The sequence below is a fragment of the Xiphias gladius genome, chromosome 24, assembly GCF_016859285.1.
Source record: "Xiphias gladius isolate SHS-SW01 ecotype Sanya breed wild chromosome 24, ASM1685928v1, whole genome shotgun sequence".
Lineage (NCBI taxonomy): Eukaryota > Metazoa > Chordata > Actinopteri > Istiophoriformes > Xiphiidae > Xiphias > Xiphias gladius.
The window spans coordinates 24,134,319-24,422,676 of NC_053423.1; the positions used below are offsets into that span (position 1 = coordinate 24,134,319).

General features: G+C 44.3%; 3 protein-coding genes across 12 annotated transcripts in view; all 3 read left to right on the plus strand.

Moving 5' to 3' along the window:
• The first annotated feature begins 11,387 nt into the window (after positions 1-11,387).
• On the plus strand, positions 11,388-17,129 carry LOC120786049 (DEP domain-containing mTOR-interacting protein-like). Of its 4 annotated transcripts, none has more exons than XM_040121109.1 (5): positions 11,388-11,608; positions 13,890-14,066; positions 14,675-14,745; positions 15,171-15,275; positions 15,722-17,129. In XM_040121109.1, the coding sequence occupies exons 1-5, from the start codon at positions 11,590-11,592 to the stop codon at positions 15,848-15,850; spliced, it is 501 nt and encodes a 166-aa protein (XP_039977043.1). In that variant the 5' UTR covers positions 11,388-11,589; the 3' UTR covers positions 15,851-17,129. The 4 variants fall into 4 exon arrangements, with proteins under 4 accessions (XP_039977043.1, XP_039977044.1, XP_039977042.1 ...); XM_040121110.1 differs by lacking the exon at positions 11,388-11,608 and adding an exon at positions 12,182-12,495; XM_040121108.1 differs by lacking the exon at positions 11,388-11,608 and having other exon boundaries at positions 14,026-14,066; positions 14,161-14,745.
• Positions 17,130-28,133: 11,004 nt separating this feature from the next.
• LOC120786193 (collagen alpha-1(XIV) chain-like) lies at positions 28,134-160,594 on the plus strand. Of its 3 annotated transcripts, none has more exons than XM_040121439.1 (48): positions 28,134-28,365; positions 30,072-30,186; positions 36,708-36,824; positions 43,474-43,617; positions 44,886-44,969; positions 70,293-70,451; positions 70,876-70,995; positions 73,028-73,192; positions 74,191-74,352; positions 74,637-74,803; positions 76,199-76,325; positions 77,827-77,972; positions 80,861-80,990; positions 85,362-85,501; positions 86,063-86,189; positions 86,348-86,487; positions 87,702-87,834; positions 88,045-88,089; positions 90,111-90,256; positions 97,564-97,693; positions 103,411-103,533; positions 104,343-104,492; positions 107,766-107,882; positions 113,010-113,159; positions 115,888-115,962; positions 120,399-120,538; positions 122,356-122,479; positions 124,682-124,825; positions 125,138-125,302; positions 125,506-125,544; positions 126,477-126,615; positions 126,881-127,023; positions 127,324-127,433; positions 134,153-134,311; positions 135,972-136,049; positions 136,718-136,804; positions 137,460-137,513; positions 145,324-145,419; positions 145,719-145,772; positions 146,641-146,694; positions 148,035-148,088; positions 148,929-149,000; positions 150,979-151,014; positions 152,436-152,502; positions 152,986-153,174; positions 153,806-153,883; positions 154,093-154,248; positions 157,713-158,656. In XM_040121439.1, the coding sequence occupies exons 2-48, from the start codon at positions 30,105-30,107 to the stop codon at positions 158,003-158,005; spliced, it is 5,610 nt and encodes a 1,869-aa protein (XP_039977373.1). In that variant the 5' UTR covers positions 28,134-28,365; positions 30,072-30,104; the 3' UTR covers positions 158,006-158,656. The 3 variants fall into 3 exon arrangements, with proteins under 3 accessions (XP_039977373.1, XP_039977375.1, XP_039977374.1); XM_040121441.1 differs by lacking the exon at positions 157,713-158,656 and adding an exon at positions 160,212-160,594 and having other exon boundaries at positions 28,135-28,365; XM_040121440.1 differs by lacking the exon at positions 157,713-158,656 and adding an exon at positions 160,209-160,594 and having other exon boundaries at positions 28,136-28,365.
• Positions 160,595-175,876: 15,282 nt separating this feature from the next.
• The window catches only part of LOC120786771 (zinc fingers and homeoboxes protein 2-like), a 125,579-nt gene continuing 13,097 nt past the window's right edge, over positions 175,877-288,358 (plus strand). The window contains exons 1-5 of one of the 5 annotated variants that reach the window (XM_040122408.1): positions 175,877-176,215; positions 220,086-220,253; positions 247,778-247,849; positions 282,097-285,449; positions 287,945-288,131. In XM_040122408.1, the coding sequence (XP_039978342.1) occupies positions 282,436-285,449; positions 287,945-288,128 (3,198 nt within the window). In that variant the 5' untranslated portion in view covers positions 175,877-176,215; positions 220,086-220,253; positions 247,778-247,849; positions 282,097-282,435 and the 3' untranslated portion in view covers positions 288,129-288,131. Of the gene's footprint in view, positions 176,216-220,085; positions 220,254-223,874; positions 223,949-247,777; positions 247,850-282,096; positions 285,450-287,944; positions 288,132-288,358 lie in introns of those variants that run through there. The other 4 variants (XM_040122407.1, XM_040122411.1, XM_040122409.1 and 1 more) reach the window with 4 other exon arrangements.

A 288,358-nucleotide genomic window follows, 5' to 3' on the forward strand; every position in this document is an offset into this window, starting at 1 on the left:
ATTGGTCATAAATAAAGCAGATCTTATCTTTTAAATGTGTCTGTGATGCAGCAACGTCAGCAGGGCTAAAGGGAGTATATTCCCCCCCTGTAGGCTGAAGAGAGCGTTCTGTGTTCTGTTGACAAATGTTCCAAAGCAAAGGGAACAGTGACCTAATGTCAGTGGTGTCCAAGGCTGCAGAGGGACTTATAACAGAGAAATCTCAAGGATGGCATTTCCGACGTCATCCTAACGCAGCGGCCTTGTTAAGTGTTTCAAAATGTTCACATGCGTATCAATAAAAACTGCCGAGGGCGTCAACATGGTACATGCCACATACCGGCTGCACTGGGCTTTGAAAGACCCCTCAGTCAGGAGTTTCAACAGTCTCACTGTCGAAGCTGGTGTGGGATTTTATTCAGGATTCAAGGAAGAACTTTCTCCACATACATGAAGTGTTCACTTGTACTGTGTATTTGCTGCGTGTTACAGCGTCGTGTACCTGCTTGGGATTTTGTCATCTCGACTCAGGGCTGTCACCTCTTATTCTACCCCTTTGAATATGCTAAAAGAAACAAAAAAAACCAAACGGATTCGTTCTAATTCAAAGTTCACAGTGACTTTCCATTTGGCCCGTCACTAAGCTGTCTACTTGTGGAGAAAAAAACCAGACAATCACGACACCAGATCATATGAAAAAGTAATATCTGGAATTTAGCAATGTAGCTGAAAAAAAAGGAGAAAAACAAGGCATTTTGCTGACGTGGTAAAAGGCAGCTTGCCACTGACCGGGTACAGCGGAAGCGCTGCTAATCAGCAGAGTCTTAATTCGTCAATTCGATGTGGGTTGTGGTTGATTAATTCATCACAGCCCACTTAACCCAATTCGTTTGACCAGATTACACGTTCTAATTTGTTTGAAGTGGCAGCACCATCTTGAATGTTTAGTCTCATCTGCTGTTGTAGAGTCGGAATCGTCAGATGTCCTTTGCTTTACTTTGTGAAGCAGTGTGTGTGTGTGTGTGTGTGTGTGTGTGTGTGTACGAACCACCCACACAGCGCTTCTTCCGCGCGTCTCGTCTTAGATAACAGTCGCGAGTGTTTGGGTTTGTGTGCGACAGGCGCCCGAGAGCACAGACACGAGCAGATTCAGCCGAGTATTAACGACATCTGGGGGATTTAAGGCAGGAGTTTCCTCACTCGTACCTTCGAGACACGCACCCCTGTTGACATTTTAGCGGAAGGGTCAGGTAGAGGTTCAGTGACAGTCAAGGACAGCGGCTGTCAAACATCGTCACCTCACACTCTTTCCTTTATGAATTACTGTGTTGCATTTCTAACATGCACATTTGATTTGTATGAATGCTCTAAAGACTTCTAAGTCCCCCACCTTAGGCCCCCCAGCAACGAGGAAGCGCTCCACTGCGATATCCCCGCCTGCACCTGAAGTGGGAGTAGGTCGCGGTTTTTCAGTCGGCGTCTCCTGCTCGCGGCGGCTACAGAAATACAAGGTGGGGTCAACGAGAACTGTGTGTTTCTCCTGCGAGCTTCTGACGGCGCTAGAGCAAGTTGCTCACTCAGCGCGACCCCCCTAACAGTGAATGGAGTGAATGATGTGAATGGAGCACGGACAACGTGCACCATCGTAGTGCTAGATACCGACGTGTGTCCCCGACTTTGAAAATTTGTAGCCGGCTGCATGAACCAATCAGGACCAAGGGTGTTGACTTGTGTTTAGCACGTGTTTACTTTACCCACAACAATGACAAAGGTGGAAATAGTGCAAACGAAGACGTGGGAGAACTGCGTAAGGTCAGTAGGGGCCCGAATCACTAGATCCTTCCGCGGGACGAGACCTGAAGCCCACGGTGAGCGAACGGTGCGCCGAGCCCTGTGAGGGAGACGTGAACCTCTCACTGTTTTCCTCCGTACACAACAAGACGAAGGCGCCACACTGGGCGCAGAGCTCTTCTGTTCAAAGCCGCCTCTGCAGCAGACAAGTACCTCCGCTAGAGCTCCCTGCATGACGGGCGTCAGTCTTCGTAAGATGTTTATCTGCTCTGTGATTTTGGACGAATATCACAGAAAGCCACAGCGTTACGCTTTTTTTTTCTTTCACGGCGCCGCGCTCAGAACACACTGGGGCTTTTGAAATGCTCCGCTTGCTGCGCTCCGCCGGGAACATTTTGTTCATGGGAGGAGCAGATCTCTCGGCGTTAAAAGTTATCTGTACATCCACCACCTCAGGGGAAACATCCTCACCTTACAAAGACCACACACATACATGAGTAGTCACGTGTGCATGGACACACACACATGTACAGAGGCACACCTGCGTGCAAAAAAGAGCACACACACAAAGGTGTTCATAGACATGAATGCTAAACCACAAAACATTTCCAGAGATTTGAAGCATCGGAGCCTCGTTTCCAGTCGTGTCTGAGGCCTGTAGAGCCGCGTGCGCCTCAGATGTGGACGCACAAATACACACTCTGCCCCCGGCACAGATTACCTTCCACAGGCCGCAAAACAATCTGATTGGCCATTGTGTCCCCCATCACCTGAGGCCACGCTTAGCTGGCGGATCCTGGCAGGAAGTAAGACTGCAGCTTGAGTTTCAGCGCACCTGGACTCGTCGCCAGATGTTCTTTTACATCTGTGCAAGTGTGACCAAACGTTTTCCCTCTCATTATTCGTTCTTCGGATCAGACGCTCTGTAGATTTTCTTTTTCACTTTTCAGTGTTTTTTCTGTTTATATCTTGTGTTTGATCATTTTCGCTTTTATAAAGACTTATTTGGATGTTATTATTGAAATTTAAGTTTTTATAAAAGTTAAATATATTTTTATATCATATGATATTTTCAGTCATAGTCTATTTATATTTTTTTTCATGATGCAGACTTTGTACTTTAACTCATGCAATAAAACAAACCATCATTTTTATTTTTATTTCAGCTTTAACTCTTTTCGTATTATGGACCTTTTTTTTAATCATCGTTATTTAAAATGTTCAATAAAGGTACGTGTGCAGCTCCCTCCTGGTGGAAAAGGTCATATTCGTTGCTCCGTCGGATGTCGTCCAGGATCAAAGCACCAGCACTGGGAGGATTCAGGCTTCAGCGCCCGAGGACGAGCTTACAGAGAAACTGAGATCCTCTCTTTTGGCCGACGGCGTCCTCAGTCATCTCCAGAACAGACTGACATGGCAGCTCAGCTCAGTGTCTGGCCGAGTAAAAGTTGTGAAAAGGAGATTTTAGAAAGATCCTGATTGATTGGCTGTTAGTTTAAAAATACCTGCTTCTGGAAACAACGTCTCCGGCCAGTTTTCTTCTGCGGGTACAAACAAGTTCTTCCTTTTTGTGGCCGTATTGGGTTGAAGTATAAACTCTGCCCACTGTGTCTCCGTGTTTCTCAATCAAGTCTCCAAACCCTGGGTCGTATTAAATGTGTGTGGGGAATGAACGGACAAATCTTCGACACTGACTCATTAAACTGAGATTACGAGGAAACTGAGATCCTCTCGGTTTCTCTGTAAACTGAACTGAGTTTGCCAACTCATCAGTTTTATTGACAAAATCAAACTTGTTCCACCGATGCTTCCTTCACTTGTGACTCAAAGTGCCACTGCCATGGTTGGTTACTTCCTGGTTAAAGGCTGAAGGACGGCGAGAAGCAGAAGCGAGTGTGATGCAATAACACATGCTTGCATATGCATAGTTTTGTACTGAAGCAGCGAAGGCTGAACTTAGAATCGGAGGCTCAACTTGAAGACAGTCGGTTTGGGTCAGATTCAGTTTCAGCTGAAAAGGCAGAAAGTGAGAAGTTAGCAAAGTGGAAAGTGTTATTTATTTCAGGGACACAGGGATTCATTCATTTATTCATTTCATGAGTAGATTTAGCTGAGAAAACTTCTCTTTGTTTAATCAGGCGGGATTTAAAATACGGGATTTCTTTTAATAGATTGTTTATTTTTCTATTTCTTTGAAATTGCCCTCCTGTTCCCAATAGCAGGAGGCTAGGTGGAGAGGGGCTAGCTTGAGGTGGCTAGAATCGGCTCTGCGTTGCGTCACCGGGCCGGATTCCCAAGAAGCTGTTCTATCCATTTAAAGCTGCCTTCATGGCTTTCTGGCCGCATGGGGGCAAGGGAACCACGCAACAAGCTCAAAGCGCACACCTCTGACATATTACTACCTTATACAGTTGTCATGGCCAACGTGTCCGCAAACAGGTGTGTTTGCACACATCCAGCGTCTTCTGTTCAGTCATGTTTCTGACGGATCAGTGCCAGTTAATCCCTGTTCTCTCAGCTCCGGTTCGGGCTCTGGCAACTCCCCGTGAAGGGCTCTCACCGGTAGAGTCTCGCACACGCAACCTGTTCAGGTTCTGTCGTGAAATGTGCCTTTAGTGACACCGATCGTCCGATAGGAGGGACCGGCCATACGCCGTCCTGGAGAGGGTCTGAAGTTTGAAGTTCAGAGTAGGATAGACGCTCAAATACATTAACTCTGCTGACATTTGCGCATCCTAATTCAGGAACAGTAATGTACTTTGGACAAAGTTAATATTTGCCCCACTATGCTCAAACACACACCCACACTCACGCACACAAACAACCTGTTCCAGTGTTCACATGTCTCCATTAACATGAATGTCTTACATCACACACACACGCTCCATTATGTGTCCCCACAAACTGCATCTTAGAAGCTTTGATTTTTTTTTTAGTTTCAAACAGGGTTTTTTTTTGTCCTGATTCAGGCTTGAAGAAGATATGAAATATTACTTTTCCTAAAAAAGGGAACTGTGTGTGTAAAGTGAGCGTGTTTCTCGACAGATTCAGACACTTTTCAATAAAAATATAAACACTGGACACGTGATGTTAAAATATTTTATCACAGGAAGAAATTATGGTTGTTAGATTTGATCCGACCACACATGGTCACTATTATTGAAACCTCCATCCTCTCGTATCTCATATCTATTAGAAATAACAGTGGTAGAAAAATGCACAACTTGCAGATTTTCCTTCAGGTTTCCCCCATTTTACCTCCAGAGAACTTCACAAAACTCTCCTGTGTGTCGGTGCCTCCTCCTCATCTCAACTTACTATGAAGATTCCTTGAGGTTCAGTGCAAATTAAAATCAGCTGTTTTACTACTTCAGCAATGGCGCTCTCTTTTGGTAGGCAGACGTGTGAGGCTTGACTCAGGGCAACAATGCCCCACTAGTCATAAGGTCCATACCCTTTAGCTCTATGGCTCGTCTCTTCTGCTCTTCCCTTCTTTTTCTTCCCTTTGACTTCTTCCTTTCCTCCTGGCTGCTACAATGCTCCGGCTCTCATCCTCCAGCACATACTTTTCCCTCACCGGTCGTCATGTGCATGAAGGGTTTGCGGTCGTGACAGAGGAGGTAACTAGAGAAACCAAAGAGGAGAGGAGAGAAGAGCTGGGGAAACAGCAAAAGGGGAGACAAGCTGGAGGGCAAATGGACAGGAAATCAGGAAGACGACACGAGGAAGGAAAGACAACAAGCTGAGGTTTTGATGAGAAAGGAAACTCAGAACGACGACTGTGTCAAAAGTTTTCGTCCAGCAGGGGGCGGCATTATCTTTGTTACAGTAAATTGGAGGCAAGAGCTGAAGATAAAAGAAAAAAAGGCAGAGGCACAAAATAGACATAAAGGTTTACTCAGGTGACTTCGAAGTAGAACTGGACAGTGTGAAAGTACACACACGTCCTCAAAGTACTACAACTAGATACCGTACCAACACTGAAACATCTCAAGGTCGTACATTTGCAGACACCTGCAGCTTTGTGTCTTCTGGAGCATGCAGCGGCGCAGTGATGGATACGTGTTCTATGAGTGATCGTTGAAGTGCACAAACGTTTTGACCACTGGAAACCTCCGGGTGCCACGTGCACTTGAATACGCACGGTGAATCGATGGTACAGCAGGCTCTGTGTGGCGCTCCGCTTATCGACGGTGGAGGTCTCGGTCCGGCAGCCTGTGAGCTTATCGATCGGTCGGATCAGTGAGACACAGCGGCGTTGCGTCCCCCAGGCGATGCTACATCATCAGCGAGGGAAGTGTGACCGCAAGTCTTTTTAAAGCGTCACTTTGTGACCGAAATGTCCGTCGCTCGAACAGCAAGACCAGGAAACTGTTCCGTTACCAAAATGACCTCGAAATGTAGCGAGCGGTCATGAACGGGTCTCCGCCGGAGCAGCTGGAGGTTTGACGTGCTTTGCTCAAAGGCACTTCAACTGAGGGGGGGGCGATTAGTCGTCGGCGCCGTCTCGACCCCCCCCTCTTCAACCTTTATGCTACCGCCGCTCCCGCGGTAACAATCAAATGATCCTGTGATTAAACGAGTATAAATACACAGTGGGATAAGCCCAGTTACCTGCTTCTAAAGCGAGCAAAGAACCTCAACAGCCACAGAGGAACCAGTCAGCTGGTCGTTATTCCCACCTCGCCTGTGTCACATACGGCATGTGAAGCCTATTTCTGAATGCAGCCTTATGGACTGTATCTGTTTTCCACTACCAAATTACATCTCGGGGGAAATATTATTGTGGGTTTTTTTTTTATATATGTACATGAGGAACAAAATCTTTGTTTTCAACATAGTGACACTGTTTTTCTAATTGATACTTCCTTCAACTTCCATGTGAGGGAACTAAAGTCTGGTCAACGCAAAGCAACTGAGGGGGGTCCTCCTCTCCCACCACAGTAGATCTGGTTTCGGACTCCAGATGGCAGTGCCTCCAGCTTGGACATATTTTTCGACGAATCCGGTTGTTAACGTTGGTGGTGGGAAGACAGCCAGGGAACGTGTCCTTGTATGAGCCCTGTATGACTCTTTCCTCAACCCTGTCTCCAAGAATTGACATATATACACAACTAATCTGCAACAGCAAATACATTTTGAAGGAAACGCCATGTAACCAGACCACGTTTTCTATTAACATGATGAGGAAATGTTGTCCATTTACATGTCTGGCAAGTCGCAAATATGTTGATACCGAACGTCTCAGTAAAATAATCAGACAACGCGTTTGTTTTCCACCAAAATATCTAACCTTGCAGTTCAACATCCACTTTCAGTGACTCCAGCATCATTAAACTGGTCCTGTTTAGACTCTCGCGGCACTTGGTTCAGGTTCGGGAAAGATGCCGGTCTGGTTTAACACAGAAAAAGTTCACAGTGACTTCGGACACGACCTGTCTATTCACACTGAACCAAAACCACCATCCGTCCCGAACCTACACCAAAGTGTTTTTGTTGCCTGAACCACAGAATGGACTCTGGAACATTTTATCACCACAACATAACTGGGAAAACAAACTGGTAATATATAAACATAAAAAAGACAAGGGCAGGTTTCCTGCACTGGCACTGAGCATAAGGTTGCAGAGGTCGTCTGCCTCTGGGTATTGTAGCAGGTCAACACGGGTACAGGTGGGAACTGAACACATGTGGCTTCATGTGGCTTTTGTTCTGGTGACACTGCGGAGAAAACATCGGGCCCAAGTCACGCTTGATGGAAAAAAACCTGGAAAAGAAAAAAATCTGAATTCGGGCACTTTGACGTACCTGATGAAAATCAGTCTGACAGTTGCTGACAGGAGATCGTGTTGTTTATGGATGACTTCCGTCTCCGGACTTCACTTGAACCCTGAACTGTTATGAAGTCATACACTTTACAACTGCTGCCCGTTACTGGATGTAATTGCTTCTGAGAGACAAGTAAACAAAGAAATGAAGTGACACAGACATGCTGGTGTCTTATCACGGGATCTGAGGTCACTGTGTCAAAGGTTGAGACACCGCTGGGCTTGTTTTTGGTCGACGGTGCAGTCTGCAGAAATCCCGTCCAATGTCTTCTTGCCATTATTCTCTGTAACGGTGTTAAATACTCACCAAGTCAAAGTGCTCCTTCTCAGTGGACCCTGTTTAGTCTGGCTCACGCTGTTCCTCGGACCCCAGTGAAAGCGTGGAAATGTTTCTCTTCCCGTCACACACAGTTACGACAAGATGTGTGCGAGAGAACAACGTAGATGACTCATTATAAGAGAAAATAGAGCTGCTATGGTAAAATTGACTTATCGGACACGTCCAGAGCTTCAAGGAATTCCAATACTCAGGATCACTGTTGGAGCACAAACAGTTCAAGGGAAACTATTGATTCCTTCGAATCAAAGCAGCAAATGAGGTCGTGCTAAAACAGGGAGGCGAAATTGCAATTTGACGTTGATAACAGTGAGTGATAACGGTCCAACAGACACAGGCTGGACTGACGCCTCTACAGACAACGTTCACGTGCGTATCGCTGAATGTGTGCGCTACGTAACAGATGAATAAAATGTACAATATTTCAAGTGAATATGACCGAATAGAAGTATAAACCAACCCCACAGTCATATAACGCAGAGGCCTCGTCCACTTTTACATTATATATACTTTGCCACGGAAAATAGGCTATTAAATTTAGAAAGTGTCTGGTTTCGCATTCCTAAACTATTAATGGGTATTAATTGGTAGTTAGATATAAAATACAGTACAAAATAACATACAGTAGGGATGGCATCATGATAACAATAATAATAATGATGATCAATGTAAGTGGGCACCATGATAAAAGTGAGAAGTTCATATTATACTGTTATTTTGATAATAACTGACTACAAACACAACAGGCACATACATGATGGTGGTGGGTGCAGGACACCGGGGAATTGTCAGTGACTGTACTAAAGAAAGTTGACATGTTTTTACATGCTGTTTATTTAAAAGAAAAATACATTAGCACCTACGGTATCATGCTCTTAACCTTGTACAAGAGTCCTGTCCATCACTGAGTGTAAATATTCTGAATAGTGGGCTTCCTTAACTTTATCTCCCTGGATTTCATGAATCTGCAGACAGGTCAGTGGGTGACGCCGCAAGAATCTACAGAAAAACCAACTTTAGGTGACTCTCTGAGAGGTGGAAAGAGTCCCTCACCTTTTAAAAACACACAACCAATGACTATTGCGCCCTTCTTATGGCAAAGCTACAAATTCGGGGGCCCGAGTGTCATAGTTCTCACTGCGAGCAGGATGCAACTGTGTCTATGAGTCAGACCATTTTCATCTATCAAAAACCTCCGGCTTGAAATTGGGTTTAACTGTGCAAACACAAGACGGAGCAAGTAATACTTATCCCATTTTCCTAGAAATATTGAGATTAGTATCGTCATCAGTCCACGTATGACTCCAAAACCTGTGTGTTGTAATCTTCAGTTTGTGAAAACACGTTGGCTGCTTGACTCACCAGCAGTGATTGATCACTGATCAGCTCTGACCTGAAGAGTCAGGAATGTTCCTCCTGCAGACAGAACAGACTGGGGTTTTATCAGAAGCGTGTTTACTCTGTCTGCAACATGTTGTTGTTGTCGTTGTTGTTGTTGTTGTTGTTGTTGATGGTGGTGGTGACGCCAGCTGCACATGTGTTGTTTTTGGCCACGTTGTCGACGTGACTCAGCTGACGCGGGTTCATTTTCATTTACCTGCCTGTTGTTAAAACAAATTGAATCCGAAACACGGTACATCTACTCAAAAACATCCACAGGCCTTCCATAAGATCACTACTTGAATTTCATCCTTTGTGTCTTATGGGTCTTGTGATACATTGCTCGTCTATTAAGGTTTAATTCTCACAGGCACAAATAATTTGATCCGTTTTTAATTGGCTCGAAGACTGAAGGGTCTATCAGTCAACTCAGAAACTGTTAATGAATCCCTTCAAGCCAAGATTTTAAACTCCGCAATTTGGCTTTTTGACACTTGCCTCCAAAGTGAGGAACTCCTGCGAGCAGCCAGACGTGAAACGTTCGCGGCCTTTGTTGTATTTCTTCTTTACTCCGAAACAACACTAAAGGAAATGTGTTGCACATTACGTAAAAACAAACGACTGACAACTGACCCTTTAAGGGTCGGATTGTGCCGTCTCTACCGCTAATATTTGGGGCATTCGTTTCCTGGCTCCCTGCAGACTGAAACTCAGCGATGTTTTTGTTTGCATTTTGAAATTTCTGTCACGGAAGCCTATGGGGCATGATGGGAATGAGGAGGAAGTCAAAAGCCCACAACAGGTCGTTCAAACGAACACATACCGTATGAAATTTCCTGTTCCATGTGGTGACTGAATAACATGGACAGATAGAGCAGGAAACACCTTTTTGTAAGGGACACTGCTAAGTGTGCACTGACGGAGGAAAACCTCGGCTGCTTGTGCCTTTGTCCCGATTCCCCTCCAACCATTCAGGCAGAAATCATCTTTGTGTTTCCCTTCTCCTCCCCAGCTGCAGCCTCCCGCGGTCTGCGGGGCAACCGTGCCGTAGCTCAGCTGCTTTGCAAGCAGCGGCTCTCCTTAATTCTGTACATGTCCTCGCGGTTTTTAAACATTTGGTTTGCTGCTGAGCTGCCAAACTCTCTTTGTGTGAAAGCTTTTTCTAAAATTGCACAATGCAAGATTTTCCTGGAGAAATCCACCGGTCTTGTCAGTAATAATCAAAAACTGTAGCCTGCGGCGACCGGCGGAGCAAAAGGTTAAACGCAGATATGTTTCAAATGATTCCGTTTTCTTAGGAACAGTCAGTTCTGGTTCAGTTATTGAAAGCAGGAAACCACACAACCTCAAACATGTGGCTGGATGTCTTGCTCAACAGCTGCTGCTGAGGAAGTCACTTTCAAGTTAGTGTGTGAAATCAGACCGGCAACCTGGAAGGCTGCCTGGCCTTCAGGCCCCCGGGCAATTCACTGCGATCACTGAAATGAAACCTCCTCCTACAGACCTGACTTGTATTCTTTACTACGTAGCATTTTGTGTAGGATTCACATTTCACTGGTTATCCCGTAAATTCTTCTATTAAGCTCTTCCTTCTTGGGATTGCTCCCGATCTCGTTTTTAAATTTCATTTAAAGGATTAAATCATTTTTCAGTTTGGTCGTTGCTGTGATGCAACAATAGCCAAGATTTTTCTATGGGCTGCAGGACGCACCAGCGCGATAAAGGTAAAGGTCACCTTAAACATTAAGATACAGGCCCCACATGCAGCATCTTCAGGTTCAGCCATGGAAGCTAAAGCTGTTTGTTTGCTTACAAAGAATTTTTAGATACTCGTTGTGCACAAGGGCTTTGTAACATTTGGGAATTTTATTTTGAAAAGTCATACAGAAACCGTAGCATGTTTCATATAATAAGCATAGGATATTACTATTTCAGAGAAAGGTAAAATTCCACTAAACATGTGTCTCCTCCTGCTGAGGGTCAGTTTGTTTGTTCAGCGGTTTAATATTTAGCTCACACACACACACGCTTTTTTTTCTCTTTGCTGGATGACTACCCCTCGCTTTCAGATCTGTAAACACAGACATTCGCAGATTTAACTGACCAGCTGATTAAGAGGCCTTATCTAGCGGCCATCAGGGCTGTGCAGAGGCTCATTCGATGCCAGAGAAGTGTCAAAGCCTGATGGTCTGACCGACTGTCTCTTTATATGAGCAGCCCGTCTTCGCCTGGCTTCTGCCTCAGAATCTTTATTTTTCAGAGCGGAGAGGAGAGATGGGACCTCGTACAGCAGGTAAGAACTGCGTCAGGTTAAATACCGAATCACGGGCAACGCGATCGCTCAGATTTCATTCCCAAATCGTCAGCATCACCAGAAACAACTGAGGAGAGCAGAGGTCGGAGCCTTCACTGCCTTCAACTAAATAGTTCCGGGACTTTTGAAGTGTTACTTATCCTTTGCATCCAGCCACAAACTTTGCTGCATTATTACGCATTTTTGACAGATCATTTTGTTCCATCCCCTGAAAGCTGCACAGTGTTTTTCTCATCACTGGTTCTAAACTGGAAGGCGTCTTTGAGGGAGATGTGGTTGATCTCTGTGGTTTGTCATAAATAACGAGAGTTGGTTTTATCCAGTTCTTACTATGGCTTATTAGCTGCTCTGTAAAATTCGGGAGGCGTTGAGTTTGTTTTTGCTCACGTGCTGCATCCCTGCTGCGGCGTGTTTTTAGACTGGGTGACGGGTTAATAAAGGTTGGGCTTTATTTTTTTATGTTTTTATTATGTTGACAGAGCCTGCGGTAATATTCTACACCGAATACAAAACCAAACACTGGTCCTCTTTAAAATCCCTTTTTTAGGAACGCATTCATAAAATGAACCTTTCAAGAGCTTATCTGTAATACTGTTTTGTTTTCGTTTTTAATTTCGTAACTCTATTTTTGAAAAGTCACACAGTGACGATGATGACAGTGCTGATTGCCGATGCACTCACGCAGTAGGAAAGGGTGAATACATTTTAGCCGACATTCATACGCAGGGCTGTTTGCACTGGGCAGGTTTGTCACCATTAATGGAATCTAACTTCATCCACCAGATGTCAGACACGTTATTGAGACTAATCTTTGGTTCTGTGACGTATCTAAGTGGATACATGGACCATGGACATGAGAGGAAGCAGTGAGTAGATTTTTATCCTGAGCAGGAAGTGCTATTGTTATGACGGGACAACGGCCGTGACACTGATATATGGGTCTAATCATTTTATTATCTGAGTTAATGAGGTCGATGTCCCTCAGTCACTGTGTCCTCCCATCATAAAGTGACCCCATTGAAAACGCGTGCGTGTGGAGATGAAATTCAACTTTGCACTTTGTCCGCTGAATAACATAAACAACACAATATATGAGACCTTCAGATTTACTGCAAACAAATGAGACCCCAACAGAGCAGACTGTCCGCTGACCCCCCCACTGGGTTTTACCCTGTGATCCACCGGGGCAGTTCTGTAAACCAACCCTCCGCATTTCTTTACGGCAATAAGGACGGGGAGGCTCCTGTTTCAGGGTGACGAGTTTCAGGTGACGACTGAAGAAGTTCATATCTAAAATACGAGAGTTTAGAAATGCACATGACGCAACGTTATCTGCCGGATTATCTGCCCAAAATCACCCAAGCGATTTGAAAGGTGTCTGGCCGAGGAGGTGAATGGTCTCAGAGCCTGGGGCTGTGATGGAGGTCCAGGTTCGCATCTCATCTCGCTAGAGGTCTGCGTAAGAAGTAACTTAATTTAACTTGGCAGTTGGCACGAAACGCGGTGCGAAAAAGGGCTGAAGGTGTCGTACGAGCCGCAGTAATTGCGATACTTCGGTGTTACCTGACGTTCGGCGAAGCACGTCTTGCACGGAAGCCGTCGGATCACCACACTTATTGTCGGTCTGACAAAGCAACCGCGAGGCTCAGCGGCTCTTCTGTAGCTCTAGATTTGGGGGTTGTCGTCGTGTGAGTAATGAAACAAGCTGGTTTTCATTGTCCGGTAGCAGCTTTACTTCTGTTGAAATCAAATTTAATCATCTGGTCATCATTCATTTCTGTGTCTACACTGCAGAAATGAAACCATGTCTGCGGATAATCAGGCACAGAGGGGGGGTTTTTTCTTCTTTTTTTTTTCATTTAATGGGCAATGGTGTGCACACGCTCTCTGAGGGATAGTGGTCAGACACCTTTCTTAGTTTTTTTTTTTTTTTCCTTGTAGAGCAAACAGCAAAAGAGACCAAAAACCACCACAAATATGCATCATCCATTAGTATCCGTTTCCACTTCCCAGCCCCACACAGCCTGGGAAAAGACAGATACAACAAAACCAGTACAGAAAAGTGTGGTGTCACATTAGAGCAGGGCCAGCGCCTCCATCCAACACTGTGACCTGTCGGTATTTCGTATCTCTGCTATTTAAGGAAGCGTCACCTGCTATCAAGGCGCGTTTGAACAGAGGCAGAGTAGCTTGAATTGAATTGAGGAAGTACTGCAGGTCACTTCAGCGAGCCTCACGATTCCCTCCCTTTCTCCATCAGTCACTCCCTCTAAGGAGGTGAAGGCGGTCGCAGGACGAGGGTGCGGAGGTCAGGCGGGAGCCCGGCTGAGGAGCAGCAGCGATGGAAGCAGATACAGCAGGAGAGAAGTCTGCCTCCCCAGAAGCCCTTCCTCCTCCTCCTCCTCCTCCTCCCCAATGCTCTCCAACCCCAAATCAGGTAAAAAAACAAAAAAACACCTGCACAGACTAGAGGAGATATTTCAGATGTGATCTTTTTGTTCCCATTTTGATTAAACCAAACGGTGATGCAGATCTAAATCTAAAACTGAAAAGCTCACTTGGACAGGATGGGGAGAAGGTGAGGTGTTTTGCAGTCGAGCCGCCGTGTTTGAAAGTCACACACAAAGTCAAATGACCGCCAGAAAGAATGACGTTGGCTCGGTCAGGTGTAGGACGGATTCAAGTCACCGTCTGAGCGAGGAGAGGAGCTGACGGCCGCGGAGCCAATCTGTCACTGACGTCTGCATCGGGTCGATAGTGTGACGGTGTTCGGATGCTGCAGTAACAACTGACAGTGACTGTCTGATTTGTTTGTGATAGTTATGCCGAAACTCAAAATTAAGAATCTGATGCAAATTGAGATTTTCCACCTTTTAAAATGTAAGTTTTCTACAGGTTTGTTGAAAAATACAGGACGAAAAACAAAGTGCTGGTGGTGCGACACATTTCTGTCTTCTGCTATCGTTTACGTATGGATTCCATTTATTTGCTTTCCATTGGTGGAGACAAATCATTTTGACATTTTCACTTTTGTTTCCTGTTCAGTTCTGAAGAGACCGGTGAGCACGGAAGAGCTGCAAAAACCAGGAGGACCCTACATCAAGAAAACGTTTACAGTACGTTAACAGTTTAACAGTTAAGAGACTGGAGAGGCTTTTTTCGTTAAGCTGGGCAGAGACTACCTGTAAATGCTTCTCAGGATAGAAGAAGAAAAGGAGACATTTCACTGGCCCAAAGAAACTAAAGTCTGGTTGTTTAGCAAGAGCCTGTGCTACAGCAAGTCTCCAGGTTCACACATTTGAGTCATACTTCTGTTTCGAAATACTCTTCTCTCACTATTATTGACGCTTATTTCAAAACTATTACAAATGGGTTTTCTGCTGGAATCACCCGAACGGGTGTTAGGAAAGACTGGTGCAGTACGCGATGAGGGCGATTCATCACAGAGGAACCGTTCTTCTTCTCGCCTGCTGTGTGAAATCTTTATTGCTGACACACTTACCCCCTGATAAATGTCCCACGGACCTCTGTGTGTCTGCAGATTGTGGGCGACGCTGTGGGTTGGGGGTTTGTGGTGAGAGGAAACAGGCCGTGTCACATCCAGGCTGTGGAGCCCTGCGGCCCAGCTGCCGCTGCAGGGATGAAGGTAAGCGCCATGGGAAATGTGGTAACCAAAGATACCCGGTTACCGATTCCCTTGATGTATGCAGAAATACGGGGTGGAAGCAGCTACTGAGACTCCAGATTCAGTAGAAAGAAAGGACCTGTTTGTTTAAAGAGAAGTTGGGGTTTTCTCAATGACTTCACCTGTTGACATCTAGTGGCCTGTAGTGGAACTGCAGGTTAAAGCACTTTTTGTTCCGGGTTGCCATTTGGTCCATTACTGATACTGGTTTTGTCTTGGCAGAACAGAGGTCAAATTTCTCTCTTTTACAGTACAACCAGTTTCCAAAGCTGGTTTATATGTAACATTATCAGGCTAAGATGTATAATTTTAATAATTGTGTGCTTGTTCAGGTGGATGTAGGCAGAAACCATCCTAGTAATTCAAAGACTTGTGACCTCTCCTATTGCTCTCTCCTACTACGACAGGTTTGTCAATTTGTGGTGTCGGTCAACGGTCTCAACGTTCTGAATCTGGACTACCGGACCGTCAGCCACCTGATCCTGACAGGACCCAGAACCGTGGTGATGGAGGTGATGGAGGAGACTGACCACTGAGGAATGAAAGACACACTGATGTATGGACAGTGCAAGTAGAAGCTGAGAATGCTACGTGTGGTGTTCTGGCTTTGATGAAACAGTTACTAATGCGTGCGTCCTCGCCGAGGTTTTCTCCAGAGGACTGCGAACACACAACAGTGAAACAGGTGGAACCTTGTTAGGAATTACGCGGGAAACGTTCTGTCCTTAAATCGCTGAACTGAGGGAGGACACTTGTTTTCAGATTGGTCGGCTGAAGATTTAACTAAAAGGTCAACACTTGTGTCGAGTGGAAGCCACATCTTCTTGGGAAGCTTGGGACGTTTTGAATAGCGTTAAAAAGTCGCCCCCCCCCAAAAAAAATAAAATAAATAAAAGAACCAACTCGAATCCAACAGTCTCTAGAGATGGAGATGACTCTCAGAAATGGACTCTGGGCAGAGCATGTCAATGCTACGTAGGCAAACAATGGTATTATTGTCTGTGTACATAGAATAGCTGCTCAGCTCAGAGGCAGACCGATTGATTGCATGAAGCAGGTTTAGGCTGCCCTCTCTTGGGTCTCAAACACATAGCGGGGGTTTGGGAGTGATGCACTGCAATTTTAGTCCGGGTCTGACTCAAGCGGTCGGCTTAATGTTGGAGCCCAAGCCAAGCTAAACACTGGGCGAATAAAGACGCCGCATTAAGAAGCTTTTCGCCTTCGTGCCCCTCAACGCATCGGCACTATTGACTTCCTCTGGCTGAACCGGGCTGACTCGAAAACAGAACCGAAAACAAAACAAGATAATATCTTGACATGATTCTTGGCTGCGTTTAAAATATATTGGACATAACGGTTCGAATTGTGATATGTTTTTTCATGCCCGTTGACAGTCTGGAGATGCTCCTGAGTTCATCGTGTGACTCAAAGTTTTGACTGCGACCACAGTTACCGTTTTGCATCTTACTGTTTCCTGGGGATGCAGAAGTGTTCCCCTAATGGCTACTAGACGCCGTCACCAAAAAGAGAATGTCTCTCCTACCTAGTCTCTCGAGGGCTTACGGAGATCTGCGTTTGAGCCGGTGTTTGCTTAACTGACAGGTGTATCAGCCTGTCGCAGTCCACCATGGCCGCTACCTGCTCGTCCCACCTGTCAGTCCGGCAGATGGGTGAAGTCATCTTCCCTGGACTCTATGCCAATGACGCTTCAGTTGCGGTAGCAGGCATTATTTTCTTTGTCTCATTCGAACTACCCCGTTCATTTATTTATTCCAAACAGGCTTTTATTCTGAACTTTAAGCTCATTGCTATTTGTCTGAGGAAGTTGTTGTTGTTCTGTTTTTTTTTTTTTTTGTAAATAAAGACTTGTCAGGCACCAGATGTTTCTGACAGAAAACAGAAAAGCTTCCATGAACTTGATGACCTCTTTATGCAAGAAGACGATAGACCGAAGAAAAACGTACACATATAATATTTATGAGAAGGTGTTTTGAGATACACCTGCATTGTGTCGTCTTAAAAACTGACCCCAGGTGTAATCATGTTGTTGACACCATTCCAACAGCTGGTGTTTCCTTCATTGCAGCAGTTTGGACTTTTAACCCCATGTGTCGACTCACAGCCCCCCCCCCCGGCTGTGTTTACTTTTCCATCCACTCCCTGCGACGTCTAATTCCCAGAAAGGAAGTGAGGAGTGTGAAGAAGTGCGAGGTAGATCAACAGCTTAGCGAGGAAACAGACTGTTACTGAAGTGCTTTGTTTTGAAGCCTCTCTTAAGTTTCTCCCGCTCCTTTATTTTTTATACCTTTGTACTATATCTGTTTTTACCGTGTGCTTGAGTGTTTGAGTGTGTGTGTGTGTGTGTGTGTGTGGTATTTGATGAAATATCAGTCAGCCGGCAGTGTTCTGCTCTCTGCAGGGGGATTCTGGAGACTCAGTGAGCCTCTCGGCTCCTCTTGCATCTTTAATGGCAGTTTTCATAGAAGCCATTATTAGAACCATGGTTGGATATTATTTTAAAATACTATAGTGAAGATTTTATGAAGCAACTAAATATCCTTATTAAAAATCACTCTCACTTACCTTGAAGCACAATACAGAATTACAAGCAGAGAATATGCCTATTAGATTCTTATCAATATTGAAATAGTATATATAATATTTATTACTCTTCTTTATTATGCTTTTTCATTGCTTACTTTAAGTCGGCTCTTTCTCTTTTTTTTCTTCTCCTGTAATTTGATTTATATTATGAAACTACTTAAAACCTGCACATCTCTCGTGTGAAACTCAAAAATTGATTGTAAGTAAAGGATTGATTGATTAATTAGTGACAAAGTTCAGAGAGCCGGGAGGTGGTGGTGGTTCAAGAGGTGTAAGGTTCAGCGGCTGGAGCAGGAAGATGGAGGTGAGAGCGGCTCCACTTCCAGGCTTTGAAACGCCTCAGTTGTGTCTCAGCTCCAGGTGTGATGATAACGTGAGGTTTCACCAGGTGTTAGCAGCACGATCGTTTTTAAGAGGATGACAGCTCTGGTTGTTTCCCTTTTCTTTTTTTTTTCTGTCAATCTCAGAAGTACTCAGCCTGCGAAGACAGGATTTGGAGACCACAAGTTCAGCCTGCGTTACAAACTGGAGGTGTGGAGTCTGAAAGACGTGGGCATTTACCAAGCAGGGAGGGTCTGATGAAAGTTCGGGTCGCATGATGGGAAATGTAGGATCCAGTGTTTTTTGGAGCTTGACCCATACTTGGGACTAAAAGTCAAGATACCTCGGCCTCTGCTGCTTCAATGTCGACCATTCCTTTTAAAATCTTTCTATGATGAGTTCTCCAGCTTCACGGAAACGCAATGATAAAACTGCTAGTGGAGCCCTTTTTATGTGACTACAGTACATTTCAAATTATGCTGATGACAAACCCCAACTTTTGTAGAGGAAAAAGAGGCTGAGCCTTTCATCCTCATTGTCCCCAGGTCAGAAGCTACACACGAGGACATTCAATTCTATAAATATCTAAAAAGCTGATGCCACTAAAACGTGCTACACTTCCCGATGATGTAAAAAAACCAAACAAGAGAGCAGAGACAGAGGAACCGGGAGAGAGAAAACCACGGTCAACATCCGTGGATGTTTGCTTCCGTGAAATCAGGACATCTTACAGATATCTGTTGATATGATTTTTTTCCTTTGCCAAACATAATATCGTGTTGTGAAATGAGTGTAAATATTTGGGTCGATGATGAACTGTTGAACTTGACTTTCTCCTGCAACTTTTTGCCGGTGAAATACTTCCTGAGAAAGACAGAAAGAAATCATATAACTGTCATTACAGACATTCTCTCCTGTCCCAGTGACTGACGGCGATTAGCCAGTTCATAAAGAGGTCAGAGTTCACAGAGCCCAGAGGTCACGTGTAAGGTTCAAGAACGTGAACTTCTGGAGCCGGAGAATGAGGGGTTACAGCGGGTCAGTACAGCTCGTGCTGTTTCAGTTCAGGTTATGACGGACTCAGTTTGGCTTTTCATCACTGAAAATTTAGTTCAAAAACATCATTTGTGTTTAGCGAGTTCGAAAAGCGTGAACGCTTCAATGCCGATAGTAGCCGGGGGTGTGAGGGGGTCCACACCGCGCAAATCCCATCTCACACTTTCTCCTGCACTTCTGTCGTGAATCACGCATCCGCTCCTCTCGCCTCGGTGAGACGTAGCACGGAATGGCATTCCTGTAAATTCCGGGAGATTTTAGAGAATTCCAGCTGAGTGACTTTTGACTCTGAGCTTGTGGAGACACATTCAACAAGAAGGGAGAGGTAGACCAAGTGTGGAAAGGCCCCGCGCTACAGTGTGCAACGGTGCCCTGAGGATTCGCTGGCTGAGTTCCAGGTCGCCCAGCGGCATCGTGCGTCATCTCAGAGGTTGATTTTAGCCGTAGCTTCGTGAAATAATGTCTATATCCAGGCCTTTGTAGAAACCAAAACAAAAAATAGAGCGCAAGCAGCTGTCTGAGAAGACTGCCGTGGAGTAAGGGAACCATGAACCCTCTGGAGGCCAACTGCAAACCATCAGAAACCTTTACATAATCCCATTAAAAGTATTCCAAGCCATCACCGACCAGCAGAAACGGTTGAGAATGCATAGCCACCACAAACTGATCCACTCATCAGTCCAGGAATCCATCACAAACCATTACAGACTACTATGAACCGGAACACCTGACAATCTCGAGGGTCTCAGGACAGAAGGTGTCGTCACGTTGTACACACTGTTAAGACCCTGGAGGGACAAGTTTGTGCTTTGTGATACTGGGCTACGGCTGTGGACTGCGATGGGACCCGTTGGAAAACTTTACAGCCTGCAGTGGAAAGCATCATAAACTATTACACACGTCAGGTATTACAGACCAGCGCAAGTCATCACGGACTGGGATGGAAACCGTTAGAAAACCATTAGAAAGCTTCAGAAACCAATACAGTTTATGAGAAAAACCACGACAAACCGCAGCTATTTAGAAAGCAGCATATCTTCTAATGAAAACCATCAGAAAAAACAAGAAACAGCCTGTAAATGAGCCATGTAAGAGGAACTACGATACAGTATTGAAGACCTGTAGGAACAACTGCGAAGTCCAGACACCCACTCAAACTGTTATGGGTTTAATGAATTCTGATGTTTTTTAATCCAGTGGAACCTACCAGGGTTCTTCTGGTGGTTTCCGGGAAGGTCAGAGCTTTGATCCATTATTGATTTCACTTACTAAATTCATTTTCATACTCATGAGAAAATGCAAATAAAGGACAGGGGAAGGTCGAAGGAGGCTTTTTAAGCCTGGCCGCAGCTGAGACATGATCATCATGGAAATCAGTTTGAACAAAAGACTTTGATGATTCTTCAGCAGGTCGGCCAGAAAGGACAACTATTCTGAATTTATGGCCAGAATGGATTTCAAGTTGCTGGATGAATTATTTAAAAAATGCCCAAATGAAATGAATGAATCAAGTATAAGATACCTACACTTTAGTTGTCCTGGAAAAAACAATTACCATCACGTCATCTCTCTCTGTCATCATGAGACGAAATGGTGCAGGCTGCTGTGGTTACGGCCGACTAACTGTGTTTCAAGAATGATTTCGGTCGCTGTGAGATCAACGTCAAAATCAACCTGCCGAGCTGCGATTGTGGCCGACGGCTCTCTAGATGGAATGTAAACAAGCGGCTGCCGCGGTGAGTTTGGCCAGCGGGGAAAATCTGACGTGGAAGAACAAGAGCCCGCGAAAATACCTTGCCCTTGAGCGAGACTGTGGTCGCGCCGGGCAGCTTCCCGTCAGGTTTCTGACTGAATGTGAAGCAGGTAAGTGCTTGAAAGAACGGTTGTTAACCCTTGAACCGCCCCAAACTTTACGGTTCCCTGTGAGGCACAGCATGTAATCTGATGTCTAGCCTTTAACAACAGCTGTAGAAGTAATATTTCTTTTCTTTTTTTTCTTTTTTTTGCACCTATTTCAGACTGTCGTTCAATATGCCGCGGGTGTTGTGACACAGAGTTAAGAAGCACAGCATAAAATTGCCAACATAAATCTTCAAAACAAGTTTTCTGATCCCAAGTCAGTTTGGGAACAAAACTTCAATCAGCATCTAAACACGTTTTAATCAGCGATGATTAAAAACTGTGGCTATAAAACAAACAAACACAAATCACCTACGGCGTTTTAGCGTGACGAAAGGATGAAGGTGACAGCTCGAAGGTGCGCTCTTACACCAGCGCTTCCTGCTTGCTTTTGCTGAGCTATAAGCCAAACATCACGAACCTCTCTCTCTTTACTGGACACACGGACACGAAAGTGATACCGATCAATCGCATCTGCCTCCGAGTGCGATGGAAAAGAGGTGCATTTTTAAAAAAAAAATGTTGGCTTATTCCTTTCAGCAGCCGTGCTACAAAACCTGGTTGCACCGTGGAAGTCACAGCCGCTCAATCTGCACCCAAACATCACAAAAGGTCTAAAGTTTCACATGTGAATCAGGTTTTATCTTAAGAGAGGATCAAGACGTGACCTTGGCCGTCACACACAGACGCAAGCTGTCAAATCGTTGAATGATATGTCCCGTCTACTGCGAGTTCCTCACACTTGTGGGGAAATGTTTGTGCTGAAACCGATCGCTTCTCATGTATTGCCTCCTACTGGTAAAACCGGGGAACTTCCACATGTGTGGGACCCACAGTGTCTGCGTTTCAGTGGAGGACGCACGGCCTCCATTTTGACTCTAAGATTGTCCGGAGGCAATTCAGTCTGTGACATTCAGAGTCAGGGCTAACGACAAGACTGAAGGGTTTTAGTGCAGGAGGGTCGCTGAGGCAACATGAAACATTTTTTCCTTGTTTCAAATGGGTTTGCCTCGTGACCTGCCTCACGCCTCGTTGTCTTGTTGACACCAGGGTAAACCTGTCGTGTTGACACCATTCAGTGCTCATACAGACAGATACGTGGCTGTCCTCCTTGTGTTTTTAGGTTTCTCATTCTGCTTCGTGCCACCCCTCTCCTCTGTGGGCAGATGATCGGTTATTATTTCCCTTTTCCGTCACAATCAGTGCATGTTGTGCGGCTGTGCCTGTGGTTCTCTGCGGGTGATCAGGGTCATATGATTCGGCTTCAGCAGGAACAGAAAAACAGATCGTGAGTTCATTTGAATCACCCGGTTCGGTCAGATCAATTGTGGCTCCCGACGGTCTCCCGTTCTCTGCCCGCGGAGCAGTACGCCTTCACGCAATGAAGCCTCCACTCTCCGGCTTATCAACATGAGAGAAAGAGAATGTTTGTATTCAGAAGAAGGGTTTGCTCACAGAACAGCATGTCCACCATCAGAGACAAAATGTTGGAACGAGAAATTAGTTGATATTTCCTAAAGCGGAGTTAATTTTCCCTTTTCAAAAACTCAAAGTCTATTTTGAAAGCGGAGAATCTGAGATAAGTCATAACTTCAACAACGGCCCATAACAGCGGCAGGAAGGTCTTTCTCTTTTTAGTGCCCAGGCTTAAGTTACGTTGTTTCTTTGAGTGTTTAACAAGTGCTTTCAATGTTCTTTTCACCTTGAAATCTGTTTGTGAAAAACAATTATATGAATAGTTTTAATGCTTCCTGCCACCACCACCACCATCATCATCATATGACCAGAGCTCATTTTAGTCAAAAATTACCTCAGAAAAATGATTAATTTATAGTTTTTCTGACACCGAAATTCAATATATTTTCATGCTACTGTGCCACAGTGCAACAGGACAACGGTAAAAATGAACCACTGTTAAGATTTGGTGCATCGTCCTGTAAAAATGCACAAACCGTTTGGACGTGAACTCCTGCCGAGGAAAACTCAGGATGACAAACTGTTTATTCGAGCTGCAATTTGAGAGTCACGAAACTTAGGGTCTGAAGGGAACACACAGACTTTGGCTGTTAAATAATCATGAATATGATAATACGGGAGACTTCAGAGAGCTCTGGCTCTACTTTTCGGTGAAAGGCTTCGTGGTCAGCAGAGAAACCCACGATTACTGAGATACGGGGAGCGAGGGCGAGCTCGTCAGCCTCAGCAGACGGCAGCCCATCGCTATCTCCTGCACATCCAAGGCTGCAGCTCAATCTGGACGTACCTAAGGGATTTCAAAGTCTACTGTATTATGCTAATGAAACAAACACATCAGGCGTAAACAGGGAAGAAGCATTTGTGATTCGGTATTTCAGATCTGATTTGGTGCCAATACACAAATAAAATATGTTCGGTCTCTGCAGTTCACAGGTGTTGTGTTGTCTACCGTGGTCCTGCCAAACCCTCCCACGAACTTGAGTCATTCTAACAACAGTTATATGTCACAAGAGTGTTTCCATTCGTCTTCCATGATCCCTACTCTCAGTTTTTACATTCACCTGGGCAGAACAGAAAAGAGGCATATTAACCGGAGCCCGGGGGAGTCCCACAGCAAATAGCCGGGGGTCACAGAAATAAACGTTTCGTCCCTGCCAGCCGCCCAGGAACAGTTTTCTGCCGCCTCGCCTCGCATTAAACAAGGTAAAAAGAATGAACAGCTGCAGGGGTGGCTGGCGAATGGAGCGGGAAACACCCATCGGTCCCCTGCAAGTCTCAACTGAGAGGAGACCTTCCAGCGGTGTTAAGCTGGTCACAGACAGCAACAGCGAGATGGGAAGTGAGGCAACGCTCCCTTCAAATTAAAGTAGAAATCTGCTCCCTTGAATTCATGGTCGCACAGGTACAATAACTCATATATGCCAGGTCAGAATGGACACTTTTAAACTACTTTTTAATCTGGAGAGAACACTAATATTGACATACATCTTATTATTTCCCCTCAAGTCCAGCAAACTGTAAAACTACTGAGAAAACAGTTGTAAAGTGTGTAAGTTGTGAAACTATTCAGGTGTGTGACTTGAGGTCCTTTTGTGTCCAAAATGGCCAAAAATTGTTGGGTTTTTTTTCCAATTTTTCATTTGATAATTGGTTCATTTCAACAGATGATCTCTTGGTTTAATGATAAACATGTTTGCCAGAGCTACTGCAAGATCCAAAAAAAAAGAGGGGAATTGTATTGAGTGGTGAATAAATTGCTATAAAATCTAAACGTACCAAATGTCTCGAAGAAAACTGTTTATTTCTCGAATATTGCCTGATACTTTGTGGATCGTAGCTGAAGCGCTGAGGCTCCCGTGATTACAGCAGCCTCTCATCCGAGTCTCTGAAGGACGAGCAGCGTCAGACTGGGGGACTGGCCAGTGGCGGTCGGTCGGGATTCAGAGGCCCAGCAGAAAAGGGTCCAGGTTCTCCTGGACTGGAAGCGAGCGAGTCAATATTTGAAAAAGTGGACCCGACAAGAGCGGCTACCAGGTGATGAAAAGGCTGCTGCAGCACGGGTTTCATCTTCTCTGACACTCCATTAGACGAAAATCTATTTGGAAGTTTTCTCTAGAGGTTCTCTGCAACTGCCCACTGTATTAATACTTAATCAAATACTCTTGCTGACACCTATTCTTCTTCTTTGGCCCCTGCTACTGTTAATCCTCTCTACTAGTCCGGATTACAGATCTGGATTACAACTGACAGCCCGAGTGGCAAAAAGGCCGTAATGTTGTCGCGGTGACTCTGGGAACGTCGAGGGAAACAGCACAGTGAACGGTCAAAGAAGCAACATGTCTTAAAAATGTGATGGTGGGTGTCTCCCCGGCTCTGTCAGTTTCTACCTGCCAGTTTATGGGAGAAGGTACGCTTGTAAAACGGATTTTTTTTTTTTTAAACAGCCTCTAATAACCTGAAAGTGCAGGGTTGGCAGGGAGAAAATGTTCGGGTTTCAAAATAACACAAATGTTTGAAATAGTAACTCTCCTCTAATGGCCGAGCATTTTAGTCATAAAATCAGCTCCGAAAATGTGCTCTGGTCAAATGAGGATGAGGATGACGATGATGGGAAAGTGGTCAGAAACAGATTTACACGGCGATTCACGGTGAAAAATGAAAGCACCGGTGAAACAACAAAAATAACATCGTTTAAACCTGGGCAGTAAAAAACAACACCTCCACCTTACTGCAGCTGGCGCGACAGCAAATCACATATTATGGGCTGTTGTTAAAGTTCACGACTTGTCTCAGATTCTCTGCTTGAAAGTGGAAAATTAACTGCGCTTTTGGAAATATTAGGTTGTGAACATAAACAACCTCTCCTCTCCTGTAGTGATAAACCAGCGAGTTGAGAATTTACTGTGCGATGTGGTGTTTGCTGTTTATTGCGGTGATTTACATTATTTGCGTGTGTGTGTGTGTTGATTTCGAGTCCTTTCCCCTGATGTTTCCTGCTCGAGATGACGACATGTTGTACAGTCTCGCTCACAACGGCCTGTTTCCTTACGATGAGAAGTGTGCTGTTAAGGTCACCGTGGCCAATTCTCATTCTGCTCCGTGTGACTTGCTCTTTCCTATCACTTCCCCTGCTCCTCACCAAACCCACCTTGCTCTGTATTGAATGTGGATGTCTTCCTTTGGCTCCATGGCCCCCAGCCCCCACGCTAAGCCTCTTCACTCCGATTTGGACAGTTTGATGTGGACTCCGACGTTCCTTTTACGTCACGTTTGGCCAGCCTTATCCGGTTGTGTGCAGGCCCCCAGGCGCATGTGACGTCTTTGGCCTGACTGACTGTTGGCGAGCGTGTGAAGCGGTGTTTCTTACAGGAGAACACACCGGCGAAGTTCTAACCGCTCCTAACCACAGTCCAAGATCCCCAGCTTGTATAATATCCAGCCTGCAAGCGGATTGTGATGCCGGCCCATAGACAACACTCCTATCTTATTCAGGTGACCCGTAAACCACATGCTCCAGTGATGCAGTACTGGCTCCTCACTCCAGTCCTGCAAGACACCTGATGGCGTTTACCACTTCTTTGGCGCCTATTAACTACATAGCTAATACGCTCTTTCCATGTTAATCTCTGGTCAAAATTCACTCCCAAAAAACACACGCTTTCCACTCGCTGTATTTGGTTTCCATAGAGTTTCAGATTACAACCTGCCCTGAAGCCAAAGATTCCAACTTGATTCATTCAATCTTGCGTTTTTTTTTTTTTTTAAACTGCGTTCTGAATTCCTCCCTCTTTTCCGCAAAGCCCCGTCATCTGCCACCAACGACCTTCCCGTCTCCATCGGACCGTCTACAGACGGATCATTAATTATTATGGAAAACAAAGCTGGACTAACTTCGCTTACTGTCCTGTCACTGGACCCACGGTGGCCCTTCCTTCCTGAACCGGCGTTGGTATGTCGCCATCACGACTCTTTTTTCCAGACAACACATTAACCTCTCATCTACCGTTTGTGATGTCGCGGCACTTGGCCTTTGGTTTTCTGACCTACTGGCATCTTTCCCAGGTTTCCTTGCGGGAACAACGATCTCCTCACATGCTCACTGGCATTTTTCCCTCCTCCCACACTCCATTATATAACAGCAACAGTTTCTTCAGTCATTCTGCACTCAAAGCTTTTAACATGCCATAACATATTCTATCTCCACCTGGTGCAGTCTTTCCAGTTTTAGCCAGGTGCTCTTCCTACCCCCCCCCCGTGCTAAACGGGACATCTTGTCTTTTCTGCATCAGCCTCTGAGTTGTAAGGATTTTTGTTTTCTCTCTGCCTTCCTCGGACAAATTTATTGGAGCTATGTACCAGGACGAAAGTGCTGGTAGGGATTCATTGTTTTGACATTTTCATCAGTGTCTGGCCTTGGCGGAGGTTTGTGCTCCACTGAGTGCCGTTTTCCTAGTTCGCCTCTGCAGATCCATCTCCATCAGTCAGAACCGGACAACTCCACCCCTTCCCCTGGCCTCCCGTCCGGCCAGCTTCTTATTTATTCCCCACACCTCTCTCAGCTGAGTGGTGTTCCCAGTTGAGCCAGTACTTTCTCCAGTGGTAGCCGCTGGGGCTGTTAAAACTCCCGCTCAATTCCGTGGGGTGCCTAGCCGCAGGGACGGATCTGATTGGTCGAGTGAGACCAGAGTGGGTGGGGCTAAAAAAAACGACAAAAAAAACAACAACATTTTGTTCACAGTAGGAAAACAGCCGCTGCTTTTTATTGATTTTTTTCAACCTCGGAAGAGATTCGTGACGTTTGAAGATCAGGGAGGTGTAGGTTAGGCTAGTTTGTTTAAGCTAATGTTAGCCGGAGAACATTCCAGCTCAGGCAACCGAACCCTAACTTTTCCCCAGTCAGCCAAATGTTCTCTCGCCCCCCCGACCAAGAAAAACAAGAAAAACCTGAGCGCAGTGTGTCGATTTGATTACTTCAGTGGTAAACGCGTCAACTTCGTTACGTTACCCAATGTCGGAAGTTGTTGTTGACGTTGCTGGATCGCTGAAACGGCGCCAACGGTGTCACCCGGACAGGTACGACGTGATGGGCCAAACGCAACAGTTCCTCCTGTGGAAAGGGGCGTTTTTAGGGTTTCACCTATACTAGTACCACTAATAATAATAATAATAATAATAATAATAATAATAATAATAATAATAATAATAATAATAATAATAACAACGACAACAACAACGACAACAACAATAATAATAATGACGACGACAACAACAACAATACTAACATTTAAATAAAGTTTTGAGAGAGGATTTCTGCTGAGAGAAGGCAAACGGAGTAGGCTATGGCTGCCATGGGGAATGAGTCACTGAGAGGAAAAGCCTCAAATGACAGAAGAGCAGCAGGAGGATACATTTCATTCAGTCCCCGTCGCGTCTTCTAGACCGACGTTGACCTGGAGGCGGACCCCGGCTGCCTTCTCCGAAACGCGGCAGGCGGCGGAGGTTTTATTTTGAAACGTTGCACCGGCAGTCTCGCGTGTGACGGTGTGTGTAACCTGTCTGCTGCCCGGCAGAGGGAGCGGGGAGTTGTGGAGGAGGTGGGGGGGACGCGAGCGGAGACGCTGCGAGGACTAGTGAGCTTGTCGAAGAGCCGCGTCCGGGGAGAGCTGCGGAGCCTGGAAACGTATGATCTGAGAAGGTAGAGCTGCTCTTTTTTAAATTATTTACACGCTGCACGAATCGGAAAGAACAAGAACAACAGCAGCAGCTGCTGCTTTGCGATCCGCGGACCTTTTCCCTGCACGTTACACCGACCCGCGCGAGGCAGAGCCGCCGATGGCGCAACGTGCGGATCTCACCTGTGCTCGTTCCAATCACGGAGAAACTTCCGCCGTGAGGAAAAAGTTGCGTGGGGACGGTGTGACAAAATTTCCGCGTCTTTCCCCCTCCGCGGCGAGTGGCCGAGCGCGGCTTGGGGCGCGCTGCAGCCGATGCCTCCCACCGGGGCTCACCGGGCCGGCGAGCGACCGATCCGGCAGAGGCAGAGACGCAGCCCGGGCAGGGTACTCCTGTGATGCCACAGTGCGCGTCGGGAGCATGCAGCCGTATCCCGACGGGGCTCTAGAGGGTACGGAAGCTGCCTCTCTAATAGGTCACTATACCTATTGGAAGTAAAACAGCCAGGTGTTCAGTGTCGCCATTAGCCCACCACAGCGAACCCCAGTCCGGCTCATGGATATTCCAGTGATCCATCCTAGACCTGTAATCCTACCCCGGTTCTGTTCCCGGCGCTGACACGGTGAAGGTGACAAGTTGTAATGGAGTCAGTCGTGGCCGATTCGTGAAAACTGCGTTGAATTTAAAAGTTGGCTGCAGCACCACCTGGAAAAAAAAAGGTGGGGGGGGGTTGATATTTCTAAACCCTGAGTCTTTTCTGAGCCACATTGGGCGCAGGAGTTCTGGTGACCACACAAGGTCATTATTAATATTCCATGTCTTGTTTCTCGGACAAGCCAAGGTACAAACAGAGCCCTTAAAGGTGACAGCTGTTACCTGCTGCACCTTCGCCCCCCCACCACCACCACCACCACCACGACCCGCTGGGGGTCATGTGCTCTGTGCTGGAAGCAGCCTGGAGGACCTGGAGGTGTATAATGGCGGCGGTAATGCTCTTTTCATTCACCGACTGCTGCGTTTGCCGTCAGTGCTTCATATGCTTTACGTTGACCCACAGATAGTTTGCTGCCGTCCACTGTGGTGGGGGGAGGTGTGCTTCATTGTAGGGGTGCGCTTGAGTCTGCGTACGGGCGCCGGACTTGCAGAGACGGTCATCTGGGAGCTTAACGAACCCTAAACCAACGGGGTGTCAGTTGGGATAGGACTGGATGGGAGGGGCAGGGGGCGGCTGTGGCCAACAGATTTTCGATGTAAGTGAAATTGGCGGTCTACACATCATCCAGGGGGCCGCGTTCCTACTACAGATCAATGTCCACTCACCGACTTTTGAAGCCTTTTTACAAATCTGTGCCTGCATGGTTAATGGAATCCCACATATTGACACGTGTTTACGGCAATGAGAGCGGACTTGGATCTAAATGCCTTAGTACCGCGACACAGTCTAGGATAACATGCTTTTAAAATGCGATGTGGAGAATTCAAGTCTTCTCTCCCTCTTCTCTTTCTTCTCCCTCCTTCCCCTCTTCCCTGCTCCGTCTTTGTCTACCATCCTCTCACCCACTCCCTTCCTCCCTCCTCCCTTCTCCTTTCCTGTCTGACTTTTCTTGTCTCCGTCTCCCGTTCCTCCTCCTCCTCTCTCTCTCTCTCTCTCTCTCTCTCTCTCTTCCTCTCCGTCGCCTTACCCCCACGCGCCCTCCGCTCCTCTTGCCTCACCCTTCTCCTGCTCAGGTGTGTCGTGTCCTCCTGTCTGCTGGTATCAGGATGCAGTTCTCAGTCAGACTGAGTCTCGGCCTGCTGGGCTTGGTTCTCATCTCCCTGTTCCCCCAGCCAGCGCGGGGCCAAGGTAAGTACCTCCGCAAGCCTGCTTTCCACTCGAGGGCCAGCGGGCTCAACAAGGCCGACGGGGGGTTTACCACACAGCCGCACCGGGCCAAACATGGACAGGATGGGCTTTTTACGATAGGGCCAGCAGTGACCACGGCGTTTCCACACATGGCAAACCAGAGCTTTCAAACCCAGTGCTAAGGTGGCGCCATGTGGACTAGAAACAGGGCTTGCAAATACAATCCTTAAACAAGGATAGCTGGGGTTTTCATTATAGGGCCTCGCAACTCTAACAAAGGGTGCCAAATGGAAATACCAGCGATTTCCGCTGTGCCAAACAGGACCAACAGTTTCCAAGTTGTTGGAATGATGACCGTTTTCTTCAACACAGCCCTCGACTCTGAGGCCAATCAAGGCTTTCTACCAGAAAAACAAACATCGCTTCCCCAGGCTTCCCATCCTGGTGCTAAGCAGGGTTTCCTAGGGCATCCAGTTTGGTGGCAAACGGCGCCAGCAAGGGCGTTCCATATCAGGGCCAAACACGGCTACGAACAGCCAAGTTTCCCCATTTACTTGAAAAAAATATTTGGTTGTTTCCGTGATGGTGTCATGCACCTAGAAATGATTCACCGCTCACCTGCTGTCAGTATTATGGTAAAGACTATATAGTGAGTGCAGGTGATGCCTGGAAATGCAGGCGTCACCTGCACTCATCCTTTTATCCGGCAGGTTAAATTCTGACTTTTACTTTGAAATGTTTGCTTTTATTGAACTCATCCTTGTAATGTGCATCGACGCACGTGTGTCCGTCCCGAAGGGAAAAGCCATGCTGCCAAAATCGCGGATAGAAAAAGTGTTTTGCTGTCTGCTAGACAAACGGGGCTGCTGCGTCGCTCTGTAATTAATCCACGTGTGTTTTTCTGTTATTTATTTATTCATCTGTTTATTTGTGGAAATGCTCACAGGGCGTTCTAATGACGGATCTGCGCGTAACTCAGGTTACAGAGGTGAAGTCTCCGCTAGTCCCCAATCCCACACTCGGTCTTACAACTTTGCGTGAAGCAGTTGTTCCGTTCTTTTGCTCCCGCACATCTGTTAACTGCACGGCATTGGTGTGTTTTAGCATAGCCCCGTCACCGTGCGCTGACATTGTCTCTCAACCTATTTAACTCATTTGACTTATTCAGCAATTAACACATACCCTCTTTCACTACCTCATAAACAGGGAGAGGTGAGTCTCCTTAACGCCGTTATCGACCTCAACAACCTTAAACACTCCTTTTTACCAAGTAGACCTTGCCTCTAGGAATGCAAATGATGGATTGATATTCATGATGTGTGTTAAATTAGCTGTGCGGAGTGCATTTTCGCCCCTTTTATACAGAAGACCCGACCATGAATCTAAAATAAGGTTTTGTATTAGTTTTCAATCATAATCTGTTAGGTGTCCCATGTGGTATGAGACTGTGGAAGAAAACGAACACAGTAAAAGAGCGATGTTTTGCCCCGAGTCAGTTGGGTACTAATGCTGCACCCAGACACATTTTGCATCAGCCAGCTTTCAGAGGATGTTGGCGGCGTTGAACCTGAAACGGGACTAAATCTGCTCAGTTTTGCGGCGCAAAAAACCAAAGTCTTCCGACGTTGTTCCATAACCATGAAGTCACTACATGAGCTGATTGATTAGGGTTTTGGAAGGTCAGCATGGAAGCTAATTAGCTAACCCGTGTAGATGCTCTTATCTTATATTAGGCCATATTCTAAATTATTCATATGATATGATATAATTAATATACTCGTTTAATAATTTCAGTGTTTTCTGGCCCGTACTGGATTATGCAACTTTAAGCGGATGTTTTTCCAAGTCGTTTTTTCATTTCTATCTCTGTGCTCTTGTATAATATTAAAAAATTAGGGTTCTCAGAAACCATTAAAACTGGACTGTTGTTTTCCACAGTATGGTTCTCGTGGTTACCATGATAACGTTGCAAGCTGGAAATGTTCAGTGGTTGTCAACCCAGGCAAAAGCACAAATAGCTGTGGGCATAGACGAGACTGTCAGTCACCCCCCCCCCCTCTCTCTCTCCTGGCCATTGCCACCCACCTCGACGGTGCCATTCACTGTCTGAGAGCACCCAGATAACCGATAGCACATACTTAGCAGGAATACTGTGGCTCTTTGGTCCCCCCTCTGACTTTTATCTCAAACCAATGAGATTAGGACTTGAAGTAACTTTCTTTTTTAATTTTTTTTATTTATAAATGTGCTGATTATGTCCTTTGATTATCATTTGGTCCATAAAATGTCTGAAAAATGCCATCACAGTTTCCTAAAGCCAGTGGTTACGTCATCACATTTCTTGTTTTGTCCAACCGACGCTACAAAACCTAAAGATATTTAGTTTCTTATCAGATAAGACAAAGAAAGACAGCAAATCCTCAAATCCCCTTCCTGTAGATTGATTAAATGACTGATCATTCAGCTCTAGGCGAGAGTACGTTTACCCCCAGGAAATGCTCGCCAGCCAGCCTCCAACCCTAAGTGGCCCGGTAAAGGTACAGCTTGACACTTGAGCAACAGAGTAATCCTTTCATAATGAGGACACTCGCTAGTTTTTTGCCAGAGTACGAGTAAACTGAAAGCAAGCACAGCATTCCTCAGTGAAGAGGCCATAGTGTGCTAGCCTCGGCTACAGCAGTGACCCAGGAAGAGCCCTGGAGTTATTATCAAGGCTGGAGAGCTTCCACTGTGACACTTTCAGAGGAGTCAGGTAAGTTTTTCAGCAAAAGAGTGAAGGAAATGGAACATAAAAAGCTTCATGCTGATCTGCTCAGGTTCAGGTTCAGGTTCAGGTTACTGTATTTGTACTCGGAGATGTCTTTGGTTCGCGGAGGACGTGGCATCCTTCTGCACAAGCATTTTATAAACAACACAGACAATAGACAAACATAACAGCAGTACTCAAGCTTCCATTCATCACCAAACCACTGAAAATGAAAATGAAGTGAATAAATAAACGTTTCTATAGCGCTGTCTGTCTATGAGCACAAAACCTCTGCCAACACGAACCCAGAGAAACCTTCGTTTAGCCTTCCCGTTTACCAGGTTTCCTTGTGGCATATAGAAAAGCGAGCTGGGACTGTAATTAAGTAATTACTTAGTCAAGTCCTGAATAACTCTCCAACCAGACACCTGCCCCCAAAATCCCTATTTAGAGTGTGAAAGGTCAAAGAATGACTTCAGCGGCTTAACTCAGCCTTTGTGGAGGCTTCTCGTGTTTTTCTTGCCCGAGGAAATAATGGAAGAAGTATCTGCAGGTTTCTGTGCCTGGAGGGGGAACAGTCGAGGGGAACGTGGTCAAGCGTCAGTGTTGCTCAGTGGTACCTTTTCCAGGTCACATCTTTTATAAGCTTCATTTTCAGAGAGCTTCTGACATTCCAGCGAATATGATCAGAAGCTGTAGAAGTTGTCAGCGTATGAAATAGAAAAAATAATCTTTAGCTCTCGTTGGCTTTGTGAGGACAGCGCCCTCTACCTGTTTTGTGCCAGAAAGCAATGACACAGGTTGCCCTTCACGTCTTGGGGGGAAAAACACAGCGTTCAGTGTAGCGATTATGTTGATCAGTGAAATTTGACAATGCTCTGTTTAGCATCTTTAAGATAGTCTGCTCGTGGCAACAACAACGCGGTTCTTGGACTCTTATAAAAGATGCATTTACAAACTAAAAGTGACTTTGAATCGGGAAAAACTTTCCTCCACCGCTTTGCAGCTCCCTTCAAAGCTTCCTGCTTCACCTGGTAACAGCAGCAGACAAACAGCAGTCACCTCTGCTGTTTGCACAAGATTCTCCATGAAAAACAGATGAGAATTAAGTTCCCATCTCTGCAGGTGAGGCCTTTTGTCTTCACCGGGCCGTTTGGCTCAGCATCCAATACTGCCAGTCTCTGTGTGAGAATACAATCTCACAGAGAAGATCCATGGCTTTGTGTGTGCGTATGTGTGTGTTTGCGTATGCGTGTCAGTGGCTGCAAAGGAACTTTTCTTGAGAAGCTTGAGAAAAAACTCCCGCCAGAGCTACGCGGAATAAGGTTCACAGAGATTTTTATGTGCATACACCTGAATGCACTTGCTTCCGGTGGCGGGCAGACGTAAATAATTCATGCACACGCGGGTGCACTCGCGTGGGTACACACAACACATGCAAACACACATAAACACATCTCGACTACACTACGAACAGAGACGAGCGAAACCTGCGGCTGGAATCATTTGGGATTTGAGCAGCTCTCTCCAGATGAGAGAATGTCCTTTGTTTTCGAGACAGAGAGCTAAACCCCGAGCCGAAATCCCATGCAGCCCTCGTTCTCGTCCCCAGGTTGGTGAGATAATTGGTAGAGTATTCCTCATGTGTGTTTGTATATAAGTATATTTGCCTGCTGTTGAATGCACCGGCTTCACATTCTCCCCATTGAAATCGGGATTATCCTTCCCGTGCTGAACTCAGGTTTCTTTGCATACCTACATGTGTAGTTTTCCGCAGATAGTGACACGTGTAAAGAGGCGGTTCACCCACAATGCTGCAGAGGTGTTTGGTGCTAAGTCTCATCAGCTTGACTAAATCCTGTGTTGAGGAGAAAGATGCAGGGAAGAAGCCAAATCAGTTCTGAAAAGTGGAGGAAAACAGCCACTCTCTCTTCAGATTCGTGCCATTTTCAACAAAACTGTCAGTTTACCTTGGGTGGCACATGACAAAAGAGCGATCTGGGTTTGTTTAAACATTCGTACGTATTGTTGTTACCGTGTGTCGTATGGACACACAGCATGCCTGCATCTTGTTCCAACAGCAGAAATTCCCTCTCAAAGATGCATTTTCCAAAGTCATTATGTTGTTGACTTTTTTTGTTTTGGGTGAAACCTCCCTTTAAGCCCCTTGTTTATTGCGCTCCAGAGCATCAGCGCTCTACCAAGCGTCAATCACTTTGTAGGTATTTAAAGAAGTCGGCGGCAGCAGATGGCTCACCGCATAATGAGGACATAAACACACAAGTTTGTGGGTTTTATGTTTTATTTTCCACCTCCTGGCTTTTCTCTTTTTTCATAGTAAACCAAATTAGATTTGGAATGCTTCTAGATACGTATTTGTTATCTGGGATTTGGCTCTGCCGGTGTGAAAATGATGGGGTGTTGCGGTTGTTGATCCTGGAAATGTGGTGTTTTGGCACTGCAGTGCTTTACAATGGCCTCATTCCAGTGCTTGAACTTTTGTTTTAATATGAAAATACAACAACGCTGCATAGGAGCCTAGTGAAATATGATCACACTCTTGAATACCAGGGGAAAAAGTTCCACCAACACGGCGCTGTTGCCTTTTCTAAGGGTTTATACACAGGTTGAGGCCGTTGAAAAGAGTATGTGGATATTCAGTCTAATGGTCAGCCTGTGCTGTACATCTGAACACTCCTGCTGAGGACAGGAGAGGAATAGTATACACATGCTATTCCAGAGCCTTTCCCTTTGGTGTCCTTTGTTCTCTCTCGCCTTGCAGTTAAAAGGGAGTCACGTTCGCTCCTCATTCTCATCCTCTTCTTACACCTGATGACAATTTCAAAGCACAGATGCAGAAAGAAAAGACGCGGGGGGAAAGGGGACCGGGACAGTAGGGGATCGGATATGTAGAGCGCGACAAAGGGACAGATGAGGAGACAGGCGGAGGGGGAGAGAGTGCGAGCTTGAGACGATGAATGTAAGGGAAGGATAGAGGGAGAGAAGCGGGGGGTAGGCCTCCAGGCGGCTGACGGGGCCAACATCTAATCAGGATGAGAGGCAGGGGCGTTGCTTTGAAGCCGACGGTAAGTGGAACACAGAAGAAGACCTGGTGTATTCCCACAGAAATGAGCACGGCTCGGCCTCGTCAATAGGTGAGGAAGATGAGGATGAGGAAGAGATGGCGAGTGGGACTTTGCTTTTTAATGTGACATCTGTGCAAGCTAATCTCTCTGATGTGTGTCCTCCCGCTTGGAGGAGATGCAATTTATCCACCCTGACTGTTTTAAAACACAGATGGAGCGACTGCCGCTACGCCGCCGTAACTCTGGAGGGAGTTCGGTGTAACTTAACTCAGCCACAGTCGCGTGCTCGTGCTTAGCGGATCGACCGCCGCCGCGTAGAAGTAAAACGGGGGGAGAGCAGTGACGCTTTATGTAGCTAGGGAGACAGAAACCATAGTTAATATTGAAACAGGTTGAAGAGGTTGAAAAGCAGTCACAAATCTGTTTGGAATGATATATGCTTCAATCCAAATTTCTAAACGTAAGCACTTTGCATAATTTTGATCTTTTTTATCATCACCTGAACCGAATTGAGCTCAATCCAGTGTTGTGGATGTAATCCACTAATATGAATTAATGATGACAGATAACAATATTGGAGGTATGGATGGTGCATGACAGGGAACTTTCATTCATTCATTCATTCAGTCATCAGTCATATATTTGCAGTCCGTGTCAAAAGCTGTTTATTTTGTTGTGTCTCTGTCCAGTTTCATCGCCGCGACGATTTCGCACCAAAGTCCTGAGCCCCACCAAGCTGGAGGTGTTGTGGAAAGAGCCGAAAGGAGAGTTTGAAAGCTACAAAGTCATTTACGCCACGCGACCAGGTAAGATCCGGCACTGGCCCGGAGAAGTGGTCTCAACAACAACCCCAGTGAAATATTGCTTCCCTTTTATCGTGACGCTGTTTCTTTTCATCGCTGATACCTTCACGTTTAAGACGGAAAGAGGGAAGGTAGTGTTTTCACTCCAGTACTGTTCTTTTTAGTGAGAGTTTTCAAAATGATACAAACAGATTTACTTGATGAACTGTTGGCCAGATTCGAGATCCAGATGTGGGACTTCTGGCGCTTTACTTTGACTTCGCATCATACCTAAACCAACCAAACAAACCAAAACCAAAAAAAGCCAAATTAAAACATGTTTTTCTTGACTGAATTGATATTTTTTGACTTTGGCGAGTGTGAGCGACGTTTTTGTTTGGTTAGAGTTGACAACGAACTCCAGAAACCGGGAAATGAAACCCAAACGGTGAAACTGTGAGTCAGCCACACGGTTACCCACGTTCACACCTGGAAGCTGAGCCGCACAACCTTTGTGATGGATTGGTTGTCCAGTGCCTTGCCCGGGGGCTCCTCAGCAGTAACTGTGCCGGGATGATGCGTCGTTAAAGAAGAGCCTCCATCGGTATTTGGAGTCAAAAGTTGCGCCCGTGTCGTGCCCAGACATACGAGGGGATTTGTCATAGAATGACACACGGAACGCAGGCTGATACAGTCACTGGCACAATCACCTCAACTGTATCACATTTGTCTTGTGCTGGTGGAACAAAAATTCCAGTTATGCACAGAGGAGCGCGGTAGCTGAACCTCCTCCCCTGAGGGAGAACAAATCAACCTGTTTATGAGGTTTTCACCTGCACGTCGGTTCATAATTCACTCTGAAGAGAAAGAGACACGTAACGGCGCACAGGATGCGATGGAACCGATACCGGGGCTGCTCGGGTGCCCACTGTGCACATCTGCGGTTGACTGCGGCGGACACCCCCGGAATTTATTGATGAATGCTTCGGCAAGTTCTCGAAAATACATGAGGCTCAGCATGTCACCGTGGGGCTCAGCGTGGGTCTGGAGTGATCTTGACGGGGATGAAAGCTATTTTGCAAGTGATTCAGGTGTTTGTTTGTTTGTTTGTTTGTTTTTTTTGGTTGGGTGAGGTGGGGTTGGCGACTGAGGAGTGCTTCAAATCCAACCCTTCTGACACCTGGTTGTAACCCAGTTGCACCGATGAAGGTAGAGTAAATGCTAAGAGCATGGCTCAGTCTAACGCAGCACAGTTCAACAGCAGCGCAAGCTGCGGCCTCCATCGTGTTGAGTTTATGTCCCACCATGTTGGAAGTAAACACAACATTGTAAATGTCTCTTTTCTTACTTTTTCACACCTGTTACTGTGTAATTTGAGCATTTAACTTTCACCAGTTCAAATTTCTGTGTTTTTTTTTTTTATGAAGAGAGGATAAGCTTCCACAGTCTGTCAGTCTTCCAACATGGCGTCTTGGTCATTGACACAAACGGGTAGAGATGTTTTGATATGTGATTGAAGCGCTCTGTAAAAAAAAAAAGAAACCATTTTGAAAGACATTGAAATTAGGCTTCGACAGGTAACAGCTCAACATTTTTAGTGTTGGTACAGGATGTTCTACCGACAAGTGCTCGGTGGGCTGTGACAGACGTTCATTCATCTGTCTGAATCAAAATAGTTGCTTTTGTTTTGTTCTTATTGATTTAAAAATTCAAAGATTCAAAGCTTGCAGGGTCTAATGTATGGTCTTTGCTCCGTTTCACTTCACCCTGCTGACAAATACATGGCCACACTTCCTTCATGGTTTAGGTTAATTTTAGGCCACTCTCACTATTTGAGTGTTTGTCACTATTTTATTGCTATGATGAAATGCTTCAAACATTCAGTTCGTAAACCAGCGTGAACTACCGCCTGGTTAGTCGGTCGGACTTCCGGGGACACTGTAGATTTGAATGGGTGTGCAGACCGTACAGAGAGTCTGTTCGGGTCATTTTTCCCGCCGAGGGAAACGTCAGAGTGCCAAGAGAAACCTTCTTCCTCTGCTCCTGTAGCGGTTACGATACGAAAGAATTCATTTTCTGAAGAATCTCTCAGAGTAAGGTGTGAGGGTCAGCAGGGAGTCTTCCAGCTGGTTTGTGGAGTTAAATGTCACTTTTACTTCTCTCACTAGACACTTGGCACTCAGCACAATAACGGAGACAGTTTTAATAGGTTACCAAGACAAGGGGGGACAAAAAGGTACATTTTCCCCACTGTTACCATGTCTTTCTAGAGATAAGGTACTTCTCAAAATTCCAGACTTAATCGGCGGTGGTGGCTACAGCCGTTGTGGAAGTACCATTGATGACCTCTACATAAAGATCCATTTAACCCAGTGTCAACCTCTCACCCCAATACAACATTAAGTCATAAATTTTTTTCACACGAGATCTAAACAGGAAACACACCAATCTAGTCTTGCTTAAATGCATTGAGAGTATCAGTATGTTAAATTGATTCCTTATCTCCAAAAACCTTCCCGAGCCTTTTTTTAGTTTGTTGCAGACTTCTTCTCCTCTTTTAGCGGTGCATTGCTTTATTCCGTATAACGGTACGTTACTGCCACCATCTGTCGACGCGCGCCACCGCCCTCGGCATTTGGCTAAAATTCCAAATTGCACCCCTCCTTGCGCATGAGGAGGAGGAGGAGGAGGAGGCACATCAAGGAACATAACACATCAAGGACACGGGGACATGCCTCTACAGCACACGGCTACAACTAGTGGATAAAAGCGACACTCAACACATTTAAGGAGGTATTGAGGACTGGGGAAAGCTGTAATTTGGGGCATTTTTCTTCATTGGCAGTCGTCGCGAGTAGTGATGAAAGCACCAGGCTGAGACACCAAGCTGTCAGTCTGGTAACACGGCGAGACATGGGAATGAGTTAAAAATCTCAAGTGATGTTTGTTGTCCGCGGTTCCAAACTTGTTCCCTCACTGGAATCGAACAGGGGCTTTTGATTTCTGAGCTGTTCTTGACTTGGAGGATGTATATCCCAACATGATATCAGGCACCCGGATAAAAAAAAATGTGCCCACGCGCTATATAGATGCTCCCAACAAAGACGCTTTGTTTGGTTCAGTTAGGACGACATTGCTTCTTCATCAGGTAATACTCAACATGTCACTAAGAAGGTCCATTCGTAGATTTATCCTGATTCAACCCGGGTATGAATCCCAGGTCCGGTCCGTCAGCGGTGTGGACGTGACATCCTCTTTCCTCTTCAGACTGTTACCGACAGGCAACCCAATGTTTCACCAGAGGCCCAGGCTTTCCCTTTCTTAAAACCTCGGCACTGCTGGACGCACCGGTCTGTTGCGGCCTGAAGTTTGAGGGTGAAGTCAGCCTCCGCCTCTAGTGCTGCTGTCAGCCAGTGGCGGAGTAAACCTGTAGCTGCTTGGGTGGCGTGGCTTTCTGTTTGATCACAGTAATGGAGGAAATGTCAGATAAGACGCAGTAAGCGCAGGCAGCCGTCCGCCGAACACCGCGAGGGACGGTCGGCTGGATGGAGGGAATGACAGAGGAATATGAAAAGGGAGATACTGGAGGGCGAGATGAAGGATAGAGACGGAGAGTAAATGGAAAGAAAGATGTTGGCCCCAGATAAATAAAAGGTAAAGCATGGGGAGAATGACAGATCCAGACAAAGTCTTTTTATCTGCAGCTCCTCTTGTGAAAGAAAAACATGTTGCTCCGGTTTCATACTCTCGTCGTGTTCTGGCCGAGCTGAGGGTCGGCTTCAGTGTTGGGCATAAATCTTTCTGCCGCTGTGTGTCTGATAACGTGTGAGCGCAGGGAGCTCCACCGGAGCGCCTTCTCCTCTCTCACGTGATGTACACGCTCCTCAGTTTAACGGTAATAAGCGCTACGGCCTCACACGCGTGCTGCAAATCTCACAGATATTCAAATAGGCTCGACACTTTCGCCAGAGAACCACGACCTCATTTCTGAGACGTGCCCGCACAGCTCGCTTTGCAACATGCAGCCTTTGGGTAGTGCTTAGTTTTGAAGAAAGGGAGAAAAAAAAAAAAAAAATCATATTTAAAAAGTTATGGCTGTGTGCCTCCGGGGCCAGGGGAGGGAGGTGAATGGCGGGGACGATCATCTTCTCGCCGCAGGCCGCTGGTATCAGTGTGAATGTAATGAAGGTGGAAAAGCGGTGACGGAGCGGTATAGTTGATTTCCCTCGAACGGCGTGGAATCTTTGCAGCGCTCAGCCGGATGGCTTCGACGAGCTGGTTGAAGTCAAGACGCGGCTCGTACTCCGCGACAGTTTGAAAACCGATACGGACAGGTGCAACAGGCAGATCAGGCACATCCAAGCTTTGAGAGTATGAAGACAAAGCTGATCATTAAGGAGTTTAAGGAGCTGATTCCTCTCGTGTGTCATAGTGTGACGGTTTTGCAGGAACGGATGGTGGAAATTAGATCTTTGCATCAATCATTTGTAAATAAAGAAGGCGGATTTATTGATCCCAACTGGAAGATTTGTTGTGTTGCAGCAGCAAAAGCAAAGAGAAAAAAAAAAAACAGCAGAAGGCAAAATGTCAAATTGAATTTAATCCCTCAAAAAAAAGAAAAGAACAAAGTCCCATCAAACTCATCAACTAATTTGCTGTTGTCGCTCCGATGATCTTGGACTCCTCAGTCAGTTTCTGTGGACATGACGCTCTCTCCGTCAAAGCCAAAAAATCGAGCCGTGCTCTTCTCAGTCCGCCTGTGAACTGCTGACACATTATGAGGCAGGATTAGATGCTGAATACACATCTTCAATTTGATTTCTTGGATTTTTTGATCTCTCCTCCTTATTGCTCTTTTGTTTCGTCTTACTCTCAATCTCTCTGCTCGTTGCTGCTGTCGCGAGCCGTTTTTCACCTCGGGCATTAATAAAGTGAATCTTCCCTCCCCCTCAGTCTCTGGAGCCACAGGGCTCCTCAATGTTCATTTTCTTCCCTGGGCAGTTTGAGCGATGGCATTTTCACACGGCGGCGTGTACCAGGTGTGTGCAGGTCGCCAGTATAACCATCATCTGGCGTGGTGCTTTGAGAGGCCGCTGTAGTGTCCGTGAACAAGATATTGAGCCCTAACTCTCCTCTTAACTCTGATATCTAGAATGCAGTTTTTATATGCATCAGCCTCGGGGGGGGGGGTTTGTTGCAGAAGACCTGCAGATGCATGTCTGCCCAGTCCAAAAGGAACCCCTGTACCGTAGGTCAGACCTGCCCCCTTGTCCTTACGCCGAGCAGTTTGACCCGGCACAAGCACCTTCCGGAGACACTCGTCTTTACTAGAGCGTACCGAGGGCTCTGTGAAATGTGGAAGTGGCTGAAAACCGGATAAACGAGAAATGTATTTCCTAGTGAGGTTTAGAAAGTTGCCAAAAGGCAAAATGTAATTTAAAACTAGAACAAAGTGACTTTTCAGACTCCGTTTCTCTTTTTTACCTTTTTGTAGTTTCCCCCCAAATAATCTTAAAGTTGTTTTCATCTGTCTTTACTTCCTCCTCTCATCCTCTCCGTCTTCCTAAATATCTTTTAAAATCGTCTTCCTTCTGTCTTCCCTTCGCCCTTTTTTCTCTCCTTTGCTGCTTTCTTTCTTTTCTTTCTCCCTTCCTTTCTTTTCCCTCTCTTCAGCTCTTCTCGGTCGTCCTTCCCCATGCAGTCGGTCTCAGAGCTCACGTGCAGGTCAGGTGGAAAAGAGACTTCTTCCCGAAATGTAATTCGCGGTCAACTGTGCAGATGTGTCTCAGATTGATATTTGGATACAAGGCAAGCCGGGGACACCTGACCCACATGTTGCGAAGGCCTACGTCTGCAGGTTTAGCCGCTCGGGTTCCAGGTTCTTCGCTTTCACTCCGTCGATCTCCACGCTGCTGAAGCAGGTGTTGCGAGTGCCTGTGTTGGATTTATGTGAACATAATTACATGGATATTACTGAAGTTGAGTGATACCTGTGACGTGATCGTCACATTAGAGATGATGCTAGACAATGTAAATGACCCTGCAGCTATTTTCATTGCCGGGAGAAAAGACAATGGAACGTTTGTACTTTGGAATGAATAGTTGTCAAGCTGCTTTGTTTGTGTTTTTCCAAAGATACTTAAAGCAGAAGGTTGGTGTTTGTTTGATCTTTTTATTAAGAACAACAGACTCTTGCCTTCATTACAATCACTTAGCAGGATGAATTCATTGCTGGTTTTGATCACTCTTTTTTTTTTTTTTAATTGATACTAGTAAAGCCAGTTTTTTCCTGTAGGACGCAGCTTTATGTTACCGTGTGGTGCCCCACCACCGGCTACATTGGCATGGTGCTTTATTGATGTGCACATCTTTTATCCTACCCCTTTGATTTTAAACTGTCCAAACGTGTCTTGGAATTCAGGTGTTGCCTTCCTCCCACAGGAACTCGCCCGTGCGCGCTGGTTGTGAACTCAGCCTTAGACTGACTCACGGCCACAACGCTTAGTTTTCCAGCCCTCGCTCCATTTGCATGTTCTCCCCATTAAATCGATAATGAAACGAATCTTACAAAAGATTCCCTCGTGTGGCCGGGATTTAAACCAACAAGCGTTTGCTCCCCCTCAGCATCAGGCCTCAGCTGCTGAGCGTTTGCTCTTCTCTCGCCCCTGAACAGGTGGACAGCAGACGGAGGTCCAGGTGTCGAAGCAGGAAGCAAAGCTCCTCATTGAGGACTTTGACCCCTCTAAAGAATACAACTTTAACATCATTGCAGTCAATGGAGGACGGGAGAGCAAACCTCTTCAGGCCAAATACGAAGGTAAGAGACTTGCACTGAATCAAACCATCAGAGTGATTTCGATTTTCCGATGTTAGTTTGATGCTGCCGGTGATTTCAGAAATGCTCGGGCTGCCTTTTAGATTGGGGATTTACAGAAGTAGCACCATATAATTAGAAGTGTAGTAATTTAAAAATTGCACATGTAAAATTAACTGAACTTAAAAAGAAATGCGAGGACCTTAAGACATTCTGCTGTAAAGGCGGCAGCCACGTTAAATCGCACAAGACAGGAAACTGCTGCTGATCTGATTTCTGTGTGAAGCCAAGACGCACTTCTGGCTCTAGTCACTGATGTCACGGCAGGTGTTTTCCAGCAGCTGTGATCGACAGAACACCTGCTTTGACATGGATGATTGGGGCGTGGCCGCAACGGCAATATGCTCGAAAGTTTGAACCTGCAGAGAGCAACGCAGCGGTACCGTGTGATTCGGCGTCGGGTTACCGTACTGTAACTGTACCGCGCACGTCCTGACTGAGTGCTGGCCTCCACCGTTCGGTGATAGCTCTGATGTCGGTTGGTGGAGGATGGAGTGCGAGACAAGTCGAGCAAAGGAGGAAAGAACTCAGGCGGCAGCCGCAGCTGCAGCCGGCGCCGCAGCCGCAGCCGCAGCCGCAGCAGCAGGAGCCGCAGCCGCAGCCGCAGCCGCAGCCGCAGCAGGCCCCAGCAGGCCCCAGCTCGATGCCGTGGTCAGAAATATGCTGACGGCATCGTTCACTTTGTTTCAGTCACTGACATTCAGCAACCTCCAGATATTGGTACAGAAATACTGCTCATGAAGCTTTTAAACAGGAATCTGAATGCAGAGACCCACGGTAGCTGAGTGTTTCCCCTGGAAGTGTATTCACGTTGAGGTGGAAGAGCATTTGACTCAGCATTAGAATATCCCGCTGCCCTTCAAAGCTAAGAGACTAAAGAAATGGCATAATATGACTGTGTGTATACTGAATATGTGTGTGTGTGTGTGTGTGTGTGTGTGTGTGTGTGTGTGTGTGTGTATTTTCCAATTAGTTGTAATGGGTCATGGTATCTACTCTGGTCGATTCAGTTCTTGGGATTTTAGCAGTGTTCTGTGAGGCTTCTTTCTCTCTCTTCGCTTCGAAACACTTCCCCAGCGTGTGTATTCCGTTTTACCGGGTGAATCCCCGTTTGGAATTGATTGATATGCATCCTGGCCAAATTACTGCGTGTAACCGTCTCCTCTCCTCTCATTAACGTAGATTTTTGCATTGTGTGTTATTTCTCCCAGCTCAGCGGACAGGCATCGAGACGGTTCAGTCCCAGAGGAGACAAGACAGCGGCGTCACCGAGGAGAAAAACGAGATCTCTGAAGGTAAGATTCTCGGCAGGGTGACAGCAGGCAAACCGGGTGAACCGAACTGAAATGGAAAAGACTGATGCACCTGTCTGTTGTGAGCCTCTTGTTGTCTGGATTCAAGACCTCTTCAGTGTAACAGGAGCAGAGGATATTCTCTTTGAAATGCCATCTCAGGAAGACGAGCTGTCATTCGTCAAGAACAACTCTGAGAGGAAAAGTAAGGAAAGCATCCTGCAACCAAGAACCAAGAAGTTGTTTTTTTTTCCAAATTCGAGAAGAAGGCACCATAATCTTCTCTGCTCTCGGCTCAGTCGTCCAGAATGCAGGCACCTTCAGTCTCTAAAGGGACTGCTCCGGCACTGCCGCATGAAAGCTAAGAGTTTTAATACCCTGGCCTTTCTCAGACTGAAATTCCAACCACGAAATCAAAGCAACTGCTCAACAACAACAACAGGTAAGTGGAAGCTGAAGAGGCCTCAAGTTTTCGACTCAAATGGCTTCGTTCGCTGCAGGTCGGGAATGGGTTCGATTCATCCTGTAGATCAAGTTCAGACAGTCTCTCTGGTTCTGTCTGTTCCTTTGGAAACGCAGCCTTTTCATGATTACCGTTCTCACACATCTGAAGAAGGACGACGGCCTGTAAATGTAATAATTCGGCACTTACACAGAGATTTTCATCGAGCCTCATTGCCGATAAAATGGAGGGAAAGGAAAAGAAACGGTGCGAGACGGGGATTCAAGTGAGAGCCCGCAAGAGTCGGGAAATGAATTGAGACTCAAGCGCGCGCGGTCAACAAGCCTGGTATAATTTTGCAGGGATTGTATGCACCGCATGCCGACACAAACAATCAGGCACCGGAAGGAAAAAACCAGGTAAGCCTGGCTCTGTGTGAGCTGCGATTCTCTCTTCTCGTGCTTCAAACCGCAGGAGCCCTGGGCTGCACATTCACTGACTATTACATGATTTAAATTCACACCTCAGAGAAATCCTTAACGCTTAGTTCTTCGTACCATAAAGGTGTAAATTCAGGTTGTTGCGTCACTTCGTGGGTGACACTAGACGTTCACCGCAGCGTGTTCTGTTGACAGAGGCCGGATGTTGTGTCGTGTTCCTTTGCAGCTTCCGAAAAATGCGACGTGTCCCTTTGTGTGAGCGGAGTTGTCAGTGTTTCGAAGGAATGGTGTTAATGACGGTGCAGATGGGGCTTGTGGCAGACGGTTGGCCGCCATCTCAAACCCAAATCACAGCCTCTGCTCTGAAAATCGTCACAATGGTAGAAATACCTCCGTTTTTTTTTTTCTTTTGTACAAATCTACTTATCAGTGCAACTCAATCAGCCTCGTCTTATTTATTTTGTCTTTAATTGCCTGCAGTCATGTTTTTGATGCAGCGAGACGCGTTTTCCTTCGGATGAAGTTGTACACTTCGGTTCGTGTTTGTGTCTTCATTTCTTCAGAATGAGGAAGAAAGAAAATAGCTCTCTTCGTCTTTTCCTTGTCATCACTTCCCATGCAATTACGGAATCCTCTAAACGGGGATTTTATTATTCTCTCAGCAGCGCCAGACTTTGCCAGGAGAGGTTTGGTGATTCGCTTTCATTTAATTTAATTTTTCTACCTGCAGACAGCAGAAATGATAATAATCTGACAGGGATTCTTTCTGCTTCTACCTGACATAACTTAGGCTTTGATAACTCTGACGTCCTTATGTCATTTTGATCCTGTCATACAGGAACCTCTTTTCCCTCGTGGAGCCTGAGCCGCGTAGCCAGCGTTGGAATGTGCATCAGACTCGAGATTAGATGAGACTTTATTGCTCTCCTGGGGAAATTAAGGGGTTGCGGCAGCAAATTTACGCGGATTAAAGATGTGTTTCAGTTGTCACGAGGCGTAAAAGCCAAAACCCGACGCCGCCAAACAGCCGCCCCACGACACTTCACGCCACAGTCCTATGTCCAGCCTCACCGCCCCTAAAAAGAAAAAAAAAGCTTTTGTACTTCCTGGCTCCCGTAGCAGCTGGACTTCCCTCCCCTCACCTCTCGCCGTCTCCGTCGCTGTCTCTCCTTTGTGTACAACGGATGAGGAGAGCCTACGTGTTGAGGTCGAGAAATATGAAGGGCGTCACGTGACGTGGAGCGTCTCCGCGGAGACCGAAAGGATGAAAAGATGTCGTCGCGTGACTTTTACTGCACGAAAATAAAAATAAATAAAAATAAAAAAAGCCTGACCCAAGGAGAAGCCACAGAATCAAAGGTACAGATGTTTGTCAGGTTTTGCGATGAGGTGTCAGTTTTTATGTGGCTATCAATGGGAACATTGTTGTTTCGGCTGATTTAAGTAGATCAGTAGTTAACCTGCTGACCGGGTGCTGCCCGGTTCAGATGCTGCAACCCGGCTTGACTGGATGGATTTTAGTGGTTCTTTAGTAAAGACAGACTATTCAGGACCAGGTCCGGTGGTCCCTTTTTTCTGGAGGTGGTTGAAGAAAAGAAAAAAGATTTTTAAAAATTCTGTAGCTTGAATTAAACCACTCTTAACAAAATGTAATTAGAGAAACGTCTTAATTAAAAATCCTTTCGCCGTCCCTGCGTTACATGTACGGAAATCGGGGAACGAGCAGATACCGACAATAAAGGAGCTTTTGAGGCGCGATAAAGTATCAGAATGGAGGACAGCTGCTTCTCGACATCAACACTTTGCCGCTGCTCAAGACGTTTGAGTGACGCTTTGGCGAATGTTACAGATCAGCCGTCAGCCGTTTCTCTGTGACAACGCTGAGGGCTCAACAGATGTTTCAAAAATGGGTGCTAGACTTCACCGGCTGTGTTTGCACTTGCTGCACGAGACGAGTCAGAAGACAGAGAGAGTGGTGGCAAGCCGGAGGGAGGGAGGAGACGTGCAGAGAGGCTAAAGGGATCTGATCCAAACTGCTGAGATAATTACAGCCAGGACCTCCGTAAAAGGCCTTTTCCCTGACTCACTACTGCTGCGCGGGTGTTGCAAGATTGCTACTCTGCCTCAGTCTCCTTCTCCTTCTGTCTCTCTACTTCTGTCAGTCTAACGGTCTAATAACTTTATTTTTGCAAAAGTTTCTCACCACAAACCCTAAGCCAAAGCAGCAAATGACATGTTTGTTTTCTGCAAATGGCGCTCAACATTTAAAATCAAGCGGCATCACAGAGGCCAAAATCCTCCAGTTCCCCTCCTGCTTCTTCTGTCATCAAGACCTGTTCTGTGCAAATGTGAGCACATGTGGTCGTAGTGGAAGTCTGGGAAATAAAATCGGATTGTTTTTATGGAGAGAGTTTGACTTAAATTAATGTATGGGTAAAGAAGTGCGCAGAATCAGCAATGTTTCAAGTAAAAATGATTCAGTTTGAAAACGTGCACCCGTTATTAGTGACATAACTATAGATCAGGTAGAAATGAACTGATACTAGTATTGATTACTAGGGTTAAAAGCCTGACTAACATAAAATGATGTGTCATTAATATTTTAAAAGGGGAACCTGTTGCAGGGGTCAGTCATAAGGCGTGAAAATCACCTGCTAGGTTGTGTGTGTGTGTGTGTGTGTGTGTGTGTGTGTGTGTGTGTGTGTGTGTGTGTGTGCGTGTGCTTCATCTTTCCCTCCCCTTCCTGTCTGCCTCTCTCCCGCGTACCTCCGCCCTCTCTCCCTTTTTCCAAGCTGTCACCTCCAGCTTACCGGAGTTATATATAAATATACAGAAGTCCAGCAGCAGAAGCTGTCACTGGAGGAGGCAGGCCATTAGTGGAGGAATGAGAGCGCCGTCTGACGGGGGCCGACGCGGTAACAGTTGGCGACGTTGGTCGGAGATCACTCGGTGCGTCGCGTTGCGTGGCCCCCGCCTCGGCTCCGGCAGGAAGAGTCGCCATTCGGCCACGGTGTCAGAAAACGTTCAAAATACTCGAGGGGGAGATGAAACGAGAGGAAGTTGGCCTCAGTCGTGGGGACGCTTCCATTTTAAATAGAATTCAGTTTATATTTCACCCGTCTGTTTCCTCACTAATATAAAGAGCAACTGAGACAATTAAAAGCTGATAAATAGAGATATTACTCAAGTCTGTCAGAACTCTCATGGTGCCGAACTGAAAGTGTCAACTAACCATTACTTAAAATTTCAATTAATTAGGCCAAAAAATGTTAAAATCAATTCAAGGTTTGGCAGAGTCCAAAGGGATGTCTGCAAACTTTTTTTATTTATTTTTTATTTCTGATCAAAAAACAAATAATCCGAATTGTACCAATTCAGATAAATGCGAAGCGGACACGGACGGGAACGTCACCTCCTTGGTGGAGGTAAAAGCCCGACATTTTTAACCGACTATCTGTCGACCAGTTTTCGGTGTGAAACCCTGAATTGCTTCATTTCTCCCTCTGTGATGCTGCGGTGCGTTAGCTTTAGCTTCAGCCTGTTTACCCGAGGAACTCGGCAGAAATGCGACGGCACATAAATGCAGAGTCATTCCCACCAGTGTTGGTATTCATGTGTGCGGGCTGTAGTTACTAACGTGCTGTACACACACACACACACATACATGCACCAGCGGTGATGCAGTTAGTGCTTCAAAGATTTATAGATTCTTTTAGTCCAATAAAAGCTGAGAGTCTGCACTCGAGTCCCATCCCTACGGCTCCGTTTCAGATCCACAGAGGCGAGGTCTGGAAAATTGCGTCACTGTCCAAATACTTCCGTACCTGACTGTATGTATGTATTCATGTATGTACACATGTAGAATGTATTCGTCAGTTCATCTTCTGAGTGAGTGCTCAAGAGTGAAATCATTCACAGGTGCTTCCTGTGCATGCTTTGATTTTGCAGAATCAACCATTTGCGTTGGTGAATGTGTGGGTCTGAAGTATTAATGGTGTGTGTGCGTGTGTGTGTGTGTGTGTGTGTGTGTGTGTGTGTGTGTGTGTGAGAGAGAGAGAGAGTCACTTGCTATTTCTCCACACTGCTCTAACTGGCTGCAGGCTAGAGGGGACAGATGAGAGGGGAGAAGAACCAAGCGGTGATAAAACGCTTGGCTTGTTTTTATAAGACTCCACCTCAGTGCCGTCTTATTGAACCCCCCCCACACACACACACACTCACACTCACTCACTCACACACACGCTCGTCAAGCGCGCTCCCACCATGACCATCCCCTGCAGCTCTCTTTGTCATCAGCTTTCTGCTTTTCTCTCTTGACTGCCGTCCCCGTTTGAACAGCTTTTTCTCTCCACCACTTTGCTCTTTTCCATCTTCGGTCTTTTGCCGTTCTCTCGGTCTTCCTTTACTTTTTCCCTGTGTTAAAACATTTAGGACGTACGTAGCGCTAGATGCACGCGGTGACTTTCCACAGTGAAATGAAACACGTGAGCTATGCAGGACGACTTTACGCCTCCGACCCGGCGGCAGACGTGGCCGGAGGCGGCGCGGTTTCGGGTTGTCCGCCCTCTCCGTACGTACCCCGGGAGCCCCTTGAGCCAATCTCTTCAGACTCTGTACAAACGACAGATGGATGTAAACTGCAGCTCGCCCGATGAACCGAATGGATTTTGGTGGCCAGAGGTCGGAGGTCAAGGTCAAGGTCGCTGTCACCTCAGAAAACACGTTTTTGGCCATAACTCAAGAATTGGTGAGCTAATTGTGATAAAATACACTTAATACCTTTTTATGAAATGTCTTCAAAGTTTTCACTAAACGAGCCTGGACAGGCACGGATGGACCCGACTGGTTGGCGGAATCACACACCCGCGAGGCGGCAGTTCTAGTTACTTCCTGTTGTTGCCACGATACCTGATCACCGGTCTTAAGTGAAGTATTTGAACAGATCCCTCTTTGCAGGTTGTGCAGACAAACGTTGATCCCTAGGTTTAGGTTGATAGGTTTCTTTTGCCGTGTCTGTCTCGAGAAGGAGAGTAGATCAAGTTCCTGGAAGCAGTCGAGGAAACGTTCAGCTCGTGCGAGTTTTGTTACCTACCTCTCTAATCACTACTGTACAGATAGACGGAAAAAGAAAGAAATGATGAGGAAGTTAATTGCCGATCACATTTAATGGAAGTATGTATCGTTTTTCAGTCAGAGTATTAAAGTGGGTTTTACACAGTCCCCACTTCTCATGTTAAGACCAGCTCCTTTCCTCTTTCCCTTTGATTTCCTCTCCTCTCCCTTCTCTTCTTTGTTTCTCTGTTTCCACTTTTAGCCCCGTCTCAGCACCGTTTCTGCACCTTCCCTCCACCTCTTTCTGTCGGCTCTTTCTCTGCTCATAGCTGACAGTCCGCTCCTTGCCCACACTTGCTGAATACCACAGCCATAGCCTCACAGGCCTCTTCTTGGGCTGCTGCCTCGCTGCCGATCAGGACCTTTAACAGCTGCATGCCTGCCCGCCCGCATGGCTGTCAGTCTGAAGGGCTGGTGGGCTTTTTTTGTCTGCTGGTGTCGTTGTGTGCGTCAGGGTAGAGCGTACGTCCGCGCAAGGCTGCCAGGCTCTGCAAGAAAACTCTGCTGAAATCTAAACTTTGATTACTAGATACCCAACCCCTGCGGGCTTGAAAGGTGGCTCTGAAAAGTTTGTAGCTCGCCCCTTCACAGTTTGATGGCTGTAATTAGCTCGGATGCGCAGCAATTACGGTGGATTCCAATGGTGACCCAGTTTTGTCGTGTTCTCAAACAGCTCCTGGAGCACAACCTGCTTCTCCATTGTCAATCCATGTGTTCCAAATACTTTTTTATTTTTTGTTCTTCAAAATATGGCCAAACACACAGCTACAGTTATTGGCAAATGTGGTTAGCTGTTCACTTTTGTCATTTGTGATCCATCGAAGCAAATATAAACAACAAAGAAGTGAGCTCTTGGCCACTACAGTCCCGATTGGGCTCAGACATCACGTGCAGTTAAAACTTCAGGGGAGATCATTTTCATCTTTTTCTGAGTCGAGAGTTATTTAGGCCGGAGTTGAAATTACAGAAGTTCTAAATGAAAGCAGGAGGAGGTCGACTCAGAAAGTAAGCAGGCTCAATGAAATCTCAAAAAAAAGAAAAGAAAATCAATGTCATGAAAAGCATTTTGTAGGGAACATTTTAAGAGTTAATGGTAACGTTACATTTCAGTCTCTGTTCTGTTCTTAAATCACGTGAGGCCTTTAACTGAAGTCTATTTTCGCCCGGAATCGATTGTTACAAGTCCACGATTTCATCTCGTAGCCGGTTGGTGCAGATCAAAACCTTAAAATCCTTATTCATCGATGACTTTTCTGAAATGTGTGAGGAGGAGGAGGAGGTGGAGACACTGACTTTGAGAAAGTGGCCGGTCAGGTTTTAACTAAATTGAAAGTTTGGTGGAGCGTGGCACAGACGCCTGACCTTTTTAAACTTTGTGTCAGGGCGCCAGCTAAAATGGAACATGGCTCCTCTCAGGGTATACGGTGGCGTTTCTGTGCCGACTGCACCTCGCCGGACAAACCGTTTGCCTGTCTAATTCTCCTGCCGTTTGTCCTCCATTTTGTGATGGATGGGGAGTGTATTTTGACACGACAGCGCTATAACTCATCTGATCTCTCGCTTAGCTCTCAGAGCGCCCGGGTGGCCTCCGCTCGTGTCCCCACAGGTCAGAATGTACACCTGTCCTCGTGTCTGTCCACCCGTGTGCCTGTCTCCTCCCCATCTGTCTAGTCAAACATTCCTTTAATTAAACATTAGTGGCGGGTGACTGTATTTTCTTTTTTTGGATTGTTTACAGTGGACGGAGATGATTTAAGGAAAGAACTTCTGCAAATGAAGCCTTATTCTAGTAACTGCTGTCTTAACTGTTCATGAGGTAACTTTCTCTTTTTTTATTGGTTTCCCCTATTTGCATTCATCGCGGAGGAGACATTACATATGACAATGAAGTACATCTGTTCACTAAGAAATATAGACTGTAAATGTACATAACAATACATTTGCATAGAGACATGAAATACAGATGCAAAAATAAGAGGTGTGGATAATACAAACAAAAAAAACACCTAGGAGAACCCAAGATTAGCACATGAGTGTAACATGCCTTAGTCAAAACTTTCAAATCAAACTTAATTGCAGTGTATTATTTTTAACCCCCCCCCCATTTAAAACTCCTGTGATCCTAATTATGACGTAGCCCCCTCTCTACCCCCGCCCCCCCCTCCGTCTTTTTGATGGCGTGAATCCGTCCACTTTCGGTTACATAGCAACAAGGCGGATGCAGGATTTGAGCAGAATTGTGATTTCTGTAATTTATCTTTGTCGAATGCTAATCTACCTGCAGACAAGTGTCTTTTGTTCCGCGTAGGCAGATGTTTCAAATCTTGACGGTTTTGCAGAGTGTGAGGACGTTTAGTGTTAATCTCGGGCCTTAACGACAGCAGGTTGCAGTCACTTTTGTAAAGCCGTGTTTCTCATATGATCACAGATCCTAGTCACAGCTAGATCCAGTCTGCTTTGCTAAACCCAGCTGCACTTTGTATTCCCCAGTAGTAAAATTTATCGTGCCGTTCCTCTTTTCCGGGACGTATTCTGGCTGTGACACATCTGTAATGGATCGTTCCCTCCTGACGAGTCTGATGACACACCGCGCCTCTGACTCTCCGCTAACAGCCAGGACGGGTTTTCCACGCTGAGGCTCGTGCTCTCAGAAAATGGCCACCACCTCTGCGGTGGTTAAAAAAAAACAAAAACTACTACCCGCACGTTACTCCAGGAGACAGATCTCCTTTTATCCCAACACAAACGAATGAACGACATGCCTTTTAGCGCCGTGTGTCTAATGAAGCAACACCGCGAGAGTCCTCACAAAGCCAAGCTCACCAAAAATTCACCGGGCCGACGACAAAATACGCGTGAAGTTTAATTTTAAATATGCTTCTTTAATCGCTCTGTGGCACCGCATACATTAAAAGGAGTTTTGTATGCAGAAACATGCTGGTCGTAGTCCTCCAACTTGGGTAAACTATCTGCGCCAGCACAAACAGCCAGGAGCAGGTACCTGCCACGCTTTGGCATTTTATCTCTAAAACCAGGAACGAAAGATAAACTACACACCGTTTGTATTCTTTGATGGTTTGAAAATCCTTGAGACTTTTTGTTTTGTGCAGATCAGAGATGCAACTAGCTGCTCTAAAATAGCGCGGCGTCTGAGGGGTGTACTCGTTAACGTTGCTACAGTTAAAGGCAGCCTGTAGGAACCCAGGCAGCGCGTGGCTTCCAGTGGACAGCGCTTCGCCTGAACGTCAGAAAAATTCATGATGAAAACTCCTGCTCTCTCTTATCCAAGATGCCGGCGGCTTTGTATTCTCTAATAGAGCGAACAGTGGAGACTGCACACACACTCACACACACGCGCACACACAGGTACTGTCTTCGCACACAGCCAGATGATTTTTATTGAAGGATGGATTGACAGTGTTACTCAGGCAAGTTGCCGTGGCAGCATTTATTTTGTAAAGGCCAATGGGTTTGCTGATGGTTGTTGGGCGTCTGACTTTTGACTAAAGCTTAACGCTCGCGTCTGATTGGCTGGCAGGTCCCTGTGAAGCATCTGATATTTGAGCAACACGGCTCCTGTCGTCAGCCAGGAATCGTTTTCCTATGTTACCCACTTCCTATTCAGTGTGCCGTTGCTGCATTGCTCACAGAAGAAAACCGCAGAAAGGGGCAGAATTGTAAAACGTGCCTATAAATTGATTTTGTTTAGGTTTTTTACCGTCTCGCAGTTTATCTCCGTGTCATGTTTAAGGGATCTGGCAGCAGAGCGGCAGGCGGGCAGGCGGGCAGGCGCGGGCTTGCTTGGGCAACATCGCAGTTACATAAAAATATACCGAGCTTTGTCTTTATCATATCACTCTTTTATTCCTGACACACTGTGTCACCTGATTGGAATCTAAATTATTCAAGGGCATGGTTCAGGGATCCAGCTGCATAAGTACATGCCCCTTTTAGTATTTGTCTCAGTGCTGTCGGCCCGACTCACATCCCTGTCTTGTTGCTTTAGTCTACTCACCTGTGCACAGAATAGACACTGGAAAGAATGTGTGTGTGTGTGTGTGTGTTCTTACATTCCTGAACCTTCTGTATATGGAGCATATGTCCTAACAAGGATAGAAGATTGAGGTTAGCCAAAGGTGAAAATACTGTTACGTGCCTTTTTTTTTTTTTTAAACCATATAAACTAAATCACCTACACTTTGCAATATTGCTTAACATTTGAAAACCAGTCCTCCAACCTGAACGACCCTTACTGGTCCCTCGTCCCTACCCTCGGAGGCGAAGGCGGCAGGCCGATTGGACCTTCGTCGCCATGGTCACAGCAGCAACCGCGCGGTGAAGCTTATGGAACACGGTCACGATTTGGTTAGGGGGTTGGCACCAAAACGACTTGGTTAGACTTGGTCAAAAAGACTGCGGTTTGGGTGAAATAAGACCTTCCTTAAGTCGTCATGGTAACAGTATTAAACACGCAGTTAAAGTTGCGGATGCAGCCCTCGCCCGTGTCAAAGTTTTGTGTTTTGTTGACCCGTCCATCCGGCCCACCCTCCTCCCGATGCCGCCTTTGCCCCCCGTCATAATTACTCCGGCCACCAGAGGTCGCCAAGCAATAAAACGTAACTATGGGTGGTAAAAAGGTGCTGCACAGACGGCCTGTTGGCTTGTTTTTTTTGTTTGTTTTTTTTGAGGACATTATCTCTTAAAAGCCAAATGTCTCTTTTTAGACACATTTCCTTCCATGCGGGCAGCCATTGGTTCAGGTCCTTTCACTGCGTTATGGAAAGGAATTTGCAGAGATGCTGTGCAGCCACGTAAATCTTCAAGATAAACACTCACCCTCTGTTTGGTCAAAGCTGCGTTATTGTCGCGTGGTAATGCAGTTATGAGCCGGGACCGTTCTCAGATTCATCCCTCGTGGTAAGTTCAAGTGCCTGTGGAAGTGTCCTTGAGCAAGACGCTAAACCTCGATTACGCCGGTGGTTAGGCCAGTGCCTTACATGGTACAGTAGCTTCCCCGCCACCGATGCAGTCCGTTCACAGTTTCACATCTTTGTCACTAGACAAGTTTAGAAATTTACTACTTGCTGTGTTCAAAACCAGTTGAAAAGTCCAAGTTGTGAAACTGTACAATTTTTCTTTTCAGCGGGACGTTCGGTGTTTTTGTCAAGGACTCTGTGTTTAAGAGCTTGAACTTGTGGCCTTTCATTTATAGACACACTCCCTCTGAGCGTGTGTGTGTGTGTGTGTGTGTGTGTGTGTGTGTGTGTGTGTGTGTGTGTGTGTTTGGGACAGACATGGCCCTTTTATTGAGGTCTAATTCCTAGTCCATTTGTTGAGGCCAGCATAATTAGACTGTGTCAGGAGAAGACAGGCAGGAATAATGAAATCACGGCTTGGACCTCTTGTTCCACTTATCAGGGGTGTGTGTGTGTGTGTGTGTGTGTGTGTGTGTGTGTGTGTGTGTGTGTGTGTTTGAGAGAAGAGGACATAATAGAGCATATGTGTCTTGGAAAATGAGTCATACAGTTAATTTTGACGTCCCCAATGTGGAGAATGAATTTTGTGCTTTTCTAGCCTGTATTTCATCCAGCAGTAGTTTCCTGGGCAGTTGTTTTGTTTTGTTTTTTCTGCTCTTTGTTCAGGATGACTCTGATTTACTTGGCTATGATTATGATCAGAGTGCTTTCACACTTCCTGACTGGTCCAAATTTGCCTCAAAATTAGGAAATGTAAAAGCTCTTTCCAAACCCGGGTCCACATTAAGTCCGCCTGAATGACACGGACTGAGATTGGTCACAGCCGATGCCACAGTGGTATCGGAAAAATACATCCATGAAGACGCAGATCCTGTGTACACACTCCTCACTTCAGAACCTCCTCTCTGCAGCTGTTCTTTACTATCACGCGTTTACTCCCTCATGTGGTTACATGTTGTCGTTTCATTTTGGGAGAGGATGATTTCGATTTCGTCAAATTTCGAGGTATGTGTGCAACCACTTAAACGTGCGTGTAGATTGTCACAAGTTGACTTTTTTTTTTTTTTGAAATCATTAAAAATGTGTATGTGAATAAAAAACCATCTTACCAGTGTCAAATTTTGGAGGCGCAGGTTGAAGCGAGTAGAAAATAAAGTGGCAAGTCACACCGTTGTTTACCAAAGGTGGAGTTTCAGTGTCTCGCTCTAGGGCACTTTAGTAGTTAGAAACAAGGCGGACTGAGAGTGTCGAGCTTAAAAACACTGTTTTTGGGGGGATGATGAAAAACGAATGTGGTCCCCCAAAAAAAAGATAAGCCCAATAATGCTTGCTTGGTAAACAGGGTAATACTGTGCACATTAAACTACAGTTAGCACTTTGTAGCTGAGGAATTCTACTGAATGAGTTACATAATACCCGTTTCACCTGTGTTGTAAAGCTTGCACGTGTGTGTGTGTGTGTATTTTTGTCAATGATATTACATGTTGATGTAGTTACGGTCGGTGTTTGATTGATGACGTCGGCGCCGTCTCATCGTCCCGTCGTAGTCGCGGGGGAAAAAAAAAACGGTCGTCGCCCGACATGGTTTTCGTTGACCAAGTTAACTCCGCTTCAGCGGGCTACAGGTGAAGAAGACGGACACATCAGCGTTTTCAAAAGGAGCTCGACGTGGCGTCGATCATGCCACGCCACAAGCACGGCGGAATGATGGACCAATAAATCGACTGCGCGGCGGTTGCCGGGATGTTGAAAGACTAGAGATGTTGATTTAGGGAAATTGGGAGGAGCGGGTGAGGGCCCAGTAATGCAGGCAAGACGGAGGGCTTTCAGGGCAGCCAATGATCCGTCACCTTCTGTTTGACACTGTGACAACCTCATTTAGATTTGAGAGAGAAATGAAGGGCGGCAGGGAGACAGGTGGGGGGAAGAGGGAGAGAGAGGTTACAGTATGAGGCCGGCTGCACGGAGCAGTCGGCGCTGCGCCTGGCGTCTGTTTGTCTGGAAACAGTGGAGGGGGGAGAAATGTGCTTGGTTGAGATTTAGACAGCGCTGCAGTGGCAGGGGGAGTTAGAGCAGATTGTTGGGGCTGGTGCACTTTGATCCGACGAGACGCAAACGGGGTCAGTTGTGGTCGCTGGCCGAGTCAGTCGGTAACAGGCTCAGGTACTCAGGGATGCTGTGTAGGTGTGTGCGCTGCATGTGAGTACGAGCTTTCTGTTTGTTCGGAAGGAGAAGGCTCTCTCTCTTTTTCCCTCTCACATCTCCCCCCTTCTCTTTTTCCCCCCCTTCTCATCACTTTCTTTTCGTCTTATCACACACCGTTGCTTCTTTTTTGACCTCTATACATATCTTTTGCCACTCGTTTGTTGCCCTTATTTTCCTTTTCCGTCACCTGTTTTCCTTCCCTCCTTCCTTCCTTCCTTCATCTACTGTATCTCTTTGTCTTCGTTTGCTCCTGCTCATTCTTTTCCGTGTTTTCTTTCTCTTTCTTGCTCATTTTTTCTTCAGTGGTAGGGCTCTTGTCTTTTTCTTCTAGATTCTCTTTTTGTCCTGACTGGCAGTGCATTAATCATTTCGTGTCTTCCTGTCATCATTTTGTTCCACGGTCCCTTATTTGACGAACATGGCGTCTAATTTCCTTTTTCCGTTCTTGTTTTTTGGGGCCCGTGATGACAGTGGACCGCTTCCTGTCGTTTGCTTGCTTTCGTCTTTTGCTTGTAAACTCTGAAGAAACAACCGAGGAGATTTTAATAACACTAATTAAAGGTTTGGCACGGCCGCCCACCTTAAGGCTTTTATTGTGTACCAGCCACAGCTTCCCGCAGTCCTGGTCAGCGTGACGTTAGAGGCGACCAACCTCTCCTGGGTAAAAATACAGGAGGTCTAAATAAAGGGATGCACCCACAGTGAGCTGGCGAGTGGACGAGCTGCCGGAGACAAGCGTTCAACCCAGTTCAGATGGACATAAAACCTGCAACACATCAGGACGTCTCGTTTCCGTTGTGTGGAGGAGCGCTCGTGCTGTGCCCTGCGTCGTGGTGTCTCCGAAGTAAAAGCTTTTCTGACTCTCACTTAGTTTCAGTCCAAAAATCAGTGGACATCAGTGGTGGCTACCCACAAAGCTGTTACTGCAGACAGAAGACATCCATACTGTCACAGCTCTATCCATTACTGGTATTCACATCTTGTACTTACTCATTTATTATTTTTACTTTAGCAAATTTTATGTCGTATGTTCTTTCTGTTGTTGCATAAATTCAAAATATACGACACACAGAAGAAGCGAACTCTTTGATGATACTCGTTCGCACAAGTTTTTCACTTCTGGGTTGTTTGTATTGCGGCGGAGGAAAAGAGTTGTGTAGGCACAATGACCAAACACTGTTTTTCTCTCCTCACGCCCTCCGTCTGCATCTCTATCCCACGCTCACTGACACACACACACACACACAGATGCAGTGTCACACTAATTCCCAGTTTTGCTCTTTCTGCTGCTACTGGGTGTGTATTTGTGTGTGTGAGTGTGCGGTGGGATTTTCTGTGGTTTTAGTTTCCTTTTTCTCTGTCTAGTGAGATGTCTCATTAAAGAAACATCAAAATCATTTTTGTCTCCTCCCTCCCTCTGTGCCTTATATATACACACACACACACACACACACACACACACACACACACACACACTGTGACTCTTCACAGCTCTGCGCAGAAGACAGTGTGTGACACTCGGTCCCCAGAGGTGACGACGTACTTGTGAAGAGAACGTATACGGGAACTTTGCGCGTTGGTGCCAGGTGTGTTGTCGCCTGTTTGACCTGCGCGATGCAGGTTTAACTTCACCTTCACCTTCACCACTACCACACCGCGGCACCTTATTGTCAGACGGCGTCCAAAATGAGCTCATCTGGTTCAGCCGACAGTGGCACACTATCGAGGAGTCTTTTCAGCCAGAATAACTGAAACATCCGGATTTTCTGTGCATGTCATGGACATGCACAGAAAGCAGATGAACTGTTTGAATACATGCATGTTCGACTTAGACAGTTTCACTGCTTTTTTTAGTTCACTTGATTTAAATGTCTTGCTTAAGCTGGCTTCAAATCTACTAAGTGTTGGCCAACAACTTAATGTTGTTAATAGTTATTTAGCCTAATGGTAGAGTTTGAGTTAATATCACTGGCAGTAGGAGTAGCGTTAGCAGTGGTAGTGATAGCACTAGTGGTGCTGCTGGTGAATCCTATTGCCTTATACTGCCAGCTGTTGATGTTATTGTGTCCACCGCATCAGGGCGGGCTGAATAACACAGTCACCTCTCTGCGTAATCCAATACAGCAGCACCGCAACAGCTGAACAGTGCGACCTTTGTGGACCCGTGTCAGACTTGCATTATGCTGCATTAGTTTCAGCCAGGTGTACCTAATGGACGGCCAACTGAGTATGAGTTTAAGCCAAGCCTCCGCACCAGACTCCGCAGTGTTTTCATTATAAATAATAAATAATAAATAATTATACAAAATGAATTCGGGAATTGCACCGTAAGGTATAATGCGAGGACACTGAGCGGTTTCCTGTGGTGAGCCATCGCCTTCGGCCTTCGCCTTTTCTCTGAAACGGAGGAAAAGTCAAATTAGCGTCTCTACGTGTGTCGGAATCGTTGCTCATCTGCCGGGCGGGAGGGCTTCCCGCACCGCTGCTCGCCGCTCGCTCACGTGTGATACCGAGCTCTCCCTGTGTCATTACGAATGATTTTGGAGCGTTCGCCTGTGAAAATGGCTCATTACAACAGGAAGACGAATTGTTTCATTATGTCTCTGTGATTCCTGATACACACTGATTACACGCCCGGCTGTGTGTGTGATACACTTCACGGGCTGGAGACGGTATCGGAGTTATTAATTATCAGTTATTAATATCGCAAGACAAAGTGTGATGACAGCAGATAAAAGGCTTAAAGAACCGCATTGTGTACGATAATGTATTAGTGATGTAAAAATCTTAAATGTCGATAAGATCTGAAGTGGAAATGTGCTCAGTTTTAATAGCCGGCAGTCAGAGATTACAAATAAGATTACAAATAAGTGTGTCAGCTGAGAGGTGTATAAGGTTGAGCTACAGCTGTAGGCAGAGTTACATGTGTAGATTAGGGTGTAGTTACCCAGATCCAGCGACCTGACAGCTGACAGCTGACGTTTTCAGTCCCGGTCGGTGGTCAGAGCATCAGTAAACGGGAGTAGCAGACAGGATGCCATCGTAGCAGCGCAGGGCCACGGAGAACTGAAGACAAATCAGGGGCAGTAGTTTGGCCCCAATCTTACCATGATTTAGATTTCAAAGAATAGAGAATCATTGATGCTGACCGGATAAACAGCTCCGATCCAGAGCCGTATTTCTTCCTCCTCCGCACTTGGGAAGAAGAGGCTGAAATGAGCTGCGGCTCGTGAGCGTCCCTGTGCTTGTTTAGATTCGTTTTGACAGTGATGAGGTGCATGTGGTCTACTGTAAACCTCTAACCGGGGCTCATCCAGCCTGATCGGCTCTGCATGTTGCAGTGGAGCCGTCGCAGACTTCCTTTCCACAGGCTCAACAGAAGCCACAGACGACAGAGGGTTTGTATCCTATGGACTTGTCTATGTCTGATACTGTTGACTGTTCACCGGAGGCTTTTTTTTTTTTTCATATGACAGTAGATTGACTATTTGTTGGTCACCTTTATTTTCCCAGGGACGCTGTTTGTGCCGAGTGCGCTTGTTTACCGCACCACCCAGCTTTCGCATTTATGCTGTCGGACGCTTTTTGCGTCTGGGAGCAGTGTATGAGCGCTCAGTCCCTGAAGAGCATCACCGCTGCAACTCGGGGCTCAGCGCCTCGCTCGAGGGCTCCCCGCTGACGGTTGATAAGATAGAGCACCAACCAAAACACGAGCCCTCAGGTTACGAACGTGCTTCTCGAGTCTTTCGGACTTCTAGAAGTCCCTTACAGAGCGAAATGTTTGGATTATTCAAGGTTTGCGATAATCCCCAACTAATATCTCGAGGCCACCGTGATCTAAACACAGGTTAAAATAAACACTTGGAAGAATTTGCGACTGGTGTTTGACTCAGGTTCAGAGGTGTCGCGTCACAGGGATGGCAGGAGACACATGAGATCAGAAATGGAATCTGGGGCCCAGAGGAACCTGCAGCTGCATCCCTAACCAGCTCGCTCCTCTTTCATGTTGTAAAGAGGAATGAGGTGCTCTCTGTTATTAACCTGAGGTGCCCGTTGTCCACTTTCTCATTATATCTAACTGTGGAAAGACCTGGATTATACATCAAGGAGTCACAGGATCCACAGTGTTCTTTTTCTCTCTGGGAGGGCATTTAAAACGTCTTTGCTACTCTCTTGAACGGTTGAAAAGCAAAAACCTGAAGCAATTAAACCTTAAAATGACAAAATAAGACAAATGAAACTTACCATAGCTCTGAACCTTTCTTGAGATCTCATGCCTCACCCAAAAATAACAAATGAAAACGTACTGATGCAGGATGATAGGACATTCAAGCGTACGAGCACTACAGACTGCCCAGAATGCAATTCAGTGAAATCAGCTGATCTCCTATCATTCAAGAGGAGCCGCACGGTAAACCCGTTGGCTTTTTGGCTTGGCCTGCACGTCTGCCGTTACTCTGTGATTCAGCTATTTGTATAAACAATCGTTTGTCTCTTTCAAGTCAACTTATATTTATTTGAGAAACTCTGAACCGGTCCAATTTTCTACATTCAAAACCATTTCACAGCCTACAATCTGGACTTTAGGTCCGGCCGTAGAAATCATTTTCTGAGCATCATTGTTAAGTTTGAAGACTAAAACCGGCGAGCTTACATCTCACCATTTGTTTAGAGGGCGAACCTTTCTTTCTGTTTGAAGGTAAACGAGTTAAGGTCAGATATCATACAGGTGTTGGGACGGCCCCGTCGACTGCTGTACCTGTTAAACTTTCCGCATGGATGACGACGTGGAATTCACTCGAGCTGGAAGTGAAATCTGTTCCGCGAGCTGTCTTGCTGTCGTGAAGCTGTGGAGTCCGAGGCAGCCGAACCTTTGACCTCCTGCCATGTAAATTAGCCGAGCATGGATAAATCCATCACACGAGGGGCTAAGGCGTGATGGCTCACCTTTGACCCCCCCCCGTCGCCTCAGGCTATTAGCTCAGCCCTGACCTGGCTTTGACTGTTTAGAGGAGCAGGGATGTTGGAGATGGTCTGTTTATGTCTTTGAAACCTTCCTTCATTGGAACGTCGGAATGTTTGAACGCTTGCCTTGTTCATCCCAACAAACGGACGAGAAAATAATTTTTTTTCCTCGGCGGCTTTTGGAGAAAGTGGAACAGAGAATTTGACTAATTTTACATGTTGCGTGATAAATCTCCACAGTAACGACAGGGTTATTTCCCTCCGTCCAGTCGGAAATATGCGGGTGATTTAATATTTCCTCTTCATTTGAATATTACGTGTTTTATTAGAGAAGAAAAAGAGCAGTAGACGAGAGCGATTGAGTTACTCAAGAACTGTCCCATCTCTTTCTGCAGTGGTTCAGAGCTGTACGTAGAGATGTGACTCCATGCTTCAGAACTGGTGTATTTTCTTAGAAATTAACAACACTCATTGATTATAGAAACGTGAAAGCTTTTGTCCAGCGGAGGTAGTTGACCTAGCCCTGCCGGAGCTGGCGCGTTGCCTTATAGATTTGGGCTCTGAGTCCTGGCCAAGCACAGCCTGTAGCAACCTGTGGACACTGCCTGCAGCCGTGAATATGTATGGGAATGTCAGTCACCAGAAAGGACTCATTATGATGTTATTTACACCTACGTGACTCTGGTCACGTCCTCTGATAGTCTTGACCCCCACTGTCTTGGGATGTGCCTCGGACCTGCGGCATTTTGACCTTTTGACCTGTGGAGGAACGCTTTGCCTGAGGGGCCTCTCTGCTAATAGCGATCTAGTTGAAGAATCTGTCAACAAACCTCTATTCTCTACGTTTCCCTTCCCTCCCTCCCTTTCTCTCTCATTCTCTTCCTTTCCTTTCCTTTCCTTTCATCCTTCCAGTTTAAAACTCCACCCCCCTCCAGAAGGCAATATGAATCCTTTTAGCAAAGGGATTTGATAGACAGGTAAAGAGTTGCGTTGTTGTTGTTTCTGTTTTGTTTTTTCCCCAAAGACGAACATCAGTCAGTCAGTCAGTCACGGCCGAGGCTCTTTGCCAGTCTGTCCTCGTTCGTCGCAGCTTTGCACATCGATCCACGCAGGCTCACATCAGGACGTTTCAGATCATATCTGGGAAGTTTCTTATCAGACAGAACAACAGCAGAAATGCAGCTGCGAGCGGCGATAAACGGGTTCCCGCGTGTGTGACAAAGCGTGCAGCTTGTTCCCTGCTTCCCCTACAAGGCCTCGTAGCTGTTTTACCCTTTGCCATTACAAGTTCAGACGCTTGTTTTTTTTGTTTTGTTTCAAATCTTCACATATTAGCACGTGACTCGACAGATCTGTTGTTATGTCGGTTATTGTGCGAATAGAAACTGATTTACAACCGAAGCTTCACAAGCGAACACGCTTATTACTGATTTCCTAGTCCATTAACACAGCATTCGCATTTTGACAATCGTGACATTTATGAGAAAATCGTTGTTCACTGGAGTCGTGTGGTGATTACATTCTTTTTAAAAAGTAACACACACATTTAAAACAGTTTCCAACATTTCCAACACATCGCTTCGGCCCAAATTTGTGCCGCCTCAGAAGTTTCTCGCCGCGCTGTATCTGAACGCAGCTTAAAGCAAGCGCCCGCGTCGTGTCCCTGCTCCGTCGCGGCTGCCGGACACAATCCGCCCCCGTCCTACCCGCCGCCTGCGCCCACTGGGTCTGGGAGACGCGGGCGCTCGGCTTCCTTTATGTACTGGCTCCTAGTGTTTTTCCAGGACTGGTGTGAAATTCACTTGTGAATGTGTATTAATGCCTGTATTTAGTAACAACTGACTTATTTATAATTACCATAGATTTTTTTTTTAATGGTCCATTTGTTCCTGAATTGATCATATACAGCAAAACTAAATACCTTGTCTGTATTTAGTGAGAGACAGACAGATGGGGCCGGAGGGAGGGAGTCGATCTTGTTCTGGCCCGTCTTGCTCTCTGTGATCGCCTGTACTGTGTTTTTAAATGCAGCTGAATCCACAATATAGTTGTTCTCATTTACAGGATTCCCTGTTTCTGTTGTTGGATGTTGGGACCAGCGTGGAATGTGATCACGGCTCATAAATAGGCTACTGTGTTTAACCAGAAGTCATTACCAAAGCCACGGAGCACCCAAATGAACTGCCCCCACATCTGGTGGGTCTGCCAGGTCATTACCGTCTAAATTCTAAAACACCAATTATTAAAATGAGTCCTTAGAGAAACAATGGGTTGCCTAATGATGCGCACACAACTGGGGCCACGAGGTATTGGCAGGCATCTGCGTCCAGTCTCCCGGTTATTGCACCTGGCCTTTTTTTTGATTTTGATGCTCAAGTAAATGAACTGTGACATCGTCTTCTTTGGATATTCTGCTGGTGCCTTCGTTTTTTAGTAGGTCTCTCTCTGGGCTCTTGAAGTTCAGCCACGCTGGTTATGCCTCTCAACCAACCCATTAACCAACCCGTTCTTCTTCCTTAATCCCAATTAACCAGAAATCAAATGCATCACTTCCTTTGCAGAAGTGATCATTTCTTCAACTGCTTCCATTGTTTTCTCTCTCAACCACACCTGTTTCTCTTGCTCACCTCTCTACTGAGAACATGTTTGTTGTTTATTTTTCTCTTCTCTATATCTTCTTTCCTTTGCAACATTCCTGTTCCATCATGTTTTATTCTTTCTCATTATCCTGCTTTCTTACGTCTTTTTTACTGCAACTGAACAACTGAAAATTGAAATAATTGTTTCTGGCCCCAAAGAGGAAAGATTAAAAGTCGGTCCTCACCTTGAAACAATGACACTGAACTCTACAGATCAAGCCAGAAGTCCCGGTGTAGTTACGGACTCGGACCTAAATCTCAACAGCCACGTAAAGACAGTTACAAAATCAGATTACTTCCTCCTTAAAAACATGACGAGAATGAAAGGATTTCTGTCTGAACAAGATACAGAAAAACCTGTTGGTGGATTCATTTTCATCAGCCTAGACTATGAACCTACCCGAGTTTTCGCAGGTGTTCATCCAGAACGCTGCCGCTGAGTCCTCACAACACCAAGAGAAGAGGAGCAGATCGCACCGGCCCTTAAATCACTGCACTGGCTTCCCGTGTGTCAGAGGATAGATTTTAAAATCCCCTCAGTTGTCTACAACGCACTAAATGACACATCTCTGATTCACTGGAAGGTTACGAAGCATCCGGACCCCTTCGGGTCATCTGGGGCAGGTTTACTCAGTGTTCCCAGAGTTTGAATGCTCCCCACCTGTGGGACAAGCTGCCTGAATACCCGAGGTCTGCTAAAACCCTCTGCTCATTTAAATCAGGGATTAAAACATCATTGTTTTCTTTGGCTTTCCGCTAAATTACATATGTAAATTCTTTTCAGTCTTTTGCTAATAATTGTCTGTTAAATGCTTTTTTAATATTTTCCTTTTTAGTGCATCTCCGTGCCTCTGTGAAGCACTTTAATTGCCTTTTGCGTGAATGCCGCCGTCTACATAAACTCGCCCTGCCTCGTTTCTTGCTCTTGTATCATTAGTATTATTGATGCATTATATTAGTATTAGTGGCTGTTAAGTGAAAATAAAGAAATACTGTATGGCCATTATAGGATAAGTAAGTAATAAAACGGAGCAGTGCTGATGATAAATGAAGAGGAAAGGAATCAGTACAGCAAACTCACAGAGAAGAAGAGGTATAAGAAAACAAAGGCCGAGGGGAAGATTAGTAGATCAAGCAGAAAGAAACACAACATTGGTATTCGCGGCAGACTCGCTCATGTAGTTACACCCTTTAATATGCATCTGTCACTGCTTCCTCTTCTCTCTCTCTCTCTCTCTCTGTCTTTTTTCCTTTTTTCGACATCTGTCTAGGTGCTAGTGTTTTCCCTGACGTGCTGTTAAAAGGAAGCTCGTCCTCTTTCACTTAGGGCTCCAAAGCACTGTTTTGCTTTCCTCGCCGTCCTTAGATCTGTTTCAACCCTTCCTCTTCACAGGTTCCGTCATTCATCCCGCCACCTGTATTTCCAAGTTGTCAGACGGGACTTCTTAAATAGTCCTAGCCTTTCTCACCAGCGCCTCAATTATCACATCTTTTACTGATGCATCTGCCACTTTAACAGTCACCTAAAGCAAACGTTTTCTGGAAAAAGCCTATCTATAGGCTCCTTCAAGGAGAATTTCGGTGTGATTAGAATTTGTAAAGTTAATCACAACAGTTTCTGTATGAATGTTTCGATGAAGATGTCTTAAAATCACGTCCCCCGGGACCGTTCTCCTCGCAGTAATCATTGGGAAACCTCAGATTCAGTCAGCGACGTTAACGCATCGCAGTGAACAAGGAGCTGATGATCTCTTCAGAGTTCTTGCAAAGCGTCGTCACACTAGTGATCTTAAGCACCTTATACTCCTGTCTGGTGTCATGCCTCTGCTTTCTGCCAGTTAACTATTGACTGCTGTGTTTTCAATCACTTCTCTGTGCTTTTACGTGATAAGTCTGTCAACCAGTATCCACAGTTCGCTACAGTTACCTCCCGCAAACCGAACCCAGAAAAGCCAACAGACAAAACCGGCTGTGACGCATTTTAACTGCGATGGTTTGAAACATAGACATTTATCTCGGTGGTAAAGACACGTGACGCACGTGCACAGGTGCCCGCTGATACGCAAACATGCGTGTGACAGCACACAAGCATTTTACTTCAAAATGCTTTTGAGAAGGGCTTGAATTTCTGTGGCGCTCGACGCACAACCAGCCGATAATCGGCGCCAAGCTCGAGGCTCATTCTTTCCCGCAAAGTGAAGTGACTGTGTGTTTTATGTGTCGCCGCTTTCATCTGCCCACTGAAGTCGTGTTAGGTAGCGGCACTCAGGCTCTCCTGGTACACACACCAACGAGGAGATTTAAATTCCGACACTGTAGAGACTTGTAAGGAGCGATACACTTCTCCGTTCCTGTCAAAGACGAATGAAATGACTGATGAAGAATGCCCGCCGCCGTCCCTCCAAACACACACACACACACACACACACACACACACACACACACACACACACAACCCGCTCCACCTCCAGAGAGGTTAAAACATGCTGCAACCTGAAAGAAACATTCTCCTGTGAGTCTGCAGGATAAGAAATCCTGTGCCAGCGGGTGCAGATACACAGTGTAGGTCTCGCATGTACAGACCAGGGCAGCAGCGGGCCAAGTGTGTATCAGGTTTATTATGAAGATAAAGTGAATCAGTGGCTTTTGCTCGTGGTTTTCCCTACGAGTAAAGTGGCTTATTTTAAAGTTTTTGCTTAGGTAGGAGAACCGTCAGGGTTTTGTTTTTATAAACGTTACTGCCTTGTGGCTACATGACTGAGTTTGTCTGTGTGTATTCTGGTTTTCTTGAGCTTTATTCGTTCAAGGAAGGGTTTCTAGGCAAGTAGGGCTCTCCCTCAGCACCGTCCCGCTTCATTCGTTTCCGAATTTACACGGTTTACACAGCTGGTTTTACCGGGCGGATGTGTGCAGTAAATGCGCTGCAAAACCAAAAAATAAGCTAAAAGAGGCCAAAAGGTTCCGCAGAGCCGCAGACTGGATGTTTATTGGTTGTCATCACATCTCACACAAGTCGGAATTACAGAAGGGCGTGCAAAAGTCCAATGCTAGAGTACTAGTACTAGGTAATACTGTAACTGACCATTTAAAAGTAGCGGGGGGGGGGGGTCCTGGTAGCCAAATGGTCGAAGTGCATATAACCACAGCGTTCCACGTTCACTTCTGGCGTTTTGGCCGGTCAAGCGCTCCCTACCCCCTATTTCCTGGCAGTCGGCTCTTTCATAAAGCAAAAAAAAAAAAAAATCTTAAAAAACGAAAGGGGCTAAATTGACTAAGACTCCGGAAGTTGGTTTCAGCTTTGAGTGGCATCATTTCTAAATGCACACTGAGTATATACAATCCTTACCTGAAGTACTACTTAAAAGGCAGAATATCGCCGTTACTAAAATGCTACACGCTACTTAAAAAATATAACAAAATATCCGTCTCAGTTATCCAAAAGTATGTCATAGGACTTGTTTTTTAAACTGCACAGGGTTGTCAAAGGCATTTATGTTGTATTTAAAGAATTATGCGAGCGTTTCAGCGAGTGACGAGCGGACGGAGTGAGGAAAACATCACTTTCTGTTACTGTCGTTTCTCTAGATTAAAAAGCGTTGAAGATAATCTGATACACAGGCTTAAAACTTCATGGCACTTGACAGAAATGGATTCAGTAATTTTGAACATGAGTAAGTTTGGATGTGACTAATGCAAAAAAAAAAAAAAAAAAAAAAAAGGCCTTTGACCCAAATGTAGATCACAGAGAATTTAATATGGGTTTTCGAACGCTACATGCTTTTTTGCAGAATTCCCACCGGGGGGAACCGCACGCTACAACAGCCTCTTCCACCGGACGTGCTGGGAGGTTCTGTGCCTTGCTCAACCGGATTCCAGCAGTGTTTATTAATCCTGATTATCGGGTTTACCGTGATTAAAGCCAGCACCTTTAACGATTCCGGGGGGAGCCGGGCTCACAGAGGTTTCCTAAGCTCTGTGTGAAAGATAATTGGCTGATTGAGGAAAAAAAAAAAAAATGGTTGTTTCCTAACTTGGCCTTTCGCTCGCTGTGCACTGGACTGGCTTTTGTAAATGAAATGCTGTTGCCTCATTAGAGCCCGGTCTGTTTTTATCACCTAGTAAACGGTTGAGACAAACAACAGAGTGGGCTGTTATTTTTCATCTGGGAAAACTAACTGCCAGGCCCCTCTAGGGTTTAATTATACTGTGTTGAACTGAATTAGATTTAATGAAACACTTTGTAATACTTTGGGACAGAAGCTGCACATCAAGTTGTCCTACTTTTACCACTGCAGCTTTATCATGCGTGTGCTGCTGTAGGCAGCACAAAAAAAAAAACTGTACATGTTTCACATCCTTTTTTTAAAAATCTGGTTCATACTTCTCATTATGGACATTCATTTTAATACAGGCTAACTTTACAGTATGTTCCCGCACACTACAACTGTGCCCAGACGATCACCGCCAGGGCAAGTGACGTTACACAAGACTATATCTTTCTGGTAAATTTGTGTTTCTTGTCTCTGTTTCCGTCTGTCCGTCCTCAGCTGAGGAGGGGTTCATGTGTAAGACTCCAGCCATAGCTGACATTGTGATTCTGGTGGACGGCTCCTGGAGCATTGGTCGCATCAACTTCAGGCTGGTCAGGACCTTCCTGGAAAACCTGGTCAGGGCCTTCAGCGTGGAGTTTGACAAGACCAGGATCGGTGAGGAGGTTTTGCTTTCTGTGTTTCAGGTGTGCTGTGCAAAGGTTACAGGCACTAAAAGTAGCGTGAGGATGCTTCCAGAAATGAAGTCGGGAATAGTTTTTACTTTTTTAAATTTGTATTTAACTTCATACAAAGTCCAGTAAAGAGAAAAAACCTCAATCAGATCAGTATTTGCTGGGACCCCCTTTGCCTTTAAAGCAGCTCCAGTTCTCCACAGTTTTTCAGGTTTGCAAAGATACCAAATACAAGGGGCTGAGTTTTAGAGGAAGGTACAAAAATCGAGCGACAGAAATGCTTTTAATGCCTTAATGCTGCCGCCATTGACTGCAGTAGCCGTGAGACTATTCACCCCGGTATGACTGTGTGTGTGTGTGTGTGTGTGTGTGTGTGTGTGTGTGTGTGTGTGTGTGTGTGTGTGCAGGCCTGGCTCAGTACAGCGGAGACCCCAGGATTGAGTGGCATCTTAACGCTCACACCACCAAAGAGGCTGTGATTGATGCCGTGAAGAACCTGCCGTATAAAGGAGGAAACACACTGACAGGTACGAAACCCTCAGCCTTCCTCTGGTTATTATGGTCTCTCGTACTCCTCAACGTGAACCGATAACGCTCATAGTCTGGGGGCTAAGGCGGTCCTCTGCCTCGGCTTAGCGGGTTCCCTTCAGCGCATTTCATTTCAATTCAGTGCTGAACATGTTGGGGATCTCGCAGCCCGAAGCCGATAAGACCGGCCCGTGAGTCAGGGAGCCGGCGTGGATGGGTCACGCTTCTGACATCAGCCTGGCCACACACAGCAGACGTAAACGGCCCGGTGCTCCGCTGAGGAGCGAAGAAGAAGAAGAGCGAGAGGGGATTTGTTCCAAACGGTGACAGTTTTTCTCACCGGAGATTGAGCTGTTTGAGGCAACAGCTACTGTACAACATTCCCACTGTGCTCAGCAACAGCAACGATGAGATGAGAGATGTCACAGGCTCAGTCGTCGGGGATTTTGTAGGATTGAACATCAACACATGTCCTGTATCACAACCTGAGCTTCTCTCGGACCGCTTTGCAGGAAGGTTTTACATATCTAGTAGTAGCTACTTCTTTGTGATTGTCTACTGGTTAACACATATTTCATCACTCTACCGTTGGTGCAGTTTTGTATACCCGTGTTTTGGAGAGCCACCTCTGGAATGGGCTCTAGCTGTCCAGGGGCTGATTTACCGGCTTCTGGATTTACTAACTGGCTGAAGAACTTAATTAAAAAAAAAAAGAGCCAGAACTATTTTAATGAGATGCTGGCTTGCAGATGAGGTAGAATACAGATCCCTCCTTGCGACTGTGATGAACCCTTTTTTTTCATTTTGTCTCAACGAATCAAGGTTTGGGCAGATATTTCTTTGCGGTGCAGTGAAAACTGCGTATCTAATCATTTTTTAGTGGTAGTCAGGGTTTCATTTTGGTTTGGGTGAAATTCTCCTGCTTTTTCAAGATGAATGAACCATTTCAGAACCAACTGGATTACCCGGAGACTGCCTTGTCCCCAAGGTGAAAACGGCGCTGGTTCTCTTAGCTCGTGAAAAGTTGAAACTGTGGAGATGCAGACAACCAAAGTGGGTATGTTGTCACAAACGTTCAGCAGAGGAACAAGACAATCAGATGAGTGGAGTCTGCATCGTCGAGCAGCTTTTATTTGACTTTGTATTGACTGTAATTAACATATTTATTTCTTCGGAAGTTAATGCTCAGGGACCCAGTAGGTAGTAGAAGCCGTCTGTTAGGAGTGGAGGAAATTATCAGTAATGCCATTAATGGACCCAAGAGAACCCAGCTGCTCATTATGTTAACACACTCATTAGACTAAAACGTCGTCAAGCTAACAACGACACTTTAAACCCATCGTGTTCATTAAGTCTTTGATTGTGACTCTTGAAGCAAGCGTCTTGGCTCAGAGTCACGTCAGCCGTCCTCACTGCACCTCAGAGGGAAACTGGGAGTGCAATCATGCTGTCAGCCAGGACTCAGCCTACCATTTTCCACCGTTCCTCAAAAAGAACGAGAAGTGGCTCTAATTTTCTGCCGTCACTCATTTTTAACGGTACATGTCACTCCAAAAAAAGACGAGGGCAGCATGTCAAAACAAGGACAGGGGAAATGCAAAAAATGCGTCATTATCCAGGCTACTGCACATTGTGATTGATTGATTGAAATTATTTAAAACGTACTGCATGTTTTTTCATGGCTTACTTCTATTTTGCATTTAGCTTTTGTATTTTAGCTTTTTGTATTTGTATTTTCGACATATTTTTTTTGTCTTAGCGTCTTATTGTTTTGGCCTTGTTTGCCAGAGTTTCCTCATGTCTCTTAGGATGACAATTCTCTCTGCACCCTCTAAACATAAGTAGTGTCTGAGCAGTGTTCATTGTCCTTCACTATTTTGGCTGTAAAGCCTTTTTTTTTTTAAATGAATGCTTGTTTTCAGTCTGCTGCAGTAAGGAGCTTAGGACATTGTTTCAGGATTTGGCCTGTTAAGTGTAACGTTGTCCGTATCGCACTGTGTCCACTGTGTCCCGTCTTTGTTGTCTCTTCAGGTTTGGCTCTGACCTTCATCCTGGAGAACAGCTTCAAACCGGAGTCCGGATCCAGACCCGGCGTTCCCAAGATAGGAATCCTCATCACCGATGGGAAGTCCCAGGACGATGTGTCCCCCCCCGCACAGAGCCTGAGGGAAGCGGGGATAGAGCTGTTCGCCATCGGTAAGAGCCACCGACACTAACACCAATGATCCGAATGGCGGACGTGGAGAGAGTAGATATTTACCTGTGGCTTCCGTTTGGGAATTCGCCAAGTTTGGGGGGAAAAAAAAACATTCAGAAAAATTCTACAAGACTCTTTCACGCTAAAAAAGCCAAAGAGTAAAAATCTTGATAATATCTACACTTCTCTTGTGACAGAAAGTTAGTTAGTTAGTTAGTTAGTTAGTTATGTAACAGTAGTGCTCAGATGCTGAGTTTGTTCATCACGCAACAGAAGATGAATGCCATCAAGTTTGAATGGTTTTCATGAGGTTGATCGTTTCACTTATTCATCAGACAAGAATATTAAACAGCTTTTCGATCTGTGGGAAAATAGGCACAAAATAGGCATTTTGAAGACCGAGGCCTTAGGAAGGAGTGAAAGGAAAACTTCATCATTGAGATCTTAATCAATAATGAAAATAATCATCGGTTGCAGCCCTGAAAAAGGTGACGGGGGACTAAATGTTTAGCATGATGGATTACAAGGCTCCACAAGTGGATTTTTACAGCGTATGAAACTGAAGTGAAACAAAAGATTGCCAGAAAGGAAGGAAATCAGTCTCAACAAGCTACAATTTTGTTCCTTCCACACATTTCAGCATGTATCTGCCAATTTGTAGTTTTTTGGCAAAGCAAACACTCAGAGAAAGGCTATTTGAGGATGCCTGCAAAAAAGATTTTCAGCACTCAAGGCAAATCGATCTGACATATTAACTTGAAGATTAGGTTTAAAGAGTTTTGTCTGTGGAACTTTTTAACAAAACATGTTTCTTCAATACGGAATTATTTTGGATGGGGCGCATTTCGGAATTTGACAAATTATTTTGCCTTTTCGGGTAAAATTAAAGATTGTGAATATTCATCAACACGTTCATCATGAAAAACTCGTCTGAAAAACCCCTCTGTTTACCGCTCTCCCTCTCTGTCCCTCGCTCTCTCGCGCCCCCCCCTGCCAGGGGTGAAAAACGCCGATGAGAATGAGCTGAAGGCCATCGCCTCTCCTCCCGAGGAAACTCACGTCTACAACGTGGCGGACTTCAGCGTGATGAGCGACATCGTGGAAGGTCTCACCAAGACCATCTGCGACCGAGTGGAGCAGCTCGACAAGCAGCTCAAAGGTTTGATAGGCTGCAGCGTCTGCCGTGAATGCCTCTGTTGATGCCATTGGTTATAATTACGAGTAGTGGAGATCCCTAAGCAATAAAAACAAAGTCCTCGGCTAATATAACGTAGCAGTCATGACATGCCCCCCCCTTCTTGAAAAGTGTAAACACACACGCTGCCTGAAATAGCAGGAAAAGATTGTCCAGTTTGTCGTTTTCTGATCGAGCAAAGTCCAGCTCACGGATACCGGTGCCCACGGCATTTGTTTTCCTTTTCTTTCTCTCTGCCGCTTCTCCAGGTGGAGAACCCGCCCCCCCGCCCACTTCCGTAGCTCCTCCCCGTGACCTAGTGACCTCTGAGGTCACCGCTCGCAGCTTTCGGGCGACGTGGACCCATGCGCCGGGCCAGGTGGAGAAGTACCGGGTGATCTACTACCCCGCCAGCGGAGGAAAGCCGGAGGAAAAAGTACCTGGATTATTTCTTTGTTTTAATCAGAAAGGCACGGACGAAAATCTGTGGATTATCCTTTTTCCTCACATGTCATTGACGTCTAAAACCATACGACTCCTGCCCCGACACCTTCGGCTGTTCCAGCTTATTTTATAGTTACTCTGCCACACAAACAAAACCGCAACTATTTCGGACTTCCTGTTGATGCCGGAAACCAAGCGTTTATCGAAGCTGTAACAGAATTCATTACTCCCGGTCGAAGGGCTATTAAGTGTTTCTCTGGCTCCTTACAGTCGCGAGAGGGGATTCGCTTTTGTCGTCTTAATGGGTGGAACTTTGCTCCCGAGTTTCCGGCACAGAGCAAATAAAATACTGAGATACCAGATGTAATGGCAGTGTTTTATATAAGGCTGCTCAGCTAATCCCTTTAGGGTCATTTCCCTCATCCGTTGAAGGGAATTAGCGGAATTTGCAGTTAGCTAATCATAAAACCAAGCACCTCCATAATCTGTGGTAAATTACATTCTGCTACCTTAATTTAACAGCCATTAGTTGTGGCAGAGCCACAGGATAGCAGGAGCAAATCGGAGATCATGTCTGCCAACACCTGAAGCATTACCACACGAGTCGATTTGCCCTTTAAGCCGGTGCCACTCGTTAGATCCTCATTCGACGGCGGACATGGCCTCTCCCTCGTGATATACTGCTGCTGAAGGTTTTAGGTGTTCCCCCAGGCGATGTAACTGCAGAGCATCTTCGGCCATTTGACAGCCCGTGCAGCAGATTGATTTAAGCCTCGGTGGAAGTCTCCCTACCTGTATAACCACACAGACGAGCAGTGCTGTAATTCTCTGAGTTTCTATTGATGTTTATACAGTTCCCTCTTATTTTTAACCCGTTTTCTCTTTGATGTCTATTACAACTTGCAGCTGAAACGGCCCAGTTTCCCCACAAGGAAAACTGAGGTTTCATCAAAGCTAATCTGATCTAGTTCCACTCAATTTAAATCTCTCTGGAGAAGAGCGGAATGCCTTCAGCAACATGTGCTGCATTTTCAACCTTACTATACGCAGTTGCGTAATAAACGGAGGCTTTTTGGATACTTTAATAGGTTTTGACACACGAGGGGCTTCGGTCTGTCCGAGCACAACATCTGAGCTAATTAAAGTTATTTTTGCATAACAATGGTATCAGACATTTACGGCCCCGAGCGCACGGCTGAAATGACTTACGGTAATGACCGCGTCAGGCGAGCTCGTCTGGAGTGGGGACATGTGAGCCGGCTCCCTCAAGTCTGTGCCTTTTCATTTTCCAGCATTTTAAAATGATTCAAAAAAAATGACTAGATGAAACTGGAAGCTCTCTACACTGCAGCGTCCAGGCTAAGACCTGGTACGATCTGTCTTTAAGGTGGTCCAGGGCACAGAGAACAGCGTGGAGCTGAACTACCTGAACTCTCTGACGGAGTACCAGGTGGCCGTGTTCGCCGTCTACCGCAGCTCCGCCAGTGAGGCCCTGAGAGGAAGTGCTACCACGTGTAAGTTCATATGTTTATTAGGGTATAACGAGGGCTGTTGGCGGGAGTGTGGGTGGTATTGAAGATAGTGGGTTTTCGATTTGGCCAAGTTGCCCAGGCAGTAGAGCAAGGTCCTGTTACCCCTCAACTTCCTGCAGCTCCTGAAGTTGGAAGACCAGCAGCTCAGCTGTGACTCCTTCACTCAGTCACCCTGCAGAAAAAAAATCTCATCGGCATTTTCTAACGACCTCTTACAGGACTTTCTTTTTCTGCTGTCACTTAGATGTTGGTGAGCCCGCTTTCCCTCGAGGGTCTAATTACCGACCTGTTTGTCTAAAATGTAGGGGCCCTTCCAAAACCCCAAGGAGAACCCGCCCGGGGTTCTTTCGCTAACCTGCTAGTTTTTCTGCATTCTGACCCTTTCTTTTGCCAGAGTCAAGTAGAAATGTGTTTACCGTCAATGATGTAGATTACTGAAACATCAAGAACGTGAACATCAAGCCGTCTCTGTGTATGACCAAGGTATCAACAGCAGGACAACATATACACAAAACAAGCAAACCGAAGTAATGAAAAATCAGTGATACCCCAGCAGGTCCTCTGTTTAAACATTTTTTTGGGCGAACTCTCCCTCTCGTTTGCTCTGAAGGAATTGAAAGGATTGAGCTGAATAGCATATGATCTGTACCCTCAGCTCATTCCCACGGAGCTCGGATCGATCCCACGGATCGACCGGCAGACTTGTGTCTCACTACCACAGGAGACACTGGATTTGGGCCATAGTAGCTACACAGGTGTTCCATTTTGCGAGTCTGGCCGTGCTGCCTGAGGCTTCGTCCCGGCGGTTGAAACACCCGACCCGAGCCTGGCAGGATTCTCCAGCCTCTCTCAGCCCAGCGCCCGCTGATGAATGACGGGGAAATCCTCCCTGTTGGTAGAGGATAAATGCTAAGTTGCGAGTTGACCTTGTACCAAAGTTAATGGGGTTTGGCCGCTGCTGTAGGCTGCCTCTGCTGGCTTCACCGGACTGTCTGGCCAAGGCAGCAGATGAAACATGACGCTAAATACTGACTTTGGGGTGTGGAGCTTATATCTGTGTCCTTTAGATCAGATGGAGAAAATATATATGAAAATAACAAGTGAGGTGTTGACTAATCTTAGTCTTTGCAGATATTTTGAACCAATATTTAAGATTCTAAATTGTGACCAAATCAATTTGAGGTTTGACGACATGTATTTATCAAAAGCAGCCCAGACAAATAACACATACATGAAAAGTTGTTTGGAGATCTTTTTCTTTTTTTTCATTTGCTCTGGCTGTGAGTTGTGCCTGACATTTAGGTATTATATGACCTTATTGAAGCTGAAAATCAGTTTACTCTATTTGGAGTGATATAGCGAGTTGTACTTTAATATCAGCCCACATTATTTAAAAATTGATGTGTCACGTTCGAAAGAAGTCTTTCATTTGGCCTCGGTGCGTTCAGGCTGCTTGACAGAATGCTTTGCGTGTGTCCTGCAGTGGCCCTGCCCATGGTGAACGGCCTGGAGCTGTTTGATATCACCCACAGCACCATGAGGGTCCGCTGGAAGACCGCTGCCGGGGCTTCTGGGTACATGATCCTCTACGCCCCGCTGACCGAGGGAGACCCTTCAGATGAGAAGGAGGTGGGGAGTGTGTGTGTGTGTGTGTGTGTGTGTGTGTCCAATCTGATTACACTTCAGTCGAACAGAAGGTCTGCAACGCTGCACGCTTTGGGTTCACAAACTGTACCGTCGCACACGTCTGCACAGGCAAGCTTACGTCTTCCCAGCGTGATGCCTGATCCGAAGTGAAGTCATTTTAAACCCACCGCATCTGCAGGCAAGCACCAATATTAAAGCAACATCAGTGTGTTGGTTTTCCTTTGGAACAGTTTGATCGATCGCGTTTGTTCAGAGTGAATGAGTGAATCTCAACTTTTACAATGAAAACTATGGATGTTCCTGTTATATTGTGCAAAGAAGTGTATGAGTTTAAGAAGACCCCACAGAGCAGAAGTGGTCTGGATGCAGGATCAGCTGCACTGGAACTTCCTGTTGTTTTTACTATACGTGTTTGTAGCCACGTTCGACTCTTTTTCAGTATTAAGGCAGTAACCATTTGAGTGTCCGTCTTCATTGCAGAGCTTGACCTTGCACACACCTGGCGTCACCTTTCCAACTTTTCAATGTTTTTAGGAGCGTTGCCTTAGGCCTGATGTGCGAGCGTCACAGGGATTCTGTCAGCCACCTGAAGTTGCTTTGAGATGGTGTATTTAAAGACGGTGACTGTCGGAGCAGGCACGCACTACTAATTGGCATTCGGCTTAATAAAACGGACCTGCATAGATGCCTTTGCAATTGTAATTGAGTTGCTTCAAAGAAAAACCATGCTTTCATCTGGTGTTTCTTTTATTTTTCCCCACAATGTGCATATCGGGCAAATCATCCTCTGTACCTTTTTATAATGCTTAGTGAGCGAGATAAGACAGTGGTGAGAAGATGGAAGGGAGGAGAGGAAAAAAAACGGAGAAAGACGAAATGGAATTGGTAATCGGTGGAGGCACCATTTGTCAGAGGGAGCCAAGAGGACAAATCTTCATCTTGTGTTCCTGACCAAATTTTAAATCAAACAATAATCGAGGGAAAATACAGCTTCTCAAGGCAGCACAGCAAACAGCACAACAAACCCTGAGCGAAGCTTATGGTACGTGAGCTCAGAAAAACAAGCACGAAACAAGTCAGCTACTCTCAGAGTTACATTGCTTTAGTTTGAAAAACTGTTAAGTGGCCAACAAGAGGGCAAAACATACAGAGAGGCTATCAGCTAGTGTTGGAGATCGAAGAAAGACACCTCCAGACAGCCACATACTGAGACAAGCATCAAAAGGTACGACAACATCACGAAACAAAGATTCAAACAAGCAAATTCAGCAGTTGAGGAAGAGGAGACCTCTGAGGTCGAGCAAAGAGGGCACAGCCAGCTGTCTGAATCCCTCCCTTTCCCATTAGACCTCATTACGCCTGCCGTCCCATTGCCCTCCAGACAGAAAGCAATAAAAACAACTTAGAAAGGAATTAAGAATCGGGAGGGATGCTTTCCAGTGGCGAGGATAAGCCTGGCTCTGAGGCACCACTGTCAGGGCCCCGGCTTGGCAGTTTCCCGCTCCTATGGCTTCCACTCACGAGCCATATGGGGACTCGTCTGGGCCGAAGCCAGAGTCCAATCCGGTCCAGTTTGACAGGGTTCAGAGCAGAACTCAGAGTGGCAATGGGGATACAATAAGTGATTTCACAGATGGTAAAGTCTACTTTTTAAAGTTTGCTGTTTTCACTCTGTGGTCTGTCCACGCAGACCCATGAAAACCGTATCAGCCCAATTCAGCAACTTTTATTGTGTCTCTGTATCGCTACATCTTTACCGACATGCCTCCTAATGCTGCTTTATTGTGAAACCGAAAACAAAACGGGGGAAAGCTAAACACTGGCGATGCGGGCGGTTCCGGAGTACTACTGAGCCACGTTCCCCCAATGATCCAAGATAAGATGATCTGTTTGGCATTGTGATTTAGATCCGAAAACGTCCGTGGTACAAGAAAGTGGAACTAGGCCCGAAACGGACCTAAATATACACGAATGAATCAACTAAATTAATTTGGGCTCAATTAAGCACAGAGTAGCTCAGGGTCGTGAAGGACTTCATGTTGGCAGTATAGTTTGAATCAGCACACATATCTCTGTCTCAAATTTCACATCAATTATGAAGTGTGGCTCCTATTTTGGCACCGCGTCTTATTTCTCTCGGGCTCCAAATGGAAAAAAAAAACGATTTATGGGATGAGCAGACAAGAAGAGCAGATGGACAAACATTTGTCGGCGCCTCCATTATGCCAGTTTTTTTTTTTTTTTAACATCCGTTTTGTCTTTGCCAGAGGGTGAAAGATGTTAAAGTTCAGGGTTTACACGCGTAGTGAGTTAACGGCTGTAGTACAGAACCAGCCGCTGATCTGGATCTTTTTTACTGCTCCATCACAAAAAGTCAACTGGGAAACGGGGGAGAGATTCGCAGAGGGAGAGGTCTGAGCAGCTTAAGCCGACAGGGCTAAGTGACAACAAGGAAAAGTTCAAACCCCGAGACAGAGGAGTGAGGTTTTCCGGGAACCAGGAGCTTCATCGTCTCCGCCGCCGATTTTGACCTCACCTATATGTCACGGCCTTGGAACATGACGCACATAGGTTTGAGCAGCCCGATAGGTCCGAACCTGCTGAAGGTATGAGGAGAAAGGCACAGACACGTTCAGAAATCACCTTATGCAATCCTAGCTTGATTCTCTGCTTGTCTGGACAGGGCCGTGGATTGATGGAGGGATGATAGAAGGGTAGATATGCAGAGAGGTAGATGATACGATAGATAAATGGACAGATGGATGAGACACAGGGTCGTTTAATGGAAACAGTGCATCCTCTTTCTCCTTAAGACACATATCTTCACGCCGTGTGTATATTTGTGTGTGTGTGTGTGTGTGTGCGTGCAGGTGAAGGTGGCAGACTCGGTGAATGAGGTGGAGCTTGAGGGACTGACCCCGGACACCGAGTACACGGTGACAGTTTACGCCATGTACGGAGAGGAGGCCAGCGACCCCATGACCAGCCAGCAGACCACACGTGAGTCCCACACCCACACACACACACACCCACACACAGCACTGAAATAACTAGTCAATTTAATCGATAGGTCCATGAGCAGGAAATCATTCGCTCGTTCCCTGAAATGAATAATTTCCCCCCTCAAGTGACCGTGAAATGTGGCCTCTAATTAAATAATTCACTCCCCCGATTTAACGGTGTCGCAGCAGGTGGGACTGAGGTTACAGATGGTTGTTGCAGCGCGCTAACAGCTGTGTTACAGTGCGCACTACAGCGAAATAAACGCCGTGGTGAGCAGCTCCAGCGAGAGAGAGATCTGTCCCCCAGTTTCTGCTTTTGCTCAGAGCGACTCCACGCACAACAGTGTGAAGCTGACGGCCTGAGGTACCAGTGCAGAAGACGTGGTGGCAAACGGTCATAATAATAGGAGGCTACAAATCGAGGATGCCAGTTTTCACACAGGATGTGTACGTCTTGTTTGTACAGACTTTTTCTTTGTCTATTCTTTAAGCTTTACTTAGAGAATAAACAATCAAGATCATTATGAGGAAATGAGAATTGTATTTCCATTTGAAATGAACAACTAACACATTTTATAACAAACACATCATCTCTCTTACTACTGGGTGATAAATCTTAATACAGCGATGATGCTCTTTCGCCATCACACATAAAGGAGAGAGGACCGGCCCAACCCTAACCTCTCTCAGGGTCCAAAACTCCGACTGGTGCTCGCCAGTCCTCACCCTCGGCGATCATAGCAACACGTCCAAACCCGACTTGAATCCGAACCCTAATCCTAACCTTAAACCTCAAACCCAAGTCTAAACCCTCAAACGGCCCCTCAAAAAACTGAGGATGGGTCAAAATGTTCTCATTTTTCAGAAACGTCTTCACTCTCAAGATCTAAAAGTCAAATTTGGCCCTGGTGAGGGTAGAATACCAAACGCATTCTCGCTCACGCAGTAAATAGGAATATCACTGTGAAACTGAGCTCTACTAACTGTTGATGGAATTCAGTCTCATTACGTTCCTGACAGATTTAATGATCATCTGAACTCAGGCCACTTCTATTCTCGTCTCTCTGCATGATTGCGTATCAAAATGGCATATTTCAGTTGCCCCAGGACGTCTAGATTTAGTCACAGCTGTCCGACCCGCCATCAGAAGGAAACCACGCGTCCCCCAAAAGACGCGGCTGTTTATGTATGAGGGGGAAATCTTACAGTGAAGCTTAAGCGGCTTCTAAAGATCTGGAGAGTCACGGGGCCTCCGCGAACAAGCAGCGAAGAGGAACCAGCTTTTTACTCCAAACACCGCAGCAGCTAATTTCCCCGATCAGCTCTCGCTGTGCGCCCCGAGTTGTTCTAATCGGTGAAATCAACTGCTGCAGCTACGCTGATTTTTCACTCGCTGATTGCTAGCTTGTACTTACGTAGCTTTTCCAGGACAGCTGTAGCGTGTGCAAGTCACGTCCCGGCATGTTTGCTGCCATGACAAAACTGGCAGCCAGCAATGCCTAGATCCCCGCATGGCGCCGGCTTCCAGCTTCCTCTCCTAGAGCTCTTTGCACCTTTTCACCTCACTTTCATTCTTAAAGAGTTTTAGATCCTTGATGAGAGCCCCCCCCTCCCAATCCCCAACATGCTCACTAATTAATGTTTTATGAAGTCTCCTTTAAGGTCTATGGCCTGTGGCTTTAAGTCATGTTTATGGGCACGTTTATTTCTTTATGATGCCTGTGAGTCTTTGAATGCAGGTCAGATAAGGACTCCGGCAGCTGCTGGGGGGGAGGAGAGTGGCTGCGTTTTTTTGGGAGGGTTGAAGTCTCTCTCAAATGACATTTTCATGGTAAAATTACTTCCGCTCATCCATGCAGGCAGGGCTTCGTGCCTCCATCTGCACACCCTGCCACCATCGGTGCATACAGACATCCATTATGTTTACCTAGGTGTTCATTTCTCCCTATGCATCCATCCATCCATTAGCTGTACCGCTGGAGCCAATCCCAGCTGACACTGGGGGAGAGGTGGGCCACATCCTGGATAGGTCGCCAGTCTATCACAGGGTCGACGTACGGAGACAAAACCATTTCTCCTTATGTGTATTACATTCAATCAATAAGTGCAAGAAAATATCAGCATGAATTCCTCTGACAGTCAGATCTGTTTTTTGGTTTTTTTGGCCATGCGGTTTGCCTGCAGTGAAGATGGGGTGCATGATGTTTTCTTCATTATATTGGTTTTGGGCAGTCGTTCCCTAAAAGCATTTCATCAGTATTAGTACATTTATCAAAAATGAAATCAATTTCGGTTCATATTTGTGCTTTTCCGCCCTGCATAGATTGTCGTCCGGCGGTCACAATTTCCCCGTTTGTTGCTTGCTGCTGTTCGTGATGCATCTGGTCATGTGGGAGATGGGCTTAATGCGCTTTTCACTCAGCGTGTTTGTTCATAATCATTCAGACCCTGTCCCTCTGCCTCCAGAAGCTTCAGAACATTTCATCCAGTTATTTCACTGTTGTGTCTTTCATTGTTAACGCAAAATGAACTGTAATGATTGCTGTGGTGGAAGGAGGCCATCGCTGCTGCAGAGAAAAGGACCTTGGGAAGAAAAAAAAAAAGGGCGGCGTGAGGTAGACTAAAAGGTCTATTTGCAAAATGAGACTTTATTTTGGCTGGGATGGTTACAAGCAGTAATTTCCTGAGTTTTGCATTGTAAATTTACAGAATATACAATTGAAATATAGCTAGTTAAATAGGGAAGTCTTTGTTTTTTTTTCATTGATCTAATCAAATCATTTTCACTTCATTATTCAGCCTGACATCACGTTAATGTCGGTTGATTTGTGTTTGTTATTTTGCAGTAGCTGGGAGCGGTCAACCTTGCTGCCGCTGTTGTCGAAATGTTGTGCAGAAATTCGTCGATTTCTCGACTCTCGGCGACCTTTTACAGCTGCGTCAATCAAAAGAACATGACCGCCCGGTTCTTAAAAGAGCCCGCGAATGTCTAATTGGCTCGGTTGTTTTTCTAAGTGGGGAAAAAAGGCCTGAGTGGAGACGACATCAGACCGGCACGAATCTCTGAAAAAAGCAGGAGATGCGGGCAGTGATTCGCTGGTCAGGAACGCTGCGTTAATTCAGACTGATATTAAGGTTTTAGAAAACGGTCATAATGAAATGGAATCTTTAACTTTAAACTTCAGAAATCTTTCTGGGAGATGAAAAAAAAAAAAAAAATTGTGACTGCACATTGTAATAGCTTTTTAAACCTTATGGGCAAAATCTGCCAGTTGTGACATTTAGAGCAGTCGTGCCGATCTGCAGATCTGCCAGTTGTGACATTTAGAGCAGTCGTGCCGATCTGCAGTGTCATCTGGCATCTGTGTGAATGGCTCATTTCATGAAGTGGATACTTTTATATGGGCAGATGAATTTGGAAACTTCGGAGACTTACTTATCTCTATGCTTTTCAACTTCCCACCCTCCTCATTCCTACGCTGACCCTGCCAGGACCGGCAGTAGAAACGGGGGCGGTCTCTCCTTCCCTCCCTCCCTTCCTCTCTGCTGCCTTGTCTTCACACTGACCCCTGGTATAATTGAGGAGAAGCAATTGCGAGGAGAATCAGGATTTAAAAAAAAGAAAAGAAAATAGATCAGTAATTCTAAGCAGAAAAGTTTCCCGGCCCCTGAGAGTAAATGAGATTCCTTAGCTTAGAAAAAAAAAAAGTCAGGGTAAGAGGCTTTTTAAAATCTTTGCAGTAGCTCCGGGGGAGAGGCGGAGAGAAAAAATGGCAGAGGAAGTTTGGGCAGAGCCTGAGGGACAGTGAGTGATAGAATGAGGTTCTGTCCACCTTATGATTAAAACAGTGGAGTCCAGTAACCCTGCTTGTGTGAGTGTGAAACCACTTTCAAAATCAAAACCCGACTAACCTGGGGCCTCTGATAACATCGGCGCTTATTGCGGCTCGGCTGCGTTTTCATTCTTGTTGCTGCTTCTTCTGTCATCGGGTGACACGGGGTCGACGATGTAGTTGGGTCCGGTACATCACATAGTGAGGTACGAACCGAACCAGACGCTCATCTCTGAGGCTGTGCAGCGCCTTGTGGTGTTGGGTTTGATTATAATTAGAGCTCATTAATCATTTTTACTTACTGTTTACGCGCTAGCGCGAGCAGTTGATGGCTTTTCTTTATTTATTTTTTCAAAGGAAACTCGAAAAAGCCTCGTCTCTGTTGTGTCTGTGGTATGACCGAACAGAGCAGCTTGTAAACAAGCGTTCCTGTGATCAGTGTGTAGTCGTCACCCTCCAGGATGTGCAGCTCTTCGTCGCAGATTAAAACCGCGACGTCAGATGTTTACTCTCTGCCCCATGCCTCCCCACCCCAGTGCCGCTGACCCCGGCCAAGTACCTGCGTTTCTCCGACGTGGACCACAGCTCCGCCCGGCTCGCATGGGACTCCGCCTCCGGGAGGGTCAAAGGATACCGCGTCATGTACGTCAAGACCAACGGGGTCCAGACTAATGAGGTGAGAGGATCCTGCAGGCTTCGGCCACTGGGAGCGGAGGGGGCAGAGCTTACCTGACATTATGTCGTAGGGTGTAGATTTGTTCTCATCGCTCTCGGCAGTTTTTTCTGTGTCACGTTCGGGGCTGGCAACAAAGGCTGATTTTCCTTTTTTTCTTTTTCTTTCATAACTACTTTTGAAATTCGACAGTGGCAGAGGTTCATGAGAAATAATTTGACATTGTGTTGTTTGCTTCCAGTCACACAGTGTGACCCAACTCCAACCTGCTTTTCCTTGAGACGCGGTGGAGGCTAGTCTGCCACAGTCGGCAGGCGTCATGAATCATTCATACCTAGACAAAAGAAAGAGGCTCACGCCGAGCAGCTGAAAAGCGTCGTGGGAAGAAAAAAAGAGAGAAAGAAAAAGCAGCCGCCTCTTCATTTGCACAGTTGTTCAGCTGCGGTGTGCACCGCCCTGTGTGGTTTTTTTGTTTTGCCAGTAACCACCGGTGTAGGTGCCACAGTTCTGTTTGAACCGACAGGAGTGGACAGTTGTCACGGTTGTTTGGTCCTCTGTCTACAGGTGGATGTTGGCCCCGTGACCACCTGGTTGCTAAGAAACCTGACCTCCCTGACGGAGTACACGGTTGGTGTCTTCGCCATCTACGACGAGGGACAGGCTGAGGCTGTGACTGACAGCTTCACTACGAGTAGGAACGAATATCATTATTACCAGCAGACGGGCATTTTTATAATATAATATTTCAGGCCCCAAAAATAATGTGAAATTCCCGGAAGATTGCAGGGAACAACATAAACTGTCCAGTCTAAAGGTACCATAACCATAAGTGTGTATTTGTGTGTGTAGAGACTGTCCCGGACCCGCTGGATCTGAGGAGCAGTGAGATCTCTACTGACAGCTTCAGGGTGTCATGGCGACGCCCGGCCTCTGATGTGGTGCTGTACCGCCTCACCTGGACGCCCGCCGACGGAGGAGACAGTGCGGAGGTGCGTTGGTTCGTGTTTTTCCACACAGGTTGTCGAAGAGATCGGTTGGTTAAAAAAAAAAAAAAAAAAGTCACGGAATTCATACATGTTTTTCAAGCTCGTTGAACCTGAATTGCATTAGCTGAGGGTCAAACCGCCAAACGAGGACGAATAACATTATCAGGGTATGTACGTGTGGTGATACGCCGCCGTCCTTCCGCTCATTTCCTCCATTTACGCCCGTCCAGGTTTGCAGTGGCACAAGGCTGCACTCAGCTAAACAAACCTCTTTGGGCTGCTTGCATCAGCCGCCTCGTCCTCCCGCTGACTGCTGAACAGCTTACGACCTTAAGAGAGGTCTGAAGTGCAGGTGGTCTGGCAAATTGAGAGCTTCTCATTCAGGATCAGCTTTCTCTGCAGTGTCTGCGTTATTTGATCCTGAGGCACTTGAACTCCTTCACTCGGGGTAATAACTTGAAGTGAGCAATCCGCGGTTTTCCAGCAGAGCGCCATCGCCTCGGACTTAATATGCCCGATGTGACTCGATTTAGTTGATGATGATTGTCTTCTTCTTCTTTCTTTTGCCTGTCATCTCTTTCATCACACGTGTCACAAAGAGTTTGGCGATTTAACGTCGTCGTTGCTTCCACTTTTTCTTCTATGTCTACACGTCAAACGGTAACCGCACCCAACGCCGAGCCGAACCGGTTAGTTCTGGTTAAAACGGAGCCACAAAGAGTTCAGAGACCTGATCGACTACATTCAGATGATTCAGTCAGGACATAAAATGAAGCAGATAAAAAGACAAAAGTCCACTTGCTGTCCGGTCTCCCTCCGTTTCACTAGTGGGCTTTTCACCGGGATTTGACGCCGGCGACGCTGATCTCCAAAGCAAGACACCTGTTATCGGTCTCTTCACCTGTAGGCCTTTCATTTCTCTGCCAGGCTTTACTCTACTTAGATCTTTCTGTCTGCCGAGCTGTGTCTCCGTGCAGTGGCGTAACAATGAAATTAAAGATGCATCTTGCTTCAGATGCATTCCAGTAAAACCAAAGTCAGCTACTTCTCGCTGTGATGAACGGTTTAACTCCCCTTTTAAAGTTGGTAAACTGATCCGATTCGGTTGCTTTCACCTCATCTGCATACATCTGATTTTCTGCTTCTCTGACTTCTTGTTTGTCTGTAGCAGCTGGACATCTGTCCATTACAACACAACCCCCCCCCTTTTGTTTCAGGCTCTGGTGAACGGAAATACCAACAGCTACCTGATAAGAGGACTCAGCCCCTCCACCGAGTACGAAGTCCTCCTGGCTGCCATCTATGACAATGAGGTCGAGAGTGACGAGGTGATCCTCGTGGAGTCCACTGGTAAAATAAATGTTCCAGCTGCTCATTTTCTTCACGTTAGTCGCTGAGAGTTCACGTTTTTCTTTACATGGCATATTTTCTGTTTTCATTTCTGTAAACCAATCAGACGAAGGCATTTAGTGTCCAGACTGAGACAACCATCGGAGGGTGATTTCAACTCTTTATTAAACCGATGTGGGAAGTTTTATTTCTTTTTTATTTGGTTTTCAGATGAAAGAACAACCACCGTCGCTCTGACAACCACCACCACAGCAGGTAGATATTTCATTGCAGCTGTTGTGGAGAATTGTGTTCGTTTCTCCTTCCCTCCTTCCTCTCTACCTTCCTTCTCCTCCTCCTCACGTTTGACCTTGTCCGTCATCCTTCATCCATTACGTCATCCGAAGACCTCCCGCCGCTGCTCTCCCTCTCACTGATGCTCTCCAGCCATCTGGGGCACGTTTATGTTCCCCAGTATCTGGAATCACCTCCATATCACTCTTAGATCTTCTTGGTGCATCAATCTGTGGAGCTCGAGGACGACCCAATGCCTTGTTGCAATTAGTTTTGCCAGATTCAATTAGAAAAAATGTCATTTGTGGACGTGCGTTTAGTCCAGTATGACTCAATCTCAGTCCTCGCGGATGCCGTAGTAGCAACTATCTTACAGGCATAATGGGAAGTCCTCATTGGTTTTTGACACATTTGGTGACATGACATTCCTGCAGTCGGTCTCAGCCATTAGAGGTCAGACATTTTCATTTGAAACAGTGGGAGGAAGTGACCGCAAAGAGCAACGGCAAATTAGCACCAAATTCAGCAGATCAGAAAACAGGAAGCAGTTGAATGTACTTATTGAAATGCGTACATTTAAAATGAAGGTATTTTATTTTATACGGCTGCGCTAAATGATCATTTGAGAATTTACAGTTGTCAGTTTATGAGGTACAACCAGCTAAAACTCGCGTGGTCTAATAGCAGTCCTGCAACGAGTCCTGCTTGGTGAAGATCAGAACGTTCAGGTCGTGTTGAAACTGTGTTGAGGTGTTGATTGATCATTCATCATTTTGGAGCCTGCAATTTGTGGTACTCTGTACTACCCTCATTGATTTGACTGGGGTGGCCAAGAGGAGGAGGATGATGATGATGATGATGATACTACTATATATCAATAACTTTATTTATATTGCACTTTTCAAAACCAAGTTTACAAAGCGCTTTAAAGACATAAAACGGAAGATACACAGTCCAATTTCATACTAAAGTAGTATGTTCAGTAAAGAGGTGTTGATTGATGATATGATGTGAGATATTATAATAATACTTTATTATCACTATTATTATCATTATTATTATTCTTATTACCAACCTTCTCATCCCTTACACCCCTGCTCACTCGCTCACTTGTCCCCAGGGCAGGGCTGGAGATTGGCTGTTAGGGCTCCTCGGCCGTGGGGATCCTTTCCCTCGGGAATCAGACGAGCTACCTCACTGTCCTCTTCTAAAACTCTTCTAAAAGCTCATTTCAATAAAATGGCTCTTAGTTAGAGTTTTCCTTTGGTTTAATGCTTTAACTCATTTACTTATTCTTAAGATTTTTCACTGTCTCTCATCTTTATTTCCATTTTCCTGGTTGCATCGAAACCCATACCCTTCATGATGGTAGGATTTATTGCAGGGCTGTTGTGTTAGACTGCATTAGTCTTAGCTAGGCGTTCCTAATAAACGGACAGCTGATACAGTGTGAGATCAATAAATTGAATATTGACAATCGGACAGAAGAACAGAGGTAGTGGCGAGTTCAGTGAAGTGCAATAACAAGCAAAGAGGTGTGATATGGGTGACGTTATCTGAGAGTTTGGAGAAACTCTTTCTAACTTCTCAAAGCGTCTTATAAACCTTTTATTTTGCAAAGGAAGAATCGGGGCTGAAAAAAAATATCAGGTGGCAAATCTCTGATTATGAGATTGCGGGCGTTGTTTCACTGATGGCGTTTGTAATTTGTTTTCCCCCCATATTCAGATGAAAGACGCAACATCCCTCAGGAACGTTGTCGGATATATTTTCCCAGGGAGCGTTTCCATATTGACACTGACAAAAGACGTAAATATACACGTGATATAAATGTGAAAACCTGAGTAAATTAAATGCCAAAATGATGTCTCCTGGGTGCGATTGGTTTTCCTGATACAAGTTGAAAATCATGGTGCTGTGACAGCTTCGCGCCTCGGCGAGTCGATGTTGATGTTTACCTCTGTGACCTGCAGCGGGACTTTTTACTCTCTCTGATCCTGCAGCTCCTCGTTACGGCGTGAGGAACATGAGGATCGACGAGGAAACCGCCTTCAGTATGCGGGTGTCCTGGCAGCCCGTCGACTACAGGAACGTCCGACATTATCGGCTGAGCTACATCAGTGCCAGGGGAGACCGAGCAGAGGAGACGGTAAGACGCAGAGAGTGTCAGCGAGTCAGATTTTCATCTTCAGACTGACGGGACATTTGGGTGGTTTTCACTTGTTTACTTATTTTTTGTTGTTATAACTTTTCTTGTTCTTTTTTTTTGCTTTGGTTTTGCAGCTTAGATGTCCAGTGAATTGAACAACGAGGATTGCGTATTTTTTTCTTTGATTTTCTTTTTTTTTTTTTTAATCCTGTATAATGGATCGTACTGGAACTTCCCATAGATGTGTAGATCCTTTTTTTTTTTTGTCTTGATCACAGTTTTAATGCATTGTACCTGCTTTGGAATCCATTTAAGCCCACGGGGTGTAATTGTTTCATACTTCAAGGGAAGAATTATGGATTTCGTAGAGGTAATTGTGTAGTAACTGTAGCCAATGGAAATTCTGGAGTTAGAGTCTTAAACTGTTACTGGACATTAAATGACTTGTAGAGGTATACAAGGTGTTTGGGGACTGATAGAAGGAACAAAGGAGGCATTTGTTGACTCGAAAAAAGCCAAACCTTCCAGGTTATTTGATGAAGAAGATGGCAGGCCTTGTGATTGAAAGTCCCCCATGGAGGGAAAGAGGGAGGAGAGAGAGAGAGAGATACTGTGTTGTGGCAGATCTTCAGAGAGAGAGGGAGAGAGAGAGGGGGGCAGAGAGGGGGGGGCAGAGAGAGGGAGAGGAGGATAATGACGATGAAGCCAGGGGGAGGGGGGGCAGAGAGAGAGAGAGGTAAAAAAAAAAGAAGACTTTTACGGAAAGCAAACACTGATGCAGAAACATGCGGTTTTTCTATGGTGGACATTTTGTGTGAACATGTCTGTGTGTGAACATGCTCCACTGGAAAACATTAAGGCACTAAATAGATATTGATATGATGAGCCTGAAGTGCCAAAATTAAAGCCTGCGTTTGGGTAAAGCTGCTTCGGATTGTGAAATCAGGAGCTAATTACCTCTAATATCGGTTTTCCAACAGAAAAAAAAATAAATGTGACAGAACTGTTTTTGGAACCGATTTTTGTGCCTCCTTCAGATCACCAGCCTTGTTTCTGGCTGCCGTGTATGAATGTGTAACTTCCCATTTATGTTTGGTTGTAATGTTTGTTGAGCTCTATTTATTTAGCTAGTCTTATTTAGATCAGTGGTCATTTTACAAGAGACCTGAGAATAAATTCAGTTTATACAAGTTCAGCTAGGCAGTAATTAGTAACTTTTTGGTAACTTTCTTTAAAAAAAACAAGTCGGCGTCGACGTTTATCAAATTTCTTCACATGATAACTTACTGCTCTGATTCTACACCGATTCTGAAACTGTCTTGAAACATGGCAGAGTTCATAGCGGTAAATAAAATACACACATACCTATAAATGCCATTTGCTTTAGGAATTTTTTCTCTGTTCACGGTCCGATGTCAAATTTATTGACTGTTCTTTATCTTCCCTCTTGTAGTAATCGATACCTGTGCGGCCTCGGTAAATGTGTGGCATTAAAGACGCCTCCCTTTCGTATCCTTGGTCTCCAGAACCTCGCGTATTTTGGACAGCCCGAGTTGACAGGGTGTGTGACTTTGCGGCATCGCCACAGTGGAGGCCGCCACGTCTGTGCGGCCGGCTCTGGCCGCAGGTCCCACGTCAGCCATCAGCTGCTCCGCCGGCAGCCTGTTAAATGAGATCTCGAGCAGCTGTGGGCTCTGTTTTGCAATCCAGTCAGGTTATGAGTCACCAAGTGCTGCACTCAAAAGCGACCATTTAGATGTCTATCTGCCTGAGGGGGAAAAAAAAACAAAAAAAAACTGGCAGGCTTCCTCTTCTGCTTTGTTCAAAGTAAGTTTCACTCCGTAGTTTGTGGCTGCCAAGAGACAGACACCAGCCATTTCAAATAAAAAAATCAGTCTTTTACATGTGATTGATTTCTGAATGGCACTCATCCCACTTCATCTCCACTGATGGAATCTGCTCTTAAACTGCTAATAACTTCTACAAAATTGTAGATGGCAGGTTGGCTCTGTAGTTGTAACCAAATCACATCAAATTTAATTAAACTGCAGATTCAATGCAGTGATTACTGTATATGCAAAGGGATTTTTAAACACGATAAAAGCCATTCAGCCTCATAAAAACAGAAAAAAAGGATTTAACGTGACGAAGCAAGTCTTCAGCAAGACGCCACAACCACAGTCTGATTCTGTTGGCTTCTCTGTGACCTTTGACCTCCAGAGCAAGGACGACAGTGTACATATCGTCCCCCGTGACAGTTTAGTCAATGACAAATGTGTAACATTCATCGAGAGCCGTGTCTGTACGCCCTCTTTTTGGGTGACCTGGTGACAGGTTTTCAATACCTTGGATGCAGTAGTGGGATGTGATGCCGCATTTCCCCAATGTCTCGTCAAATCCATACCAGTCTGTGATGGACAGATGCACAAGTGGAAAGACTGGGGACAAATCGTCTTCTCTCGCCAGATTTCAGTGAGGGAAGAGCAATTAGAATTCGTTCAGCGTGTTGGTCTAAGAAGGATTTCTTTAAAAAGAAGTTTAAGTTCAAATTTGATTGCTATGGTGGCTCCAAAGTCCAAAAACGTTGTATTCAGAGTGTTTTTTGTTTTTATGCATTTCCGACTGCTGTTCTGTTTCTCTTTCTCTGATTGAGCAAATGGGGAGTGAGAATTGTTATTGTGACAATAACAGAAGTTTTGTGGAAGCTCCTCTAATCAATATTTTTATATAAACAGTGATTAAAATACCATGAGAATTATCTCCAACTCTGCAGCTTTGCATAGCTCTTTAGGCTCTTGTAGCTCCGTTTTAGTTTTATGGCAACAACAGCAGACGGAGTTAGCGACAAGTGGTGAACATAGTGGAGCATTTGGCAGCTTAAGAGACATTTAAGAGATATTTTCCTCAGGGGTTGGTGGAGACCAAAACCAGAGCTAAAAGGGGAACGAGAATTGGGCTAAAACTCATCAGGTGGACACGAACACCACCACAGTGGGACGATTGTGTTGCTGTGTGTCTGCTGGATGTATACACGAGCGTTTGCTAAAATGTCACCCAGAACGACCGAGTCATTGAGTTCAGATTTCCTCAACACTCAGCTTTCTCCAAGCATATAAAATACAGAAGTTAATGGCTATATCCATTTAGATGGTTCTGTCACCGTTTTACCAGATGTCGGTATCTACATCATAGCCATGGGGCGACTTGTGCAGCCATCTGTCCACGGAAAGCTTTGATTCTGAACTCAGTGAAGCGCCGTTATCTCCCTGTGCTGCCTCATTCGGTGTCGAATAAACCAAAGCCGCTGGGCATCAAGTGCAGTTCCTCTGTGTGTAAACTGATTTTTGGTTGTTCCAGGAGTTAAGAAACTTAGTCAAGGAGGGATTAAAAGTTTTAGGTGTCATGGTTTTCCTTCTGTCGCAGATTTTCTGTAGTTTATACACTCCGTCAAATAATCCAACTCCCGTTTCAAGTTTCTCTAGCCATCCTTCTTACCATCCACACGCCAGAAAATGTGGATGGATGTGATTTTTCCTTGAATTTTGAGTCTGTCGATGAGACTCTTAGGGTTAGGTAGTTATTCCAAAGAGACATAAAAAAAAACCGAAACGACTTCTAATACAAAACAAACAAAAAAGCTTTTTAAAGTTTTTTTTATTCATACAAAAATGTCATAGAGTGACGCTTTCCACCTTGACTTCCCATTGGATACTGAATCAGGCCCATACAGCAGTAAATGATTGGAGCCACTCTGAATTATAGGTGTTTTGATTTGTATATGAGCATATAATCGTATTCTTGTGGTTTGGAAGAAGTGGGTGTACCAAACAAAGCCAGCTCAGGTGTCAGCATTTAACCTAACTATGGAACTTCTCTCACATCAGGCGGTCATCCATGTGGACTAGATGGTAACCCCTGTTTCTGTCCAACGATAGTTTCTGGCATCGGATTGGTCGGAAGGTCGTTGGGGTGTACCCGCGGAGATCTTAAGGTGTTGAATGGTTTGCGATAGGCGGCGACTCCTTGTGACTTGACTCTGGCTGGCTACGTGTTCAGATCCTTGTGGAGTTAGCAGGGTTAGGTCTGTCCTGGGGCCCCATTTATGAAACTTAATAAATCACAATCAACTCAAAAATGTGACCACGTGGACAAGCCCCATATTCCGCCCACTACACTCCCACAAGCAGACATGGTTGCAAAAAACCTGCCGATATAACCAATGTTCTATGGGGAAGATGGGAGCGATGTTACATCTGCAGCTGTTAATGCACTCGGTTCAACAACTCTGACAGTGCCTGCAACTAATTTCAGGACTAAACACTAGCATTTAAACAGTAGAATGCAGTGTGCTGTAGTGTGTAGTGTTTCTCTCATTTCGAGTCAGTATATGAGTGCAGGCGATGGAGAGGTGCAGGGTAAGGTGGGCGGAGAAGGCGCACAGTGCGCGTGGCAGCTGCAGCGGCGTCTTCGGCACAGTCTGTGCGCCTTTTGCCCCCGGACGTACGGCCATGTGTTCACCGTGGCTATTTTGCATTAAAAAGAAAAAACTGTTTAAAAACCCATTTAAATCACACTGCACAGTAGTATCACCAGACACTGTTGCACTGTTCAAAGCACTGTTCTTCTGTTGTATATGGCTCCTCTATGCTGTCTCTGGTGTTTGTAGGCCTAATTGATGATTAGATGGGGTTGATGGGAAAGTGATCAGATTATTCAGCGGGAATACTGCGGAAAAGTGAGCCGGTCTTTTCAAAAGCTGCCGCCCGACCTGACGCATCCTGGCATTCCAGCTGCCCCGTGATTTGCTCCACAACCGATTGCGAGGGAGTGTTGGCATTGTCTGTTCAGGTTTGGGAGTGTGGTGAAGAGCCAGGAGTTGATTGAAGCACCACGGTCAACTGAAGAGAGGACAAAAACAAATAGTTCAATAATAAATCACAGATGTAAATGGTTGTTGTTTTGGTTGGCTCGTATCATCTAAAATGGAGAATTACTTGTGGAATAATGGGTGATTTACTACAGGTAAACACGGTTGGCCCGAATATCTGGCTTCAATTCATTACCTCGCCATCTGCGCCGCTAGTTGCAACTGTCTCCAAAATGTTCGCAAGCGTGGGTCAGAGTTTGGGGGCAGCTGCGTGCAGTCTCCCATCAACTCCGGTCTCTTCCGCGGGACGTAGCGTACCCATGTTTCAAGCCCCATTTTTAGCATATGCGACGGTTATAAATGAGGCCCCAGGTCTTGAGTAGGTATGGGATCCTCGTCATCCCCTCCCAGTAACCGTTTGCCTGGAGCGCCACCTGGACCTGGCACATTTCATCCTCTTTTGTTTCTTTAATTTGTTTAAAAATGTGTTTTAACTGTCATATTGCTCGCTAGTATAGTCACCTAAAATTGACTCCCATTGTCTGTGCACTCGACTGTGTTCTCCATGCAGTTTTCCTTCAAGCCTTGTGTGTCAGGTGCATCAAACTTAATATTCCGGGCCTGTGCAGAGTCTCTGTCAAAACTAGATTGTGTTTCTGAATCCTATAAATACTTTATGAAACCATGTTTGCATTTACAAAGTGATGGAGTACAAAAATGAGTGTGGTTGGGGGAGATTTCTTCCAACAGTGTGGCCTGGTGACAGTTTAGACTTGCTGCCTTTTTCATCAGACCGGGCTGAAATTGATTTGTCAAGGCCCGCGGTGTTTGTTGGACTGACACGTCTGAGAGAGCGGGGTTTTTTTTTTCCCCTCTTTTTTTTTTTTTCTCTTTTTTTTTTTTCTCTTTTTTTTTTTTTGGGGGGGCGTTGGATTGAGTCAGGCTAGACTGTGCATGCTCAGAATGCAAACTGGGCCTGACAGACAAACAGACGGAGACAGGCACACACAAAGAGGGCTGTAGAGAGAGACAGAGGAATGAAAAGACTTGCACAGACAGAGCTCAAGCTTTCACATATTAAAAGATTTATCCTGCCCAGAACAAAACAGGCATCCAGCAGCAAAAGAAACTCTGTGTTCAGTCATAGGTACGATACCACTGACCATCCGAGTCTGTAGAATTCCTACACTGAAGACTGAAATGTTTGAAAATGCCTGTGGTTGACAGACGAATCTCAGCCAACTGTGCTGTGAGGGTTAAGCGATACGATAAAGCTCTGCCTTTAACATCTCCGGTTGTTTGCTCTGACGATGCATTTCATTTCATTGTATTAGCCAAGAGCATACAGTGCCATCTGTTTTATTTTTTCTCAGTTTAATTTTGTTAACAGGTACTGTCACAATACATTAGACAGAGGTAGGATGAAGACGTGTCAGAGATTTCAGTGAATAAAAGTGAAGAAGAGAACTTCACTGGGTTGCTAAGAAATAATACAATTAAATTAATGAGTGATTAAACAACAGATGCACAGAGAGGAGCGGGGAATAAGAAACAGAGGTAGAGAAAGCAACGGAGAGCAGAGAAGAGGAGTCAGCAGGGTAAAGAAGCAGATTAGCTTCGGTTCACCTGGACGGATCAGCCATGAGGGGGCCAGTTTTATTAAAAAAAGGCCAAGTTCACAGGCGGGTGAGGAGGAAACCTGGACACAGTTAACCTCAGCAGCACCTGAAACCCCAGAACCACACTGGAGCACCTCTCACTCCTACACCCCTATTAAAAGGCTGGTGTGTTTTTTTTATTTTTGTGGAACTCGGCACCTATAAAAGCTTAATTTGCCCTTTTAATTCCATTTAAGAATAAGTCCCAGAGGAAGCACTGGCATGTATTAAGTTGATATTGAAGAAGAATCCCACTGAAATCAAATCCCTTCCAGATCCTTTTCAGTGGAGCAGGAACATTTACTTTTCTGAACCTTTATCTCTTGGTGACTCTGTGATTGCATTTGCTTTGACCTTTGCAAGTCCGGTCCCAAACACTGGGAAAACACCTGGGGGGGGGGGCCCATCTCCACTGGAGGTCCCTATTAAAGCTGTCAGCAAGTGTTTCTCCTGCAGAGTGGATCAAACATTCAGACTGTTCTGCTGTTACAACATCTGCCATCAGCAAGTCACTCTGTACGTTTGCAGTCTAACATTAATAATAATGAATAATGAGTACCAAGTTAAAAAAAAAAGGAAACAACTCCACTAAAACATCACTAAATATCCACTGACTCTCACCTGTGAAGCATCTACATAATGTCCAAGACAGAAGATAATGTCAAAGGGCTGTGGACGTGTTTGATTGACGGTGAACTTTGGGGGGGTTTGCACACAATGACGGGGTAAAGAGGCCGCTCTGTCTCAGTCTGCCTTTCTAACCTGAATGTTTCTGCTTCCAGAGGACGGTGCCCACGGCACAGAGCAGCCTGGTTCTGCAGCCTCTGCTGTCAGACACGGAGTACAAAGTCGCCATCACTCCTGTTTACCCCGATGGAAACGGACCGACAGCGGCACGAATGGGACGAACACGTAAGTCACGTTCGTGATCCGTTTATTTCGACCGATATTAGTCAGATCGCTTTCTTCAGTCTCACAGCAGTCGCATCGTTTCCAGAACCTAAGGCGGTATTTCCCATCAATCCTGTTACTTCCACTCCACAGTCCAGAAGAACAGCACCGTGGCTGCTGTTTTGTGTCATGAAGCAGGTCCATCAAGTCCTCCAAAGTCAGCCTGGTGGATCCCAGTGAAAATGTGCAGAGAAGCGTCCAGTGGAGACGGGAAAAGCCAGATAGAATCTGATTTCTTTATGTTTACATGATACATACGGCATCTTTTATTGAGTATGGGGATTCGTGTGGGATTGTTCATATAGGGAAGTTTCCGTTCAGGTGTTTCTTTATGTCCACCACGTCGCCTCTGTTTTCCGGTCACTCTTTCTTTTGTCCAAGTAGTTCAAAAAAGGCAGCGGTGCTGACGTGTGATTTTTCTTCTTTTCAGATTATTTCAAGTAAAATTATTTGGATTTGTTGAAACAAAAAAAAAAAAAAAAGTCAACAAAAAAAAAAGCTATTCCAGCAGATACGATGCTGCGATTTAAGAGCAGAGAGGAGAGAAGCTGCTGTGGTTGAGAGTGCCGACCTCCTGACCCTCCAACACTCTCTGACATCTTGTCGCTCTAATCTCCAGTAGAGTTGTAGACGCACAGACTAAGGTTTCAGTGGGTTATTGCTGAGGAGTTCCTGTCGGGAATAAAGGAGGGAAGAATGGCAGGAAAGACAAACAGAAGGATGGAAGTGAAAGGGAAATCCATCTCGTGCTGTCCTGGTAAACTGTTTGAAGAGTGAAAATGAATGAAGTAACACTGGGCTGAATAAAAGCTGAGGTCAGTAAAAATAGAAAACCAGAGTAGCGGAACAAACGAGTCGGTGGAACAAGAGTGAGACTCGCTAAGAGAGAAAGTTGGAGTAACTGCTTGAAAATGATGTTTAGATTTATATCTTAGCAGCATGAACGTGTATCACACGGGTGTGTTACCTGGGACTCGGCCTGTAAATGGGGAAACAAGATGGAATGGCTTCCATACCTTGCAGACATTTTGGGAATCCATAAAAAAAACGGCATTACGCGTGATTGGGGTGTTGCCGGTTCAAATCCCCATCTAACAGTGTGCTGGTGCACAGCTACATGCTTAGGGTGTGTTTGTGCAGGTGTATGAAACCCTGACCTCTGCCATGCTCCTAAGAGGAAGACTCAATTCAAGGTGAATTTCCCCCCACAGCGCCTGTCACTGTCTCTCTCTCTCATTACCCGGAAAAACAAACACTGCAGTTTAAGCGGAACAGGAACTTGTTACCCATTCATCATCTTGAGGGTGTCTCGCCTGCTGAGCTACATGTTGCGGGACCGTCGCCAGAGAGGGAGTGGAGATGGACGGAGGGGGCGTTTCCCCGCTTATTGCCAAAATAAACGAAAAAAGGATTCATTTCTGGAGAAAGAAGGAGGGGGGGGGCTGCTCATATCAGACCACATTGTGATGTTAAATAGCTTACATGAAAAAACTAAAACCGGCCTTTAAAACGTACATTCTCTATGTAAATACATGATGAATGTTTTAGCCATTTAATTGTACCGGGAATGATATTCGTAGCCCTGAGCAATAAAAAAAGTCTGTTGGGAATATTGGCTTTGCGATTTCACTTCAAAGCAATAGCTTGACACTAAAAGCTATTGTAATATCTCTTAGTAATTATGAGGAAAACACTTAACAATTGCAACGACCGTTCCCCCAATAACTTCCTGTGGTTTAGTCGCAACTCCATCAACTGGTAAAGGTATTTAAACGCAAGCATGTATTCCGAGTAAAGAAGACAGTTCAGGTTCTTTCCACTGAAACCCATCCCGCATCTCTGCACAGCTCATTACACTCCAGACAATTTCAGGGGGGGGGGTGATAAAACCTCAATGCACGACAGTCAGATTCTTTACTGTGGAGCTAAAGACAGAAATATGTGGGAAGCGTTCTTTCCTCTTTTGTTAAACGTGACTAAATCGCGCTGTGAATGCACCAGCAGAGGCTAATGATTTTCTCCGCTGCCAAGTGCATTACAGGACAAATACTCGACTTTCAGGGAGGAGGAAACACTAAATTCGAGACATTCATCTTTCCACTCATGTCTCCCTGTGCAGCGCATTACGCACATTAGCAGGCGCTAACGACGTTCGCTGCTTTTTAAACGATGGGGCCTATGACACCCGGTAATGATGAATGGTTCCTGTTAGTAAGTGAGGGATTAGATGATCGCCCAGGGAGAAGCGACAGGGAATGCAGAGAGGGGGGATGATTGGGTTTTGAAGATAGATGATGTGACAGAGGGAGCTGGTGTAATCTGGGGATTTGAACCTATGAGAGATGGGGTGAGCGCTGAGGGAGGCATGACGGGGAATGCAGAGAGGATGATTGGGTTTTTAGCCTCAAACTGAAGATGGATAATGTGACAGAAAAGGCAGAACATTCTGAGGGTTTGATCCACTGAGGGATGGGGTAATCACTGAGAGAGGTATGGGAGAGAATACAAAGGATGGCAGGGTTTTCAGTGGCGAAACAAAGAGGGAAAAAAGGTCCGTGCAAACTGGACATTGTGAAGAATGAGCGGGTCGCTAAGGGACAAACGACAAAGAATCTGAATATGGCCGACTGCCATAGGCTCAGAGTGGAAGCAGATATCGTTCCCTGTTCAATCAGGAGATTTTGAGGCAATGAGGAACGAGCTGGTGTCTGACAGGTGTCAACAATCTGAGTCGGTCGCCGGAAGAGAAGGGTTTCTTTCTCAATCCCGGAACAAACAAGCAAAGTTACAGCAGAAGTGAATATAAGAGCGAGGTCGCAGTGTGAGTTTCGGACTATTTTCCATCGTCAACCTACCTAAATACCTGAGTCAAGCTGAATTTACTCAAAGAAGTTGAGATGTCTTTTTAAAGGGTTCTGGTGTCGGAAAGCAGAGATTGTTATTCTAACTCGAGATGACCTGGGGTTGCGAATTTATGAGGGATGTTAGAATCGCTGAGGGGCGATACAGGAGGGAAATAACAGAAGATGATAGGATTAGAGGTGAAATAGTGTAAGTAGACATACAAAACATACCAAAGAGAGTTAGACATTGACCCAGCATAGTCACTTAAAAACAAAAGAGGTTTCTCATTGTGTTAGTCCTGAAATAATCTTCATTTATTTACACGAAAACGAAATAATCACAACGTCAAGTTACAACCAGTTAACCAGTCGGCACGTCGAAAGGCTTACAAGCACTAGTGTGTGAAAACTTTCTTATTTTGCACTCGGAACGGAAAAATCAGAAACCAGCTTGGGGGACTCGGCTGTCCTTCAACGCATTTACAGTGTGTTTGCAATTTCCACCTGCACCCGAGCACTGCGAAGACCTTCCCGCAGCAGATAACAGATGCACAAACCAAGGCCTAGCAACCAAAACTCAGTCTACATGCAGAATCACTACCCAAGTTCTATTAAAAAAAAAAAAGTTCCTTAGGTCAGAAGGTTTCATTAAATCTCCAGTTTCTCATTACTGTTGGGCCTGAAGGGGGAGGACATAGTGGGAGGGATGGCAGAGAGAGCCCAGAGGGTGATGGTAATTTTGTCCGGACCAGCAAGGACACAGTCAACCCAGATAATGCAAGAGAAGAGGCCAGTATAACGTGGGGATTTGAACATACGAGGGTGCAGTCCACACTTGGGGGGGGGGTTTCGACTGAATGCAGAGAGGTTGATTGGGTTTTTAATAGTAAACCACTGCGGAAGGTGTAGAGGGAAAATGAGGTAGAAGAGCGGGTGTAATCTGGAGGTTTCAGCTCGTAAACGGGGAAGATTGATACCCAGGGTGGAATGCCGGAGAGTATCGGATGGGAGGTTTTTAGCATTTTAAATGTGCCTCAGAACAGCCGGCAGATTCACGCTGGGACTTGGACCTGAAAAAAGCCTCCAATGTTTCCCATTAACCGAAGGGATCTTGAGAGGATTTGAATCTGTCGTGGATCAGGAGGAACAGAAGGGACTGCAGGGGGGTTAGACGTGGATGTGAGCGCGCAGATGGGTTCAAAATCACACATTCCACAAAGAGGGAACTTTTTAAAATATACTATTAATACCACCCTGCCATTAATTCTGTTTTCCGAGGTTCTGTCCCAGTTTTCATCCTAATGATAAATCCTTTGGATTTAATATCTTTCTGACAGATTCATTTAACTGTACACTCTGTAACAGCGGATGGACTTGACATATATATATATATTTTTTTTTTACTGTGCTAACTGTCAAAAATGTTATTAAGTGATATCAAACTTTTATACATCTTTGACTCTTCTTCATTATCTTCCTCCTGCCAACTTGGTTTCTGTCCCTCCGGTTTCTCCCTGTGTACTTTTCTCTCTCTGCCGGTTGGTGACAGTTTCCTCTATGAAGGCACTTTTTCATCATTCTGACTCGCTGGATTTTTTTCAAGGCGAGACACTAGAGGTGAATAGGCAAAAAATTTTAGCACATACATATCACCACGAAACTTCCCCAGTTGATTACTCACATTAGTTATTTTTTGTATTTCAGGTTTTCAGAAATGTTATGTTTAAATATTCAAATGAGCCATTATCCAATTAAATTTGCACTAATTTCCATAAATTTCCAGAACAGAAATCCTAACATTGGATAAAGCCAGGTTCAAAATTCTTCTTTCACTTAGTTGACAAATTAGAGCCAAAGGTCTTGACAGAGGGAATTTTGGACAATCTCTGTTACATCACTCCATAAATCAGAAAATACTGTCAGCAGCCATGAAAAATTCATTTTTGCCATGTTTTTAGGAATAAAATGTTCTAAATATGAATCGGGCTATGAGTGATATATGAACCAACCCCTCTGTAAAAACCTTCAGGATATAGGCAGGAATACAACTGCACAGTTTGGTGTGTGTAAGTGCTGCTGGGGTGGAAGTTTCTGGCTCAGAGTGTGGAAAATGAAATCATTTTGAGGAAAAAAAGGCCTTTAAAGATACAGTATGTATGGTAATTGAAATCCACGGAAGCAAATAGAAAAAGAGTAGGAAAATAAACACCTCTGTGTGTATTTTGGATGTTTTCTTTCCACTAGTCTGAAAGAAAATCTCAAAATTGACCAGTGCATGAAAAAACATTGTTTTTGCCTTAATAGATTTGGTTTTATTCATTCTGTTCATTTTTCATCTCTTTATCAAATTCATTACCATTTGCCTTCCGAACCTCCTCCTCCATTTTTTCTTTTTCTGTCTCCCCCTTCCCCTCCCTGTCTTGTTCTCTTTTCACTAACTCTTTTTTCTGTCCGCTGTCCTCTTTGTTCCTTGCCCCGTCTCTCCCTCTCATCTTTCTTTTCGTCGTCTTTTCTTCCCGTCACTGATTGGAGTACAGCCAGAGGCCCTCGTTGCCCTGGTTGTCGCCCCCCTTTTTATCACCATAGCAGCTGATAAAAACACTACAGGGTACTCCTGGATCACAAGAGGCAAATTAATGAATTAAAAAAATGCTTGATTAACTGCGTTATCTTATCCTGTCCTCTTTAATATGCTGTGTTTTCACATAAAAAGTTTGGAAACGTACACGGATTGACGTTTTATTTTGCCATCATTTCAGAAATTCAGTTGAAATTTAGGCAACAATTTAATAGAAACATCAAATCTGCCTTTTCTGTCTCCCCGTCCCTCCTCAGTTCCTCTCTCAGCTCCTAAGAACCTGCGAGTATCAGAGGAGTGGTACAACCGCTTCAGGATCAGCTGGGACGCTCCACCCTCACCCACCATGGGCTACAGAGTCGTCTACCAGCCTGTATCTGGTATTTTACACACACACACGTGCTCATTTCTTTTCATACGCTCATGCACGAAAAACTGTGTCTGTCAAATTTAACTACACTTTATCCACCACAGATATCAGGACGTTCCAACGCTATCCTACCTTTCGGGAAACCTGACGTTTAATTGTCGTATTTTAAAAACTCGGAACAAGACTTAGAATCCATGATCCGCCTAGAGACGTCTAGATTAAAGTGTTTATCGCACTTGAGAATACATATGTTGGATGGAACACTGTCGTAATGCGGATTTACCAGTTCTTACCAGAAGTGCCCAGAAGTGCTGGATGAACGTTCATGAGGTGTTTAAAGCACAAAAGTTCAACCCGTGATTATAAATTCATGTTCCCCAGAGGATATTCATCAAATGACATGGAAAACTTGTCCTCTTGAGATCATGAATATCTGCAACCAAATGATTGCTCTGAAGTTTTTGACAGACGGACCAATAATCATCATCCCTGAGTCGGCGCTGGTTGGGTCTGAAGACTGGGATACCGTAGATTTTTATAAATCAGTTGAATGCTCAGAATAAGGAAACATGTTGTAAAACCTAGGGGAAAAAAACACAGCGCGACTGCCTATTCTGTCATATACTTGTGACTGTTTTCCCGCTTCTTTTCACCGTCCTTTCCCTGCCTCTGTTACTTTTGCACCTTCCATCACCAAGTTGTCCTCCAGCCTCTCCTACTCGCTGGACGTGACGCTGATGCTTTCCTCCGTGCTCCTTCCATTCACTGACCATTTGCTCCTCCTTGACGTGTCTTCTCAATTATCCCGCCCCTCCGCAGCCCCTGAGCAAGCTTTGGAGACCTTCGTGGGGGAGGACGTGAACACCATACTGATCGTGCACCTGCTGAGCGGGACAGAGTACAGTGTCAAGGTCATTGCCTCCTACACCACCGGATCCAGCGAAGCCTTGTCTGGGAGGGCCAAGACCCGTAAGTCCATCTCTGTTTCTTTAATTTGATGTCACAGCCTCGTTAGGCTGTAGCAGCACAACTAAGACCTCTTACAAAAACGTGTAAATGTGCCGAGCATTAATACCTACTAATAAGATTGGGTTATTTCAGTTTTCTGAGGGGAAATCTACTTGATGCAAGTGTCACCGTCTTGACTAACGTGATTTGCCGCGGCACTTCCCTGAAAAATGTTTTGTAAACAAACATTTTCACGTCCCTCCGCTGGCACAAGAGTCCATCGTTTGGAGGAACAACAAGCATAAACTTTGATAATACAAGATAATTTTTCTCCATCATAGTGAACTCTCATCGAACCAGTATTAATTTGGACTAACATGCCTGCTCTCTTAGCATTTTGTTGTCAGTAACTTAATTGTTTGTTGGCATCTTCTAAACCAGGTCATTTATGTACCTCGTTATCTGGCTTCTCTGCCCATTCCACCACTTTGAATACAAGTGGATAAATCGATCGATCTCTAATCTAATCTGAGGCGCAGCCAGACACTTGCAGACGTCAATGTCTTGATATCCATCTGACACTTCTCACCTAATTACATCCCGGCCCTGGAATGAAGTGTAGACGCCAAAGATTTAAGTTATCTCGCTGGCTATTTGCGCACTTCCTGAGGCTCTGTGACCATCTGGTCCGGTTCAATCAGTCGGTGCCTCTCAAGAACAATCGTTTGAGTAGGAGCCTGGATGTCCCCCTCCTGCATGATAATTAACCACTTAAGCACAGGCTGGCCTGCTGGTGAAACAGCCTGTTTTGAAACTGAAAAGCCTCTGTTTGATCTCCATGAGGGCTAAAACGACAAAAAACCATGCGTCCTTTTGAAGTGTCCTTGAGCACGGAACATCGAATCCCTCCCCCCCTTCATCCATTCTCATTTCTCTCTGCATAAGAGCTCTCGAAACAAGTGTCAACTAAATGACTTAACATGTAGCTTTAAATGGAGCATGTCACTTTGCACTGGAGCTACATTTTCCATCACCTGCATAACAATTACGCAATTTATTTGAAGGACAAGCTTAAGGAGATTGGGGCAAAGAAAAAGCGGAGAGAAGAAGAGGATAAAGCCCCAAGAAGATGGGGAAAGGAAGAAGGAAGATGGAGAGATGGGTGGGGCTGAGAAGAGGCCAGTGGGATCCCAGGAGGTAAATGGAGTGTCTGTCATATTGCTCAGCAGCATGTTAATGAAGACAGTGGACCAGAAGATACGAGTGGACTGATGCTCCAATGTCACACACCAGCACAAGTATCAGACTTGTTGAGGACAGAAAGGAGACTGCTGACTTCAGTCTGCAACGTCGAAAGGGCCGTCATCGATCGTCAGTGAAACGTCAATATCGGTCACATTAAGCATTTGAACAAGTGACCGACGCTGCCGTCTTTTGAGGTTGTAGCAAATTCATCCATCCATCCATCCAACTTTTTTCCCACCATTTCTATGGATCTTGATCACATTGGCAGCATGCCCACACATCCTTCTCCCTAGCCATTCCCTCCAGCTTTTCCTGGGAGATCCTGCGATGTTCCCGGGATAGATGGGACATGTAATCCCTCCAGTGTGCTCTTGATCTGGCCAGGGGTCACCTCCCAGTTGGACATAGAGGGATTCGTGTGTGATTTTGTCAAGGGTACTATATGTAAGAATGTGAAGCAATTCACGTCCATTAATCGGCTTTTTTTTATTACCAGTGTGTGAACAGATTGTATTGGAACTTAGAAAATGAAATTTTGCCTGCGGACTGATTTCCCTGTAGAGGACTCGGGAAAGGATGCGACATTCATGCTCTCTCCCGAGTCCTTTTGACTTTGGAAATGGAGCCCGCTCACGTCAACCGACGTCCGGCTCCCAGCGCAACAAAAAACATCAGTTCTTTAAAACCTCTTACTTTGTGGACTTTATGTGCATTCTCTAACGTTGCTCGTCCCGCTCCTATCCTCTGTTTTTAACTGACGTTGGTTTTAGGGTCGTCGTCGTCTCAACCCGCTGCCCCGCTCGTTTCAGCACCGCGCACACCGGAGAGTCAGATTCGCCCTGTAGTCTCAAATATAGCAAACTATAAGAACAGTGTGAGTTTAGTGACCTCATCTATCACCTTGGTGCCAGTCAATCACCTTCAGTCTCTTGCCACGTCGCTGCTTTGGCCGATGCCCAGCGTGAGCAGCAGGATGCTGACTGCAGTCAGTTTTCTCTGTGTGACATATAGCACCTTTTAAAGCACCGGTAGTTTCAGTATTGTCACATAATTGATAACAGCATATTCAGTAGCACCTATTGAGATATTTTGTCTACCTCTCTCTGCACTATGCCGTTCAGATCTAGAATTAAGACTCCCTTTACGCATCCTCTGTTTAAATCACATGGTGCGATTTTTTACATAAACATTATGCAGAGACACATTATGTATTTGCAGGGAGTCCTAAATAATGCAGATTAGAAATTTGGCTCAACTGAAAAGTGTTCTGTTTTGTCAGAGGCACTGTAAGATTTAGTGCGGTGAACGGGGCCATTATCAACTCACAGAAACATGCATGCTAATGTCTCTGAACTCAGAGTAAGTGGTGCTTTTATCGGACGATAAAAGTGCATACATAACATTTGCATAAATACAGTGTGTGGGTTTGTTTGGCCGTATGTGTATTTGGAAATGCGTGCGTAAGCCGCACTTCCGGAGCAAAGAAAGTACAGCTATATTTCTCTCTATGTCGGTGCCCTTGAGGTGCACCGGCCAGACGTTTTTAAGTCTGTCATCTTAGAAAGCACAATAGCGTCTGGTTTCTCGGATCTGAGCACAGCATGTATGCAGCATGTAGAGAAGAATGACTACGACTCCACGCTGTGTACTTTGTATTTAGTTTTAACATTGCTAATTTTGTAAGAATGTGTGCAAGGAAGGCAGAGACAGGGTGGAAATAATACGGGATGAGTCAGTAACGACTATTTTTTGCCTGTACTTGAGAGTGACAGTGGAGGGAGACGGGAAATGTGGGGAATGACATGCAGCAAACGGATCAAACCGGAGACTCGCTGCTTAGGGCCGTTCCGCCCCACGCGGTATGCACCCCAACCCCTCGGCTATGGGCTCGCCCAGTCAAGCATCACCCTGTACAGCTTGGGAAAAAAAAGAATTCCTAAATCATTTTTCTATTCGTGAATATGTCTGTGAATGACTTTTGATCGAAAGCGTGTCACGTTGAAGATAAAAACGCACACATTCTTTCTCTCCCCGCCCGTCTCTCTGCAGTGTTCCTGGGGGTGACTAACCTGAGTGTGTACCAGGTGAGGATGACCAGTTTGTGCGCCCAGTGGCAGACTCACCGGCACGCAGTCGCCTACATAGTGGAAATCGAGTCCCTGCTCAGTAAGTACACTCGCTGACGGTTTTGTCTACTCCCTCTATTCCACGAACCACACTCATATGCCATAGGTGTGAAGGTAAGTAGCAGTTCATCGGGCTATTTATTAGTCGGAGTAAACTGCGCCGAAATTGATTTTTAAATGTGACTGAGCCTCCTGTGATGCTCAGAAAATCCTGACAATGAATCCAGTCTGTCACTTTCACCGAAGACCGTGGAGTTGGTGGATGATCCGGTTTTACCACCTTTGATGCCTCTAGTCTTTGGGCTAAGCTATGTTGGCACACAGAGATAAAGATATTATTGATCTTTAGTTTCCGAATCTGGGAAAGACGTAACACACGTCTGTTTCTGGAGAAGCTGGAGGTTTTCTTTAAGGACATCCCTTTTACTGTCGGTGTGGTTTTTGTTGTTGGTTTAACGGGCTAGCGGCGTAACAAATTACTCGCTCTGAGATAATAAAGATCACCGCCACCTTTTATATAAAGAGGGGGGGGGCGTATGCAAATTCAAATAAAATGCATACACACAGACATTCGCTCCCCTCCTGCCACATTGTCGGCTCTCTCGGTGATCTGGAGGATTTTAAGCCGAGACCGACGAGGTTATTTAGCGTGACCGTGCATCACGAGTGCTACATCAGTGTGATACCGTATGGGCAGCTGTCATTCTCCTCCTCAGATTTTCCCATCAAGCTCCCACGCTGCATTTCTGCGCCGGGGGCGGGGGGGCTCATTCATACTCGCATGCTTTGATTAGTGGGAGATTCAGCATGCAGCACAGAGAAAAGTGTCCAATTTTCCGAATCCCCAAACAGCCCGAGATGACAAAGATATTGCTGTATCCCATCAGAGACATGCAGACGGTCTTAAAGGTTTAGCTGCGCAATCACACACTGAGCCGCTCTGTAGACAAGGGAGGCTCACGGATTGCCGCCCGGGTGACATTTACATTTGCTGGGTGAGGTAAAAAATACGGGCAAAAAGACAAAAGGTCGGTATGACGGCTGCCAAGTGTGTTGGGATGAGATGTTGGTGTGGTAGGAACCCTGTTGTGTCCATCTGAAGCTTTCATGAAGAGAAGAATAGAAAAATAAACAGAGAGAGATTGAGTTTCTTCCCATCAGGGTTTCTCTGAAGTTTCGGTTGCAGCTTCAGCCTGTTCTGTGATTGGGAGAAGGCCGCTGGTATAAAACTAGAAAACAAAACGAATGCTTCCGTTTGACGTTCAGGGGGTGTGTGTGTGTGTGTGTGTGTGTGTGTGTGTGTCACCACAGACGTAAATGGTAATCGACCCCAAGTCTCTGAATGTTACTTTTGAAATGTCTTCTACCGTCCCTCTGACCTCTGTGGTGAAGTCCGGAGCTCTACTTGTGTTTCAGAGGGAAATGCTCTGAAGGTCACAGGTGCTGGATGCTCCACATACTGGGTATCAGAAGTTCTGGACTTCGGTTTCTGCTGGTGATGGAAACGACGGTGATCTTTCCGTTTATAGCCTCCCGCTGAAAGAACACCTGCCTCGGTGACTTTCCGAACTTGACTCATTTAAGAGGGGTCAGGAATTTTTACCTGGTTTTATCATCTTTAACACAAATGACCCACACAGCCACAAAACGTGTAGAAACATACAAGAAACACTCTATTTTTTCCAGTCAGGTTTCACCTCCTCCACTGTTTTCTGCCCGAATGCTCTTAAATGGGCTTTTTTGGACGCAGCGTTTGCCTTTGCAGTAGACAAGGGTGCAGCTGACAAATGAGTTGACCTTTTATTAAATATCAGATATCAGTCATCATTCAGTGTTGTCCGTCTCTGTTATGACTGGTTGACTGGTGACTTTTTCTAGTAATATAAAAACACAGATTTAATCACATAAACCTAGAGGAGGTTTTTTTTTTTTTTTTTTTGGTTCCCTGTGATGATTTCAGCAGCTGACAGGAAAAATACCCAGGAGACAACCCTGTCAAACTGCAGCAGAGAATGCGTTTTGTAGGAAATGTAATTGTTGCAGTAATCATACAAGGATCACAACTGTCACACCAGGGACCGGGTTCGCATCCAGAGTCCCGTCCGTGGTTTAGTCAACAAAAGCTCTCTTTTGAAGGATCGGGGGGAAGATGGTGGTTTAGGCTCAATGTGGATAAACGGGCTGTGTCCGAAGTCACTGTGTGAACTCTTTCTGTATTAAACGAGACCAGGATCTTTCCCGAACCTGAACCAAGTGTCGTGAGAACCATAAACCAGTTTAATAATGCCGGTGGAAAACAAACACGTTGCCCGTGAACATTTTACGGATGCGTGCGACTTGCCAAATACATATATTAACAACATTTCTGCTGTGCGTTAATAAAAAACGTAATCGGTTACCAGAAAAAGGTACTTGATGGTGTTTTGTCCTATATAAATGTACTTTATAGGAGACGGGGGAAAAGTGAATACTTTCAGTTTGGTGAGACCAGCAATGTACAAAATTCTCGATTTATTGTTTAACTTTTAATCCAAACTTCCCTGTAATTCAGCCCAACACATTTGTGTCTTTCTAAACTTTGGGATCTGGAGTTCGAAATAAACTCCAGTGATCCACCATGCGGAGAGATTTCCCTTTTATAAATCCACCCGGTAAAACTTTGTGTGTTGAAATCCTCGACGTTGAGGGAAAAACCACAAAGCCACTGCACGATACGTTTCCGTCACCCTTAAGAAACCTTATAGTTTGAAACCCTTAAATTTCAGCTTAGTGTCTTCAGATTTCCTCCAGAGTGTTGATGAATCTCTTCGTAAAATTCGTTTTTTATTTGACGTACTTTGATCCTTCAGCTGTCAAAAAGGACTCCGCGCCAACGTCACCTCTACAAAAAGCCTCACGATTATTAAAGCCATTCTCTCGGTTCCGACTCTCCGCCGCCGCCGCCGCCGCAGAAATAATTGTGTGTTTTCTCGTTTGTTTGAAACCGCTAACGCACCCCAACACACCAAAATAACATCAAACAATAGACGGTGGGGCTCCGATTCCATTGCACACGTCCGCCGCTCAGTCGCCACGGCACAGGTAAGATTGACTTTTTATACAGCCGTCATCCACCGAGTAATGGCCGTTATTCATCACCTTTAGGCCTACAGCAACAACATTCCCATCATTAACGTCACATAAAAGGCCCATTTTATTGCAGTTCCCCCGTGTTTCTTCAGGGAGCTCCGAGGTATTGGTTCTCTCAGCACCCGATAGAGCTAAATGAGGATTTATGTTGGCGCAGCTGGTAAATAATTACCAGAGAAATGTGTCTACTGCAAGAGAAAGAGAGAAATGATTCGAACTTGTCCTGTTTTGGTGTGGACGGTGGGGAAATAAGAGAGAGAGGGAGGGAGGTAACGTTGGCAGGAGAGATGAGGGATTGATAGAGAATGAATAAAAGCGAGATGGTACAGGACAATTAGATCCCGCAAGCTGAACACGCACGTATCAGGGTTGCCAGACATCTGAGTGATCCAGCCTCTACTCTGTAGAACCACGTCCACCTTCACAAAGCAAAGAGCCACGGTGGAAATAATCGTTTTTGCTTTTATACAAATGGAAAAAATGCTGCCTCGGCGTTATGGCTGGGGGTCAAGCACCGGACACCGCGCCTTTGCTTTATTTACGTTTGAATGGAACAATTTGGGCTTTTCTGGTGAAATTAGCAGCAAAAACAATTTGTGCAGTTTCTGTTTGTCTAGTGTAAAGACACCTGTCCAGTTACACGTTACGGGCTCTTCTGATTGAGCTTCCGACTTTCAGAAAGTTTAATAAGAGACAACGCAACGTGCTGGTTCTCAGTGATATCACATCATTTCCATCAGCGGATTAAAAGATTGCACGAATAAGTGAAACTTCATTTCATTTTGTAATAGAACTAGATAAAACTCGATAAACATGACAGATTGTGTTTTGTTACTGTGTAACTAGCTTATTCAGTGAGAGGGAAGCGTATTTGAACGCCCACACAGGACCCGAATGCATTCAGCACTGGCTGAGTCGAGTGAATATTCACCTGTTCCCTTCCTGCAGGAGTTTAACTGGCTTTTCTTTGACCGTACGATCTGCATCTATAAATAAATGTATCGAGTTTTGCAGCTGTTGCTGAACATCCCCACGTGTACCTGTGCAGCATCAGTCTGTACTGAAGTGGATATTCGCAATTTCGTTATAAGCCTCGGCAACAGTAATCGACTTGGCACAGTGCTGCAGCCATTTAACTCGTTAAAATGTCCCACCTGTGATGAGGTCGTAGAAGTGAACGCATGGGGTTTTGTGAATAACAAGTTTTTCTTAGAAATATATTTGACACATTGCCAGTCAATCTTGACCAGGCAATGAACAAAAGCCACAAACATAGGTTGATTTCTTTCTTTGTTTTTCAGTAAGTGGATTCGGCCCGTCAATTATTCCAGACTGCTGAAAGTTTCCTTTTGTTCGGGCGGAAACACAAACTGGGCTGCCGACAAAAACAGGTCCTACTGTAAAGGAAGTTTGAAACAGCTCATTTGTGAAAGAGACGAGTGAAAACAGAGCGAAAAAAGAAGAAACATCCAAATGACAAACAAGAATTAAGGAAATCCGGAGTCAGAGTTACCCGCCACTTTTGGGATGAACCGAGGGAATGAAACGACAACCTCCTTCATGCTTTAAAGTGAGAGGTCATCGTAATGACTCTCAGTTGTGTGTCAGCTTAGAGAGCAAATGAGAAATTTGGCAAATAAGGCAGCAAATAATGAGATGTTCACCGGCCTGAAAAACACTCGCACGTCTGTCCTGGAGTGGCGTTTTTTTCTTTTTCCTTTTTTAACATCGTCTGCCTGTGGACTTACCGCACTGATCAAAGCTGAGCTTCAGTGTAACGTTGCTCCTGTTTAGGGGCCAGAGAGAAAAGGCCTTTATTAAATGCACATCTTTCCATTCGCATATTGTCTGTTGTGAAGCAACGACGTGGTCTTCTGAATCTGTAAACGTTCGTACCCCGTCCACCTCCGTCTGTCTGTCCGTCTGTCCGTCTGTCTGTCTGTCTGTCTGTCTGTCCGTCTGTCCGTCCGTCCATCCGTCCGTCCCACCTCGAGGACCAGTCCTCATTCGGCGCTGATCTTTTGTGTTTTTGCCGCAGACGGTCAGAAGCAGGAGGCGAAGCTGAGCGGAGGAGCCGGCAGACACTGTTTCAGCAACCTGGAGCCCAGCACGCAGTACAAGATCAGCGTGTACACCCAGCTGCACGACGGGACTAACGGACCGGCAGTCACTACCGTCGAAGAGACGCGTAAGTGCGCGCACACACACTCTCACACACACACACACACACACACACACACACACACTCGCGTGTAACACTTTCAAACACTGACAGAAATACTGAAGTGTGTGTATCACTTTGGATTTATTTTTTTTTTTTTACATAACAGATTTACATGTCATTCTGCACGTTGCCCAATTTATGCTACTGCTCTGTTTGTGAGATATTTTCTACACGAATTGTTTGTTTTTATTTAAAGCCCCTTCGTTCATCTGGAATAAGTACGAGATATTGAGCCGTAAAGAATTAGATTCTTCCGTTTTTCACCAGGAGGTTTAAATCCAGAAATAAACACTGAAGAACTGACTCACTCATGGACATATTTTTGCTGAGCCAATGAGCAAAAGCAAAACAATGGAGATTGTTAAGAATGGTTTCAAAAACACTGTGTTGTAGATGTAAAATGAAGCGTGTTTCTCTTTAGAAATTGTTTTAGTCACTTTAGTCACAGCTGCTGTGTTTTTGTCAGATTCAAAGTAGAATTCAATGCCCAGTGACGGTTGGTTTCACACTTAAACTCAGTTTCAAGCTGATGTAACCGGACCTCAGTGAGAGAACTGAACGTTGTAGGACGGCTTTGGGATTTTGAGGATTATCCGATCCTGAAAAACTTTCATTCCAGAGGCCTTTTAGAGCTGATACGCTGGCCCACACTGTGTGCGGCGTTTCTGCACAAACGCACATTGCAGCCGTCTCGCATTTGAGGCTGTAGTGCACAAACGCGCTCACACACACGCCACGCCGGCACATCTGGAAGTGCTCCACCTCCTCCGCACGATGCGACCAACGCACGCGCTCGCACACGAACTGCTGTCAGCTGTGGCTGTGTAGGAAGGAAGCCCGGTCCAGGCTGGGAGGACGATCGCATCCTTTTCCTCCGGGAAGCCACGGGAGCCGAATCCTCTGCCTTCGTTTCAGAATGAGCCGTTTGTTCTGCACCGGCAGCCCCCAACCACTAATCAAGACCCACTGTGTGGAGACAAGGGAGGGGAGGCTTTTCTTTTTTCTTTTCTGCGTTTTTTCAACGAGCTCCATCTTCCAGTGTTAACGAGTAAATGATCTTATTTTAGGTGTTTACCTGTCACTGACTAATAGCGGTTTCCTCGCCAGCTTCAGTGCAAAAGACGAGGACCGGTCGAGTTTCACACAGCGACCGAAGCCTCGTTTGAGCGTGAAGGTGCTGTAGCTCTGCGCCATCGAATGCACGGGTTCGATGGCGGGTCTTTCGTCGCCTCCAAATGTTCATGCAGCACGTGTGCTGTAGATGTCGTCGCAGAGCGCGGGCTCATTTTCAGTCGCTTTAACCAACACAGCTCCCGGCAGCAGCGTCGGCGCTCTCAGATCAGACTGTGCTAAATCAGAAACTCATCAGATGTGCGTTTGCTTTCTCTGAAATCGTGCTCAGTATCAGTATGTGTCATGAAATGATACATTTTCTACAAAATCAACTGGACCAAATAAGCTACAATTACTAAGTCAGTAACTAGGTGAGTAACTACAATAAGCTAGTACTAGAAATTGCCATTAGTTTTATATTAAATTTGGTACCTTGTGTTTTTCTCATTAGCCTGCTGCCTTTTTATCTAGAATCAATTTTTTTATAATTGATGTGTACTTTGCTTTACCAATTACCCTTTTCAGAGAGTGAGTTTTAAAGATTTGTGTTGTTTTTTTCCTCCTTTGACAGGCAGCTCTTTCTTCCGGTGCACATCAGTATGCTATGAAAATTTCCCTGCACACTTGAAATGTGCCTCAAGTATTCAGCCAAAGGAACATCATGCAGTTTCTCCAACGTCGGAGTGCAGTTAGTTAGAGTTACTTTGTTTCTGCGTGATATTGCATTGGAGGGTGTTAATTTAGTTGTAAAGTCTGAACACTGCTCTGCCGGGAAATTAAAATTAAATTTTTGACAGAAATCATTGCAGGAACAAATGTAGAACCTCTGCAAGTGCATGTCGGTAGAATAACAAAGCGAGGACGAAGAATTCGCAGAGAGGGGGAGTGAAAAGATGGAGGTAAAGAAAATGAAAGACAGGACGTGAGATACAAATAGTTTTTCTGGAGACAAAGAGATGAGAGGCTGAAGAGGTGAAAGCAAGACAAAGAAGTTGGAAGGAATAAAGAAAGAAGGTTCCTTTCCCACAGCAGGTATTTGTTGGCTCGAAGCTGCTTCCCTCTGCACTGTTGTTCTGCAGAAAGCCTCCAAAATGATTTATTGCTTTGTTTTGATGCAAATGAAAACCAGGGCCTTTTCTCCAAATGACTATCCCCATCGCTGCAGGCAGCCGATGCTGAACGCTCCCTACCTGCCATCACAAGTAATTCAGAGCCTCAGGTAGCTGATTTACTGCCTAAACAGGATGAATAAACTGTGTGTGTATGTTTGGGGGGGGGGGGGCTAGTTCATCTAGTTTTTTCAACCCCACACACACGCACACCACACACACAGAATAAAGCTAAGGAGCTGAAAGCAAAGACAGTTGGAGTTTGATTTAGACTGCAGCCGACACTGTGATCAATCTGCCAAATTATACAGGAGCTGAAATCACAGAGCCGAACGTAGTCATTTCCCAGGTTCCGTACCTGAGGCCTGTGACCGTGCGTCTGCCTGAGGCTCGCTTCTCTCTCTGGCATGTGGTGATTTTACGCCTAATGTGGTCATAATTGTGTGTTCTCATGTCCTCTCTCTCTGCAGTACCCATCCCGACCCCGGCGCCCACCAGGCCCCCCACCACCACCCCGCCACCCACCATCCCCCCGGCCAAAGAAGGTAAGGGCTGATGTGACGTTGTCATCTGACTGTTGTCAGTTTCTTGATGCGGATGTATTGGTTTAAATATCGGGTTTTTCGGTTTTACTGCTCAGACGAGTCACACGATGGATTCAAACAGAAGTCAGTGTAGTGACTGTGGCTGCTGACGCTATAGAGGAGGCAGCGCAGTCTGTCAGATGAGCGAGGCGAAAGCAGCTTTCAGCATATTCGCGTCACTTGAGCTGATAGGTGAAATATAAGGTAACGTTTCCTTCTGTTCCTGGCACGTTGGGGTCAAAGCCACTGGTGGAAAGCACCAAAGTATGTTTGCTCACGTACTGTATTTAAGTACAGTTTTGATGTAATTGTTTTTGAGTATTTTATGCAGCTTTATGCGTCTACTCCACGACGTTTTAGCAGGAAATATTGTACTTCATGACATTCATCTGACAGCTGAAGGTACAAAGTTGTTTAGCCGTCGTTCTAACCTCTTGTCTTGTAAACGCAACCGACGCACAAGCCTCTTGATGAGTGACCGTTACCACCAGCCCCCGGCAAGAGGCCGCGCCCGGCGGCAAAGAGACTCACGTACAGCCCCTTCAAATTTAGGCCAGGACATTGAATAGTCCCGTAACTCCCTGGAGTACGATCACAATAGCACTGTCAGACGCACCTGAGCGAATGCTAAAGACGGAGAGTGGGCAATGTTCCGTAATGGAGAGCAGCGGCAACATTCCTAACTTTAAATGAGTAGTACGTCCCCATTAAACACCACTATATAAATCAGCCGGACAAACTCTATAGACACGACAGCTTGAGTATGAGCAGGGGAAGCATGATTCCAGGAAGGAAATATCTTAATTCAATCGAGCTGCAACGTCAGGTTTCCTAAATGGGACCGGAGCCGCTTTTAGTCGGGGTGGGTCATTGGTAGATCTCAGGAAAACACGTTTGTGATGCTCTCAGTGTATCAAAAGGATACCTGTCATCTTCGGAGGTCAAACTCTGCTCTCTAATTAATACAAGAAATATATAGAACAGTAAGGCCTTTTTCTCCGGTGACACAGCAGGTCGACACACAGAATAAGTTCAAGTAGTTTCCCAGCAATAGTCAAGAAAAATGTTGCTTTCGACAGGAATCTGTCCGACGGTGTTTGCTGTCCAAATATAATTTCGTTCATTTTAATTTTTTTTCCCCCCTCTGGTTATAACTGTTGTATAAGTTTAGCTCGGTGTTCGCCCACATTTCACTTTATATAAATGAAAATGAGACGTGACGATGTTAGTTGTCAAGTCTGAGGCGCGAGGACGAGAGTTTAGTGTCCGTCTGCGCTGGTGTCGTACGTACAGAGTAAATAAGCTTTGACTGCCCCCCCCCCCAACACACACACACACACACACACACACAGGCACTGAATTCTGAAATGTGATAACCGGCACAAAAATATCTACGGTGAAGGATTTAGCAATAATTTTCAGTTCCAGTCATCATGCAGGCATAACATCAGACGACACATAGAACACGTAGTTACAGAGATGGATTTTCGACAGAAGATAAAAAGGGTAATTTCAAACAATTGTCGTAAAAATGCAAACCTTGTTAGTCTTTAATCTGTTACAGCAGTTCCCATCTCCACAAACATGTATTTCACATTCTTCACATATCTGTCACCAACGGTTTCATTTTCAAAACACCGCAAAGCTCTTTCATACCAGTGAGGGGAAAAGGAAAAAGTACGGTACGGCTCATGTGTCTTTGTCCTATCAGCGTCCTACTGATGATCCCCCTCTGTCTCTGAAAGAATATTTGAAGCTGGAATAAGCAATCAGCCGGTGAGACGGAGCCCCGTTGTTTTCCAAACGATTGGAAATAACGTCACGTTCATAAGACACTTTGGTTTTATGAATGAAGGTGAAGCTGCGCAATGAACGGGCCCAGACAGAGACGGAGACAGAGACGGAGAGTGTGTGTGTGTGTGTGTGTGCACTGCTCCTCACCGGCTGCAGTCGTGTGAATTCGTCCAAGCTACTCGCGTGTTCAGAATTCAAACTACACAGAAGGCGGTTCCAGCAAATTAGACATACTGGACACTGAGTTCCTATTCACTGGTGTTGGGCTGTTTAATGGTGGAGTAGGTTTAAAAACCTTCGTAGGTCACTAATAGGGTCTGTTTTCAAACCACGTGTCAGCTCAGTGTTACAGTTTATACGATGGTGGGCAAATAACGATCCATTGGCCAAATCTGGCGTAGACTATAGATACCTGCGTAAATACGAGGCCCACGTAAATCCCAATAAATATGACCTCGCAGGGTCTAATGCTGCCATCTGAACAGCGCGTGATGCCGAAACGAAGTCTAATGAACTTACCAGATAAATAGCACCAACGTAATCCATAGATGAGGCGAGACAGCGTCTGTCTTCAGAGATCATGGTTCACGGTGACTCTGGCCGTCGCGCTGCTGAGTAAATCTGGGACGACGAGACGCCGCCCCGATGCTGCAGTGTGATGGATAAGAATCCCAAACGGTGCCACGGGCACTGGACATTCACAAATGTGGCTCATTTTTAACGCCTAAAACAAACTTTCATACATCTTTATTCTTACCTTCATTAAAACGAAACCTATACGTCGGCCCGCGTTTTCCACCATCCCAGTAAAATCCTAATCCCTCCCTGATGGCTGACACTGTGTGACACACTGCATGCGGTACCAAGTCCACACAAAACCCTCCAGAAAGCCAGCAAAGCTCCGGATCTCTCGCTAGGCAGAAGATCGCCTGGGCCATATGGAAAATCCAGCACACAACACGGATCCCCAAAGCAGTTAAAGGCCGCGCTCAGTGTTCCAGCTCATTTTATGAATTCACTCATTTCATCTCTGACACACACACGCACGCACACACACACCAAACTGGCATCATTAAACGGAGGAAGTCCTCAAAGAACACCACACGTACATTTATACAAGATACCAAGTAAATATGAGAATCTGTTTTTGAAATATTTTCCCCTTTTTCCAGCTCGATGTCCAGTCACTTCTAGTTGCTACGGTGACACATTTAAGTATGTTTGTTGTGCAGAATCTGCCATGAAAAGGGTTTCAAATTCCTTTCCCTTCACCTGTAAGACGTATTAATCCACCACCTGTCAGCTCTTTCTCCTCTTTCTCATCCGCTTTCTCTTTTCGTAACTCGCTGCCTCCCTCCCTCTATCTCATATTTACCAGGAGGTGCAGAGGTGTCGACGCGGCAGCCGTGGCTGAACCGAGAACTTAAAATAAATCTGTATTAGCGCTTCTCCCCTCAGAAAACTCGATTAATGCCAGCCGCAGGCTTTCATTGTGGAAAAAAAAATCGCTTTGTTGTTTTCGTCCTATGTGGTTTATTAAGTAAATGTTTGCAGTAAACAAAGAGCAGATGACAGAATTAAAGCTGTCTGCAGATCAATCCGGCAGCAGCTCACCCTTTAAATGTGATTTTATAAGAGGAGAAAGAGAAGCGATTGGAGTGACTGGTGAAGAGCAACGGCGGCAACTCTGTGGTCTGCATGTAATGAGTTTAACACAGTTTCATTCATTTACAAGTCTAATCAATCAAAGGTTTACTTTCCTCAGAAGCTGATTTTCTTTTATTCCTGGGTTGTCATCCATCAGAATCAAGTCTTAGTTTGTTTATTTGACCAGCGACGAGTCGCAAATGAAAGCAAAGTTACAAAACTGGTAAAACGAGGACGAGAGGCAGAGAAAGCAAAGAAAATAAAAGAGGTTCAGAAAATCCTCTTTCCACCAAACGGAGCAAACAAAGCAAAAGACAGAGCAGCCGACCCACAACAGCAACAACAGACATGGAAGTCACTTTCCACACTTTCAGCATCCGGCCCTTCAATTCTGGGTAATCCAGAATCAATGTGTAAAGTGCATTTAGTATTAATATTCAAAGAAACTCAGTTAGCTTCCGTCTGGAATCAAAATGGACACATTTCTCTGCGTCAGTGTTTATCCGTCATTCCTTCACCGCTCTTTAAGCCTTCTCTGGCTCCGTCACTCTCCTCAACATAAGACGACACTCGGGTGATTTCACCGGCGAAGGGATACAAAATTAATGTGGAGCATAAATGACACGTTAGACTGTGGTCGTACCAGTGGAAACAGCAGCCAATTTCGGTTTCAGAGAGCCTTCAGTGGAGAATCTGGGCGAACTGTTTGGCAAGAAATGTGAACAATATCAAGTCATTAACTAGACATGTCGTTAATATGAGCAAAACGAATCATATTGAGGGAGCAAAGTTTTTACAACCACGAGAGCGACATGAAAATAGGAAGAAATGTCGTCTGTCCTCTCTAGTTTTCCTGGTCAACAACAAAATGGAGATGGAGATAGAAAATGGAAAGAGTTGGCTGTTTTTGTTGCTTCTCCTCAGATCGCCCCCCCCCCTCTCTCTCTCTTGTCTAGTCTGTAAGGCAGCCAGAGCAGACCTAGTTTTCCTGGTTGATGGGTCCTGGAGTATCGGTGACGAAAACTTCCTGAAGATCATCCGCTTCCTGTACAGCACCACCGGCGCTCTGGACAGGATCGGCCCGGATGGCACACAGGTACCGCAGAGGGGGGGTCGGGATGTCGCCGTGAACGTTCCTTTGCTTCGCTTTCTCTTATCACTCTCCGGCATTCTTCAAACAGCGAAACCGTGCCTAGTTTCTTAAGTCTTGGCAGCCAGAGGCCCGGAGCCGCGTTTTCTTTCAGGGGCGTGGCAAAAGTAACACGGTGCTCTCCCGGAGCGCGCGCCCGCCCTCACGCTTGTGCCCTCGCACGGCGCCGGCAGGAGGGAGGGAGGAAGAGAAGAGAAAAGAGAGCGTCAGTGGCGGTCCACGTGCCATACAAGGGGCACTGCGCGCCGGTGGAGGCCTGTCCAAATCACACAAACCCCATCGTTAAGTTAAACACAGATGAATGCACGGAGGAAAAATCTTGTCTCTGTCCTCGTGGCATTGATGCCAGGAAAAGCAGTTTAACTAATGATTTACTGAAATCAGATAACTGGGAGAAACAAAGAGCTTACAGATCAGTGACTAATGAAATACTGATTCACCTGTCTCCCATTTTTTTCAGTCACTTGTTTAGTCAAACTAAATCACTGTTGGTCAGTGGTTTACATATGATTTAGGATTCTCCTGGTTTCCCCGGGTGGTCGAAACCCTGCTCAGTCCCGTGTTCAGATTCTTCTTCTGTGTTCTTAAAATACGGTCCACCAAGCTGCTCTCACTCACGTTTTTCTTCTTAAGTACAACTAGAGAATATTTCTGCGTGGTCTCCCAGTTGCCACTGATGAAAACAGCTCGTTTTTATTCCCTGCATTACAGAGCTTTCCTCAATTTGCCGTGTTCTTAAGAGACTTAGTTCTTAGTTTATTTACATGTTGTCACTGTTCCCTTTTTCTCTCTGGAGATCGGAGCTCAATTCAGTCACAACACGGGGACTAAAGTCAAGCCTGGTTCTTCTTAAGTACAGAGAACACATGCGCAGCTCCTTTTAATGATGGAACATGATTAAGATCAGATGTTTGTATTTAAAATGGTACATAATTTGTTTCACAATCACATTCATTTTGAATCATCGGCTCGACTGCGTTAAACGAAGAACGCCACGCGCGAGCAGGCGTTTCAGAGTTTGGAGGGAAATGTGTTGCTTTGTTTTTGCAGCAGAAAAGGGGTAGAGGGCGATGTTCCTCCACCGCACACAGGTGAAGCCTCAAGACGCTCTGCTGTCGGCGGAGGGTACATGAAGTTAAAATCCAAAACCGCGGGAAGTGTTTTGTCTTCGTTAGAGGAACGGACGTGGGCCACGAAAGAAACGGGGCTTTTGGGAATTAGAGTGTTAATCTGGGTGGAAGATAACTGCCAATCACCTTCACCGTGGTGTACTTCTATTTTATTTTATTTTATTTTATTTCTTGAAAATAATTTTACCAAAGTAAAATAACCGTCATTGTAGGTGTAACTGGTATATTGGTGTTTTAAGAGTAACCTAACGCCCACTGGAGGCTGTGCCACTGCATCACAACACAACGCACAGCAGCGCACACTCCTGACCACACCCCACCACACCCGGCGGCCGAAACGGGCGTGAGACCTTCAACGGGAGAGGGCAGTAAGGCACTGCCGCTGAGCCCGGTGGGAAGATATTTTGAGATCTGCGTCTGAAACTTCCGCCATGATGGAAATGGGTTTTTTTACTCTTTAATTTAGGCTTCTTTGTCGTCCTATGGCGTTTACCTCGAAACCAAAAGTATCCGCGTGGTTGTATATCACAAGGACCAAGGTCTTTTTGTAATGTGGAGGAATTGGGTTATTGAATGCATTCTCTAAAACTTTTTCCTGCTTCTGATTAGTAATCCTCTTGTACTCTGCGGCAGGTGGCCATGGCCCAGTTCAGTGACGACGCCCGGACCGAGTTCAAGCTGAACTCGTACAGCGACAAGGAGCAACTGCTGGACGCCATCAACCGGATCTCCTACAAGGGAGGAAACACCAAGACGGGTGAGTTACGCACAGCGCAGAGAGACTGGCGAGGAAGAGGAGAAGCCGGCAAACCTGCCGACTGAATGCGATTATTGCAGTCGGCTGGAGTTTCAGGAAAAGCGCGAGCGCTGTCGAGATGCGTGCTTGAAACCACTGCAACACACAAACACCAGTGTACAAGTACTGTGGCTGCAGCAGCAGGTAACATCCAACTTTTCCCCCGAGGAAATCCAAGGAGGGCACCTGTGTGAGACGAGTCGGCGGTTCGGCGTGTCCGCACCTTCCTGATGACGTCAGTACTCACTGAGCAGTCGGCAGCCGCAAACAGAAACTTAGATCCGTGTGCACTTGTGTGACTGCTCGTGTGCTTTGTCAATACACGCGTGTGCGAGTCAAACATTTGCACTTTCCCCCCTGTGTGAACGTGTGTTTGGAGGCTTACGTTCATGTAAAACACGTTTCCACAAGAGCGCGTGCGCCCACAATCTGGTACATGCACAGGTGCGTAGAAGCCTGTATTTCTCGGGCGCGCGGGTGTAATGAGGAGAAGTCTGCGGGGAGGCAGCGAGAGTCGTACCCATTAATCATTGTGTACAAACCAGCGCAGCCAGTTTCAGAAAACAGATTTGTAACAGCGACACTGCTGGGGAAACATTCTCCCAACGCTAATGCCACACTGTAAAGCACTAATCCTTCTTTCTATCAGGAAGCAGCAGTTTGGGGAGTTTAAAAGCGCTCGGTCACTTCATTCTGCACAATGTTGTTAGTAATCTGTCTCCCAGTGTTCCCACGGGCCTGGGGAGTGGTTGATTACTGAATCCGTGTGAAATACCTGGTGCTCCTTGATTCCTCCACGGAAATGTAACAACCCTGCAGTAGCGGTTTGCTCTATCCTGCGTCACACATCCCGGAGAAAAGCCTGCGGTCGGTATGCAGCCCGGAGAAACTGACGCATTTTGTGTAATATACTGCATAATATCGGCAAACCGCCCGAAACCCAGAGGAATTCAGTTTACAACGAGACGAGAGACGCAATCGGCAGATCTTCAGATCGGAGAAGCTGGAACCAGAGAGTCTTTTGACTTAAACGATTGCAGCCTAGAGGAACGGCGGATTTTACACAGTCTTCACATTCCAAAACCATGCCAGCGTAAATATGCCAGTTTTAAAACTCCACCTGTCATTTGCAGAACTTCTGTGATCCCTTCCTCGAAAGGACCCTAAAGCAGAGTGGCGCCGTACTTTAGTGAACGTGGCACTTGCCTCAGATCTGGCCTCAGATCTGGTCTCAGAGCTGGACCCTGACTGCTGTAGAAAGGCTACTCACGGCTCCTGACATCTTAGATGGACAAAACGGATTGTCTTCATTCATTCTGTCACAGTTGGCTACTGGGCCTGTGGTGTCCCCGCTGGGCCCCTCTGATGCAGCTCCCTCTGATGTTCATGTACACCAGCGCGTTGTGCACCAATTATCACGGACTGTCATCACACTAAATGTTTCAATTTTCGAAATACATTTTTTACCCTGCGGTGACATCTAAGAATTCATTCGTATGACAAACTCAGATGCTAATAAGGTCTCACTTCTTTGGATAAACTCCAGCAGTGGCACATCAGAGGTGTCGCTTTAAGTCACAAAGCACACAGTAGGTGTCAAACGGAGGACAAACAGATCTTCCTGCTGCCGCATGAATTTCACATGCAGCATTTTAACTGGCACCAAAATTAGAATCCTACAGCCTGAGAGCAACATCAGCATTTGGGTGGGCGTCGTCTCCTGGCAAAAGTGAGACAGGAAAAAGTCGAATGTGAGGCAGAACTTTTCTGTTTAGAGGCCATTTCTCTTCTCTGATCTGTCAGCTGTTACTTATATAAACGTGTCCTCCCAAGGGAGTTTCTTGATTTGTTGTAAGTTGTGATTCAGAGCTTTGTTGTCAAATTATCATCACTAATTCAATTTCTGTCAGAATGACTTCTGATGAACTTGGGAATGCGGCTGAAATGGATCAAAGTTTGACTGTTGTGAGTTGAAATCAACACATCGAAAACAAAATGTTCTGTGTGTCCTCTTACCACCACCCAGCTCCGCTACTGTTTATCTTCCTTCTACTGCTGCTGTTAAGCATCTGTGCTCTCTCTGTCCCGTTTAGCAAATAATCAAAATGAACTTTTCTGTCTGAATCTGCTGGGTTTGATTGGTGGCTCCGTCTGTCCAATCAGGTCGAGCCATCCAGCATGTGAAGGAAAACATCTTCACGGTGGAGGGAGGAGTCAGGAGGGGAGTCCCCAATGTCCTCGTGGTCCTCACCGACGGCCGATCCCAGGACGACGTCAACAAGGTTTCCAAGGAGATGCAGATGGAAGGTCAGAGATCCAGTTTGGTTTTTGAGATTTGAGAAGAAGCTTGTGTGGTCTGTTTGGTTTGGTTCCGTAGCTCTACAGCTAAATGTTCACCTGATAAAAAGAACATGTTGCCAGGTGGTGCAGTCAAGCGGGTAGTCATTGGTGAGCCCATATAGAACACTGGGTAGAATCAACGGCTAAATGATATGTCCGCTAGTTCAGTCTGCACGTTGCACACAGTACACCACCACGCTTCACATGTGGTGAAGACAGTTGAGAGTCCCCATCCGCGTTTGAAGACCAAGGCTTTTCCTTCTCCGTCTTCCTGTCCAGGTTACATCGTGTTCGCTATCGGCTTTGCTGACGCTGACTACGGGGAGCTGGTGAGCATCGCCAGTAAGCCCAGCGACAGGCACGTCTTCTTCGTGGACGACCTGGACGCCTTCAAGAAGATCGAAGAGAAGCTGGTGACCTTTGTGTGTGAAGCCGCCACTGCCAGTGAGTGACCGGACATGGCCTGTTTCTTGTTGTAGGACAGAGTTGAGTCTGAAAACCTGACGTCATTGTCACTGGGAACAGTTTAAATTCATGTCATGTGTGACGTTTCTTAGTTTCAGCGTTGAAAAGTTTGTCTTGACTCTCGAGGCTGTATGAAGGTATATGTCCTCTCAATAAAAAGCACACCTTGTTCTCTTCCCCAGCTTGTCCATCTATACCAATGAGCGGCAGCACAACACCAGGTGAGAGATCATACATGTTGCTTCACTGCAGCCGGTGTGTCGTGCTTTGACGTATCGACAGACAGAAAACAAGGGAGCAGCGCAGAGGGAACTCAAAGAGAAACCCCTGAATATCAATCTGCTGTGAACTGCGGAGGCCTTTTCCATGTATTTACTTCGTATGCAATGTAGATGTGAGCAGTGCAGTGTACATCTGACGTTCAGAAGGAGCCTATGTGCAGTTATGCTCATTTTAAGACCCTCAAACAAACAGAATATCTATTTCACTCTCGTCTGCATCGCGCATTGTCATGCAGTGCCGGTGGCATCTTAGCCCAACAACGGCAGCCCTTTACAACAGCCATTAGGTTGAGCTCTCTGAGTCCCGCTCTTCTGCTTCTTTTCCCTTTTTTCCCCCTTTACATCTGGTTTCACGAACGGGACCGAAGATTGGTGTTAACCAGTAGCCACAGGTCACACAGACATCAAACAGGTCAGGCAGATGACGAAAAACCAACACGGCTCAAAAACCCAGCTGCCCTCTTAAAATACAAGTGTCTCTCCAGAAAATCTTGTTTTGTTTTGTTTTTTGTTTTTTAAATTGCTCCCAAATTGTGTGAGGACCAACAGGAGTGCCAAGAAACAGAGGCTGCAGTTGTTACTTTGACATAAGCAACATCACAAGCACATACACTCCAATAGAACTGAAATCACTGACCAGTGCATGTAGTGATAAAATCACCAGACCTCCCGCAGATAAATACATCTTATTGAAACGGGGCTGATTTCATGACAAGGTAAGGTTGATGTTGCTTTGTGGTTCACTGTTGGTTAATGACTTTCTCACTTTTTTTTAACGCACTAAACTGTCTGCAGCCGCTGTCACTCAACAATGGGTTGGCCCTGGCCCTAATTGTATACCATGTTCATGAACTCCTACCGTCTGTCGCCAGGTTTCCGCATGATGGAGCTGTTTGGGCTGGTGGAGAATCGGTACAGCAGCGTCTCTGGCGTTTCCATGGTACCCGGCACCTTCAACACCTTCCCTTGTTTCCACTTGCACAGTGACGCACTGCTGGCGCAGCCAACCAGGTACGCAGATATATTCACCTGTATATTGTACCTGTATTTATTTTTTTGTCTTCACCTCGTTTATCGAACGCTTTATTGCTGACTGCTGCATGGATCTCACACAATGGACATCTTAGTATGTTTTTCGAAGTTAGGTGAAACAAGCTCTGATGTCTCCAGCCGACTGTACCAAGACCCATGATCCAGCTGTTCAGCCCAACAAGATCATAACCAAGAAGGCTTCACGACATTTACCTGGGTCTGTTGTCTCCGTTCTGGCTCGCAGGTACATCCACCCAGAGGGGCTTCCGTCCGACTACACCATCACCCTGCTGTTGAGACTGCTGCCCAACACACCAGAGGAGCCCTTTGCCCTCTGGGAGATCCTCAACAAGAACAACGAGCCACTGGTGGGAGTCATCCTGGACAGTGAGTCGGGAATCTCAGCCAACAATAAATATGAACAAATTCATCTATCTTAGTTGTTCCTGCTTTATTTCTATAAATACAAACCCTTTGAATTATGCCGTGAACGTACGATCCACCAGGAACGCCATGTGGAGAAATTCAGGTAAAAGCTGTTTTGTTCGGATTTCCATTATGAATTCGATACCTGTGTAAAGTGTATTGGACAAAAGTGTCTGTCGAGTTTTTGTTTTTTTGTTTTTTTTGTTTGTAGATTGGTACATGCTTTATTTTTTGACACGTAGTCGTTGTGTCTTCCTGCAGATGGAGGAAAGACTCTGACGTTCTTCAACAACGACTACAAAGGGGAGTTTCAGACCGTGACCTTTGAAGGGCCGGAAATCCAAAAACTCTTCTACGGCAGCTTCCACAAGGTCAGAATTGCTCCTGTCTGACTAACGTACGTGACTGACAGGCGTCAGATGAATTTCTGCCTCAGCCTTAAAACCCTTATCAGGACGTTTGTTATGTAAGCTACAGTTTCTGATGTGAGCTGACACATTTCGAGGTTGAGCGATGGGCGTTTTTGTTCTGTAAATGCCATCGTTGGAAAGACACATCTGTGATTAGGTATGAAGCTGTGCCCTGATTTGGGAAAAAAAAAAAAAAAACCTACCTGCACTCGGAGTCACAGGAGCATCAAAATGGTTGTTAGAGAGGTAATGACAATACATGTCCTTGAAATTAACAAAATATTTACTTATCCCTGAAGATATTAAACGTTTGTCTTATCATTTCTTATTCTGAATAGAGACCAACCTCAGCTGATCTTGATCTTAATAACGGTGTAAATTAGTCACAGACTGAGCGAGTGACTGAAAGACGTGACGTGTTCGGTTGACTTACCAACCTGGCTTTTTTACTGACAGAACAACTGACTGGCTTTTTCTTATCGACAAGCTGACTTTGGTCGAGCGGATCAGTTGTTCGTCAGTGTATTGGTTCATTTATTTGTTCAGTTGTCCCGTCCTTACCGTCTCTCCCTCCTTCCTCTCCTTACTTCTCCCTTCGCTGCACTCGTTCTCCTCTTATCTAAAACCTGGCTGAGCAGTGAGACGGGTTGAGTCATGCCCTGGGCCCGAATCTGCTCGTCTTGTTGGCTGGACCAGCCCTATAGACACGAATATCTGTCTGACTGACTGTCTGACTGACTGACTGACTGCGCCATTGGTCGGCTGGCCGAGTGTTGGAGTTTCCCTCCAGACGCATCTCTCTACGTGTCTCATTCAATTAACCGCACGGCAGCCGACACAGATGCGACTGAGCTTCTAACTTCCTCTCTGACTGATCATTTTACAGGTAGATACACCTGAAATCACAGCTCAGCCGTTGCCTTTAACTCGTGTGTCTGGTGATTCTGTCAGACGACGTTGTGGTTGTAAAATCAGGATTTTAGCAGCAGAGCAGCAGCTTGGAAGTGACTGCTGGTTAACATGTCGTCTCAATGGGCCACGTTTCAGTCGCTATTTCATACTTTTCATTGTCTGACAACAGAAACAGAAACACATGTAAATGAGAACAGCTTTATTGGGAATTCAGCTGGATTAAGTTACTGTATATGTGAACGCAGAGAGTTGGAGAGGAGGAGATGAAGGACGATCCAGCCAGATACCAGGTTTTGACCTGGTCTTGTGTTAGGGTCGGTGATGGGTTGTTTGGGACTCACTGACTGATCTGCGTACATTTCTGTCTGCTCGCTGTCAGCAGAGCTTAACCTTCCGACCCTTTCACCTTTTGTCCTGTTACCGCTGTGTGTGTGTGTGTGTGTGTGCGTGTGTGTGTGTGTGTGTGTGTGTGCGCGGTGTGTGTGTGCACGCGTGTGTGTGTGCGCGCATCTCCCAGTCTCTGCCACTGCTCAGTGGATTTTCTATTCCTAGAGGACCAGCGCCTGCGGTGCCTACCTGACATGTCAGCGTGACATTTGTAGAGGTCTGTGTGATTATGGATCAGACGCCATCACTTATTTGATAATCATCTCTGTGGAAACGCCCAAGTTTGGTGATTGTCACATCATTACTTACTTTAAGGATTAAATTCTCTCCAGCAAGTTACAGAAGTTCAGTTTTTGACCAGCTTTTGTCATATTTTTCACACTTTTTAAGTGAAATACCTGGTTGCCATGTTTTTTTAGTTCCTAAACAGGTGACATCTTGAGAAAATATCCTTTAGCAAGGTCTTTAGACCGATGGGGCCGCGTTGCTTCACACCTCACACTCCCGACGGGATTCATCTTACAGTTCTACAGCGCTAATGCAGGTCAGAGGGACGTCTGCACAGCCTGTAAATGGAGAAGCATGGATTTGCACACACGCACAAACACTTGTGGGCATGCAGGAGATAAAGTGGCGCGCTTCGCGAGCACAACTTCACCGCTGGTTTTTCTGATATAGAATAAGCCACCGTGACACTTTCTTATCCGCTAGAGGTCCAGATATTTTTAGTTTGCAACTTAAGAAATGCGGCCACATTTAGAAAAAATCAGAAACTGTTACTTGTGTAGAGCATAAACATGACTTAATTGTGAACCTTGTCTCCAGTGCAGATTTCAGGCGCCAGTACTTTTTTGCCCAAAGTTTGCTAACTTTCTGACTGCAGCACAAATGTAACCATCCCCTGCATTATTTGCATGGAGTGGGAAGGGTTGCAAACCGGAAATATTTTCCACAGAAGAGGTGGTCATCATTTTTGTAACATCAGTAACGGTTAGGTCCCGGTGGATGATCGACAGAACTGGATTATCAGTCACTCCGTTTACAGTGTAGAACGATGGGTAATAAAACCCCTGTTGCGTATCAGCGTTCCCCTTTAAAATGGGTTCGTTTGCTCCAAAACGTTCGGCGCACCAACACGAAGTCTCGCATCTCAGCCGCGTGACATTTAAAGGACGTTTCGCAGCAGCGGTGGAACTCAACAGGCGGACCAAGCGCTCAGTCTACCCCCACAGCAGATAACGACTCTCAACACAAATCCTGTCCTGAGTGCCATCCCCGCACATTAGTCACCACCACTCACGTTAAGGACTATGTTAGTTTAAATGCGGCTTGTTTTGGGGGGAAACGGGCTCCGTGTCCTCACCGTATTCATCAATTTTAGAGCAAAAACGTCACTTTACGACCGGGCCGGCACGAGAAGCTGTTGCCTAGTAACAGCTCAAACCAGCCGAGATTTTTTTTTATCTCTGGTGATTAAATGTAAAGTGGGTCATGTCAGAGCTGTGAGGTTGGACCCCCTCCAGCCAGTCAGAATCGATTGCCACTACCACTAATGATGATAACAGTGTTGTGAAAACACATTAGAAACGCCTACGTGTACTATTAATATTGTCATTAATTGGACCTCTGCTGTAGATTCTTTTATTCCTCACTTAGCAAACAAACTAAAATATATCAGATTTCTTTCATTTAATTTCACTAACGTAAAACACTTATGTTTTTCCTCCGATGAGGCAAATGCTGGAATTTCTCCGGAGGGATTTACAGCGAGGTGTAAATCACCTGCTTATGAACAGAAACAGAAACAGTTCAGCGGCTTGCGTGTAAAACCCAGTGACGTCTCTGTGTAAAGCTTAAACTTAATGTTTATGTCCAAACGCACCGGAACATTAATCAAAGGAGCCATCAAACTGTCAAATAAAGTAACACCTCCTCTGACATCCTGATTACTGCCGTGGAAATGAATCCCTTTATTACAGGGAGTTGAGGGTATTAGTAGTCTGGATCCTGCAGTTTGTAAAACTGTAATCACCTGTGCATGCTAAGCAGTAAACAGTAAAAGTCGTTTCTCGTCTCTCTGTCTGAATTCACACCTGCCGCATTTAATGCCTCTGATCTAAACACAAAGTTCACGAGGCACAATGGAAACTCATCTCTTCTGGTTTCACGCAAACTAGGAATATTTAGTTTAATGTCAGACTGTGCCAGCTTCAGTCATGCTTATTTGTCCCAATCGAATTCAAAAATGTCAAAATGACAGAGCAGGCTTCTTAGGTTTAGGGCCTGTATGGCCTCTCTAGAGCCGCCTGTGTGTGTGTGTGTGTGTGTGTGTGTGTGTTTGTTTAGAATGCTCTCTTTGCCAGGACAAACATAGAACATTTTAAGAACTTAATTTGCACTGTCGTGAATTTTAATAGTACCCCATAGAAAAGAGATTTTAAATAAAGAAAAGACAATAGAGAAGCAGACAAAGACAACCTGCTGCTTAGCGTCTTTAGTTTTCCGCTTTTTCTGGAACTACAGCATCCGTTCAGAAAATAAAACCAAAGTAACTCTTTTAACTCCTGTCACACAAAGGCGTGCTTTTAACAGAGAGCTAATAGGCTTCAGGTGTGTGTGTGTGTGTGTGTGTGTGTGTGTGTGTGTGTGTGTGTGTGTGTGTGTGCGCGCGCGTGCCTGCGTGCACAGCTTCCACGAGGCCAATAAAACCGAGCCGCTGACGGCAGCCTGGTGGTGTGTCAGGGGAACCGGTGCTGAGGAGCCACTCGGCGCAGCCAGGCAGCGTCTCACCCGCCTCACAGTTCGGCACTCGACTGTCCGTGGTGCTGACAGCGCTGCCTGTGCGTGTCGTTGCAAACGGCGGCGCCGCTCGGGGCGGTGATTCTAGTTTCAGTTCCACGCGCTCTCTGTGAAGGCGTTCGTTTTGAACACCAGCCTGCGCTGCTTTGAAACTAGGCTGTCGGCAGTATAATCGGATTTGATGTCTTTCCTGAAGAAGCGTGCGTGAAGCCACACAGAATCACTTCGGGATTATCTCGCAGGCTTTCGGTATTTTCCTGTTATAACAAAATTCAAGCCTCCCCCTTAAATTATTAAACATGTTTTAAAATGACCTTTAAAACCTTTAGTTAATTGCTATCAACTCAGCAGTTTCCCGATAAAGTATATTATCAGCACAGTAACATTAAAGCATTAATGTAACTGCTGGAAACCTCTGTGTTGATTAATGTGCGTTGTCCCTGATAAGGACATGCGTACGGTGAAGTACGGTGGAGGACAGTGGACTGGAAGCCGGTATCAGCCTCTGACGTGCATTTTAGCTGTTTACACCACCAGGTTGGATTTGGGGGAAAAACCTGCCCGATTGCTCTACAGCACTTCACAGGAAGAGGGCGCTGTTCTACCACAGTTTATGGAGCAAATATGGGACAGAGTGACAGACTGATCCTCCTCAGGGACATTAGTCCATAAAATACAAAAAAGCAGCACAGCCAAACCACTACATTCATGTGGTTTATGTTGACTAGCTGCCAAATGACCTGAAATTAACAAGAGAAAATAGAAAAACAAAACGTGCATTGTAGTGAAATAAAACAAACACAAAAGGTTCCCCAGACACAACTGTCAGCAGCCTTCACTAATATTTAGTTGCAGAGCCTTTGGGAACAATGGCAGCCTCTAAACGTTTCCTGTAACCATCCAGAAGCTTCTCGCTCCCGTCCGCTGGTAGTTTCTGTCACTCCTCCATCGCTCTGCGTTCAACCTCTTCCAAGTTTGCAGGAGTCCTTTTTGCAATGGCAGATTTCAGCTCTCTCCAAAGGTTTTCAATGGGATTCAGGTCAGGACTCACTGCTGGCCAGTTTAAAACACCCATCTTTCCCTTTTCAGCCATTTCTTTTGTGCTGCTGTCCCGGTGAAAGACCCAAGACCTTCGCCCCAGACGAAGGGTTTTCTGACACTGGGTAACACATTTCTCTCTAAAATTCCCTGGTGATCTTCTGATTTCATCTTTCCTTTGATACATTCGATGCCTCCAGTACCAGAGGCAGTAAAGCAGCACCGCAGCCTGATAGAACCTCCACCATGTTTTACTGTAGGTAGGTTGCTCTTTTCCTTAATGATTTCATTTCGTCGACGCCTATAAACAAACTGATGCACTGTTTTCCCAGAGAGCTCTGCTCTGGTTTCCTCTGTCCATAGAACATTATCCCAGAAAGACTGGGGCTCATCTAGGGGAGTTTTTGCAAACAGTAGTTTTGCCTGTTTGTACCTTTCTTTCAATGGTGGTGTCCTCCTGGGCCTTCGCCCATGGAGCCCTACCTGGTTTAGCGTGGGTTGTAGGGTACGGGCTGAACCCACCGCTCCAGATTGATCCAGATCAGCCCGGAGCTCTTTAGATGTCTTGCGTGGTGTTTTTTCCACATCAGCATCAACCTTCAGACTTTTCTCATTGAGTTTCTTCTTAGCGCCGTGTTTTATGACTGTGAAACGTCCTGATGACATTACGAACTGTTGAAACAGGGATTTCAGGATCTTTGGCGATCGCCTTGTAACCTTTGGAATTGTTTTATTTTATTTATTTTTTTGACAATAACATCTCTGACGCTCTCAGACAGCTCTCTTGTCTTCACCATTGTGAAAAAGAAACCGGAAACAACCAACCCCTGTTTATGTTGTAAAACCACCATTCATTGGTTTATTCAGGTCATGTTAACACTGAAAACTATCAACAGGTGAGTCTCATTTGTTTTTTCATTTTGTTTGAGGAACTAATTTAAATTCATCAGAAGGGGGCCAGTACTTATGTGAAGCACACGTCTGTATTTTTTCTTTCATTTTTTGTTGTTGTTCAGTAACTTTGAAGATTTTTTTGAAATATTTTGATTATTCAAAATTTGTTAATTTGCATTTAGTTCTGAAGATATTCTAAATTCTGTACTTACAAGGATTAAATTGTCTCCTGCAAGTTACAGAAGTTCAGTTTTTCATCAGCTTTTGTCATGTTTTTCACTTTTTAAGTGAAATACCTGGTTGCCATATTTTTTTAGTTCCTAAACAGGTGACATCTTGAGAAAATATCCTTTAGCAAGGTCTTTAGACCGATGGGGCCACGTTGCTTCACACCTCACACTCCCGACGGGATTCATCTTACAGTTCTACAGCGCTAATGCAGGTCAGAGGGACGTCTGCAAAGCCTGTAAATGGAGAAGCATGGATTTGCACACACGCAGCAGCAGATACAAAAGCATGTGTTGTTAGCATCCATCATCTGAAGTGATTTATGACTTTATTGCCTCAAGTGCCGGGAACTCGATGCATCAAAAAAACAGTTAAGCACTTGAGTCACTGAGAGAACGTGTCGGCTGTTTCCTCTCATGCAGCTTCACATTGCGATCGGCAAGACGAGCGCCAAAGTGGTGATTGACTGCAAGATGGTGGCCGAGAAAACGATCAACGCAGCGGGAAACATCACCACTGATGGAGTGGAAGTTCTGGGCCGGATGGTCCGCTCCAGGGGGAACAAGGACAACTCTGCACCGGTGAAGAAAGCCTGCACACACACACACACACACACACACACACGAGCATTAACACATGCTGCCACACAAGGTACCGGGCGCCGCACAATGACATAGTCACACCGGCCGGATCCTTACTCCATGACACTAAACAAAGTAGAGGCAACAAAATGTTCACCGTTATTGTAACTGTTAGAATGATCCCTCCTGTTTTTAACCTCCGCATCTGACCCCCCCCCCCCGGTATCTTGGCTTTCAGAGAGCTGGCTGTCACCCTCTGGATATTGGTGTTGGTCCTTTAATGCTAGACCAAGGAGAGTTTTGGGCCCTGCGTGCAACTAGGGGGGCACTCATTTACATCTGAAGTAAAAAGGCATTACAGGCAACTAAATCCTCACCGGGATGAATTATCGAGCAGGTTACAAGTCTCTGCAAGTGGATTTTTTTCATGTCGTGACATTGACAGATACCAGTGGCTGCCTGGAGGGAAGGCGATCGACTTGTAAAGATCAAATCTATCACACTGATATTCTCCAAAAAGGCCAACTGATGTAGCCGCTGCAGGAGTTGTAACTTACAGTGTTTGATCTTGTGCTTGTTGCAGCGGTTCGTGATGTCAAATTTTTTTTTTTTTTTCCTTGAGCAGCTTTATGAAGGTAAACAAATCGGTTTTCTAGACACTCTCCTCCAGAAAGAGCAGAGAGGCGTCTGATTGGTTCGATCTCCCTTTGAAGAGAGAACCCTTGATGTTGATGCTCTGAAGCTGAAGAATTCCACTTGTGTGTGCAATAATCCTCACCCACGTCGTTTTAAAAAATGTTCTCTATCGGCCACAGTTGTGTCAGTGGTCGAAACTGAGCTGAGACACCAAGAGGTCGTCCGCCTAGCTGCTAATCCTTTCCCTTTATTCATCACCATCGATTGATTATTGAAGCAGAAAAAAAGTTGAAAAGAAGAACAAATTTATCTTCTCTTGACGTTTTTCTGCAGGAGCAGCTGAATGTGTTCTTCTTCTTCTTCTTCTTCTTCTTCTTTCTACTTTGGCTTTTGGACTATTTCCACAAACCAAGATGAGGTTAAGAATCTCCCGCTTTGTCATAAACCCCATGAATCACAGGGCGGTCCTGACTAATACTCTAATTTTGTACCTCAGCATTCACCACGCCCGTTTAGCCAACTGACAACAGAGACCTTTTTTAAAAGGATTCAAAGGAAAGCTATAAACCCAGGGTAACCTTGTTTTGCCATGAGACAGGATTATGAGTAAAAGCCTAATTTGCACAGCACTAAAATACCTCAGGACATTCAGTGATTTGTAGCAGTTGCAGATCATCAGTGAGTTAAATCCTGTCATGTGAAAGGAAAATACCTCTTCAGATTCTTTGTTTTAGACATGCCACATCTGCTTTCTCTTGTCTATGGTCACAGAGACTGGATGTCGTTGTGGATCCCACAGAGAAAGTTCCTGAATGCATTTTCACTGCTAAGTTGACTTTAATCACAAAGTTTCAGATGTTGACATTGTGACCTGCTTGTGCTTCTTGTGATTTTGTTTCACATGAAACACGCTGGATTGTGTCATATATTCTGGACTCGTTGGGGGTGTTGAAAATTCAGATTTGTATTTTTACATGTCGTCGTGTTTTTAAAATTTGTCGTTGTGTTTCGTCCTCCTCAACAGTTCCAGCTCCAGATCTTTGACATCGTCTGCAGCACCTCATGGGCCAACAGAGACAAGTGCTGTGAACTTCCTGGTCTGGTGAGGTCAAAGTTAATACTTCTCTAAGCCCCTCCTCCCTCCAGTTTACTCTCTCTGTGCACAGAACAGATGTTATTAATTGAAGAATTGTTTAAAGGAATCTGCCGCATCATTGCCATGATACATAACTTTAAACAGTTCACAGACCTAAATATTCTCACACTAATGTATATAGTGTTTGCATAAGGGTGTTTTTCAAAAACCCCACAAAGCATTTGTACTATTACGATACTTGTTTTTGCTATTTATCCTAAGTTTTCACATACCAGAGATTTTTGTCTTGATAGCATTCAAAGTTAAAGTCAGTGAGGTTTTCTTGCATACACCTATTTTCAGTAATTGCTTAAATGCATAATTTTTACCATCATCTACCCCTGGAGAATGTTGCATCTTTAGTAATAATCTATTAGTATTAGTGGGAATTAAAACTCAAACCAATAAAACCATGACAGATTTTTCCTGTTTGAAAAGACGATGCTCCAATAAAGAAGCAATATTACCCCAAGAAATGCTTTCACTGTGAGATATCTTATATTCACAGCTGATAAGTATGAAGAAGTCACACCAACTTTGCCGGCTCCATTGTATCACATTTCCTGCCGTTTCATTGCCATATCTTGTTTCGATTCTTTTCTTCGTGTCATCTTCATCATGCTGTGATCACCCAGAGGAAGGAGGCAGACTGCCCGGCCTTGCCCAAAGCCTGCACCTGCACCCAGGACAGCAAAGGCCCCCCTGGCCCTGCTGGATCACCAGTGAGCCATACACAAATACACACACACACACACACACACACACACACACACACACTCTCATCAGTCACTGAATTCTCGCTGGAAACATTTGATCTTACAATGACACTCGGTTTGGATTTAGATTCTGAAGAAACATAAATAAAAGTCAAACATTTTTCAGTGATGTGATATATACATATATATATATATAATATATATGTGTGTGTGTGTAAGTGTATGTGGTCACATTTCTGTATCAGAAGACCATGTTCCTAGATATGGTACATTAGGGGGCTTTTGCAGCAGCAGTTTAGCAAACAGGTAGAAAGCAACAGCAGGACTTCAGCACCGTCTATGTCCGTATTCACATCCCCAAACTCACGGACTGTACCACACACTCATTCGCGCAATCACGCAGATGGATAAAGACACACACACTCGTCAGCACATCTCATGTTTCATGTTCAGTTTGAGTCGCTTTAGTTCATTGTAGCTCAGTCGTCTTTTCACTTTTCAGTTTGGCAAATTAAAACTCATATCTCAGCTTGTTTTTGAGTTTTACACACACACACACACACACACACAAACACACACACACAGTGTAAGTAAGAAGTAAGACGCTGTGAACTTAAATGTGTTGACTGTGTGCTTCTGAGCAACTCCTTGTTTCATACAGGGAGGCCCAGGAATCAGAGGAGCCAGAGGCGATCGCGGAGAGCCAGGCCCGGTGGTAAGTTGTGTTGGTTCAGATACTGACGCCACACCATGACTTTCAACGCTCACTCTTCTCTGATACGGATCCCGCAGGAACGCCCCGATCACGCTCACACCCACTCACCCCCTAAAGAGACAGAGGCCCGTTTGCCAAACGAAAGCAGAATATTCATTATTTATTCGTAGATAAATACGACCGTTTGCAAATACCGCCGTCATTCTACTGGTTGCACACGACAGCCCACCTGTAAGCACTCACACCCACGCATCTCAAATTCTTTACACTCGCATACAAACAAAAGCAAAACACGGATAATAGTGAGTCTTGTCATTAGTGTAAGAGATCAGCCACATCTGCATTATTAAATTCTGCGCAGCGATTGTGAAAACAAAAGATTACAGAGAGAATAACAATAACCAGGTATTTACCATCCGTAACCTGATGATTCCAGATAACATGAGATAAAAAAGGATGCGTCTTTATGATAACTTAGAAATCAAAAAAACACAACAGTACAAAACCTGCAGCATCATTTCAGGAGGCACCGCAAAACATAAAAGCAAAATAACTGACCCTTCAGCTCCCGGAGCCTTCAGGTGCTCGGTGGTGTTTTAACTGGGAAAACCGTCTCGTGGCTCTTGTGCTCCGTTTCGAAAGGCTGTTCCAAGTCGCCCTTCTTCTTTGAGGCCACGCTCACGTTGCAGATAAGACAGATGGACTTTGAATTTGAGTAAACAAAAACTTATCCTCCTCAGGTTTCAGATTTTTGGCTTGTGCCATATTTGTGGTTTGCCAACTTAGCTAGCTCGTCCACCGTGGATGGACACAGCTCTCAACTTCTCCAGTTCGACACTGAGCGCGACGCGCTTAGCAACAACTGGCCAGTAGCTGGTAGCCAACTGTAGCCTACCCAGCATGCACAGCTAGAACTCTGATTTGTTACCGACACACCAGAGGTTGCACGGTGAACAAGGGGAGTGCTGACGCACCTTTCTATTAGACAGTCCCTGGGAAACTGGGCACCCCCGGTCTATGGTCTCAAATATAGTTTAGAGTCAAACTACAATAACTGTGTACCTTTAGTTGCCTGATCTATCAGCACGATGCCGGTCGATCACCTTGGTCTCGTGTCTGCCGTGGCTGGTGCCCAGGATGCTCAGCAACAGGATGCTGACTGCAGTTACTCAGTGGCCACTGGCGTCATTGATAACAAGGGTTTTCTGAATGTTACACATAGAACATATAGAATTCAACACCACACACCCTTCTGTCCTCAACTACAGCAGGGAAATCCAATTCTCGCAGATCCAGTTTTTATAAAAATGGTCATGACGTCCACTTTGCATCCATTTTCCTTGCTGATTGCAGAATACTGCATAGGACCAGTACGTGGGCCGTTTCGTCGGTCCTGACGCCCAGAACCTGTGGGACAATAAAAAGATACATATTGATTTGAACTGGGCTGAAACTCCTGATTATTTTCACACTGAAATAAATTTGAATAGGAAATTTGCAGACAACTCAAAACGCGGGGAATCATGGGTATAAAGCCGATCACAGATGTATTATGAAAACTGGAAACCGGGCTTAGAGATGACACCCATCCATTCACTGCATTGAAAGCTGCCCCCTCTGCTTATACTCCAAAAATGTTCTATCTCTTCCAGTTTTAAATGTATTTTTAGGAGGAAGCTCTGACAAGAACCTTTTGAGATTTCTAACCTGATTATTTAGTCCTCTGTTTCTGTTCATTTCCACTGATGCTAATCATTCTTCCTATTTAATTGGCCACATTTTTCTTTCTGCCCTTCCAGAGACAAGATGTTTTTGTTCCACTTCAAATGTGCAGTGCCCTCAACAAAGCAACAACTGTTAAAGAGAATAATGTTCTCACCTTTTACAAGAGAACCCTTTGTCGTAGCTTATGTCCAAAAGCAACAAAGAAGTGGACGTAAATGTCCCTAGCAGGTTGAATTACGGGTGCTCTACTAGAATCGGTGACCAGGTTTACAGTTCTGCAGTCTGAAAGTTGTTCGGTCACTCTCCTGTTCCTCTTGGCTGTTCATGATCGCCAGATCAGCTCCTCTGCGCTGGCGGTCTCTCCTGCTCCCATACCAAGTTTTCCTCTCAGTGAATTTAGGGTAACAACTGCATCCAAATCTCTTCCATCCATCAGGACACCCCTTCCCCTAAATGTCAAACAGGTGTTTCAAAGACAGATTTCGTGTCAGTCAGCATGGAATTGATAAGACTTGTAATTTCCATATTGAGTGGAAGATCTTTCTTGCCTCCTACTTTTCCCTACTTTACTCTATAAATACTATTAATTTTCACTCAGGTTTGGAAGTGACTGTCGCTGACACAGACATCCACATTGAAAAACAGTTCAACATTTAAAGTAGAGGCACGGTCGAGTGTCATCACGTGATTTGATATAATACTGATATTTTCTGTTTGTTTTGAAACTTTTCTCGGCTTCAGTTTTTTCCTTCGGCTGCTTTAACTTCATCCTGTAACAGGCTGTGATACTCAGTGTTTCGTAACAGCAAGACATAAAACAGGAAAGCAGCATGATAACATGTACGCTCGGTAGGCGGTGTGGAGTTGGATCCTGAACCCTTCATACCTAAGAGTTTTGCCTGGAGCTCGTTGTAATCGTTGCTCAGATTGTTGTATCTGTTCTGCAGCCGGTCTTTTTCCAAAGTGACTAAAATATCAGGGGAGGAACACAACAAAACAGGAAACAGACCGAAAACGTAAAATCCTTGTTCTTAAACTGAAGGCGGATTTAAGTTACTTCTCTTGCGTGATTAAATATCGCCGTCACACTTGTAAACTAGAATTGTATTTATTTTCCGTACCCACTGTCTTTTAGCCGACCAGCTCACTCAGAGTGCTGTAACTTAGAGGGTAACAGAGTCGCTAACCGAAATATCAAGTAAGAACCAGAACCCAAAGAGAGATCAACAGTATCACGTAATTCTGATTCAATCCTGAGAGACATGTTTTTTAGGCTAGAGGCACATTTTGCCGTCAGGGAGGTTTTCTACTTTAAGTGAAAGGACAGCTGTGGACTCGCAGGCCACACTGTATGGACACCGACAGAACTAACGTTTCCCACTCTCAGAACTGGCTGTGAAGTCGTCCTCCACCTGGTGTGACTACGGTGTAAAAACCCGGGGATAAAATCCCCCATCGTTTTTCCGTCTTTGGTTCAGCCAAGGTTTATGTGAGGCTTCGTTAGTCTGACTTATCCAAATCAAAGCGGTGTCTTCCAGAGTTCCTGAGGTTTTTCGATGCAATGTTTTGTCTTCTTTTTTTTTTTTTTTTTGTTTCCTTGCTGGGCCGTAGCAGAAGGACACGTCCGGATAGTCGCACGCTGGTTCCATAAAGGGACACGGCACCAGCAGCAACCGGGATTTATATAACTCACGCTGCTGAAGTCTCATAATAGCTTCAGCTGAACATTAGAATCCATTTTTACACATATGCAGTAAAGGACTGTGGATTTTGTCTCCTGTTTCTTGTGATGTGTTAGGGAGGGATCACTTATTAGACAGTGTGGAGCACAGAAGTGATTACAGCGAGTCGCTCCTTGCACATATGTAATGTACGTATCATATTAACACAGAAAAAAAAATCAATCTTTCCGTCGAGGGCTTAAGCCGGTACTCCTCAGTATTTGAACCACGACTGTATCGAGAAGACGTGTTTGTATTTGAACTCTCAACCAATGGCTAGGACGAGGATCCCAGCTAGCATCAGGAGGCGCAGCACACCTTGACACAGTGCAGCAGCTCTGAACGGCCTCCTCTGAGCTTAGGGGTCCGACATGGGTGTTGTTTTTGTGCTTTTCGGCATCCGTCGTTCTCCGCTGTTATCATCACACAATACTCACTAGCATAATTGCTTGGGTCTTTGGTTGTGGTGGCATCTGTACGCAGCTTCACAACAGAGTCTTGCGGGTATATAGGGCATCATTGATGTCACAGATGTTAAGGAGAGTATTTAAACACTTAAGGTGCCTCATGTCAGCTCCCTCTCTCTCTCACGAGTCTGTGTTGATAATGAAACTCAACAGACCCTGTTGTGCGAGAATTCTTGTCATGTGGTGGCTCTTTGCCCTCTGTCGTAGAGGCATTAACTCTGGGAAAGAGCTGATGCGTTTAAGCTTCTAAGGCTTAAAGAGTTAATGCACTTCTCAGATCAGAGATCTGAGAAACGACTCTGGTCAGGTATGTGTCACCATAACCAATAGGAACGATGCCCGAACCTTTTTGATTTCGGATGCTCTTTGACCGTTACTCCAGCGTTGCTCTCGGCACTGACTGTTCCTTTTTAGCCTCTTCCTCTTTCGCCTGACACGTTGTTATTTCGTAAAGTCATGGACATGTTGGTCTGCAGGAGGCCGCTTTTACTTTCAAATTACGCACAGTTTTTAAGGGAGGGCAGCAAGAGCTCTGGGAGAAGAGGGGGAGAAATGACATGTAGCGAGGGTCTTTGGCCAGACTCAAACCCATCACATCAGCTACATGGAGCACACGTTTGACTGCGAGATCACCAGGAAAGCCTCAGATCTTAGATCTGTTTCTCACGGATCCAGTGTTTGGATCCATTTTCCTTGGAGATCAATATATGCTGGGGACCGGTTCATAGGGTTTACGTTCACTCCTACCAGCCAGGCTCTGAAAAACAGGGACCATATTGTTACGGGGTAAAAGCACCGAAAGACCAGGGATTATGGGTGTGAGATCATTCATGCCGTTCTTGTGCTTGGAAACTCCGAACAAAGTGAATTCTGGACCGTCGCAACTATTGAGCTTCAAATTCAGTCTCTTTATGTCATTCAGCTGGTGTGTACAACAACAAAACAGTCTCAGAAATAAAAAATGTCAAAGTCATGAAGACGTATTTTCTTCGAGCAGTTTGTTTGTTCTCACCATGTTTTGCTTTCATTGAGGACGTCGGCACCGAGGAGGATTAATACGAACATGTTGGTGCCGCCCGCGTGGTAGAACAGCTTATCCTGAGCTGTAAGAGCCCAGCTCAGCAACCTTCAACCTTTGACCTCTTCAATACGAGCTAAAGGGAACGTTCAGCATGTGGTGGCGCAGAGCGCTTCGGATTCAGTTCTTCAGATTTACATTGCGCTCAGGGATTCTGAAAAAAAAATGAAACGTGCAAAGAATAAAAACAAAGCAAACTTCATTTCACCCCACAGCTGCACATCATGCTGCTTTGATGTCTGTTTAAAACCATGGGTTGAATTGTTAAGTCATAGTCATTATCTGTGCCTCGTCTGAGTCTGAGCGCAAGTTTCATTCAAAATATTCACATAATTTGAAAACATAATTTAATTGAATAAATATCAATTAATTTCCATGGAACCTCTTTGTGTTTTTTTAGTTTTCAATTTCATCCAACTGTTGGCCTTAAACAGTAATCCCTATTTATCATGAAGGAACCACTGATGTCTGACAATAGTACACATCAAATAAAGCCTCTCACGTACTAGGTTTGACAGCAGCTGATGACAGAACCGTTAAAGTTCACGTGGGTGTTCTTGTCCTGTTATAATTGTTCCTAGCTTTCAAGTGAGCAGATTTACTGGTGTCTCATTGAGGTTAGACGTGCCCGTAGCGGAAACAGTCCACCATGTCAGCCAAACTTATGTGGAAAAGAAAACAAAGGCAGCCCAAGACGTCGACTGTAGACATCCATCGCAGCTTCCAGACCGGTTTCCCGGTTGAGCTTTGACTTGCGGGACGTGCCCTTGCTGATCGCTGCACACAGTTTTTTATGGGTGAGGGAGCATTGTGAGTGGGAGCCTGAGAAGACCATAAAGTGTTTGTCTTGCTCGTAGCCTGTCCATGTTTCTTAGTTTCTGCATATGCATGCATGATTAATGTAGCTAGATAGCTAAACTGTTGTTGAATTAACTAAGGTTATTCTTCTTCTTCTTCTTCTTCGGGCATTTTATCGGTGGGAAAGCTTCACCTGCATCACCACCAGCCTGTGAAGTGGAGCAGGGCTGACCCTTACTTCCATTTAGGCAAACCGAATTGGATCGCAGTCAATCGAGGGTTTTGTGGCTTACGGATATGCATATATGTGATTACAAATAACTGTGTTAAATTGCATCTGGATTTTCTCCTGGATTCGAGACTCTTGAAATGACCAGCTGAAATGGGGCCTAAATTAAACCCCGGTTTGCCAGCAGACCAGGGGGCCTTTAGCGAAAGCCACTGTGTTAATCAATGCAGCACTTTGCCTCAGAACTGTTGTGATCAGTTTTGAAAACAGGATGTTAAAGCTTCAACAGAACAGATGCATGGTCATTTTCCACCTCGGCAAGTTAAGACCTTCATAGATGTCAGTGGTGACAAGTAAAAAGTAAATTTACTGGTGGTGGTTTGCATTCGTCCAGCGCCCCTCTTCACCGGAGCATTATCAGACTTGGACTGTGCTGGTCCTCTGTGCTGCCTGTGAGTCCGGCCTTAACCGGACTCGCAGGCAGCACCTTGGTCTGGCTCCCTGATTTTAGGATGTTTAAATCTCTCTGTGATCTCGGGAAGCCTTACTGCTGCTACTGTGTCGAAGTGCTGCACGTCCATGAAAGCCAGTGAACCCTGGAACGTCCCACGGCGGGCCGCCGGTCACGCAACCTCATGACCGCTGGAACGCACACGTACACGTGGAAGAGACGGAGACTTCCTGTCTCCAAAGTCTGCCAGTGCTTATAGCATGGTCAAGTTAACAGGGAAGTCTTTATGAGAGCAAACCGGAGAAGAGTTGACCTGTTGCTCCGTTAGATTCGAATGGGCTTACACTGCTTACGCTTGTGCTCGCGCTCTGCTGCAGCTCGCTGCGTGTGCCTTGTCGTAACTGGTAATTATCCGAAAAAAGAAGAAGAAAAAAAAAATGGCATCCATTTTATAGCGTACATGGTTAACGTTCTGGGTTCCTAATCATGGACATGAGTAGTACTGGGCTCTGATTCGCGGTCGGCCGTTTGTTTGTTTGGGGCAAGATGCAACATTTTAATCTGAATTCTAAATCAGTGCCGAAGAGGCATTAAACTGGAAGCAACACTAGAAACAATAACTTCTTCCCAGGACCCTGTCATTGAACCTCCACTGCTGAAACCTACCTCTGGTTTTTTCAGGCTACGTACAACCCTTATAAATTGATGATGATTTAAGCTCTGCCTTTAATGTTCTTTCCGTAACAGCCAGAAGAGAAGGCCTGTAAGAGCCGTTATGTACTCCGAAGTGTACAGACATTGGAAAATTATTGGTTTGACCCTGTGAACGATTACTTTCTAGGCTGCCACTTTACCTTTACCCCTAAGTTTTAACCTGAACTGTATTGAAGGCCAGTTTTCACAGCGGACCCCTGTTTAACACCGTGTTCACTGAAACTGCTTGACGTGTCCTGAAGTACAGTTTTGTCAGTCAAATAAATATTTTTTTTCTCTGGTTGTGATATATTCAAATAAACGGAAACACCGAAAGACATGTACACGGGCATTTAGACGGCTACACATATGAACATACTGTAACAGCTGGCCGAGTCGAGTTTTTCCAGCCTGGGTCTTAACATTTTTTCCTTCATCGACGACTGTGATAAACATTTTTTTTTCGACAGGCTGCCGACTACCCGCCTGTATTTTTGCTTCGTTTTTATTTTCCAATTTTGGACACAACTGCACAGTGAACCCCACAAGGCATCTGTGTTTAACTGCTGGGGTCCAAGCCAGTCTCCCCATGTCGGGCTACAGTCGGTCTCTAATACTCTCTCTGCATCTCTCCCTCCCTCTCTCTAGGGGCCAACTGGTCCAGTAGGTGATACAGGTGTACCAGGACCCCAGGGACCCCAAGGACCACAAGGACCCAGTGGACGCTCCATCATTGGATCCCCAGTAAGAGACAAACACCCACACACATAAAGTAACTCCTACCCTCCGGTTGCCATGACCAGTATAAATCTGATAGCGCTGCCGGTCTCACCAAGTTCCTCTGTTGTCTAAAAGTTCTTTTTGAAAGTTAATATATGACATTTATTTCTGTTCTTATCAACGATATACTTTACAGTAAAGTATATCTGCTATCAAATAGGTTTTTAATATTTAGATGTGCTGAATGTGAGAAAGCATAAGCTAGAAATACACACAGAAACTGAAAAAAACGAAACTTAATTTGTATTGTTCTTTGTCTGCAGGGTGCACCAGGCGAGAGAGGGCAGAAAGGTGACGCCGGGCAGCAGGGAGCGCAGGTAAAAACTGCAAACACGACGAGGATCTAGCGCCCCCTTTGGACCAGACTGATTTTTTAGTTAAAGCGAGATAACGTTTAATTTGGGATTTTAGCGAAGTGTCTCTACATTACAGTTAAATAGATTTCCCATGCCACGTTAGGTCCACGTGATCAACATGTGAGTCGTGTGAATATTCTTCTGGTACATATAATTGAGCCCTGTCATCTGATCAGGCTTATATAATTAAAATACCTCTACGTCATTTTTACAAAGTCAGGACCAGATGGCTTCCAAACTGGTTTACCATGACCGAATTTCATTCCGGTAATTATACAGCGCAAATTTTCACCTCGGTTGGGTCGATATCAGGCGTTGAAACGCTTGGTAGAACTGTATTCTTCTCTGTTTCTGTGTTTCAATCAGACACCAATTAGTAAACATTTTTAGTGGCAAATCTCGGGGCAGTGTGCAGCTTGAGACAGTCAGCCTCCCACGAGTAATAGCTTCACCACCGTAAATCCCCGGCCACCATTATGACCTTCTGGAAGCGAATGGTTGTCAGATTTTGAATAATGGTGCCATTTGCAAAAGGTGGATTTCTGTGGTTCAAATATTCCACTAGCGCATTCTTACAGACTTAGAGTGTTTATGCGACAGCGCAGTTTAAGACAGCAGAGTAACATAAAGTCCGGGGCTGTGATTTGTGTCAGAGGTGCACTGAAAAAGTGGAAATCACTGACAATGCATCTACTTGGATTTGTCCACATATTTTGGAACCCTGAACCGGGGCCAGTGTTACCTGCTAAATAAAAAAAAGTAGCAATCTTTAACTGTCGAATGTTGAATGCGAGCCGCGCTGACCCCCGATCTCCTCCCGGTGTTTCAGGGAATTCCGGGTAGAGCCGGATCTCCAGGCAGAGAGGGGCCTCCGGGACCAAGAGTGAGTCACACCTTGTAAACACACTGTTAATACTGTTAACACTAGCACCAGTACTACTGCCCATGCTCATACTACAGCAACTGTTAACACTGCAAATGCATATGACGGCTAAGAATAACACTAAACTGGCTAAGGTTACCAGTGATAAGGATACTTCTACCACTACAGCCTCTGCTAAAGGTTCCCAGCGGAGCTTTTGACCACCACTACTACTACGGAGCAGTTGTACGAGTGGCCCCCCGTGTCCTTTGTTCCGTGCAGACGCGCGAGCACGAAGGGCGCGAAGGGCGCGAAGGGCGCGAAGGGCGCGAAGGGCGCGAAGGGCGCGAAGGGCGCGAAGGGCAGGAAGGGCACGCTGGTCACGCTGGTCACTTAATACAGATGTCCTACCAGCGGGGTCACTCTGTTCCGCTGAGGGAACGGATTATTAACAAATTATTAAAATAATTTTAAAATCAGCTTTGCAAACGTTTTATGAGGAAGGATCTGTGCGAGGCCTCACGGACGCCCGCAGTGCGTTACGGCGAGTAACACTGAACGTAAACATAACTTTTGTTTGTTTGTAAGAAAACTCCACCGGCCACCTGTAATCCCTCTTACACTAATACACAGTGGTATATCAGATGTTACATGTGAGGGGAACGTCCTTGAGTGGCCGGGTCAGGGCCGTGACTCAAATCCCATCTGCAGTCCTTTTTTCGACTCAACGCGGAATCTGACTGAGCGCCCACCATTCTGCGAGGAGGAGAGGGCCAAATTTCCCTCATCCGGGTTTGCTGAGGTACTAGAGTCATATCCAAACAGACTGATGGCTGTGATTAGAACAAACGGTGGCTTTCTTTTTTTGTGTTTTCTTTGTTTTTGTAGCTTTTTCCTTGTATTTTTTCTGTTAGAAGAGCTAGGACAGTCTGGAGGAGGTATGTGCTCTACTAGAATGTGCCGTTCTAGTTTTATGTGATTTATTTATACATTTATACAGACTCTGTTGCTGTTAGCGCTACAGTACTGCTGCTACCACTGCTCTGCAGTAGTAGTGTGGTAGCAGTCAGTGCTAACCACTCCTCATACTGGCTCTGCTACTGTTGCTGGCACTGATGCTATTCCTACTACCGCTACCACTTCTCCTGCTAGTAATCATGGTTTTCAGTTTACAGATTTCAGAATGTATTTACTGACAGTGAAGTCAAATCAAATCACTTGAAATTGGCCCAGGAAATGCAGGAATTTATTTAAAACTGAAATACATATATCAGACAAAGTCCCGTGTCACATGTAGAAAGGAGCGTCGTGATGAGGAAGGTTTTAATGTTCCAACGTACGTGTCTACTCCTGCTCCACAGGGCCTGCCGGGCAAAGACGGCTCCCCGGGCAGACAGGGCCCCTCGGGAACTATCGTAAGTGATGATGAATTATTGACGTCGATTGTCTGTGGTGTGTGTGAGTTTGTTGAAGGAGACGTAGGAGACGTGCGGCTGTCCTGCCTCTGGTTTCTCCGGCTGGACATCAGAAGGTCGATTTTAATTGGAACTGTGACTTAGGGGGATAATTATGGATTTTTGGGAAGCTCGGGAATGTGAGTGCACTACCAGCAAAGGGACAATGTCAAGCACCTAAAGCTGTAGAGCCGCTATTTTTTGTTTGTTTCTGTACACGCTGACTGATTTTAAAAATTCAGTTACAGCATAAAGAATTTTGACTTCAGCAAATACTTTGGTTCCTGCTTGTGAACCTAATGTAGCGGCTCCTAGTTTCCTCGCTGCAGCTGTCTGGCTGCATCCACTGCTGGGTGAAGTGGAGCAAACCACAGTGGATATGCTTGTCTGAATACAGGCAATTCAAATGCTTTGGTTCTTGGACTGATTTTGTGCCCGACTGGAGCCACTGTACCAGTCCAACATTCTAAACAGACCGTGTTGTTTTAATAGTGTATTTTAGCATTTGTGGTTGATCTACAAACACTCAAATCAAGACGCGGTAAACAGCTCGCACTGTTTATTCTATATTTATATTTATTCTGCTTGTACACAAAGCAACTGTAACACAATTTGCCTTGTATGTGGAAACCGTATGTACATCGTCCACTGTTTGATTTAATCTATTTTCGTACCTACTTTCATTTATGCCGTAGCAGTATGTTTATGTTTGCCTGTCTTTGTGTAACTGTGTCAACATAGGTGGCCAGTAAAGTCGATCCGGCTCTGATTGTTTCTCCGTATCTGTCTGTGTCTCCTCAGGGGACTCCAGGAGCCCCAGGGGCTCCAGGAAGCACAGGCCCCCCAGGAAAACAGGGAGAGCTGGGACCTCCGGTGAGTCTGTCAGTCAGCGAATCAGACACAGGAAGACGATGCAGTGCAGCTACCTCTCCTCTTGAATCTTTTTTCCTCCCCGGTCCGGGTTTGCGTCTCCGACAGGGAAGACCTCGTTCTTATGTGTTTCCCACATCACCTTTCTGACAAAAGTTGCCGCACAAATGTGGAGAATGCGTAAACATCCAGGAGGAGGCAGGAAGTCGTGTCAGTCAGGCTTAACAGAGGCTGTCAGGCGAACACGGAGCGAGCGCAGCGCCGGGATTAGCGGCCTCCTGCTGGGGAACATCTAGGTGTTCAGGCGTCACCATAGCTAAGGCACGGCGGAAACGCCGCTCCCCTAACCTTGTGCCCCCCTCTATCCCGCTGTACGCAGAGCGGCTCTTACTTTGTTACGTCAGAGGACTCCACAGGTTTCTTTCTTGTGTGTGAGCTTCTCCCGGGCGTCACATAAATAAATAGGCCATATTCACACACAGGTCTGCTGTATACAGAGACGTCGGCTCTCGTAGTCAGTGTGGTGGGTGTGGGAGAAATGTGCAGACCCACCCAACGGATCCGCTGCTGACGTCCTGGTGCCGGATACCAGGGGGGCACCTTTGGGGGTCTTGTAGAGTCCACGCCTCGGCAGCTCACGGCTGCTTTGGCGGCAGCGTATTCGGCAGGGGTGGCCATGACGTTCCAGGTCACCGGTGTATGAGACGATGAAGACTTGACTTCATCACACCGAATGCAGATAAAATTCATTGCACATTAATATTTATCTTGAATTAACACGATGGCTGTTAATAAAACATCCCAGGGCGGAGCTCCGGTGAGGCAGCAGGGTCATCTGTGAAACGAGGTTTGGTTATTTTCATCTCCAGCCCTCCCGTCAGCACGTCCAGTCGTCTTTGAGCGAGACACTGAACGTTAGACTGCAGCTGATGATCAGGCCAATGCTGTGCCGCCGTCGGTGTGTGTGTGTGTGTGTGTGTGTGTGTGTGCGTGTGAGGCTTCGTTCTCTGCGTTCTCCTTTTATGCTGAATGCGTAACATTCGGTGACAGTAAATCACCTTCCGACTGCTCTGCCAAAGGAGAAATGAGGTTCCGTGGAGGGCGACACAAACTGCTGACGCATAACTCTGCATCGGTTTGATAAAATGTTGTCAAGCATGTAATTACAGATATGGGGGCGGACTACAGAGAGTCTTCCTGACCTAATTGTCGCACTACTGTCAATTGCAGACTTTAGAGTCAACTTGCGTGATGTGAAAATACACAGGAGTTCAACGTCGGGGTATCGGCACCGTTGACTGTTTGCCCCTAACGGCTCAAATGTAGCGGTGAAGAAAAGTTATCAAGCTGAAAGCTGAAACTTCTTTTCTTGACTTTTTTTTTGTTTTGTTTTGTTTGTTGGTTCGTTTGGATTCAGACAAAGGGACAAAAATCTCACTTAATCTCCACTGAAGCCTGAATTTAGTGGCTTAAAAAACAACAAAAAGAAACTAAGCTCCTCACCCAAAGCTCGACGTGCTTACATTACTCTCAGCTGAAGGTTGGTTTTACTGGCTCGAATGTGCCGCAGCACCGAAATTTCTTTTCATTAGTTGTCAGCGTGTATGTTTTTGTTTCTTTGTTTGTTTGATTTTACACGACAGATGCGTAAAGGCGTCACGTCCAATCCTAGATGTCGGGAAAACTGGGACAGTTCTGTTATTATAGAGACACCAGCAGATTCCTGAGCCCCTAAAATAATCCTAGCGAGACAAGGAAAACCAGATTTTGTAGTCAGTCAGGATTTGGGAGCTGCAGCTTCCTGGTGTGACAGGTGATCAGGTTGATGCCTGTTGATCAGGTTGCGTTTCCATTGTTTTTTAACCGTAGGGGATGTAACATGGTCCTTAAAGTCTGAACCGGTTGTGTCTGCAGAGTCAAAATCCTTCAAAAGTTTGTGTGGTTTTTTTTCCTCTTTGTCATCGCTTCTTCTCTGTTGCAGGGTCCATCTGGAAGCAAGGGGGAGAAAGGTGAACGGGTGAGTCCCTCTGTCCATCAGGCAGGGAAATGTCCGTCATGTGCAAAGAGTGACAAATTAATTTAGATTTTTTTACCCCATTTACTGAGCCGCATGTTTTCATGCCTTCTTAACAGAACATGGATAAAACAAAGCCAAAATGATAAGAAATCAGTTCTTCGGTCTTTTGAGTGACCTTTAACTTCTCAAAGAGCACGTATGGTCTTTTTAACTCTCTGCTTAAGGGTTTGTTCAGGAAAAAATACATCTATGGTTTATTTTCATGGTTAATAGTTGTGAAAGAACCCAAAAAAAAAAAAAAAAAAACCCTGAACATTATTGATTCATTTTATTTATGACATGTCAGTCCTTCATAAAGTAAAATTCGTGAATTAAATTTTAGTCCTGCTGTGACTGCTCTGCCAGGAGAGAGAGGCTGCTTTGTAGTCTGTCAAAATAACACTGCTAATGAAGACAGGAGTGCTGTGCAGTGTTCACGGTGCCCTCTGGAAACAGCCATCATCCTGCTAATGACGGTTGCAGAAATTGTTTGGCGTCGTCGTTGCCATCGGGATGTCACTCTAGCCGCCTCTCCTCCGACTTCCGCTCGGCACTCAGAAAATAAATGGAAATGAGCTTTTATTTAGCTCATTCACGGGGAAACTCAGTTGCTGGGCGTCAGACCTTCACGTAAAGATCTCAGCCTGAAGAAGACCTCGACCGGCTTCTCACCAAAACGTTCAGACGACGGTTGCAGAGCTGAAAAGGTCCAACAACACCAGCAGAATTCACGATCAGCATTTTCATGAAGAATCCCGGAAATCTTTCGTCGTCACCCGGAGAACATATCGCAGGCTCCCGTCGTTCTCGGCTTCATAACTCCAACCGCAGCAGATCCCTTAAGAAAAAAAAAAGATTTGAAAAGCAGTGAAATGAAAAGGTAAAGGGGTTTTCCCGGCATCTCAATCACTTGAGAGTTTCGGTAAATGCTCAGTTGACAGCAGCAGCTGCGGTCAAAGGGCTGGTTTTAGGTGAGTATTCTTTTCTCTAAGGGAAGAGCTGAGCAGCAGTGGTTAACTGTGCTAATAACAGTTTGACTGGTGCCAGCCTGAGCGTTGTCTGTGAGAGCTGTCAAACAGACGTGTGTTTGTGTGTAAATGCATCGCACAGGGGGCATGTCAGTCTAGAGGACGAAGAAAAACGGGGCCGTATTGATTTTCATTTGAAATCTGCAGACTTAAAGCTGTTTTTCATTCGCATGATATTTACTCGGCTTTGCTGTGAGGTGTTGCAACGTAGCTACATGTGGGACGAGCCACAGCTAGAAAAATGTTGGAGTTCCAGTCATTAGCTGAAACCACCGTCCTACGCCGGCGCAGAAAGTATGGAAGTGTGTAGACACCGAAAACAAAAACACAGTACTTTCGCCCGTGTGTCTTCAGGGTGACCTCCAGTCGACAGCGTCGGTCCAGGCCATCGCCAGGCAGGTCTGTGAGCAGCTGATCCAAAGTGAGTAACAAGACACACTGTGTATGTCTCACTTTCACACTCTCTCTGCCTCAAAGGGGCTGTTTGAGGGGTAAGACTGGGTTTAAGGTTCAGGTTCAGGTTCTAGTTAGTGTTAGTGTTAGAGTGGTTAGCGTAGAAGGGCAAACGTCAGTGTTTTTCACCACTTTTTAGGAAAGTTGGGAAATTTCTAATTTCTCTGCACTTACACAGTATATTTCCTACAACAGAGCGTTTCTGAAAAGATCCAGAGCAGTAAAACAGCAATTCGGTGATCAAGTCCGAATTTTCTTGTCCCATCCAGCCTACTGGTGATATACCTATACTTGGCCACCATTTACAGCCAGTTTCACATATGGCCTCCATGTATGGAGCTTCCATATATGGCAACCATGTCGCGTGTGGGTTGTGACTCACGTCTTAAGCTCGTACAACTCATCCAGTTTGGCTCAAACTGTGACAGTTCATCGCCATTTCCGTCTCCAGGCCACATGGCGCGTTACAACTCCATCCTGAACCACGTACCCAGTCCACCAGTGTCCATCCGCACCGTGCCGGGACCCCCCGGAGAGCCCGGTCGACAGGGAGCCCCGGGGCCCCAGGGAGAACAGGGACCCCCAGGAAGACCCGGCTTCCCGGGACAGAATGGACAGAACGGGCAACCTGGAGAAAGAGGTAACAGGATACGCGATATGAGAACGGAGTCAAAGAATAAGTTCAGACTCGATTTTGGAAGGGAGAAAAACGTACCAGGACTGGCCCGTATGGGTTGACATGTAAAAGTCTTTTAAACATCACAGCTATGTGCGTCCAGGTGTTGTCTGTTGTACCCGCGACCACGCCCAGCTGCACAACGTGTGGAAAAAGCATCTTGTTACTCACTTACTAGTTGGCATTGCAAGAAGGATTATTAGACTGGGTGTCGTTACTCTTTAAGATTGATGGGCGGGCTAGCTACAAGCTCCAGGGACGATTCACACCGCCGCCGGCTGTCCTGACAGCTGGGTCGAGAGTCACGCAAGAAAGTTTCATATGTTGATACTGTCCAAAAATGTCCTTTGGTACCTTCAGAAAGGTACCGACGTGTGCCCGTAGGGGTCCCACCTGAGCAGCTAGAACAAAAAAGGTACAAAGAAATTCAAAATAGATAAAATTTAGACACGTTGGGTAATCTAATGCCGGTGGACGATGTTTGTTGTGCTGTATCTACTGGCTGAAGTTTAAGGATTTTTTTTCTACTTTATGCTGTACCTGTCAGAAATTACAGCATCTTACAATGCTGTTTTAACCTTGTGTGTGTTTCCAGGTCAACCAGGGGAGAAGGGTGAGAAGGGATCCCCGGGGACAGGAGTCCAAGGCCCCAGAGGACTTCCAGGACCCCCTGGTAAATTAAAGCATTGCAAGCTGAACAATGCCATTACACAGAAGCTCTCATTCTGGTCTTCCGGATCCTTTTTACTAATTTATGTAATAATAATGGTAATAATGTGGTGAAGAAAATGCTAAACATTATCTGAATACTAAACATTTCTCTTACTCTTAGATTTGTACTTTTGTCCATTGAAATCTTCCTCCTCCTCCTCCTCCTCCCAGGTGTCCAAGGTCAGGGCAGACCCGGCAGCCAGGGTTCATCAGGGCGACCCGGGAACCCCGGAACCCCCGGTCGGTCCGGTGTCCCTGGACCCGTTGGCCCCGCAGGGCCCCCGGGATACTGCGACCCGAACTCCTGTGTGGGCTACAACGTTGGAGGTACATAGGGGGACTGAAATTCAGCGCTAGGCTGATTAACAGTTTGATGAAAAAATATAAAATATCAATAGTTTTTGACTGTGCACTTTCCTCGTTAGTGATGTGTCATTGGGAAATACTGAGGCAGGGACACCCGACCATTCTGGGACTCTCAGCATTACTGAAATAGTCTTATCATTAACCGTATTATCTGGCTACGTCAACCTTCACTGCGATTGGTGTGTAGTTACGGCCACAGATCGCGGAGGTTGTAATAACAGATGCAGGGAAGCTTCGACTAAGAAGGAAACAGACATTCAGCTTTTTTCTTAGACAAGACGATAAATGACCCGTTTAGTTTCAAATTGCCTTGCTTCTGCTGTATCTAATTGCAATGCATATTGTGTTAATGGTAGAAAAAAAACTCAGCAGCTCGTTTAAATATGCGGACGTTGTAGACTGTATAACTGCGCATGAAAGCTTTTCAATGCCGAGGTCGTCTCTTGGGCTGAAGGTCGTCAAGTGAAACGTTTAATTCATTTGGTTCCTTTTCATGATGGAAAAGCTACCACTGAGTTAAACTGGCTGCATGTCATTGAGGTCATCCATCCCAACTTAAGTGTATTTGAAGGTGAAACGTGAAACGCCTTGAAATACAGACGCAACTTTACCCTAAAAGTTGCCGGACTGTCACCACCTTAAAGGCTCACTGCACCCAAATCATTAAAAAAAATATACACTTTCCTCTGAGGAAAAAGACCCAATACAAATTGTCCACATGGATGATTTATCCAGAGCTGGGGGGGGGGTCTCAACAGTTGAGTTGTCAAAGACCCAGTGAAGTGGCAGCTAGAGCATCTTCAGCTTTCTTAAGGTCCTAAAGCAGAGGTTTTTCAAAAGTGTGAGTCCAGAGAGATGTGAGCCACAAGCTGCAGAGTGCTTCAGAATTCAGTCAGCTCCGAACACACAGTCGTGTCACACACGTTTTTTTGATTCGGAGCGAGTCACTCGTCCCGGGTATCAGTATCACGGATATCCGTCCGTAAATCCGTCGGACACAGACGCTCCTGATGAGTCCAGAACTTGCCTTGGGAATCCTCACATCTTTATATTTTCTTCAGTGTCAGCGTAGCGGGCACTCTGCAAACAGGGATTGCTGACAGCTAATTCGGTACGCTCAATGCTGGCCATTTTCCAAAGTGTGGACAAATATAGGCTTGAAAAAAATAAATAAATAAACAGGGCTCAAGTCCCTTTAGCCCACAGCTAACTAAGTGAATCCATGGCAACATTATACTTCTGTTTACACCCCCCGTAGCCCCCGATTAACAGGAACTGTAGTTCCAAATGTTTGAGCATGATTATCCCCAAAATTGAAAAAAGACAAAGAATAATAATAAGCATGATGAATATTAACTTTTATCATGTTGCTCTATCAATGTATTTTGGAGAGGGCAGAGGATTAAAAACATTAAAAAAAAAAAAAAAGGTTTAATTTCACTGGGTCTGTAAATGTTGTCTCTGATCTTTTGAGCATGATAAATGAAATTTCATTCACATCAACTGTGTGAGGGCAGAGGAATAAAAAATCTCAAAGACAATGTATCTCAAAACCTTAACCAAAAAACCCCAGAAACTATCTACACTCCATTCCACAGTGAGAAAATGGGCGAAGCGACCCTTTAGGCGTTGTCTTGCAGTGGCTGGTTGAAGCTGCACGGTCTGCCGCACAGATCAGCGCACAGCAAGCACAGGGAAACCGACTGGCTTCTGCACCTTAACGTGTTTCCACTCTGGCTCTTTCTGGGAAATCTCTCGGGATCGTGAGTGTGGGTTTGGTCCTTCTCTGGGAAGATGCTGCATGAAGGGTTTTCTTACACGTACAACACGAATTAAATACTCCGGGATCGTGACCAATGGCTTGACAAAATGCCGAGCAACAGTCAGATAAGAGTTGCAGATGATGAATCGGCGCTTTCCAGCGTCCAAAGCCACTCAAACTGTGTTTACTCAGCCTTTCGCGGGAAAAGACACACGGGAAATTATTTTTTAACGGCTTCGCGGTTAGCACCTCAGGATTTCTCACACGCGCCCAGGAGGCTTTGAGCCGGTACGAGCGACGGTGTTAACTCTCACCACACACGGAATTCAGCAAACACTGGAAGTACCCGGCGTTTATTCAACTCATTATCAAAGCGGTATGTCTAAAGAAAACCCTGCAGGAGTCATCTTTGACCTTTAACTGCATGACTGTGTTCATATTTGCTGTGTGTTGAGGTCAAAGGTCGCACGGCAGCCCGGACGGCGCCGCGCAGCTCGCGGCCCGCCGGGCCGTCACGCGAGCAACGCCTGCATGTTGTAACCTCTCCTCTGTCTTTGTGTTTGTGTCTCTCCGTCTCTGTCTGTCCGCCATCGGCTCGCTTATGCAACTTTTCCTCTTAATAACCCTCAGCTCAGTATTTCAGCGAATACTGAGCCGCGTCCCTCGAACACCCGACAGCGGCGACGGCAGGGACTGGTAGCTTTAACCGCTGCAAAGGCGGCAAAATGCTCTAGGTGGCGTCACTGCCTCAGCTGATAAGCTTCAGCCTCGCTGCACGTGAATATTAGATGACACACAGAGCTGCGATGAGTAGTCGATTACTTTATTAGTCCGCGGACAAAACACGTGTCTGCGACTGTTTTGAACTGTTTCGGTCATTTTGCCAAACGCGCTGATTCCAGCCCCGTAACTTCTGCCTTTGGGTTTTAGACTAAAAAAGACATTTCAAGGCATCAGCTTGGGATGTGGGAAATTACAGCAAGAAATTTCACTGTTTTCTTTCTCCAGACAAAACAACGAATTGATTTATTGAGACAATAATCTGCAGAGTAATCAATAATGAAAACAGTCGTTAGCTGCAGCTCTACATATAATAGAGTATCATCTCAAAGAGTAAAAAGTTAGAAGGAAAACAGGATTTTTAAAAATAATAAATCTATACAGATGACGACGAGGTCTTCTGAGGTCATATTCTCTTGGCCAATCAGCTGCAGAGCAAAGACGCTCAGTGCTTTCATTTGAGAAAGAGCATATAACGTATAAAAATCCCCTTCACATTAAAGGCGTCCGGTTTTACCTTGTTTAAAAACAAAGCACCGCCTTAAAGGACGAGGCTGGTTTTATACCACGTTCTTCTGATTGTCGAGAAATCCCGCAAAAAGTCTAAAATGACTAACTCCGTAAACTATCTTCTAACCCTTGGTAACCCATGGCAACCCTTGGTTACCTTTGGTAACCCTTGTCCCTCTGTGTCTCTTGATCCTTCTTTCTTGTCCCGCCCCTTCTTCCTGTCTCGCTAACCCAATCGAAATCCATCAAACCGATCCAAAATATTGCTTGCTGTGGTGGTGGGTCGGCCATCTTTGTTTTGGGCTCTCACTGACCGTCTGCCTATCTGACTGGCGTACTGGCGGGCTCGCTGCCCGGTTGGTTGGCGACGCAGGGGGTGAGGATGTCACTGACGGCGGCGCTATCCCCGCAGTCCAACTGCCGTCCAACGTCTTCCAGAACTACGGCGAGGCTGAGGAGGACGACCCCTACCGCTACTACCAGCCCAACTACCCGGCCCCGCGGCCGGTGTCGCCCTACGACCCTGCGCTTGCCGCGGACAACATCGAGCTGAGGTCCCCCGGCGTCCACCGCAGCTCGCGGAGCCTGGAGGGGCGGAAGGAGGTCGCCGGGCCGGAGAGGAGACTAAAGAGAGGAGTGAAGACGCCGCCGAGTTTAACTAACTGAGAGGAGGCGATTGGAGGACGCTGTCGCTGTTTCTGATTGGACGGTTTGGAGCCCTTATGGACTAATCAACAAGTGCCTGATTTAGAGGATTTCTTATGGACACTGTAGAGGGGACGGGGTGGGGGTATCAGGTTGGGACTATTTTAACTCATAAATGCTATTGCTTTAACTTCAAGAAGACCGTTTTGCGTTGCTGTGCTTTGTTTTTGTTATTCTTGCCTCAGTGGAGACAGTTGTTTTAAAAACGGACTGAGCTTAGCTGGAGTTTATATTTCACAGTTTAGCTTTTTTTCCCGAACGCGTCGCTCTGTTACCAGGTCAGCAACTGTTTCTGTCGGCAGATTCTAGTTCCTGCAACGTGTCGTCATGGCACCGATCGGAGAAAAGTAGCCGGTCCTGTTTTCAAGCTCCACTTATTTACCTGGTTGGTTAAGTGCCTCCTCGTTGCCTTGCTAGAATATCACGGAGGAAATTTCCAAAGTGATAAATAAGCAGCTGTGATGATTCGGTGCAACACTACGACCTAGCATTTGCACTCAGAGACACTTTCGGATTAGAGCAAACCAACGAGCAGCAGGACGTGCAATGTAAATACATGACGAGGGTTAAGTTTTGATTTTATACGCTATCATTTAAAAAAAAAAAAAAAAAGGGAGTTGGTCGGGACACATTTCTCTATCTCCTAGCATGATACGTCCGCTTGGCTCTGCAGCCCATCGGCGTGTATCTGCAGCAGCGTTACAGTGGCCGCAGACCGGCTGAGAGGAGCGTAGACGAGCTGCGCGGTTACCGGTGTGACCAGCATCTCGTGATACGCGGCGCTGGGACTGGTGCCTGCAGAGCCCCACACAGTCCGAGTAGCCGGCTGGCAGACTGGCTGCCAGGCCGTCCCGTTTAGTTTCAGTACTCAAGTCTCACACTCCTCTGTAACTCTGGGGTGTTAACAGGTAACGTTCGCTCGCTAGTCCGACTGTTGCCTCACATTAACACGAAGCTTCCTACCCAGATTTCAAAATAAAAAGATGATCTTTTGTCTCCGTCAACAAGCAGATGATCCAGATGAACACCCGCTGGTTTTGGACAGAGCAAAACAACAGAAGGCAAAGTGATTTCTCCGGATTTAAAACCTGGGCCATAATTCTGATTTCCGTTTTACCTGCCTACGTTTTAAAGTCTCGGTTTCTGCAACCAGGTTCAGAGCTAAAGAAACAAAACAAAAATCAGCTATTTATGTCAAGTTTTGCATGTTTTTGTTGGCTATTTACCATGTGATGTATCATTTCTTTTAATCCCATAGACACATTTAAGATCATTTTTTGTTTGACATACGCAGTTGTTATTAGAGCGTTTAGCTCATACTAATGTTGCTCTGTATTTCAGAAGCTTGATAAAAAGAAAGAAGTCGCAAAGACAAACAGCAGCAGCTGAACGTGAGAGAGCGACTGTATTTCTTTGTAAATGTATTTTTGTTTTGTTGTCGGGTCTCCGGATGTAACTGGCAGAAGCTGTCGGACCTGTGGTGGAGAGATGAGCCGCAGACGGACGAGCAGAAAGCAAATCTTAAATCTTAAATTTCACTTTTAATTCTGACAGCTGTTACCCACTTTGTTTTGTTTCTTCTTATTATATCTTTGGATTGATCTCCCGCCCTTTGTAACATTTATCACGAAGCTAATTTAATTTAAGCCGCCATCTTTTCTGATCTGATAACGGACACACAGCAGCGCTCTCTGTTTGAAGTGGGAATGTGTTTGATTGCATTTATGCGTTGGGTTTCTTGCATTTGCTTTTACTGCTGGAGATCAGTTATGTGAAAGGAAGTCCGGGTCCTTGGAAGAGGGTGTGCCTCATTTATTCACCTCTTGAAATATGTTTCCCTCCTTCTGATTTGGCCAAATTTTCAAAGTTTCAACTTTCAACTCAAATCTATCCAGGAAATCTCCTCGGTTCAGTGTTTCTGAGGCCTTCAGGTCTGTGAGGAGATCAGAATAAAAACAGGCCACAGTGTGGGAGATTTCCCTCTACACCTCTGACCAGGATGTTTTAAAAAATAAAATCAAGGAAGTAATTTATTTTTTACTCGGTTTTGATTTTTCTCATAACAATAAAACTGAAGTACAACCGTTGCTGTTGTCCCTGTGTGTGTGTGTGTGTGTGTGTGTGTGTGTGTGGACTGTTTGGTGAATGTGTCGCTGTCCCTCAGCAGGTGACGCGACCGAACTGTGAGGTCTAATTAGAGTGAAGCTGAAGAGAAACCAGCAGGTGAGCTGCAGCTCAACGTCACAGCTCTGCCCTCAGCTCCCACCAGACCACGGATTAGACCGGGACACGGATACAGTCAACACTTAACCCAGACTGGACTAGAAAAATCGTTGCTGAGCCCAGAGGTCGGATAAAAGGGAACATTTGACCTAAAGCGACAGAAAAATGATGTTCAAATGTAAAAACTGTTTCTCGAGCTACCTCCCCGACATATCTACCCGCCCTGTTATCCACCCGATCACCTTACCTGCCCCATCCTGTGCCTCTCAACCTGCCCTCACATTTCTCTCTGAATATCCTGTCAAAATAAGACATATTTTTATAGAAATAAAGTCTGTTCTCAAAGATTCTCTTTTTTATGGTTTTCCGCTAAAAAAAAAAAAAATCCGTTTCATATAACTACTGTGGTGCATGGAAACATTTTGTTTAAAAACTGTGTTTAAAATCGTGGCACACTTTGCGATGGGATGAAATGGAACCATTTGTACGATGGACGTCTCATTGTAAAGCTACCAACAGAACTGGAGTCCGAGGAACAGGTTTGAAATAAAGCCGCAAACGGCCAGCTTCACCGGCGCTGGGTGGGGAGCCCCTCACAGCAAGTAAATCACGTTGAATCTGAACAATATTCGGTCGAAAAAAGAGAATTCTCACCAGCCTCCTCGAAGAGACCGAAGGAAATGTGGTTGAAATCGGCGCCGTGACCGATGCCGACTGACGGGATCTTGACAGAACCCCGTGTGTGTGATGCCGAAACGGTGCAGCTCCCGTCTGTGGTGAAATGATGAGCTCGATTCCCTTAAAGCCTCTGCAGAGTCTGACCGTCATTCAAGAGATGATGTTTAAGTCTGTTGCCTTTCGTGTTTTCAGTGATTCTCACCGTGGGAAAACACCGGAGCAGATCGACACAGAGCAAACCGATTTGTATCTGGAATTTATGTCCCTGCTGCTTTCAAAGGTTGTTGTTTTCCCGCTTTAAAATGACACCGTTTTTCTGTGGTTTGGTCTAAATGTGACCAAAAAAGGAAATAAAATGAGGAGAAAAGTTGGTATGCTATTTTTAAAAATACACTTCCTACCCCAGATGTCTTTAGTTCTGTTTTAGGAGCAGGTCTCTCTCTCACCCTTTTAACCTTTCCAGACTTTCATTTTGTCCCACCCACAGCTTTCTCAGAGGAAGATGTGGTCTGACTCACGTCGGAGAGCTTTTATTTTCCTGGAGTGCAAGTCTCACTTTAAATGTCAGTATAATCACCCTAAACGTCATCTCTGTAATCCAGTCGGAGCGGGGGGGGGGCGGCTGAGGGCCCGTGTTGTCTGGCGTCCTCGCCTGTCCCTAAATTTCAGACGTTTCCCATCAGTCCTTCTGCCACACGGCGAGACTGCGACTGAGAAGTTGCTCGTTTGAGTTCTAGGATCCGAAACATCAGACTGTGGGATGTTGATGCTGCAGCAGCCGGCGAAAGTAGCTGTACTGTAGGAGGATGACGGTTATCTCACGCACGCACACGCACTGATATGAGCAGGTCTGTGTGTGTGTGTGTGTGTGTGTGTGTGTGTGGAAGTGGTGCAGAGGGCCTCCTCTGCTGTCGAGCCCAGCAGGCCGAGGAGCCTCTTGGGTGTAAAAACAAGCTGAGGCGGTTGACGGCTGGATCCTTCAGGTCTGCAGACATGGAAATCCGCTGTCTCCCGCGTCACCAGGGAAACGTGCCGCGTTGGAGCTGCCGCTGACGCCTCTATGTGGGGGCGGTTTGCGCCGCGGCTGATTAGCGAATCACGTGTTTTTTATCCGGAGCAACTCGGTACCTGAAGACTTCAATCCCTACATATTTTCTTTACGGCTTGGTTTTGATTTTCCTAGTTTCAGGCATCATTTCTTCAGTTGTGAAAACGTTTTGCTCAGCAGCAACCGGTCTGAGGTCCGAGGTCTGTTGGTGAGCAGATTGAATGCGCAGCCTCAGTTTACTCCCAGAACACGTTCATTCAAAACAAACGCCTCAGTTTAATCGTTTCAACTCTGTCATTTTTATCTGTTTTTGGCTGTGGAGCCTCTGCACAGGCCCCGGTCGAAACGCTTCCACCTCCCGCACAGTTGATCTGGGCCGGCTTCGTGTTGAGTCTGGACGCACCGTGAGGAAGCGCCGTCATCGCCGGAGCAGAAGGCAAGAGGTTTTATGTCATGGCTGAAATCCTAGACGCAGACTATCACCCTCTGGTCGTCACGGGTTGTCGGGTTGTCGGCTCGTGAGGTGTCAGTATGCTTCAGATGATGTGTTCCGAAACCTCCTCAAACCAACGGCCCGACGCCGACTGGTCGGCTGCGCAGCGCCGAGAAAGGAGCCGGGGTCGGAGCTTCTCTCTCGGCTCTTTTTTCATCCTTTACACAACTGTTTCTGTCACTTTTCATTTGAGCGGCCGAGTGGAACACCATGCATGTCTTCCAGGAGAGGCTGTCCGAAAACGTTCGCTGCCATCCCCCCCGTGTTTCAGCAACATCACACCCCCCGCCTTCAAGTATGCCCCGTCGGACCAGGTATAAACAGATTTGATTTCCAACAAGATTTTTTTATTAATCTTATTTCATCTACATTTAACCAGGAAGTCTCTAGAGATACATTTTCTCTGATACAAGAGAGACCTGGTCCATCGGCGACGTACAAAAGGTGAACAAACAGTACAAACTAGTTCTTGTTGAGCACAACTAGGCCTTAAAAACCTCAGCTGCTTTGAACAAAGTGCTTGTCGGATGGTCAGACGGCGTCAGGACCCCTCCCCCCACACACACACACACACGCCCACACACCTTTCCAGCACTGGGATCAGTGGCGCTGCATCTGACATTTTCTGTAACTTCTGGAAACCAGCAATCCGTCTGTCACGGCCGCTTTACGCAGTGAGAGGTCAGGTGTGTGGAGGTGCGACAGCAGGCGGAGTTTGAACCTCGCTCTCATCCTCTCTTCTCTCATTCCTCCTTCCCCTGCCTTCAACTTTAACTGGTCAGAACAGGTATAAACATTTCGTATGAGCTTATTCAGACGAACCTTCGTCAGCACGGAATAACCGTTTAACGTATTTCTTACGTTTAAGAAATACCAAGTCCTGGGAAAAATAAAATGATGCACAAGACATCCAGGATATTTCCACCTGATGCAACAGTGCAGCCTTGAAAATGATAAACTACTTGAGAGAGGAAACTGAACAAGGACTTAAAGGTTAAGGAGGTTAACAGCAAATGAGGGAGCGGGATCTAATTCGAGGCAGAGGAAGAAGAGAAGTTGTGAGAGGAATGAAGCTCTGTCTGCTCTGAAAACATTTCTCTTTAGAACCAGTAAATGATCATTGATTCGTCCATGCACCGGGGACGCCGGTCAATCGTTAAAGGGGGATTCCGCCTCAGTTTAATTGCCCCCGCGGCCGGAAGAAAACTCCCCGCAGCTCCTCCGGCGAGGTGTCTCTCTACTCGGCACGTGGAGACAGGCCGAGCGCCGACTGTGATCGGTTTTCGAATCGCTGTGGGAAGCGGCGGCAGCTCAGGGGTCTCGTTCAGACGTGTCCCTCGTGAACTGTGAGGATGCATCGCGTATGACGGGTCGCTGTACGATGCTGCAGGACGAGGAGTGAGAAAAGACCAAGCACAGACGCAAACCCACACACTACTTTTCATCTTTTCAAACACTCCCACAGACTCAATAAATATCCCTTTCTCAGTTTTACCTTCCCTCCGGTGTCTTTTCTTCTCTCTCCTTCAAGGTCAAGGTAAAGATCACTTTTACGGAACTGCTGCATAAGAGACACGTCGTCAGAAAAACACACTAAACATAAAGTGTTTGCCAGGTTTGTGCTTTTTCTCTGAAAACGACTGTTTTGATTATCTGCAGGAAACCCCTGAGTTGTGCAGCCAAATGAGCAGACTAGATGAAGGCTGAGGTTTCAAACCCTTTTTCTTGCCAAATTTATTTTTGAAACCTATGGAAAACTCAATTTTACGCATCGATTTTATTCTCGGATCTCGGCTCGCCCAGCAAGCTCCCCTGAAACAAAATGGGGTTTTGTTTTTTTGAGGGCGCGCGGGGCAGGGGTCCCGCTGAGTGATTGTAAAATGCTGGCAAGGTTGTGCCTGTGTGTCAACCAGTCTGCATCCAGGTAATTGAAATGACCTCATCTTGAGGTCCTGTCTTGAAGACGGCGTGTGTCAAAATCTAGTTCGGAGACAGATTTGTGTTTATCTGCTGCGTTTTCCCGAAGGTATCAATTCAAATTCAGTTGCCACACAGCCAGTCTGGGGCCAGGTGGTATTCTAGTGTAGAAAGAATGTGTATATTGCACAGAGACGAGGCAGAACTGCAGGTCAGTAGAGGACTAGCACCTTATTTTTGTCTTGTGTGTCGGTACTGGCTACATCATGGGTCACTTACCCGTCCAGCGAGTACATGAGTGTTGAGCGAGTCCGAGGCGTCTTCCAACTTTGATGCTCGTTCAGTTTTTTTCAATGACCTTAAACCCAGTGCAGAAAGCACAGTGCGTACATCACGGGGCCCGAGAGTGTGCAGCGTTTCCAGGAAGTACACCGACCCGATCCACTCCTCAGTGTGTAGAAGACCTGAAATATCAGCAGCCGGGGGCGGCGGACGGCATCGCAACGCGCAAACCGCTGCTGGCCTGCGTTTGTTCGGTGCAGAGAGACATTAAGGTAGAACTGACTGTACCTTCAAAAAAGATCAGAGACGGCAGCTCCTAGTCCTCTCTCCTCATACCTGTCCTGCTGGCGATTATCTGGTGATGTGGTGCTTTGTAGGGAGCACACTCATGATAGCCTGTCATCATCCTGAGAGCTCAGAGTGGTTAAATACAGTAATTACAGCCCTCTAGCTCTGATGAGGTTGATTATAATTAGCTCTAGAGTTACAGTAGGATTCAAATGACTACGTGGGACGAAGATGTTTGTTGTCTTTGCTCGGGTTTGATGAGTTTCCTTGGAATCACGGTTTGTATTGAGAACAAGTGGAAACTTGAAAAAAGTCAGTACATACTGAACATTAGCTGTGCACATTTGTCTCTTTCTTTTCCTCGCCTCTCTTCCGTCCGTCTTTCTGTCTTCTCTCTCTCACATCAGAGCGTCTGTCAAAACATTTGTTTAGAAAAACACCAGGTCAGATGTTTCTCAGATTCACCTTTACTGGGCCTCTCTCTCCTCCTCGCGGTGACCTTTGACCTTCCGCTCTAAACAGAGCTGTTTGATTGGCAGCTGGCGAGATGAGAAGTGCCTTAACTCAACGTGTTCATCTCGCCCTTTGACGGGCAGCTTCCACGGTGACTTAATGCCGCCCTCGTGTGGCGAGGGGGATGTATAACCGAAACAGTGAAATGTGATGGAAGCAGAGCACCGGTGCTCTATTTCAGACTTCTCATTCTTCTGAGGTCTGGAATTTAAAACATTCCAAAGAAGAAATCTGTGCGAAGGAGCGGGTCCTCTCAAGGCTCGTGAAGCCGGCTCTCGCTTGCATCTGGTGGCCGGTGCGAAGACATCAGGACGTGTGTTACATGATCGAACTCCTCAGATCTTGGGAGAACTCTGGCTGCTGCTTTCTGGACCAAATAGACACGTCATTGGTCAGGGAGGAGAGGGAGTGGATTACAGTAGTCGGTTTTATTTTTTTTGAAAGTAGCTTAGTAGAAACATTTAAAAAAAAAAGGGGAGTTGCTAAAGTTCAAGGTAGAAGTTATTTTAATTCTGCAGTAAAACACAAGTATAAAAAACACAATAGGTGCAAAAAACTGTAAAATAAGTAGCTGAGTATATATAATAACAGCAATACAGCTTTTATTCATTATTGGCACCAATAACTTTTAACTAAGAAACAAAAAGAGTCAGATTTCACATCTTGTCGGAACATCTACGGTCCCATGGGCAAACCCCATCTGCTGAGGAAGACTGTTTGCTAGAAATGAAAGCTCCAGAACACCTACTTAAACGGACCTCGTGGTGAGATTAAGATTCAAATTCAGCACCTGTTTCTCCAAATTAAGACCACGACTTTGAATTTTCATTCTGTCTACGGAAAGTCTGAAAGGCTAAAACTGTTATTCTTTTTAGGTTTTACACGTGATCATGAAGCAGATTATACCCAAAATGCTAATTGTTAAATTTAAAATCGAGAATAAAAAGTAATTATAAGAAACATGGACTTGTACTGTATTCTAATGTCTGAGTGACTGAGAAAACTGTCAGTGATTTTGTGTGAGCGTCCTACATGAAACGACAACAGTCTCAATCAAATGCATGCTGAGCCTTGGCAGACCGCAACTGAAAATCCTCGGAACACCACATCAAAAGCCGCCACATGTTCTGGAAGTTACCGTACGCTCTCTGCAAAATGCCACAAAGTAAGTTTCCTGTGCACTTATAGCGCAGGAACTGACATAATGCGCCTCCTGAATCAGATGCCATGTGTGATGTGTATAACCGCAGACAATAATCCTTAATCTGACACATGTGGTTCACATTTGGCTAAAAATCTCCCAAAGCAAATTACATTAGATCAGGTTTCACTGGAGTCACCGTGAAATAAAATCCATGTGACTGAAGCTCGAACATCAGTCTCATCAGTCTGATAAATGAAATATAATAAAGAGCATGTCGTGTGTGTGTGTGTGTGTGTGTGTGTGTGTGTGTGTGTGTGTGTGTGTACATGCGCACGTCACTTAAATCAATGTAAGAGGTCATTTAAGGCTCAGAAGCAGAGAATTCAATTGAAATCAGTCTGAGGATAAGAACAGGAGAAGCAGTGTTTCACCATCAACACATTATTGATTTCAAAAAGCTTTTAGTTTTCAACATTATTATTAATTTTGAGGTTCATTCTTGACCCTGGAAGCGACTTGAAAGAAACAATCTCAACTCACTATTCAGTTGCTTTCAATCCCATCACATGATCAGCACACAGAGTTTGCCAAGTTCTCACAGAGTTACAGATTTTCAAATTTCCTCCTTTTTTTTTTTTTTTCTGGACGCTAGAAGGAATTTCTCAACCATGCTGGTCTAAGTCAACGTGGAGATGGGCTGAGAAAGCCCCTGGAAAAAAAATTGAAAATTGCCAAACAACTGGTCAACATCCTTGTGCTGCGATTATTTTGTTCATTATTATGATTTCATTATAATAATAGACAAAAAACTGCAAACCTGCGCATGTCAGTATCTGCCTGCATGTTCCTATGGAGCATCAGAAGTGACGTATATCACCGCTACACCTTCTAAAAACGTCCGGTCCACACCTACTCCGACCTTCAGCCGCCTCTGTGCCAGAACCAGCTGTCAGCTGCAAGGGGAGGCTGAGCGGACAGTGGCCGGCTATGCTGACCGCCAAAGCCTGACTGGATAACGTTTTCAAAGAGGCTGCACGAGGATTTTACCGTACGGGACAAAATCAGCGTCGCTTTTTAAAAAAAAAATTCCTTGCCCACTGTAGCAGGCAAGGGGAACCTGCCGAGAGTGAAACCAGAAAGCTCACGGTGACCCCTGGAGCCCGATACCATTAATGAGTTCAGGACATACGCTGTCCGGTTGAAACACACGCACCGGAGAAATAAACCAGACTTGGGGTGTAAAACAATGCAGGGGGGGGGGTCTTGGTGTGAACTGTTTCTGTTCCGTAACATGTCAAATCAACCCTGTCTCCTAGAAATTATGTTTCTGCTAAACTAAACTGCCACAGCTGATATGTTATGCAGGAAACAGGCGGTGGGGGAGGATTCACGCAGACTGGGGTTCGCATCCAGAGTCCCGTCTGTGGCCAAGGTTCAGGAAAGATGGTGGTTCTGGTTCAATGCAAATAAAGATGTCGCTGAACTTCTTCTTTATTAAACCAGACCGGGACCTTCCCCCGACCTTAACCAAGTGAAAAAGTTTGCGACCTGCCAAACACGTAAATTAACAACATTTCCTCACTTTTATGTTTCCCACAGAACGTATTTGCCGTTGCAGTCCAGTTGTATAGAAACTTAATTTCTAGGAGGCGGTCTTGGTCAAATATGCTTTCTATGCAGACTGGCTTGAAAGGAGTTGGTGGGTGTCTCTTTTCCCACCCAGTATTTATGCTAAGCTAGGCTAACCACACCCTGACTCTTGAGCATTGTGAGACTCACGCTGGACAAAACCCGGTGCCCACATTACCCACAATGCAACACCACCACCCCCCTCGCAACACACCCCAGATTTTCTTTTCAACTTTTCAAACTTGCGGTCTTCAGACCCGACCGACGCTGACTCAAGTGACAGCGCTTGAGGACGTGTGTCAGACTCCACAGGTCTCCCTCCGGAGACACTAAAGGCTTTTATACCACTGTTTTAACGTATGCGCTCATACTCCTGGAAACACCTGGAAGCACACCTGGCTCCAGTAGACTCTAAAGTAGACTATTCAGCTGCTGTACATATGCCTGATGCTGCGATGGCCCCAAATCTCAGCAAGGAAGTCTTTGGAGAAAAAAAATGGGATCCTAACTCTGGAATTTTCCTTTAAGACGGGAGCACATTACTCGATTCCACGGATTCCTTTAGTCTCTACAAACCTACCTCTCCCTCTCACCTCTGTGAACTGATACTGTAGCTCTATAAACACTCATCTGTGTGTAAATGAGCCCAAAGGTTTGAGTTGGATGTTATTATGCAGAGCAGGTGAAGCAGCCCGGCTTCTCCTCTCAGTCTGAATAAACACAAAAACACAAAAACAGACGAGGCAGCCGAGCAGAAAACCCCTGCCTCTCTCCCTCTCTGCATCATCAGCTCACAAGAAGGGTCGTGTGTAAACAAGTCGGGACGATCCACCTCGCAAAATCTGATAAACTCCGGCTCACTCGGGCGCACACGTACGCACGCTCGCACACACACACTCACAGAATTAACACTGATACCGTGCTGTGTCGCTGATGTTTGTAATTATCGACACTCGCTGCAGCAGAGGATGGTCCCGTGTGTGTGTGTGTTTGTGTGTGTGTATTAATAATTAATCCTCAGTTCATTTGTATGTAAATGTGTCCAGAGAGCGCGCCGCTCTTGTCCTCCTCCTCCTGATGAATAACGCATCAAGGAAGACTGTTTAGCACCAGAGTGAGGCAGGTGACTTACTAATGAGCACCAAAGAAGAAAACCATAGTAGCACTCGCAGAGCGCAGACTTCTGCCAAGGCCAGTGTCAAACAACATACTCCAGACTTGGGATAAAAAAAATTCAAATTAACAGTGAACCAAACTGATCTGCCCCAAAATTGAATGGGTTCTTCCCCGGCAAAAGCCCCAGGCCTCCACCAAGATCAGTGCAAATCGGTTCAGTGCTTTTGGCCTCACCCCGCTGATAAATAAACAAAGGGACACGGGTTAAGACACGGGTCAACCTCCTTTGCAGCGGTAAAGAGGCAAGTAGGTGACTCAGCTCAAACCTGCAGGAGGAGACGAAGAGACGCAGCTTATTAAAGGTGCTATATGTAAGTTTTTGCTATCTCTACAAAGCAAACATTAGCATCAACAGCTGTTTATTTACCATTCTAGAGGAAACCTTGCAAGTTCAGCATCCATCAAACTTCGTTCCTTTACTCGCCAAGAGCCGTCTCCAGTGGCGGGAAGCAACGCCAATGTTAACTGTTGTTTTTGCTTCTGTTTCTATCACTTCTTTTCATATGCTGAAGTTAGCACGCTAGCCAGCTAGCCCCGGCCCGTCTCGTCATTTCCCGATATCGAGTCACTGTAGCGTCCAGGCTGCCCTGAGGAAGTAGCGCTGCTGAGAGGGCGTATTATAAGCTCTTGTCTTGTAAACGCAACGATGGCTGAAGGTCTTGGCGAGCGACCATCACCGCCACCAAACTTACAAGCAGCACCTGTAAGTATTGTAGAGGAAGGTAAGGCAAAAGCTAATGATTCCCTAATGTTCTCTGAATGTTAGGAGCCGGTTCATGGTGATACAGTAAACAGAGCCATCGAACAACTGCAGAAGAAGAGGACGCAGTGAGATTGACTCTGTCACTGAGAGAGCGCCAGTCAAAGCTCGGAGGATGGAAAACCATGTGGGGAACGTGATGGAAATCTGACGTTCCTGTTGGTTCCATGTGTTAATGTGAGGAAGGTTCCAGTCTCCTCACAGCTCCTCACAGGTCTGATGGTTTCGTCCGTCACCGTTTTTAGTCTGTCCAATGAAGCAAAAGCCTGAGTGGACATTTAAGTCTCATGCTTCATGTACGTCCTGATCAATGGGATAAGTCTGTTTCCGTCGCACCTTGTTGCATTTTGTTTTCGTCGATACCCCAGCTTTTCCACCTCAGCCAAACGCTGAATCTCTTTTGTGATATTTCAAGGTTTTTTTTTTAGTTTTTTAATTTTTGCTCTTTCCACTCCACTGTGCATAAAATCCGGTGGAGGGAAACACCACCTGTTGATCAATTACTGCCCTCACATGAGCCGAATCTGATCCTAATGCACCTTGCCTTGTACTCAGTTTTGTTACTAGAAGATGAAGCCAGCAGTCGTCTCACGTCTAAGATCTTTATTGTGTGATATAACGACTTCGCTCTGTCGCCCTTAAATTATTGTTATATTGAACTGAAAATAGAAACTCTGCTCGGATCCACTCGGGTGTTAAACATACTGACACACAGACCTGAAACCTAGAAATACAACAGGACCTTGCCACAGCTGATCAGACCAGATATCATCAAAACCCGGCCCCACTCAGGTTTTGGTTACCAGGTTCCCGAGTGGACCCGTGAGGACCTCTACAAAGGCCACCGTTTGGCACACGCTAATAAGAAAACACATGGACTCACCGTGTGTTGTTTTCAGTTTTCTGTATGGAGATCAACAGGAAATGCGTTTTCCTAAACTGCCTCCATGTGTAATTTGGTAATAACACATGCTTTTTACGGAGGGCAGGTGATCCTGAACGCCTCAGTACGGAAAGGTTGTGAAGGTTGTTCACTGTTTTGTAAAACAAAGACTCCGCTGTTTTGGCTCTGAGCCCTCTGAGAAGGTTTTGACTCTCTGGCCGAGACACAAAGTCAGCAGGGTCGATGTGAGCAGTGCAGTGCTGTCACAGAGGCCCAGGGCCACGACTCATAACCTCCATGGATATGTATAACACCTGGAGGATGCTGCAGCAGCTAGACACTCAAAGAATCGGTACGACAGCGGGTTTGTGATGTGGATCAGTCCAGTTTGTCTGTAGAAATGATGATAAAGACCATCCCGATCTCCAAACTGAAAAATATGTGTTGAAAGTGATCTCTGGTATCTGCTGAATACAGGTGAATAGATCGGAAACTTATTTCTTTTTGGCCATGCTAGTGGTGTGGATCCAGCCTGAATATTAGTATTTCAACAACTATCACGTGGGTTACCATGAAATTTATTTCAGACATTCATGGTCCCCGGAGGATGAATCCTAATGACTTTGGTGATCCTCTGTTTTTTTTTTTTTTTTTGGTCTAGGGCCACCAGCAGGTGGAGGCTTTTGTCAGATTCTGGAGCTACCTTTTATACTAGGGAGTCCGAAGTTAAGGCTGAATGTGTAGCATTAATCTCAGCGCATTCGGCTCAAAGCAGAGCCGAGCCTGAGCACAGCTGAGGCTGATGAAACCCAAGCAGTTTGACGACGCAGAGCTGAGCCTGAGTCTGAGATGTCTCGGACACCCTACGGACGATAAACCCTCTTGATTTAATTAACAGCACGACCTTTCCTCTGGTTCCGCCCTCAGGACAAACTTCGCATTTTTCAACGCCAGCACTGGTAAAGATCTATGAACAGCAAAATGGTCTCTCCGTTTTTAATTGAACCAGTATTTTTGGTTTCTGGTTTGGAATTAACATTGCAGCCTTGTGGGGCTTCTAGAGTAGCTAAAGCACTTGGTCTTTTAGGTTGCGTTGAGATGATGAAAAAGTATGTAACTTGATAGCAAGACTGTGAAAGGCAGCTCTTACAAGCGATAAAAGGAGCTAAGCAAAGACACAGTCCTGTTTAAGGGGTTGGGTATGCTTCAAATTAACCTGTTTGTACTAAGTACCGTGTGAACCAATCCTAAGGCAGAAGTGTTTATATCTTTTCTGAACTGCTAGGACTGAAGACGGGGAAGAAAAGCCTCCTGTCACAGCGGGGAGACACGATGAATTGTCCAGACGAGGGAGATGGTGCATTCGTGGTGCTGCGCTCGTTTGTTCACACAGAATTAAACACAAAAACGGCACACACCCTGCCAATCACTGTGTGAAGTGGATCAATTATTGATTTAGAAAAGTTGCAACAATTGTCCAGCAGAGCCATTCTGGTCCTGAAAATGGAAAGGGATGAGGGGAGGGGGTTTCAGATGATGTCCGTCGACAAGAACTTTATTGGAAGCGTTCTGAAACGTTTACACAAGCGTGAGACTGCCACACTCCATGCAGACGTACCGGTGCATTCAGTGTCCTCAGTGTTGGACAAAGACACAAAGATCAGTGAGTCTTTGCAGCAGGAGAAAATGCTGCTGAGTCACTGCCATTGATCAACAACTCTATCAACTCCCGTTCAGTGTATTAAGTATCTGCCTGTGCTGACTGCCCCTTTAACAACACACCGTGCAGCCTGTTAGGATTTAGACACTGCCACATCTTTCATTGTTCTGATGTTGGACTGCCGGTCCTCGTCTGTCCTGACTTTTATACCAGAAGACAGAGCTGCAACATCCAGACGCTCACTGACTTAGTTTAATTTGTGGTGATTTGTTATGTTTTTTTAATTTATTGTTTTTATCGTGTGTTTTTATAATAACCCCTGTCTTTAAACCATATTATTTTTATGGTACAATAAAGATTTATCTAAATTGTAACCAATCTATTTGTACATAATCCACAGCCACTTTGTCAGAACGCCCTGTTACACTGTGACATATGCAGCCTCTCAAATATTTCTGGTTCTCCAACCTAAAAGCGGTAGTGAGAGCCACCCAGCCCGTTAGAACAGTGTGCTGAAGTGTGACACCAAATAATGACTTTTAGTTTTCCTTTTCGGGCGGCTTCATTTGACTTCATTCGATTAATTGCAGGGAAAGGGGACAGCAGCTGCAAACACTCCTGTCATGAGACAGCCTGAGAAAAACCACGCAACTGCAGACTGTTGTGCCGTTTTCCTTTTCCGTGTGCAATTTGAAAGTTTACATCCGTCATACTTTCGTGACCGCTGTGTGATTGAAAACCTGCTAAAGCCTCCTTTGTATTTCTGATATCACTTGTTATTGTGTCTCTTTTTACAGGTTTGATTTTGTTTTTGTGTAACCACAGTGATATGCAAATTCTCTACGAGGGTGTGTCACACATTTTTTCCTGTTTTGTCACGGACTGAAAAATTCAAATGGCCACCTGTGTAATGAGTGTATGTGAATAAAAGCCAAAAAGAAGTGATTCCTGTGGTTTGATTTGGCTGAGATTTTCTTTCCTCTTCTGGTTTTTGAGGTTCTGGGCCACCGGGGCTGACTTTTCTGAGTTAACTGTGCGAGAGGTCACCATGTTAAATATGTTAATGTGTTATTAACTAACGTGGAGTCCAATTCTTTAGCAAGAATCCTTTTTGTAAAGGCAAGGGACAAACTTTTCTTTTCACCTCGGTTATTCTGCAGAGCCGTTGTCGCCTCCAAAGCTTTCTCTCTGCAGAAATTTGTGACACCGACGGCTCTTGATTACTATTTTAAAGACTATTTTAAGCTTCGAGTGGTTCAGTTTTTAACTTTTGTTGCTAAGCAATATTGGCCAAAACTCTGCTTATTGGCTAGAGCTGGCACTTTTGCCTGGCAACATTACCTGATTGTGTATTCTGGAGACACTGGCAAGAGCTTCCAGTTGCAGAAAACTCTTCTGCAGAGATGGTTCGGGCTGTGGTGCCAATCTTACTTCGAAGGCACTGTATTGTTTTCACCGGCTTGTCCCTAAATGCATCACATCCAAGGATAAAGATAGTGTGCTCCTTGACAGTTATAAAATACGTAGTTTACTTAATGAGCGGTGTCTTGAGTGAATTTGACTTTGAATAAACTCCTTACTGGCAGGCAGTCGCAGATGTCTGGTTCAGAGGATGAAAAACCTGCCACCGAAGGAGGATCAATTAAGAAACTGGCTGATATACAAAATTTTAACAGTTGTTTGGGGAAGAAAAAGCCAGTCCATGCTGTGTCAGGATGTGATGCATTTACTGGAGATAATCTGAAAAGACCTGGAAAGCTGCCTGGAATAATGCTCAAGGTTCAATTTGTTCATTTGTTAAAACATGAAAATTACAGTGGTCCCATCCTAATTAACCCATGCCGATTACCAAAACGTAGGAAGCAAGCATCCATAAAATGAAAACGGATATAAAGCAGCATTAAACTATGTTGCTTTACTGAGGAGAGAAGTCGTCTTTCAGCCTGGAAATGTACGGTTTAAGTCCTAACGTGAGCCCGGTGCACTGCACTTGAGCAGGACACCAAATCGAATCAGTCGAACTTTATTTTCTTCAGCGCCTTTCGTACAGGCGAGTGCAAATCAAAGTGCTGTACAGGTGACTGACAACCAGACAATAAGACGGTAAAGATCTAAACAGTGAAAGAATATGAGATGAATGCACACGAGAAATAAGAATGTAATAATGAAACAGATTTTTTTTAAAATAGACAACGGCAAAGTAGGTCAACGGCAGTGATTGAAAGGTTGCTTTTTCATTTTTTGAATCTAATGACTGAAACAGATTCAAATTTGGACTAAATCTTCTTTAAACTGCCTCAACTATTACCCGGCTATCAGGGTGTAGCTCCGGCTTTCTCCCGTAGGTGTCGCTCTCCGTCATCTTTTCCCGGAGAGTGCGAAGGGACGTTTCCATGCTCGCTGCATCTGATCGGTAACAACAAGCCCATTTATCAAAGATACATGAGCCCGATGAAATGCCGACAGCAGTCTGAGGAATGGGGGGGAAACTTTACTTCCACTCCCACACTCCCTTCTGACCAGAACCGGTTCACATTTTTCTTTCGATGCCGATTTAACGTGGGCTGCTCGCCGGTCGCGGCGGTGATGCTGCACCGGAGCAGGCTGCCGTTTGGCAGGTCAGCTCCAGGATCAAACAGGTGTTATGAGAAAATTAACACACCGGCATTTTTTTTTTGTTTTTTTGTGTGTGTTGTTTTTACACGGTTCTCCATCACATAAATGCAGTTTTATTTACATTGTCAGGCAGACTTTTGCTTCTGCAAACATCAGCTTTTAACTAAAACAGGCTTAAGGACAATAAATCATAGTTAGATACAGTCAAAAAAGAAAGAAAGAGAAAGAAAGAAAGGAAGAAAGAGGATGGTATACATCCGAACCAAACTACGAGCCATCGGGAATGTTGCCGTTTCAGCGTGGTGGTACCACTGCAGATAAAAGTGGCACTGCGTACTACAAAGTCATCACTAATTCAACACAGAGCACCTCGGGTGGGCCATAAGTCCCCACGCGAATATATAGGAGGGCTGGAGCGATGTTGAGCAGCAGCCGCCCGCGCTGTGAGTCGTCCGGCAGCGGAGCGGTGCAGATCAGGGCTGCGGCGGGGAGACAGGGGTGCGTGGCTCTAACATGCCTGCGCTTATCCACCGCAACCCGACCAGCCGTGCCAGCGTCCCGGCCACGCCGTAATCAAACTTTTCTGTACATTTTCACGTCACCTGGACGCGAGACATAAATTTGGCATCCTATGCAAATATATGCTGACGTAAAAGATCATGTGGTTTTTGTCGTCGATCCCCCCTATGAGCAACGAGGAGGCTTTTTTTTCTCCTCTCTACTGTTGTCTTTAGGTTAGCTATGCTACAATCTTTACTGTACCCAGCGCTAGCTATATGCGCCCCGCACCGCACCACTCTGGATATCTGGGAATAATCAACTTCCAGCTTGTCGCACCCTGCAACCAGAGACTACACACAGGTAGGACACGAGGGAAACTTCTCGTTTTTTTAACTCCTGGAGAGAAATTTTGACCAAAGTGACCGCAAAAGTGAAGTTATTAAAGCGGGTTGTTTGCAGCCAGACTAGCCGCCTGGCTGGCTGGCTGGCTGTCTCTGCCCAGGCTGCTGCTGCTAGCGACCGTCCCCTCCATCACAGGCTCTCAGAGTGGGAATCACCTTGCTACCACCCAGCAAACCTCCACGGCAACCAAACTAGAATTAAAACTGTTAGATACCTGGCTGTCAGGCAACTTTAGTTGCTGTGCGACTGGTCTCGGGTTATATTTGAGGATAGTTGTCAGACAAGTGAATGTCATCCGGTTCGCGTTGTTTTTTTTGGTATCCAACTTTTGCCGTCCCCCCTCCACCCCCGGTGAAAGTGCACATAATAAATTTATTAGCCAGCGGAGCTAGCTGTTAGCCAGCTGGCCCCATGCTAATGACGGACAACCCGGTGAAGCTAAGTGCTTTAGCTTTAGCCTTTACCCGCACACAACAGCACGAAACGTGGCTGCCGTCTCTGGATGTTATGCTTTCATGTCGGGAAATGCATTTGTTTTGGCTGGCTCCCTCTCCCCCTTCTCCCCACTCCGAGTTGGCGTTACTCCGCCGACCCGAGTAGAAAATAATCCCGCTGTCTTTTTTTTTTTTTTTTTTTTTTTTTCCGTGACACGGTGACGGGCAGTGCGAGTGACAGTTTGGTTCGTGGTGTCGGTTCAAGTGTTGTTATTGCCCGCGGTACGTTGGGTACAAACGGGGCTAGCTAGCAGACAGCCAGTCTGGCTGGTTGGGTCATCTGAGGTGAAGCCGCCGTCAGCGGGCTGTATGGAAACACGCTGGCTGCTAACGGCGGACTGGTTTTTAACTGGTTCTTTTTTTTTCTTTTTACAGAAACTGAGCCTCGGTTTACATCGGTGTTCGATTTCCAACTGATCCGTGGGTTTAAAGCAGACGTCTTTAGCGTTACCGCCGCTTTTTATCTATCTGTTTTGCACAGAAAACGGACTGTCGGTGTACGTCCTGTACGGCAGTCGCTGGTCGAATCGGACCGCCAATTAGTTTGATATTAAACAGTTTTACGTGGAAACGGACCGGTGGTTTGTGGTTATTACGTGTGTAACTGGTGTATACCAGGACGAAAAAGTCGATCAAGTTTGTTTAATCGAGTCGTTTAATTGGTTTAATGTTAAATACGAACGGTTTGTCGTCGGTTTGGCTCAGAGGAGGACTGGTTGCCTGTTTGGTGAGCAGACGTTGACTTCGTGCCAGTTAATGGCAGACTGTTTTTTTTTTTTTTTTTTTTTTTTTAATATAGAAACAGGCGGACGGTACGTACAGTATTCTGGTTTTTAACAGTCTTATGCAAGAAACGGACTGTCGACGTATATTATTCTGTTTTTTAAACTGGTTTATGATGAAACTGGCCGTTAGATTGCACAATATTGGACTGGTTTGTAATGGCTTTATATGGAAATACGCGTTTGTGTGCATTTGGGTTTATTATCGGCCGTATAATTTTGGTAATTTGATCTTGATAAGTTCATATTTTAAAAGCCAGTGGTGTACAGTCTTAGGTCCGACTGATTTATACAGAAACTGACTGTCCAGACAAACTGGTTTATAGCTGGTGTGTTGACTCAGATTGCGCACAAAACAATGTACGGTTTTACTGGTTTATTGTGTGTTTGTAGACCAGGACTGTCACTGTATGATATGGAAAATTCCTTTCTCACGATTCTGCTCACAATCAAACTTTTCCCTTTTCCAAGTTGAACCAGTTCAGGCTCAGTATGTTCACCGACCCAATTTTCTACCCAAATCTTGTTACATAAAATCATGAATAATTAGGTGTGTCTCGCAAACCAGTTTGAGCCATATGCAGTGATCTGGCTGCGAATGGAAAAACCCACGGTGACTTCTGACCCTAGTGAGAATATATTTTCACCCTAGTTTTATTTAGTTTTTCTGCTCTACCTGTTGTTCTCATGCGACTCCCTGAAGTTTTTGGTTCTAGTTCGAAGGACGCGCAGGAGGAAGATTTCTGTCAGGCTTAGATGAACAGGTGTTTTTGGGCAGGTGTTGCCCTCCGCCACATCCCTGACGGTGTGACCGAAGTGTGCCTCGGGTCTTGGAAATCATTGGAGAGGCTCGGATTAGGTGGCGAATCCTCCTCCTCTTCCTCCTTCCTCTATACTGCCCGGTGACAGTGTTAACATCCACCTCCTCCCAGCCGCCGCACTGTATGGCTCTTGTTCAAAGTGTGTCAGATTTTTTTTAATGTTATCTCCCTCTCGCCTGTTCTGGTTCATAATCACATTTCCTTTTCCATTGACCGAATTTTTTTTTTGTCTCATATTTTGCTGCTATTGTATCGCCGCCGTGTCAGGCTTTTTAATCCTATGATATGGATGCAGGGATCAGTCAGTCATGCTGCCAGTCTCCAAATCAGAGCACGCTCGCTTGCTCTCTGGCTGCTATTTATTTGTCACAAACGCCAACACACAGACACACACACACACACACACACACACACACACACACACACACGCGGAGAGCTATCGTGCGCTTTCCCTTCCTTGCTTGGAGACTTCTACACACGCTCGCACATTCTCCCGCTTTTCCTCTTCCTGCTCTGACACGCTGCTATTTCTTTGACACACACACTCACACACATTTTACCGGTTCCTAGGGAAATGCAGCTGTGATTTACTGTTGCCACCTGACCTGTCACCCCGATCCACAACCACCCACAGACACACACACACACACACACTCTGCAGCCGTGGTAAGCTTTTATTTCACCGTATACACTGTTCACATAATTGGTTTTTATTGGTGAAAATTGCAGCTCAACTCATGTTTTTTTTAGTTTTTTTTTTTTAATTATTATTATTTGTAGCAATTTCAAATGGACCCCATTCTGGGTTTATGTTGCCCTCAATGGCATTCATTCATGAGGGTTTATGACAGCTATAGGAGCCATAATGAACTCACACAGAGACACACGAACACACAGACACTCTGCGACAGCTAACATCATGCACACACTCTCTCTTTGTCGCTCTATCAAACTGCTATTTATTTCACACACATGCTGAAAGCATGCATGACAGCTGCATCTTGCGTGCGCACACACACACGCACACACACACACACACACACAAAATTCAGGCTTTTTTCCACTCACTTTCTTTCTTTTCCTTTTCACTCAGACACGCACATGCATTTTCAGTGCTATTGGTACTGTATGAAATAGTGAGAGGCTGTGTGTGTGGGTGTGTGTTTGGGAAAGAGAGTACAAGCATGCCAGGTTGTGTGAGTGAGTGAAGTGGCAGTGATTTCGTGTGTGTGTGGTGAGTCACTGGAGAGCATGGGCTGGCCAGAAACACTCAGTGTGTGTTTGTGTTTTTGTGTGTGTGTGTGTGTGTGTGTGTGTGTGCGTGTGTGTGCGTGTTTGTCATAGTGTCCACCCTCCCTCACTGCTGCAGCTCTTCATGGGGAAACTCTACACACACACACACGCACACACTCGCTGTATTGGATCTGCACGACTGCTGTTGGACCAAACCCACCTTCCACGTCGACTGGGAGGGTTTGAGGGTTTGGGGTGCGAAATTTGTGTGAACATGAACACCAGAGATCCCCATTCGACAAGATTTAACTCCTGACTCCTCCAGACATTAAATGAGCTTTTATTTTGGTGTTCAATCAGCTTTAATAACCTGCATTCTTGATTGCTTGTTGCTGAATTTGAGATCTATCTGAAAGTATTTATTGGATGATCTTTGATTTACTCATATGGAAATGTGGAGAAGTGAATATGGTTCTGCTTTTTTTCATATTTTCTGCCTTGTAAACCTTCTGCATTAGTGGAGAAGCTTTCATTACACACTGTAATATCAATTTTTAACGAGTTATACGCAAATAATCCACACCAATATTTGTTCCTGCTTTGAAAAGGCTTTTCCCCATGTAGAGTAATTTTCCAACTTGGACCCGCTACTCCTAACCATTAATCCTCCACTAAACCCGTGGTTACTTATTTGAGATCTATTCAGCGGTTTTCCTGTTGCACCTTTTTTTTTTTTTCCCCAAAATTGGCAGTTTTGTCCCTCCCTAACAACAAACTTGTGGGCATACGGACGATCGCACAGCAGCTTGTAGGATGAAATGGTCAAACCAAGTTCTTACATCTTTACATATGTTAACATCGGGTAAATCTGACGGCCGGGAGGTCGGTGTAGATGTTGGCCAAATTAGGTTTAAGGTCATTTGAAAACATTTACCCCATTATATAGTTGGTGCTTCCAGAGTGCACCGACAAGTTGATTTTTACACTGTAAAATGTCCTGTCCAGTTGGTTTCTTGGTCACAATTGTTGTGTTATTAAAAAAAAAAAGACTGTTGGCCCATATTAGCAGATTTTTTTAAAACCTCTCAAATAAAGCTGTCAATAAACAGAGAAATAGTAGGAAACTATTTTGATAGTCATTTTCAGTCATTTCAGTCAAGCAAAAATAATCCAGTTGTTATTTCTATAAGTCGACTTACAGAAACCTGTGCAGCTGTGTGCATCTCATCCACATTTTTGTGGCCATTTTTCTGTGGCTGTTTTTCTGGCCCTTGCACAGGAAGATGACGTTCTCATTCTTAATCTCAAAGCTCTGATTGCTTGGTGTTTTTCCAACTGGGGAAAAAGCCTTGAGTGAGCACAGCACCCGACCAATTTGAATGACTTAAAAAACATTAGAGATTGCGGTCACTGATTCAGAGGACTGGAACCTATGTAGTAGGATTCAGCCCGGAGTCGGTGACAACGGTATTGATTAGCCCACCAGTGCTACTCGAGATCCGGGTTTCATATGTACATTTGAAACTTTACATACATCTGACAGTTATCCTCTGAAAGCCCATTTTCATTTAGAGGACAGCCTTGAAGTTCTCCTTTTTCGTCTATTAGTTTGCACCAGCAGCGCAAAGACACTGTCTTCACAGACAGTGGGGAGCTGGACAGAAACAAGATCTGTCTCACACACCTGTGTGGTAGAGACTGGGCAGTGAAAACACTGTTCATTAATTTATTTGCCTGTTCTGTTTTACATTTGGTTTCCCGTACTGGCAAATTCAGGGACCACCGATCAAGTGATATCAGCTGATTCTGATCAGTACCTGCTTAATCAGAGCATCTCTATTGGTTGTTAAGAATCAGATCTCATTTAACAGCATCCATATCTGATGCGGCTTCTTCAGTGTGTGATTATATTTGACTTCTCCTGTTGTATCATTAATCAATCTGACCCTGTTTGTGTATTTGGGAAATGTCACATGAATCTATCCTGGTGAAAAATATTGATCTTGATCATAATAGTGTGGAAAAATGTTATAACAACAGAAATATTAATGGTAATAATAATTGAGTTTGAGTGCCCTGTGGTCCAAGTGCTGCTTCAGTGGCTTTTCCACACTGCCAAGAATAACTGGGGGAAACACTGAACTTGTAATTGTTGAAATTTTTGGCAGGAGGAGGCCAAATTTTAGGACATTGAATCCTGGAGGAAAAAAAAAAAGAAAAAAAAAGAAGCAGATTCAGTCCAAAAATATCAGCGTCGACTTCTTCGAAAACCTGCATGGGTCAAACCAGAAAACAGAAAAGATCATTTCACACTTAAGTTTCCTGCACACCTGAATGACATGTTCCTAAAAATACAATTGGTGCAGGGATGAAATCAAACTTAAACGCCGTGACAGAAAGAATAAAAAATACAGGAGAAATGCAAATGAGTTACTTTAGCAGATGAGATTAAACAAGCTGAGTGGTGGTGTGCTTGTCAGGCGAGAGCTCCGTAAAGTAATTAATATTAATGTAACACGCAAATAAAACAGTACGACTTCACTTCTGTTGTCTGCAGGAAGAGGGGTATAGAAAGCTGGTCTTTATGCAGCGCTGCAGGGAGCCGTGTGACTGGTAAACCAACCGACAGCAAACACATTGTCTTCCACATGATGAAGTGTCTGTCTGGACCAATCGCCGACAAATATGTCACCTTGTTTCTGAGCTGTTACCGTAGTTTCCCCGCTGGGGCAATCAGTTTAACATCGATCAGCAGTTCAGTCCCGCCCACAACCTCCTCGGTGGGATCAAACGGTCTGAAACACCACAGAGGGAGGTCACATGGTGTTACAGAGTCAGATGTAGTAAAAAGAAAAAGAAAAAAAAGTACATTTGGCAGAATTATAAAATAAAATGTTCAAATAGCCGGTGTTTGAGCCAGGATCGGCTGAATGGTTCAAATGGGATCATTATGATGTTTCTGTGGGGTTCACTGCTCATTCAAAGGGACATAAACAGCAGTGTGAAAACTGCGCACTCATTTAGTGCTTAGGAAAAAAAAGCATCGAAATGATGAATTTATATTAGACAAATTAAATTAGACGTATAACTAATTTAGTTTTTGATTACGCTAAAGAAATTTAGAAATTTTTTGGGGCTATTATAAAATCATATGCATTAAAAATGGGGTGATCAGGAAAGACCACCAGGGTCTCACAGGGTTTAACTGTTAACCCGCAAATATTCCGATCGGTAATTTCTTAGAGGGCGACTTCAAAGAACTTCATTTGTGTTTCATTTAAATCTATAGAAGCAGATCAATTTACCGCTGAGCCAATGTAGTGAGATTTACAGCCGTATATTACTGAGATATTTAAAAGGGCTAAATCTCAAAAAATGTCGTTAAGTCTTGGCCCATACTAATTCTTATTTTCATAATTGATTTATCTGCTAATTATTTATTTTTCTCAGTTAATGTAGTTGTATAAAATGTCAGAAAATAGTGCAAAATCCCAATTTTACTCATTTACATTTTCCTAAAGCCCGAGCTGATGTATTCAAATCGCTTGTCTCGCTCGACCCGCTGTCCAGAACCCAAATATATTCAGTTCACTGTCACTTAAGATAGGGAAAAGCAGCAAATCTTCACAATTTAGAAGCCTGAAGTCCAGGAAGGAACATCTGGCATTTTGGCTGGATAAAAGACTTGAATGACGATGAATCGATTTGTTTCAGTTCTATAGTTTCAGCTGTAATCGCGCTGGAAAGTGTTGTTAATTACTGATAACAGCTATGCAGATTTCCAGTTACGGCAATGACAATAAACTGACAGTTAAACGTTGCTGTTTGCAGCTCTCAGTCTCACTCTGGCTGCTGAGCTTAAGTTACATTTAGCTAAGGTTACATTTCACAGACTGACAGGACAAACTGCTGCTCAGCTCTGAATGCTCCAGAGCTCCAAATTTAAATGAAGACCTAAAAATATTTCTATGATGCGCTGTTGTACAGTGCACTATCTGCTAGCGTTAGCTGTCTGGCTGCTGCCGTATACACCGGTGACTGGTTTTAATGTTGTTGCTGAACCAAAGAGAGATCATTTCCGAAATACTGCTGGTCTCATTTAGGAGAAATAAAATTATCATCTGAAGTTCCTTCCCTAAAATATTCGCAGGCCCAACTCTCTGAAAGTGTGTCCCTTTGTCATTTTGACATAATTTACTGAACGTGCTTTAAAAAAGTAGGCGAGTTTGTTTCCGTTTCATGCCATCAATCATTCAGTGCAAGTTGTCACTTTGTTCGAGTACCTCATGGTTAGAGCGAAACACTTCAAAAACAGACTCTGTGTTTGTTATCACTGCTTATATAATATAGATTTCTTTTTCCTTAAATCTCCAAGAAGTCATTTTTATCTCACGGAGAGAGAAAAGAGTGCTTATTTTCTCATTAAAGCCTGCAGTGTGTGTTTCTCAATTACTCAACACATGACTGACCAGCAGCATTGATGGGCTCTTCAGGTAAAAGGCGTCTTAGATTAGCTCCCCCTCCTCAACTGTGATTTGCTGAAGATCCCCCTCCTCTTCATGTCTGGATCGTTAATTTGGACCTTGTTTCAAACCCTCATTTATCCAGAAATAGCTCACTGAGCACCGTGCCCCCTTTTTCATCAACGTCCTCATTGATATTCATATGTTTCCCCATGTTCACACCTGGGGGCCGCCCAGTAACACCGCAGGCCCGTGTCATGGTGAACTCTGCTGGAAGAGGACGACGCCATGCTCAAGAGAACTTCAGCAGCATGCTCTTAAGGCGGAGGAGATGTTTCTCATTCACCCATCTCAGTATTTCCACATTTCTCCAGCCGGTCCACGATCGCAGCCAACCACTGTCCAGGCGAGAGGCCGCTTCCCTGAATCTGCCTCGGCACGGTTTTTGTTTGTTTGTCGGCACAAGAGCGCTGCTGAAACAATGTGGAAAAACTCTGCTCCTGTCACTAATGAACAGGTTCGCAGTTTTGCAAGGAAATCAAATGAGGTTCCCAAATTCACTGCTGGGCAGTATACTGAGACCATATGAATCTGCCGGCTCTCAGAGGTTTTGCGGCACTGTTTATGCCACAGTAGCTATAACTAAATCTCTCTAGGTGTATAATCGGGACCGGTTTAATATATTTTTAAATATATATTTAATTTTTATACAATTTTTGAATTGATGTGATGAATCCGGATTTGTCAGGTGTTTATTTTGCTCAATTTTCTTCCAAAAGCAAACATTCCAGTCTGGTTATTTTGTTAATAAACAGTTTATCCACTGTTTTTCCAGAAAATGTACTAAATCGTTATACTTGATGTCCATATCACCCTCTCCTACCACAGTATTGTGGGAAAAGGGGTCGTTTTTCTTATTTTTAAGGAATAAACCAAATTGCCTCCAGATAGCTGTCTTCAATCGATTTATCAGCAAAGTTGTCATCAGCATGTCAACGTAGGGCTTGACCTGTCGAATTTTGCAAGAATTATTTTGCCGACACACTTAATTGATTGACAATGAATTTGATAATCGAATAAGCATTTACGTCATTAAGCAGAAACCCGAAACGTTCTCATTTTTCCACTGTCCTTATTGCAATAATTTGCTGCTTCTCTCTGTCTTATATCATTGTTAGTCGATTATGTTTGAGATTTGGACTATTAGTCAAACAGAACAAACAGCTTTGAAGATGTCACCACTGGCTCTGGAAAACTGTGACAGATATCACAGAACACCATATGTAGGGTTGTACATAATTATAAAATGTATTCATTTTTTAATAAATGATTTGGATTATGAAAAATATCATTAATTTCAATTTCAGTAAATCAAGTGACTACAGTCAGGACTGGGAGTATCTGGACAGTTGCACCTTCTTTGGTCAGCACATTCAATTTGAAATAAAAGAATGGAGGCTACATTAAAGTGCCAAGTCTCAGCTTTAATTTGAGTAGGTTTAAGTCAATATTGAAATCAATCTGTGGGTGATATAGCCCTTTTAACACAGCGCTCAAATTGCAAGTGTCCACAGTAGTTGGACACTCGGCTACTAAATGTTTCTCGGGCAGCTGGGTGTCGTTTCACCGGTAGTTCGTGCACAAAAAAAGCTCACACGTGGCTCAGAGTTGACCGAGAGCTGAGAGTTGGTATTTAGATTGAGGTGGAGTTGTCTGTCGATGTGAGCAGTGAAGAGGCGACCATGTCAGTGAAGATTATAATACTGAGGCTCTTAGGAAAAGCTAAAATCCAAAGGTAGCTGGTTTGCCAAAATCAACAGTTGGGTGCATACTAGAAAAGCAGGTGTGTACAGGAAAACTAGAACATGGCAAATGACCTGGTAGACTGAGGAGCACAAGCCTTATGCGCCTTGTCTTGTGGATGACAGGAAAATCGTTTGCACGGTGAAGAAAAACAACTTTATGGCTGCACAGCAAGTCAAGAATGCCCTCTAGGATGTAGGTGGACATGTGTCCTGGTCAGTGATCAAGAGAAGACTTCATGACCAGAACCTCAGAGGACTCAGCACAAGATGCAAACCTCTTGTAAACCTCAAAAAACAGAAAGGCCAGGCTGCATTTCACAAAAACACAAAAACAAAAAAAGAAACCGGTCGAGTTCTGGAACAAAGCTCTATGGACTGATGAAACAAAAATCAACCTCTGTCAAAATGATGGAAAGAGGAAAGTGTGGAGAGAAAAAGGAACAGCTCATGACCCAAAACTACCACCTCATCTGTCAAACGTGGTGGTTCTGTTATGGCTCAGGCATGTATGGCTCCAGTGGAACTGGCACACTGACATTTGTTGATGATTTCACTGTTGAAAGACCCAGCGGGATGAATGCAGAGGTTCACAGGAGCATTCTGTGCTCAGATTCAGCCAAATGCATCAAAACTCATCGGACGACATTTGATCATTCAGCAGGACAACGATCCTAAACGTACGGCCAAAGCAACCACAGAGCTGCTCAGGGTGAAGACGTGGAATATCCTCGAGTGGCCGAGTCAATCATCTGATCTCAGACCGACCGAGCAACAGACTAAATGCAGAGACCTCACAACAAGAGACCAGCTGGAGGCTGCACTGAAAGTCTGAGGGTCAAAGACTTCAGGAAGTCACTGACTGCAAACACAAGATGATTTTGTTGGACTTCGTGTTTCTGTCCAATTACTTTTGAACCCCTAAAATTTGGACACAAAGTTTTAAAAGGCCTATATATCCCACACAGTTAATTCTGTACTGATGTGAACCTACTCAAATTAAAGCTGAGACTCGGCACTTTAACGCAGTCTCCATTCTTTTATTACAAATTGAATGTGCTGAAGCTCAGACCCTGAGGACCAAAAAAATTTGTAACTGTCCAAACACTTCCGGTCTTGACTGTATTTGGTCCAGAGAATGTCAAAATAAATGACTATTGCCTGTCCCATTGCCAGAACCCAAAGCAATGTCCTGAGATTTCTTACTGAGCCTGACGTCCAGCAAAATTATATGACGTTCAAAATTAGATAATTCAGTTATCCTGCTTATGAGTCTTTATCCAACAAATATTCGGTCCCTTTACCCCATGAAAAACCAAAACAACTACATTGTCCAATGTACGTTCACCATTATGGTGAATAAATTACCAGGGGGATTTATTCCTTGATTGGCTGTCGTGTTCTTCTGATTAATTTGCAGTTTGAGTCTTGGCTGCCAGATTAGAGTCGGTCAACTGGTTTTTATTTCTCAGGCGAGTTTCGGCTTAAGTTGCTGGGAATTAAAAACGAACCCTAGATCATAAAAATAGTGATAATATTAATCATGACAATAAATCTCCAGAGATGCGAGTGTGCATGATATATCAAATTAAACAGTTTCTTTAATATGTAGCAAGACTGCAGATTACAAACTACACACAATCCTCACTGTTCGGTGTCCAATGTGAAAGCTACAACTCTAATAACATTAAAATTACATATCATTAATCAACTAACCTTATTTGATTATATAACATGATACAGTGTGAACACAAAGATCAGGAACAGCTGTTCTTCGTATGTAGCAGAGGGAAAAAGGTCAACAGGTTTTCCTTATTGACTCTGCCCCCTGAATCGTCCTCAGACCAGCATGAAAACAAGATGAAAGATGCAAAGATGAATTTATTTTAATAAAAAAAAAGCAAGAAGAAATGATAAAATGAAAGTTCATCTATGATAGATGTGTTTTGTTGTTTTTTTTTTTTTAATTTATTCTGTAAAAGAATCCTTATTTCTATCTTCATTTTGAACTGATTGAATTAGCCTCTTCCTGCCATCCTGCTGCTGCAGATTTAGGAATCGTAGGAATTTGGAGCTCTCTCTCTCTCTCACTCACTCACTCACTCACTCACTCACTCACTCACTCACTCACTCACTCAGTGTAAATAGGCAATAGCATCTTGGCTTCAGCCCTCTGAAGCTCAAAAAGGCTCTGTTTTAAACCAGGAAAGGTTTCTATTTAGGAAGCATTTCTAAGAGTCAAAATGTAGCCACGGTCTCATTCAGGTAGGACACATGGGAGGAAGGAAGCATGAAGCGGCTTCTTAGGTGGCGTAGCAAATCCCACAATGCATCGCAACCACATTGCTAAACAACAAGACCTCTAAAACTTCTCCCGACATTACGAGATTATTAGCAGGTGTGAAGTCTCATCTTTTGAGAGAAAGTTTACCAAAAATGCATTAAAAAAATTAGCTGTAGACTGAGGACACTGCAGCTGTGGTTTGAAACTTTAGAGCATGCCGTACCTGTGGCCACACTTCAGTGATGTCACAACAGCTGTGTGCAATCAGCGGTTAAAGACAAAACCGGGTTCAGTTTGACCATATGGGAATCACCTCACCCATTAAATATGTTGCCTTCGCTGTGTCATGTAGCCTCCCTGCTCGTTTTCAGTGAAGCTAATCAAGCCTAATATCATGTTTTATAAAAATGTACTAATTTCTTCTCACATTAGCAGAAGCACTCTTTATTCCGGTTGTGGCCGGGGGCCTAAACTATAGAGAGCTGAATTGAAACCAGAGCCTCATGGTTCTGTTCCAGAAGTAAGAAAACCTCATTCAAAATCCCACGGACATTTGGAACAAAACTAACAACTAATAATTCAGCTTTGGGACAGAGGCTTTCTCAGCAGTATGTGGTGTGACTCAAATTTAATATTGTGTATGTAATATTTTGTGTATATTCCATATATAATACTTGATATACACTATTGTCAAATACTACAGTATATAAATGCAAATATTTTATTCTCCAAGTACTTTGTGACAAACAAATAACTTCACAATACATGCGGGGTTAGGGTTAGAAGTGAAAACAAAATGGCTGGTTATCAGGCTACATTACAGGTTCTTTTCACAAAGCTTCCAAAAATGTTTTTCTCAAATATACTTCCGAAATTGCAAAATATTTTGAAGACCCAGTGGTCACAAAAGTGACTCATGAGCTGTGGTGGGACCGTAAGAAAAAAATCTGCATGTTACTTCATGAAATTTTCCACTTTTTCTGAATGACTCTATCCATCCTCTACTTCTTTTTAAAAGCTGATTGTTTGAGGACGTATAAAGTCACCTCACCTCCTACATCTGTGACTAAAAGAGTCATCAGGGGCAGACATTACTCACACTGTCCCTTCACTCTCAACAACACCCTGCCTCTACCGAGGCCGCCATCGCACCGAACTGGCTGAATGTGATACTCCCTGACGGAGGCTTATTCATCTCAGATGAAAGAATCCGTTTTCAGGTGCAGGCGGCGAAGACCTTACTCTACTTACCAAACTGTCCCGTCCACCTCTTTGGAAGGGAAGTTGTCGTGAAGACTAAAGTAATACCAGGGGAATCGATCACATAACCCGATCAGTTTCATCTGAGTACATCTGAGCTGCAGAATCCCTGATTAGGACTCTGTCAATCAGCAGCAAAGGGATAACGTGTGACTGTGCTGTGATCGCAGAGCTGCTGGTTTGAATCTCTGAGATATTTAATGAATGTGTCGCTACTGCCAGCACTCGAAAGCTACTCGCAAGGTTATGAAACTAAACAATAATTTCCTAGCACGCTCTCCATGTGTGAAAAATATTGAAAAAAAGGGTCTATTATTTGTGCATGGAAAAAAAAAAACTTTGTATAATCACAGGGTTTCCTTTCAGGGACCAAGGAGTTCAGAAATTAAAAATACAAACAAGTATGGTCACTGTTAAACGCTGGGCTTCATCAGGACTTTATCATACTGGCGAAGTGCCCTTGAGCAAAGCGCTGAAACCTTAAGTGACCCGAGGCTGTTTATAGTAGGGTTAGCGTTGTTTTACTCGTACTGACATCTTCAGCTCTGAGTCTAACCTAACGTTTTGTCTATGAGAGTTTTGAATAGCATGGTGCGTTTACACCGTATGGATGAGGTTTAATGTCTCCTGAGCTCTTGTCTCCGCTCCCCTGTTAGGACGGATTTACGGATGGTGTAAGAGGTTAACGTCAGACCCACCGTAGATACTCGCGGCTAGGTTTTTGATTCATTGATGAACATTGATTTTTCTCCCGTTGGTATCAACGTCAACACGCTAAAGAGGTTTACCAGACGTGAGCACAGCATATTGTGCTTTAATGTTATTTATCACAGTAAGTCTGTTTAGTCTTTCATTTACTTTGTTTAACGAGCAATTTCGCGAACGTCTGCCTTTTTTTTTTTTTTTTTTAATTACTATGAAACCACGTGCAGTCGCCGTATTTCCATTTCTTAATTTTTTTTTTTCTCCAGTTCACTATGACAGACAGCAGGGGTTCGTGGTGCAGTGGACGTGTCTTTTTCTAGATCTAGAGCCTTTTGTCCTCCTACTTCTTGATGTCTGCGCCCTCTCTACACGGGCGCAGACATCATAAACTTGTTGGAACAAAACACAAGCAACCCAAGCTGACCAATCCCCGTCTCTCGCAGTTTTCATGTGGTCTCACCGTGGCTGCCGTAGCCCCCTATCCAAAGTTCACTTAAGTAAGTAGGTCGTACTTCACCGTGTAGCGGAGCGAGTCTTTAGTTTACTGTTAGGGTAGAAGAGCATTTGAGGATTATGGATGTGGTTAGTGTTGTTAAACTTCCTGTTGCCTTTCAGAGTCACGCTTTCATTTATTTCTGATGAAAAATGTTTTTTTTTGGTTTTTTTTTCCTGAGACTTTGAATGTCGACATCAATCCAGAATTCTCAAATATAAAGCTATTATTACATGAACTGGAGCTGGGCCTTTGTCTGAACACGGCCTGTGTGTTGAGTTGCGTTTGAATCAGCAGGCCAGAGTATTTTTAAAAAAGATTTTCAGTTTCCACCCTGCAGAGTTTTACTGTAAGCAGGTCAGTGTACTGCAGGTATTTGTCACAGTGACCTCCTTCTCCGTCTGGAGGGCCACTGTTACAGAAATCTGTACAGACAGACCCCGGGTGTGTGTCGGGAGCCGAGCATCCACATTAATATTTCACACCGAGTTTGTGCATGTTCTGTGCGTGAGTCTGGATAAAGAAACAGAAAAAACACACAGGTTTCTCACTTCATTACAGAGCAGGACAGTGTCAGTTGTATCGGTGAGAGGAAGTACATGCTCTTCAAAATAAGAGCATGCAGGAGTGTTTTTTAGCATTAAAAACATCTTAAATCCCTGTGTTTTTCAAGGGTTTTTTCTTTTCTTAGATGGTGTAAATGTCAAAAAAATACCTTAAAACTGAATTGCCTTAAAAGCCATGTTTACCTTTTGTGCTGTCTTTTAAAGTATGTTTTAAATTTTCTGAACAGGGATTTCTGCTATGCTTCATACTATAAACAGTGGAGACGGAGCAGGAAAAGTTTAGCTTCTTGAAGAACTTGAACACAAGGGTATTTTTAACCACTTTTTGTGTCTTACAGGCTATGTTTCTTTGCTATTTCTTACCATTTCTGCTTCATTAGACAGTGTATATACAGTGGAAAGGTTACATGAAAGATGGGAGAGGAAGCAAAATGTAAACTTGGAACAAAAACTAGTCCAACACAAACACGGTGGCATTTTCTACCTATACTGTCTCCTTTTCCTGTCGTGTCTGTGGTGTAGAGACACACGGAGGTATAAACCTGGGCAAAGAGCAGCCAAACTTAGGCCTCGTTAGTCTCCCTCTTTACTTTTTAATGTGGTAGAAAATTCCACGTTTTGGTGAAGTGTAGACAAGGCGTAAACCACGGGAACTATTTTTAGGCGTTGGCGGCACAGGGCTTGCGCCATCCTGCCATTTCTCTGCCTGACTCATCACCACAACAGGAAATGAACTTCTGTCTTTCTCCACCGGTCACAGCAGCAGATGGTTTTCCAAATTCACCAGCCACTCCTTGCTCTTTTACTAGCCAAATTAATTTAAATCTTTTTCTTCTTTTTTTTGTTTTGTTCCGAGAACGTGCACACCTCTGAGTGGTTGGTTTCTCGCCAAAATGACAGAATCACCTGGAGCACTAGTGAAGCAGGGAAAACAAAACAGATGTAACCCAACTGAACCAGTCTGCCTGGTGGTAACATCACTTTCTGTTCAACAGAACACACTGGTTTTCATCAAATTGTTGAGTACACCTTCAGTTAAACTTTAATGCTACTGTTCAGTTGCACCACCAGCATGTTTGGTGTATATCTTTTCATTGTTTTTTTTTGGTATGTGGGAGGCATCGAAGGTGACTTTCTGTTAATGTCTGGGTGAATCTAGATCAGGTAATTACAGCCTGAATAATGCTGGGTTCATGAAGCTGACACTGATAACAGATAATTAAAAACTTGAATACCAGCCAAAATAATGTTATCTATGTTTGAACATAAATTCACAACACAAGCAAACATTTTTAGAGGGATTTCATAAATTTGTATATATTTAGAATAATGTTATTAATGTTGCCATTTTCTAAGAAAGAATTTCAAAAATTCCCTGGTTTTAGTTCCTCAAAAGCGAACGTATGCTGTTTCTTCGTCTGCTATAATACTAAACGGAGTACCTTTTGGGTTTTGGACTGCTTTTAAAAATTTAACGATCTCAGTTTGGGCAGTAGGAAATTATGATACGCATTTTTCACTATTGTAAGACATTTTTATGAACCCAACATCCAACAAGTCATTATTTTAGCAAGAAAATAATATGAAGATTAATCAATGATCAAAATAGAGCTGAAACGTTGATTAATAGATAAGTCAAGTGGCTTAAAAAGAATCTTCAACAATTTTTGACGATTGCGGACCAACTATGTAATGGTTGCCCTGTTTTTCGAATTTCATGTACAGCAATTTTTTGTTACTTATCGGATGATATTTTATCACATATACACTATATTTGTGATAAGTTAAAATAATTTACTCTTAATATTGTCTGTGCTCACGTATAGGTCAGGTTTCTAAAGGAAACACGTTCTTGACTTTGTGTAGACGTTGCGTGAAAATAAAAAATGAATGGCAGGCAAAAAAAATTTTCAGAGACCCATGAAGGTTTTGACCGAGGACTTATCAGTCTGTGACCAGCTTATAAAACTCGACTTTTCTTCCTCCTTTCACCCTGTCTCCCCCTGCTCCTCCTCCCGTCTCCTCAAAACTGAAATGACCTTCCCACTCCAGTCAGAACAGCACAGTCACTCTCATCTGAGTGTCGGAGGCTGAAAATTTATCTGTTCAGAAGTACCTCGCATCCTTGTCGCCCTCCTCCACAGTCATCCTCTTCTCCAGTTTCTTCCTCTTGTCCTCCATTCTGCAGTAAAAATAAAAACTCTCCTCTCCTCAGCCCTGCTGATTCTTGTTTGCTATCTTCTTCTCTCTTTCCCAATTCAGCTATAGCCTGACCTTGACCTTTGACCTCTGTACTATGACTTGGTCTTCATTAGGAGTTGGTCCTGATTGATGCTTACATGCATGATGACTGGCTGTATTTAAGGTCAGACAGTAAAGGTCTCTTTGTTCTGTCTTGATTTTAATGTGACGACCTGGATGAATAGAAGAAATCCCAAACATTACAAATCTCACATGCAAGTGAACTTCTCTGTTTTCATGTACCGTAACTATATGAAAAGCATCACCATGTAGTAAGTGAGTGTAACATCTGAGGGTCAATGTAACTACATTTAAAAACAAATAAGTAATAATAGAAAAAAAACATTCGGTTAATAGTTCATTCGTTTTACCGCATAAAAATGCCTTGTGAATGTCATAAATTGTGATTGAAATAATGAGACTCTTCTTCATATGGAGGATGTACGAGTTTATTGTACGTCACGTAGGACAAAAGTGTCGGCAGAATTAATGGAATGTACTGAGATGGAGACGAGAGATTTGTTATTGAAGTCCTCAACTTTGGGCTCAGAGTCACCATGCGTTGGTCAAAACGGCATCCTGCTGCTCAAGTGCAGCTTGCATTACAATCAACATCAGATATTACATCATACATTACACAGAAGATGAGAAGAAAAACCACATTTTAAATACAATATATTACCTGCAACTACGTTAAAAAACAGCAAAGAATAAATTACTCAAAATGTTTTGAAATAATTTACAATACTTAAAGACCAATCTAAGGACTAAAGTGCCAGGCTCATGGGATTCAGAACAATATTGGCATGTCCATTTTACTGATCTATGGCAAGTGGGATGAATGATTTTTTTTTTTTTTTTGTCTGCTCCAAGCTCCAATTCTTGGGTTTGAGGACAACGTCACGTCTTTCAAGTTGCAAAACTCAAGTCCAGGGTGAAGAGTCATGAATATTAAAGTCCAAGTCAAGTCCTTGTTTTTCAAGTCATTTCAATGCTGTTACTGTGAATTGAGTTTGAAGGGTCAAACATGCTTTTCTTGGGCTGCACAAAGACTGTGCACAGGTTCAGGTGGCTTTTTTTCCCCCCTTTTTTGCTGTGGTTGCAGAGTAATGCAGCTGATTTGTAGTCAGCAAACAGCCTTATCTTTGTTGGTAATTTTACCATCTACAGTGTAGAACCCAGGATACTCCCACACACTGCTTCTCAGATGCTTTCGATGCCAATGTGAATTGAGGGAGGGATCCGACCATCCAACAAGAACTTCTGATGCATACTGGCCTTTTTTCTTCCCTGTTCTGTTTCAGATTTATCTCCCAACACGGTGTTGGATCAGCCAATCAGCTTGTTTAACATGCAGGGCTGTATGATGAGTGTGGGATCCATAAGCGGGGGCTGAACACAGTACTGCATTAAAACAACGCAGGCGGGAATGTGTTGTTTAAAGTACCAGGAAGACAATGACAAGCGACCTGGGAAGACCTGTCGAACCAACAGATTAAGGCGTTGAAAGGTTTAGCAGACGCCACAGTAAACACACAGTAAACAGTATTAATATGGCAAACACGTCACAAAGTAATTCACCAGGAATGTGCACTTGCATGTGTTTGACTGCCGAACGCAGTGCACTGCCAGATGACTCGAACGTTTAGCCAGGTTCAACCTCCTTTTTCTGGGTGAGCCTGCGTTGTTATGCCCAAGTGCTCTGTGCTGCCAGACTGTCCATTCATTAGCTATACCGCTTACCCTTTTGAGGGTCGCAACCTGGACAGGTCGGCAGCCTATCACAGGGCTCACACAACGACACAAACAACCATTCGCGCTCACATTAACTCCTAAAGGCAATTTAGAGTCGCCAGTTAACCTTGGAGGAAGGAGGAAGCCGGAGTACCCGGAGAAAATCACGCGGGCACGGGGAGAACATGCAGGCTCCACACAGAAGAACCAGCCGGCCGGCAGATTCGAACTCAGAACTTGCTTGCTGTGAGGCAACAGTGCTGACCACTGCTACACCGTGCCAAACCACCGCCAGACCGCCTCCATTCAAATGAACGAGAGGGCCTTGTTTTTTCATGCAGGGCAAACATCGGTCTGAATGCCGCATGACAACCTTCCAACTTTTACTTGTATCTTTGCAGTTGGAGTTCATGTGAATTTACACCTGTTGTCCTGCAACATTTACATTTATTGAACTGTTCCCTTGGGCCTTGGAAATCATTCAAATTTGGGAATATCAGAAAAAGTGTAAAGTCAGGATTTCATTGATTTTTATATAATACATTTATTGCACTCAAACTAACCAGTAAACCTCGAGCGTGTGAGAAGAAACCTAATATTAAGCGACACTTTGAAGGTCATTGAAAAAAGGAAAGTAATTGAAAAAGTTTTAAACGTTAGTTGATTGTAACGCTGGTTTGTGAAATTAGCAACTGAAGCGTGTTCTGTAAGGAAGTCCCTCTGCCTTCTGATTAACGTTTTCTTCTCTGGCGTTGTTTTTCTGCCCAGCCACCTTTCCCTGAGGTTTTCAAACGTGCATGTTCGTGCCACTGGTGCCCCCCCAAAACTCCTCCAATCCACTCTTCCTTCTTAGTTTCCCACAGTTCCCTGCTTCACCTATTGAACCCAGCCACCATCCCAGGAATGGAGCAGGGGGAACGGCAGGAATGTGGCTCCCAGTTCAAGCCAAAAACACAAAACAAGGAAGGCAGAACTTGAACACCCCGCCTCCTGGGACCCAGAGATGCGTTCCCATTGGCTGGCTGCTGTAGGCTGACCATAGATTCTCTGTCCCCATTGGCTGTTTTTCAATTGTCACTCCCTGCTGCTCTCTGGCCTATCAGAGCACACTCATGCTGTTAAAGTATGCGTGTGTGTGTGTGTGTGTGTGTGTGTGTGTGTGTGTGTGTGTGTGTGTGTGTGTGTGTGATCACTCTGATCCTTACCGACAGCACCGTCTTGAGTCTTGCCTGGTTTCATCAACAACATTGTAGGATCATTACTCTGTAGCTCAGGACATTTCTCCATATTAGCTCTTGTAAGCTTCTGTGCAGCCATATTAAAGCTGCCGCGCAGACACATTAGCGTTGCTGCATTATTGCCATTATAAAAAAGCAACATTAAAGTATATCAGGCAGGAAATGTGGTCATTGTCATGCCGTCTGTTCCGCCGTTCTGTGCAGTGCAGCATCGAAACCAGGCCGAATGTACGGCTATAGGCCAAGTTTCTGCGCAGCTATTATTAGACTCCACATTATCCTACAGGGGAGAATGATAAAGATAAGTCAGGTCACTCGGCTGTGTCATCTGGGACGCTGGCTATATTTTAATGTCAGAATGCAGACTCTTACGAGGTTTGCAGAAGGACGATAAGCCGGGAAACCAAATTCAACAAGAGAAATAGCTTTGATGAGAGGAGGTCAAAGGTTAGAGAGGGAGTGTGAAATGCAGAATATTTTGTCATGGAGTTTCTTCTTTCCTCTCTGTGTCTTTTCCAATTTAAATTCCTGTTAAAATTCCAATTTATTTATCGCATGAAAACAGAAATTACAGGCAGGTTATTCGTGAGATTTGTTTCTCAACAACAGAATCCCAAAAGCATCACAGAGGATATAAAGGCTGGATAGGAATCAGAGGGTGTGTTGAAAGAAAACCATCTGGGAAACGAGTATCACATTTTGTTCAAATGTAATAGTTAAGTAGAGTGAATAATAGAAAAAGTACGTTTGTTTTTTTCACACTGTGTAAACTGTATAGTTTGTACTTCACACCATGTCAACATGGTCTTGAGTTAATTACCCTACATTGCATTGAACATTCTAAACTTTGTAAAGGTAGAATTTAGGGCAGAGATTGTACAGATGTGCATACATTTGCCATATTATGGTAGTATAATAATATCAACAAAATATTTTCATTGATATGGCAGTTTGGATTTCATCCATATTTTCTAGCTTTGGATTGAATCAGAAGTTCAATGTCAACATATTTCTTTGCTTCATAAGATATCCTTATCGTAAATGGAATAAATGCTTGTTGTTCCAAATCAGGCAGGTCTGGCGATTTTCTGTCTGGAGAAATGTCAGCAGATGCTCTCTAGTAGAGCCTTTGAGCATGACACTAAACCTCCTTGTTGTCCTGGGTAAGATTGTCGGCTAAATGTCACACATGTAAAATCAGAAAATAAGCGGGAAATGATGCTCGGGCAGCAGCCAAATCTGCCTGCCGCCAAACATTGTGGCTGGGAACCAGCCAAGATTTGGAAATCTATTGTTGTTTAGAACTATATAAGATATTTGAAGTTTTACCGGTATGTTGAGTTTTGGGATGCCAGGTTTGTAGAGAACGTTTGGCAACCAAAGTTACAAGTCACAGGTTTGGCTTTTTTGACCAGAGTTTGTACCATCGAAGTGCCTTTCAGCAACACACTTCATTTCCTCAGTCAAATATCTGCAAGCAACATAATTCTGATTAAAAATGTTTTTAAGAAATATTTTGCTTCCTGAAATTCACTATTGAATATAATTTGACATTTTGCTCCTAAAAGAGATGTTTTATGTCTTTTAAAAAAGTGATACCTTCAGCATAATTTCTGTCAGCAAATGACACCATGCTGGAGCTGTGTGATCGCTTCCATCCTCAACCAGTTGGAGCTAGTTTCTCTGAGCACATTTCCCATCAACCCTCTTGTTCCTGGCCCCGTAATTCTCCTCCCTGAAGACGATAAACATGTTGGACGTTCTTTTTCCATTTGCCTGTCACTCCTTCCACCATCTGGCAGTGTGCTGGAAAACAAAATGAACATTTGCAACTTTCAACTTTTGTCAGGACACGCTCCTGCGGGGAAACGCTCTAAGAGTGACGACATGTTCAGGTTCACTCACTGAATGACGCTTGACGCCTGCAAGGAAAGCTTGAAATCTCAAGTTTACTAAGAGAACAGACCCTGACTTGTGAGGTGACACAAGTGGATACCGTGTCAAAGCTCTCACCTCAAGCTGAAGAAGAGTAGATGAGAGCGCTATGTGCTTTCTGTGCGTCGTAAACAGTGACGTCCTTATAAGCCAGTGAATATCTCACACTGACGATTCCTGCTGTTGGTTGCCACAGTAATGTCCTGGCTCTGCGGAAGGCAGTGTCGATCGGTCGGTCTAGGCTGAAAGACCTCGACAACTGTTGGACTGATGGCCACAACATTTTTTTTTTTTTTGCAGATATCCATTGTCCCTCAGAGGTTGAGCAGTTCTGGTTTTGGTGATCCCTGGCGTTCCCTCTAGCGCCGTCATTGGGCCAGATTTTTACACACACACCTGCAAAACTAACGACAGTCCCATCGGCCTCAGCTGGGTCACGGGTCAAAGTTGAACTAAACTGTACTTTTGTTGGACCGTGGATGTATGCGCAGAGCTGTCGCATCACACCACATGTACAGTAATGGAGGAGGCACAAGCCATTTTTTAATGCGAAATACGCCTTTAGTGTTGTTGTATGCCAAGTAGTCTGTGGTGTCTCTCAGTTTTAGCTGGTTAGCCCTTAAAATGATTCAGTGTCGGTTAGCTTAAGCAACGAGTACTTTTTTTCCCCTTTTAACTTGAATATTTTTTTAGAGACCCCATATTAAAGTGATCTAGTAAGTTTCAACAAATAAGAAAAGGTTAGATGAACATCTGAAAAAGTCAACATCAATTCGCTAATCATCTGACAGCCCTTCAGATTTATCCCTTGGCAACTTGTGGGTTCCTGATCCCCAGGTTGGGAACCACTGGTCTAGATTCACGAGATAGGCGACTTTAAGCTTGTGTGTTCATGTCCATGGTTTAACTGTGAAGGAGAAGAAGAAGAAAAGTGTGAAGAAAGCAAATATAGGAAAGCTTTGCCATGGAAGCTGTATTGTTATTCTTTCTGTTCTTATTGGTATTAAAAAGGACTTCAAAGTTATTTGATTTCTACTGAAAACTTGTGCGCATACCTTGCTTGAGCAGCAGGTGTGCACACTGCAGTAATTAAAGCCAACATGTCACGTTGTATGGTTGCATACCAGCCCACTGGCGTGTGTGAACACTCCCCTTTTGATTTTGGTTTCTCGTGTATTTCCATATTAACGTTTTATATAAGAGTGCCAGCGACCTCCCCTCTTTCCTTCTTTCTTTTCTTCCACTTTCCTTTATTGCCTTCACAGTAATCCAGCAGATTTCCTGTCAGATCCATCCCAGCGGATCGTCGTATAAAAAGCAGAGTACAGACTGATGGAGGCTGACAGTCTTGGTGCTGATGGTTTCATCTGTTTTAGCTAATTAATGCCTCAAGATTAATGTGTTGATTATTAAATGGTGTGAAAACATTTCACATTCTGTGTTTAAACAGCCAAAGTCTTTGCCTTCTTTCAGTGCCAGGAGGCATTTTGTCAGAGGAGGCGGCACTTACAGTAGATCCATTACTGTTATTTATTTTAGTATTGTAGGTGATTTGAATGCAGGGAAAGAAACGGTTGAAATGGTGAGAAGTTGCTGGACTTGGAACCAGACTGCAGGGCCGGGTTAGACTGCAGACTGGAGGCTCCCGTCAGGTTTCTTTTTTCTGGTGAGTAGAGAGGTATTTGGTTGGAGCCTGGCTCTTCCACTCATCTGCATCTTATTTGAATTTCCTGCTTGCATAATTCCTCGGTTAATGGGGAACTGCTCGGCGCTGCCACAGCTGTTTTGCCTTTCCTGCCTGGCAAGAATGCCGCTCGCACAGCGAGAGGAGGGAGAGAGGGGAGGAAAAATGTTTAAAAAGAAAAAAATCTGCAAGTCATGTGGTGCAAAAATACAGTACAAACAACGTGTGATCCCCCTGAGGATGGAGGAGGAGGAATGGAGTCAAATACCCACCCACTCCCTGCTTCAAACCTCCCCCCCCGCATGTACACAAACTCTCTAACAGCACCACACCCCCTTCACCAGAGCCAGACTGAGCATGTGCAGTAATAGTGATGAGTCTCTCTTCCTCTTTCCCTTCTCGCCATCCTCCTCACCCAGTCCTCAGCTCTGCTATGCTGGCCCTTAAATCGGTTGGTAGCAGGCTTGGGCAGCACCACACTGCGCCAGGCGGACTTCAGTCAGCCGCATTAGTTTGTTTACACATTCACGACCCTATTAGGGGCTGTTTGTTCATTCATTAGCAAACCCGAGCTGGAGTTTGAACCCTGCCACAGCTGCTTTAACCATTATAAGAACGGCGAACGTGTGGGAATTTGTGGCGCTGACGCTGGCACCGCTGACAGCTGACAGGGTTTCCCTGATAAACTGAGACCTATGGCACAGTTTGTTCCGAGCTCATGGGTACTTAGATCCTGTGTTTAAAAGGTTTAAAAGACATCTTAATTCATCTCAATTTAAGGGCCAAATAATTATTATAATGCTTAATAGATTCAATTGCTGAATATGTTTTGTAATGCTGTGTGATGTGTGCTTTTAGATTAAGTCAAATTAGGATGAGTGGCACAGTCTGGATCCTGTCTGCTTTCTGAAACACAGAAGGACTGTATTTTTCTTTTAATAATGAATTTTAAGCTGTTATCGATCTTAAACTGCCCTTTAGACTTTTTGTTTTTTCTTTTTCTTTTTCTAGCTATCTTTCGACCTTTATCTATCCATACCGAGGCTGCCATACCATTTAATTCAATCAAATCCTTATCATTTTCATATTATCTTGGTTTTGGCTGTAGAAGTTTGGAACCGATTGGTGAGTTATCGATGAACAGAAAATTATTTATTATTTTTCTTAAACAATCATTTATGTCTTTTATTAGCAAAAATGCCAAAACATTCTCAGTCTTCAGCTTCTCAAATGTCAGGATTTTTTTTCTTTTTCATGTCATTTTAGGCTGAAAATCTCTGGAAAACTGTTGTCACTGTGTTCTGACGTTTATAGACTAAAACCATGAATACAATGATAAAAAATAATAATTCCTCTTTAGCTGCAGCCCTGGGTTTTAGAATTTTTTTTTTTTCTTTTTTTTTTTTTCTTCTACGCTGCAGGCAGCCATGGATTTCATTTCATTTAACTGGTTTAAAAGTCATCCTGCAGATACTTGAAACTCTATTGAATCTGATAATCCATCACAATGAACATTGTGTTTACTTTTCTTGTCAAGGCTACGTTGTTGTGTGGTTGGGCAGTTGTGCCCGATTGCCACATTTTTTGTCAAAAATCATACACTTTCTCAGCCATAACTCAGACACATTTTTTCATTTTGACTTACATTTTAAGAAGATATTATTATCCCAGATGTCTATCTCAAAAAAGCTTAGAAATCAGAGAAAAGAAATAAACTATTCCTTAAAACTGCAGAACTTGCCTTAGAATTTTCAGGTTTTACAGTTTTCTGTAAAACCACTTTCTATCCACTGATAGTTGTCAGCACATCCATGGGTCCTTTCGCAAACAGGAACTACTAATAGCTCATTCTGCATACTTTTGGTATGCTGGTATGTAATGGTACCGGTTTGCCAAAATTCAAATAAACGTAGACCAAAAAAAGCTTTTTAGCCCAGAGTGAAACTCACCGCACTGAATCCATAGCAAGAGTAGCTTCCTTGATGCTTTAATACACAACAGTTAACGGCGGGGTCATTTAGAGAGAAAGTCCTTAAGACTGAAATTTGAAGCTGTTATTGTGGACTTTTCAAAATAAAATGTGTTCTTCCTTTTTAGCTGTAGCACAACGGCGAGACCAGCCCTGCAAACGCAAATTTACGTGACTGAGTCACGGCCTGAGTGATAGAGTTACACCATTGGTCAGCCGAATGCCACGTGAGTGCGTGCGCACGTTACACCATTGGTTGTTGCTCTTTCAAAATGATTTCTGTGCAAACGGTTTCTGTTGCGTCATCAGGGGGTTTACGGGCAGTGTTGCCATCGTAGTGCCTTTGTTGCTAGATTTAGAGACTTTTCACACTCTTTTACCAACTTTTTTTCACAATAGCACCTAGAGACAAATCTAGCGACTTTCTGGACAAACCTTAGCTACTCTCCATAGAAGTGAGGTGGCAGCTGACACAGGTGTGAATGAGCTTCTAACTTTCTATATGACTGATCATTTTACACGTAAACAGCTGAAATCGCAGCACAGTTGTCTTTAACTTCTGTGTCTGACGAGTCTGTCAGACGACGTCGCGGTTATGAAACCAGGATTTTAGCAGCAGAGCAGCAGCTTGGAAGTGACTGCTGGTTAACATGTCGTCTCGATGGGCCACGTTTCAGTCACTGTTTCATACTTCTTCCGTTGTCTGACAACAGAAACAGAAAAACATGTAAATGAGAACAGCTTTATAGGGAATTCAGATGGATTAAGTTACTGTATAAGTGACCACAGAGAGTAGGAGAGAAGAAAACAGATAAAAAATGATCCAGCCATATACTAGGATTTGACCTTGTTGTGTTTCTCAGTACCCGCAATGTCCACAGCAGATGTCTTGAGTTGTGTTCTGGCTCCACTGTGGCTGCTGGAGACAATCCACTTCGTGTGTCTCCACTGGGTCCCGGCTCTTTCCCCCACTCTATCTTTACGTGCTGGGTCTGTTTTTGCAGGACCGGCTTGCCATGCTCCTTGCGTTACTGACTTTGTCTTAACACATTGACACCAAACCTAGTTTGTCTTGTTTGTGATCATTGAGGAGACAGAAGAAAGAAGAAAGAGCCCAGAGGAGGAGGGAGGAAGCCGATGTTGTTCAGGCCTGTCCTACTCTCTGTGATCACCTATACTCTCCAATTCTGTGTTTTAATGCAGCTGAATTAACAACATAGTTGTTTGTCATTCACGTATTTTCCGGTTTCTCTTGTTACCTAGAGTGAAATATGATCACAGCTCATAAACAGGCTACTGTGTTAACCAACACTCATCACCTGCAGGTGGTGTCCTGCAGATACCATCCATCCATCCGTGCACATAATTGCCACGGGGGACTGGGGGACATGCCCCCCCCCCACATACGACAGAGAAAGTTATAGAGGCACAAAGGGTTGTCTTATTCGAGTACGGCCACAAGGCGTCTAAAGCAGCTGCAAAGGTACATTCAGTATCCCGTAAAACATGGAAAATTATGAAATTGAAACTCTGCTGGAAATGTGGGTGCTGAAGAACAGACGCTCTGCTCCCGAAACGTTTCCAGCGAACAATGAAACGGTGACGCCGCGGCGAGTTAGCCCGAGCGCACAACCAACAGGATGAAGCTGGATCCTGTGACATCTGTTCATTAATTCATCCTGATAGATACGGAACAGGAACGACAACGAGAGGGATGCTCAACTTTTTGCGCTTAATTGCAGAATTAAAGCTGAACTTTTATTGGCTCTTATTGATAAATTCTTACAGAGGAAGTGTTCATGCTATGCTCTGCTGTACTGTCTGTGTGTGTGTGTGTGTGTGTGTGTGTGTGTGTGTGTGTGTGTGTGTGTGTGTGTGTGCGCTAGCAAGTGAGCTTGTGCATGCTTGCACAGCCCTAATACAATGAATGAAATCTTATTAGATGTTTTCACTCTCTCTCTGTGTGTGTGTGTGTGTGTGTGTGTGTGTGTGTGTGTGTGTGTGTGTGTGTAAACCTGATGTTTCCAGATCAGTCACAGCTGTTGTGTCTGCTTTTATTACTTTCTCAGCAGGTGGGGAAGCCTTTTTTTTTTTTTTTTTTTTTTTCCCCAGGCTTTATTCAGCTCCTCGTCTCTTTGTCCCGTCCTGTTATTAGCTCGGTCGAACCCCGGTCATCCTGACATATTGAGTCCTCACCAACACGACATTTCTGGTATACTGCATCAATAACTGAGTAGGAATTTGCCGCTGTCCAGATCAGTAATGAAATCTGTGGAGCCTCTGTTATGCAGTGGCGGTCATTGTTGTGATGTGAAGTCCAAGTACAGACTGAACTCTGTGAGACGCTAGAATTGTCACACCATGTTTGTGAAGGACTTATGTACATTTGTTGACCTTTGCATTCAGGTTAAATCAGGTTGGCAGATGTTTTTCATGCTCCCAAATATAGAAAACGCGAGTTTTGACGCTTGGATTTCACCTTCACCGTTTCAACTCATCAAAACATTAATGTGAGCCTCTTTCTAATAAAATACATCAGGTAAATTCTGAATGACAGTTTGAGTGTTGTGTTTAACGAAAAAACAAAAAAAAACAAAAGTGGAGTGGAGCTGGAACTGGACATGCAACAGATACTAAATGAATCAATTAGTCGATCAGCAGAAAGTTCTATTTCCATAATTAATTAAAGCAGAATCTCCAAACATCTGACGATTCAAGCCTCTTTAATGTGAGAATTTTCTGCTTTTCCAATGTAGTGCATTGCAGTAAAATGAATGTATTTGGATTTTAAAATGTGACTCAGGCGAATTCTGGCAACTGCAAACGTCCCCTTGAGCTATAGAAAATTTTTATGTTCGTTTATTTACAGTTTTCTGATGTTTTATAAACCAAATGATTAATCTCTTAATCAGGAGAATAATCAGACAATAAATTGAGTCAATGAATCCATTAATTACAGCCCTAGATGTAAGGATTAGTTGATTGATTCATTAATTGATGAACAAACAATTATATATTAGATTGTATAATTGATATTGATATTAACTAATCCTTGCAAACTGAATAGGTTTGAATTTTGGATCGTACGTCACCTCGGGCTCCGGGAGACTGTATACAATCAAGAAAATGTGGAACGGAGATTAAACGATCATGAAAACAATTGTTAGTTGCAGTCCTGTAAAAAGAAGTGATACCATCCGTGTCGTTAAGAGCTTCGTTTGCTTGAGAGTTTAGAGAAATTTGCTTCGGAAATTTTAGAGAAGTTGTTCATGAATGTCAGTAGTTTAAGTTGCATTTTGACTGGAAACATTTCTAATTATGGATTTCATGTTTTTCCTGATTCTTTTTTTTTTTTTTTTCTAGGCTCCCCACAAATATGAGACTCATCGTATCGTCTATGATGATAGTGGTCTAAATGTCTTAAAACTGTGCTGACATACTTACATCATGGTTCCAGTATGAGGAGCAACAGCACACATGGCTGAAAGCTGCTGGCTCCAGCAGCTTTCAGCCGTGGAGGAGATGGTTCCCAAAAAAGGGCGTGACTCCAGTTGTGTGGATGTGGGTTGATAACATTAACCATCAGAGGAAGGAGAGCAGAGGAGCTGCGTTGCACAACACAAGCCACATACACTGTAATCTGTTTACTAAATTCATCACGTGAGACGAGTCAGAATCCGTCTTATTTAGCTCAGGTGACGACGATTGATCAGTCACAATCAGAGCAGCACACCGAAACGTCGGGAAGAGATTAAAACCCCTCAGTGTTTTTACGTCCGGAGTAGAATGTCCGTCATATTCAGGAGGGAATGTGTGAGGAAAACTTCACAGCACAAGCACAAAGCAGCATCGGGCCGAAGTTGGTTCGGTAAAGACCAGGCGGACAGGTTTTAAACGGTTTGGCCTAAACCGAGTTGATATTGATCAGCTGGACTCATGATCCTAAGGACCGGTACCAGGGCTGATCCTACCATATCTTAATGGATCGGTATCGGCTAAAACAATGCTGATCAAAATCTAACTTTTTCTTTCTTGCCTTTTTAAAAGCCAGGCTCTACAATGAGCATTTGCAAGCATTTCACGCTCTGAGTGAAAATTAGAGCCCGTGAGTCTTTTCCAATGTTAAAAATCACAGAGCAGTGAATGAGGAAGCGGTCAGAGTGACATATATCCCCGGCGGCAGCTCATATCTGCTGTCGCTAACTAACGTCAATTCCACGAGTCTTTGTCGCCTGTTCTCGTCAAAGATCATTTGTTAGGGAAGAAGCTCCACTCTGTAACACCGCCACACAACTGCAAGTGTCCAGGAGTTCCACTCTCTAGTTAAACTTTTATTTTTAACTTTAAAAGACTTTTAAGCTTTTAAACTATTTGGTTTGAACCAAGATCTTCTTTGTATTGAGTAGCTCATTTAAAATAAACAAAAAAAAAAAAAAAAAAAAAGCTGTATCAGATTAAGTAATCTACTTAACATTTAGGTAAATATAAAAGAGACTAGGTATTGGTAGATACCCAATTTTAAGGGACTTGGTTTGGGATTGAGGCCAAAACAGCTTGTCCATAGCATCCCAAGTTGTTACTGTCAAATCATGATACTACGTTAAAGCTATATCGCCCGCGCCACATTTGGATGACCTGGTTAAATATAGCATTAATAATACATCTTAAAAATACTCTTCGAGATAATCTAAGCACAAGATCTGAAATAAACACGACACCGTTTTACATATTCTGAGGCCTCAGTACTGAAGCTAACGTACAAGCAAATTCCTAGGTCTAAGAAAAAGCTTCTCTGTATTCGACAAATATACAGATGAAACACAATGTCATTGTGTTTTTAAAAATAAAACAAGTTACGTCGATCAATACTTAAAAAACCATTCATGTTGTCGCATGCTGCGGAAGTTGCTAAAGTCAGAATTGCGGTGGCAAGAGCAGCCCACGTGACTCCGAACCCTTCAGTTGAAACTCAGAGTGAAGAGGACGAACTGAATCTAGGTGCTCTTGAGCAAGGCAGGACGGAGTGCAGTGTCCCGTCACTGCACCACGAGAAAAATGAGGTTTACCGGACGAGGACTTGTTAGCCTTCATGTCTTTTAGCTGCATCAGCTGTCTGTGCCTGGAACATCAGCACGCAGTTTCACCCACACGCCGCTCATAAATTCTGAGCTCCTTGTCTCTCGTGCGTCGCTGTGGTTGTGTGGAAATCCCCAATGTTCCACTAATGCGTTTGTTACTAAGACCAAAACAAGCAGGCAGTTTTTTTCTCAGCTCCTTCACAGCAGTGGTGATTTTTTTTTTGTTGACAAAATGGGTTTTATGTTTTTTAAGCCACACCCCTTCAATTTAAAGGTAAAGTAAAAGGTAAAGTGAGGGGATTTTGTTAGATTTGAACAGTGGGTGAAAAAGCTGTATGTTCGAATGAGGAACATTCATGCGCGAGTATAAAGTGTTAATCCCCTACGGCTGTTGGCTGTAGGTCAAGTCAAGTGGGTTTTCATAATACAAATCCAAATGTGTGCTATCAACTCTTAGGGGCAGTGGGCCAGTAATTCATTCATACAACTACAAACCAACCAAACACACCAGCAGAGTTGGACCTACAACACATTTCTGTTACTCAGAAATATAGTATTTTAGGAGCACTGTGATTATTTTCCATTGGCTAGTGGCTATTAGCCAACTGCTCTTCTCTTCTGCATTTAATAAGTAGGTTCAGTCTTGTGCATTCTTTATATTGGGTAGAAACCAAACCTAACAATTAACAGTTGAATTTTAAACATTGAATTTAGTTTTTTTTTTTTTTTTTTTTTTTTTTTTTTAAATAATGATTAGTTTTTCTACAAAATGAAAGAAAGAAAATGGGGAGAAATGTCAAGACATAAATTCTGGTAACCCAAGATTACATCTTCAGATGTCTTGTTTTGTCCAACCAACAATCCAGAACTCAAAGATATTCAATTTACAGTGATATAAAAACAGAGAAGAGCAGCAAATCCTCACATATGAGAAGCTGAAATCAGTAAATCTTCAGCCTTTTCACTTGATTTAGCAACTAAAGGAATCCATCATAAAAAATTGTCATCGGTGAATCCTTCCAGCTCCTTCGCATTTAAAGAAACACTCTGTTCCTCAGCAGCTAAACCGCTTAAATATTTGTCCTTAGAGATGAGCAGTCATGCAGTATTACTGTTCGAGGTTCAAGTTCAGGTTTATTGTCATTCCCACATCTGTGCATGACATACACACAGGGAAATGAAATGTCAATTCTCATCGACCTCGGTACAACATAAAACAGGCGTACGAAAAGCACACGGTCTTAAAAGTAAGAGTGAGCGCTCTGGCATTAGCAGCAACAACTTGGATGTAAACAAGTTGCAGTGTATTTTCTCCTCTTGTAGCAAACTTGACATGCTTGTGGAGTTTCAGCTAAACCGTCTTTAAGTTTCCTGGATTGAAGTCGCCAGCGATGATGGAAAATCGGGGTCGGGGTTGTGCTGTGTGTTGATCGCTGACGCCGCTGTGAGGTTCTCACAGATGCACTGCTGCAGTAACAATGGCGGTGAACTCCCTCGGGAGATAGTGTGGCCGGCACTTCACAGCTGTGAACTCCACCAGGGGAAAGAACGGTGTCTGGAAACAACCACAGCACCTGTGCGCCTTTTCCTTGAGGATAAAAACAGTCAGTCCACTGCCACAAGTCCAACCCGACGGCGAAGATTTCCCGTCGCGTCAGTAGCGAGTTAGCCCGTCCAGCCCGACGGCCGTGTCCAGAATGTTGCAGTGTAGCCAAGTCTCAGTGAAGACAAAGACGCATTAGCTCTTTATTTCACACTGGATAGTCCATCGCTCTCACTCTCCAGCAGATCCTGGTGGCTGGAAGACATGTAAAACGACAAAAGCACTGAAAAGTTTGGTTCACGAGAAGCTACTGCAACATTGTACTAACAGATGATTTTAGAGCGAATGTGTTACCCAGTGCCATTGTTCCCAAAGGCTCTGCAACTAAATATTAGTGAAGGCTGCTGACAGTTGTGTCTAGGGACTATTATGCAAGTTTTGTTTTTCTATTTTCTCTTGTTCAGTAACCTTGGACATTTTATTACATATTGGATTATACAAAATTGTGTTTATTTCTGAAGCTATTCTAAATTCTGTACTTAAAATTCAGGGGTGCCAATAATTTCAACCAGGACTGTGTGTTGAACATCGGTGGAGCGCCCCTTTAAAGATTTACCCCCTTATTTGACCCAGACAGGAAATGTGCCGCAAAAAACCAAAACTACAATAAGAGCCAAAAGTGGCCAAAAACCTGTGTAGAGCTGCAGAGTTGGTGAGGATTCTCTGACATTTTATTTCTACGAATGGCCTCTTTCACATCAGAGTAATTCGATTCATTGTTAATAAAACATTTCTGATAAGTGGAGCTTTAATGATAAAAAGAAACTCTGGAACAAATCAGGGAATATTGTTTTACATCATCCAGCCCTGCAGCTTCAGATATGTTCTGCTGACTGTCACTACAAACAAGAATCCCTTCTTTAATAGACCTGATTAAATTCAGGTTGGACGAAAAAAAGCAGGCAGGCAGGCAGGCAGGCAGTCAGGCAGACAGACAGACAGACAGACACTACCACCACTTAAGTAGAAGACCCACAAAGCTAATTAATTAGGGCTGACTGGCTCATTTGCATGTTTTGTAAGCACTAATTAAGATATGCAAAATATCCAGATGAGAGCCGCAGCCTAAATATATTTTAAGCAACTCGACGGCGCAGAGGTATAGACAGGAAAATAGATTGAGGCCACGTCCTCCGCCCATCGCATTAATCTGAGGCTTCCTGCGTCAGAGTGGCCCCAGCAGGAAGCACAGGACGTACAGGAATTTGTCTCGGTGACTCTGGCACTTAAATATTAATACAGCATGTAGTGACAGAGAGCAGGGACAGCTGGACCTCACATATGATGCAAAAGGACTGCAAGATGTGCAACACACAGCAACCTACATATAGACAGGAGAGGACACACTGGTACAGTTATGAAGGTATTTGTCTCACTGACAGTAGGTTTATTATCCCTGATCAATCACACTTGACTGTTTGGGCTCTTTGCCTGTGTTTTGGCTCCAGACCAGTGTGGATAAGTCAGACTTTCAGATATGTTGTGAACACGCTCCCCGAGGTTTTAATATCTGGTTGTCTGTTCAGCTACATAAAAATAAAGAAAGAAATGGAATAAAACCCTGGACCTCCACGGACCTCACAGAGTCTCTTTCTTTGGTAGAAAGTAGTTCCAAGGAGCAGGGGCTCCGGGAAGACCTATGGAATGACATGCAGCTTTCTTCTTTTAAATGTCGTTTTTCGATGCTTGGAATGGCTGAAATAAAATTTCTGTTCAACTCAACTGAAGTGGTCTAGCAGCAAAAATCAGATATCAGACAAATATCTTTTTAAAATAAGACTGTTTTGTTTCGACTTTACACAACAACGAAAATGCAACTCGCCCAAGATGAGATATTGATTGAAAAATTAAAAACCAAACCAGGCTTCTTTTTAAGGGATTGAAGGATGTCTGTCTTCTTCCAACCGTAAAACTACTGTGCAGTCAACCTGCATGTCTGTCCCTGACTATGGAGCTATTCTGTATCGTCATGCTTCCCCATCGCCGCTCCGGCAGCTAAACCCCGTGTGTCATGGTGCATCACACTTTTTCACCGCTGACAAGTATCGCACTTATCTTTGCTCTCTGTGGCACCCGGTGGGTTCGACCTCCCTACAGTTGAGGAGACGTAGCCCTCTCACGTTATCCGTTTATGAGGCTCGACTACCTCACATCTCTCCTCTCATTTAGAGCGACTAACTGCTTGACCTTAGATGTCCCTCGTGCACGCACTAATGTTGGCAGATCTGGTTTCAGGTGCTACGCGCCGCGTAAGTGTGTGACCTGCAAACTGCCCTCAAACCAGAGTCTTACATTTCCCCTGGAGATTTTAAAGCTTCATTATCTGATGGTTTTTTTCTATGAGTCTTGTAACTGTTTTTTCTTAATTCCTTGTTTCTCAGCTCCTCGTATCGTAGCGTAGTTGTGCCGTTTCTGTTCTGCTCATTGTGCTCTTGTGAATGTTCCTTGTTCTCAGGTCTCTTTTGGAAAGGAGATCTTAATCTGAATGACACGGCCTGATTAACTAAAGACTGAGATATTAACATTACTGGTCTTCTTCTTCTTTTTTCCCCCAATCTCCTGAATTTCATCCATCATGTGAATGAAAGGAGGGACTGTCGTTTACAGTCGCAGTCGGCAGTACGGATCTGAACCTGCAGGGCTGGATGATTTCAGTCGATGTAGTTCCAAATGGTGATTGAAAAAGTCAAATTTAACCATTTCGATTTCAAAATAACTTCTCTAATTTTGTGGGAGTTGTGAATAAACCAACAACGCACACAAACAAAATAACAGAGAAGCTCAGCCCATGTGTACTTTACGTCTTATTCACTCATGCATATCGTATAATTACAAAAACAACTAGTTCACGTGATCACTACGAGTAAACTCAGTACTTGTTTGGTAGAAGCGACAAGTTGCACTGAATGTCTGGTGAAATAACATGAAGTTACTCATTTAAGCCAAAAGTTTTTAGACCGAGTTATTACACAGCTACTAGAGTTTAGACAACATTTACCGTTTCAGAACGTGGGCTTCTTTTCTGAAGTGAAAAGGAAAAAAAACAAACAAACAACATGTATTTACAGTCACAGTAATAAAAATCCGTATGCCGTATCCGCTTCGATTAACCTGTATTTTTTCTCTTAACTTTATCATTTATTGTATCGAGCTCTGCCCCGCTGCTCGCGGTCAGCGTCAGCCCAGGAACGCCGTCCTTTAACCCGACCCCTGTGACTCAAATACCTCTCACGGTAATAGGATTTCACTTTAACCTGGATGCAGTGCACGCTGGGAAGTATAAATGAATAAATGTTTCTAAATAACATAATTTCATGAGTTAAGTAAACGATCAGTTGGACATTAATTCAAATGAACCCGGGATTTTAAATTCCGAAAGTGATAATTAAACAATTTAAACTTCAAACTGATCTAATCACTGAGTTTATGAGTAAAGAAAACTTTACTTAATAAAACTTATTATGACATTTTACAGTGCAAAAGATAAAATAAACACACAGTGAAAATGTTTTTTCTGCATTCTCCAACTAAAGAAAACAAATATCTTTGTAATAAATCACAGATTAAGATTCAAGGGTCATAGGGACTGGCGCGCTTTCCCTGAAAAAAGACACTGGTTTGACTTGTTTGCACAATTTCAATTTTTTTTATTTAAATGCTGATAATTTAAGCTTCTAACAACTTGCAGCTGTTATTTATTCCAAGATAAGTTTCAGTTTTTACAGAGCTGAAACTGAAAACCTCCTGGCACACAATGCAACGTCACAAACAAAAGCAAAACTCCCCGCATAGCTAAATACCACAAGGGGTACATGATGGTTTTTGATTTGTTTCATTTAGTTTATGTAAAAAGAGCCCAAACACACAGAGTCAGTGCAGCAATGTACAGTAGAATACAGATATTCACTGCCGTGTAGTGACGATGACCTTTGAACCTCAGACGCACTGTACCGTACACACACGCGCACACACACAAAGTCCCAGAGCCCCAGAGCGCAGAGCTGGTTAGTTTCAGCCTGGTGATGGATGGAGGATGAGGTCAGTCCTAAGGGGGATCCAGACTCTCTGGAAAAGACCTGTTGTTCTCTGTCTCTCTCTCTCTCTCTCTCTCAGTCTCTCTCTCTCTCTCTCAGTCTCTCTCTCTCTCAGTCTCTGTCTCTCTCTCTCTGTGTGTCTCTGTGTCTCTGTCTCTGTCTCTCTCTCTGTGTGTCTCTGTGTCTCTGTCTCTCTCTCTCTCTCTCTGTGTCTCTGTCTCTCTCTCTCTCTCTCTCTCTCTGTGTCTCTGTCTCTCTCTCTCTCTGTGTCTCTGTCTCTCTCTCTCTCTCTCTCTCTCTCTCTCTCTCTCTCTCTGTGTGTCTCTGTCTCTCTCTCTCTCTCTGTGTCTCTGTCTCTCTCTCTCTCTCTGTGTCTCTGTCTCTCTCTCTCTCTGTGTCTCTGTCTCTCTCTCTCTCTCTGTGTCTCTCAGTGTCTCTGTCTCTCTCTCTCTGTGTCTCTCAGTGTCTCTGTCTCTCTCCCTGCTGTGCTGCAGCCCTCTGATGATCTCATCAGTGATCACTCAGTAACCCACACACACACACACACACACACACACACACACACACAGTCACACAGTCACACAGCTACACACCACATGCACTCATCGTATCCTGGGGAGAACACTGCTGGTGATTCCCTCTTAAAAGAGCATCATAATGTTTAGATGTTGATCACTGACCAGGATGATTACGGCTGTAAACAAACAACTATTCTTCGTGGTGATTAAGAAGTGAAAAAGTGAAAGGGGTTCTCCCCTGGTTGTCCTTTTTGCCATTGCTTCATTTTTAGATTGTTTTGGGATTCAATATTGATGAGGTCAGCGTGTGTATTATGTGCAATATGTTCATTTATATTTATTGTTCAAATGACTACAATCAGTAAACCAGATTTCCCTCGGGGGTCATTAATGTTTTGCATTAATGCACAATTCCCGAGGGGCTCCTTATCCCGGATGTCCGTCGCTAATAAATGTCCATGAACTTGCACAGGAAAAAGACGCTCCTTATAACTGCAGGACCTGCCTGTGAACTATCAGATTTTTAAGTTTTCTACAGTTATGAATGTAATCCAGTGGTGTCTGTACATCCATGGATACACCGCAAAGAGGAGCTGCTAATAGTTAATTCAGCACACATAATTATGCAAAATGTAAAAAAAAATATAGGCAAAAAACAAAAAAAGACAAGGAAGAGAAAGTGGGTGTAGCCCACAGCTTAACTCCGTGAATCCATGGCAACATTATTCATCTGTTCCTGCAAGTGAAGACTTGTGACGTTTAATGTAACATTAAAAAAAAAATTGAATATAACATAAAATACAGCCTTCACTCAAACAAGCTTCATCATACGCCTCCTGCTCTGACATGTCAAAGTGTCCGTCCTGGAACAGGCCCATTAAGTGATTTTTGATGTGGCGCTTTTAAGTGCTGTTACACGCTTTGGAAGAACGCCAAACTGAACATTGGGCAGAGTGTGAGATTTAATCACTCTTTGATTAAAATTGATCATGAATCAGTTACGGATCAAATCCGGCACACCTTTTGGCAGAAGAGGTTTTACCCTGACTCTGTAATCAGGGTGTTTTTAGGCTTTAATTTTACAAAGAATCTTCTTTAAAAACAACCAGTATTGAGCAAAATTGCTTGAGAATGATATGACTGCCTTTCTACCCCCATTAGTTGTATTTGTTGAGACAGAAGTGACTTCGATAACCATGTAATCAATTTATACGGTGGAACTTGTCAGGTTTTTATTTTCTACCTTCAGTAGTGAAAACACAAATCATTCACTGTCATTCAGAGAAAACATTGGTGACCAATGTGTTTTTTTCATGATCTACAAATAAAAACAAGATTTACGCATGTGGGTGACAATTATTGAGTAATGTATGTTGTTCACAAATGCAAAACCAGTTTGAACAGATGAAAAACAATTTAACAAATAAAAATGTACCCAAGTTGAATAAATATCTGTATATATTTCCAACTTCAGGATCATAGATCTAATGACATTTGCTTTTGATACGCTTGCTGCATATATAAATGCCTAAAAACATTTGTGATGTCTAAAAGTATTTGTGCAGATTTACACATTTGTCACCAATATTGAGACTTCTTTCTCTCCATATTCCCGTTTCCCCCACTAACCATGTTTCTTTTACTGAATTGAAATTTCTCAACCAGTGTTTTGGTCCCGTTTTCTGGAACGTTACATTGATTTCACAGTATCTCTGTTGTTGGACAAAATCAAACAAAACCAAGAACATCAGGAATCTGATGAAATCTCCTCAAAGACATGAAGCAAGAAACAGATGCTGACACATTTGACTACGAGATCTGCTATGAGGGTGGTACAGGACATAATATATTCTGGGCCTCTCACATACATTCATTCTCCTATAAGATTGTCACTCTCACATTTGTATGTATTTGACACTCATAGACAGAGCATTCAAAAAGTCTTCAGACCCCTTCACTTTTTTCTCATTTTGCTACGTTGCAGCCTGAAGCTTAAACTTTTTTAATTAATTTTTTCACTCGTCAATCTACACTCTACCCAATAATGACAAAGTGAAAACAGAATTTCAGAAATTTTTGCAAATTTATTAAAAAGGGAAAACTGAAATATACTCGGTGCTTACTTGAAGCACCAGCGATTACAGCCTCGAGTCTTCTTGGCTTTGACACGACAAGCTCTGCACACCTGGATTCGGGGATTTTCTGCCTTTCCTCTCTGCAGATCCTCCCAAGCTCGGTCAGGTTGGATGGGGAGCGTCAGTGGACAGCCATTTTCAGGTCTCTCCGGAGATATTCGATTGGTTTCAAGTCAGGCTGGGACACTCAAGGACATTAGAAGATTTGTCGAAAACCACTCCTGCGCTGTCATGGCTGTGTGTTTAGGGTCATTGTCCTGTTGGAAGGTGAAACTTTGGTCCAGTCTGAGACCTTAGCACTCTGGACCAAGATATCTCTGTACTTTGCTCTGTCTATCTTTCCCTCAACCCTGACCGAGCTCCCTGTCCCTACCACTGGAAATTATGCTGCCACCACCATGCTTCACCATGGGTATCGGGCAGGTGATGAGCGATGCCTGTTTTCCTCCAGACATGATGCTTAGAATTGAGGCCAAACAGTTCAATCTTGGTTTTATCAGACCAGAGAATCTTGTGTCTCACAGTCTGAGAGTTTCAGGTAATTTTATGGAAACTCCAAGCAGCTTTCATGTGTCTTTCACTGAGGAGAGGCTTCAGTCTGGCCACTCTGCCATAAAGTCCAGATCGGTGGAGTGCTGCAGTGATGGTTGTCCTTCTGGAAGTTTCTCCCATCTCCCCACAGGATCTCCGGAGCTCAGCCAGAGTCACCATCAGGTTCTCAGTCTTCTCTCTTACCAAGGTCCTTCTCCCCCAATTGCTCAGTCTGGCCGGGCAGCCAGCTCTAGGAAGAGTCCTGGTTGTTCCAGACTTCTTCCATCGAAGAATCATGGATGCCACTGTTCTCCTGGGAACCTTCAAAGCAGAATAACTTTTTTTGCAGCCTTCCCCAGATCTGTGCCTCAGTAAAATCCTGTCTCTGAGCTCTGCAGGCAGTTACTTGGACCTCATGGCTTGGTTTTTGCTCTGATATGCGTTGTCATCTGTGAGACCTTATATAGAGAGGTGTGTTCCTTACCATATCACCACAGGTGGACTCCAGTCAAGTTGTAGAAAGGTCTCAAAGATGATCAAGAGAAATGGGAGGCACCTGAGCTACATTTTCAAGGGTCTGAATACTTATGTCCGTGTGATATTTCAATTTTCCCTTTTTAATAAATTTGCAAAAATTTCTAAAATTCTGTTTTCACTTTGTCATTATTGGGTGGAGTGTAGATTGACGAGGGAAAAAATTAATTAAAAAAGTTTAAGCTTCAGGCTGCAACGTAGTGAAATGTGAAAAAAGTGAAGGGGTCTGAAGACTTTCTGAATGCTCTGTCTATGAGTGTAAAATACATACACGTGAGAGTGACAATATATGTATCTTTATAGGAGAATGTATGTATGTGAGAGGCCCAGAATTTATGTTTCTACAATAACAGCACATTACCCCCGTGACCCTTTCAAAATAAAACACTTGACTTTTCCTTAGTTTTTTGTTATTTTATTAGGTGAGTAATGGTTTGTTAGAGCATTGATCCACACAGCAGAAAAACTGCTGAATGCAGCTCATAGTGAAAGTTGACTGCTGTGTGTGTGTGTGTGTGTGTGTGTGTGTGTGTGTGTGTGTGTGTGTGTGTGTGTGTGTGTGTGTGTGTGTGTGTGTGTGTGTGTGCGTCCTCTAAAATGAGACATTGCCCTAAGGTTAAAGTTGAAAATTAATTGAAATCAATGGAATACTGAGCACAGCACTAAAGTAATGCAAAGCGTATAAATGCAAAGGTGTCACAAGCACAAAGACACACTTACACACCCAAGGACAGCACATTATTCAGCTGTACACAGTTGCACACACACACACACAGACACACACACACACACACACACACACACACACACACACACACACACACACAGCCAAACAACAGAGTCAAGCATGTAAGAGCAGTGTGTGTGATCATGTGTACATACACCCACTCATGCTTATATGAACAATTAATGAAATTGCAGCTAATCAGTGTCTCTCTTTGTGTTTGACACACACACACACACACACACACACACAGACACAGACATATTTTCCAGGTGTTCAAATAACCTTCCTGATTTCTCATTTCTCTTTTTCTTATTCTCGTCTTTCTCTCCCTTTTTTTTCCTCTCCTGTGCACGTCTCCCTCTCTCTCTCTCTCTCTCTCCCTCCCTCTCTCCCCATTACACTGTGTTCATGTATTTGGATTAAAAAAAAAAAAATGGTTTGGTGTTGATCAAGTAATTCAGATACTCTGCTATGAATGAGCGGTTATTTTTTTGACGCCACTACTAATGGCAAACGACAAAGCGGTTCATTTCCCTGCTGGCTAGCTTTGCAGTACGTGTTCTTGAAGCTGCACCGTATAATACAACAAAAACACACAAGGACATCAGCAAACTTCATCAGCTCCCGCAAGTCAAATCAGTGGGCGTCTTTTGAGTATTTGAGTCTAAGCGGCTGGTGCAAGGTATTGAGATTGATTTGAACAAAGGCTCCTGGATCCTTGCTTCCAGAGTATGGACTTCGGGTTTGTGTGTGAATGGGGGTTACTGTCTCTCACTGGCTTTCCATCTGAAAACGTTAGGGTGTGGGCATGTTGTTTCAGGTACTGCTGAGAAAATGAAGTCTGGTTTGAATAATAAATAGATCCATGAGTCTGAAGGCTTATCAGACAGCAAAACACTGCACAGGATTTATAATAAAGGGAGACAGAATTTTACTGCTCTGCAAAGTTGCCATGGTGGCAGTTAATTTACTGTTTGCAACAAGAATGCTGTATTACTACCATTCACCTCACAATTTTCACTGCAAAGTCATCTACCAGGAATGTGAACTTGGATGTACGTGAGCTGCCAATTCGACGTCTTGCCACATGATTTTTGAATTGCTTTACGGCAGAAGTTGAGGTGGTTCAGCTATTTTTCTGGATGACCTGCATTGTTTTTGCAGAATAAATTTCAGTTTCATGTCCACAGCGGTCCGTCCGTGCTGACTGGACATGTGTGAAAACGTCCAGCTAATACAGTACGGCGGGAACCGCGTGCACGTAAATTCGTCCCTCAAGGCTCTCCTCGCACCATCGGCAGTATCAGTTGTGCTCAGTGCAAACTGGGGCGCAGGGGTGACGAGCTATGGCTGTGGCCGTGTTCCGGGGCGGGAACACGTTACCTCTACCAAATTAGTGCGCAAAAAATCGCGATGTGATTTGTTCTACACACGGTAGGTTCGTGTTTCCGTTTCCTCTGACAATCGCGGGATATTTAACAATAGCGGAAAAGAGAAAAAAAATTGGGAACCTTTAGTTGTAAAATAATATATTGTTCATTTTGAAAACCGATAGTGAGTTGTTGGTAGGTCGATATCAACGATAGAATTGAAACGGGCATTGGGTTTCAACCGCAACCCGAATCCCTAATCCTAACCCTAACGTCTGATATGACGAGCCTGGTGTTTAGCTAGCGGTAGCTTGTCCATGTTTGGTCTCGAGCTGACGACGAGAGAGCTTCGCTGTCCGCCATCGTTACAGATTCCATGTGAAATAGAAGAAACATGGCGGCACGCAGGCGCAAGCGGTGCACCAATCAACGAGCTCCATTCCTACCATGTCCTCAGGTACACCGAGGCAGGATGTGGTTTGGGTTTTACGTCACCAGCGTGAGCCAAGGCAACAAGACAGCTCCATTGTACCGTCTGACTACTAGTACCGTCCAGCGCGCTGAAGTCTTAAAGCCAGGAAGGTGACGTTATTTTTAGGTGACGTACGGTTCTGGGAGCTGTCTCGAATCATTCCCTCATTCACTCGTTAACTACTCAGTCAGTACTTAGTACACACTTACTGTTTCCTTTGCATACAAAGGTGGCTACTCACAACCACAGCATAGTGTGTTATAAACCCTTAATTATATTTATATTCGGCTTATTTGCTAAATAGGGGGACTTGAAGTTAAAGTGTGACCCAGGTTTAGGACTGTTTTTGTTCCACTGTGGAATATTTGAAAACACTTTAGTGGATGACTTAGAATTTATAGAACTTTGTCGTTAAAATAAAGTGGTGGAGGTTAATGTAGTGCTGTCGGTAGCAACTAAGGACGGATCTCAGACACAGCCCTTCTCGTCCCTCCCGGGTCACTTTTCAGGTTACACTAAAGGCTGCTGTTGTCTCATTGGTTCCAGACGGAAAGTTAAATCTGATAGAAGTTCAGTACAATGCCCAGGGTATCACAGCTGCAAGGTTTGGCGTCTTCACTCCTGCCATAAGAATAAATGACCTACATTAGTGCAAAGATAAATGTGTGTACATATGTTGAGTCTGTCCCTCACTGTCTGTCTGTCTCTTCCGTTGATTTTTGGTCTCTCTCTCTCTCTCTCCCTCTCTCTCCCTCTCTTTGTCGCTTCGTCCTTCCTCCTTTCTCCGTTTTGGCACATGTTACCACGGTAACCACTGTCTCTTTTGGGCCAAGTTGTAGTGGTGCAGTTTTTAAGGCCCATACTGGGTTCAAATTGCTGCTTCGTTTATGCACACGCACACACAGTCATACACACCAACGTCTCCTTTCTTTCGCGCTCTCTCACAGACACACACTCAAACACACACATCGTCAACACCTCTGCGTACTCTGTCTGCATCTGTCTCTTTAACACACACTCTGTCACTCCCACACACACACAGTAGAATGAATGTGTCTTTGATTTATCTTCTATTGTGTCACATACACTCAGTCCTTCGTTGACATCCCTCTCTGCTTTCAGATCCCGCAGTAGATTACCCAGAGGGCCGCTGGTCTGAGGATCGTCCAGAGAAGAGAGGGACTGACGAAGAGAGCGATCGAGGACGACGAAGAGTTATTGGAGGAGGAGGTGGAGCCTCTGGAAGAGCCCCCCCCCCTCTGTGAAGCCCCTCCCATCTGAGGAAGTGCAGTGAGTACCAACTTTTTATCCTTCTTTGGGAGAAAGTTGTTGTCTCTACCCTTTGTGGGCATCGGGGCGGTTCCATAAAAGCAACCTGAAAGGCAACAATGTTTTATTTTGAAACGTGTATACCAGTCCATCCTGTTCGACTGCATTACAGTCTTTTGTGTTGTATTCCGTTTAAGGCATTGATTTAGCAAACAAGGGATGTTACTCGTCGCTACATTAGCCAGCACTCCGCTAGCTTTGGCTCCACATGATGTTGCAGTAAAATGCTGCAAAGTTTTGGCAAAAAAAAACTGCATCCATAGAGGAAAAAACATGGTACGTCTGGACACAGAGCCTTAAGTCCCTCTAAAGGCTCCGACCTGGTGGGCGGAGAGGCGAACTTTTTTCGAGAGCCATTTGGCTTTTGCCACCAGGTCTTGAGTTGTGTTCGTTCAATGGCGGTCCCACGCGATGGAGGTGTCTGGAATTTTTTTGGAGGGAGCAGGATGAGGTGTGACTCTCTCGTTTCCCAAACCAAGAGGTAAACGCGTAAACGAGATTGTTGAGCAGTTTGCAGGCTGCAGGATGTTCTGTGGCGGGGTAAGCTGAGCCCTGGGAGAGTTCGGCAGGTGAGTCTCCACGTGTTGCAGCAATGGAAGCTCAAGTCTTTACTTACTTTTTTTTTTGTTGTTGTTGCAAACCTACAATCTTTTCTGTGTCGCAAAGTTATTTTTCATCTGTATTATAATGGCAGTCTAAGCTCTACAGTTGCTTTTGATGGAGGTCTCTAGGGAGACTGCAGTGCTGGAGTGTGAAAGTGCGTTCTCCATCTATAATTCATATGTCGTGTATGATCCAGGAGAGGCTCTCACTTCCCCAAAAGTGGTAGCAAAAAAGAACCATAGCGGTGTCGGTAGCTGCTTTCACTTGAAGTTACTTTGGAAATTAATACCATCCAGAGGTTTTGTAAATGGGTAGGTGAGGTGACGTAGCACCTGCACCGTCAGTCGCAGTTCCGCCATTTCTCAGATGCTTTCCGTGTGGTCCAGTGCAGTGTCCAGCGTTCAAATGTCCAGTGTTCAAAAAGCGGAAAACAACTGAGAAGACGTTGTTAAAGTAGAAATGTGTCTTCACTGTGTCCTGCTCAACACTAACTCAGAAAATACAAATCACTTAGACGACAGCTCAATAATCATTGGAGTCATTTATCAGGAAAAAAGGCTGAACATTCACTGTGTCCAGCTTCTCAGGTGTGATGATTTGCTGGTTTTCTCTGTTTTTATATCACTGAAAATTGAGTTTCTTTGGGTTTCACACTGTTGGTTAGAGAACAATAAGCAATTTGAAGATTTTTCGTTGCCGATACGTCAGCCGATATTAGTTTATCGTAGATATATCAGTATCTGAGTCAGCATTCCGTCACAGGTTTATTTCTAAACCGTGAAACGTCCTGACCATGTGCTGGGAAGACGTCTTGGTCCAAGTAATTAGGAAGATGAATTTAAACCATCCTTATCAGAAATGTTTAATTATGTTATGGGTTGTTAAAGAAAACGATTATCAGCCAATATATCATTATTGGATTTTTTTAAAAACTCTCCGATGTCAATATCAGTATCTGTGTCAGACACCCTGTATGGGTTAGGCTGTACAGATTTTCTGATGGGGGTTTTACTTCATTTTCTCACATTATAGGCCACATGATTCATCACAAAAATGTTAATACAATAAGTGATAATGGAAGTAGTTGTTAGCTGGAGTCCTAGACCGTTTATCTGTGAGATGGCCATAACAGTGATTCAGTCTCAAGTGCTTCTTCAGGGTCTAATAATGCCCATTCTGTTAAATAAAACTCAACTGCAGTGCAGAGTGTTGCAACTTTACCACAGTTGCAGCCAAAAACGTCAGAAATTAACCATGAATCCTGCCCATGCATTAATTAGCCAGCAGGTCACAGATCACTTAAAAACAAACAGTTTGCAGACCCTCAGACTCAGGCCAGACGTGAGCTGCCTGGATAAACACACACAGGGATAGTTTCACTAACTGTTTCACTGTGTCACCCCCAGGAGAATGTGAAAACACAGTAAAGTCGCAAGTCTTAATACCCACATTTATTTGATGTTAGGGGTTTTAGCTCCGTAACTTTGGTGCATATACATGCCAGCGTTTAAATACTGGCATTAAGATTAAGGACAAGACAACTTTACATACAGGACACTAAGAATAATGTCAGATTACACACTTTTGACCCCAAATGCATGCCGTGTCATCCAGTGCATGTAAAAATGCAGAAAGACTCCACATTTTGTAGTACAGAGTGAAGACTGTAAAAGCAAGCTGGTGTAAATCCCAGAGGTTTGTTCAGAGCCCCAGTCGGCAGCGATGAGTCAGTCAGAGGAGGTTCTGATCAGACGCCTCAGAGGACAAAATCCAGGAGGAGAAACAGAGATCCAAAACCTCAGTGGACCTCGAGGAGGAAAAGAAGGGGAGTGGATATTATGTTTACTTACAGATGAGAAGTCATCAAGTGCTCCCTGATATACGCGATTAAAGAAACAAAAAGGCCTGAAAATGCTTGAAAAAGTACGTAAAATAAATCAGTCAGCATGTTAGAAAGAACAGTGTTTGCTCAAAAGAACTTGTGAATTGAAACAGAGAGGATAGTCTCGTCTTCACCGACTGAGACGCCACAGGTGCTTTCCCTGTTTTTACCAAAGTCATACACTGGTGTCGGGTACAGTCAGTTCTCATCCATCAGGAGGAGGAGATTTCAAAGTGAGATCAAACCCAGCTTCATACCTTTGGAGTCTCTTGTCCTTTCAGTGTATTTCTGAAAGTAGGAGAGGAGGATAAAAAAAAACACAATTTGGCAAAACTCAGGAACTTACCAAGCATTTCCTTGTCCTGAATCCAGTCTTTGTCAGTCTGTGAGTTTTTAGTTTAAAATGTGATTACTTTCCTCTCCTCATTAGAAATGATTTACCACACACAACACTATTCTGTATCACTTAGCAATTAATTTCCTGTTTTCTTATTCTGCTCATGTATGGTTTCAAAACTTTAATTTGCTGTGTTAAATTAAAAACTGTTCCTCACTGACTGACTGTTATTGCCAATTTTCCTAGGTCTGTAATAATTTACATGCATTTAAGGTCCTAAAAAAATGGTTAACTGGAGTTTCAGCGTGTAGAAATCATCCTGTAGAGGTTGTTGACAGAGTAGGGTATGAGAAAGAGAAGTGATAGAGTAAAGGTGAAGAGAAGAAATGGAGTGATAATGAGGGACGAGGATTGGAGTGTAAAACCAGGAAGGCCGTGAGATTTTCAGATGACTAAGAGAAGGCTAAGACTCCTCTCTGTACAGAAAGTGACTCCAGGAAAACGCCGGAGAGACACTTTGAAAGATGTGACATTTCATTTTCCAAATTCAAAACAGAGGTCCCATTTTTTTCTGCAGTTGGCCTCTCTGCAGTAAAAAGTGTAGATGGAGTGAGGAAGAGCTGGTTCGAGAGAGCAAAGGCAAACAGAAGGAAGACAGCAGAACGAACAAAATGAGAAGCAGCGCTGAGAGAAGAGGGAAGGAGATTTGATACCTGAGGAAAAGAAAAGAGCTGCAGAAAGATGACAAATGGAAGAGACACATACTTCAGACTGTAAATATAGTCAGAGACAGGATGGATGGACGATGGAAAGAAGAGATGGTTTTTGAATCAGGTACAAGGTTGTGTTTCTGTGTGTGTGTGAGTGTGTGCGTGCGCGGGCGCGCTTGTGCTACTTTGGAAAACAGTGTCGATCCATCCTCAGCTGGAACCAGCATGCGCAGTTCAGCAGGTTCATGCAGTAACAGTTTAAACATGGCAGCGTCCACAGCCTCTGGTGCCCCCGCGGCACTAAACTAAACCGGCTTTGTAGTCCGAGCTGCCACAGAGGCTGCTGCTTCATTAGACGCTTGTGTAATTTGGGACAGCGCACATTTTTTGGGAAACTTTTCAACAAAGCTTTGTGTTAAAAAGTGTTTGTAAGCACATCTGGAGCCGTCATGGAGGTCTGCAGAATATTTGCTATACGGATAAATGTGTCACAACCGAGATAGAAACAGAAAGTTAGCTGAAAAAAGAAAAAACTTGATGATGACCATGTACAAGCAAGTACACTGATACCAAATTTGTGAATTTTAGCTCCTGCCAGGCAGCAATTCCAGCAGTTGGGTGGTGTTTGCCAATGTTGAAGTATCTTAAAGGACCACTCCACTGAAAATCCCCTCCTGAAGTATAAAGAACTCATTCCTGGTAGGCTTTTAAGCTGGCACCATAAAGTTTGTAGCTCTCTCCGTGCCGCTTGGATTCTCAACACCTATAATGGCTTCTAATACAGATCGAGAGTCATTAATGCATCCTCACCGCTACTGCAGTATAATCTACCTCGAAGATGTTGATTCTTTTGTGCAGTATACATCAAACAGCCGCTTGGTTGTGTGGAATATGCCAAGTATGCGTCTTCTACTGGGGCCTTGGAGCTGTGAGAAGACAGCAGCATGGACAGTCTGTTTACACGCAGTACGTTGTGGAGAAACCTTTGATGTCATTTGCGTAATTGTGGCCTGTCTGTTCATTTGCAGGATTCTCAGCAATTTTTTCAGTATTTCAAATGGGTCTGTTCTCAATAACCGCTGCAAGGATGGGGACTTCATCTTCTTACGTACCCAAATAGAGACCTACCCACAGTACATCCATGAAAAATGGCAACAAACATGGATGAGTTTGACACAGCCGTACAAGTCGTGATGACTTGACTTAGAGATTTAACAACCCTTAAATCAACAAGCTGCTTATTGGGCTGAAAATTATGTCAGTGTGACGGATACATCACTAACTACTAAACGGTTAGGGTTAAAATAGCCCAAAAAGTCAAAACAAAATGCCCAGTCAGTCCTGTTAGCAGGCTAGTTGTTCATACCATTCTCTGTAAACCTTTGAATCCTTGGGATGGACAGTGTGCATGAAGGAAACTGGAAAGGTTGTGGAATTACTGAAGAACACTAGTGAGAGCTGCCTGAAACCAGACACAGTGTTGGAAATGCTGTGTTCCATACCATTTTTGCTAGTATATGAGATTTTTCCACTGCAGCACGGCACCAAACCATAGTCACCAGTCTAAGGGCTCAGTAGTGCAGAAAACCTGACCAACCGAAGCCAAAATTTACCAACGTTTGGCTGCTGTCCAGTCAGCTTTTTCAGCGTTTTCCTGGGCTCCAGCCAGCCTGCAGGCCGGTGCCAGCCCCACTGGGTGCTCGGGAAGGTTTATTTTCACGGCCCTTCTGCTTTATTGAATGGGCTGTGTGAAGCTCAAGGGGTGGAGCACCATGCTAACACTGCCAGGGTGATGGGTGCAGTTTGCACATGGGTCGTCCCTGCTAAAAATATTTGCATCGGAAGTGCTAAAGTATGAAGCACCTCGAGTGAAAGCATCCGCCAAATGGCACGTTGCTGGGGCTGCAGAAACTCTGGGTTTTCTCCCTGTCTTACTTGCATGGACACCTTCCTCAGTTGTTTTCATGCTGAGTGAGTTTCGTGACCCTCAGGGCTTTGAAACCTGATTAAAAACCTACTGCATAATTTGGAAAATGAATGGGCATTAAGAGAAGACGAGGCTGTTCTCTCCTTTCCTGAAAAGCTAGGGTTTCAGATATGTGTCTGTATCAGTATAGTGATACAGTATATCGCTGCATGTGTGGTTGCACAGTTATGACTTGCAGGTATTTTGATACCTGCTGTGAATGAGATTATTGGTTCTTATTATGCGAAGAATCTAAATATTTAACTGCAGAGCACATCGACATTTTGTTTCCAGCATATCTAAATGTTTGATTATTCCTGGTATGTCTCATTATTAATTGTGGAAAACAAAGGCTGCACGATTAATGTGATGCCCTAATGTTGTGTCACTCTGATCACACTGTTGTTGATAAAATCGCCATCTGTTACCTCCAAATGCTGCTGCTGCTGCTGCTGCTGCTGCTGCTGCGGTCTTAAAATCAGAGCGGCGGCGGCGGCGGCGGCGTAGTTGCCGGATGCGAGCGGGGATCTGAACCAGCGGTGGGAGTGTGAGGAGCGGTGCAGGTGCCGTGAGAGGGCTGATGGGATCTCCACAACCGCTGGTGGAGGTATCGACTATGTGGGAGAGAATGACTCACCCTAAGAGTCCACACACACACACACACACACACACACACACACACACACGTACACACCTGTGGAGGAGGTGTGTGTGGGCAGTCATTGTGGCCGGGCACATTGCTGCTCGCCTCTCTCACTGAGCTGTAGTATTAAACTGTAGCCTCCCTGCTGCTGCTGAACTTCACAACCACAACACTAAATTTCTTCAATTTTTCGCAGTTTTTTCTTTCTTTTTTTTTTTTTGCTTTGTTTTTTTGTGTGTCTCTACTTCACACCCGTGCTAGAGCTTTTGCAGTGGCTGGTTGTAGCAGGAGACATTTTACTTGTTGGTGATTCACTTGTTTTGCCTGGTGGTTGTGTGTGATTCCAGCTCTTCCTCTGAGGTCTTGGGTGTTAAGTTTTTAACTTTTAGGTCTTTTTTTTTTTCTCTCCCTTCCATCTGCTGTGAGGTGTTGTCGTGTGGTTGACGGTGTTCTGAGCTGATAAATGTGTCATCCAAAATCTATGTGCAGTTCCAAACCCCCCCTCTGTTCTTCTATTCTTTTGCAAAGTTTTGAACAGATCCTTAATTTCGAGAAAACGCGCAGAGCAAAATCAGCAAACACAAGGGTCTTTATTCGTCTGACGCACAGAGTGATGATTAACTCTTTTTAAAGTTAGTATTTGACTCTGTAATAGCGTAATTATTGACTGATTTTGTAGTTAAAATGTAATTCCCATCAACACTCGTGTACAGTGTTCGACGTGAACTCCCTCACAGTGTCGTTGTTAATTATGCGGATATTGCCTCCATCTTAACACTGTAACAAATATTTAAAAAATTACATCTAATACAATGAACAGCCAACAGGATGTAAATGACGCCAAAGAAAGATCATTGTTCAAGATCATTGCAACACATTTCAATGAAAGCATGCACAACATCAGCATGCTTTAAATGTGCAGCAATATTTGTCACGGCATTTCCAATTGTATATTTATATTATGACTAGTACATAAGTTCAGTGACACAACGGATTCACATTTCTGTAAAAATATACCGCAGATATTCTGTCGAATTCCTTGCGCTGTGGAACTTTCAACATCTTTCTGCGTCTTTCCTCCGAACTCAGCTTTCGCCAGCATTCCCTGTAGGCGTCGGAGTAGATTTAAGGCCGGTTAGCTTTCTGATAGAATAAACAATACAGACAATACAGTGGCAAAGTGGTCAACACGAGTTGTCAGAAAAGGGGGAAGATGCAGTAGTTCTGAATAACTCAACAGTAACCACGGCTAAAAGTCCTGCTGATATACGATATACGTATGTATTTATGGTTAAGAAAACTTAAGATAACCTCGGCTTTCATGCTAACTGATTGAAAATATTTAATGAGAACGTTTTGCTGTCACACTACCCAATAAAATATATTTTATTTAATAAAATATATATATATATATATATCAAATTATATATATCAAGTTATATATAAAAATATTTAGCATTATTTGACACTGAAATTAGAGAATTTAAAGCAGTGCATGAGAGGTGACTGTAGGCTCCAGTACTAAAGCTGACTGTTAAGATAACCTTAGGTGTGATACACCAGGAAAGCTAAAAATGAATATCTGCATCAGAATATAACATTAATACTTCGAAAACAGCAGTTTTACCAGCCAAACTAGTGCTAATCAGACGTGGGTTCAAAAAGAACAGTTTCTGTTGGTGGTTGAATTTGTTGAGGTTTTTAGTCGTTGTTTTTGAGTTAAAAAGCATCATGATAACGCTAAGTGTGTTTCCATCCAACTGTTTTTTTTGCACATTTTCAGTTTGTGCAAAAAAAAACAAAAAACAGAATGGAAACGCTGGAAACAAAAAAAGAAAGGAAAAAAAGGCAAATAACCACAGAAAAAGACCTGTGAATAAACTGCACTGCACTCGTCACCTCCAATGAGACTGAAACCTTCCTCACATTAACACATGAAACTAACAGAAATGTCAGACCCCCATCATTACTGGCCCGGAGCTCCCTTAATTAGCCTCATCTTGTTGGGTCCTCTTGTTCTGCATTGATCAAATAACTGGAGAAGCAGTGGCACCAACCGTTTGTCTTAATATTCACATGTGAGTAATGGATGGAAACATGCTCTAATTTAAAGTGTCTTTGGTCGATTCTCTGGAAATTTGGTTAGTTTGCTACATTTGGATGGAAGCTTAATTCACAAAAGCTTCCCCGATATTGCATTCGTACACCTACTATTTGTTGACAGATAAATTAAAAATATTTGTTTGTTTATTTATTCTCAGTTTGCTGTGTGTTTTCATGTCATAAGGCTATTGGTTAAAAGATTCTCTGATTTTCAATCTGTAATCAATTTGAGGTGTCCGAAGGTTTCGAGTGAGTCCTTGTGGACGTCTCCCTGGCTCAAAGATACTTTAGGATTCCCTTCCATGAAAGGAGGGAGGTCAAGATTTAAGCCGCGGTGAAGCGCTGTTCTTCCAGACTCGGTTTTCGGATTTTGATCACGGGCCCCCCCCCCCTCCGTCCGTCGACAGCAGCTCAATTACACTGGAGTTTATCCAGCACCACATAATTGAGGCCATGTTGAAGTCAAGTGTTTTTCAGTGTAATGAGTGTTGGACTGTTTTTTAGTCTGGAAGGTAGATCCACCTCACAGCTCCCCCCAACCCCCCACCCATCCACCTACCCATCTATCCACCAACACATTTGTTCAGCTTTGTTAAGTGCCACTCCAGATATTCCTCAAAAAGAAAAAAAAGATTCTCAAATACATTTTTTTTCAAGGGGAAGGGTTAGAAAGGTGCAGATTTTACATGTTTTTGAGAGCTAAAGTGACTGCGGAAAGGAAAATTTTAAATGTAACGTATCCAAATAGTTAGAGTAGATGTGGTTACTGTGTTGAGAACGGTGAAAGGAAACAAGCCCATTGCGGCCGAAGAATGCGCCCAAACGACCCTCGTTTAGCCCGTCTACTGATGATCAACAAAGCACTTCATTTTTACATGCATTTCTCAGAAATCACACGAGACCATTTTAGACATTAGGAGACAGAAGCGTGGCATTAACTTTTGGAGGAGGTCAAGGACGCTTCAGAAGTGGGGACACAATGAATTACAAACATTTTTATGATTTTACACAAGAAGATCAGTTTTCTTGTCACAAGGAGAACTACGCAGCCTATGTAAGGTTTTGTATAATGTCTTGTGTGGTTCTGAGGGACGTTTTGCCAAGTCAGAGAAAAGAAGCCGATGACGTTATATCCATCATCTTGCTTTATGCTCTAGACTCTAGAATGAGGGGAGAGTGCGATTGTGCGCTTTTAACCCCGAGCTCACCCGGACTCCCTGAATTTATATTTTTTTAACCCGTAGTCTTCCTCCGAGGCTGCATAATCCGACAGTAACCCACATCAATTAACCAGGAAAGCCTGTAACTATGTAGCCTGGAAAGCAAAACCTGGGGCAAAGAAAGTCTTGATAGCACTTGCTGCTGTTTGTAAAGCTTAACTGTTGTGTGAGCACAGTAATACCTTAGGGCCGACTAAGACAAGGGAATCAGCATTTTAATCTTCCCCTTGCGTCTGCTGGACAGCGTTCACAGAGAATTTACTGAGAAAATGTAACAGAATACTGTGAAAGTGAGAGGGACGAACCCCCCCCCCTCCAACCCCAGTGAAAATGGCAGCATTGGAGGTTGTGGTTTACATATGTGCTGTAGTACACGTGATGTGGTGAGAATCAACTTGGCTCTATGCTGATATCACACCAAAGGAGCTGGAACATTTCCTGTTGTGACACATTGTGATGTTCTTACTGTTTTGCATTTTTGTGTTTACAGAAACACCTTCGTCTTAGTGGTGTCAGCGTGGGTCACATGTCACAGCAGGGAAAAGCATGTATGAAGATATGTTAAGGTATCAAAAACACTGACTGACTGAGGAATTAAAACCTTGGATTAACTGGGTTATGAATAAAAACAGATTTAAATGTGGCTCAGGTGTTTTCCTGAAGAATTTAGCGAGACTGTTAGTTTTACAGAGCTGAGATCATATTTCTTCTGTTCAGAGGTGGTACACTGTGATACTTCACTGATATCAAACAGTATTCCCAGCGAAGGCCAATTGGAGATAGACTGCTGGGAAATTTCTAAAATTACTATTCCAAATTTACAAGGTGGAGCGCTGCCACTGTTAGACAGTTTAGGGAGAGCCGTGGTGCGTAAACCGTTTTAGTTTGTCTCCTGCTGTGATGCAATCTGTTACGAGCATCAGTCAAATCACCCTCTCTGTTAGAGGATAAGAAAACACAGCCGTCAGCTAAGTCGGTAAACTCTGCAAATATTATGGAGGATTCCCCAACCTGCATTTATATTGCAGATCGAGCTGGGAGCATTTCTGCTTCTTTTTTTCTTGGGGGGGGGGGGGGGCAGCAGGGTAGAATTAACAGAACAACTACAGGTTCTTTTAATACATGAAGAGGTCTTTAACTTTTACATTTAGTGGTTTTTAAATATGGTCATTATAGATCTTATTTTTCATCATGTAAGTAGAGGCCTCTTTTCTCTTTACGTCCTCTTTGATGAATCTAGAACAGAATTAGAAGCACAATCTGCTTCCTGTCTGCTTTACCGAACACAGATGGGCTTTTTGTCCCCAAATATTTAATTTCCTCGTGTCCTTATTTCTTATTCTGCCCATTTAAGGTTTCGCAGCTTTCATAACAACTGCCGGAAATAGCAGAAATATCCTCAGAAGAGATGGGAGGCAAATTAAAGGAATAACCTGGAATATGTGACTGGAGAAGCATTACAACTGAAGATGCTTCCGTTCAGGACAATGGGGCTCGGTGAATGGTTTCATGAGTGTGAAAATGATGTGATGTGGAGCGCTGAAACTGTTCTGAGGGTCATTGTGGAACAACATCTTGCTGAGGCAGGGCTATGCTAGAGAATAACCGGTTCATACAACTTGTCTCTCAATCACGTCAAATGGCAAAAGTGTTTATAGCTGTTCAGAGCGGCGACGGTCGAAGGCAGGGCGAAAATCAGCCTGTCATAGAGAGGGACGAGGTACGATAAACATTTTAATACGGGCATAACGGCGCACATTTTCAGACAGAATCTCCTGGAAGACACTCACAGAAATACTTGTATGAGCCTGTGAGAGAGAAGTTCAAATCCTGCTTACTTTCTCATCCCCACACAGCTCATACAGCCCCACAGTCCCAACAATCAGAAAGGCGGAGAGTGGAGGGGGTTTCAACCATTCGACACGCAGTTGTGTTGAATTATACTGGCCACTCACGACACTTTGTTGGGTTTTACTCTAGCTCTGAACATTAGCAGTACGTCCATACATAGAAGAGTCCCTCATAGGCCTGAAGTTTAGGGGGTTTGTCTGTTAGCGCATAATTTAAATACTCAGGTGTGATTTTCTACTGCTGCTGCTGTACTGATACACAACAAAGTAGTTCATTTCCTGAGCAATGTCTTCCCACACATCGTTTTCTTTTTCCTGGTGTCTCATTCAAGTTCTGTTTTGCGAGGGACCCAAAACGACTTAGAACTTCGCTAGCGAGATGTCGAAAAAGTCAAGCGTCTGGAGTAACTTCCAAAAATATAAAGATTACCCCGAAAAGGTCCAGTGCAGGATGGGCCAAAGGACACAGGCATATCGCAGATCTCCAACGAGCTTGGCAAATCATCAACAGCTGAGCCATCCTGCAACTGCTAAAATTTCCTTTTGTCTTTTATGGCTGATGTTGGCGTGACCTGCATGCTAACAAAGTATAAGGTTGAAAGTCCGATTTTTGTCCTCGTCTCTCTCTGTCCTCTTCTGTTCACACTGAAGCTTCGCAGTATTCAGGACAGCTGTAGTAAAGTCCAACCTTTTTCAGCATAACCAGGTTACATCACTGAACGCCTTTTGAGTAGTGGTGGGCAGTATCAGCATGTTTCTCCGGGATCATTAAACAATGAATGGTGTCCTGCTGCGTCTCCAGACTTTGAGTCTGTATCTGTGAATGTGCCATAAGTACTAAATGCCCCGAAATAAACCATTAAACTAAGTGTATATGCAGCCAGTCAAGCTGACAGAATGCAGGTAAAATGTTAACAAATTACAACTTGCAACGTACAGGATATATAACGTCATAAAAATCCAGATTACGTAAAATGGTTAATGGTCATAGAGCTGGTTTGATTTTAACCAAAATTCAGGTGATCTTTGTCGCCTCAGGGTGTTGAGGTCCTAGTGATGCAGATATGTTTTGGTGCACAGCTGTGGGATGCTATTTGTCGCATGGAGCTGTCTGCTGTTTGCAAGTTAAGACAAACACTACAAAGACTTTTAACATCATTAATGAAGATTTTTTCCTCCAGCTTGGGAAGTAGTGATAAGACATGACGGAACAGGGAATCATTGCACACCTGAACAGTTTACACAATCATCTCTCGACAGTAGGTTTATGCAGAATTCTGCCTCTGCGTTTCTGTATTTTGAGTCCAATAGTGTCCATTAAAGGTCTAAATAGAACAGTTAAATGTGTCTTTTTGAAACCTGAGATGTCCCACTGAGAGACTGGAGAACAGGGACTGAGGGCGGAGTAGGGTCGAGCATGGAGAGGATGGATGAAGAGATGGGAAGAATAGGATAGGAGGAGCACAGAGACTTTGATTTCAAGAAGAATTCTCCGGCAATCCATTTGCGCTGCAGGATTTTCCAAACAATTCCCCGATGATGGAGGTGGTGTAACAGAGACGAGACGGAAACGTCAGCGCAGCCCATAAAGTGCCTTGTATCAGAGCAACGTTGCATTAGTTCATTTTTCTTGTGACGATTTTTTGTGTCTGTTGATGGGTTCTTTCCTTTCTTCCTGATGCCAGTTCAACATTTTTTCTTAAAGCAGTTTCTTTCTGTTTTTTTTCCTGTTGTATAATCATGTGAAGATTGAAGCTTGTTTGGGTCGACTCTGTACTTGACCCCCCTCCTGCTAGCTTCAGCGCAGAGAAGTGGGACTTGGACCGTGGCTCCAGCTGTACAGTATTACCCTTGTTGATTCCCCCTTTGTGAGCTTGATTTCTGAGAGTCTATTTTGCATTAGTGCTGCATGAATTTTCCGCAAAAATCCTCCTCAGGGGTTGGAACAACAGAAACAGTCAGACCTGGACCAAGTATTTGTATGCCTGAAGGAGAAATTCACCCTGAACACTGTTACACAACTATTGGCAGAGTGCTTCACATGTTTGGGTTCTCTTAGCGGTCTGATGTATATTTATTCTTGGTGTTGATAATCAGCCAAACGTATTTGATGCGCGGGGCTGGGTATCTAACCCAGCAACCGAAAGTGTCCGTTTGCACAGAGAAAATAAAAATCTCAAGTACCCAAAGCTCGCATTGAATGTCTAATAGATTATTATTAGATTGTTTTTGTATTCTTTGATCACTTAGTTCCAAATTCACATCAAGATTTATCCAGTTTTACATGATTTTATTCACTCAAAGTTCTCGTTCGACTGCTTGTGTTTAGGTGACATTTAACAGCAGAACTTTGGTTTCCCTTTTCAAATGAAGAAAAGCACATTGACATATGTCACAGGTAATCACAAGTCATTTTTCTTTCGGGTACATAAACTCTGCTATCAAATCAGCACTGGTATTGAAAATTTGCAGATAATATGCATCCCAATCAGCGTGGTATCATGTCTCGATCTGATTCATTCATGGCGGAAAAATGTTGCAGCTGTCTAAGACATTGGATTTAGTTCGAACAGGTGCTTCTTTCTAGAGCCACCAATTTGCACAAACATTCAATAATCACACAGCGAGAAATTTTCTAGACAAGAAGCTAATAAAACAAATATAGGAGAGAGGTCAGATAACTTTACAGCTTAAAGTTCTTTTGCTTACCCTAATGGCCTGACGAAGTAATAGGCTATATGGCCAAAAGTGTGTAGACACCGGAACTTTATCACCGACCCAAAGCCATAGGCAGTGATTTGGTGCTCTAACATCCTCCACTCTTCTGGTTTCTGTCCTTCCACCAGATGTTAAACCTGCTGCAGGGATTTGCTCCCATTCAGACACAACAGCAAACCACTGATGATGGGTTGAAAATTTCTGGCTCTGTGTTAGATGGAGCTGAGGTCAGGACTGCAGACCAGTCAGGTTCTTATACACTGAACTGGGAAAACAATTTGTGGAGCTGCCCGGGGGGAATTGTCACATTGAAACAGTCGGACGAACACTGTTGTCTAAAATATCATTGTAGCTTTAAGAGTACAATTCACTGGGATTGAGGGTCCTTGCCCATACAGCAGTGAAAAGCTCAAAACCAAGAGTAAACAAAAGTAAAGGCTGTCCACATACTTTTGGCCATACAGTGTAGATTGGGCTTCGTAGAGTTTGTTAACTAAATGCAGCCATTTTTATTCCGGTTTGAATTCTGCATCAGTTATGCTGCATTGCCTTGTTTTGATAACAACAACCAAGCTTTTAGATTTTCCTGGAACTCATTTCACAGCTCTGGTTGGTATCAGCTCCATTTCAGTGGGCGCTGAGGCTCATGGGTACTGTAGTGCCCATTTTTAAAGTGGAAATATCCTGACTGTTGAGCCTTGTTGAATGATCCAAGAGATTCTAGTGCCTCTGTGTTTAGTATCAGTGAGGTTATTGAGTTTAAAAATTGGCTTTTAAAATCGAATTTGCTGCGGCAAGAGATGCTTCCCTCGGCTGAAGGCAAGGAGTTCGTGCACTTGCCTCTGCGTTCGATCAAAGGCTTTCTGGGAAATGTAGTAAATCATACGCAGAAGTAGAAATGGATAAGGCAGGTTAGGGAAAGCAGATTCACCGAAAAATCAAAAAAAAAAAAGCCTAATACTTCATGTCAAGATAAGTCCCGACATGTGATGAACTCTCTATCACGTCTTCAAAGGGACGCTTCCCTTCACAGTGTCAGAGAATCTGTACAAACTAGCTGATTTCTCAGCATTTGTATGAACGCTACACTCATGCAGCCACATTCTCTTTCTTCACCATAGCAGCGGTGCAGTGAGCAGAGAGTGGGAGTTGTGCTGGGCCTACATCTGTACAGCATTACACTTGTTAATCTTCTCTGAGAGGCCGGGGCCTGTTTTCTCTGTAACAACATCTTGATTCTTTCTAAGTAATTCTTCCCTGAGGGGTGTGAAGAGTTACAGCGGAGCAGCGGTGCATGTACAGAAACTTTGATATCTTCCCAAGCACTTCCTCCGGGGTCGGCGGGTTCAATGTAACCTTTTGGTAACAGTGGAGCAGGCCGGTTGTGGCAGCGATTTGACAGATCATCCCATGACCCTAAAGCCAGTGGTGGTCAGTGAGCAGGGTGTGGACGGCTAAACGGGACTCTTGTCATTCCATGTAGTCATCTATTTAAAATTGCTGTAGCTCCCTGGTTTCCATCTTGCAGGGGGTTCGATAAACTCTAGAGAAGTCAGGTGGGCTTTGCAGATATGAGAATAAGCGGTTTCTCTCTTTTTTTTTTATGTCCATGTGATCTGAATATCTTTGGGTTTTGGACAAATTAGGCATTTAAAGATGTCACTTTGGGAAACTGTGATTGGTATTTCCGTGGATTAAAAATACTTTTTGAGTAATCAAAGAAAGAATTACCGTAATGAAATAATTATTAGCTGCAACCCCGACCTATAGTAGATCACCAAGGTTGAACCTCTGAATTGTTTCAGTCATGTAGTAAAAAGTAAGACGACCAAACATTTGCTGCAACTTAAGTTTCGTAAAGAATTTTTTTTCGAATTCAGCAGCGACATATTACAGCGACATATAGTGAGTTTTATTTTATTTTATTGTACTTTATTTTGTTTGTTTGTTTTTGTCGTTGTTGTCTTTTATTAGACAGCGACAATAGAAACCTGACAGGAAAAAAAATGTCATTGCGGCTGTAGTGCCGCGTGGGTTTCTTGTTCTTGTCCTGCTCTCTGTCCTGTGCTACTCCAGGTACCGCCCACCTGCAGGAGGTGATGCAGCGCACCTGCTCCCACCTGCTCGTCAGGGTCAGGAGTATTAAGACCGGGGTGGTCGTGCAGCCACTGTCAGTAGGCTATCTGGCATCTTCCAGGATGCGCGTTTGTGTCAGCCTGACTTGTAGCGTGCGGAGATCGTTGTCCTTCCTTTTTTTATATGAAGTTAGTTTTGTGTTCTGTTTAGTTGTCTTGTAAATATTTTACTTTTGATCTAATTTGTTTGTTAGTTAATATCCTTGTTCTCATCAGCTTCCTTGTTGTACGACAATTCCATGTCAGAGATGTTGGGGACTCCTCATAGCTAGGGTATCTCAAACATGAAAAGAAGTACAGAAGTGTCAACAATCCAGTGGCAAATTAACTGTACTGTCGCTCGTAGTTACATAATAAAAAAAAGTAATAAAATACAATCAATTCAGCTAATTAATGATAATGCTGCAACAATTTTTTTGGACTATGGTTCAGACAAAGTGGGACGTTTAGTGATGTCCCCTTGTACTGTAGGATACTGTGATGGGTTTTTCCCAGTTTTCTGACGTTTTATAGACCAAACGATTTAATGAATTAATCGAGAAAATAATCAGCAGATAACTGATATAGAAAATTATTAGTTAGTTGCAACCCCTAATTAAAAAGGAGCTATACGCTGTTTCTGTCTGGTTTCACTTGTTAAAGAACTGCTACAAATATTCAACGTGATAAAAATGGCTGTGTTTTGGCTTTACTTCCATTTCTCTGGTGTGACAACAAAGGCTAGCAACTGGTAGGTATCCTGGAATAATGCATCAACACACCAAAGTCAGAAACGACAGGACGTTTTTCTCTTCCTCCCATCCTGCTGACATATAGTGTAAATGTAGCATAAGTCTTTAGCATTAGCCACTGTTAAAGCCTCCAGGGAGCTGTCATTGTTGAGAAAGTCATCTTTGTTTATCATGTTTTGAATGATGAGGTGCTCCGGTTCTACTGTCAGGAACGACTGTGATAGATACTCGGCCGAGAATGTGGACTGGATCCTCTGGGAACATGTTTGATGCTTTCAGAAAGACCAATGGGGGGAGAGAGAGAAAAAAAAAGACTAAATTAATCGAGTTACAGATGCTGTTGGAACAGAGGCTAACTTGGCGAGAACTGGGGCTTTGAAAGCTTAGTTTTAATGCCAGTCCGAGTTGTAGCTGTAGTGACCGAACTGCTTGACTGAGCTCACAGCCACAAGGACGACAAGTGGTTTCCAGCAAGCACGACTGAAAATCAAATAAAAATAACAACTGAGCATCAGGCTAGTTTTTCCTGCCTGTTTTTCTGTTTTTGGATAATCCTCCATCATATCACAGGTTGACCCCACTGACTGATATCTGACATTTACTGCGGAGCCAATGTAAGAGTGTTCACACAGTCTATCACTGAGCGTACAGCTACAGTATCAGTTGTGTACTGTGGAAAGCAAAGGCCTCCAATCCCCCCCTACATCTGTGCAGCATTAGCTTTTTTTTCTGCTCGTCTCTGTCCGAGGCCAATGCCTGTGTGTGTGTGTGTGTGTGTGTGTGTGTGTGTGTGTGTGTGTGTGTCTGGGTGTGTGGGGGTGGGGGGGGGACTCAGAGGAGTTTTGTTTGACGCCATCGCAAGAATTAACAGGATGTTAGATGACAAGGAGTTACACCGACACACACTGGTCTCTCTGTCTGCTTCTTCGAACGGTTTGTGTTTGTTTATGGCAACAGGAGATTAGTACCCATCTGGTGTGTGTGCGTGCGTGTGTGTGTGTGTTAGTGCGTGTGTGTGTCTGTGGGTGGGTTGTAGGTTTAGTTTGATTGGAAGGGGGTGCAGAGAGAAGAAGAATACGATTGGCGAATGAGTGTTTTTACAGCTTCGTGTGTGTAAACGAGCATGGATATCAAGACAAAGGCTGTGTGTGTGTTAGTGTAACAGAATCTGATGTGCGTGTTTGTGTACTGCGCGTACGTGTGTGTAGGATGTGTTGCAGATTAAGCATTGTGCACTGCGCGTATGAGTGTGTGTGCATGTTGTATTCGGCGGTGTGTGAATGATAATGACCTCTGACTCTGTCAGTTCTCTCTTACTTTACTGGATTAGCTCTCCTTCACTGCACTGCCTCTGGACACACACACACACACACACACACACACACACACACACACACACACACACACACGGTAAGTATCCGACCTCACTAGCAGCCAATATTAAGCAGTGTATCGGTCAGCACCACAGCGCCGTAACAACAGATACTACACCACCAATACTCATGTTTCATGTATGAAGTATTTATACTGCAGAAGTACTGCGAGAGGACGAGAGGTCACAGTACAGAAACACTACTACTCAGGCCTCAGATCAGAAAATGTGTAAGGGATTAACACCAAATAACTTGCTTGTTGGTACTGAATCCTATCTGAACGCAGTGTATTGCTACCAAACGATACTCTGACTCACTGCATGGATACAGAATCACACCGTGACTCACCGTATTGACTCTGAATCACATTTTGACTCATCGTATTCGTAATGAACTGCGGATAGTGAAACATGTTTCGACTCACCTTATTGATACTGCTTCATTCCAACTCACTGTATTGATACTGAATCGTGCTTAGACTCACTGCACTGACATAGAACCATATCCCGACTCACTTTTTTGATTCTTAATCACATTCCGAGTCACCGAATCACGCTTTGACTCCACGTACGATGCAGAATGATGCTGCACACGTAACAGACGCGCACGTGACACGTATTGACAGCGAATCGCGTTTCAATCATGTTTTGACTCACTCAGTCGATATTGAATTGCAGTGTGGCTCAGTGTATTGATAGAGTATTTCATGCAGTATTCAATCACATCCTGATTCACTATATTAATACATAAATACAACGTGACTCCCTGTTGGATTCTGACTTATATTCTGACCTATACTCTGTATTGTGAGGGTTCAGACTGTGCACTCTGTTGATACCGTGTGGTTTAATAAACACATATACAAATAAACTGGCTCATACGTACATTACAGATTCATCACACACCCACCAACTGGCAGGCCCTCACGCACGCCAATCCGTTACACACACGCACGCACGCACGCACGCGCACACACACACACACACACGCGCACGCACACATGCACACACACACACACACACACACACACACACTCTGGGCAGAGATCCACTGTATGAGCGTGCCTCTCTGCTGGAGTCTCTTGACTCTGTAGGACTTGTCCACATGTGGAACACCAGCTGGTCAATACACACACACACACACACACACACATATACTGTACATGCATTCATCTCCCCTGCTGCTCTAGCACACCTCCTGCTAGGATTCTTTCCTTTTTGCATGTGCGATAGAACTTTTGTCTTTCTCTTTCACACTTGTTTACACACTCGCTCGTGCACCAACACTCCACACATACGCAGTAGTACAGTACTCCCTCTCTTCAATTGAAATTCAAATCTCTACCTCTCTCCCACATACACACACCCCTGTGCCAGTGTATCTGTTTATTGGAGTGCATAGCTGCTTTCTGCTGGCTGCTCTGCATGCTCATTGCATCATACTGCACTCACGCACGCATGCGCACACACACACACACACACACACACACACACACACACACACACACACACACACACACACACACACACACACACACACACACACACACGTTGTATGTATACACAATCTATAGACAGGCTCAACCTCACACACATTCAATTCATAATTGCATCACATTAAGAAGCTGCATTTGCACTCACACACATACTTACCCATAGATTGCATCACAATCTGGCAGTAAATGTCCTGTATTGTTCCCTAAACTTTCATCACAGAGACAGAAAAACAGGCAGCAAATGCAACCAGCCAGTCAGTAAATCTCGAAAAACATATATATACTCCCCAAACCGAACCCTGCAAATCCAAAATTCAGTCAGCGACACATCCCTCAAAAAGTCTGACCATGTTTAAAAATCGGTTTGTTCAACCCAAAAATCCAGTAAGTCATTTCAAATCAGTCAGTAAACCAGTCAGACAGACTGAAAAACTGTCATTTAAACATTAAAGCAACTCAGAAAAAAGAAAGCAAAGGTTAGGATCAGTCAGTCAACCAACATTACCTATAAACTCAGTCATCTGTATCTAGGCGGGCATAAAACCTGAAAACCAGTTAGTTAAAGATGAGAAAATGATTTACATTATTTATTATTTAAGATATCATCCCATAAAAACCAGTCATCTAAACCGAAATCTATCAGACTTAAAAGTCAGGCGGTGAACCCGAAGAGGGTCGGTCGAAATCATACAAATGGTAAATGGACTGTGCTTACATAGCGATTTTCTAGTCTTATGAACCACTCAAAGCGCTTTAAGCTACAACCCACTTTCACGCGGTGCCTTTTATAAACATACAGCACTTTTTTTTCTATCACTTACACACCAGGGATACGTCGGGGGCAACTTGGGGTTCGGTATCTTGCCCAAGGACGCTTCAACACGAAGACTGGAGGAGCCGGGGATCGAACCGCCGACCACCTCCTGAGCCACAGCCGCATGAAGTCGCTTAAACCTCAAACCGGCCTTCAATAAAACAAGATAGTCGACAAAGGACCACCATGAAAATTAGTCAGCCAACTTTATCCCAGAAATCGGCTATTTGTATCTAAAAGTAGATTTATAAGAAAAACAATTTAAAAACAGTCAGTCAGACAGGATCTCCACTTAAAGGTCCCGTATTTGTAGAAAGGAAGATTTCCATGTCTTTTTCGATGGTAGAGCAGGTCTGTGTGCTGTAGAAACACTGGGGAAGTGTCAAAACACTCAATCCGCAGAGAAATGTACACAGCCCGTATTCAGACACTGTGCCAGTGAACGAGCCATCAGGACTTCCTTAACTTTATGATGTCACAACGAAGCGGTCACCGCCCCCAGCGCGACCCACCCGTCCAACCCACCATCCAATCATTTTGTTGTTGTTGTTGTTGCTGTTTTAACTTTATTAACAACACCACCCATCAGTCAGTTAACAAAACCATTTGTTGTGTCCTGCCGTCTCCGATTCGGCGTCTGTCTCTGGCTCAGACACGTGGGACAACGAGGTCGGGTGACATTTTCCTCAGCGGTGGCCATCGCCATTTACATTTACCGGTGAGTTTTACAAAGCTGCGGTAATGTGGTGAGACAGACACAAAATGCCCTGTTCTTGCTGGAGAGAGGACATGTAAAAAAAAAATTTGAACCCCTCGACCCCCCCCACCCCAATTAAAACTTAAAAAAAAACAAAGCTCTAGCAAACAAGAAAACAAGTCGACCTACAATTCAGCTATTTAACATTGAATATTGGTTTGTCAGACTTAAAAATCAATCTCGAAATTACCCAGTCCAACTCAAAATAAACTGAGCTAAATCTTACATTCATTCAACATGGGTTTACCAAAAAAAATCAGTCATTCAAACAAGTGAGTCACATCTAAAAACCACCCGGGCAGCAGGACATTAACAAAAACAACCAAGATTAAAAACAGGTCTACAAAACATGAAAATCACTCAGCCGAATCCTGGCGCGGTTAAAAAAAAATATACACAAATTAGACCTCAGTTCATCCCATAAACCAGGTAAAAACCAGTCAGTCAGATCTGGATCAGCTCCTCACTCTCATTGTTGAGTTTCACCAGCAGGCCGAGCCGCTTGACCAAAACCCCTACTGAATGAAAGCTTTGTCCACATGGAGAGCTGTGTGTGTGTGTGTGTGTGTGTGTGTGTGTGTGTGTGTGTGTGTGTGTGTGTGTGTGTGTGTGTGTGTGTGTGTGTGTGTGTGTGTGTGTGTGTGTGTGTGTGTGTGTGAGAAAGTGAAGTGTGTGAAAGAAAGAGGGACAAAGAGAACAAAATAGAGTGAAAAAGAGACACTGAGACAAAGAAACCGAGAGAGAGAGAGTTTGGTGTTTCTCAGTGTGGAGCTTAAACAAGCAGTACAGGATGTGCAGCCAAACTATTTTCTCTGCTTGGCTGCAGATTTTCAATGCGTGTGTGTTTGTGTGTGTGTGTGTGTGTGTGTGTGTGTGTGCGTGTGCGTGTATGTGTTGTTGGATATGGGGAGGTTGTCATGAAGGGTGCTGATGGGATGTCACTTGTTCCCTTTACTATCACAAGTGGGAGGGACACACACATACACACACTTACAGTTAATGATACACAACATGAATACATGTATCACTGTGTCTTCAGTCACATACACAGTACAGTACACGCACACACACACACACACACACACAACCTGAAGACCAACCCACACTGCCACGGTTTCCTGGAGAGTTTTCAGTCTCTCAGAACAGAACCACGTCACCCGAAGCACCATCAGTTCGGAGATTTGGTTTTCCACTGAGACATATTTAGTGAGCGTGATACCCCAGAGTCAGCCATGCTGACACAACACAAATCTAACTCACACACATTGCGATCTGCTGTGTTCAGTGAATATTGTCGTATAAAAACCAAAACGTTCCCGGCCGCCGCCATCCAGACCCGGGGTTGCATTTCCAGTGTACCCCGAGTCTTATCACGAGGCTCCCCAGTCACTATAAGGCTCGGACTAATCCACTTGCCCAGAGCATTCTCCGAGTCTGGTGAGACAGCACTTAGCATACCTAAAAAATGGGACAGTTCACCTGTGGAGGTGCCAACCAAAGACCTTTTTATTCAGTCGAGCGTTGTCTTAATCAAGCCCATGTGGGCCTTCGTATCGGTGCTTTTATATGCATATGTATGTATTTGATTACCTTTCATTCAGTGCTTCACAATGATACGAGGCACTTTGAACTGCCTCTGTACGAAATGGTGCTTGAGTTTGATCTGATTTGAATTGATTTGCACGGATTTGCCTGCTGTGGTGGAAGCCAGTGTGGGTGAGCACTGCAAACGTTTAGGAAACTACATGACAGCGTTAGTGTGAACGGAACCGAGGCGGTCTTCACCAGAGAGCAGCGACTCAGAGAACGTGGGGTCGGACGGTTCGGGCGGACGAACCGTCCGAAAGTACTTGTCTGAACCTATCCGCACCCCGGCCACAGGGGTGGGAGCTCAGAAAATGGTCCTATTAATCATTTTTGCCATGGCAACATGGTGGTTTTATCTTGTCTGCCTTAAGAATATGGTTTCATTTGATTGATCGAGTAAAGCTCCCCCAGCGTCTTCTGTCCCCTTCGCGTCTTTTACCCTGATGTCTTAACTGTGCAAAAAACAAAACGAGTTAAAAGGTCTGCAGAAACAGGTTTTCACACACACCCCGCCTTGTTCACTGACCTCCCAAAAGACAACTTTTGGGAGGTTTGTTGTAAACATTTTATTTCATTACAGTTATGTATTGCTTTACTTTTTTATTTTATTTTCCGGAGCAGTCCGAATTTTACCTTATTTTTTGAATTCCTTCTTTGTCTCGATTATTCGGGAGGGGGAGGAGTATTTATCTCAACAGACAAGAGAAAAAAGCAACTTGACATCTACCTGTCGAAGCGACCGCTCGCTCCACAAAAAAAGGGAAAATGAAAAGAAATTAGAAAGTGAGCGTGTCAGGCTTCAGGCTGGCATGTGAGCGATGAAAAGGCCGCCGTTTGTCACCAGAAATTATTGATGTACAAACAAATAGACACTGCAGGAGGACGCAGGAGTTTGGGAGGCTTTTGAAAAAAAATCAAAGAGGAAGGAGGGAAGGAGGGGGGAGGCGGTAGATGGGTGAAGATCACGAGACAAAAGCAGGAGAAAAGCGATGGAAAGAGGAGAGGAGGAAGTTGGAGGACCGAGGCGGGAAACGCTAAATGAGAAGGCAGCGAAGACGGAGAAAAGGAGAGAAGGGGAGGAGGAAAGGAAGGAAGGAAGGAAGGAGTGATAAAGGGGGAGGGAGAAGGGAGTGAAGAGATTACAAGTGGGACTGATGAAGAGAAGGAGAGGAAAGGAATAAGAGGAGGAAGAATTATGAAAAAGAAAGACACGACATCATCTTTCCTTTCTTCTCTTTTTCTTCCCTCCTTTCTCTCATCTTTCTAGTGCTCCTCTTCTTCATCCCTCTCTTATCTCCTTCCTTTGATGTTGATCTCATCCCTCTCTTTTTTCCTCCCTTCCTTCTTTTCTTTATCCTCTTCTTTTGTATCTACTTATCTTGTTTCCTTCTCCCCTTCTTTGTCCGTCATCGCTCTCTTCTTCCCTCCTGTGTCCCCCTTTAATTCTTTATCCCTCCCCTCCTCTTCTTCTTCCTCCCTCCTTCCTCCAGTTTTCCTCACTTTCTCTGTTCCTCATCCTCCTTTTTCTTTCATCTTCCCTCCTACGCAGCGTCTTTCTCTTTCCCATTTCTTTCTCTGTCTTCATCGTCCGTCTCGATTTTCCTTCTCTACCTCCCACTTTCTCCTTGCCACCTTTTTCCTTTTCCTCTCCCTCTTCCCTCCATTCTGTCCTCGTTCCTTTCATCCTTTACTTCCTTCCTTACCTCAGTCCCTTCTCTTCTCTTCAACCATTGATTTCCAACATATCTCTCGATCTTTACCACCATCTCTCTTTGCTCCTTCTTTCACCCTCCTCCCTCTCTGCCGATCTTCAGCTTTATTTCCACCCTCACCCTTCTCCTCGTCCCCTTATCTCTCCTTCCCTTTCTCCCTCCTTTATCTCTTCTCTCCACCTTCTTCTTTCCATCTCATTTTCCCCACTCTCTTTCATTATCCTCACCCTTTTACCCTCCTTTTCTCTCAGACTGCCTGTTGAATGAACGATTGAATAAAAATGAAATGGATGGCAGACAATCTGCAGCCGTGTTTCAGCTGTGACAGACACATTCTTTCTTTCTTTCTTTCTTTCCATCTTTCTTTCTTTTTTCATTCTTACAAAGAGAGCACTAAAAGGCCAGGAAATTATTAAAAACATTTATGGTACAGTAAAGAAATACTCGTTAACATTTCCAATATTTATTGTTAGATGTAAAACCACTCACAATGGCACTTAATCATCAGTTTGATATTAACACTTGTGGGCTTTTTTAGGCAGATAATGGCATTTTCTTAAATTACGTTACCCGGAGCCGATACTTTTTGTCCTTTTATTCCTCTTTATGTTACAAAATTTGACCATTTGGCGGCTAAAAAAAAAAAAATCATTAACTGTTCATAATTTCTCCAGGATGTTCTTTTTGTAGGGATGGGCAAAAACCATCATGGGACAAAAAACACAGCTCGATGATAATAAGCACATTCCCACATAAACATGTGAAATTTCATCAAAATCCTCACTAGATCCAGTTCAGTTCAGAGTGTCCAATCATGCAGCTGCGATCAGCTTGTCGCTAAACACTTGACCGTCTGTTTCCTGCGCTCGTCATTTGGATAATAATATATGTAACAAGCCCAGAATGAGATAGAAAATGTGTGTAAATCAATAATCTATAATCATCAATATCTAACACAGCACAAAAGAGTCTGTTTCTGTGTCTCACAAAGACAAAGACTGAGGCACAGACTGAAAATGGTGTTTTTTGGTAGCCACTCCAATCATTTGGGAGAAATAACACAGACACACAAACACACACACACACGCAGATTGTAGTCCACAGTTTGAAGAAGGAGTGTTTAGCAGATTTTTTTTTTTTTTTTTGGGCAGGACGAGCAGGGTAGCGCTCTCTCCCTCCAGCGACCATGGGACTCGGCGCGTTGCCATGGAAACAGCCCAAACTGCACCGGAGGAGTGATTGAGAAGGGGAGAGAGAGGGGTAGACAGAGACAGGAAGAAAAAGAGAGAGAGAGAGAGAGAAAGAGAGAGGGAGATATTTTGCTCCAAGAAGAAGGCCTTCTGATGGCGACTGTTGTTCTTCTGCACTCAATGTGAACAGTTTAGTGTGTGTGTGTGTGTGTGTGTGTGTGTGATTGGTTGAAGCATGAGGCTAGACAGAGCGGAGAGAGAAAGAGATCCAGGTGTGTGTGACTGTCTGCGTTTGTGCGATTTTGTGTGTCTCCGTGTGTCCTGTCCTGTCTGACTTTTAAAGTGTGTGAATGTGTGTGTGAATGTGTGTGTGTTTTGAAGGATACTTGCGTGTTTGCATACATTTCTGCTCCTTGTCAGTTTCCGCTTGTGTGTGTGTGTGTGTGTGTGTGTGTGTGTGTATGCACCACTCACAGATGAAGCAAATAACGCTGATTATTTTGTAACAGAAGCACATGTCAAGCTCTGGGATTTATCAGACGGTAAGTGAGCAGTCGCCTCTCGCAGTCAGCCCTATTGGATGCGGGAGAAGTGTGCAGGTGCAGAGCCCTGGGTGACTTTGACGGGGGCCGATTCATCGTCTCCGAAGCAACAAGGCCCGTGGGGTGCTCAGGGTCGGCGGTGGGGGGCGCGAGGGCAACGTAGGCTATGTCGTCCGGTCCGAGCCGACAGAGGGGCGACAGAAAACTGTAACGACGGTTATGGAAGGAAGGTGTCACAACACACAGCGCATCGCACGCTGTTCGTGTGGGGCTGTACACTACTATGCTGGGGCGTGTGTTTCTAATTAGTTTCAGTTGTGTGTTAGCATGTAGTCACACACACATAGTATGTGTAGTACAACATGTTTATATGTATGTGGGCGTGTGTGTGTGTGTGGGTGATTGTGTCTGTGCACATGCATGACTGCTTCGGTATCCAGTATAATTTGTTTCTGTGTTGCGTGCGTGCGTGCGTGCTTGCGTGTGTGTGTCTGTGCGTGCGTGCGTGTGTGTGTGTGTGTGTCTGTGTGTCTGCTCCTCCCTGGGCTAGTATCAGTGGTAAGCTGTGATTCAGGCTGTGAAAACACTGATTTGGCAGCCAGAGCGTCTTCCTCCATCTCCGACTGGCTCAGCCAACAAATATCCATCTCTTATTAAATGACGCTTTATTACAAAAGAAAAAAGCGTGTGTGTGTGTGTGTGTGTGTGTGTGTTTGAGGGTTGGTGTCCTTATATCTGGGAGTTCAGGAAGCGGGCGTGTCTCCAAAGCTGACTCCTGGTAGAGCCTTGCAGCAGATTCGAGCTACAGGTTCACATGGTTGATTTATCTTTCAGTCTGTGAAATGTCAAAAATGTCTGCGGAAAAAAGTTCATCCCTCTGGATGTTCGGTTTCTGTGAGCTGGGATGATTCATTCAAATGTGTGCCTTTGAAAGCTGAATGGAACCAATGGGCTGCGGGTCATTAAGGAAGTGGGTGTGATTTTAAGTATTAGCCAGCAATCCATGAGGAGCCACTTTTGTCTTAAAAACCACTCACTTTACCTGAATGTCACAGAAATTCCTCATTCACAGGAGCACCTCTGTGAAATGCTGTTCTTGTTTGAAAACTCATTTCAGGTCAAGTCGCCAACACTGTGGCAAAGACGCAGGACATGACCCAAAGCACTGCAGGAAACTACACACACTAAGGTTGGGCGGTTATTTATATTTTTAGATTGTCTGATTGTCAACACGTTAGATTTTCTACTGTTAGATTACTACCCAAGGCTGGATTACCAACCGGATAAAGTTGGCAAGTGCCCCGGGGGCCCAGATCCCTGGGGGCCCCAAAGTCCCCAGGTTCACTCCATATCAACTGGGACTCCATTATTTGATTAATCGCAAATTTGTAAAAAAAATTTAAAACTATGACGGGTCCTCCATCCGCCATCATGTGGCCTCTGACCCTGGGTCAAAATCTAGTTTTAAGACCTCGGTTATTTTAGTTTATATTGACCTCCTTTATTTTATTTTAAAGTTGTATTTGATCAAATTGCTTCCATTTTTTTCTGTTTCTCAAGGAATTAACACAAAGAAAACATGGGGCAAGGTCGTATTATTCCATCACTGGAGAATTTAAAGGCTGCAACCAACGATTATTTTCATCATAATTACATCTGACAGTTGTGTTTGTTCAACAACTGATAGATTGTTTAGTCGATAAAATGTCACAAAATAGTGAGGAATGCCCATCATTATCCCCTAATGCCCAAGTGAACATACTGACATTGCTTGCGTGGTCTGAGTTACATTCAAAACTACGGAGATGCTGAGTTTGAGGAGTTTTGGCATTTTTGCTAGAAAAAATAACTTAAAACGATCAATTATCAGAATTGTTTCCAATTAATTTTCTGTCAATCAGCTGAGCAGTGAGCTTAATCATTTCAGCTCTACAGTAGTGGTTGGTTTCTGGGAAATAATAAACGTACCATATACAGTGGGGGTCAATAGGGCCCTGGGGCCCCCCAGGAGGTTAATGTGGCCAGGCTGCCTACAGCGCACCTATAGCTGCAGATGACCACATGGTCTCATTTGGATTCTAATGTAATTTAAAAAAATAAATAAATACAACTGGGCATCAGCAGCTTAAAGTGTGAGAATCCAGAGGTGTAGCCAGCGTACACGGCGGCTCTGGATCGGCTCGGTCTAACGATGAAATAACAACACAACATAACTAACAGCTCAGCGTCAGTTGATATGCAGATGTTTGATATTTTATCGTCAGAGTTTTACGGTATCCTAACGTTAACTTCCTTCGCAGTGCACAAGGAGAAAGCTTTTGTCAGGAGAAACTGAGAATCATCAACATTAAGGCCACGTGTAGCAAACAAAGTGTAGAACTCAGTAATTAAACAAGACGAAATCGAGAAGCTGATTGGTCGGTGCTGATTAGCATCACACTCATCACTCTTTTAGCCTTGTTAGTCGCTCACTGCCCAAAAATACGACTTCACGGCAATTGTTGTCAATGTGTCCATCAGTCAGCACTGACAGAAAAAGACATTGCAGGGAAGCTGTGACGCAGGCTCAATGCTCATATTGAGAACTTATGCAGCTGTCAAACACAACTTTTTTTTAAAATTAAATCAACTTTACTAATCACAATGTAGGTCCACTTTGGTTTAACTGTACACTGCAGCTTTATTATGTAGGAAAATATAAGTATTTGACCGGGCTGATCAGAATAAAGAAAACAATTTGACCCATTCATCTCAAGCAACTCAAGTAACTAAATGGTTCGAATTAGGCAGCTAAAGCTCTAATCTTTAAGCAAAACAGAGGAAGGAATGTGCCTGTTTGTTGTTCTTCTATTAAGCAGAAGTCCCTTCATGTGAAAGCAGCCTGGAGCAAACACATATAGGGTGAGCTCTCACAAAACTCCTTCTTTCTTTTCTCTTACATTTTTCTTTTTATTAAAGCATCAACAACAGTCCACTACACACACGGATGTTTCGGGCTCCGCCTTCCTCAGCATTTGTGTGTGTGTGTGTGTGTGTGTGTGTGTGTGTGTGTGTGTGTGTGTGTGTGTGTGTTAACCAGGTGTATGTTACCACTGATTATAGTGGCCTTAAGTCCAGCCATCAATCATCAATCAAACTTTTCTACTAAACTATTATCTGAAACTTTCCACGTTTAAACTCCATCAAAGACGACATAGCATCTAGAGTAACATCTCAGAAGTTGTTAAATCACATTTGAGCATACAATGATGGTGTATTATTTAGAAAGCTGAATGCATTTTAACCTTGCTTTAGCTTTTGTGATAAAATGATAATTTTATGATTTCATGTATTTCTGCATTTAATTACTTTTTCTCATCAGACGATAGATAGATGGTGTCGGGACAGAATAGAAATCCAAAAAGCTGAATTTTATTTTTTGCCAATTAAAAAAAACTGAAATGACATTTAATAATATTTCTAAGCCAAATCAAGTCATCTGCATAAATGCATTGCTTTTGGCCCCATTACAAATCAAATGGACAGTACCATTTTTCAGGGAGAAAAAAAAAATCATTGAATCTTCAATAACTTGTGGTATTCACTGAAAAATTAACAGCTTTGATGGAGTATTAATTCCCACACAAAGACGTATTCTCCGTTTAAAAGATTTCTTTTTAAACAGAGCCATGAACTTACAGAAAGCTCGACCTGCCTCGGCTACGGGGCATCCTTAGAAAACAATGAGGTTTGTAGAAATTGTTTGTAATTTGAGCCCATCAGGCGTGCTGATGTGTGTCCACTGTTTAAATGCACAGATGCCTGCCAGCAGCTTTTTGGACGCAGAATAAACCACAGAGAAAACCACACAGTTTGACGAGCTTGTACACACTCGTTATTGGCTAGTTCATTAGGTCGTGCACATGTGTTTCGCTGTGTGAGTGTGTGTGTGTGTGTGTGTGTGTGCGTGTGCGTGTGTGTGTGCGAATGTGCGTGTTCTTCGAGGAAGAATGTGTGGTTTTTCACACTCCCACATATAGTAAACAGCAGTCAGTCTCATTGCATAAGACCTTCGAAAGTTCATGAAAATTTTCCAACCTCAGAATATCCTCACCTGCCAGCTTTGAGATGTTTGCTTTTTCTTCTGTTTCTCTCTTGGAAACTTTTTTTTTTATGCTCGAGCCAGTGCAGTAATCCTGAAATATGTGTCGTCTTATGCATTTTAAATGATGCTTCCACAGGAATTTACTACTCAAATTCCAAGTGAAACGGTATTTTAAGACCATCGGATTTATTTTTTTCTGCAGAAACATGATGTTAGCTCGGAGTTGGAAGGTTGGAAAAAATTGACGGCTTTATTGATTGTTGATGACAAATCAGTTGTAATTGTCCAGCTCAATATTTGGTAATAATGTCTCAAGGACAATTAGATGGACCGGTCTAATCCAAGATCTTTGAGATGACAATGACAAACTCCCCCCGTCCAAAAAACCTATAAAGGAACCATAGGTGCTATAAATAGAAGTTACAAAAACTGATGATATACTGTACAAGGTGCAACATCAATGTAACAGGTCCTGTAGGTGATATCTACATTTACTGTCAGAGGTCACCATCAAGGTGAGCTGAGATTTCGATGTAAAATAGACAAAAACTAATAACACGTATGGACGTTTCTCACAGCAGACATCCTGACTTTTCATAGCAGGAAAAGCAGAGGTTCAATAGGGGGTTGAACAGAGGTTTTCAGACTGTGAGGTGCTCCTCCCCAAGGGGGACTGGAAGGAGGCAAAGCCTCTGCGTGTGACAGAAGTGACAGCTGCTAAAAACAACGGCAAGTTACTGTATTTTGTCCATTGATTATCCCACTTGCTAACAGGGTCAGCAACAGTGGCTGTGACACAGCTCGTGAAGGCAATTAAGGTATTTAAAAACCCTTAGAGCCCAATTACAGTAATTTGTGTGAAATGCGTACTCCTTTTGTTAGTCATAAATCAGTCCAGTCTGAACACGCAGACATATTTTTAGTTTCAGTGTCTTACGCTCTCTGAGGATATTCAGAAGAACTCCACAAAAAGCTCGATGCCATAGGCATTGGTTCAGAAAGCTGGTTATTTTTTTGGACCCAGTTGACAGTTGGCAAAATACCTATATTCGCAAGGATCTGATGCTAACAAATATTCTATCAAAGCTTTTCTTTGTTCTCATTCTTTTTATTGTCAATGAGCGTTGTAGAAAAACATTTAGGTCGTTGGCTTCTCATTTTTACCTGTTCCTTACCATCACTTTCAAAGATTAGCTGCTGGTGTAGCTAAATAAGGTTGATTTCTTAACGGCTAAAATGAAACCTTTTTCGGTTTCTGTTTTGGAGCAAGTAGCTTGTGAATGAAGATTTACAAAGTCGTTGTGTACAGATGTGTCAGATACATTTAATCAACATTTATATTTGTAGGTTTTATCTACAGGTTGTGAACATTAATCGGGCTGCCAAACGAAACTGTTACCGCCCATTAGACAACAAACATTGGTTAAAATTATGAGTTGAATCTTTCATTTTTAGTAATTCTTGACTCAAGTTTCTTGCAAGCTACAAGTTAGAAGTTATAAGGAATTCCCTAACCAAACCCTTAACCCCTACATTTTATCATTTTATTAGGATTTTAGTAAAAAGCTACCTATTAACACACAGAGCAACATGATGATTCATCTGGATCTGGTGTTTGTGTCCCCCTGATGAATCTAAGTCTGGTACTCCCTCTCTTTTACCTCCGGTTTTGGTCTCCACCAGCTCCTGGGGGAAACTTTCTGTTTAGCTGCAAAATGCTCCACTATTTTCACCAGCTGGTCTCTGACTGTGTCTGTCTCCTGTTTGCTGCTGAGCAGGTAGTGGACAGTGGCTTTATCAGAAATTGGTTAATAAAAGCAGTTGATTGCTGCTGCTCCTGCTGAAAACACTGAAGACCAACCCCAAAATTTTAAATGTGCTGTAAAACCAAAACTAGGATCTAAAAGAGGCTGAAAAGCTTCTTAGAGCCGCAAAGTGGGATAATAAATTCAGAAAAGTGACCATTTCCCATTACAGTCATTTGATCCATTGTTGAACTAAAAAATATAAATTTATGTAGCTTTAATTTTATTAAACATGTTACATAAGTTAAAACATCTGCAACGAAAAAAAGGGTCTGTTGTTTACACTTTCTGTCTCACATGGAAATTGTGACCAAACAGATTTATTTCTAGGAAAAGAAAGCTGAAACATCTGTTCCTGATGAAAAGAGGTTGTTTTTTTTCCAACATTGTGCCTCCTTCGAGGAATTCGAAGAAATTCCGTGACTGTTGCTTTACGAACTCGTCTAAAATCATCCGTCTTTTCCTGGTTATCCAACATCAAGCGTTAGCTGTTGGAAGAAAGCCACGAGATTAGTGGGAATAAAAAAGTTGATTAAAAGTTTAGACTCATTGTTTGCCATCAGCAGAAATGTTCCCGACCTCAAAAATCCAAACTGGGTGAATCTTTCTCATGTTTACTGACTCAGCTCAGTTCTCAGCTGCAGACTTTGTCATTTAAGCTGAGCAGATATAAAGAATTTTGCATGAAATTTTTACCTTAAACTTGAAACTGAATTAACATGACTTTTTCAGCCTGCTGCTGTTTCCTTACTGGGTTCATCTGCAGCTTACAGAATCCCTCTGGCATCTCAGCAGTGTTTGTGCTACGTATTATGAGCCCACTAAGGCTCTGACCTTTCACCCTTCCATTGTTGGTCGTTGGTGAGGTTGTTTGATTGAGATGTTTATTCGGCTGTTGCGCTCATGTCCCGTTCAGTCACTCATGAAAGGGGCTTCAAATGTGAATTGGCAACTCGTGGGGTGACCTCGACATGCTTTTAGATTCTGCTCCAATATAAAGACAGTCAACATCAAATACATTGTATTAAATTAACTTCACTTTTTCTCTTAATGAAATCACTATTTTCTCCCTTCAATATTAAAAGTAATTTGTTTCAGGGCCAGCAGCTATTAATTTTTTTGCCATTTCCCCTGGGCTTTGTTTGACATTTCTCAACAAATGATAATTAGCTGTACCATACAATTTAGTTTGTGAAAAAGGTTTGGAAAACTGTTGCCGTGTTCAGGTGTGACCTTGCCCTGTCTCCCCATCTGCTTTTGGATGTACACACCTCCTATTAAACAGTATTTTGGTGCGACAAACCTGTCGTTAAAGCTGTTTAAAGCTAATCCAGTCACAAAGTTGAAGTACTTGGCATCACTCTCTCCACTCTGAATCGTGACAGTCTCGATGAATGCATTTGTTTCTTGTATTTCTTCAGTCGAGGAATGTGACTGGTAATATTCGGGAAGGTCGAGGCGGCGCCGTCACGCATCTGATTTTGACACAGGGTTAAGCGGGGAAAAAATTGTTGTAGGTAAAGTTCTTAATGAGATTGAACCTGTCAAACCACATCAAGCAACCAATGAGTGACAAAGGATTTGGGGAAAGAAAACGATCTGTATTCCTGCATACGTTTTCAGCTCGGTCGGTCTAGGCCAGGATCCCCGGAACGTTTGATGCTTTCTGAAAGTCGTTTTGTGATGAAATGGAGCAAATTTACTTTTATATTGAACTCACTTTTTGTGACAAGTGTTGGTGTCCTACATTCCCTGAATGCCTTTCCCCAATGTTTCCTCAAAGAAACCTCACCGAAGGGCTGTGAACTTGGTGCATTTGGTTGCAGGTCGCAGATGCAGTTGAAAGGCAAGATGGCACACTAAGAAGAGGAAGTTGCCCTCATACTCAGATCCTAAACTATTACATTCTGGTCTGTAAATGTACAGATCTGTCTCTTCTTTGTTTGACTTCTCTGATCACTTAAAACTTGCAGGTCTAGAAAAAAGCCTTTCTTCATTGATTCTGAGGGACAGACATCAAAACCTGCTCACCTGACTGGATCACTGAAACAATTTCTGTTATCAAAGTCACCTCCTCTGCGTTTGTCGGCTTATTCACAGGACTGAGAAACGAAGACACCACAAACATCCCATGTGGCCCAGAAAAGCAGCCTCCCTAATTCACCACTATCTGCATTTTTGGGTGGAGTTTTCCTTTTTCTTATCAGTCGCCATCTTAGTAACAAAACAGAGCTTCATTGACAGAAAGATGTGGTAACACATTCCCAGCCATCTTGTTTAGAGTGTGTGAGTTAGTGTGTGGAGCCTATAATTCACCCGCCATCTTGTTTGGAGAATGTGTGTGTGTGTGTGTTTGAATTTTTGGCCGTAGTCAAAGTGTATGTGTGTGTGTTGTGTGTGTGTGTGTGTGTGTGTGTGTGTACATTTCAGCGTGAGGAGTCGGTGCTGTAAAGCTGCTCGTCCTGCCGCAGCCAATGTCAACAGCCGAGCGCATAACTTCCCATGAGCCTTTTCCCCTAGAAGGTAACTGGAAGGCTGCTCTACTAGTCCGGCTCCATACAACTCTGTGTGTGTGTGTGTGTGTGTGTGTGTGTGTGTGTGTGTGTGTGTGTGTGTGTGTGTGTGTGTGTGTGTGTGTTTTTACACCCATTTGTCAGTGTGTCTCCATGCTGGGTGTGTGTGTGCGTGTGTGTGTGTGTGTGTGTGTGTGTGAGAGACAGCGTGCATAGTGTGTTGTAGCACCCATGGGTGTGTGTTTGCATGCTGTGTGTGTTTTAGTCAATCATTTGTTTCTCTGTATGCGTGTGTGCGTATATGCGAGCGCGTATGTGTGTGTGTGTGTGTGTGTGAGATTGTGTGTGTCTTTACGTGCATATTGTTGTGTTGCGGGTTTGTGCTCACAGGGGCATTTCTTCACGCTGTGTGTGAGTGTGAGTGTGTCTGTGTGTGGTTTTAATGGACGTGCGCACACAGCATGAAGTCTCGCGCACGCACATGAACACACACGCACACGCGCTACCTTGACAACATGCTAGGCTGTACATGCATAGTGTGTGTAACCGTGTTTAAAAAGGAGCACATACCAGAACAGGTACTGTATGTGTGTATCTGTTGGTTTAGTATGTGTTTAGTGTGTGTGTGTGTGTGTGTGTGTGTGTGTGTGTGTAGCAGAGCGCAGTAGAGCAGAGTGGCGGGTCTAATGCGATTACGTCCCTTGTCTCCGTGCAGAACTGATAAGGTATTAGAGGGCGGGCCGTGATGAGATTTAAATTAATTCAGCCTCCATTCAAATTCACCATGAGATGAGCTGCTCCATTATTTGGCCTTCCAGCTCAACACTTCTCCCTCCTTCCATCCCTTCTTTCTCTTCTCTTTCTCCCAGTCTCCTTCCTTCCTCCTCTTTCTTTTACTCCTCTTTTACTCCATCTTGTGACACACCTCCTTCCTTCTCTCTCTCCTTGGTTTCTTCCTTTGATCCTCCTTCCTCCTCTCCTCCTCAGCAATCTTCTCCTTCCATTCTCTTTTCATGTTTTCCCCCCCGTCTCCTTCCTTCCTCTTTCTTTTACTCCTCTTTTACTCCATCTTATGACACACTCCCTTCCCTCCTTTCTTTAGTCCTTCCTTTTTTCCATTCCCCTCCTCCTTCCCAAGTAATCTCCTTCTTCCCTCCCTTCTTTTCTCTCCATCCCTCTCTTTCTTTTGCTACTCTTTTACTTCTTCCCTGTCTCCTTCATTTTCCCTTCAATCCTTTATTCTGCTCCCATCTGATTTCCTGTCCTTCCCCTCCTCCATCGTTTCTTCATCCCCTATTTTCTCTCCCTCTTTCCATTATTTGGGGAGGGGTCTACCTTCTTTCCTTGCTGCAATCCCTCTTTCTTTCCCCTTCCTTCCCTCCCTCCTGAATTTTTCCCTTCAGTCCTCTCCTCTGTCTGTCCAGTCCTCCTTCTTTCCTTACTTCCTATCTTCCTCTTTCCTTCTTTCCTCCCATCAGTCCTTCCTTCTCCTTGCCTCCATTCATCTCCTTCTGAATCACCAACTTCATTTTCCTCTCCTCCTCCATCCCTCCCTTCAAATCCCCTTTCTCCTTCTTTCCATTTCTCACCTCCATCTGAATCATTTCCTCCTTTCCTGCTTCCTTCCTTCCCTTTCTCCCTCCTTCATCCCTGTCCTCCCTCCCTCCTTTTTGTCATCTGGTCTGAGTCTTTCCTCCTTCACTCCCGTCTTTCCTCTTTCCCTCCTTCCTCCCCCCTTCTTTTCTCTCTCGACTCCTCTGCTCATCAGAAAATCATCTTTTCCTTCTTTCCTTCCTTCCCTTCCTTCATTCCTCCTTTTACTCTTTCTTCTCTCTTGCCTTCATTCATCTCCTCCAGTCTGAACCCCTCCGTCTTTCCTTTCCCCCTCCTCCTTTCCTTACCTCCCTCTTCCCTTTTTTCTTTTCTCTCTTCAATCCTTCTTCTCTCTGTTCCTCTTCCTACATATGAAAATCTTCTCTTTCCCTCCTTCCTGTTTTCCTTCCCTTATCTACATCCTTTCCACATTCATTTCTTTTTCTCCAGTCCCTCTCCCTCATTCCCTTGAATCGTCCCTCCCTAATTTCTTCTTTAGATTCCTTTCTTCTTCTTTCCATTCCTCCCCTCTTACCTAAATAATCTCCCCCTTCTCTCCCTCCTTCCTATCTTCCTTCCCTCCCTTCCTTTCTTCTCCCTTTCTACCTCCTTCCCTCCACCCCTCTCAGTTTTCCTCATCCTCTCTCCCTCAATTTCTCTCCTCCTACCTAAACCATTTCCCCCCATCCTCTACTCTTTCCTTGCTTCCTCCCCTTCTTCCATCCCCTCTTCTCCTCCTACCCGACCCCAACTACCCCCTCCATCCCCTTCCCTCTTTCCCTCCTTCCACTGTTGTGCTCTAGCTCTCTTTTAACCAAAAATTTAACCAAATCGAGTAAAGAGTGTGTGTGTGTGTGTGTGTGTGTGTGTGTGTGTGTGTGTGTGTGTGTGTGTTTGTATGTGAGCATCCCTATGTGCTTCCCATTGCTTGCGCATGCATATTAATGTCTGCATGCTTGTGTTTCTCAGCGCCTCCCTGTGTGTGTGTGTGTGTGTGTGTGTGTGTGTGTGTGTGTGTGTGTGTGTGTGTGTGTGTGTGTGTGTGTCATTAAAACCAGCCCCCATTCATGGCCTTCCTCTGCTGTGTGCAGCCTGTCGTTTTCAGCCAAAACTACACAAACTGCTCGGTAAATAAAGTCAGTCAGTGTCAGTAACAGCCGGAGACGAAGCTCCATGTTAGAAGACACTCAGCAGGTTGTTGTACAGTAGATTTTTTTTTTTTTAGAGCCTCAGTGAAAATATTTCAAATTATTTCACTGGGAATTTGGCTTTTGACAGCAATCCAGCGTTATTTTTCATTTCATCAGAGATGGGACAAAGGTAACATGGCCTGCAGGGGGGTTCAACGACTTGCTCAAGGGCACTCGGCAGGGATAGACGCACGGTCTATAGCAGCCATTGAGCCTTTGACCCTTTTAACATCAGCGTGAAAGGCAGCATTCATTCTTGGCTCAAAATGAGTTCTCCCAAAATTTCGGCTTAATTTAGAGCCACAGACAGGGAGGGATTGGCTGCGACAATTAGTAAATGACTCAATTTGCATATTCATAATCACTTTATTGTGATTGAAATAGCTGCAGCAATCCCAAACTGCGAAAAGAGCACGCGTGAGGAAACCCTCACAAACCTCCAACCTTGAGCGGCTGGAGCGCCACAATCCGGCGACAGAAACAAACCTGAAGTAGCACATCAACACAAACACCTGGAAGTCAAACGTTTCCAGAGCAGGTTAACTGTCTCGCTACATAACAGAACACCACGTACTGCTGCTCCCCTGCAACAAGGAAATAAAGTATTCAGAGAACATTAACCTAATTAACCTGAACCCCGCAGACCCATCGGCTGGAGTCATGCTTTGTTTTTGTTTTGTTTTGTTTTGCTTTTTGTCAAGATCCAAAGGGAAATGTATATAAATGATGCATATTATTTTGAAAAAAAATAAATAAATTTGACGGAACAGGGCAGCCGTGATAAACACAGTGGTCTGGGTTCTTATATTTCACTCAGTTTAAGAGATAGGGACACAGTATTATATGGGTGTTTTCCAGCGTGTAAAATCAGTTTTACTCCAGTTTGGAAATTCAAGGGGATATGATGCTTGTGACTACACACACCTGAAATTGAAACAAAGTAGGGTGGGGTTTTTCTGCCCTCTCAGAGGCTCATATGCAGTGAATGCAGTCCATTTACCATAGATGTTCAGTTTGGGTGCAGCTCTGGCGACCGTGAAACGTGGCAGTCAATCGGTCATTTTCTTACCCATCAAGCCATTCAGTGAGCCTCGTGTCCCGTGTGGAAGCGTCTGCGTTTGTTGATTCTACACTCGCTATGTACTCGTTTGGAAAATGTGTTGATGCAGATTGGTCTGCCGTTCATAGCTCCGTCCTTTATCGTTAGCTGTTACAACCACAAACGTGTTTTTTGTTTACTTCTATTCCAGAAGGTTGTTTAAAAAAACCACCTGTTCAGGAAATGAAGTCATGTGTATTGATCGCCACCTCCATCCACCCCCTGCAGAAGTGTTATGGTCAGTTTGTGTTAATGCACAGTAAAACTCTCACTGACGGTCCTTTAATTACGGAGTTCCCCGCAGCGCAGAATCTGACACAGCTGCCTTTCCCTATTCCACCTTAAAACCCAGCTGTGTTGCCGTCCACAGCTGCGGCGGTCGGTTCGCTCCGTAAGCACTCACCATAACGAGGTTTCTAAACTCTGGTTGTAATTTGCTGGAGTGGAGTCTGGTTAAAATGACGTAGGTTTCGTGGTAACATTATGAGCAGTGTTCAGACTGTGACCTGAAAATGTTCCTCCCTTTGAGCGGGTAACGTTATTCTAAAGAAGGTGAACAATCTGGTTTCCACAACAGAACTGAAGCAATGAATGTGTTGACCGACTTGGGAAATACATTCATTGATGTTGGTAAAGAAGAATAAGCTTTATGTTTGTCGTAGAGCTGAAACAATTAGTCGATGAACAGAAATGTAATTGGCAGCTATTCTGATAATTATTTCACTGCTTTGAGTCATTTTTCAAACAAAAAAGCCAGAAATTCCCCCATTACAGCTTCGCAACTGTGAGGGATTGTTGCTTTTCTTTGGCTTTACTGTATGTGCTTGTCATCACACCAGCCGCGATGCCCGTCAACATGTTGACGTTCCGACCCAGTGAGTTCTCAGCAGTCATCACTACACTGTTACACGACTACTCGGTACTCATGGGTCGGACCGCGCCCATCCTCGAACTCGGCCTTCATTTTGATCTCAACTGCACACCGGTAATGTTTCGGAGTACTCACAACCGCCTCTGTGGAAGTTACAGCTACAGTAGGTGTCTCCGGGACCACATTTTGCAATGACTCACACACACAAGGTGAAAACAATACCAGCCGTGCTGTTGTGGCTCGTAATAATCAAAATAATTGTTAGTTGCAGCACTAATTTTTATGCCCTTTTAAATGGCGAAGTGTTGAGCTTGAAGGTTCTTCCTGACCTTGTAAACAGCGGGTTTATGAAAAAAATTCTCAACTCATGGTCAAACTTGTTGTCGGACAGCTGCAGAAAGATCAAGGAGGCCATACACATCTGCCAACAGAGACAGGAGTTAGCCCCCCCCCCAATATACGTCTGTAGCCTCTACATGATATCTGTGCAACACCCGACAAGGCCATGAAATATGGGCGAAAGCTTTAAAAAAGTCAACTGGACCTTGTGTTGAGAACAAAAAGTACCAAAGTGGTTAATAAGGTATCATTAAAAAAATTGTAACCACACAGGAAAAGATAAATAATGATGAAAGAAACAAGTTACAAAGAAGAAATGTGATTGATTTAACCAAAAGCTTGCCGATTTCAGACTGTATTGAGGAAACTCAAGTTCTTGTACGTCTGCTTGGGTTTAAACAAATGTTTCTATTTCCGAAAGTAAGCATCAGAAAAAGTTTATTTTGGTATCAGTACAAAAGCGCAAGTATTGTATTTTCCCCGGTATCGAAAAATGACCCTCAGCCCTATTCACATAAATAAAAGTTCTGTCTCAATTTATTTATCTGTGCATGTGGAAAAAAAAGCCTGATCCCTGAAGGACTGTTGATGGACGTCAAAGCACAAATGTTCTACTTAGATTTCCAAAGGTCAGGGTCTGGGACTAGAGGATGAATGACGATGTTACTCATCACTGCACCCACTCCAACTCAGTTTTTTTAACTGGTCGTGTGGAGTAATGTCATCACTGCTAAAGAAAGACAACATCAGTAAATTATGTAAGTAGGATATTGAGTATCGCGGTTGATGAATGAGGCTCCACCGTGGGAGGCTGCAGTGTTTCCACCTGTTATCGGATGGTGCTACAGGTGTTTGGTATGAGCAGGGGGGAGCAGCCTGTAATGGGGATAAAAATGAGTGGAAACGAGCAAGTGTGTGTGTGTGTGTGTGTGTGTGTGTGTGTGTGTTGTGCTGTGTCACCGACCTCGTGTTTCTCAATTTGTCTTCTCCTATGCCTGCTCCTCCCTGTTTCACTCACCCCCTCCTCCCCCTGATTCCCCCCCGACTTCCCTCCCCCCTCTGTTTCCTAATCACTCCTCTCTGCTGTTTTCTCTTCATCTCCCCTGGTTGGTTGTTTGGGCTTAAGTGGAGAGCAAGGAGAGGGTCTTCCATTGGAGCACTAAGGTTCTTTGCAAGGCTAGGGTTAGTAAAAGGAGAATTATTTTGTCTCTATGGACATGTTTTTGAGAGGAGGCAGAAAAGGACTACCATATTTGGCTACAGGCTGATGGTTTAACACAGTTCTCATAATAACAAGAGGACAATCTCAAAAATAAAAATTAATGCACAGGTAGAGAGAGAACAAGGCAGAATAGAATAGATGAGGGAGAGGGGAAACAAGAGACAGATGCATAAGCTCTTTCAGAAATCGGTGCGATCAGAGCATCGGCAATATCCGATTGATTCATACACGAATAAGCAATATTCAGAATATCTCAGCATTGGCATAATCCTAATATTACCATGGAAACAGAGTTTGGGCAGACTGCAGAAGCCCAACAGTAAACAAGATAAGGTGTATGCGTGTCTCGGCATCCCGGCTAATCTCTGGCATGCATCTCTCCTCGGGTTTCTCATAAGTGAGATAAGAGCTTGTCCAAGTTATTGCCAATGAGATAATATGTTTACATCCAGCCAATCACATAAAAATACCTGAACATTACAGGTAATAATTAGATATTGATGTGCGAATCGGTGCAGGTGGAGACGACTCGCAGTCTGCAGCTCATTGAGAAATGAGTTGAAGTGACTCCGGTTTTTGTGAAACTGTCTGCAAGATAAACTCCATCAGCTCTGGGAATGTTTGGAATTTCTACATGTATACAAATGAGAACACATTTTTGTTTGGTGAGTTTTCATCAACACTTGACAAGGTGGTGAATTAACACGTAGCTCAGAAGTTTTTCAATCCACATCTCTAAACTCTGCGTCTGGTAGCTCTTTCCAAGGGGGGGAACAAGAGGTTGAACAAGAGGTGGTACAGTGTAGCTTTTCAGAAGCAGTAACAGGAATTGGTTTTCCCTTTGAAAGACTGTAGGAAAAGAGCGCCACGTACGGAAACCTCAGAGACATCGCAGGGCTGCTCAGACCATTTTATGGACAGGTGATAGAGGAGAATTGCAGTGCAAGTAGAGACGAAGTAGGTCGTGAGGATAATTTCCTCTGGGTCAGTTTCCTTAACAGGGACAAAGCCTAGTCCTACACTCAAACTATATTCATTGTTCATATTCAGTGAATAGAAAACTTGGTTGAGCACTGGTCTGAATCTTTGTTCAGGAAACTGACTGAGCTATTTCAAGCTAGAAAACACAAATTTTCGCTCTCCCCCCTTTTTTTATTGATGGTTTTTTTGACCAAGGTCTGTGTCAATTAAACAATGTTCTTTGCACTTTGTTGTGATTGAATAGGCCGGTAGCCTAGTTTCAGACATCTGAATTGCCACCACACTCAGATTTTAGCTCTAGTGTTGTGCGCAGTTGGAAAAACTACTTTGCCAATCAGAGGTTTGTGGGCCGGACTGAGGATGGGGATCGTCCAACTGTGCCACTGCCAGAAAAATAGCAACAGAAAAATTTCCACAAAAATGAAGATAAGTGTGGATGAGATCAACCGAGCTGTAAAGGGTTCTGTAAGTCGACTTACCGAAATAACAACTGATAGAAGAAACAGGCACATTTCTTCCACTGACACGACAAACATAAACTGCTTGTGGCGACCACCATCGCAGTTTCCATGTCTACTGAAAATGATGTCAGTGGACGTCACTCGTTACTGATTGGTTAAGGCAAAATAAACTCCCTGAGCAGGAATCAGCTAACATGAATAAAATGTCAGAATGAACGATGAAGTGAAAATTAAATGGCAGTTCATTCTAAATAGCAGGATGATCTGAAGGCTTTTGTATGCAGAGAACGTTAGAAGCACTCAGAAGGGTAGTATTTTGATTTTTCTAAAAAAAAAAAATATATATATTACTTTTAGCTCCATTTTCTATTTAAAAATAAACACAAAATATGGCTTTTTTGTTGGTTTCTAGGTATATATATGTAAGTTGAAAGTAGTAGTGTCTTGTTTGAGCCCCACTTTTGATGTGAAGAAGTTGTCCCACTCTGTTAAATCTGACCAAGAGTGATATACCACTCCTTGCCCTCTTTAAGTTTATCCTGGCTGCAACATTTGCATCTGAAAAAGTCTAAAGCCAGGGCCACACAAGAACAAAATACCTCAACCAACTGTAAAGACTTGGCATAACAATTCAATTTTTGTAGGATACAGTTAGTTCTTTCACATGTGCGTTGTTAACCAGCTCAAACTGCATGATCTTGTGGTTAAACAAATATGACTGCCTGGGCTAAGGATCCATCCAGAGTTGAGATATTTGAATCTTAATCGCCCGTAATCAAAGAAGAACTTCTAAATTAATTACAGATTCTCTATGAGCTTCAACGCCACCCGTGACAGCCAAATCAGGGTTTTAGTCAGGCTTTAAATCAGAAACAAAGCATGAAAAAATCTCCAGGTAATTTAGCTCACATTCCTCTGCTTGTCTTGTGGAGGTTGGCCATAAGCAGTGAAGCTATAACCTGCTTCAGATCCAGACCCACAGCGTTGTAAAAGCAGTTATAAAAGACAGAATGGAAATAGAGTAATGTGAAAGAATAAATCTGGTCTGGAGTAAAGCACTGTGACTGATAAAAGTTTATTAGAAGTCTTTTTGTGGAGTCCTGAGCATTTTTTTTTCTTTCTTCTTTTTTTTTTCCCCCCTCAGCAGGGCTCCCTCCACACCCGGCTCCAGAAATTTTTCTTGGCAGGCCGTAAAGGCCCTCTGAGGCAGCATTACAGCCCATGTGACAGTAAAACCCTCCACAGAAACCAATACTAATGGAATTCTCTTCGGCGAGGTGGCCCATCCTGCCTATTCAGGAGGAAGAGGAGGAAGCCCCCCCTTCCCCCTACCGCCACGAAAGAATGCAATACACCCCCAGCAGTGCTTTTATGCGCACAAGGACCATCGCTGGACGGTTATTTACATTTACATTTGCATTTTAGGCAGCCTTATCCGGAGCAACTCTCAATGAGAACAGTGGTAGACGAAGCTTGAATTCCTCGAACAGCGATAGTATAAGTAAGCAGCAGGAAGGAAGCAGTCAGTGATACTCCTGTAATCCCTGAGTGAGCGTGTCGGAGGAGAGTCCTGGGGAAAAAAACAGTAACTAGAGACAGATGGATGGGTTGTATAAGATGAGGATGGCAAACTAGATTGACTGTAGAAGATATGGATGCATTTAGTGGCGTTTGTTGATTCCTTTCTCTGTTTTCCATCTAAAAAGTGATGTTTTTGTCCTGAAATGAGCCTCACAGGCCGAGTTTTCTCTGTGTGTTGCTCCTAGCACGAACCACCTCTTAAATGCTTAACATCCCACAATATAAGGCCAAAAGTATGTGGACACCTGAATGTGACGCCCATATTTAATAGCTGAACATGCCTTTCCAAAACCATGGGCATTAATCTTCTGCTCTAACAGCCTCCAGTCTTCTGGTTTCAGTCTTTCCACCAGATGTTGAACCTGGATGGCACTGATGCTGGGTGATGAGCTCTGGCTCACAGGCGGCGTTCCAGTTCATTCCAAAGATGTTGGATGGGGTTGATGTCAGGGTTCTGCCACATCAAACTGGCTTCGGGGACGTTGGGGCTATGACTCAAGAGCTAGAGCGTGTGCTATGCTTATCACAGGGTTGGCAGTTCAATCCTCTGTCCACATGTTGAAGTGTCCTTGAGCACGACACTGACACCCAAATTTCTCCCAATGGTCAGGCCAGCACCTTGCACGGTAGCCCACTGGCTAGTGTGCATTGACGTCTGAGTCACTGAGTCCAGACCATGGAGAACTCAAAATTAGACAGAGGTATGTGGACAGGTATGTTAAGTTCAGGGTTGGTTTACTATTTATTACAAGGCAATTAGGGATTGAAAATGTCCCGGTTGCAGGCTTCAGTGTGTAGAATCATTTTTCAGCGTACATTGATCAGATTTGTTTCTTCAACACACCTGTCTTTCGAGACATCGGCACGGTTTGGGAGAAGGAGAATTTTCAAAGAAAGAAAGCGGTAACAATGGCAAGGAGAAGGTTTGCAGTGAAAATAAATGTGCTAGCATTACTCAGAAGGAGATTTCTTAGTCTTCCTTCAGAGTTCCTCAAGGTTGTCTTCGGTAGTGACAAACACTTTCAGCGCTGTGAAAGAAAAGATAGGAGGAGCCCAAAGCAGGCTGCTCAAACGTGGTCTCAGCATATTCCCCATTGCTCCGACATGTAGTCGACTTTCAGGTTTCATCTTGCCGTCACCGTCACAGATCACAAGACATATAGTATATACCTTGTTTGTCCCATCCGACAGACAGTGATGGAAAAGGAAAGCCTCCATGTCTTTTGCTCCAGCCTCTAAGAATGGCTCTGCAATCTCTTGTTAGTTTTTTTCTATCCATTGCCAGATTAAGTATTGATCTGCAAGGAGCTTACCTAGTTAAATCATTTATGGATGAATAAAATGTCATTTGCGATGAGTTGCAGGTCGCAGTCAGCAGGCACTTATGCAGACGTGTAGAGCCATTATATATCATAACATATCATATATCCAACAGTCTGTGGATAGGGTCTCCATAGCCAATCAAACGTGAAATTAGCCCTCGGTTATCTATTTTATGTGTTTTACTTTCTGTGGTTCAAAAGTGTGCAGCATGAAAAATGGGAAACTATTTGTGTAACAAAACATTGAGGTGACAGTTTACAGTCATGATTATCAACTGACTCAGCATTGTGACAATTTAAACCCCAGCCAGCAAACGTATAAAGCAACACACGACATCAGAAATGAAGAAACCAACATTTCACTGAGAAAATTCACTCACTTGATTGTGCAGCTCTGTGTGGATATAGAAAACTCTCTCTACGTTATTGTTGATATGTCTCAACTGTACACTGTGAAAATAAGTGAAATACCTTAAGAATAATCTTTCATCAGAGTAAACTGCAGACTGCCTATGGCTGAGCTTATCCTATAAAAGAGAGGCCAAAAATAAAATGATTTTTTTTTTAATAGAAAGTTCTAAGTCCTTTCACTTAATCCCCATAAAGGATTTAACGTGCCATTAAAATATGCCATTTGGTGGAAGCTTTTATCCAAAGCGCCTTACAGGACCCCGAGTGCATACGTTCATAGTGATGGTAACCCCGGCTGTGTTAGGCACTCGTGACACAGGCCCGGTTTTTCTGAAAACGGAGAGTACAGGTAAAACTCACTGGCCCTATTCATAGGTTCCAACCTGTGGTTGCAATAACTGCATATACTTCCTAGCTTATTTATGCACCATTTTACATTGCTTGTAGCTAGACGCCAATTAGGGGAGAGGCGGGGCGAAAGTTACACTTTTCAGATGAACGTCATTTTAAGAGATAACGTTACGGAATTCGTTGTGATCGACGGCTCACATGTGTGTTCTATCAATACCAGGTGCTAATTGGAAGAAATGTTGGACGATTGGACGATAATTTGACTTTGAACGGGGGGTTGAGCATTGTTACTTTCGAGCCCGTCAGTCAGGATTAAAGTAACGCGCGGGTTGGTCAAAAGTCAACTTGAACTCTTTATATCATTCTTGTCTTCATTAAACATGGCTGACGGTGTCCTCGTTAGCATGTAATTACAAACATATTATGTCCGTTATCTTAAAGGACGTGTTAAAATGCCGCCTTTAATTCGACGGAGCAAGTGCTCAAGTGCTTGAACTGAGCGAGTTATAATTTGACATAGGTTATGTTAAAGGTGGTCGTCTGCTGTCACTCACATACTTCAAGTCAACGCCAGAGTGTTGTGATGCAGCACTGGAGTGACTTAATCTGCTCAGAACACATGAATGATTAGGGATATTATCCTTTGTCCCTTTATGTTTGCAGACGGGTCTGTCTCCTTAAAACTTTGGTATTCCTGTTCCCTTAATGCTCGTTTTATTTCTTCCCCATGACGTCTTCTGTCAAATGATGTGAGGCGGAGGCCGTGAGGTGGCGCAGTGACTGTTAGCATGGACCGGCTGCACTGACCTATATACCAGAGAATATAAGTCTGTGTTGGAGTCTCTCAGGCTTATAGCAGCTCATGGCTGGATGGAGACAGTGCTCTATTAGCCGAGGACACGCGCAGACACACACACACACACACGTGAAGACACACACATCCACATATGGAGACATTTATGCACGCATACACTTGGAAATACTTACACGTGAGGTGAGGACACGCATATGCACGAGAGGTGAAATAAGACACACTAAATACAACTTGTGCATCAGATGCACTTATATACATGTGCATGTATTATTTAATATCTATATATAGACAGAGATATTTATATAATGTATACAAACATGATGAAGAAGAGGGAGGACGACACCTTTTAAAGGACAGGCATTGACACACAAAGGCATATATGTAAATGGACACACACTCTCTCAGTACACACACACACACACACACACACATATAGACACACAGATGTACACCGAGTATCTCATGCATGTTTTATGGACCCGACTGGCTCTTTCTACACCTCCCCTGTCTTACCTCTCATCCCTCTCTCTTTCTCTCTCTCTATACTTCTATAGACCCCTCTTTCATCTCCTGTTCTCTCTCTCCCTTTAATCTTCCTGCGCTCTTTTGTTCTTTCCTTTCCTCCCTCCTCCGTCTCTCCCTCGTTTGCCTCCTCTCTATCCTCCTCTGACCTCTCAGAGCAGAACAGATCAACCTGACAGGCTCAGGGAAGAGCCTCCGTTCTCTGCACCTTCCCTTCCTTCCCCTCTTCTCTTCTTACCTCTCCTTTGTCTCCTCCTTATGTCCTACTTCTCCTCCCTTCTTCTTACCTCCATCCTTGTCTCCTTCCTCTGCTCCTTTCTCCTTCTCACCTACCTTTTGTCTTTATAAATCCTTCCACTTTTCTGTTCTCTGTATCTCTCATTCCTTTCATTCTTTCTTCATAATCTGTCTTTCCTTCCTCTTCTCCTCCCTCCTCATTTCTTCCGATCCTTCTCCTCACCTTATTTCTCCTTATCCGCTTTCGGTCCCCCTTTCTTCATATCCCTCCTTCCTTATCCTTTTCCTCTTCTCCTCCTTTCTCATTATCTTTCCTTACATCCCCTCCCTCCTTATTTCTCCTTTGTCTGTTTTTCCTCCTTTCTAGCTATCTCTCCATCCTTTCACCATATCTTTTTATCTCTCTTCTCTCTCCTCCTCTCTCCGTATCTCTTTCCCCTCCTTGTTTCCTTTTTTCACTTTCTCCTCCTCAACTCTCTTCTTCTATTTGCTCCCTGCTCGTAACTCTCTCCTGGGACTTTTTCTGTATTCTTCTTCCACCCTTTCCTCCCCTCCAGTTGTCACCTCCTCGCTTGTCACTCCTCCTCTCTTCACTTCCTCCTGTTCTATTCCCCCTGTTTTCTGTTACTCCTCACCTTGTCTGTTTTTCTGACCCGACTCTGCCTCTTTTCCATGTCTCCCCCTTTTCCTTTCTCCTGATCCTCGCTCTTCCTCTCTCTGCCCTTTGTGGCCTACTCCCCTTTCCTCCTCCTTTTACCTACACCTACCTCTTTTCTTTTGTCCCCACTGATGCTCTCTTATATTCCATCCTTCTTCCATCCTCTCTTTTTTTCGCCTCCTCCTGCCTGCCTCCTTTTCATTCTCTTCTCAAGCCTCCTCTCTCCTGTCTCCTCTTTTCTTTGTGTTCTCCTCTCCTCGTGCTCCTTCCGTCTTCCCACTGCCTCTTCTTTTACCCCCAGACCGCCTATTCACCTCTTTTTGACCTTCTCTCCTCCTCCTCTCCCTCGTGTCTTCTCTCCTCCTCTTCCTCCACTCACGACCTGATCCTTTTTCCTTTCTCCCATTTCTTCTCCTCTTCCTCTTCAACCCCTGGCCCCTCCTGACCTACTCTCTCCACCTCTCCTCCTGTCTCTCGTTGCTTTTTGCGGAGTACAAAAATTCCTCCTCCACTTCCCCCTCCTGACCTCTCCGCTCCTTTCTCGCTCTCTTTTTTCTCACCCTCGTCCCCTCTCTCCTCCCTCCTGACCTCCCTCCTCCTCACCTCCTCCACTCCTCCCCCCCCTCCTCTCCTAATTAGCACCTGAGCGTACAGGCCTGGTTAATATTCGGCGGCGAGGCACTGCAACGGCAGAAGGGCACCTCGCCGTCTCTCCTGCGCTGCTGTTGCCATGGTAACGCCATGGAAATGAAGCACCGCTCTCTTCTGTCTCTATCTCTCTCTGTCTCTTTCCTAATTTTTTTTGCCTCCCCCACCACCCTCTCTACCATCTCCCCCCCTTCACTTTTTAATGAGTCACTGCATCCATTAAATTTTAGGATGGAAGGATTGGGGGGGGGGCTCATGAGGGCAAAGGGGCATGCTCCAAGACAGAAAACTAAAATTTAAGGAGGGGAAAAAAGTTTTTATTTCTTTATTAAAAAAAAAAAAATCAATGTTTGTAAAAATTTACAACCATTGTGAGTCGTGATTATTTATCTGTTGCTCTGACAGATGTTTGTGATTGGTCCCTCTGACCAAGGACGCCAGTATTTTATTTTATTTTATTTTTTTACTTGCTTGTCTGACAGGGGGTAGGATGTTAGTGGGGTTTGTGGGGGGTGTCTGGACAGAGGCCTTGGCCTTGATGAAGTTCTTTAAAGCTGCTAATTGTATTTCATTCATATTTCATGGTCGCGGGGGACAGACAGTTTGCCAAAGGAGAACTGATAGAATGTCAGGTGTGTGTGTGTGTGTGTGTGTGTGTGTGTGTGTGTGTGTGTGTGTGTGTGTGTGTGTGTGTGTGTTGCATTCCTAAACCATGGCCATGTGAAGCTGGCGGGCATTTGTGTGACTGTGTGTGTGTGTGTGTGTGTGTGTGTGTGTGTGTGTGTGTGTGTGTGTGTTTTTTGCATTCGTCCATCATGACAGCTGGAGGTCACAGGCATTTTATGTGTTTGTGTGTGGTCCAGGTATTACTCTTGTTGTGGGGACCTAAATCTGTTTACAATATTACATTATGGGGACCTGTCTTCCTTCTGGGGACAAAAACCGAGTCCCCAAAACGTAAATCCTTCAATTTTAAGGTGAAGACAGGTTCATGTTCAGGTTTAGGGTTAGACAAGTAAGTCTCCAGGAAATGAATGTAAGTCAATGTGATGTCCTCTGAAGTCATGGAGACGCGACTGTGTGTTTTACCACAAACAACAGTGTGTGTGAAACATGGTTCAAGTTGTCAGACGTTTCACGTCAGAACAGTGGTGTCTTGATCGCCACTGATCTTGACCTCTGACCCCCTTGTAAACTGTTTGTGGCCGGAGCATGAACATGGGTTCTCACATTAATATCAATTTATTGTCAGGATCTGCTGATAATATGCAGCATCACACATTGTTAAACATTCACACTTGTCTCCTGCTCCTGACTATGTTTATTTTGTCTCTGTCTACTTTTATTTATTTCAGTGTCAACAGAATCTCGACTGAAGTGAAAGCTAATGTGAAACCAAAATTAAAATGACATCCAGGCATCAATACTTCATAATCCTCCGGTGGCAGGAGATTTATGATGTCAGATGTACATAAGGTGGTGGTTTGAAAAATATTGTTTGAAAATCTCTGTTGTTAAGCCAAAATGAGAGGTTTGGAGAGATTTTTTTCTACAATGAGAAGAGAAAACCAATTCTCTTTCTCACATAGACTACAGGACACTGAAGACTGGTATTAGTCAGTGTTGAAGATTGGAGTCATTTATTTATTAAAACCAATTTTTTATTTTATTTTATGTTTCATGGTGTATTTCAGATTTAAAATGACAAAATCAGAGTTATGGAAAAGAATAAAACCTGTCAAAAAAAAAAAAAAAGTAAAATCAATGAAACTAATCGTAGAATATGGTGAACCCACCTTTTTACTGCAACTCATGTATTTGCAGGAACAATCTTCCAATTTTTTTTTAAGGTGTTTTTACAATATTCAGGTAGCCATTGGTTTTCATCCATTCCACTTTTATTGTAAAAAATTAACTTGCTTAGAAAAAGAAACCATCACAATGAACAACACATAGTTGCGAAAAGTTTAAGGTATACCTTGGTGCAAGCTGAAAACACAGATTGAGTTGAAACATCTCCAGTGCATAACACCCAACAGTAACATGGATAAATGCAGAAATACTGAGTGATGTTCACTGATCCTGTAATAAAGTTTCAAGCAACTTACAAAGTGGAATAATAAAGAAAAGAAACCGATGCAAACACACATTCAAAAACCGAAAATACACCCGTATGTGTGAAACGAGTCAATATCAAAGCCCTGAAGTCGGGCTGCAACTAAATATTTTCATTTCCAAATAATTTACTGATTAGTCCTTGAAGTTATACAAAGTAAAAGAATGAAAGAAGAAAACCCTCACATTTAAGAAGCTGAAACAAGAGAAGTTTGTGGAGTTTCAGCTCTAATATCGAGTATGTTAGCTAATGTCCAAATTGTGCTAAACGTTCAAAAACACTGGCATGACCTTGTAAAAGATCCGCTGCCGTTAAATGTGATGCTACAACATTCCACTAAGAATGAGCATTTACTGTTTTTATAACTTGGAGATGTTAGTATCTTCCTGCACACGCGGTGAATATAAAGAGAGCAGAGTCCGTAAGTGATGTGAGGTCGGGACTGATGGAAGAAAAGGGTGTGAGTCATGGGACATCAGTGATGGAAGGAGTGACAGAGGGATGAATGGATTGATTTATTTCGTTCATATTCAGCTCTGCAGGCTCGACCTTGAGGTACTTCATAATACAAGGGTTTGACCAACTCGACGCACGTCGGTGGCGCTGCGAAGCTGAGAGCGGGCGCTCCAATTATCCAGCCAATCACCCGAAACCTAAAACTCTCTCAAGGTTCTCTGCCAATGAAAAGCCAGCTTTGTTCTCATCAGCACATCAAATTGCCTCACAAGATCCATCAGTCATGTAGCTGTGCCGCTCTCCACTGCCATTTAACGCTTCCAAGTTATCTAATGCTTCAAGTGCCATTTGGCCTTGACCGGTGGTTCCCAAAGTGGGGTGCTGGGACCCACTCAGGGACCCTGCAGGGCTTCCAGAGGGTCCTCAGCTAAGTAAAAGGTACTGCTATCGCTGCTTCTTTTGGCTGTCAGGTACCGGAATTTTTAACAGCCTTTTCACAACTGAGCGTGGCAGCTTTTGACTGAGTGGGCTAAGGTATAGGGCATGTAAATAAGTTTAAATCCGATCCAGAAAATGTGTTACAGCAGCCGGATAATCAGACTGACTTTTCATTTGATTTCAGCCTCTCGTTCAGTCTGACATTGTGCTCACTTTAGATATTTCTCTTTGGGGTTATTTGGTTTCGTTCTGACACAGAAGCTCTAATAGAAGTTTCTAGGAGCAGGTAAGGACTTTCGCAACGATCGGAGATGTACTGAAAGTCGATTTAAAACAGCACAGCTGTGTCGACCTGTGCGCTCGTCACCATTAATCCCATATAAAAGGCTCTGATTGGCTCAGATGTTTTTCCAGCCGGGGAAACAGCCTTTATTGAGCACAACATCAGAGCTACTTGAAACACTGAAAAAAATAAATAAATAAATGTAGATGTGGTTAGCGATTCAGAGGTCTGTAACCAGACTAATATTATAGAAATCTGTGGAACTGAAATCCTGCGTTAATAAATTCATATCTTATCATTGTATTAATCAAGATTTTAGTTTTAACTTTGAGATAACAAATAATAAAAATATTGACAGGGCATGCTTAGTGGCTCAGTGGTTAGCACTGTCATTGCCTGAGATTTTCCAGTTTATTTATTTATTTATATGGGATGCACATTAATCAATACCAATATAAATGTGCTGCTGTTAGCTCGACAGCTAGTTTGCACCCACAGTCCCGACACAACTAAAATGACTAATGATGAAAATGCATCTTCTACATAATAAAGTTACAGTGAAAACAAGATAAGTAAGAACCTGCGGAAAATGTAACAACAATTAAATTAACACGTTAAACCCCCCCCCCCCCCAAAAAAAAATCTGATCAGTAGTGAGTGTATATCCGAGTAGATTTTAACTATATTTTAGAGTTTAGTGTTTGTTTGTCCTCTCAGCGTCACAGTCCAAAGAAATACAGGTCGATCGCACAATGTAAACTGTCCACAGGTGCATGAATGGTATATAATGGTGCAGATTAGTGTGCAGATGACTGCTGTGGCGAGTGTAGATAAGGGATGAATGATTAATACAACATACGTAGATCCTTATTGTTACCACCCCCACTCTTCGCTAAGCTTTATGTTATGCAATACAAACCAACTACCCTCTGAGATAAAGAAAGAAAGAGTGGTAACACTTTACAGTTAATTAACATTTAATAAACGGTTTTTAACCCACTATAATGTAGTTTTAAGCAGATATAAGTGTTTTGTTTGTTATTTTGTTTGTTTGTATTTGTCAAATAAAAACAGTCAATAAATAAATCATATGGACTCCCATAAGCGGAGGCTGCTGTATAGACAGATAATGAACGACGATATCGTAAAACACAGCTGTAGTAATATAAAATGTGTCTCCATAGGTGACGTTATAATTGCTGACAAATTATAGTGTGTTACAACCCGTTTATTAAATATTTATATACAGCTTGTGAATGCAAATAGGGAGACTTAAAGTAAAGTGTTAACTACATGATGTATTTAGCACACTGAAAAAATGGTTTGATATTACCAAACGTGGGTTGTGGAAACTTTTCATCAGCCTTCCTACCAGTAATTCTTAATGTTCGGTTTCCATGTGGAAAAGTTAATAAACTATTATCTCAAATAAAGAAGATTCAGCACAGAAACTGGGAAACTGTTTCAATAGACTAAAGAGTTTATTTCTTTTACTCTTTATAGTCCTGGCCACAAGGTTTAACTAATAGACTGAGGCCCTGCTTTATTTTTTACCCCTGACAGTAGAAACTTGTGTAGTGAAGTTGCATAGGCAGTGTTATGGGCAGTGTTCCTGCTCTGTCCTCAGAGCCCTACCAACCGTGGAGCATAACATGTAAAGCTTGTCCTGAAGGATGTGGTGGTGGAAAGGTCCCGGGGTCATCGGTGGCTGGTCCTCTGTAGAGCACAAATGTGCTCAGTAAACTTGATCCCGGTCGACCTTTTCTATAATAAGATAACATCTGTGCAAAGGTAACATTTGGTCCCAAAGGTGGCCATAGAGAAAAGACCTTGAGGTATCTACATCAGACAGGGTTTATCTACTGCGGATGATGTTTGGCCACTTAAGATATTGTCACATTATCAATGTCAGTTACTTGGATCAAACCGTATTAGATTTTGTCAGTATCACCAAGACCTACTCAGAGCCCTGTTAGGATGGATTATCTTTCAGGAGGGAGTGATTTCTCTTCCACTGTGCGACTGTCTGTAATTTCAGTCCCATGTCAGTAATTCCTACAGACTGCAGTTACTGGTAAAAATTCAGGCCTCTTTTCCCTCCTGTAAAAGAGCCAGCTAAAATAACCGGAGGTAAAACTAGTCGTGACGTCCTTTTAGTAGGTTTAACAGAACTCTTATATAACACAAGTGAGATTTGGATCTCTATAAGCTTAAGAGGAATCTGCTGGAAATAGCCTGGCACTCTCAGAAGAGCCGGGTCATACTACCAGCTGTGTTAATGATGCATTAGCACCACGAGGTGCCCACACAAAGGCATCCTTTGATCAATCATTTAACGTCCCCACACACACTTACATTGAAATGCGGACACACACACACACACACACGGAGCTGGCAGTTTTTGTGCTGCATGATGACTGTGTGCCTGAGGGGTGGGGTCACGGGAACTCCAAAACCAGGATGCTTTTAGTCTCTGAGCGACGGCGTCCTAAAAGAAAGTGGCCTCATAACTTTCAGATGTTCCTTTGTTCCCTGGTGGTCCCTCCTGTTGATTCATTTATATCTCACTGTCCCGTCCTGTCTTTTAGTCACAATACCTAGTAAGACTTGCAGTGAGAGCAGTAGGGCAAGGTCAAGTGCCTTGCTCAAGGGACTGTTAGTAAGCAAGGGGTCCTTCATGGAGGCTCATCAGTATTTTTTCTGCGTTGAGCTGTGATAGTAATCGAATCAGCTTGGTCGGTATCTGCACCGATACGAGCGCCCAATGCAATGAATCTGATATCGGTCAAAAATGACAGTTCCAGATTAAATGCAGTTTTCCTCTCTGCTCCGTTCATTTACTGTGGCGAGCGATTGATGTGTAAAACTACCTGTGACACTACGCCACTTTTTGTACATGCTTCACACTAAGTGCATCTTAATAATAAAGCATTGGCAGACCTTTACTGTGAAACGGCTGGTGTTGACAAAGTTATCTGGGTAAAATAACGTCCACTCTGTGTACTTCCTCTACAGAGAAAAAACTCATTGGACATTTTAGGCACTTTGTCCAACAAGTCTTCCAAAATAAAGGACAAAATATGTGATTTTTTGGTTTTTTTTCCATGCCCGTGACACAGAGAAGTGTTTTCTGATCAGACACTATCACTAGGACGACATCCTTTGTCTGTGCCTTCCAAAGCTGTTACAAATCACTGCTGGAAAACACCATGGTTAAGGGTTGGATAGGTTTAGGCACAAAAACTACTACTTGGTAAAGATTAGGGAAACATCGCGTTTTGGGCTAAAATGACTATTTGTTAAGGTTTTGTGACTTTTGTTGCAAACACCTGGTGAAGGTTATAGAACGATAGTGGTCAAGTTTTAGAAGGAGTCTCTGGTGTTAAAGTCAGATGTTTTGTTGACCTCCTGCTTGTGTGGACACAACTGACTTCTTCTCGTGCTCTTTTCATAGTCACTACAGCCACTAGAGGGCTTTGTCGCTTGATGTCAGTTTGGGGGACTTGCTGAGACGACTGATGCTGTTGTCGTTCTTTGGAGGACAGTCTCTTTTTGTCAGGGACAAAATAGACTTGATTCCATGCTTAACAAAGTCTGGTGAAGAAGAACAGCTCACAGAAGGAGGTAGGAAATTGTCCACAAAGTTTTAGCAACGTTACAGAACTTTTTTTTAAAACATCTCAAAGGAGCTAGATTGGTAGCAGGTCGGTTCGGGTTTGAGAGAAAAAACAGAACCCCACACAGCTGATGTGGTTTGGTGAAGACATATAAAAAAAATTGTTATTACAACATAACTATGCATGGAACATGTCGGATGCGTAGTTCAGCCTCACGTGACCTTACACGTAGAGGAACTCTTTATAAATCTGACACAGAAAGGTTAACGGATTCAACATATCAGAGAAAAAAGAGCACTGTTGCTGGATCATACTTAGTATAGGCCAATACCAGTTTGGGTATCAGAATCAGTATTGTTGGGGAAAAAGTTTTATCGGTGCATCCCTAAAATCCCTGAGCTTTTGGTTCCAGGATGACTTACACACCTCCAAACCATCCTAATTCAGAACCCTTGGGAACTACAAGAAGAGCATCGGCGGAATTAGTTTTCATTGGAGCCTTTCCTGCGCAGAAACGTACAGTCTCCCTCCCTGCGAGCCCTCATCCCCTCCAGTTTGCCCTTGTTCCAGTAAAATGTCTTTAACCCCTCCTATTAGCACACTTGGCTCCTTCCGATCTGCCTTTCGTTCTCCTAATTTGTCATTTCATTTCCCAAGATATCTCCTCATTACCTTCTTTTTCGTCTCTGAGTTGTTTTACGGCTTCCTCGACACCCTTTTCTCTCCGGTATGCCCTTGTTCATTTCGACATACAAACTGATCTGCCTACAGTGCAGTCAGATAGATGGATGGAAACCATTTGTGGTGAGACTGATGGTTTGCTTTGCCCTTGCTGGAAGTGAAAATCAGATTTTTTATTTTTTTTTCCCTCATCAGTGTTTTGAAACCTGCAATGAACCCTGCCTCCCCCGCCTGATCCACTCGGGTTACTTTGGTGTCACTTTCAGGGGAGTCAGGTGTCCCATCCTGGTTATAGAAGAAGGGAATCCTGGGGGAAAAGCTATTTTTGGTACACAAATGGCCAATTTTGAAGATGCTGAATGCTGTATTCATCTAAAGTTGATCTATCAGTGAAAGTAGGGGAAAGAGGTTTGTTTGTTTTTTGTCTGAGGAAAAACAGGACTCACCTGCCTCTTATAAGGACGTTTTGCCGCTTCTTACAACTTACAAAACACTGTTGTCACTGCTGCAGTTTTATTATTTTCTCCATAACTACGGAGTGCTTCCGCACCTCGAACAATCCCCTCTGCACAAACACTGTACAAGTAATTACAAGGATGCACGGAGGCGAGCTGGGCCCGACCAAATGGGATGCAGCCAAGCGGCATATGACTCCCCTCGTCAGAAGTTGGCCCTGAGTCCTTGAGGCTGATCCAGTGATGCAGCAAAACATGACACTGTTGTGTTTTTTTCCCTTTTTCTTCCTTTTTTCTGGAGCTGGCAGCGACAGTGCTGTTCCTCGTTGACATGAAGCAAGGCCGCCATCACTGCTCGAATGAAATGCTGCAGCCTGCAGCTCTGTCTGCCTCTATGATTCCAGTTTCCCTGATCCAGTCTGTTTTAAGTTTCATTCGCTCCTCTCTTCCTCCTCTATGTTTCTCTTTTTTTAATTCTTCTACTTTTTGCACCTCCCTCTGTTCATCTGATTTCCTACACTCCCTTGTCCTTTTCCCTCAACCTCTTTACTGTTGATCTCTGCTACTTTCTTCCCTTTTTCTTGGCTCCTAAGCACTCGTCTACCTCCACCTACTTCCTATACATTTACTCTCTGTTCTCCTCTCTTCAGCTCCTCCTACGTCCTTTTCTTTTTCCTGTTGTTTTATCTCCCCTTCCATCTCCCTCCCTGTCTCTTCCCCGTTTCACCTCAGGCAGCAGCTGGATCTCTGGCAAAGTATACTTAAACAGCCCATCACGTCCAGACGTAGAAACTCTGAATGAAGAATGCATAATTTCTTCAAATTTGGTCAGTATTATGGGATTTACAGTTCTTCAGAACCCAAGGTGACGTCCTTAGAGAGCAACGTGAAAACCTATTTAGCTTGAATACACATCTTGACAAGTTCAAAATCTATCATCAGTTACATACTCTCGCTCTCCAGAGTTAAGTAAACTGTAGCTATGCTTCCGTGTATTCTGGATGACTGCATGAATGTAATGTCATACCTGGATTTTCGTCATACATGGAAGAATAACATGGTACTCATCACACTGCCAAGAGTGAATTTCTGTTTGTTGTTTTTTTTTATTCCTTGATGGAGGGACTTGGCCCAGATTGGAGTGAGGATTATTACATTGGGTGTGGAGATCAAGGTAATGTCAAATATTTTCCCCAGATTTTTTAGTGGTCTAGGGGACAGAACTACTGGATTTTCTCTGGAAATAGGCAAACAAGTCAGTGTAATTAACACAATAGACTGGGACCGGAGTCAAGTAGTAGCATGATAACGACATTGAACATACATCTATGACATATACATATATACATATATATACATATATATAAATATATATATTTATATATAATATTGTTGCAGGTTTTTGGAGGCAGTTGTAAGATGTAGATTGTGAATTGTGCAGGAAAAATGAATTATTATCCTGCACTCTATTCAGATTGGTTGAGTCCGTCCATGGTTCTCTTTCGAACGAGGTCTGGGTCCAAAACTTTGAACCCATAAAGACGTCTCCAGTGGACACATTTCAGTCTGTTCTCAAAAAGCGCTGAGGTCAATGTTGACTAGTTTTCTGTCAACTGATTAATCAGCTAATCTTCCAGCTCTAGTCAGAATCACTGTATTTCTACACCAGCTGTATGAGGAAATCTCATTAGTGAAGGTATGCGGTAAACAGCAGTGTAAATGCATGAGATTTATAATAACAAAGGATTAGTTCAGTCTCATTGCACAACGCAACAATTCGAACAAGGACTCTGGATACTCTGAAACTGCTAAATACTGTATGTCTCGTGTGCAGGAAGTCTGCTGTCTCCTGTGAGAAGCTGATCAAGGCTGTGAGAGAATGAAATATGTCCAACATTAGATGACACTTGGGACAAATAAGAGCTTGCCCAATACTAATTATGTGTCGAAATACTCTGTTTTTCTAGTTAATGTGCCTCCCCCCCAAACGATTGGGACACCTTTTCAAAGCTTTAACTTTGCTGAAACCTAATTTTAGTATATTATTTTTGTGATATTTCAGCTTTCCGTTTAAAATTTTCTGTCATTATTAAATGTTTTCTTGCTCCTCCCTCGTCCTCTTCATCTGCTTTCCATTCTGCCTCTTGTCGTCTTTTCCTCTGCTTTCTGTTTATCGGTTTTCTCTCTCTCTGTCTACTTTTTACAGCCTCTTTAAATTACTCTGTTGTCCTTTTCTCCTTCTCCCTCTTTATGGTTATCTGCTTTCTTTTCTCCCCCGTCTCCTCCTCCTTTCTTTCTTCTTTCACTGTCTTCTCTCTCTTTCTGTCTGCCAGGCCATGGCCTAGTTAAAACGTCTTCTGCTTTGTGCCTGTTCTCTTTCATCAGCTTGGAAGTTTTTAGACTCTCCCCTCTTTCTCTTTCCCTTTATCTCTGAGCTTCTTCGCCACTGTCTCTCACCCTCTTTTTATATCACTCTTCCTCCCCCTCTCTGCCCCCTTTTACCTGCCTTCTCCTTTTGTCCTCCCTTTAATTTTACCTTTTATTCCCTGTCTTACCATATTTATTTATACCTGTCTTTCCCTCTTTCTCTGTCTTCTTTCTCCCTCCATCTGCTTTTACCTCACTCTCTCTGTTCCATTGTGTGGATGATAGCTGTCAAGAGATCTCATCACTGAGTCTCTCTTATTACATGATTACAGGGTAATTATCCTGTGAAGTTGTCTTTGCCCGAATCTATGAAAGACGCTTAATGTCTTTTTAATGGGATTTGGAGTTTGGAGACTTTTTTTGTCTTTTGTAGTTACTGTGGACTCTTCAATTTATCGCATTTACATGTGATTGGCCTGGAACAGTGTGTCCTGATTAAGTGGCACTCAGATTCATCGTAATTTCCAGGCGCGGCGTCGCACTCCGAGTTGTCAGTCAGACTAGCTTCATTTTTTTAACTTCTGGCCTTGGCTATGTCAGTAAACGTTGTCATCTCCCAGCGACTGATTAAACTGGACCTGATGAAGCTCTAGTGATGTTTATGACGAGTGCTGACATAGAAACCTGGCTCAGACTTCAGAGCAGAGGGCGGCCGGGCGGGCGAGAGGGCCAAGTGTCATGATGCTTATCAAGACTGAAACCTCCTATCTTTGATGTGGAGCTGCGTAATGACTAGAAGAGCTCCAGAGGGTCTGGTCATGTTATATGCATAATAACTTAATCAATATCTGTCTTACTGTATATGCGTTTGTCTGACTTCTCTCCTAGAAGTAGCTTATATACTCACTTGGCATTTCATTAGGTACACTCGCAGTAGCTAAAACCAATGCAGTCTAGTACAACAGCCCAGCAACAAATCCTCCCTTCGTGAAGGTTACAATGTTCAATTTTTACTGAAACCTGTTTTAGAGAAGTGTTGATTCAATTTCATGATAAGTGTGGAGAACGCACTTTTAGCTGCTGCAGAATTGTGTCGCATTAAACTGACAGGTGTTTCGTTTAAATCAATGAGAGTAGGCTAAATTGCATATTATATATATACTACACTATTTTTGTATTTAAGTTTAGACTGTGTGGTTTTAATAGTCTTTTTGTGCTTTTCAGTTTGTTAATTGATTCCTTTTATGGTGATCTTCTGTTAAATGATTGATTTGAGTGCCCAACCAGAAAGTGTTGTAACAACAAGCAACATGATCACATGGCAAATCATAATGTGCAAATTAGAAAGGAAATCTATAGAAAGATAAAAGAAGTGTTCTATCATGCAGGATACAAAGAACACTGTCTTAACTGCTGTGTTTTCTATCAATCTCCCCAAAACCAAAGGATATGGGATTCTTTAACTGTTATTTTTTTTCTTTTTCAAATAAAAAACACCTCAAGTCGCTGTATATGGGGCCATAAAACACAATAAAATCACATAAGATCACGAAAGATACCTACATGAAGTTTGTTATCTTACATTCATTTGTTAAAGCTGCCTTTGATGATAAAGTTAATCGTTCCTCTGTAAAATATTCTATTTATTTTTGTCACCAAACTTAAACAGTCAGACTTGACTCCCTTTTGCCAAAAATGTTTTTTATATTTGTGATTGTGTAAAAAAAAATCGTCATTTCCAAAACGGCTCCTGGTCCAGTGATAGTCAAGTAGTCAAGCTTTGACAATACAAGTCTTCTTATCTTAATGAATATAATGAATTTATTGTGGCAGAGAAAGTTTTCAGGGGCTTTAGGTCCATTGCTTCATATCCAGCTGTCTTTGAAGGAACCTTTGATCCAAAGCGCACAATAGTACAACACAGTGCATATATTTCTAGTATAAGTGACCCCAGTAGGAATAAAAAATCTCCGTTGATGTTGGCGTGTTTTATCTTCGGTACTGTGCTGATCTCACATCTCTCAAATAAATAGGACGCTTAAACCACAAGCTTAGTTTGCCTTTTTACAAAAGTGCAAATTATCTACTTTTTCCGATTCTGTCATTGCCCATCATGCATTTTCCTGTTCTTTGTCTTTTTCAGGGTGAATGCAGCACATCACACACAAACAATATCAACATGACATCTCTCTGTTTTTCTACCATGTGTTTTTCTCTGCTTTTAGTCTTTCCCCAAGTGGCTGCAGCGCAGCTCATTGAACACAATATACACAAACAATATTAACATGTAATTTTCTATCTTTTTGTTTGTCTCTGCGCAGCTCGAGCGCCGTTGCTGTCTGTGATGCCCTCCCATGACGCCCAGGTCAGTAGCTGACACTGCCAGTGAGCGGGAGACGCCACTGCACAACCGGTCCTGGGCCGGCGCAATCAGCCGGTTCTTGCCCTCCCTCTCTCACGCTGGAGACTCCACCTCCACCCGCCTACCAGTATCCACAACCATCAGTTCCGATCCACCGCAGTAAGACCCCCTCAGAAACCGACACGCTGACGTCCTTGGCAAGCACCAGCAGCAGCAGCAGCAGCCAAATACCACGATATCTTCAACGCAATCAGCAACACCAGCACCACCATTATCACCACCACCAGCAGCAGCCGTAATGTCCAGTCGCAGAAAGTCCTCCACCCCCTGCATGGTTCGGGTCATCAGTGACCTGCCTGAAGAGCAAGATGACCCGGAAGGGGTGATGGACATGGAAATATTAGCGGACAACAATGTTACAAGAAAAGTACAGTCAGAATCATCTGAATCTGCAGAAAAGAGTCACATCACCCATCAGGAGAAGCCAGAGAATCCAGACCAGCAGACATTTCCTAAACCAGTGGAAAACCAGAATCCTGAGCCATTAGAACAAAAGGAGCAGTCAGGTAAAGAAGACCAACCCCCTGTCATTGAAGATGTAGAAGCCAGAGAAGAGAAGGACAGGGGAGGGGCTGAATCTCACCCGGCGTCCCAGAAAAAGCAGTCCAGAGGTTACGAGTGCAAATACTGCCCGTTTTCAACGCAGATCCTGAATGACTTTAAAGAGCATGTGGACTCAAGCCACCCTAACGTCATTCTCAATCCGTTGTACCTCTGCGCTGTCTGCAACTTCAACACCAAGAAGTTTGACTCGCTCACAGAGCACAATGAGAGCCAGCACCCGGGCGAGACAAACTTCAAGTTCAAGAGGATAAAAATGAACAATCAGACTATCTTAGAGCAGACAATCGAAGGCAAGGACAATTCAGTTGAATGTGAAGTGACAAGTGAACGGGGTGAAAGCAGCAACATTTCTGTCTTTCCACCTTGCATATCTACCACGGTGAAAACCCCAAACAATATTCAGTCGCTCTATCAAGGGAGGGAACTGAAAAGCCAGCTGGATGGCCTAATCCAGAAGGATCAAATCACAGCAGTAAACATCAACGGAACAGTCATCATCCCTGAACCCACCATGCTTCAAGGGCTCTCCCATGTCACCCCCATGCTCCAGCGCCCACCCAACTTTAACTCTGTACCAAAAATAGCTGTTCCCTTGAACACCACCAAATACAACCCTTCTCTAGATGATAACTTAACACTGATCACCTCCTTTAACAAGTTTCCTTACCCGACACATGCTGAGCTGTCGTGGCTCACGGCTGCCTCCAAGCACCCGGAGGAACAAATCAAAGTCTGGTTCACCACCCAGCGGCTGAAGCAAGGCATCACCTGGTCCCCAGAGGAGGTGGAGGAGGCCAGAAAGAAAATGTTCAATGGCTCCATCCCTCCAGCTCATCACACGTTCACCGTCCTGCCTACAAGCCCAATCTCTCAGCCGTCTGCCAAAGCCTCTTATCAGCCCGTTGTCCACACCACAGTCGAGCATCCAGGTCATGTCCGGACAACCGCGTCCAATGGGTTAAGTGTATTCACCCCCACAAACTCACCTGCTGGAGTTGCCATTGGCTCCAGCCACACCCTTAAACGACCCCTGCCAGCACACCTGACGACGGTGTTTGGCCCGGAGTCTAAGCGACCCGTCATGGCAGTTGCCCCCCATTCTGGCGACCCTAAAGACAAGGGCCTCATGGCTCCTCCTCCACCCCCTCCGCCCCAGAAAGACCGCCTCCCAATGGCTCCGCCTCCTGTTCCCATGGAGATGAAGAGACATGTAGCAGTTCCTCTGGTCACCACAGAGATGAAGAGGCCATCCACTGCTGTGCCTTTAATGCCACCACCATCATCGTCATCATCACCATCTTTGTTGTCCAAAGGGAAGATTCTCTCGACGTTAGGAAGCCCCAAAACAAAGCCAGTGGTGTCTCTGCCCTCCATAGTCTTTCCAGAGTCCTTAACAAGGCCAATGATAGCTCCCCCGCCTATCTTTGCCCCTCCATTTAAAAACTCATTACTTATTCCTCGTACACTGCCTATCACTTCCAAAGAAAAGCACCCCAATACCCACCCTTTGCCAGCTGCTGATCTGAAGCTGCCAAACTCCCCTCCACTCATTACCCCACAGATAAGGAGGCCGACCATTATTCAGTCCATTCGTGCTCCAGGTAAAGCCCCATCCCAGAATCCAGGGTTCCCCTTGGATGGTAAGAAACTAAAAGAGCAGCAAGGAGTGGAGCTGAAAGCCAGCTACCCCAGAGGAGACAAGGTACTCACTCCTCTGGCAGAAGCCAATGGAACTTCTCGCACAGACAGCAAATGGCCCCACAATCAGACTTCCCCTGCTCACAACAATGGAGTTACACATTTGGATGGTGGTGAGCCGCCAGCAGCACCGAAACCAGATTTTCAGCAGAAGTCCTCAGTGCTGACACAGTTCCCCTTGTTGGAGAGGATGAAAGGAAAGACAGCGGAACAGTTAAAGATCCTGGAGGAGAACTTCTTGAGGAACAGCTTCCCCACACACAGCGATGTGGACAATCTGTCAGCCACCACCCGCCTGTCTCACCAGGAAATCGACAGCTGGTTTGTGGAGCGCCGTGCACTACGCGACAACCTGGAACAAGCACTTCTCAATTCCATGGGCACTAAGAGGATTGGCTTGGGTGGCATCGCTGCCATCACTGAGAAACAACTACATCAGCAGCAACAGCAGCACCAAACTCTAAAGCTGAATGGGATTCACAAACCAAGTACCGGTGTGGGCCATCTTAAGAGCCCTCCTCCACCTACACACACTCTGCCCATCATTGCTCCCGGCACCATTGCGCCCTCCATCCCCAACCCGAATTCCTGCTCAGTGCCTCCAGACAGCCGATCCCTGGCTCTCCTCAAGGACGATTTTGCTCAAACACGGTGGCCTTCCCCTGAGGAGTTTAGCCAGCTGGAGGGTCGGACAGGACTGGCTCGCACCGACCTCGCCCGCTGGTTCAACGACAGCCGGCTGCAGAGCAGCAGCATGGAGCTGACAGAACTTTTTCACAATAATGGAGTAAATGGAGGACAGGGGCCACCTGTGTGCTCCCCCGAAAACACTCCCTCCAGCATAATCCAGCGCTGTCAGGAAGGAGCTGTGACAAACAACAACAACAGCAGTAAGGTGCTGGAGGTTGAGTTGGGCTGGCTGATGGAGCAACGCGCCAACAGCCTCGGCAGTCAGCAGCACGATGAGCTTCATGACCGGTTCGCTGGCAGGTACTGTATTCATAGGATTCATTTGTTGAGCTTTAAGTTTTTTATATACGTGTTTTGTTTTGCTTTTCAAAAGGCCTTTCAGTGGCATTAGTGAAAAGGGTTTTAGTTTGAGTGAGGAAACAGTCCTCTTCGATTTTTAGTCACACGGTTCCATTGAGCGCACTCATTTGTGCTTAAGTACAATACTCCAGTATTTCCATATTTTCCATGTGACTGCTTCTATTCTTTTTACTCTGTTAGAATATATACAACTGAAAGTTTTAGTTACTAGTTGCAGACATATATATATATATGTTATAAGGTCAAAAAATATGCCTCTGTGCTTCGAACCTAATTAAAATTGTAAAGATAGCATTTGTAAGGAAGTACTTTTTCATTGCTACATTGGTGCATTTACATAAAGAATCTGAATAACTTGCCACAACTGGCTGAGGAACACAGGAAATCAAATCCTAAACTGTGGCCATGAATCCAACAGTGACTGCACAACGTGTTTGGATTATCTTTGTGATACTGAAGTGCAGCTGCTTTTGCACAGTCCACATAAAAACTTAAGAATCCTTCTATAATTCACCTGTTTCTCTTTATCACCATCTCTTCCTCTATGTCTAAAACAGATGAGATGATGGAAATGAAAATGATACAGCGGCTTTGAGCAGCAATTGAGCACATCTGGCTCTCTCACACAAAGAGTGGAGACAGTTTTATTTATATAACCCAAAAGCACCAAACTGCGAGATTGTTTTTACAAAAAGGGTTCTTCTCCCTGATATTTTGTGCATTCAGAAAGCATCACTTTCTACCCATTGATACCTTTTGTGGTGATCTCTGCATCCACAATAAACCTGCTTCCACTCGGCGGGTTTGTGCTGTTGTTTTCTAGTTGCCACATTAACATTGGTTTCAGGACATAAGCTAAAAAATCGACGGGACTTTATTTAGTCTGCCTTGCATTCCAGGAGCTTGGTACATCTTCGGTCAAATAACAGAGTCATTAGGTTGGAAATCAATATCTCCACAATAATTTGGGCAAGAGTTTTATTCTTCCCATGAGTCACTTCTGGGTTCAGTCTTTGAACAGCACCACAGTTTGAATCTGCCCTGATGGCACATTGAAATTCTTCTGGCTCTTGTTTTGTTTTTATAAACTCTGCAATGTACCATGTACAGCAGAGTCTAATTAAACGTCAACAGTTAAAATTGATCTCTTTTTATTTCACAAAATACAATTTGATAATTTTTTGCAAAAAGTCCTCACATTAAGTTTGTCCCAGTTGTAATTGCAGTGACTGACACAGGCTTGTCATCTCTGAGCTCCGTCGGGATTGTTACAGTTGATTTATTTGCTTAGCGTTCACATCACATGAAGAAAATTAAATTAAATTAAATTACTCTGAGTATTAGTTTCTCCTCATTATAATTAGAAAACAAATGTTCCTCTCGTGTTAAATCGGATTGTGAGCAATCACCTTAGTCGTTTAAATATCAAAGTGATTGACAGCTCCCTTCATTTCTGAAAAACAGATATCCTTGAAAATGATTTCTGCTGATTGTTAGTCCTGTAGCTTCAATAAATCACTACCAAATTTGATACACTTTAACTTCATTGTGTTGTTCCATGGTTTTTCAGTATTTAATTGCTGGGTAGGTGGTTTAGTGGTGAGACGGAGGGTTCTAGTGAGAGACTGAGAGGGAATTATCCATAGTAACTGAATGTGTTCAGAATTTCAATTTCCATATCCAAATATATCTGCTGATATATTTTAATTTTTATAACACACAATAACATTGAACAAAGCAAAAATTGGTTTAATGTTTTTGTGAAGTCAAAATTGAGAAAAAACGAATGCCTACATTAATCTTTAAATACTTTTTAATAAATAAAATCGTATTAATATTTTGATATAAATGCTGTAAGAGTTGTAAGAAAACTAAAATTTGAAAAAACAACTTATTATTCTATAAAAAGCACTTTTAAGCATAAATATATGTTCACATATAAATATAACAACACAAAAAAACATGTTAAACATTACATCTTGCCTTGTGGTTTTGTCCTTTGAACAAACAGTTATGTTTACTTTATGTTTACACAGTGTTTTTCACTACAACACTGTGTGAATCCTTGAGGTCGAACCAACATATTTAATGCTTTACCTCCTTCAAAAAATATTAGTAAAAATGATTCTTTACACGCGTGTCCTCATCCGTGCCATAGTAGACCAGGAGATACAAACAAAACAGGGACCCACTCATCAGAACACTAGTGGTACAAAAAAAACGAAAAAAAAAAACAAAAACAAGAAAACAGGGTCCCTTCAAAACAAAACACCTTCCAGTGTTCTCTGGATAAGTAATGTTATAATAGGGGGGTTATCTAGGATCACCAGTAATGATTCAGTAGTTAAATGTCAGTCAGCAAGTATCAGTGTGGCCAATCTGAATACTCCCACTGCACAGTTTAAGTAACTTTTTTTAACCTCTAACTGGTTTAGCAGACTGAGGCAGCAGAACCTAGCAGAGTTGAAGAACGGGGGACAGAACGGGGGAGTCGTGGGCGGAGCGCGGGAGGTGTTCGGGAGCTGGCTGGAGGACGGACGCTCGAGGAGAGGACGGGAGCTGCTCCTGGACAGAGAGAGGAAGATGGCGGAGGACACGTCCGGGAGGCTGACTGGATAGACGGTGAGAGAACGGTCATGATCTGGTTATTGTCTGGTTATCTACGGCTGCCGTTGGTCTACTTGTCTCTGATTCTGATCTTTTCTGAGGCCCTGAGTTATGTTACATTTTTGTATCTTGCAGTGAAACTGTTGATTAGTAAGATGTGGGTAAAACAGTTCTTAAACCCTTTGAGAAATGCGTGATGAAGGCCCCGAGGTCACCGAGCACAGACAGTCCATTCATTTCCA

What these genes read in the sequence shown, in the direction of transcription:
- LOC120786193 (XM_040121439.1), top strand. Translation starts at nt 30,105, where the DNA reads ATGCAGTTCTCAGTCAGACTGAGTCTCGGCCTGCTGGGCTTGGTTCTC. An exon ending in AGGGAGAGCTGGGACCTCCG is followed by an intron (nt 149,001 to 150,978) that starts GTGAGTCTGTCA and finishes TCTCTGTTGCAG; the next exon opens with GGTCCATCTGGAAGCAAGGG. An exon ending in TGTGGGCTACAACGTTGGAG is followed by an intron (nt 154,249 to 157,712) that starts GTACATAGGGGG and finishes TTGGCGACGCAG; the next exon opens with GGGGTGAGGATGTCACTGAC.
- LOC120786049 (XM_040121108.1), top strand. Translation starts at nt 14,452, where the DNA reads ATGCCGAAACTCAAAATTAAGAATCTGATGCAAATTGAGATTTTCCAC. An exon ending in ACATCAAGAAAACGTTTACA is followed by an intron (nt 14,746 to 15,170) that starts GTACGTTAACAG and finishes GTGTGTCTGCAG; the next exon opens with ATTGTGGGCGACGCTGTGGG. An exon ending in CTGCCGCTGCAGGGATGAAG is followed by an intron (nt 15,276 to 15,721) that starts GTAAGCGCCATG and finishes CTACTACGACAG; the next exon opens with GTTTGTCAATTTGTGGTGTC.